This window comes from Dermacentor albipictus, chromosome 4 (assembly GCF_038994185.2).
Source record: "Dermacentor albipictus isolate Rhodes 1998 colony chromosome 4, USDA_Dalb.pri_finalv2, whole genome shotgun sequence".
Taxonomy (NCBI): domain Eukaryota; kingdom Metazoa; phylum Arthropoda; class Arachnida; order Ixodida; family Ixodidae; genus Dermacentor; species Dermacentor albipictus.
The window spans coordinates 124,898,543-125,186,900 of record NC_091824.1 but is presented as its reverse complement, the minus strand read 5'-3'; the positions used below and the strand labels follow the sequence as shown (position 1 = coordinate 125,186,900).

Below are 288,358 nucleotides of genomic sequence, written 5' to 3'. Positions count from 1 at the left end.
TGAGCACGAAAATGCTTTCTATTACAGTGTTAATTGGAGTCGCTTGATTTCGCTCTAAAATAGACTCATTCTTTTTTTATAATTTTACAAATTGGGTTGGAATTCAAATACCACAGGAGGTTTTTCATTTCAGCCGCGAATGGAGAGTGTAAAGCTTGTTGTACCCTTGTGCAGCTTAAGTCGGCTTTCAGCTTCACGGCAGACATGGTTTGACTGTGTACTCGAAGACTGACGGCAAAAGCTAAGCCCCGCAAAAAAAAAAAAAAAGGAAAAACACTCTGCCACGTTTTGTAACCTGGCAGAATTACTTTTGAGGTCAAAAAACGAAACGTTTTCCTTAGGTGCCCCCAATGAAAGTAACTCCGTTCAGGACACTCCTGAACCGTTGACTATAGGCGGACAACCATCTGTTCTGGCTAAAAAGGGCGCGCAGGGAAAAAATAAAAAGAAAGCCGCCAGAGGTAATCAGAAGCTTATGCAGTACAGCATTACAGTGAACACTGAATGCGTCAGTGAGAGCGCCGCAGGGGCGCCTGCTGTCTGCAGGCGTTTGGTGTGTTGCGACACCACGGACCCGAGCACATGTGGGTTGGACCCACACCCATCGTGCCATGCCGCGGGGATTTGCCGTGTCTGAGAAAAAAAAAAAATGGAGCTGGTGGCTGCGCCGACGCCAGAAGCATTATGTGTACTGTCACGAGCAAAAGTGTAGATCATAGATGCCTCGAGAAAACTTTATTTTTCCTTCGCAGGCTAGGCATCGTTGCGACGCCTGTTTATCGAACCTCGACCGGCGTTCCTATTGTGTAGCGTGGCGTTGTCGGCAGGCTGCAGGCGTCCGGTAGACCATGGCGAGCAGGCAAGGACGAGACGATTTCTAGTGCGAAACTTGCACCGCTTATTCAACGGTTGGTGAAGGATAAGAAGGAGATAATGAATGAATATAAAAAGTACACTGCGGGGCCCCTTAAATTGGCCCACTAAAATCGTAGGCGGGATCTTGCTCAGGTCAACGTCACATGACATGCACTGAGTCCCCCTCGTTGCTTTTCGGCTACTCCTACTTTCCTTGGCTTCCTGAGCTTGCCTCCGCTGGTGACAACCCGCGGGTCTGGTCGGGGTTGGGTGGCTGATCCATTCTGCCAGGTGATGTTTTTCCGAGCTTGCCTCCGCTGGCGGCAACCCGGGGGTCCTGTCTGGTTCGCGCGAAGCGTTCTCCCCTAGAGTTGGACAGTTCGCGGAGAGTTCTCCCCTTGGTCGCACACACACAAGGGGGCCTGTCATCACTGCGGGGCGCCTGCCAGACGGGCAACCACTGGAGACAACCATAGCCAATTAGGAATCCATCCACCGTTTCGGCTAGGCATGGTCTTTGAGCATCCTTTTTGCCCGGGGTGTTACACGCCAACCGTAACAGCCTGCAGGTCGAAGTCAAGCAGCGCAGCCTACGCACGTGCGCCTCTTCGGTCAGTGTAATGCGTTGAGACATTTCCGCATGGTACCGCTGTGCTAGCAGAATTTTAATTTTTATTGCGCCAGCACTTATGAGGACACTCCAATCGAATTTCCATATAACATCGCGGCCGCGCGCCCTATATGCCGTATATATATGTGCGAGCGACAGCTTGCGAGGGTGAGCCGAATAGTATGATAGCTATGTGATGATAGCTTGCAATGCGGAGGCGTCTTCTCGCGCTCGCAAAGGAGGAAGGCGGGGAGGGTGCGCGCCGTCTTCTGACGCGCGCAAGGCGGGCGGGGGTAGACGGGCGGGGGTTATCTGCGGGTTAGTGCGCATCTGCTCTTCTATTCACGATGAGACAGCTGAGCGTGGCCGCGCGTGTCCTATCTTGGAGGCAATCTGCGCTGGGTTCGAAGGCTAGCCGGTCGGATATAGCTGATGGCTTCTCGTGCGCTGTGTTCTCGCGCGCCTAGTTTTCATTCAAGCGAGAGGCAGCACGAACGGAAATTCGCTCGCCGCTGCTGCCGCTCTGCATCACGCCGGCGCTCTGACAGCGAGTGTGCGCGGTCATCGAGTAAGATGTGTTCGTGTTTGCCTGTGCGCGCGTGACAACGAGCTTTTTAATTTAGTTGTTAGAGAATCTTTAGAGCAGTTTATGCAGTTGATAAAACGATTAACCCTACTTCGTTTAGCTGTCCAATAATTTGCTGTCGCAATCAATGCTTCGCCCGTGGGGCGAAACTGTTACTTTTTTGCTGCTGCCGTCGACTGCAGACTTTTGTTCTCGACTCTAACATTACAGCCTCTTGGCGATTGCTTTTGAACTTCACTACTTTCTTAGTTTGACGACTGTACAAAATGAAAAGAGCTCTCGGAGGTGATATTGTCAAAGAGTGCCAACAAAACATGTCGTGGGACATGTAGGTCAATAGCCAGCATGTGTACAGCATGGCGGCATTATTTCAGATGATGAAAAATGACACAAATGCACAATAAACCGAGAAAAATGCTTGCTTGCAATTGTTGACCTACGTTGATTAGGTGTAGCCCTTTCAAACAATATATGTGCATCTACTTAACGTACCGATAGTAAGGGAAATATAGATCAAGAGAGAAAAGGTAGGAAGATGGTCTGAACTGCTCTGTTCAAACCTTTGGAATGAGAAAGAAGAGAGGAGAGGGGGATGTATAGAGAAGGAAGAGTACAGATGCGTATGAATATATATAAAAAAGAAACTGTAAAAGCAGTATTACAGTCGCCTATCAAGTTGTCTCCCTCAGAAAAAGCAACACTGGCCTTCATGGCCTGACATCTAGAGCATTTCGGCCATGGACATAAAAGAAAACATTCAGAAAGTGGATGGTTGTCGATGTGTGCCAAAGACCATCCAGCCATTGACCGTATTGACTATTACAAGTGCAGCGGGCACGCACAAAGCACGTGCTCTATATAGTCTCCCGCACGGTGCAGTTCCCATAACAAGGGCTGTCCGCAAGGCCTATAAGATGGCGATAGTGTTGAGTAAAGGCCACGCCAAATCTCAATCTATGTGGAATGCTTGTGTGCTTGCGCGGCTTGCGTGCAGATTATCGCAGCTGAGAATGCTTTGACATACTTGAAAGAGTGGACCACTTCCTTAGTGCTTGCTCCTATTACTTGCACGAACGGCAGGTGTTGACTGAACCTTTGTCCAAAATCGGCAGTCGACCGCTGACTGAAGACGTCCTACTGGTATACCTTGGCCAGACTCTAAATCTAGTTGCAGAGTAGTTCTTGCGTTATCTGCATTCCCGCGCAGCACGACGCTCGAATCGTCGCTCTGTAGAGGGTCCATTTGTGATAAGTACATCTGACAAACAAACAGAAGAATGACAAATAATCAACCATTGTTTAGGCGAAGACTGGAATGGGGAGCTGCAGGCGCGGGGAGCGCTTTTACGAAATGGATCCATGTCACCTGGAGCGGGTCTTTTACCTGCAGCTTTCTCTTGCTATGTGAACAAAGCACATCTGTACACCATGAGAACAACCATTAACGTGTGAGCAATGCTTTGGCCACAGACTGGCCATGAAAATTCTTTAATATTTTTTTACTACAGTATACGGTCATACACCTTTCCATCCGACACCATCACTTGGTGACAACTTCGTGACAAACTCAAAAGAGGAAGAATAAGAAGAAGAAAGAAGGAAAGAAAGAAATACCTTTAGAAAGATCGAGGATGCTGTCTTCAATGATACGCAAGCGTGGCTGACGCCCTGCGGTGCTAATCGAAGTCATAGCAGGTCATTGGTACCTACAAGTGATAGACGTCCTACACGAATGCTAGCCAAACAAAATCCCTTACTTATGCGACAGATTTTCTGTGTTCACAGTTAAAATACCTTATAAAGCACTAATATACCTGGTTTTGTGAGCAACTGCGCCACTCAAATCGAAAATGCCAAAAAACTCAATCATCTAATAAAAGTCAATGGGTTCAGCTTCTGCTCAGTGCACGAAATGGGAAGTGTTCCAGCACGTGTTCTCCCCTTAGCCACGCATGCCACGTCAGCGTACTTACTACTTATTGCTTCCCACATAGAATCGCACGCGCATATGGGCTTGGTTACTGTGCAACAAGGAGCGGCTACACTGCACACGCATATACTCCCGCAAGCAATACAGATGGATGGATGGATGCTATGAGCGTCCCCTTTGGAACGGGATGGTGGGTTGTGCCGCCAAGCTCTTCATGCGCACTCGAAAGCGCCCTCCCCCCCTCCCCCCCCCCCCTCCAAAAAAGAAATGCGGTAGCTTTACCGTGGCAAAATTCCTGTACCCCTCGAAGCATAAGTATGAGAGCAAAACGGTTCTTTCGTTTTTCCGCCCACTACAGACGCCTTCTGTGCTAATCGTGTCCAAGACGAACTCGTCATTTCCCCCTCGTGCCGGCGATTAATTGCGCGCGATATATATGGAACCGAAGAAGGGAAGGGTAGGGAAGTCGGCTGAGCGCCCGCCTGTAATCCAAGATGATCGAGTGAAAGCCAAGACTCAGATGTGGGTGTGGAAGAGAATTAAGAGTCCGAGGAACGGATTAGAGCGGATTCCAGGGACTAACTCGTGCTCCTGGCTCGTTGGGCGCAGCTTTCTCCTGACGATGCAGCTATCGGGCTTCAACGGGAAGCCCGCGCGACTGGTCGCACAAGCTGTTTACATTTAATACCTGCTTTTTGCCGCGAAGCTGTTGTGCGACTATATAGAAGCGCTCAAAAGCGGTATATGTCAGTTATCACGGCTTTCTCAAAAAGCTAGATCACTCTCAAACTTTACGTTTTGTGGAAATGTGGAGAATGTCAGGGGCAATATCCAGGTAAATTGCGAAGTGTGCGTGCGTGCGTGCGTGTGTGCGTGCTAGTTGTTTTCTTTTTTCATTTTGAAGAGGCCTGCCTTACGGCATCAAAAGAAGTACTAAAAAACAGCTTATAAATTTGAACACAAGCCTGCATCACACAGGAAGTCCAACCAGGCTCTGTAATTAGAACCGTCTTGACTCCACTTGCTGAAGTCAGCATGCTAGTTGCTGCGGACGACAGCCTGTCTGAGCAAGAGGTACCGGATATGTCTTGGGGCAAGTCTACAGCAGGCGATGCACATGCGTGTATGCTAATTAGGCGTTGAAAGGAAATTGCTATACAGTAGATTTGGACCCGGTTAGATGCGTTATATGAAACGCTTACAAAGCTTCCTCGCTTCGCTGGAAGCCCCACTAAGAACGGCAGAAATATTATATTATAGAAAATGGAAGCCACTATATGAATGACGTATACCGAGAGTTTGAAGTGTGTAGGTTAATTATGTGCTTTAAAACGATTACTGAATACTCAGCTTCTTTATGCGTTATACGAGACGTGTAGTTGCTTCTTACCGGTCTCCTCGGTGAACAATACTAGTCACGTTGTTTATATTTCGTTGAAGCAGGAAGTATGTTGTGAGTAACGAACGATGTCTGTAAATTAATTACATCCTTTGTAGAAAGTTATATAAGGGTTCCAATGTGTCATATACCGCCGTTATCCGTACTGCTTCCCAGAGTCTTAAAGGAACTGTAAAATACAGAAACTTCCCATTAAGTGAAAAATCGGGAGAATGTCGAGTGCAATGTGTGGCGAAACTTTCACATTCTTGTAGCGATTAGAAGTTTTGCAAATACCTTACTACTGAACTATCGTTTCTTCCCTATATTTCATGTGTATTTCGTACGAGATTTTTCTCTTCACCCCTTGAGAAAAAGCAAGCTTTGCTGGTGTATGCCAGTCCCAACAAATCACATGAAAGAGAGCCGAAGCTGTATAAGGGATTCTCACACACTCCGGGAGTCCGAAGGGTCCGTTTTGTCTCTTTCCGAAATCTACCCAAGGCTTTGCAAGCTTATACTTTATCGCCCGGCTCTGTACCGACGTCGGCGTCTAGCCGAGCGGTTCGACGGCCTGGTAGGGACATACCATAGAGGCTATACGTTGCTGGCTGTATACAGTCAAACGCCTTTATAACGAAACGCTTAGGACCTCCAAAAACCTTCGTTATACAGGTCGATCACTTCGTTGTAAAGGTCACTCACCTTACACACTCTCAATAGAGCAGGCTAAGTAAGTTTAGCAAAAGAAAACCTTTATTTAACATGAACCCAAGAGCGACTTTGTGCATCAAGTCGCTAACTTTTTTTCTGCACATGCACTTCGTCCGGCGGAAATGTACAACTGCAGCCGACGCTATATATGGCATCGAGGTTCGCGGCGTGCTCAGCCGTGAAATCCGGGCTGAAGCAATACAGGGGCTGCAGAGCTTCGAATGCGGCTATTACCATGCTGCCCCATCAGAATTCTTGGTTTGTCACGCACGCTCTTCGTCATTGCTTCGTTCGTCGACTTTCGCTTTCATCACATGCTTGATGGCCTCTACGATGTCATCAGTACGAGCAGATAATCACGTTGGTTTAAAGTAAGAAGAAGGAGGAAGGGGGATGGGGGTGGGGGCGGGCTGTTGTTGCCATGGCTACAACGGTGTCGACAGGCGCTTCCTATGCGTGCCACTGCTCTGTGGTGCACTGCGGAGGGAAGTGGCGGTGCTGCGATAAGTGCGTTTGTTGTAAACCAACAAATCAGCTCTCAATTTGGAGGCAGTAACACTTCCATGCGCACCCACCTTTTAAAGAATCTTGAAAACCGCACCTAATTCGAGATATTCATCATCAAATTCCCTAAGCTGAATCGAGGCAATATCGAGGATGAGCGCATCTCGCTGCGCGTCAGACGACAGCACCCCGTAAAGAAGCGTGGGGTGACGTTCGAATGATGGCATGCCGCGGCACTGTCCGGACCCGACATACAGTCGCACATGCTTGCCAGACAAAGCGTGGCGTATCGGCAGCTGCCGCGACCGGACGAGACGTTCGCTTTCCAACTCCCTCGCGCTTATCGTCACGGGGCGTTTCGTTCCGATATGATTGTGCTCTCCCGTGGCGCTCGCTTTCGATATTTGTCGGAATTCACCGTTGACATTCAATTAGAAATATCTCGAATTAGGTGCACTTTTCTAGATTCTTGAAAAACTGAGGGTGCATTAAATGCGAATGTCTTCAAGTTAGCCATTAAAACACCCCAAGACACTAATAAGAAAGGTAATTGATACATTTTGTTAATTGCTTTTCTGAAGTTCACGTTATTAGCGACAAAGTATGTCCGCCTCGTCAAGGAACTCATCTGCAAAAACGCCACGTTCGCTGCGCTTATAGCTTCTTTAAATAAAGGTCAGTATTGTCTAAAAAAAAACACCCTGGATATTTTATGTGATAACGAGAGCGTATGTAGTACGAACTGTCACGAATGTTTAATGCCTTCATAGGGGGCCAAGGCCATAATTTCTATCGCGCTTCCTTATCAAAAATAATCCGTATGCAGCCCCTAATCATTAATGCGTAATGTTCACATTAAACCGTCTTCGTTTTTTTTTTAGGTATGGTTACCATTCCTGAACCTGAAGTATCTATCGTGCAGCCAGCACAGTAATGTGACATCAAAAGTCTATTGCAAGGTTGTAGCTGGAGCCACAGAAAGTGACTCGTTGGAAATGAGAATGTATAGAGAATAGGGAGAGTTATCGTGTGGTTAATGAGATGGAGAATCGGGATTGCCTTTTAGAAGAATGGCAATTTGTAATCCACGCCGGGCATGTCACCACCGAATTGTGGCGTCGAACTTTGTCTGAAGTCACAATTCGGACGCAGACAGTATTTAGTAACACAAACACAGAGGATCGCAGCAGTCGTTCATGTTACTTCCTGTTGCTTCGCGCACTTCACTTTTTTGTTTTTTTTTGGTAATGAACCAAACTGTATAGACCAAACTGCTTATGGGCTGTGTGTCCCAAATTTATAGCCGGACCTATACGTCGCAGGAGATCGCAAGTTCGAAATTAGTTGTCGGCGGTCATCCACCGAAATAAAAAGTTATGCGGATTCCACGCACTGTGGGAGTCGATGTAAGCGACCGTTTCCGCGACGGTGTACCAGTGTGGGAAGAAGCTAGCACCCCCAATACCTTGTCTAAATATCTTTAATTATAGCACGACAAATCAATTCGCCTGGTACCGAAACAAGTTCGGAAGCAGGGCCGGACCGAAATAAGTTTCTTCGTGAAGATGGTACCAGGACGTTTATTGAGTTACTTTCTTTCTTTTTTTTTTTCAATTGCGAAACTCGCTTTCTGAGCACGCCAAAACAAACCGCTTTGTATTCGTATATGGAGTCAGGAGAAAAATTCTTTTTTCTCACATGCTTTTATATTGTTGGGTGTCATCCGCACTGTCAGGTCAAACTGTACGCAGACGTTAAAAAAAAAGAAAAAAAAAGTGATAGTCCTGAGTCATCCGGCTGATCGGAGAGTGCAATTCCAAGGGCCTGTTATCGCCTCGCGCGCGACTGAAGTGTCTCCATGGCGTCGTCACGCGAGCGATTGTGAAGACGTGACGAGAGCCACGCCGGTATTACATGGGGGGAGCGTCTCGGCGGCCTTCTCGCACCGAGCTTATCGCTGCCTTGATACGGCGGTGACGTCTAGACACCTGTTCCACGGATCGCATTACAACATTGTTGCTGTACAAACAGTTTTTCACGTGGTGACCTAGACATTGATCGCTTATCTCGCATGGCGTGCACATTGCTCAATGCAGGCGCGAGCTGAGTCACGAGAAGCGAATGAGTGAGATTATGGCGAACCGCCCACGTCAAGCCGTGTGTATACCTTATCAACGCGGTCACACGTCATCGCACTTCGTTACGCAACGGAAGAAGGTATAGCGCTTCTCCGGTACATAAACCGCGATACACATCTGCAGCGCGCGTGCACGAACACGTGCACTTACTCGTTCTGTCATTAAACCAATTAAAGTCTGTGGTTTTACGAGCCAAAACCACAACCTCATTACGAGGCGCGCCGTAGTGGGGTTCGGAGGGGAGGGAGGTGGGGGAGTTCTCGGGTTACTTTTGGCCACCTGGAGTTTTCTAACGTACACCCGATGCCCGCTACACGAGTGCTTTTGCATTCCGCCCCCATCGGAATGCGACGGGGATCGAACGCGCCTCACCTCGAGCTCAGCAGCGCAATGCTATATAGCACGTTTTAGTGGAGGTCATTGTGCCATATATCGAATGGGCCACCGTGGCAGGTTACTTGTATTCTGACTGAAATCAAAGCAAACAAGCAGAATCGCGCAGTACGTTACAATGCATGGAACAAAAGCCGATGAACGACTTGAATAACGGAATTCATGAAAAGCAGACGCTGCCCAGGGCGCCACGAGTCAGATGCAGGGCTGAAATTAGGGAATTGGCAAGTGTGGGCACAGCCTGGCGAAACACCGAGGGAAGTTACACACTCTAATAAGAGAAGGAGGAAATGGGGTATTGAGGTTGCCCGGGCCCTTTAGGGAAGGAACTGATCTGCCACAACCATTCCTCCCTTTAGGGGGTAAGTGCGAGGGGATGAAGTGTTACTCCCTATGCGGTTACTCCTGCGAGGACTAACTCTTGCTCTTTGCCGATGCCCCTCAAAGGAGTAACGGTCATTGTTTCCGATGCTCTGCAAAGATGGAGTTAACGAAATTAACTGTTTATACCCTGATAAAAAATTACTGAGATGAAAAAAAAAGAAAATGTGCCCTAAAGTGGGATTCGAACTCACGTCCTCTCGCTCACAAGTCAGGACTTCTAACCGCATCACTATTTTTTTCTTTATTGACTCATTTGCAAGTGCACTCATTATCAACACAAGAGTTAAGACAAGCACGTGAAATGCATATGTAACATCTACTAACAAGCATGATTGCAATCACATCAAAATTCGACCTCGACAAAAACCTCGACAACATTCCGGAGGGAATTCTTTTGTTTTTTGCACCTACAGGTAGGCGTTTATATTTTCTCGGAAGTACATTAGCCTCAGTCGTGCGTCTGGGTCACAGTAGTACACAGTCATTCTGGCGCCCCAGAGGCTGTGAAGGCCAACGAGCATTAGTAAATCAAACGGAAGCCCATCTTCATCGTTCTCTATATACCTGATGCCGTGGGGATCTAGCGGGAGTTCTTTTTTAACTGTCCTTTGTAAAACATCCCCGAAAAACACTCCTTCCCAGCAATGCAGGAAAACATGATGTATGGTCTCGGGTTGTTTACAGATTAAACAATGGGAGGTGCTGCTGCGCTTCATCACTCCAACGTTTTGACAGCGAGTTTCCATGGTCATCGAGTGGGGTTTACTCATGTTTACTTGTGCTCGCCTGGCACCTTGCTTGTTAATTTAGCATGTATATGTTTACAAGTGTATACGGCTAATAAAACTACTATCCTCACTTCGTATAGCTGTCCACTAATTTGCTATCACAATCAGGGTTTCGCTTTCAAGTGAAACTGCGACTTTTTACCCTGTTTGTGCTGCGTTACAATTATTACTAGTTTTAAAATTAAATATTCGTGTGCTACTGTTCCCCTGTTGGATTAACGACTGCAACGTCAGATTTCGCGCTGTGGCAATATTAGCTTAGACCTCCTTCGGTTTTTGTTATCGCGAATCATTCACGGACCATTCTTTAAGTTTGATCTCTTGTTTGTTTCTCCTTTCGCTGGCTTGCAAAAGATAAGAGCGACGTCGTAGACCCTGCTATTTGTACAGGGCTGTGTGAAGCCGTGCTCGGTCTACTTCACACTTTCAAACACCGAGGAAAGATAAAGAAACGATAGCGTGAACTGAGTGAGTGTCGAGTAATGCAGAGAGAGAGAGAGAAAAACTTGAATATTATTTTATCTTTATATTATGGGCGACGTCACCGAACCTCCGCTCGCGTGTTGAAAGTCTTAGTGAGTGCAAATGTGATAAAACTAGGGGAAACATGCAACCTGGATTTTACTAATCTTAATGCCGGCATGATGGCAGGCATTAATAGAAGCGCCAATAAAATGCTTCCGGTGAATACCCATGCTTGAACTGGAACTGCCTTTCTGACCTGCTGCTATAGATTCGCGAAGCGATGTGAAACAACGGTATAGTCCATCTCCGTAAGAACTCTAGAAGATAACTTTCGACGCCTAAACTGTCCAGCAGCTGTAGCAGTGTATAAATGCTCCCGTTGTGCATGTTATGTTGTTCCTTGTCTAGCTTGGCATGTTATGTCCTTAACGGTAATAAAAGACTCAAACTGAGTTGTTTTTTTGATGACTGAGCTATTTTTTGTTTTATTTTTCTCTCCCTCTCATTATAAAGACGACGAAGTAAAAATTGAGAAGCCAGGCCGAAGCTTTTACTTCGCACGCAGTCCGGAATATAAGATCATCATCATCATCATCATCATTACAATTATTATTAGCGTTATTTATTATTATTTGTTTTGAACACATATATACAATTAACAGGAAAGGAAAAGTGAGGAGCAGGCTGGCAACTGCCACCGGAAGGGGCACAACGCCTGCCTACTCTTCAGAAGGGAGATGACAGCAACACAGAAATGGAAGATAGGAAGGAGGGGAGGAAAGAGGAAAGGATACAACAGGACCAATCTAAATCATAAAGTAGAACACACAGTACAGATCACACACTGTAAGACCGGTCACTGAAGGTCACGCTACTACAGAATGTTGAATAGAATAGTTTCGACGCTACAAACGTCAACAGAAGTTAGTTAACGCTAGAAAAGTAAGTAGAGCGCGATGAGCCTGATCACGTCGAGACGCACAACCACTGGGGTACAAACATTCGTCGAGTGTCGTACACCGCAGGCCAAGGAGATGATAGTCTATCACTATAGCGACGTGCGCTGCGCACTGAAAGCGGGACACTCAAATATAAGGTGGTGAAGTGTATCGCAGCAGCCACAAGACGTACACGATGGACTGGCCACACGTCCTTGCCTGCATAAACGTTCGTGCACATTCACGCAGTCAACCCTCAGCTTGAGTAGTTGCGCTTTAGCGCGACGAGGCAAGCTTCGACTGCGAACACGGGGCGGGAACGTTCCATTGGCGACGCGCTGGACTGGATGCTGCTTGAGTAGGTGACGACGAATCAGCAGACGAGCGTCATCCAGCTTGCGCAAAATTTCTGGGCAGTCATAGTTTTTATGAGCGCAAGTTGAAGCCAGTTGATCAGTCTCTTCATTTCCGGCGATTCCTACGTGTGAATGTATCTATTGAGCAACGAGAGATACCCCGCGTGATGAAACTTTGCTCGCAGAGTCAGTAATGCTGGCACAACTGGGTAATCAATCTCACTGCGTTGTAACCTGCTAAGGGCAGCGCGGGAGTCCCTAAAGATGGCAATCTTCGATGCGGTTAACTCCTCGTGCACATATTTCAGCGCAACATTAATCGCTGCGAACTCCGCAGTTGTTGACGAAGCTGGATGAGGTATTTGAAAAATACACCGTACTTGAGTCGAATTAGGGCAGAAAAAGGCTGCAAAGGCGCCCTGACCGTCGCTGTGTACAGATGCATCTGTGAACACTTGAAGATAATCTGGAAACCTTTCGAACATGTGAGACTGAGCCAATTGGAATATTGCCGAAACAAGCATATCAGATTTTTTGTGCATGTCAGGGATTGTGAGGTAAATGGTGAATGCGTGTTTCGTGATATCTTTTGGAGGCCGAGGCGTAACTGAAGCAGCATATTGAGAAATGTTAGCTATATTAATAAATATTGCCGCCTTTTTGCCCATGCGAGATACCGGGCGGTGAATGCGACGATTGTCCCGTTCATCATCGGCACGCATTCAATTAACACAGGGTAAGATAGTACCGGGTGCTTTTCCGTTGTCCGACAAAAATTGAAAAAAAAAAACAAATTAAGAAATACAAACGCCTGAGGGAAGTAGTGCAATTGCTCTACATCAGATCGACTAATTGAAAAGGCAGCCATCACTTCCACGACACATTAGAATGCGCACACAAACTAATGAACAAAAATGAACTAATTAGCTTAATTATTTATTTACCGCACTTCTGGAGTAAGAACCAGGCAGTACTGAAGCACATCTGTATAGCAGAAATAAAAAAAAGGCAAAACAAAACTAGCAATAGCTTCGAGACACCTATATATATATATATATATATATATATATATATATATATATATATATATATATATATATATATATATATATATATATATATATATATATATATATATAAGGTGCGCTTTGAAATAAGCTGGTTAACATTTTCTTGTAAAGTCTCCCTAGAATGGTTTGAAACAAAGCAAAACAAGCGAGAATAAACTGAGAATCAGATGTGAGAAACTCACTATTAAAACTTTGTTGAATAAGCGGAAGTAGCTGCTTGAAGGCTTTTCGCACGCGTTAATGGCAGTGCTTGACAACTGGAAGCTAAAAAGAATCATGAGGGTCACACGCACTGCGAGAATCGATGTAAGCGAAGCTTTCTGTGCTGTTTACGATGCTTGATGGTAAGTGGCCGGGTTTGTTGAAGGCGAAGCACCGCCCCACCTGTGTTTGTCTACGTATTACACAGAACACACGGTGAGGCGTGTTTGCTTGAGGAGTAGTTGCGCGCCATTGTTCGCAGCCTGCGAGAAGGTTAGCTTAATAGGTAATCGGGACACACACGTATAGTAAGCAAGTTGTGTGACATGGAAGGTTAGCACTGTCAATTATGGAGTTTCAGAAGTGGCGCACCCAAGCGTTTTTGCGTAATCAGAACGCCACATCCTTTTTGCGTTATTTTGTACGCCCGGACTTATTTTTTCCCTTGTATTTATGTTTTTATACTCGTTCCATTCCCTTCCTCACATAGGGTAATCCTGCGCGTGTGTACAAACGCAAGCGCTGCAGCTTCTGCAATGCTTTTTTTTTTGGGGGGGGGGGGGGGGTTCAGGGAGCTCCATTGGGCACTGTGACAACGGCCAGGCAACCCTCGTTGGAAAGGTCCAATAGATCCAAAACGAGCCAGGCTTTCCCCTCTCCCGCAATACAGCCATTTAGGTTATACATCTTCCGAAGATGCAATCACATTTTTTGTACATTAGAGTTGGCGAGCGGTTCCTTGAAGTTGTGGGGTTTATACGCGGTAAGTAAGCCAATAAATAACGCTAAGAAATACATACAAGTGAATAAAAGAAATTCTGGCCTAAAAAGAAAATTTAGAAAAAGTAATTGTGATCGTTCGTTAACTATATAACGTGCGCGTAAGTCGCTGTGCGCAATCATTTGGGGCACACGCGTAATGTACGCGCACCTTTGTTCACTGAACACACAGAAAGGAGGGGAGCTTCGTAGACGGAGATTGCCACGCTCGACTCAAGCTGGCGCGTCTTGATTCCTGGGATGACCCTGCAGTTAGCTGTAGCGTCTGTCAAATGACCGTGGCGGTTACCTGAGTCCGTGAGGGAACGCCTTGTAACACCCGTTTCCAGGAGCTTTCCTGCTCTCATTGGTCCGTGAAGGCAACAGTGAACCAACACACAATACTCGGTCCGCCAAAAGTGTCTCGCCTTGCTGTCGCCGCAGGTCTGTCCGAGGGTGACGCATTGTTAGCTTCACGAAGCGATTCGTCGCAGTGGGGCAGGAAAGGCTTGAAGGTCATTATTCCGCTGGCCTATCGTAACACACCATGACTTTCCAGTTTCACAATAGTATAGAGTGAGAAACAGTATCGAATAAATTTTTTATCTAAAGATATTCCTATACTTAGTTTATTTTGATGAAGTGCAGAATTTATTAGTTGCGAAAGTGTTAATACAGCAGTTGATGTCGATCTAGAGGGAACAAAGCCATGCTGCTGCGGACAAATTACATCGTCTTTGTTTAGAAATTGCTTCAATCTTTTGGAAATTAGTTTAAAAAAGCTGTGTTCATCATACTCCGAACAGAAATTGGTCTATAATCCTCTGGCTCGTTCGAATTCCCGGACTTGTATACGGAATGACTTTGGCGGTTTTCTCTATATATCCCGATACGTGCTGGAAGCAAGCGCTAGATTAAATACATGGCATAAGGGACCGCAGAGAATGTCAATATTGTCTTTGAAAATCCTTGTGGGTATACCATCATGACGAGCCGCTTTCTTTACATGTATTGTTTTTATCGTTGATGCAAGTTCGTTATGAGTTATTTCTTCAAGGTGAAAATTATTTTCGACTATTTTAGAAAGGACTGGTGTGGGCTTGCAGGATTAAAACTGATTAGCTAAGTTCATTCCTATATTAGCAAAATAATAATTAATATTGTTAGCCACTTGCGTCGATGATTTATCAAGTTTAATGCTCTGTGTTTTGCCTTTGCCTTTAATTTCTTTTATAATTTCCCATATCATTTTCGTGTTACCGCACTCGTCTTTAATCAGATTAGAAGAGTATTGCTTTTTCGATTTTCTAATCATAAGAATTGAGATATTTTTAAAGGATTTAAAGCTCTCCCTATAATGTGAATCTTATTTATTGAGTTTCCATTTATGGTAAAAAGAGTCTTTCTGTTTTAAAGTTTCCAGTATTGTATTGGTTATCTAAGGAAACGCTGATCGCCCATAATTCTGGTGCACATATAGCCTCGTGTCTAGCTTAATAGCATTGCAGATACATTGAATAATTGTTTCACACTGAGTGTGTACACCACACAAATAAAATACTTTCTGAAAGCCTACGCAGTGAAACAATCATCGTACTTCTGCATAATTTATACAAGTCTAGCCCGCATATTACGCAAAGAGGACATGTATTTACGAGGTAAGAAAGAAAAATGTAGAGTTGTGATTTGCAATGGTAACATCATAAACACTTGCTGATGCACTAAATTCAGAATTGCACAAGATGTGATCAATAAAGAGATTCGGAGTGCCTTGTAATACGTGTCGGAAAAGAGATGACTTTTTTAGATTAAGTGATTCAAGCAAGAATATGTAATCATAACAATTTTGAGTCGTAGGTCAATACTGAAATCTCCGCAAACGAATATATATAGTCTAATCCGAGGAAATAAGGCGTACGATTAATTTTTTGTTGTTTAATAAAATCACGTTTGAAGAAGGAGGCCGGTAAACGACTCCTACTGTGGCACCGCATTTCAACGGAACAAATATAATTTTAGCATCTGATTGACAAATTGAGTAATTGTCATAACCGCCGCTGATTGCCTATTATCAGACACTGACGTTATAATTTGGATAACGATGACAACATAGAATTAGACGTGCCGTGAAGCGCGCATGCAGAAAAGATTTGTTGACTAACAGGATGGGGCACCAAGAGAAAGGCGACGCATTCGAGGGTATGTCTGCTAGATGCAGTGATGAGACTTCGGTCGTCGTCGGATAGGGATAATCGGAGATTTCTGAGAGCGGTCTTTGTCTTGCACTTGGTAAAGAAATGAACAAACGATGATTGTCTTAGATCTAAAGCAACTTATTCGCTCTCTAGCCATCACTGGTGGAGTTAGCCCGGCGGCCTTATAGCTTGGCGCAATGGGCCAGCGATTGCTACGCCTATAAGCGACTCCTTAGAGGCTCGAGGATGTGTAAACATTTGTTCGTCACTTTTCTTTCTTGTGGCGAGAGAGAGAGAGAGAGAAGCAACTTTATTTGACCAAGGGATTCGAGCACGTAGGTCCCAGGGTCCCCGCACGGCCCCACTGCACTACACGTGTGTGAGCTCATGGAGTTCCATGACGAGGGCAGCCCAGTCAGTGGCGATCTTCTGCCTGGCCGGGTCCGTCGAGCGCAACAGGGTTTCCCATTCCTCCCAGGTGGTCAGTAGCTCTGGGCCCCGTGGGGGAGGGTCCGCCGGGCATTCGAGGAGAATGTGGGTAAGGGTAGCACTGGGGTGAGCGCATTGAGCAAAGGAGGGGGTGTATGCTCCCGGGTGGATGCGGGAGAAGAAATAGTAGATATGCGAGGAGAAGGCACGAGATTTCCTCGCTCAGTATTCGCTGTTCCCTCGGTAACACTATACTTGTGCGCCGAAGTGGGCGACAGGAAACACTTCATCCGGTCCTTCGAGCACTCCATTGTTGCGCTGAAGGGTTTACTTGATAACGCGAGCAGAAGAGTGACGCGAAAGAAAGAGAAAGCTGTGACGTCAACGAAGACAGAAGTACCGGTTGGCTGCCGCTCATGGTGGAGGGGGAGGAGACGTAGGAATAGAAGCAGACAATATAAGTTAGATACTGCTTATTACGTGTACACATCCGTCAATATATAGCTTAATAGTATGGCAGTGTCAAAAGTCAGTCTGCAGAAGTCTCTGTCTAGAGAAGCACAAACACTTCCACATGCCTGTGCTTAACTTCATGTGGAATGCGAGCATTATTTACGTTACAAATCACAGTGAAAAGCGAGGTAATGAATAAACTTTCAGAAATTAACGTTTGATTAAATATATCATGTTACGTATTAGAACTACTGGATTAAATCACATCACAGATTAAGACGCGCCCATCTATAATGAGACGAATTGAGACGCTTAAATGGACTCCAATACTCAATTTGGCACCAGTTTCGGGATACGGGTGCGTAAAATGTGCGTCGATAACATTTCTGATCACGTATGATTTTCTTGAGAAGTATAAAACGGCTGATCAAAAACTAGGTGGAACGTCTAGGCGTCACGTGATTTATTACAGGAGCGGTTGTCTTGAAACTGATTTTATAGTTTCGAAATTCCCAGTCACCCCACGCGCCTCAAGCACCGATCAGCTTCATTCTCGCCTTTTCGACATCTGCGTTAAGATGATCGCTTCAAAGGTAAATAGCAGAGTATCGTAATTACGTTAGAATACACGTTTTGTCGAGCAAGTAACACCCGCCTCTTGAACCATAACAGCTGTTGTGGCGAAATCGAGCTTGCTGCCACGCAGTTAGTGACTAAATTGTATTCGTGGGGCCCTAAAAGAAAAAAAAAAGCGGACTAAAGCTCTCAGCCAGCCAGCGCATGCAAGTTACCTTAAATGTGGGTCGTGGCTTTCTCTTCAGCAACTGCCTTAACTCAGACGTGCCATGTTTATAAACAGCCCTAATATATATTCTTCATTGATGCCGAGGTGTCCGGGAGCAAGTCCTTCTAGTATACTTGAAATATACAGGTTTCGGAGTGCGATTTTGTGAACAGCTTTAGTATGTGCACGCGTGACTGTGGATGTGTAACACAATGCGGATAATTGTGTACATTTCTTCACCCAACAACATGCCAAGCCGTCAGCTATAGGCAGACATCTCCAGTTTTTCATAAGGGTCGGCATCTCTCTCTTCGTTAATTTCACGCTCTCATTATCCTTTCTTTTTGTTCGTTTTTTTCTGGCAGCCTCAAAAGGATCGAAAAAAAAGAAAACATTGTATTCTAACATACGAAACTTTGATTAGACATCAAGCTTCCGGTTGCCGATGTTCAGCATCATAACCGGCTCTCTTTGCCTCGGCTTTGCGATAGAGGCTCTTCACGGTGGCTTTAATACCGCAAATCACTTAGCGCAAGGGATGAAGAGGGCGCCATGCAGCGCCATACTTCCAGCGGAGTTCATATAAAAAGAGTACTACACGTATACAGTGTCAAGACGCAGCCGTAGTTGTACCTGCGCAGGTGAGCAAACGACGTTTTAACAAGAAGAACGAACAAACTCTTACACTTTCGCGCACTGTCAAGATATCTGAGCTCCTTTCGTGATTAGGGACTAGGAATAAATTAATGCGTGCGCCCCTCGCCAAAATGCATCTTTTACGCTTCACGCATTTCTCGCGTAAGGAGGCCTTCGTGCTTAGTGATTTTTTTTGTGGTACATTGTTTGACTGTGAAGAAAGGGGATTAACCGAGGGGCCCGATTTTTTTATTATTCATATCATGAGAAGCCAACAAAGGCATCAAGGAAAACATAGGGGAAAGTACTTGTACTTACTAATTGAATTAAAGAAATGATAAATTAATGCCGATGAGAGTGGGCGAAAAAACAACTTGCCGCAGGTGGGAAACGATCCCACGTCTTCGCATTACGGGTGCGATGCTCTCGCACTGCGATGCTTTCGCACATCTCGCATCTTTGTTTGTTGGCTTCTCATGATATTGTCTGAATGTACGACTCAACAGAGATAATGATTTTATTACGTAATTTGTAGCGTATTTCGCAAACAAACGTTGTTAGAAGAGCATCATTCTGTGGCTTCCCTTTCCGTCCTCTGTACGTTGAATCTTGTTATGTTCGCTGAAACCATGGGCGCTATAACGTAAAACTATTCCAAACTTTTCTATTCCAATTCTGCTATCAACCCTCCATGATTGGTCAAAAACTTTTTTCGACTACGCCCACTTCACCTGTCTGTCACGCGACGTCACGAAAACGGCGATACCTTTCCATCTGATATGATGTGTGCACACTGATTATGCATGACATGACAGAAAAGGGAAATACAGTTATTTCTGATTCGACCCCTTTTCGCCATTAGCCCTCGGCTATTGGTAAAAATTTTCGGGCTGCACCCACTTCACCTGCCTGTCACGCGACGTCACAAAACCGCAAGAACTCACCACGTCAAAGTGACGTGTACGCGATAAAGATGCATTAATATGCCGAACAAAACTGAATTTTCGTCGGAATAGCCGCAGGCTGCCCCGTTCCGAACGGAATAGAAGATGGCTGCCGCCGATCACTCAGACGCTGGCTACTCGCACCTGCTGGAGAGCATGGGTGTATTTGCGTGTAATAAAACTTCTTGCGTGGCCGTGTAACGTTTTCGAGCACTTTCAGCATGTTTACGACCTCATTCTGCCAGCTCTTCTTTGCTGAGGGTCAGTTTTAGCGTCATTCTTGAGCTTCCGTTTCATGCCGCTGCGATTTTCGACCAGCCACCGCAAGCTAAGTAAGGGAAAGCCGACCAATCGTAGACGCCGGTACCACCTTCTTCATCCGGTTATCGACTTTCAGTGCAGTCGCTCGGCCCCATCGAATTCCTCTCCACTTGAGCGTTCTCCTCGCTTCTTGTCAGCCAATTAGATACGACAAGCCGCTCACTGTAGGCAATGTTATTCGTTTTTCAAGCAAACAAAAGTGACCTCCTATGAACGAGGAGAGCGTTTGATTGGTCTGTTCAGACAACGCTGTGGGTGACCGCCCGATGCTTGCGTTGGTGGTTACGTAAATTTGACGTCAGGAGATTGGAATAGAAACATATTGGAATAGTATTACGTTATAGGGCCCCATGATACACACACAAGCCCAAGCGCCTACGCTTGTGCTTCAAGAAAAGCTAGGTGCCTAAATGTTGCTGTGAACGATTGGCATATTCGAATATTGCACGAAACTGAAGCATTTTATCGCTTCAGTGTCGTGCAGCACAGTTTCAATACGGCGCAATACGCTTCTGTCTCGTGCTGGACTTGTGTTTAGCTGTGCGTCATAGCCTCTAAGAAAATTGTGAGCAGTGGAGCAGTACAGAGATTACTTTGTTCATAATCATTTTGGAGAAGTTGACGTTTGACAATTTCTAATATTCGTAATGGCCGCACATGAAATTTTCTGGAGCCCTAATCACGTGCAACTCGTGTGTGCCTGTGGTCACTTGTCTCAGCTAAGCAGCCAAGCGTGTAAACACTTCTGCAGCTCCTGTTCCGGGTGGCGTGAGTGTCTTCTGCTGCAGGAGACACCTGTTATGTCGCGTTCGTGCTCATATCTCGAAGCAGAAATAGCGCAATAAGAACGAACAAGTTATGCCAGCCGCGCCTTCGGTATACCGCAAGCCTGTGACGTTGCAGTCACGTGGTCGCCCATTTTTGTTGGCCACGGCTTGTCGGTGGCGCATCAACGTCGCTGCTGCGCCGAGAGAGCGATTTTGCTAGTCGACATGAGATGTAGTTAAGACGAAGCTTTAGCTCGGGCCCAACTCCGACGCGGCCTATTCAAATACATGTAAAACGCAAAAACGTTTTTATGAGATAACCCCTGCACCGATATTGATGAAATTTGTTGCATTTGAAAGAGAAAGTTAAATTCTAGTGACTGTTGGAAGCCAAATTTCGATTTAGGCCTTGAATTTTCTTAAATCGATTTTCAAACATTTGACCGTTTGAAAAAAAATAGAAGCACAAAGTATGCAAATTCATAGCTCTGCATCAAGAACTGATATCGTGGTTCCGTAAACGGCATCCATTAGATCATTCAAAGCGGACAAATTCAATATGTCATTTTACATCTTACGTGAATTTGTTACGTTGGTTACAATGGTTTCGCAAAAGTTGTATTTCCCTATGATAAAATTTTTTGATATTCATGTGTAACATATCAATTTTGTCCGCTTTAGATGTACTATTAGATGCAATTCACAGAATTGTATTATCATTTTTAGTGGTTGAGTTACAGAGTTGTAAACTTCATAGTTTCGTTTTTTGAAAATTTTCGATTTTTGCGAATTTTTAATAAAAAATTGACAACTTAACTCAAAAATTCGAAACCAACAGTCACTAGATTTTAAGTTTTTCTTTTAAATGCAACAAACCTCGTCAAATTTGGTGCAGTGGTTGCCGAGAAAAACGAATTCTCCTTTTACAGGTATTTTGATAGGAGCACTCGAGCTAAAGCTTCCTGTTAAAGCTGCACCGGAAAGGCTTATGACGTAACTGACACTCAATATTGTGCGGACTTATTAGCTCGATTTACGAGTAGCCAGTTGGTGTCTGCTTTATGCAGCCGCCTGTACTGCCTCACCATAACGCAGGTTGACCGAATGAGTTTGGCACCACAAGCGAACAGACCTTTAAACGCCACCCCAACTAAGTCGCGTGGCTGGTACGACAGTTATTAGTACCAAGAAAGCATATTATTTTTGAAAGTTTCTCTTTGTCCAAACAAACTATATTTGCACTAATATATATATATATATATATATATATATATATATATATATATATATATATATATATATATATATATATATTGATTAGTGCAAATATAGTTTGTTTGGACAAAGAGAAACTTTCAAAAATAATATGCTAATAATAATAATAATATATATAAAATTTTATATATATATATATATATATATATATATATATATATATATATATATATATATATATATGATAACTTTGACCCGCCGTGGTTGCTCAGTGGCTATGGTGTTAGGCTGCTGAGCACGAGGCCGCGGGATCGAATCCCGGCTACGGCGGCCGCATTTAGATGGGGGCGAAATGCGAAAACACCCGTGTACTTAGATTTAGGTGCACGTTAAAGAACCCCAGGTGGTCGAAATTTCTGGAGACCTCCACTACGGCGTGCCTCATAATCAGAAAGTGGTTTTGGCACGTAAAACCCCATAAAAAAATATGACAACTTTGTGATATCGTCTTATATTTGACTAGAAAATCTACACATTTGCAGGCTTCTGTCACAAACTTAGAGGGCCCCTGAACCGCTCTGAGCTCACGACGAACAATCACTTCCTCTCGAGTCTTGGCCAGCCCCTCCCCGCAGGCGCTCTCTGCTCCTCGCCGCATACTTCTAGATAAGACACGTGTACACACACTACGTCAGTACCGAACGTCACGTTGGCGTTCTTTTCTTGCTTGGCAGCACCGCCAACTCCCCATTATCAGGACTCCCCTGCTTTACTGCTGCACGCTGCTGGCGCCTGGTGTGCAATGCAAAACACGCTACACGAGGTGGAATCAGTTGATTGCAGACGACAGACAACTGCAGGACAAGACGAGGAAGAGTAGGCGTGCGGCTGGCATGGCGAAGGCGTGCTAGCAGACGGATTGGAAATGTTCTCCCTCCCATATGAACCTATCGACAGTTTTCAGTTTTGGTGACGTGATTTGCGTGATTTTGTTGGCGTCCCGATGTGCGAAGATGGGAGCTGAAAGGCCCGGAATAAGAAGCGCACGATTTCATTTTCTTTAATTACCAGAGGTAGTTTAGGAGGCACGGACGAAGGAAATAAATTAGGAGGGATCATTGCGTCACGAAGCCTGCCTTGGCAAGCCGACTCTAGGTGAAGCCATGCCCTTCGTTTTTTCCTTCAACAAGCCGGCCCGACGCGTGGAGTCGTAGCGTACCGGCCCATAATATTTGGTTCTTGACGGTATTTAATCGACGCGCGCTTTTTCAGCTGTTCTGCCTGCAGAGCGTGCTGGGCGCGGACGTACCGGGAGTACTCCAACCTACCGTGCACTATCACGTGACGATCGCGCATTGAGTCGACTCTTTCGGCTTCAGTATAGCGTTGCACAATGCTCCGCCCTGTAGTTCTTTCCTTTCCTCCGTGTTTAGGGGCCCTTTAAGCAAGGCGGCTGTAAAAAGCAGGCTGTACAGCTGCACGTGGGCAGGTTCTGTTCTTTTTCTGCAGCGGACAGAATCTTTTTTTAGCATCTCGTTCAATCTTTGTGGTCCACGTTTTTTTTCTTCTCCGCAGCAGTACCTGGCGTGCACGCCACATTTATTCGCTCAGTTGTTTTGTGAATTTGAGGGGCAGGGTCGACCACGTGGTGTTTTTGTTTGTCTTTTATTTTTGTGCATATATCTGTGTGCGTGTGCGGTGACAATGCGCTTCTCTCAAGGATACTTTAACGTGAAGGATAAATTAATGTACGCTGGTATCTTATTACTTGAAACATTTCCCTGCATACCCACGGCGCAAATAAAAACTAAACTTCAAATTTTTAAAATTTCTATATTTTGAATTTCGTGCCAGCCTGCAGAAAGTGGTGTCGACGTCCATATTTCATAGGATTTCCTCCTTTTGTCTGTAGAGAAATTCACAATAGTTGTTACGTTGAGTTGTATTTCATTCTTTTTTTATGTTATGTAGCACTTTCTTTCCTCAGCAGACATGCAACTAGCCTAAGCCAGAACTGCCAAGCTCGATGGTATCATAAGGAAGTGTTAAGGAAATCGCAATTTGCATTTCCTCCCCACGGATTAAAATTTGTTTTCCCTTTCTGGTGTGCCTACGCTTCGACTTGCCTGTTTAGCTTGCCAGACCCACCGAGCTGGTTCAGTGGCTATCACGTTCTAATGCCAAGTACGAAGTCGTGGGTTCAATTTCCAGCCTCGGTGGCAGCATTCCCATGGCGATGGCTTGCGAAAAGTTTGCTGTAGTGAGCTTTGTGTGCATGGTAAATAAGCCCCTGTTAAATTTCTGCCGGAATCCTCTCACCTGCATCCCTCATATCCACTGTTCTTGAGGAGTGTAAACTAACTAACTAACTAACTAACTAACTAACTAACTAACTAACTAACTAACTAACTAACTAACTAACTAACTAACTAACTAACTAACTAACTAACTAACTAACTAACTAACTAACTAACTAACTAACTAACTAACTAACTAACTAACTAACTAACTAACTAACTAACTAACTAACTAACTAACTAACTAACTAACTAACTAACTAACTAACTAACAAGTCAATGAATTAATTAATTAGCCAACTAGCTAACTAACTGTAATGACAGACAAAATCTGCCAGTGTGACATGGCTTTAATATGTCAGCACAATATGCGATCACATAATTCTTGACAAATACGAGTGAGTTGACATTAATCTTTGGCTCCTTTGGTGCTATAGATTATTTTGCCTTCACTGAGGGACAGATAGAGGAAAGTAGTAAGCAGTGGGCCGGAGAAGCGAACTTCGTTCTTCCACTCCGCACAGGGACGAAGGTCAAGCTCCGAGAGAGGGCAATCAAGATTAGATGCGACGGTGTGATACAGGTCCACGCTTCGTGCTGTGTACACGGGGACCAATACGTTGCTGTGCGTTAGGTGCGACATCGACTTGCTAAGAGACGACAAGCACCTGGTGGCCTAGATTCGCCTGCACGTATCGCGCACCGTGCACCGAAAACATATAGAGTCAAAAGGCAGAAAGCAGGTTGGAATATACGCGTCACCTTTATTTAATACAGAATATCATCCAGCTTGAACGGTGTCCCAGCACGAGAGGATAAAGATGCCGTCACGTTTCGAAGAAGTCGCGTCTTAGGGGATTGTCTCGCAGTTGTGCTCCCTGACTATATAGAGGAAAGATAAGAAGCAGGGCTTATCGCACACAGGGACTTAGGGTTACTTCGCTTTGCTCTACAATAAAGCTTGTCGGCGGCACAAATGTATTCAATCGCCTTCACGTTTGACGCGTGGTGAAAGAGTCCTCGAACCTATAGCTTGTGCTTTAAGCGAGATCAGCCGAAAAAAAAAGGAGCGTCAAGGCAAAGTTAAGCAAAGCGCATAGGTCGTAGGCTAAATGAATAAAAATGACAATGGGGATCGAGTGACAACGGAGAGTCGCTGGGTAAGGGAAGCGCAGTTCTCCGCGGAATAAGGGAGGTTATGCAGATTAACGATGCTGTGATCACCGAACCTCCACACGTCTATTCTTTTTCACAATCCTCTCCCATGCAAATCGAAACTGTCTCGTCGAAATTAACAATTTCGGCGATGTACGTATAGCCCGAGCAATGCGATATTGCACCGTCATCGCTCCAAAAGTCCCGAGCTTTCGCGAAAATACCCGCTATTCGGAGAAAGAAAGTCCCAAAATGCGTTAATTGATAGACGGTGTGGGCCGGTGCTGTCGGCGTAAAGCTTTACTAACGCTATATTTGGCGAGCTCAGGTAAGACGCTTAAGCTCTATAGAGACTAGTGATTTCGCTCTGAACTTTCAAATGTTAATGGCGCCGTTAGAATGCGGACGTTCGAGATTGTTGCACTTCACGGCTGGACGAGTCCTCAGCCCGCCTAGGTTTGCGGCTAACATAATTCGACGCGTTTTCTAAGAGGATTACGAAAAAAGGCCTGAAAGGCTTGGACGACAAAGGCGCGCATGCTTGGACGAAATAACTCGCGAAGTTCTCGGTGAAGGAGCGCCCGATTCAGGAACTTAGAGCCAAGCGGGACACTCGTCGCGAAACGAGCAGCCCAATTTGCATGAAACACACTTATGGGAACCTTCGGCCGAACAGTGTTCGAGACGCAGCGCAGCCGCTTGGTGAGCTTCTGCCGGCTAACTCCTTCGCTCATCCGGGGAGGTCCTCTGTGATTACAGAAGCGTCGGTTCTGCACTGTGAGAGGCTAGGCTATCATACAGGCAACCAAGAAGCTGATGACAAACCACGCGACAGCGCTCATTCTGTCATTTCGTACTCTTCCTTCCCAAGTCTTTATTTTCCTTTTTTTGGCTCAACAATGTATTCATTAGATCCCAACCAACTCGCCCAGCAACAAGTTCTACTCAACGACAAACCACGCGTCAAACGTGAATGTACAGTCGTTTATTTCAGCACTGGATGGTGCGGTCCAATCTAAAATGAAGTAAATGGGGATATGAACAGTATCTAAATGCGCACCGCGATACTTTCACTATGCGCATTAATATTTGTTCGCAGAAATATCCTCCAGTTTTCATTGTTCGCGAGCTCGGAATAATTCTCACAGTCAAGCTTATTGGATACTGCCTCGTTTTACAAATAGACTATAGGAGGAACGAATGTAACTTGCTTTTCTTAACAGGATGTCTCGTTGCTTAGCACCTCGTGGTTTACTATACGTTGTATTAGCTAAAAGAAAGTAGGCAGGATCGGTCGAAAAAAATGGGTGTGATGCCGTTTTCCTTCGTCATGTCTTCTTGCGCTTTCTCATTGTAGCGAGAAAGATCGTGGAGAAGTCGTGTGTCGCCGCCGCTAGAGGGGTCGGCCGGTGGTCGCTTTCATTCGAACGACGTGTCCTTGTAATCCTCGGAGGCTTTCCTGGAACAATAACAACAACAACATACAAAATGAACGCCAGTTATTCACACAACGCATAGTCATACGTGCCATACGGCATACAATAAAGAGTATCGCTTGCAGAAAACTGCACCGGCATCTTATGTTTTACTATGAAAGTATTTTTAATAAAAAGAATGGTTTTCTCAGGCATATCTTTCATGAAGATGAGTCTGGCGGGCTTGCGATGCGGGGTCACGGAACCCGGAGTCACGGAGCCCTTTAAGTTCGAAAAATCGGCGTGCTAAGCCCAATATAGCCTGACTTGTTGAAAAAAAAATGAAGAGAGAGAGAGAGGCGCGTGCTTCGCGATATGGCCCGCTATTGTGACATGCAAACAAGACATACGCTTGCAGTATCAGACGCGTTGCCTCGGAACTTCTCGCAGGTCACAAAAACACGCTCAGCGACCGTTCTCCCTATCCACTTTTCTTTCCGTCGTCAAAGCTGTATTGTGTGTATTTTCTTCACTTTAGTGCCAAATGCGTGTAATGGACTCGGGAGCTCGCTATCACCATTTGTTTCTTTTTCCTCTTAGTTCTTTTCTTGTTTTCGGGAGGGGGAGGCGGAAGGTGGAGGGGAAAGTGGCGCATTTATCGCGGAACCTCTTTCGGACAGTTGACAGGCTTTCGCGATAAACCGTCAGGCCGCTGTGTTTTCCTGAGCCTGAAGTGCCCTACGACTCTATTGAGGGGACAACCTAGGGTCTTAGTGTATAGCGATCGACGAAGTGGCGCAATTGTTGTCTATACGCAGCTGTGCGACTAGTCATAATTACAACCACGTGCAGCGCGAAGGACGTGGACTAATAGAGGCGATATACAGAACGCTGGTTTTAATTATGAATAACGTGGGTTTATTTATGAATAGTCAACTAGCCCAAGTCTCCAGTCTTGCGCGGCCACGTGGAACCGTTTGAATATGTGTAAACTATAAGTGTTCTCGTATAAGCCGTTGTTGTTCCCTAAATGACTACGACGCACTTGAACAAGACCGTGAACGTCATATCCTCTGGAAATATCGCCTATATTGTCGTTTTTAACCTTAGTAACGACGAAAACGGCGCTAACTTCTGAGGCGGTGGTATCGAATGAATGAGTAATCAGTTAATAAATAGCTAATAGTTATTTCGATAGTAATCTAGTTTCTAAGTGGACTGACGTTTTTTTGCATTTCGCCACTATGGAAGCGCTAACCGCGGCGGCTCAGTGGCTGTGGCGGCATCCGTTTTTTTGATGAGAGAGGAATGCAGTAATGCTCGCGTACTTTGAGCCCACCACTACGGCGTACCTCACCACCCATTTTGCAGGTTTGGGACGTCAAATCCAACAAATAAATTCGAATGCGACCTTGGAGGCCAGGAAGCGAACCTACGGCTTCATACTCAGCAGCAGGACTAACTAACTAACTAACTAACTAACTAACTAACTAACTAACTAACTAACTAACTAACTAACTAACTAACTAACTAACTAACTAACTAACTAACTAACTAACTAACTAACTAACTAACTAACTAACTAACTAACTAACTAACTAACTAACTAACTAACTAACCAACCAACCAACCAACTAACTAACTAACTCACTCACTCACTCACTCACTCACTCACTCACTCACTCACTCACTCACTCACTCACTCACTCACTCACTCACTAACCGACTGACTGACTAACTGAGTGACTGACTGACTGACTTGGTAAGTAACTAACTAGTTAAGCTAATAATATGAACGAATATAGCAAAGCTCCCCGGCAAACTACCGCGCCACAACAGTTGGTACACCGTCTGACCGACGCTGCCGCGGGACAGAGACCGCGCACGTTTACCATTCCAAGCTTTCCTTTTAACTCGGCGTTCTATTATATATGACTTAACATGCGGCCGGGCTGGCTGTTTCCATCTATGGGGCCAAATGGTGTGACCATTTATATGCGGACCTCATCTTCCTAATCCGTACGCAACCATGGTCATCGCTTCGCATCGTCGTCTTCTGCACGTTACAGCTATAGCTTTCCTGAAATAGAGCATCGGCTCAATGATTGCTTTATAATATAAGTAAAGGTGGCGCTTTGTTTCCGGCTCCCTTGTATTTTTCCTCTACGTTTTGTTTGCTAACGGACCTCTCTGTGGCGAGGTCAGTCTGTCGGACTTCCGGGAGGCGTTGCGGAGCCATGGAGTAATGCGCGCGAGCGTAGATAAAACCGCTGGCAGCCGCAACGCGCCAGGCACGCTCTGTCGTGCACGACTGTCGGTCGCGTGATGCGCCACTTTCGCGCCGGAGGAAACACACAGACATCGCTATCGCTCTGTCGCTTTGTTTTGTCACTTTACTCCTCTCTCTCTCTCTCCTAGCTTAGGTTCCGCGCTTGGCGAGTGCTCAGAGCACAGCGCGACATCGGTTGCTGGCTAACGAGTGCACAATTAGCGCGCCCTGTGTCTGGGTGTCGTGCCTGTGGGCCTGGAGTCCAGACGCACGCCGCACTTCACGAAGAAGTTGCACCGTTCGCAGAGAGTTCTGCAAGTCTGGGCAGCACTCAAATTTGCAGCCTGCTGTTCCGTACGGTGCAGCAAGAACTATAATAGGGCAGGTAAAAAAATAAAGACATCCGCTAAAGCAGTTATATCAGAAGGCGCGCAAACATGCCCGGGTCATTCGGTATCACTGCTTTCAGTATCTTTTATACAGCACCTCTCCTATGTTGCTTTTGTTTCTTTATGTCGTTAGCTTATGCTGAGTCGCCGAAACGTCGTTAAGTGAATTGTCAAGGGGCCTCTGTTTAAAACTTCACGTTATGTACACCATTGCAAGTCTACCAAACCTTTTCATGACTAGTCGTGAAGGTTACCACAGAACTAGGTCGAATACCATAGAACGAGGCACTGGCTGACGAACGTTCGTAAACGGCCTAACGTTGCGGCTGCTGCAGGAACGCTAACGATGATGGGTAGGTTAGTATACGTTCTATGGCATACGGCAGTAATAAGGATACGAAGTCTGAGAAAGGCTTCAACCGGCAACAGGGGCCTTTGGTTATGGGATCATCCTGTCGTGTGTCCCGCTGCCACCGCTCATCTGTGGTCACCATTGCCAGAAAAGCGGAGGAACAGCCGCCGTGTAATGGCTGCACTCTTGGCCACTCCAGTGATAACGATGAGCTGCTGGCCTCGTTGCCGAGAGGTGCCATCGCAATTTCGTAATTGCCGTATACGAATATCGTATCGTATGTTTTTTTTTTTGCCTATTTGGCCTTGACCTCATCCAAAACAAATAGCAAACAAACAGACAAACAAATAACCAAGCAACCAAAGAGAAACAGATAGAAACAATAGACAGTTTTAGAAGAGCGTTTGTCGCCTTACGTTCGTTAAACGTAAGCACCTTTGCGGGACGTTACGGTGCTCCTCCTTTCAAGTCTTTTAGCTTACCGTACCGAAACGCAAACGTAAAGAAGACGTTATAAAACAGGGCGCCGTCTGGTGCATCGTACCAAACGTATCCAAGCCAATTAAGACGATCCATTAGCAACCATCCTGCTGTTGCTATGCGGACGCGTCTCGTTAGGTCTACGGGCGCCAGAATCGCCGAGCGATCTCAGAAAATGGATGCGCTTTGCGCTCATAATTAACCTTTAAGATGAGTTTAGAGAAAGCGAAGGCTTGTTAGAATAGTTACTGGCGATCAACGCGAGCGAAAGCGTAGCCATCACGACAATTCACGCTGAAGCGGGAGCCATGGGTGCCGCCATGTTTGACAACGCCATTTCTTAGCGTTCGTTGACATCACGAACGTTAAACTCGCAAAATAAGGTAGGTTATCATAGCACACGTAAACCACAGAAACCCAATAACGTTCGGAGCATGCGCAGTGAGGACGACGCTATTTCTTTACGTAAGTAATGCCTTTACATTTGATTGCAAACGATATTCTAAAACTGTCTAATAATAGGAATGAAAGCAGGGATGTTAACCAGCTGAAAAAGAAAAAAAGAAGAAAAAGAAAGAAAAAGAAACGTCTGGTTGGTTATTTTACTCTGGGCAAAAGAAAAGGAGGCGTAGAAACACGAAACGAAGTACTTACTAAAGAGAAATAAGTGAACAACCTAACGAAATAAGGGACAAAAGCAAAAGAAGAAACAAACGGAACCTTTCTGAGTAGCATTTTGTGCCTGTCTCACGCTTGCGCGCACACACGCACGCACACATGCGCGCACACACACACTCTCTCTCTCTCTCTACCTCAATTTCTCCACAGCAACCGTCGCACAACAAAACACCAAATGTTTGAACGAAGCTGAGATCGCCAGAGGCAACAAATGAAGTAAAAAAAAAAAAAGAATCGGCACGCGAGAGAAACGTTGATAATGCATCTTTCCGTGTGACTCCTTAATAAGGAGTGCCCATCCCCGAAAATTTACTTCTCTGACTCGGAAATTTAACTTCGTGCTGTACGCGACAGCGGAGGTGCAACATTGTGACGCATCTACTTCGCAAACAGAATCTGACCCCGACCTCCTCATACTCTCGAAGGGATAACTAAGCTGACGCAGAATGAACAGACATAGTGTTGCGGCACTTGCGTAGTTGCCGCAACGTGTCAAGATGCGGTGTTTATCGATCATCATAATCATTTATGAACCTGTCGGTGCACCACGTAGCGTTTGGAGGGAATGCTCCGCTGGGCCATCACTTCTCCCTTGGGTGCTGTCGCCTGCCACTTAACTGCAGCCGGCTGTCTGCAAAACAATTGGTTTACCTCCAGTGCGCGCTCAACGGCATGAGGGAAAGGTAACGACGCACGGAATGACGTGTGCTGAATCCAATTCCACGGGGTTGTACGGACGCGCGAAAAACAAAACTCCGTCAATTCGTAAGAACACCTTGTGAGAGGAAGTTCCCGGTATCGTTTTATTGTTACCCCTTCCTCATTTGTTACGGCACCAACATTTGTGCGATACTTAAGGCACGCGGCGTCTTGTGAAGGGAACTGCAGCTTAAAGGACTTGCCGTCCCCCTTTGATCATTACTGCAGGCGGTTTGCAGTGCTCACGAAGTCCGGTCAGGTGACTGTGACGCAATTGTACGCGTGTGCTCACGATAACGCTATGCGTGATTCTTCTCTGTTACGCGGCCCATATAGCCCGCCACTATCGCTTATTGTACTTATGAGCGCCTGCCGAAATGCCGGTGCGAGCGTTTCTTTTTTTTCTCGTAACCTTCTGTTTGTCGTCATGGTTGCTGCAACGTGGAGTAACTCATGTTTGAGTATGCTCTGCCTCTTTTCTTGCCGAAGCCCACAAACACGACAGTGACGAGTGTTACGCTTTCTCGAGCAAGGTTTTTTATCGCGCTTAAAGCCATGGACACGGGCGCTGTGGCGTTTTTCAACTAGAGTATAGCAAGTTCTCCTAGCGAACCGTTTTTCATAATCTTAACAGAATGAAAAAAAAAAAGAAACGCGGGGTGGTTTCAGTACACGATTATTATAAATCTAAATTCTTCGTTTTTTAAAGTTTTATGAGATTATCTAACCTGTCATGATAATTACTAAATGACCCAAACGGTTCCTGCATGGTAGTACAGTGTGCTTTGCCATACCTTCAACGGCTCCCTCTGGGCTTCTTTCTTTCTTTCTTTCTTTCTTTCTTTCTTTCTTTCTTTCTTTCTTTCTTTCTTTCTTTCTTTCTTTCTTTCTTTCTTTCTTTCTTTCTTTCTTTCTTTCTTTCTTTCTTTCTTTCTTTCTTTCTTTCTTGACAACTTTATTCTTACGAAGACTTGTCCAAAAAAGGATGAAAAAGCCCCACCCTGCTCCGTAGAAGTTTGCATGCGAGGTCAAGAAAGTGCATCTTTTCTAACCTAGCCCAACCTTCCTAGCCCAATCCTCTATCTTTGAACTCGCTTTGAAAAACAACGGTAAAAGAGCAAAATGAGTCATTAGAGAACTAACGTGTCCGGTTGGTATTCTCCTGGAGTTTAAGAACAAGAAGGGGGGTTGTGCGAGTCATTTAATGCGTAGAGCATAAACCAGGTAGTCCTTTAGAGTAGCATAATGGGTGCCAAAGGAAGGGAAACGTGGTCGTGCAAGCAAAGGAATAATGGAGTAGTGAGATTTTGAAGTTTTCAGGCATATGCTGGACTCAGCTGACGCAGTGCAGGTGCTATCGGATACAACTTGGAGAGGCCTACGCCCTGCTGTGGACATTATATAGGCTGACGATGACCGCCTGCTGCTGTCTAGGCCTGTCTCGATTTTTTTTTTGTTTAGTCATCAGGTTGGGCCGGCTTACCTGGAACACCTGTAGATGTCCGCGAATCCCGTGTAGGTGCAGGATATGCTCGAGTCCCCGAAGAAGTTCACCGTCAGGTCTCTGGATACACCTGGATGGGCGAAGAAAAAAGAAGGAAGTTACAGGGCGCAATGCAGATAAGACACCTTCGTCGTAAGAAGATAGAACATATATATATATATATATATATATATATATATATATATATATATATATATATATATATATATATATATATATATATATATATATAGAGAGAGAGAGAGAGAGAGAGAGAGAGAGAGAGAGAGAGAGAGAGAGATTTGTCGAGGGCCTGGAGGCACGTATGAGCATGAGGTATCTTTTTATAACACTAATTTCTATCAACATTCGATGCGGAAGCGGGAAACTTCCTAGTGAATGCGCTTTTATAAAAGTGAGACCGGCTGATCGACGTTGTTTATTGTACGCCAAGGAACATTCTCTAAACGCTGCCGTCATTTCTGGGCTTCGTTCTTATCGAAATGGGGCCGTTGTGATACACCCCATTATTAGAAGAACATTTGAACTTTATCGTCCCTCGGCCACACCGGTGAGTTCTTTTGGGGTGGACGTCTTCGATTACCTAGGACGTCCTAGATCACAGCCACACTATACTCCGTTCCATACATAGCAGTCAACGCTGTGGAGGCTAGAGAGACTTCTTGCAGTGGCTTCGTTCGCACTTGGATACAGTTCGTTGTTTTTTGACCGCAACTGTGCGCAACTGTTCTTTATATAGGCTCAGTATTGAATGAAACAAGTTTTAATCCTTAGAAACAAACACACTGTGGTATACTGCTGCTAATGCGTTGTTTTAGATCATTAGTTTTGTTGTTCTTTTCGATATTCTTTTTTATTTGCAATCTATCGCGAGAAGCTTCACGTGCATGCTTGCGCGAGCGAACGATGTTGGCACAGAACGAAGCATGCATGGAACGAACGCCCAGCGAAGTATAGACGAAACGCGCAGAGTGATAACTTTCCTTGACTGAACTTCTTTCATAGTTTCCACAGCGTTGACTGCTATGTATAGAACCGAGTATAGTATGGCTGTGTGATGTGTATAATGTGGCTGTATCAGGGAACACATTGAGAACTTTGGTCTTCGGAAATCCGCACGGTGAAAAGGCTTTCAAGAAAGGATATGTTATCATCCACCTGCTTGTATCAAAACGCTACCGAGAAGTAGAACGTTACAGAGAAAGTTCACTCAGCGATAACAAATGGGCGCACTCGGGATTATTCTAGCTCCAGTGACAATGTCGCTTCCTCAACGTTGACACAAATTTATTTATTTAGCGATGAATGCGAGGATCTGCACGCGAAAGACCTTTGACAATAGCTGTCTCCAAAGCTGTTTGACCTACAGGCATCATCTTATAAATATTTCTATGTAGTTGTTCTGAAGCGTCTTTTACAATCAATTTACCGACGAGGCTGATATTTGATCACGCCATTAGCTGAGGCGTTCAAAAGACTGAGGGGATAATGGTTTCGTTTCAAGGTTCCCAAGTAACGAAAAAGACTCATTAGCCTGCGTGATGTTCCAGTGGCTAGGATGACCGGCTATTACTTAACGTCATAGCCGCATTAGGGCCATTCATGGACGGCTCTATACAAAGCGGCCAATAAGTTATAGCTTCTTGAAATACTGCTGAATTGATCCGTCCTCGCTGACCTAGAACCAGCGGCAATGTAACGTATTTTGCAACATAAGTATGCTCAATGTTTAGTACTGTGCACGTGTTCTATGAATTATTGCGGCGCTATATGTAGGGTTTCAGAAATAACGAAAGCAAGCTGCTTAGCCTATACGAAAGAAAAAGAAAAAGCGCACACAAATCCTGCTATATTTTTCTAGGAGTTTCTTAATTTCTTAGTAGGAACGGCGACGTCTTGCAGGTCCACCTGGTGGCATTTTTACAGTTGCTAGTAGGTACAGCGGGGCGTGGCGTTTCTCGCGGCGCTCGCCGTTTCTGCGCAGGCGCGAGTAAGAGCGGGTGGGAGAGAGAAAATATCTCCCACCCGATCTTATCTCCCACCGAGAGAGAGAATGAGAGAGATTGGAGATCTCCGTGAGAAGCCTTCGTTCTGCAATGGACATAAATGATGATGCTGATGAGTTTGGGCCTGCTGTTGCTAAAGCTCTCTACTACTTCGATCGTCTTCAGTATGAGTTGCGTCAACATAGTCTTACGTCCCACGGAAATCCCCGTAATTTCGCGTCGTTATCTTTGGCCAAAATATAAGCAAAAATGTCATTTTAGTAAGGCTGCACACGCCATTAGCCTAAAACGATTCTCAAATATATCGAAATAAGCTTCCTGGATGGCCTCCAGGAACAAGGCCTTCTCTAAACAAATGCAATTAAGGCACCCTCAGGCGCAGTCACTGTATGAGAACAGTTCTGCTTCCTGAAAGGTGTTTCCACCGCACAAACGGTGAACCCAAAACTGGAATACTTTCACAGCCTGACGATGAAAAAAATTACAAATACAGTTTAAGAGTGCGCTTAGTTCATTACACCTTTGTTTATTTTCAGCTGCACTGTGTGCACAGCCTGTCGTTGGAAGCAACATTAATGAGCGTTCGAGGGCGATAACGACTGTTGCGGTACGACAAATACAAGTCTGCTTCTGAGACATTTTTTTTTTTTGGTGACAAAGAGTGCATAAGAAGGTCTGAAAGTACAGTAATACGGAGCACATGAGTGACGAGTACATCCCCTTCTTCCTCTCTCCCCGCACGTGTTCACCCTGTCTGTCTTATTAACATCGAAGTCCCAAAAAGATATCCATGTATTATAATCTTGTGCGGTGACCCATTTCGGCAAGAAAACAAAAAGAACGGGGGGGCTGAGTGGTTTGCGCTTGTTTCGGACGCTGACTAATTGTCTGTCGCCAGTTGCTAACTCGGGAATGGCGAACAGCAGTCAAGATACCCCCCAAAAAGGGCCCCCTGGCGGCACTCGTTAAGGCATCGCGTCCAACCCAATCAACGAGGTCGCGGAAGGATTCTCCCGGAGGCGGTGACGTTACTTGTCAGCTCGCGCAGATGCCTGCAGATAGCGTTGCGAATCGCCGGGTCAGCCGGCTCGACACAGTTCGGGGAGACAAATGACACGCCCAGTTAGTCGCTTCCGATTTTCTGAGCGGATTCAGCGTGCCTTCGCCTTTATTACTTTTTTCCTGTATTTGTGTACGGAAGCCAAGGCCACGCTCCAGTGTTAATTTTGGGTTGTTTGGCAATCGTTCAGCTTTGTAAACTGCCTTTTTTCTTGGGCTGGTCACCACGCAGTAACTTAATAATAATAATAATAATAATAATAATAATAATAATAATAATAATAATAATAATAATAATAATAATAATAATAATAATAATAATAATAATAATAATAATAATAATAATAAAACGCAGTTGTCTAGTATCTTCCATGAACGAATTCCACGGCACACACCCGCCTTTCCTTACCTTTCTGACATTACCCTGCCGTCAGCCTCCAAGAATTACCTAGCAGCTACCGCAGTGATGCACTTAACCTAATTCGTATGCAGATTTGCCGGCTGTAGTTTGACAAAATGGTATTCTGGTATGTTTCAGAAGCGACCTAAAGCTAGCCAGTGCTTGATTTGTGTGAATTAGTGTAGAGGAGAAAAAAAAGAGTAAGAGGCGCACAAGGGTGGAAGTCTTGGGCGAGTTGGTGATTCAATATCGACATGTTTGCACAGCGCTAAAGACGAGCGCCCGTGTTGTGTTCTTCCTTCGGTCCTCGTCTATTTCGCTGTGCAAACATAGAGAGGCACAAGCCACGTTCAATCTCACCTGCAATAAAATTACGTAACAGAGAGAAGGAGGTCTCGGCGAACACCTGGAGGGAAGTCCTGATTTAATTGACTACGCGCCAGTATTGCTCCGATTAAGGCAAGCGCCGAAATGGCACCGAGCCTAACTCGCTCCAGACACTTTGTTTCGTTTTGATCCATTTGGTGCGGCGCCGCTGGGAGTCTATAAGCTTGAATCCACTGCTGGGTAGGGTAGCAAACTGGACTCAGTCTGGTTAACCTCCTTGCCTTTCCTTCTTCCCTTCTCTCTCTCTGAATCCACTGACTTAATGGCCTATAGCACGTCGTGTCTTTGTTTGCTATCGGTACACTTGGGCTTCTTTATGAACGGAAGCTTCGGCAAAGGCCGCGTGTCTGGGGTCAGAGACGGTGAGGTAATCGGATTTACTGCAATAATCCGTTCTAACCCGTTAATTCAGCGTTCAATAGCGTAAAGGCAGAAAATACAGCTAAGGAAGAACTTTGCCTTTTTCTTCTTCCTATTATTTTTTGTGATAGCTTCAACACGCTTGTTCAATATGTCCAAATTGCGCCGTTTCTTTTTAAACACTTATACAGCTCTACAGACGCTTTTAATGCAGGGAGACACCACATAGTGCCGCGTATATTAAGGAAACAGCATATTTCAGCGGCCTTTATGTCTTGACTAGTTAAACGCCAGCACAACACGAATAGAACTGGGTTCAAGCTCCCAAGAATTTTTTTTCCCTAGACCTCTTAGTAACAGCAGGTGTCGGCCAGTCGTGACGTTATACGTATTATAGCGAATGTGGCTGGCCAATGGTGAACAGGTTGCAAAGAACGAGTTTGTGAATTCAGTCACTCAGGCCGTAGAGCTTGTGTGACGAATGTGGCTAGCGACAAGAGAAACCACGAACAGCAGACCAGATGCCTTTTCTTATAAGACAGACCAAAGGCTGTACTTGGCTGAATAATTCAATACCTTTCCTGTGACATTTCTTACAGACGGCAAATATTTCCCATTAACGCCGCGTCATTTCCGTAGGAACAGCGTATTTGTATAAGTATTTATACAGCGCTGCATGCGGAGCGGTATAGAAGAGTGTAGGTTATGATTTGGGAATTCCACCCAGGTTTCATTGCTCCGCAGAAATCGATGACTTAGTTCAGGAACTGAAGGTCAGATTTTATATCTTTTTTAAATTCTAGCCCAAGCTGAGATGCTATATAATTATGTCATGTCACGTCGCGTACTTTCTTGACTTTCTCTTCCTTTACATTTCTGCCGAGGAGTGTGTCGAAAATCGCCAGCTTGAATTTTAGATCATTTTCGAGCGCGCCACTAGTTCTCTTAGGTAACGAAAGAATAGCCAGACTAGGCGAGGCGTCGTAGAAAAATGTGTGCCTTACGTTCAGTCGAACTGTATTGCCAATTCGAAGTCGGCACCCCCACTCCTTTTGTGAATACGGGCAGGTTAACCGCTGTAACGATATTTTCGGTGGTGGTGGTGGTAGTGGTGGTGGTGTTGCAGCAGGCGGGGTTAGTCTGACATACATAGCCGGTAAATGTTCCGCCTGAACCTCCTATGAGTGCCACAGTGTTTGTTTCACCAGGTGTCAAAGAGCGCCGTGTCGCGCATGAAGGCGATCAGCAGTCGTTGCACTTACTTCCTGATGGTCGCAAGCCCTCCGGGGAAAACGACGTCTTCAAAGGTTCGGTGCGAAAGACCATTCTTTTGCAGGCTGTCGAACATCGCTTTCCTTTCTGTGTCAAACTGCGGGCATACCCAAATGAAATGTTCGATGTCGGCGATATCACCACAGAAGCCACAGAACGGGGAAGCGCATCGTCCAGTCTTGAATAACCAAGCCGTGGTGTACGCGGAGTCGGTCCGGATGTGATGCAACAGCGTTGTTGCTTCCCGAGTAAGTCCATGGGTCACACAGGCTGGGTGTGGAGTATGGTAGATCGCCTTAAAGTGAATGCGGATTGCATCCTTAGGGTTCTGAAAAATTTTTGGCATTCTTACTTTTGGGACACATGTCAGTGCCAGGCGTGAAAGAGCGTCAGCCTTTTCATTTTCTTCAATTCCTATGTGGGATGTTATCCATTGAAATTTTACCTTAAATCCTTTGCTGATAAGAACTTTGATCAGTGCTTGCCTTGTAAACTTGTCTCGAGGTAGGCCACGGTGTAATCGTTGTAACGATGATTTTGAGTGCGTTAGCACCACGACGTCACGTTCGGAATAAGCGCGTAGTTTTCGCAAGGTCACGGTAATCGCGGCACTCTCTGCTGTTATAGACGAAACAACGTGACCCAGGCGGCCAGACGATGACACATCAAGGGAGGGTGTGCAGAATGCCGCTGAGCAGCTGTCTGTCTGTGCACACACCGACCCATCTGTGTACTCTTGTAGGTGGCTTTGAAACGCTGTGCTCAAGTGGTCTAACGCACGAAACATTGCTTCGGCAGTTGAAATGGTGCGTTTCGCGGGTAGGTGGGGTACACTGAGGCTGCACGTAACGTCCGAAAAAGACCATGGCGGGTCGAGGCGACTCCGTTTATGCCACTCCAATCCTAAAAATCGAAAGGTGTTCAGCGCCGCATGAAAATGGGAACTAGTTGTTCTTAGCTGCCGGAGAAGCGCCGCACCTGCGGGGGACTCGCGTAGCCTTAATGGCTGCACCAGCAAGGCCTGAGATGCCAAACGGTGGAGTTAAAGAGGCTTCGCTTCATTACTTACCTTTTTGTTTTAAGCCGCCTGAGGAACTCCCATCGCCAAGCGAAGTCCCTTTCTGTGCACTGCCTCCAAGCGCTCGAATTGGCTCGGTGATGGTGATATCAGCGGAAGCTGATAAAGAATGCGGCTTGTTATCAGTGCAGCGTTCAGTTTAAGCATAGACATAGGATTGTTTCCCCAACGTGCGACGAAGTGCGTTGACTCTTTGCATTGATGCAGCCACCACACATTTAACTGCGCCTCGCCAGAGTAGCTTGCTGTCGATGGTGATGCCCAGGAATCGAACACTAGTGGCACGACGAATTGGATGGCCTCTAATATTTAGTGACAGGCGGGTTGACTTGCGCCTCAATCCCGCGAAAAGCATGAAGGCAGATTTTTCCGCTGATAAGGTATGCCAAGCCTCTATAAGTGGCGATCGATGACGGAGATTGCACCCTGGGCTATCCGTGCCAAACGTTTACGTTGGTACTTCGAGATCCAAATGCAGATGCCGTCTGCGTAGATGGACATTTTAACAGCCGTCTAACCTACCTTCAGTGCATCTGGAAGGGTGGCCATGGCAGCGCTAAAAACAAGGGACATAGGACACTTCCTTGCGGAACGCCGAGGAAAATTCGGCGTTTTTCGCTCATTATATTTCCGAGCTTAACCTGAACATGTCACTCTCTTACAAAATTCGTGGGCGAGTCGGAGAGCATTTCCAGAGACACCCAGGGCTTGGAGTCCGTTGATGACGCTAGTATGAAGCACACAGTCATATGCGTTGGTAATGTCCATAAAGATGACAAGTGTAGAAAGGCCGTCGACGCGAAGGTGCCCGATGTGCCTTAGCAAGTACTCGGCACTCAACTGTGGAACCGTGGACGAAATCCGGTTATACACGACGGTCATCTATTTCCTTGCTCAAGATACCAAGTTAACCTCGTACATATTAGTCATTTCATCAACTTTGATAGACATAATTTTAGCGATACTGGACGATATGAGGCAAGGTTCCCAGGATCCTTTACAAACTTGTGCACTGGGACCACCCTCTCTGTCTTCCATGTTTGGGGGATCTCTCCTGTGCTCCAGACGCGATTAAATGTGTCCAGAAGGGCTCGCCTTTGCTCGTATGGTAGATTTGTCAGCATGTGATCGCCGATCAAATCGGGACCCACAGCACAGCGTCTTTTTAATCTGCTAAGTGCCAAATCCAAATCCCGAAAGATGAATGGCGTAGCCATCGCATAAAATAATTGAGATGACAGAGGGTTCACCGTTCCTGCTGATCTGCCAGATATGTATACATCTGCAAAATCTTCTGCAAGGATTGGTAAATATTTTCCTTGCTTTAAAGCAAGTGAGTAGTTAAGGGAAAATGAGACATCCACCCATTCGTAGCAATTGCTACAAAGGAAACCCATACGGGTTCCTTGAAAGAAAAGCCTTGCAGTTGAAGAAAAAAAAATCTTCTTGGTCCGGGACTCGAACTCAGGACCACCGCCTTTCCAGGGCAGCCGCTCTACCATTTTAGCTAACCAGGCGGCTGGCAGATGGCAGGGTGAAGTCGAATTTGTCAAAATCTTGAAGCAAAGGCAAGAGTTTGACGTAATAGTTCTGCAGAAACCCGCAAGGTGCAGGGAAGTAATTAATGAAGGGAAAATGAGACATCCACCCATTCGTAGCAGTTGCTACAAAGGAAAACGTTTGTAGCAATTGCTACGAATGGATGGATGTCTCATTCTTCTCTCAAGGAATACTCCCTGAGGTCTCAGGTAGGTGAGCAGCTTCTCCTTCATCCGAGTACCATTTTGGGACTCCCCTAACAATGCACGTGCTTTTCATATAACTGGGTGGAATACGGGCAGCTATGGCTATGCCACCGATATTCTTGGTCTACAGAAGGATGTTAGCTTGTCCTTCTGTCTCCACATCCAAGAGCAATGCTCCCTGCGCTGTGAAATTGTCTCAACTGGCGCTCCACCGAGAATCATTTCAATCTCATAATATAGGACAATAGGGTTCACTTGCTCTAAATCAGGTCTTTCTTACCCTGCAGTGATTTCGTCCTGTTTTTACGATGGCGCACGATTCGGAATCCAGCCTCGTCCATATGTAGGTCTGAAAGGTTCAGCTCGTCGTTATCGCCGATGATTGTTGACTCGTCCTCAGATTCCCCAGTGTGTTGTAGCTTGTAGTCAGGCAGGAATGAACAAACCAGCTTGCGTTTCTGAGCCGATGTCACCCCTTGAAAGGTCATAGCGGAGTGCTCGTCGGTGCCAGCTTGGCTTCTTCTAGCGCATTTTGTGAGGCGACAGGGGGCGCTGCACCTCTCGGTGTCTGGTGCGGAAGGTATTATTTTTTCGAGTCGTCCGACGTCTTGAGCAGTTCCGACTCGTAAGATGGCCAGAAAATAACGATATTTTTGAGCTATCGATGGTAGTTTTGGTTACGGGTTAGGTTTCTCGAACTACGTACATTTACGAATGAGAACAGATTGGTGCGCATAGAGATTATGACACCCAGTGACATAATAAAAAAACACGAACAATATTAGCTTTCTTGTCTATTCTGAGCACCACTGCAGGAGGAGGAGGAGGGGAGGATGTGTTGATTGCTGCAGACGGACCTAGCTTTGCAAAAGTCGCTGGAAATTGCTCCACCTGAACACCACCTATCAACTGCGATACGGTCTTAAATGATCCAGCTAACAAGACCAAGTATCAAAAACAAGTTGACATGGAGCCCATTACGCTGCGCGTTTTCCAAACCATGACGGCCCACACCAATACACGTAGCCAACAGATCTGAAAAAAAAAGAAGGCGCGATTAATACAGTAGTGTATACGTTATGTACCGAAGCATTGGCAGCGTTACCCTCCGCCACTCTCGACCTTCCTCGACCTCTCTCGACCCCACTTAATCTTTATTTCCCCACTCCCTTACCTCAGCACAGGGTAGCCAGCCGGTTCATGCACCGGCTAACCTCACAGTAGCCCTCCTCCTCCTCCTCCTCCTCCTCCTCCTCCTCCTCCTCCTCCTCCTCCTCCTCCTCCTCCTCCTCCTCCTCCTTTTCGTCTTTCTTTTTGTAGCCTGCCTTCCTTGTTTCAAATTTTACGTAAAGGTCCGGTCACCCTTCTCGAGCTAAACATTTCAAACACTTGCTCGAACACGACATAAATATCGCCTTTCGTTTGAATAGAGCGCAGGAACGAAACCTGAAGAAGAATTGACCCGAGAACGGACAATTTACGCTCGACGTGCTCACCAGCGAGAGGCGGCGTGACGCTCCGGCGGCCGTACCGTCCGTTGGGCACGAACTGGGGCGTGCCCTTGGCCGCTGAGGTGACGCTCAGCACAAGCAGGGCCAGCAGGGCGACGGCCCACGCGCGGGCATTCAACATGGCGACGGCTGCTGTTGCTGACGGGGAACCTGCGGCGAAAGCAAGAGAGAGAGGCCGCACTGTCCAATGCGCCAGCGTTTGCGGACGAATACGGACACAGCCGAACGGGAGAAGAGACGGCGCACACTTGTTGTTGGAGCACAGCTTAGCCTACTTGAGGTGTCCTCTGCCAACAAAGCTGTAATGCACTTCTCCACGGCCACTGGGCTAGGCGAGCGCTTGTGACTGCACATGAGTGAACATTCGCCCTCGGGTGCGCGCACAGGCTCTCCTTTATCGATCTTATCCTTATTTATATCTATGCATTTCCCGAGATTTAGGGAAGCCAACTAGGCGCGACCATCATTATCTCTCCGGCTTTTTCTCTTTACTATTATTTCAGCGTATAGAGAGAGAGAGAAAGAGAAAGAAAGAAAGAAAGAAAGAGAGAGAGAGAGTAAAGAAGGAAGACGGGGAGGTTAGCCAGGAAAGAAAACGGTTTGCTAGCGTCACGGGCAAAGGGGAAGAGAGACGGAGAGAGGCTTGGAGAAAGACGAGAATGAAAGCGAACATTAGTGCACAAAGTCTGAGGCGGCACACATTAGTGTCATAGTATACCTCGCAGGCCTGGAGACCGCAGGCAGTGAACTAGCGTTCTAGCTGCCTTTATATAGCGGCGAAGTCAGTTTCGGCCTATTTTTTGACACCTTTTTGTTCTGACCGTGTCTGTCTGTCGAGTATATTTAGTACGGGACAAAGAATATGCCTCTCCGTGCTATATAACACGGGCGGATACACATAGTACGCCTAATTGTCTCGTCACAGTCACATGCGCCCATTCCTTCACGGAAGAGGACGCCCTCCAGCGCGCTTCGTATTCCGATATCGACTATAGACGACTAACTGATTGATTGATTCATGAGGCGTTGGCACTCGCATTTTAACCTTGCTGAAAGACGCGCCAGACAGTGCAGAAAAAAAAAACGAGTGCAGCCGAGGTTCCGGATTGCTTCTTACATTTTGTGGTTTTTAATCCCATGCAGAGAAAACTCGGTACATCGACGTCTTAGTTTTCTGAATTATAGGAATATAGCCACTGGTGGTCGAAAATCGGCAGACGTTTTTTTTGCAGCAAACCGTAACTGACTCATTAAATAAAGCGTGCTAATTTACCACAAAACTTTGGAACTGGCGCGAGACTGCAAATTTCTCTACAGGCTTTGACGAACCCTGTTTACTGTCTGCGTTGGATAATTCATGATAGGTATTTGACAACACTAGCGAGCTTCTTACTCGTACTTTCTTTGTTCGTTTATGGGCTTTAACGTCTTAAACCGACGCACCAGCTACGAGACACGCCGTACAAGTAGGCCCCCGAATTACTTTTGCCCAGGGGTCAGTTAACATGCACCTAAAGCTTGGTGGCCAAGAGTTCTTCCTCGGCGGGATTCTACAGCCCGGAATTTAACTAATCAGTGAGCCACCACGTGGCGGATTCTCTGACTGATTTGATTTGGCTTATCTGATGATATCGATTATGTCGGCAACTTTCGTCGCCCGCTTTTTCACAACATTTAATCGGCTTTTGAACATGCAGGAAAGACATGACTCACAAAATGACGAGTACTTGGCGTCAGGGAAAACGAACTCGATGAGCGTTCTAGAAAAACAAAATTCGGCACGCTGTGCACATAAGTGTTCCAACAAAGAAAACGAGTGATTTAAGAAAACAGTAGAATACTCAAAGTACGAATCAGTCACAAATCTACAGGGACGCTTGCCATATGAATACAGAGATTCGTGTTATTCGAACAAATTAGAGTTACACATAATAAAAAAAACAGCATACCGAGGAATAAATTAACAAACTAATTATTAAGCAATTGAACATAAAAAAGGAAAAGAGAAAAGATTGAAGTGTGTATCATCAGTCACAAATAATGCCACTGCCCGTTAAGAAACTTGTTAAAGCTTACAGGGCTCTAGGCAGAGCTTGTCGATAATTTCTCAAAACTACGCTAAACTGTAAGTGGTTACTTGCAAGTGTCCTCCTGTATTTTCTTCTTTTTTTACACAGATAACGCCTGAGAAAATGCATATGCAGGATTCAGAGAGGGCGCTGCATTGCGCCCTCTCCTCCACTGTGCCTGATTAGAATCTTAAATAAATACGCTGCGTGCTTTCACAAGCTACATCTTTACGCAGTCACATGCCGGGAATTTCGTTTGTAAGAGAAACCTTGCATTATATATTAAGTGACCACCGAAATATGGACGCGTATACTAAAGCAAATATATTTCTTGTGCACTACAGCGTTTCGCAAGGGTATACACAAGGTATATATATAACGGGGGCAATTTTTCTGCGTCATTAAAGACGCTTCTCACGAGCTCTTGACCGTACAGGGACTCTCGCATGGCCCGGTATCGTGCAACGCGATCGCCGAAACCCTCCGCGTAACAGTGCGTCGTTAATCTGCTGCTAGGGGCGTCGTTATGTGGACGCTAATAGCACTCGGTTTTCTGAAGCTGTGGTCAGCCTCGGACAGCGAAATTGAACCATACGTCTCCAACGCCGCGGAAGCTGGGCGTTGTGGGTATAACATTCTTTTTTTTTTCTTTACGAGGCCATCGAGTTGCCCGTAACTTCTTGCAACTCACGCGAGCCTACAGCAGCACCACCAACTTGTGCTAGAACCTAGCGCGGTTTATCGCTTCTAGGATAGATGGTCGTTCTTTAATCCCACGTAATTATTCATTAACTCTTTGAGACCTGCGACGTCAGACTGTTACGTTAGCGTGTTGCATTTGCCAACAATTCGACCTAAAGGTTCTCGTGAACCTCAGTTACGTGCAACAAGGTTATCAGTCATTTATGACCGTAACGTAGCTGAACTTAAAGGCATCGAAAAACACCGAACAGTGCTAAGTTTGTTTGAAATAAAGACCTGGCTCTATAAGTTTGCTACATGACCAACGTGGTTCAGCTTCCGTCACCTATCGAGGTCTCAAATTTAGGCTTCACATAGCGGAGGAGCAGACCAGGTGCTATACTGACCAGGCAGCTCATACGCTTGAGTGCTACGCACGAGAAGTCACCGGGAAATTGTGACAGCGATCATATGAATAGTGGCACAGTGTGAAATAGTCATCTTGAGTAGAAAACTGTGGATATGGTCGCTGTTTAAGTGCAATGAATGTGAAGAAAGAAAAAGAAATGGATGGATGGATGGATGGGTGGATGGATGGATGGATGGATGGATGGATGGATGGATGGATGGATGGATGGATGGATGGATGGATGGATGGATGGATGGATGGATGGATGGATGGATGGATGGATGGACGGACGGAGGGACGGACGGATAGATAGATAGATAGATAGATAGATAGATAGATAGATAGATAGATAGATAGATAGATAGATAGATAGATAGATAGATAGATAGATAGATAGATAGATAGATAGATAGATAGATAGATAGATAGATAGATAGATAGATAGATAGATAGATAGATAGATAGATAGATAGATAGATAGATAGATAGATAGATAGATAGATAGATAGATAGATCGATCGATCGATCGATCGACATTTAGAATATACACAAATGTCAACACGTTGAACCATAGTGAATAACTGCGGTTTTATAGTGCATACCTACAAGAATGAAGAGTCGCTGCGTGTTCCTCCCTGTTTCTCTGTCAATGACCTGACGGGTAGTATTGAAAACAGTGCAGCACATGAACACGGAAAATTGTAACAAAGAAAGAAAACAACAACAACAGAAGTATGAAAGGGCAGGAGGACATGGAGGGGCGATAGGGCTAATGCGGATCTTGAGAGCTCCTATTCGAAGACAGGCGGCCTTTGCCTTTTAGTTTGACTTCTTGATTCTCGGGCCACTGTCTTGAAGAAGCGATTGTAATGAGCAGCTACTAGGAAAGAGTGCAACGGCTTGTTATAGAAACCGTGCAGTTTAGCACTTCGGACTTTTCTTTCTTTTTGTGGTACCATTATGAACTGTGGACACTCGACTCTCTATATGTCCCTTCCTTCGGAGTCCGAAGATCCGGTCGTGCATCGCGAAAAGAAGACGGTGACGTAGGCGTCGACATTTCTGGAGCCTTCGGTTTCCATAGGGCATTAGTAGCGAGCGTAGAGCCTGAACGAACCAACCGTTCTGTTTGCCGAGCGTAGGCCTAAGCCGATTACCTTAAACAGGAAGCGTGCATTTTTTCGGGTCCTTATCACTATTAGCTAGTGAAGTGTCTCTTTGATATCGATAATCGGAAGTTTTGTGAGGAAGTAAACTCATATTTAGGAAAAGGAACACAAAAAGCCGACTAAGGTTCTGTGCTCAGATAGGTTAGGCCTTTGGGCTTCTACACGGAAGCCTTGTTCACTAATCTAAAGGGCTCGAAACATCGGGGTTAAGCTTGTTTCAGTAAACGGTCCGGGCATCTTGCAAAGGCAGGCAAGAGATTAACATTGTTAACAGTAAAGGTTACCAACTATTGCTGTTGCATTCAGTTATTTTCCGGATCTCTCTCTCTCTCTCTCTGCAGGGCAAAATGCTCTCCGTGAAGTCATGGGAAACGGAAGGACATCGATGATAACGATGTCTGACGCTGCATGCCCGCAAACAGCTTTTCAATCTCTGAACCAAGGCGGCACCGGCTCGTCCTCTGCAGTTTTGACCAACAAGATAAGAACTTTGCTGAAATGAGAAACTGGCACTTGGGAAAAATTGTCGCCTCGTCGAAGTGGCTGCTAGCGCGTATTTTGAAAACTGGTGTTCTTGTTCACCGTCGGCTATCCCATCAATCTTCGCTGCAATCGCTTTCTCTCGAAACATTATTGGCATAAAAAAACAGCGAATACAATTTATAATTCCGCGATCAACGAAGACTTGAATTTTTCCTGCTCCTATTCTTCAGTGGCCGAAATTTCTTTGGTTTTCTCAGTTACTTCGTTTCATCGTCTTTCGCGAACGCATCGCTTTTTTTACCTTTGGTAAGTTGGCTGCGTTGCACAAATGGTATATCGGTGGGTGAGCTTGCTTTAGGGATAAAAAAAAAGGAAATAAGGAACATGATTTACAGTCAAGAGGCGTGCCAGTGTTATTCAGCCTTCTCTGGCCAGGGCGCTATATGTAATGACGGACGAAAATACGGTTCATGGGAAAAGGCAACAGGGAGATGAAAAGGGGAGAGAATTCAGTTCAAAGCAAGCGTATTGCATGGATAAAATGAAAAAAAGTGAAGTAAGAATGGGGACGAGAGGGACGGATGAGGGGAGGGATTAAACGGCACAGCATGTCGGAAAATAGGAACAAGAGAAGCCGGGAACAGCACAGTGCTCGGACGTAAGTGTATGAGTGAAATGAATACGTTGAAAGTGTTTTTGTGCACTGTAATCTCGAGAGCTTGAGTCGAACCAAGGCAACAAAAGTCGGTAGCCGTGTAGAACGAAGCAACGAACCATTCGTGGCTGCTATATAATGTCTTGTGAATCTCCAGCTGCAGTAAACAAGCAAAGGAAAAAAAAAACAGCCAGATATGTTATACCATGCAATTGATTGACGCGTAATTTATTGTACGGGACACTTTAATAATAATAATAATAATAATAATAATAATAATAATAATAATAATAATAATAATAATAATAATAATAATAATAATAATAATAATAATAATAATAATAATAATAATAAACTGCTAGGAGACTAATGTGCCAATCGCGCACATAAAAGTGTCCTCTGGGACAGTAAAATACCAATAATTTGTGCCATTCATTAAACGATAAATTCTTAAATAATGACAAACACCGTCAGCAAATAATATGCCGTAAGCAAAGAATAAAAATGAAAAAATAATAAAATGCCGTAAGCAAAGAATAAGGAAAGGAAATTCAGTCGTTGGCGAATTTAATGATGCTTGCGTTGGCATCTCTTAACCGAGCGGGCATAGAAGGGGCACTGGAATTCACTGGAACTGAAATCCTCCTTTTCTTTTTCAGTCGAGCTATGACACGTGTAAGTGGTCACATATATAGCATGTGAACTTTGCACTTCACGCACGGTACTCTTTTCTTTCAAGTCTTGCTCAACTTAAATCATCAGTGCCCTCCTTGTCCGCAAAGAATTACGCTAGTTTTCCCAACCAGGGCTGCAGGTAAGTTTTTCTCGGCTTCGCTGATTTACTTGAAGAAGTGGTTGCGGCAACCGAAGAGCAAGTTGCTTGCTCGAGACAGTTAGCTGGGCCTTTTTCTCACTTCTTTTACAAGCTCGGGTTCTCTTCGCTATGAGGGATTCTAATACGAAGGGTGAGTTGCTTTCCAAACGCATTTTAATTCTCAAACGAACTCGTTCAACCAAGCTTTTATGAGGAGTGACAGGTGCTCGTGCTCTCATGCTCCGCTTGCTTTATTACTGCCATTTTTTTCTTTCCTCACTTGTAGCGTCACACTTTGAAAATGAAAACACTGAAGGGACAAAGTGGATGCGTGAATGAGGTGAGCATTGAGAAACTCTTGAGGCCGGAATATTTCGTAGAGGCGTGACACCTTCGCGTCGTGTCCCTTTGTAATCAAGTTTGCACCGGACTTGCGTTGGCGTCGGAGGCACCGTTATCTTGAACCAACCTACGCCTGCTTTATGGGAACTTCGCTATCTTCCCTCTTGTGCGGGGCCACGTAGGCATATAATTTTTTTTCGGTCACTTTAAATTTGTTTAGGCTAAATGAGCTGTGATATTTTTTCTTGCAAATCCTGCCACAACAAACATAAATTGCAGGGTGCTTGCTATGGCCTTTCTTCTCGAGTCACTTTGTCCACGCATTCAAACATAAAGGCCCGCGGGATTTAAACGCAATAACCTGAAGCTAAAAGCGGCTTAGCAAATTGGCGTTTCTATGCACTGGCGCACAAGATTTAATGCCAGTTAATTTTATATCACATGCAATTTGCTCTCTAGGAACAGATACAACACCTTTAGTCAAAGGCAGACTAAACTATCGTCATTCAATGTTCACTGCACAGCTGTAACTCCATGCGCTGTTTCAACTAAATCTACATAAATAGTAAATGTAACTAGCTTCAAAAGGTAAAAAAGTATGCATTGGCAAGTTTTCTGCTCCTTTGATAACCACTCTAACCTGAATATAACGGCCCAATGAACTTTCCCGTGTGTGTGTGTGTGTGTGTGTGTGTGTGTGTGTGTGTGTGTGTGTGTGTGTGTGTGTGTGTGTGTGTGTGTGTGTGTGTGTGTGTGTGTGTGTGTGTGTGTGTGTTTGTGTGTGTGTGTAAGTGTGTGTACGCGTGCGTGCTTGCCTTTCATATCAGCAATTACCTGTACTCAATTGCTTTGTATATGGTATGTCTTTCTTTCTTTCCAGGCCTCAATGACATTAACATCCTGAGGTTAATATCCATCAAAACTCGTTGTTCAGCCTAATATCCAGCAAAACTCATTGCTTGCGCGATATGCGGCGCATGTAGTACGTGCGTACGTCCGCATACCTGTGGCATCTGGGCCAGGGGCCGAACTTACGAAGCTTTCCGTTCGTAACTTCGCTTCGCTAATGGCAGGCCGCCTTCGCCAATACATCCAGCATCGTGGGTTGGATGAAGTTTTCTCTTGCGCGCATAGCCAGCGTAAAAGCTTTTTGTGAATACGGGCCACGGCTCGTAATTACCGAAGTGTGTCTGTAGCTAAGCTCGGTGTTCACGGCGCTTACACATATACGGAGGGTGACCGTCCGCTGCGCTCGAAGCCCGCAGTGGCAAAACAAACGCCCCGAAACGTGGCACGAGAAGGGAGTGGTGCTGCGCACGATGTTTTCCCGTTGACATTACGGGCCCGTACGTACGACACAGCAGTCCAGGAAGCGCCGACACCAGATGCTCTTGCGAGAAGCAGTTGCCATTGAGGGGAGCCCACTTGTGGTGAGCACTCGTATACCTGGAACGAGTGGACCTTGAGTGCGCAGGCGTGCGGATGACGTGTAAGATCGCTCTGCGAGCTTCGTCTGAAACTATACCGGTCCTTCGCGAGCCATGCAGTGCGATGATAAGTTGAAGTTGAAGAAACAGTTCCTTATTGAAGCTTTTGATGTCGCGTGTGTGGCTGCTTACACGATACTATGAATGCGCAGGCAGACGGGGGCGTTCAGAGAAGCCTTGTAAAAAGTAGAGCAGTGAGAGAAAAATAACGGAACCGGAGCAGAAAGGCGTGAAAGGAAATAAAAGAATGTCATCCTGGTATACACGTTTGAAGTAGGCGAAAACAAAAAGGAATGCTTTCAGCATTTCCAACGAGCTATAAATTCGAACTTTTAAGCGGGCACCTCTATATTTAAATTGATAGGTAATATTTAATGTATTTTCTGTCTCCTCTTGCTTCATTGTTTTTTGTAGTGTTGCTGGAAGGAGACCCGTTTATTCAGTCTTCTTATGCACCCTTCTATCTTGAAGCATTAGCATCTGGTGATTTGTTAAAGGAGATTGTTAAAAATTATAGTGCTTGAAATTGCATATCGCTGAAATCTAAAGGCAACTGAGTTACCTCAGTGTTATTGAACACTAAATTGTACATGCGCTTCCGCTAAAACCTTCATATAGAAGGTACAAACATGTAACATTCCCAATATAGGATATTTCTTCGAGAGGTGCATAATTGTGTTCGTTCCATCTGCGAGCCGTCCTGTTGGCGAAAGTGCACCTATAAGATTGCCGCATTGTCCACCTCTGAAGCTTTGTCTAAACTTCGCTTGTATAAGCTGATGTCACGAGGCTAAGGTATCGCTTGCCGGTTGTGGAATTTCGGCCCCAAAGTTGGAAAAGGCCATACACAACTCGGGAAGTAAAAAAACTTCATGGAAGCTTGTAATTGGAGTAATTTTTAGGCTTCTTATGTAAGAAGTCGAGATGATCTTGCTTGCAGTTGAAATTATTATTATGTTAGATGAACTTTCAACATCCTGTAAAAAGAGAAAGAGCCGTTGATCTTTACGCATTTTGTTCTGTATCTTTTTCTTTTCGTAATCTGATTTGCGTTTGGTCGAAGCTATAAAAACAAATTTTGTTTAATCTTAGAGCGAGAATAAAATGCACATTTCATGCTGCAATTCTTTCACCTCAGCTTTTGGTGTGCCAACTTTGAACGTAGAAAGGGCGTCGCGTATTGACGTTCCGCATATTTTCGAATTAAGCAGGGTGCTCCGTGCAAGTTCGTTCGGCAAGACGTTTCGGTGGCTGCACTCAAATGAACAGCGGTCAGCCGCAGCCAGGCTAATACAACAAACATACACATTCAAATCAAACCAGGCGTCACGTGCTCCCCCTGCTCCGCAAACACTCGCGCATTACAAGAATTGAGTTGTGCCGAGAGAGAGAGAGAGAACTTTTATTCTGAGCAAGCGCAGTTTGCGCCCTAGGTGGGTGGCCTCCATATTTTAGTAAGGGGAAAAAAATTCTACCATTTGATGTTTCAAGCTGATAATCTTGCCGTCTTTCTCGTTTCGCCGCAGAGCGTCGCGCCCGTCATGTTGTTTCACCTTGCGCTTCCTTGCACTGCGTAACGAGCTCGCAAATTATGCGAGCGTGCGCGCATTTGCCGCGGCTGGCGTTTCCAGCTTCGGCCGGTGCACGGCGAAGACCAGCTGCTTGCACGCGTACCTGCCTAGGGACATGTAACGTCCGGCACCGAGCAGTTTCGCGATGCGCGCGCTGTATCCCCGGCTGCAGCCCACGTAGACGAGCGCCGGTTACCGTCAACTGGAAACCGCTGCGTCAATATTGACACTGCGCGCCAGCAGAGAACGGCGCTCTGAGACGCGCGTATACGCGAGCGGACGCCGTGGGTTTTCTATCGCGCCTCGGAGCGCACGACGCGAGCGCGTTCATTTCATTACCATGTGGTCAGCGCACCTCGGTGATCAGCAAAGTGAGGTGCGAAAGGGATGCAGCGAGAGGGCAAGCGCACGTGGTCCCGCGCGAGAACCTAGGCATTCTGGGGTGCCTGATATTTGCTGCTGCTGTTCAGGCTCTTCCGTAGGGTGTGTTTGTTAGCGTTTGGAACTTTTTTTTGAGATTTCTTATGTTTTGTTTTAACCTGTTCATTACGCGAGAACGAGTTTGAGCGAAGCAGCCAAACGCGACGTCGTGGGCTGCCTAAATTATGCACGGAGCCATGTGGGTCTGTTCCCTCGTGTATCCCTTGCGTGGTGGTGGTGTTGGCACATAGGTGTGAGACGCTGAAAAAATGAAAGCGTAGTGGGTTGCCGAAAAAACGACGCACAATAGGGACACCCCCGCAATGTTGTCCTTTACGCATGAAGGCAGCCCTAAAACACGCGCGATGTCGTCCTTTGATGTCCACGTTTAAAATACGAGGCTGGCTGTTGGCGGAGAAGCGCGTTCAGAACTCCAATCTCTTTATAACCTTGCCTCCAAATATTTAACAGAACGCGGAAGAGGAAGACGTTTTTGTAGCTCTCAGTGGATGAAAAGAAAGGCATCGCTACAAGCGGAGATCACGCTTGCAAACACATTCAGAGGCTTTCAACTTGTTTTCCTCACTGTTGCCGGGAACAAAGTTGCGATTTAGGGTCGCGACGCACGGGTTCATTTTTGTAGCCAGCCGTTAAAACTGATCTGGCAACAACACCTCGAATCAACGAATAATAATAACAGGGTATTCGTGATGTGATTTATAGATGCTGAAGCAGCGAACGTTTTGATTCCTGTAGAGAAGATAGAACGATGATTCCTGTAGAGAAGGGTAGGATTCCTACAGCTTTTCAGAAAAGTGAACGGGAACATGTTGTTCGCTCTCTACGCTACGACGTGGATGTTTTTCGTAAAAGTTCAACATGTCGTGGAACCGCTCGACATTCCGCGTGTACTCCGTGCGTGTCTGTGCCTGACATCGTTAATGCGTGGTTACTTACGCATGTACATAAGTGAAAGTTGCGCAACCCCTATCGATGTCGCGGGGCGAAATGCGGCAACATACGAAAATTTTACTTTGCCTTTATTGGTTTTTTACATAATAAGTACCGCGCTCTGATACACACGGCCGTCTGTAGCGCGTCCTTGTCGGCGCATTTGAATATTTTGACGTCAAGAGTCCAACAGTTGTTGAGCTGCGGACGCTTTAGCGTAATAAAGAGCATGCACAAACTATTTCTCCCAGACCACTTCAAAGTAATTTCACAATGTCTGTGGGCCATAAAAATTTGGCGACAGGTGCGAATAGATGAAAAGAAACACGGAACAAGGCCCGTACTCACACAAAAACAAAAAAATTCTCTTTAGCTCCATTTGTTCTTAAGAGAAAGTGTCAGTCAGTCGGGTTGCCGGACATATAATTAGCGAAGGCAGTCGTGCAATGGGAAGCACAACTTGCAAACGAAGAGCTTAGAGAATTCGGCCCTAACGTTTCATTTTTATTTCGCGCACGGCAATCAGTAAGAATGTGTTACAGTTTGCTGCGATGCCTAGATACAACACGTTGCATCGAGACACTGTATTAGGGGAAGACAGAGCCACTACATAAGCGGAGAAGTCACTTTTCTCCTCGACAGTTATGTCAGTCAAGAGTTGTCTTATAAAGGCTTCCTCCATTAGATATTTCTTTTTCAGTAGACACCAAAAGCTCTTGATTATGAAATTATGAAAAAAAGAAAAAGTAAAGAAAAGTAATGAAAAAGAAAAAGTAGATCGCACTAACTGCTTCGGTCGTGAGGTGGAGGAACGCAAGATGACAGTCCAGTCGAGGCCCGCCTGTAAAAACAGCCTAAATGTTCAGTGCCCGCCGCGCTGTGCTATAAAACTAGAGAGAGAGAAACAAAACAATAAAAAATGTTATGTGATGTTATCCAGAAAAGTGTCTGTTGGATACCCCGCACTGGGAAAAGGGAAGCGGGAATATGAAAATAGATAGATAGATAGATAGATAGATAGATAGATAGATAGATAGATAGATAGATAGATAGATAGATAGATAGATAGATAGATAGATAGATAGATAGATAGATAGATAGATAGATAGATAGATAGATAGATAGATAGATAGATAGATAGATAGATAGATAGAGCGATGAATGTGTGCACATGTGCGGACGGCACTATGCAATCAAAGGCGCTTGCACATGCGAGTCGTTTTCAGAAAGTACAACAGCGCCTTCACTGCCTTCTGGGTCAGTGATCGGTGAGGACGGTGTTCCAGTAGTGTCGGTTCGCTCAGTGGACGGTCATATAGTTGCTTCAATCTATCGGGCATGGAGTGAATGTTCAAGTCACGACGCTTCGGTAGCGCAGTGACTTAACTATAGAGAATCATCTTGAAGTGTTTGAGGCCAGAGAATGCGCCAATCTTTACCTCCATAAATCACGTGTATTCCTCTCTCTCTCTCTTTCACTCCCCATTCCCCTCCCCACGTGTAGGGTAGCAAACTGGACTCAGTCTGGTTAACCTCTCTGCCTTTCCTTCTCCCCTTCTCTCTCTCTCGCTCTCTCTATCTCGAGAAAGATAGAGAAGATAAGGAAATGCAGGGACGTTAACAAGTCGGTTGGTTATACCTTGCGCAAGAGAAAAGGGATGACAGAGTGAAAGAAATTATAAGAAGGCAAAGGCAAAATGGGTGAGAGTTTGCGTGCACAGTGGCAGACACAGGGTGTTTACAAGCGTATTCTCAGCTCCGTTGATATTCTGGGCTGATGATAGGTGAAGTCGTGTACCCGGGATCATTGTCTCTCTCGAGGATCGACCTCGATCAGTTGGCTGAGCACGCCCCGAGGGGACTGAGGTTGGACTTCGAAATGGGTGAAGTGGGGGACCATAGAGCTCGAAGGTCCCTTCACATTTTCAGTGGCCGCATATGGGGAGTAGTCTATTCTAATCAGGAAGGAGTACGAACTTGTGAAGGTTGCATGAAGTCGTAGGGAGCGCAGCAGCGTAGTGTAATCGGCGGTTACCATCACCTTTATCCTGGTGCGACGCTCTGATAACTGAGATCACTGCAACAACTGCAACTGAGGTTAGTAATCGCTGTTGGAGTGTGGGGTGAAGCACGATCGTACGGAAGTTGGAAATCTCCGGAGTCTTGCAAATAGAGCTGAGCAACGCTCACAAATACAGAACTATAAAAAATTGAACTCCAATGGGAAGTGCAGTGAAAGAGACTTCATGATCGTCGTGCCATGCAGAACGCTCGATATCGCTTCTTTAGGCACTCCTGTGAGCATCAAGAAAAACTGGTCTCTTTGAGAAGCACTAAAATCCAATGCTGCTCAGAACGACAGAAAGCTGGGTGAGCTGGAGCAATGCTGGTCCTCACCGACAAGTCGTAGCCGTTTGGTACTTTATTTTTCTCCGCTGCCGTGAAGCCGAGGGCAATGACTCCATGTAGCGCAATCGCAAGCTCAAGGCAATCAATCGCAGGCTGTTTACAAACTCCGAATCTTTGAAATGCAAATTAGATTTCGCAGCTCTGCGGGCCCGTTTTCTGCTTCTCCTTGGGGGTGCTGCTTGTTTTCTTCTTCTTGTACCTTGGGAAGATTTAGCAAACCAACTCACAACTCCGTGAATCTGGGGCAGTGGCGCAGGCTGTTTCTTCTTGTGCGTGTAAACAACGTTGGTTCCATCCCGTTGCACAACTCGCAGTGAAGCCATAATCCCTGCACATTAGCGATGACACTATCCTCGCGGAACGGAAAACAGCGTGCCCAATAACCTTGTGGCATCGAGAAAGCAAATGTTGCCCCAAGCTCAATACACGCGGGTACTTCGGGTCTTCCCGCAGGAACTCTTCAGCGAGTGATGGTGCAACTTAGAAACTGAGAATCTATTTGCACGTAGCAAATTTTTCCTTGAACCAACATAAACAAGAATTGAATATACTTGCATATGTTTGCACAAGATCTGTTGCTCGATTCTTGAGTCGGACTGCGAACTTGTTCAAATTTGGCAACAAGTCCCGGCCTTGCTGTTTGGATTTCGGCGGCTTTTAATTTTGTCTGTTAAGACTGCAGAAGTGTCTAGAGAAACAAACCACGGTGCATTTTTTCTGTACTTCTCTAAGTCCTGTCGCGTTTACTTTTCCTCGTTTAAGTCCACAATGTTATCCCAAGTCCTAGCGAAGTGCATCGACACCTTAATACACATGCCGCTGAACTGCCTAGCAGTGATATCCTTAGAAAATGACAGTGCCTGCTTTTACTGTGAAACACATTTCTGCATTGAGTATGAGGAACTCGTGACCTGGCAAGCATTTACTTCCTTGCGACATATGTCGTCCATACTGGTTGTGACACTTTTCGATGGACGGTAAGTGGACACTCGGATCCACTGCAGTTTTTCTCAGCCAGTGATGGTACAGCCAGTGCAGCCTCCCGGATTTTAATAATATCGCGCGAACGCCAATCGCATGGCTTGTCAGCAGCTCATACGGCTATAAGCGGTGAAATGTGCTGCATCTCGCCGTTATATGAGGTGCTGACATGCCGCGCGCGGTTGTAGCTCACGAGATATTATTAAACATCCGGGAGGCTGTGCAATCAGTACCTCGTATTAAGAGTAAAACACAAAACACTAGTTTTTGTGTGTTCTGTAGGCTGCAATGGTAACTTAAATGGAACCCCCTCTCCCTCTTCTTATTCTTGTTTCCCACAACGCACGAGGTTTTAAATCTAAAGTTTCGTTCTCTTGTACCGTTAAACATTCTTATCGAATAATGCTAGAACTCCCGGGTGCGAATATGTTTGTGTGGTGGGCTTTAGCTGGTATGATAACAAGTGCAAAAAGAAAAGCGGACTGCCCCGTCCGCCTCTCTTGACTGATCAGTAATTGGAGCCATCTTTCGACGAAGTATGTTGCGAACACTCCTAACTTATGGCAGAGTGCTACAAAGGTAAAAGTTATATTCAACGCGTGATCCAGTACTGCGTGTTAAATTGCCAGATGAAGCAAAGGGCGAAAAAAAATTGCGTGAAAGCGCGCGACATATCTCTGACAGAGAACGATGTACTACAAGGCGTGCTGAACATGCATGCTGAACATGAATATAATATAATTATCGCCAAACAATACTATCATGATATTATCACTAAACAATATTATCGTGAACGCTGTTGCCTACTAGTTTCTGTTTCATATGACAGACACCATTTATGACAGCGCTTTCCAGCTCATTTTGCCAAGCGTTAAGCTTTTTTTCCTTCTTTGTAGAATAAAGATAAGCTAATTTTTTACCCGATACGCTTAAAAGAAGGAACCCATGGCTGCGTCAAATCTTCTATCGCGATAAGGAACGCGGTATGACGAGTATCAAGATGCATTGGGCATTGAGCACAATGTCCAAGCAGGGGCAATTGAGCAGAAGGCTCGATGTGGCAAACGTTGTGCAACGTCGACTCGGAAAAAAGGCGCACCGATAGGCAACTTTGCAGGGAGGCTTTATAGGCGGTGCCTGCTCCTAGCGCGAAAGAGTGCACTGATGACTAGCACTAAAATGAGTGGCAAATATAATGCAAGCCGAAGGTGCGGTCAATGCCGCCGAGACGCCTGCGCGCCTGCCGCATAGTCTGTTTTTTGAGAGGCAACCGCACAGTGTGCATTTTCGACGTATTTTATTGCGTGACTGCACCGTGCACATTTCATGCCGAGCAATGCCAGTACCACGTTCGCGACAGAGTTGGATTCCACGTGTCTCACGACTCAACAATCACAGAAGCGTTAACGGTTCCTGATTACGGCCGGGCAACTGCACGCTTCAAGATACATGCATCGACGTCACACTGAAAAATGCGTCGGGAAATACGTATTACGTGGTCGTGTCGAGAAAAAAAAGAACATCAATGAATAGTAACGGTGATGCATGTAACTTGTGAGGAATTTACAGCCTGTTGCACTTAATATAATTTCTGGTTACGGGTTAGGTGGTGTTCTTTCCTCCAAATGTGCTCGATTCTCTCACACAGTACGGAAATAACTTTGAGTCAATACTGCCTTTAGCAACGGTGACGAGGACCAAGTTCTTCTAGGAAGAGAAATGAGGACGCCGAAAATGTACGCATACAAACTAAGAAACTTAAAAAAGATAATTCAGTGAGGATGTCTACGAAGGACTGTCGGACATCCCAAAATTAACAATGAAATCTTGTGCAAAAGACGCCAGCAAGGATTGCTAACTCGTCGCACAAATAAACAAATAAATGAATAACTAAACAAACAAACAAACAAACAAACAAACAAACAAATAAATAAATAAATAAACAAAGCAACGAATTAAAGGGGCACTGAACCACCCCTCGGGCTTGGTGAAACAACGTAATCTGCGGGTAGCATACGCTGCTGTGAACATCTCAGCTAAGTTTAGCTGTGTGCCTGGAGCTTGCAAGCGGATCGCGAAGTCACCTTTTTCTCAAACGTTCTCTTCAACGGAAGGCCCTGTCCTCACTCTCTTCTAGACGCACTATTTTGTCATCGGACGCACTATTTTGTCATTCCCTTAAACGACTGCCATTGGCCGATAGCTCACATCAAGCTGCAGTCGGCTACATAGCGTAGATACCGCGGCCACCATGGAGTGCCGCCACGAGTACACTGGCTAAGCCCACTGCAAGTCGTTGAGGACAACCGCGCTTGGCTTATGCTTAGCGCGTCGTAGGCACCAAAGCCGGAAGTCGAGGTGTGTACGTTACCACCCAAATTAACATTTGAACTGCGCGCCACGGTGACATTTGGTAGGCGCAGCGTTCTGGGCACGCCCTACTGCGCCATAGCCTTCGCAGTGCAAGTCATTGAAAAAGGCACGGGAGCACAGCAGAGGGCGTGTTTGATTGCCAATAACTCTGCTTCTGCTGAACGCATTGAAGTACTTTTTGCGGCAAAGTATTTCCGAAACAGCCTATTTCCACGTCAAATGCCTTGCTCCACTTCAATAACAAGTGGTTCAGGGCCACTTTAACGTCTGCGTACACATCGTGTAAAAGCCAGTCAGCGCGAATGCATTTCTGCGGATAGAAAAAAAAAAAAGAAACAGCATAGTGTCAAAGCAACCGAAGTCGCTCTGTCTATATAAAAAATATGAACGGAAAAAATTTGCAGCCGTAGTAATCGACAAATTATTTCTGGCTTTCATCCTACAGAAAAAAAAAGAAAGAAAAAGAAGTAATAGAAAAGGCACAGTGGTCTAATGTTCTTAGAATACTTCGGCGGACAAACTTATGCCTCCCTTTTGCCAATTAACATTTACAATTTCCTGTCATTTTCGTCGCACGTTGTCAGCCAGACGACAGGAAAGTGAATGCAATAGAAACAATAGATCCAGTGATTCTATGAGCTGATTTGCTTGATGAAAGCGCTATTGGAAATTAGCGCTGCTTTTGCGAGCTCAAAAATAATGCGAGAAGTGCTGCGGTCAGCAACAGGCATGAAGCACTACCTTCTAATACTAAATGGTCATTGTTTTGGAGTCAGCCTGAAAGAGAAAGGAGCAATCAAATGGGAAGAACATGATATATTTATCACTACAAGAGGCTCAGGCGTGTTTGAAAAATGGAAGGATGGAGCAATAGTTACATGTCCGCCGCTGTATATCCCTCTGCCGTCTGCTCCAAGGGGAGGGGGCCGGAAACGTGGTAGTCATAGGAACCAGTATCACAAACTCGCTGTCTCCCAGATCGATTATACAACCCCCATGCATGCAACATAGGTGTTATTGTACGACACAGGTGCCATTAGCGCAAAATTCTGTACAACACTCCGCGCGTTGGACTTTAGCAATGACTAAGTGCAACTTTAGCTTACTGAGAGTAAGACGTTCTCCTTTGAGTGCTGAATGTATTTTCAAACGTGATACTAACAGTCACCAACCAGTGATAATCTCGGATAATTTCTCAGTTGATTTGAACTGGATATTATACATTGCTTTGTATGAAGCGTATACGTGCGAACGACAAACCAGTATGATCATATGACGTTGTGTCTTTTCATTTTCTTACTAGATATATTTTTGATATTGTTGTTGCTGCTATTCGAAAAGGAGTAGCTGTGACCATTATAAGGTGACTACATCTCTTTCTTTTACTTTCATTCCAATATAGAAAAAAACCGCCATTTGCTGGTGTGTAGATGTGCTGGTCCACCGGCGAAACAGACAGGGCAGGACACCGAAGCGCGCTACTTCCGACATTTGCTGGAACAAGCGCACCCCATCGCTTTGGGTGTTTGCACTTTTGTTGTAACACTGAAGAAACAACAAACCCAATATTTCAAGCAAATTTTCGTCTGCAGCGAATGTTTTTTTGGCACTACGAACCGAAACCAAAAGTTTTTGAATTGAATAAATATCTCCACCGTCCGAAATTGCGCATACGAATTTATCTACGTTCCTATTTCTGCTTCTCTTCCAACGAAATCAAGGACTAACAGAAAAAAAAAAGATGTTCTCTCCGACGATAGTGTGGAACTCTTTCTATTCAACGGTTTCACCTGAGGCAAGATTGAACTCTCACTGTTGACTGCTCATCTACTGTGATGTTCTCTCTCTTTTTTTTCGAGTCTCGATTGAACTCGTACCGAACCGAAGGTAGGTTTGCTTTTCGTGTTTCGTGATCTAAGTTTTCCTCTCTAGCTTCCCCGCGTCCGAGCTAGGATGCGAGGGCGCACACTCGTGGAGATTGCCACGAACGCGTGTTTTCCTCCAGCTCAGCGAGCTACAATTTTCCTGCTGGAGGGACCACGTATGACCTCTAGTCCGGCAATAACCTAACCTTCAAGAGTGCAGTTTATTATTCACTGTCTACATTCTCTTTGCTATGCGTTTCTCCTCCATAACGCATTCACGATGCCGCAGACGTCCATACAGGTCGCATGCTTGGTAACTCGCGTCTACAGGACAAGATGAAGTTCAAACAAGTGGTTTTGCTGAGGCAGTCCAATGAAAGTGACTTCCTGACTTTGTTCTCCATGCTGGAATTGACCTTTCTTTGATATGCTGAATCGGTTTTCGAGTTTTGCGCATGTAATTTCTGTTCGCGATGGTTTTGAACGTTTGATTAAACGTCGCTCGGGAAGAAAATATCCCACTGAATTGTGTGATTCCAAATAGTTTTCTCGGCTTAGGGGACTGTTGGTTACGTTTACATTTCTGTTCTGGACCTTCAAAATTTAGCACCGGGGAACAAGTTCGCCAACACGATCCACAATCTGTACCATACAGCGAAAAAAATAAAAAGTTGGAGAACATATCGCCATATAATCTATTGGACAAATTTTCAATAACAATATGTCACACTGAAAGCATGTTGGAAACATGATGGCGTCAGTCCAAGCTGTAACTACAGGCTTTTTTGTCTGTTTCCCTGCCGTTTCCAAATAGCCATTATACTTCTGAGACAATAATGTCGCAAGAACCTCAACATTGCTGTAGATGTTGCTGGCATCTGCACTCTCTGCGATATTATAGGAAGAGCTGACTTGCCAGTGATTGCGTTGCAATGATGAAAATACCGTACTATTTTTCTAAACGTCTATGTGACCGCACGCAAAGACTGCATTGCAAATAAAGTTTGCATATAAAAGCACAAATGCGCAGCAATGTGTTCGTGATATTCCCGAAAGACACCTGCACTGGGAAGGAAAGTAAGCCACCAGTGCTTTCACAGATACGTGCAGCCATCCCGTTCAAACCTAGAGTGTCTCACGCCACCTAAATTACTTGTAGAGGGGCCAGAACAAACTTCAGTTCGTGCAGTTGTAGTAAAAAGAAGAAAAATAGAAGACAGTAATGAGAATCAGTGATTGAGTGAGCAATCGAACAAGTGATTTCCGGAGGGAAGAAGGGAGGGTTGAGTAGCAGCAGGCCAATCTAGCCTTGCCTATACTGCTGGCACTTTTCAAAGTTGAACACCTTTCATTGTATGTGTATCTGTACACACCACACTTTCCATGATCTGTGAGATCAACGTACTTCCAGAAGACGAAGAAGAAGACGCGACACACCCCGCTTAGCGAGCCTGCAGCCTTCTTGATTGAACAGGTGAAACGCATTACTGACGTGATAGCCTCGTCAGCACCCTTTGGTATCAGCGTCTCTCGCTCTCTACCATGCAGTCCCAAGTACGAAGAAAGGCAAACAATTTCCCGTCAAGCAAGAAATCTGCTCTTGTAGCTTATCTATTCTTGTGCTATTGTCTACTGAGCGTTGTGCAATTTCGGTTCGGGTCAACGACTACAACACCTGAACAAGATTTGTGCGTTTAAATGTGCCCCGTATAGCGTGCTTTGCCTGTAGAGCAGTCGCGCTGTGTGGCAAAACCAAACGTTTGCGAAGGCACACAAGCATGAGCATTCGTATACCGACACACAGACACATAGAAAAATGCCCCCGCACACGCGCACGCACGCACATCTCCGTTATTCGGACGTGGCAAAATGTGCGTCCCTGTGCTTCGTCCTGTACACTAACTGAATTTTTCCGTCCATCAGTTCAACGACTTTTCATTTAATTAATCAGAACGCTTCCGTTTCTCCAGGGGCACCTGTACATAAGTAGTATGCTTATTTCAGAAGAAATGGCAAACGCGGAGAGTCAGTCGTTGCAACCAGTCGAAAGCGTGTCGCAGCGCTAGCGGTCAGTGGGCCACAATGAACGGGGTTTGTTTCGATGCTTCTTTAGTTGTCTCTGTCCCTCGTTCGTCACTCGCGCCTACGGACACCGAAACTCTGTGACAACCTGGCGTTCTGTCAGGCGCACCTATTATGCTATCATTGGGTGCGACGTGCTTTCGAAATGACCAGTACCAACGTGCCAGCGTTGGTGTCTGTGGCTGTAAGGACAGGGGCGGCGTGATATCTCGCGACGGCCATATTTTTCTTCTGTAATACTAAGGTACCGTATTATCCCTCGACTGGGCATGGGCGTTATTTAGCTGCGCTGTAAAATGTTCTGCTTGACGTGCCTGTCGGGCGCCGTTCGAATATGAAGGGAAAAAAGGACCCTGGCCATTATCAGATAGACTACGTAGAGGTTGGAACTTGTATTAGGAGATCTTATAACCTTGAGTATTGAAGTTCAGTGTTTGACGGAAGCCCGTCTGGTCGGGAAGAAACATGGTTAAAAGGTAAACAAAAACCCGGGGCACTACGCCGACCAAAGTAAGATTAAAAAATGGCTGTGGCTTAGGTAAGGTTAAGCCCAGGATGCGAAGCATACTAGCCTTTATTTTAGTTGTTGAACCACTGTTTAGCCTGGTGAACTGCTGTTGCTTGGCTATATTTGGTTCGGCTAGACGAAGAAACAACTCATGCATTACTTCTTCGCCTTCAAGAGTGGAACGCGACAGCGTTCCCGTCGACCCGCCAAGGGGTGTAAGACAATGGGCTACAGGGCAGCGACTACGCGCCCCGCATTGGACGCGGTGAGCGTCGAGCAAAGCAGCGTTCGGCGCGGCAACGAAATGTGCGCCTGAGCAAGAGACGCACGCCTTAGAAACAGCGCGTTTCTAAGGCAACACCGCATTCACTAGAGGCGCTTTTGTACCGCTTTGAAGCGTTGTACTCGTGGCTCAGTGGTAGCGTCTCCGTCCCACACTCCGGAGACCCTGGTTCGATTCCCACCCAGCCCGTCTTGCAAGAGTTGAGCCAAAGCCACTTCTCCTCTGTCGTGACGTCACGGTGTCACGTGATTTCATGGTCACCGCCGCGCCTGAGGAGCTGGGTTGAGCCCTCGTAATATGCTTCGCATAAAAACAAAAGAAGACGTTTCGGCTCCCGCACGGGAGCCTTGTTCACAGGTAAAATAAACAAAGGTGTTTGAGCAGCTCGCTTAAATGGTATTGAACACGTGACGTAGGCAGCGGGCATACACTGACGGCAGATTGCCATCGCTCCTGTTCAGAGTGTGTGGCGTAGCGAAAAGCGTTGAATGCACTAGAAAATTTTTACGAAGATACAGACATCCTTAACAAGTACTAGATATCGCGCTGAATAGACGCACTATGTTACAACTTGCTTTCATTACATGTAATTATTAGCGCTTGTATGTTACGTGCCATACTCTTTTGTATTCTGTAGTGAAACTCATTCTTGACTGTCATATTCTGTGCGTGTAATATTTTAATTCTGTAATACCTGATCTGCTCATCGCAGTCTACATCGTGGCCGCTTGTGCGACTTTGTTTGTGACTTTGTTTACAAACTCATTGTGGTGCGACTTGCCTTTGCCTTTTATATCTATATGTTCGTGGATGTGTAAGACTGTGTGCTGTGGATTTCTGACCCTGTGACGTCGTTTCTTTTCATTTTCCTACTGCATGTTTCTTTATATATTGTTATTTCTGCTATGAGAAAAAGAGTAGACGTCGCCATTGTATGGTGATTGCATATCCTTCTTTTATTTTCATTCCAATCAATCAATCAATCAATCAATCAATCAATCAATCAATCAATCAATCAATCAATCAATCAATCAATCAATCAATCAATCAATGTATTCTTCAAATAACTTGTTACGCAATCGGAATGTTTTGGGGGAAACAGAGAGCAACACGCAGCGCAGTCGGGAATGCACATCTCTTGTTTAATGTGATCGGCTTAGACCTACGCACAAGAAACCGAAGCAATGATCTATTCAGGTGCTACACCTGCTACTACAGAGGCATGTGTACGGAAAGCTTGAGAAGTTTCAATCCCAACGTCGCTGTCTGCTGCTCCCGATGTACGGACAAGATCTTTGGATTCTTAAAGAGCAGAAATATCGGGAATGTAGCCTATTGGGTATTCTTAACGGTAACAAACCAAAAAGCATGAAAAAAAGCAAAAAGAAATGAAAAGTGCCAGACTGCCCGGTTTCTATAACAAGCTGTCTCATTCCCACATAGCAGCTGCTCATTACAAACACTTTTTCAGGACAGTGAACCGAAAATAAAAAAATTTGAACTAAAGGGCAGAGGCCTCGTGTCTTCGAATCGGAGCTCTAGAGATCAGCATGAGCCCTATGGCCCGTCTATTTCTCTCGCGCCCTCCATACATTTTTTAACTATTTTTCTTTTTTAAGAGTTGCACTGTTTTCAGTATTGCCGTAAGGTTATTGACAGGAAAACAGGGAGGAGCACCCAGCAACTTTTCACCTTTTCATTGTTGAAGATGTACACTCAACATCGTAGTTAATCTCGCAAGCCAGGCGGAAGCAACAATGGTTTAATCTATCTATCTATCTATCTATCTATCTATCTATCTATCTATCTATCTATCTATCTATCTATCTATCTATCTATCTATCTATCTATCTATCTATCTATCTATCTATCTATCTATCTATCTATCTATCTATCTATCTATCTATCTATCTATCTATCTATCTATCTATCTATCTATCTATCTATCTATCTATCTATCTATCTATCTATCTATCTATCTATCTATCTATCTATCTATCTATCTATCTATCTATCTATCTATCTATCTATCTATCTATCTATCTATCTATCTATCTATCTATCTATCTATCTATCTATCTATCTATCTATCTATCTATCTATCTATCTATCTATCTATCTATCTATCTATCTATCTATCTATCTATCTAGTCTGTCTGTCTGTCTGTCTGTCTGTCTGTCTGTCTGTCTGTCTGTCTGTCTGTCTGTCTGTCTGTCTGTCTGTCTGTCCAGTTAGCTTTGCGGATTCGCCTATCTTGAAGACAGCATGTGCAGCGCAGAGCGAAATCGAAGGAAGTGAAGGAAGAACTCAACATTACTCTCTCAGCATTTATATCAAAGCTGTCGTATGGCGCGCGACACGAGACGTTCGGAATTTCATGCGGTAGTTTTTTGTTTGGTTTTTACGTTGCAGTGCTTGAACCAGGGCGTAATTAACGAATGCACGAACATGCAAAAGACCGAAGCACTGTAAACGGTACTCCTTCTTGGAGCATCGTAAATCTCGACAATAGACTTCACTATGGGACATGTAGTTACTCCTGCGAAGAAGAGTCTGCCAGCAATCTATCGTCTTTAGGATGTTCTGAGTGTAATGCTTCTTCTCTCTCCAACACGCTCTGGTATTTTAGAAGAGTCACTAGCTTCCTGTAAAACTCCTCCCGAGTTTTGCCTACGTACACGGCAGACTCATTGGGGCATAGAGATATACAGCTTGCGCTGTAAAAAGTTACAGTGACGTCTCACTTCGTGCTATAGTGTACACGAAGCTATCAGCCCTTGGTGCATCTAGACGCCTAGGCTATCTGCATCGCAGATCGCTTTAAAGATAGCGCTCGCGCGGCCGCGCCATACGCAGCAGCCGCCTGATTGTGGCTAGTATCATCTCCAACCAACCTGCTTTGCCGGTTGCTTTTTCGTGCTTACATCTACTCTCGATTACGGGAGAGCCAGCAATTCTTCAAAACACATTTATATACGTCTTTGTCCATAGCTGGCTACATTGAATTAGTTCCAGAATATGGAAGGAGAAAAGGAAAGGAAGAAAGTAAGATTGAAGGAGTTATGAATCAGCATCACGGTAGCTGATTCTTTGGACGGTACGCCCGAGATGTTGAAGACTGGTGGCTGTGGCCGGAGTCTGAGGGCCATACAAGAATTTGGGTAGCGACCGCCATAGCGTGCTTGCGACCGCAGCAGTGTTTCAAGCTCGGTATGCTGCCCGCGTGCTGCAGCCTAAGAGGGAATGCGAATAATGTTCATGGAGTTGGGGCTAGCGAGGAGGTAGCAGCACCAGTGGGGTTTGTCTTGTCCTGTTACTTCCATGGTATCGCACAACTCACTGAATTTGCGTGTCAGCCTGCATGTCGGTCGCAGGCTGAGTATGTTTTCTTTTGCCAGAGTGCTGGTCGTGCGAGCGTATTTTCAGCTATTAAGGACATCTTCAGAGTCCTTAAAGGCTGCGTAGTGAAGCTTGCCGGTGCTTGACATTTTGTTACCAGCGTACTTGGCATGTTTGTAAAAGCCCAGGGTGGCATACAGCTTCGCCATAGAACGCTACAGGACGTGTTTCGTGAGGTGGAGCTTGCTTGTCCGTTAGGTTGCTGTCATACTTGTAGACGCCGTAATGGACACTGGCTGCTCCTCTATTCCTCGGACGGATGCGCCCCCATAAACTCTATAAGAACTGTCAGCGAGGTAGTTGCTTTCACGCAGTTACAGAGTATGTTTCTCGTGGCGCTTGGTGTGGGCCTGTCTCCTTGTCAACATAATTTTTCCCATGCTTTTTGGCAGCGGCTTGAAGTCCGCTATTCGTATCTTCTCTCAAGTAGGAGCTATATATGCCGCGTATATATGCATGCTAGTGCCTAAAAGAGCAGTCATTTTCGCACCGTAAGAATTCAGGTTGACTTCCTCGAGATGCAGAATTCAGCGTTTCATCAAAATTCCATCGTGGCGCTCAATACTACTTCGTGCCGCATGTGCACGCCACCTCAGGCAGAGATCAGCAATTTATGCATTTTAATAGACCGCAAGAAGGCTTCTTGCTGACTCAGCTGTTTCTTTGCCTTTTCCCGCACTGTTTCTATATTTTCGTCATTCCATGCGCTCTCGATCAGGCCCAGTGAAGTGCTGGCTGTCCTTGTCATATTTGTTCGCTGATGCGCGATTATGCTGAGTTACTCGCATATATGTCGTATGTATATCACGAGTAACGCAGCAGATCGTGCACGTGTGTCGTACATTCAACAGGTACAGCAGCAGTTTCAAATACGCTGTCAGCATTAGGCTGTGGAAGTACACTGATCGCGCTGATCGCGCCAAGTAAATTTGCATCAACGTCGGCTTTCGTCAGTGCGGGGAGATTCAAAAGATTTGCTACAACATATAAGTTCGCCAAACCATCGTTATCCGTATCTGATTTCCCGAATCTCAATTTTCCTTGAAACAAGTGGCGCTCCATTAAAATACCTGATGTATCGAATACAAAAATATGATTATGATGATGATGATGATGACTTACTTAATGGTACAAACAAATTGGGGGATAGGCCACAAACCGGGTGATAATATGATTAAAAAAGACAAGGGAAAATACATAATCGGAGATGAGAAAGACACCAATCATAAATAAAATAAAATATTGTGTAATAAGGTAGTCAGCCTTGCATAAAGAGGAAGAGTAACATTAACTTAATATTAAAAATGCGTAAATAGTCGACATAAAGAACAAGTAAGTCAAATTCTGAGTAATGATATTATCAATATTATGACTGCGAATTTGTCTTTTTGCTATTTGATTTTTTTATTTGATCATTTATTGAAGGCGAAATAAATCATCTATGGAAAATGGAAAATGTTAAAAAGGTAGTGTTTTTCTGTCGGAGAGACAATAATAAATGGCCCGGCAAACTTTCCTGTGGCTGTATCCTACTATCGACGCTCCACATGAGAGTAGAACAGCACTGCATAAAGGCAGCCATAGATTACGAAGCGAAATTACCAAACCTCGATTTCTTTGAGCAGAAAACTACCACCACGATATCAAGAGCGACGAATGGATTCTGGTTCATTGCAGAGGTAGCATAAAGCGGGTACCGCCAGACCAAACCTGTGCAAGTAAAGATTAAGGAGTGGAATACGGGAACGCAGCCTTGTATATAATACCTCGAACCGTCGCATAGGGCACCATTTTCGGTTCCAAGAATAACTTAGATGCGTAAAGTCCGCAGAATGAGAGGCTATTGCCGAGTCCCTCCACTGAACTTTTATCTTCACAGGTCTGGTCAAGATACGAGTATATCAGCTTCGTGTCCTTTGAGCAGTGAAAGTGAATCTCTGCAACATTTATTTTTACGATGTCGTTGGTTCAATATAAAATTGAAGATGTTTTAGAAGAACCCTTGCGAAACCATGGCTCGGATTTGACTTTAGCGGCTTTACCTTGTGTCTATTGTACTGGATAATAGCCACTTGAAAATTTCTCATGCCCTCTCCAATTTTCTGCGCGTGACAAAGAATTCCACGCTGGAATTATCACAAACTTTTACTGCAATACTTAGATATTTTATCCTTCATCTCTCTAATAGTTGACATTTTATTTCACAAGTTACTTAATTATTTCAGTTAACCTTGCGTTCCTTTTAGAACAAAACTTTGGAGGACGCTTAAGAAAGGTAGCGACATTCCACCTCGCCCGGCCTCTCCTTTTCCTGGCATTCTCGCAGCTCGCTCTTTCTCTCGTAGCTCGCCTTCGCAGTTCGGTCGTTCGCTCGGAAGCCGCCCATAGAGTTACACGAGGGGAGACAATAAAAATTGTTGTTGGGTGTTTGCGCATAAATGTTTACCGTATTTAGCGCTTGATTATTGTGTGCTTTGATAGTAGCGATGATGGAACTCTATGAAACTGGTAGAAACAGATGCTTTTTCGGCGCGTAACTGCGCTTTTTTTTGTGGCTTCGGGTTGGCTGCCTGCTTCCAGTTAGAAGGCTTTTGAAGCTAGTTTGGTGACCAAATTCCTTTTAGTGTCGAGTACTAGCACAAAAATCAGAATTATTTGTCTCACCAATAATGTATATAGGTAATGTACACGATGTTTATATACATGCCAGAGCTTTGTTTGAGTGTTATGTCGTTCACGGCCGTGCATTGTACTCGTAGGCAAAAACACTGTCGCGGCTTGCACAGATCAACCCGCTTCGCGAGTTATTTCTATTGCATTGGTCAGATTCTTTATTTCGTTTTCTAAAGACACTTTCCCGGCGCGAAAGGACTGCGATGAAGGTTTCGCCGGTACAAGCCAAAGGCGATGCCCTCGCGTGTGTGCAGCACTATGTAGCTGCCGATTGAACAACTCGGATGCGTTTGCGGTGCTCGAAGTGCGTACGTGTGTACTTGCGCGCACCCAATCGACTGTCATGTGTCCGACTTTGCTGTTTCATAATTTAATCATATTAGTACCATGATGACCGAACGCAAGGCGCGTGACATATTCGCCTGGATAACGCGAGCGTAATGTAGAAGCATGCGCGATCAACACGGAGCGTCTCAGCTATGCTCGTCTTTTCGTTATGACGCTGGCATCTCTTTATGCAGTGAAACTGGTCCTACGCTTTTATGATAAACTGGTGCCGTTGGCTCTCAAGCAAAAACATCACAGTGGAACCTGTACTTCATTTGTGAACGAAGCGTACGCAAGGACGAAAATGACACATAGGAATGGTTTCCATCAATGAGCACTTTCCTCATTTGCTCAGTTCCAAGTCAACATGAACCAACAAACTCGTGCGCCACTTTATCCTGCCGAGACGGCGAAGCGGAGAAAGCATACTCGCAATAGACAAAATCATTTGCACTGGTCGTGAGCAGCTTGTCCTCACAAAACATATTTGCAGCGCTTAACAAAAGCACGGGCTGACAAAGCTACTTACTCTCAGTACTACAACAATAACGCGTGTTACGTCTCTAGCACGATATATGACAGAGCACAGCCTACGCACTCCATAGCTTCATACACCTGTTGACGATAGCGCGATCAGGAAAACAAATCTGAACGAGCACCGAGAATAGCAGCCGTGCTGAAGCTTACCCATGCCTGATCTCCGTACCATGTCAACAAAGAAAAAAGCTCCGTTCGTACACGCTTGCCCTTCGAGTAATTTTAAATTATCCATAACATGATTTGAAGGTTACGATTTTAAGGTTTAAGACACGTGGTAGCCGAACAGGTTGCAATCGCGCTGACTGTGCTCGATGGTCGCAGAGAGGCAATATATAGTGATTCCAAGGCAGCCATTACGGCCTACTAAACCGGGATGGTCTCCCCTCAGGCCCTCCGCATTCTCCTAAGCACCAAAAATATCTCTCCGCATTCTCTCACTTGGTTTCCCGCTCACTTGGGGTCGACTGAGGGCTTTCCATCTAACCCTAACGAGGGCGCGCACGAGGCCACGCGAGGATTCACTGACCGCGCCGCCTCAGCAGTCCCCCTGCCCCGCGGGGAGCCCTTGCTCACGTTCAATGAGGTTACCACACACTACTATCTGTCAAGACGGGTAATCCCCCTCCCGCACCCCGCCTTATGCAGGGCGCGGGCGGTGACTCTTCGACTTTTACAAGCCCGTGCGTATCCTAACCTTGCGTTTCTTCATCCAATGTACCCTGAAAGGTATCGCAATGCGGACTGCCCTGCCTGTGGACTGAAGGCAACATTGGATCATGTCTTGTAGGAGTGCGAAACCATCAGCTCCTCCTTCAGCGAGGATACGTGGGCTGCGTTTTTGGGCAGCCCCAAACTCAACGACCAAACCCTGGCCGTACAGAGTGCTCGCCATCGGGCCGTCAAACTCGGCTTGGCGGTCCTTACGTGGGACTAGCCGTGTGGCGCGGGGTCTTCCGTGCATTTTCTTTGGACCTAATAAAGTTGTTTAACTCACTCACTCACTCACTCACTCACTCACTCACTCACTCACTCACTCACTCACTCACTCACTCACTCACTCACTCACTCACTCACTCACTCACTCACTCACTCACTCACTCACTCACTCACTCACTCACTCACTCACTCACTCACTCACTCACTCACTCACTCACTCACTCACTCACTCACTCACTCACTCACTCACTCACTCATCCCTAACATAAAACAAAACAAAAAATTGAGTTCTTCATTAACGCGGTTAGCCACGAAACTTAGCCAAAACATCCGAAATCACTTGCGAAAGCCTCCCCGCGGAAACTCGACGGCCAGCTTTCATGGTGGTGAGTGCACCGAGACGCGGAAAAGAAGAAACAATAGAGAAAAAGGGGTGAAAAATACCACGTGACGGCTCTCAACCAATTGGGAGACCTTCTCTCCACTTTCCTCGCATGCTCCTCACAGGATGCGGCAGCGGCAAGATAAAGTTATGTCGCTACCTTTTAGTTTTATTCGGATACCTTACTATGCGGCGGAAGCGAGCGCCATCTGGAAGTGTTTCAAGGAAGCGGGCGCGCCGCTACATGGACTCCGAGATATTCCCCCGCTGGCGTGCGCAAATGGCGAACACCGTCAACGGTCTATGAATTGTAGAAACGCTGGAAAAGGGGTTTGTTTGAGCTTTCGCGTCACAGAATTATGTTTTCTCGTATATTCAAATTACAATAGGAAAGCTGTCATGTCTGTAGGTTGTGTGTAAATCGTACTTTACGATTTTTCTACGCATTTTAGCTTGAGTTCAGTAGGTTCCTTGGGCCGCATGGGGGGCATGAGTATGGATGGTTCGAAAAACGACGTCTGACGCCGGCACCGGAATTTCTGCGGTGCGAGCTCCTTAACACTACCGCGTTAAAATAATAACGATCATATGATATTGATCATACAACGATCAGAGCGGGTTGCGCCCCATTTCACCGAGGAACAGCAGCAGTAATTTTGCAACGCACCGCAGCTGTAGTCGTTGGCGGCGCTGGTATTGGTGGCGTGGTGGCTACGGCGCTCTGCTGCCGTGCACGAGGTCGCACGTTTCGATTCCCGGCGGTGACTGCCGCATCGTGATAGAGCCTGAATGCCAACCCGCTTGTGTACCGTACGCGCTTCGGGTGCACGTTGGAGAAACACGGGCGGACACATTTATTCCTTAGATGAGGATAGCAATAGGGGCTTGTTGGTACGGCATATCTTATTTGTGTCAGATGTGCCTTCTTTTGTCCTTGTCAAGCTTGCGCCATAACAAAATAAGTTATTCCTTAGCCCACAATACGGTGTCTATATGTATTGCTCTGAGACTCGAAGCCGCAAGAATCAATCAGTAAGCCTAAGTTGCACTTTATTTAGGGCATCAGGACGTCACGTGCAACTTGTGCGAGGAAGGACCAGCAACACTCAAACACACGCTGTGAGAGTGCAGTGTAGTTACAGGAAGGATGGCAGTTGCTCCGGAAACCCTGTCGTCGAGGTGGGCCGCCGCTCTGCGCAGCTCAGACCTCGGAATCCAGACGTGGGCAGTCCAACAAGCCCGATGAGGTGGCGTTGAGGCAGGGCCTGGACGTTGCCCCGTGGGAGACCTGAGCCCGGGTCGCGTTAAACCTTACCGGACGTACAAGAAAGTTGTCTCAATCCATCCATCCATCCATCCAAGGTTTATGACGGTCGCAGTCGTTGCTGGCTTTACTAAAGTATACAAGTCCGGCACCTTCCGAACGTTTCGGCTCACGAAATGAAGCGAGCTACACGATCCGGCTGCGATGTAGTCTTTATGCATGTACAAGGTTAAGGCTATCGGAAATATAAATTCCTGTACAGTCGTAGTGCCGCATGCTTCTCTTGGGGCAACGTTGTCAAACAAATATGAAAAAAAGTAACAGGTGCACGTGTTTTACAGTTTAATGTGCGCGTTGTTTAGAGCCCAACCTTTTTTTTCTATAGTAGGCCAGGAATTGATTACTTTCGGGAATGGTGAGTTGTCACGCCCAACGAATGTCGTTTCAGTGCCTATTACCAATCACCGGCACATTCGTCGCAAAGGCGTGTTGGTATCAATGGCGATTACGGCGCGACGTAATGAATAAACTCTTATCACGAAAAAATAAAGCATACGAATTGTATCCATCTCTTTCCATTTTTTTTCTTTTTGGTATGGAAGCGGACATACTTCTAACTCTCCTCGTTTGATATTTGTGAAGCGGCCAATTCGCACTGCATTGGTACATTCTGTTTGAGTAAAATAGCATGTATAATTTTGTTACCTTTAGCCAATAAGGCTATGTCGTCAGTGGAATGCACGCCCATCCCGTCTTGGCGCGGACGAAAAAAAAAAAACAAAGCTCAACTTGCTGCATTTCTCCCAAAGAAGGCCTTGTGAACCTATGCTCTCCTTCGATTTCGCATCTTCGAAATCATCGACGTATTTTTGCCTTGCCGTCCGAGGTTACCGGTCCGTGAAGCGAGTGTCTAACGAATGCATTGGTTCGTCGTCTTCGGCTTTCACGCGTGATCAGTGAAGCTTCATTAAAAGGAACGTTGAGCTCTGAAATCTGTGCGTGTTTGGCGTACAGCTTACATTATTTGTAGATCGCTTAACACTAAAAAGAGGGGTGAAAAAAAAAAAGAAGGTGACGGTTTAGCTTTGAAGTCACGCGTAATTAGGACAAGGAAAGGGGGCGGGGGGAAGGGGAGGTCATTTTTTAAGCGTCCAGGCGCCTAGATAAATGATTGCCGTGAACAAGACAACACGCCTGCAGCCTAAATAATAGATGTAGAAGTGAGAGAGGTTCATTTAAAATCCTCTTGCGACAGGCACCTAGGCCGAATTGATTGACTGGCCGTCAGAAGCCGGGTCCCTACTGTGAGTGGCATTTAAGAGCTTTGAAGCTGGCCAGCTTCACATCTTATAAATTCTACAGCATTATCAGTTCAAAGGACCCCGAAATGAAGCACTCCTTGTTTGAAAACCATCATTTCTTAAGTATAGTATGCAGGTTCGTCGGGTGAATGTCAGTTTACGCTCTTGCCGCCGTTAAGCCCTTGTTTGTAGGTGATGGTTTCTTTCAGAGGCAGCAAGGGCCAAATCGGTGGAGGTACTTCGAAACTTTGCCTTTTGCCGCGCTCAGATAAATAGCGAGAGTAAGCACTTATTGAGCACTGGCGCCGGTGTTCACGGCCACTGACAAATTTTCTGTCACTGTCATTTTTAAATGAGGATGCCGCTCAATCGCTCACTAAGCTGCAGCAGTGCAAGCGTATATGTATGTGTTGGTGATAGGCTTTGTTCTCTACGGAATTAATTACGCAATGAAACAACAAATGCGTGCGCAAATACCCTAAGTCCAAAAAATATCAGCTTTAACACGTACATTTTCTTTATTAAAGCGGAACTTCTTTATCCCCCCCCTCCCCCCGTTTGCCTTTTCCGTGTTTGACACGTCTGCTTGGTAGCTTTCTCTCTGAGTCTGAGGAAAGAGGGCCGAACTCATAATCCCTGCATTTGCATAGTAGGCCGATTCCGTAGTTGGTGTATTGAAAAAAAAAAGGCCGATCTTGTATATGGTGTACAATACAAAAAAATCACCGCTCCTTCCAGTCCGTGTTGATAGTCGAACAGCGAAGCTGTGCCAGTTACACCGAGAGTTACACCATGCAACTCAAACTTCGCAAGCGTTCTGTGATGCATACCTTTTGTTTCACCATTCTTTCACATCATTTACGCTTTTGCGCGCTTCGCGTGGTGTGCATGCTTTGAGCGCCTTTTTTTCCGGTTCTCCCAGTGTTCTTTCTTCTTCTTTTTTTTTTGCGCTTGAGGCAGGTCCTACGACGACGAGCCCGTTCACGAGCCAACTCTTGCTGATGCTCGCGGTAGGCAGCTTCTTCCTCAAGAGCACGGACTTCTCGTGGTCTTCCCATGGTTGTAGCTGGAATGGAATGTGCGGAACCACGAATCCAAAGCTCCGTATATTGGGCGCAAGGCCCACCACTGGAGATGCGGGCGCTGCAATTGTTTTGACGATTGACGTCTTTGTGTTTCTTAATGAGTTTAACACACGTTCGCCTGCGACGGAGAGTACGACTTCAGTGACGGTATGCCCGCAGTCCGCCAGCGTCGCTTGCGTTCGATGTCTCGAGCTTGCTCGGTTGCGGGGTTAGCAGCATCCGCCCGGCATTGCCGCTTGCGATTCTTAAAAATTAAATTGCTTCAGAATTAACTTTGTCCGTTGCGTAAGATAATGAACGGCTCATACCCCCTTAAGCAACGGCTCATACCCCTGTAAACGCGGCCTCACCATTAGGACGACAGAAGTGAAATTCTACGCAGGAATGACGAGCGGCAATGGAGCCAGTTGTGGAAGACGACGACGACGACGAACGCGGGAGCAGTGGCACGAGCGCGTTCGGGCGGTAGCCCCGAGGGGCGCCAACTAGCCAGCTGTGGAAGAAGACGACGGCGCTCGAGCCATTGCTGATGATGATAGATTTAAGAGAACTCCGTCAACGACGGTACAGCGCCCGCATAAACAGCTTCGCTGTAAAGGTCACAGGCCTGCGCGGCATACGCGGCACAGTCACAGCATAAGCTGGAGGAGCGCCTCCGTAGGAGCTCCATTTTCGGCAGCACGCATTGGATGGTTAGTACCTTGCGAGGAGGTGCCTTAACTTGTACCGAAGATGAATCACAGGTAACGAGACTACGCGGCGCGCATGACACTTCCCTGCACCCGTCGTACGATACGATGCTGTTGTTGATGTTGATGATAATTACTTATTTGCATCCCCTTTGAAACGAGGTGGTGACAAATATTCACCTAGCCCGCTTGAGTTGACCAGGTCCAGCTACATGCAACATGCAAGTTCTACACGCGACTGCAACATGCAGCCGCTACATGTCGGGAAACTTGCTGGAATATAACGCAACTGGAATGCAAAATTTGCGCGTAACGACGCTACGCGGAGCGCATGTCAATTTGTGACAAGTGGCACAATATGATGCTAATGATGATGATGATGATTTATTGGCATCCCCTTTGTAATGGGGCGGTGTCAAACAGTCACCTAGCCTGCTTGATTTATTCAGGTATCCTATACATGTTTTTCATTCCAGCAATTTTGTACGCATCTCCTTAATCTTCTTTTTCTTCCTAAAGGCCTATCCACCTTGTACCACTACCAATGCAACTGCTACATGGCATGCCACCTGGTGTAATAGTATGCAACTGAAATGCGAATTGTGCACGTGTCAACGCTACGCGGCGCGCATCTCACATCGCGTGTCTCGTCGCGCACTACGACGCGTGTGTGATGAAAGATTTTGCTTTGTGTGACTTTTTCTTTGCATGTAGTGTCCGTATAGCTGCGATTGCTTATGTCCACCTGGTGCTCGTATTATTGTAAATAGTTCATGTAGATATAAAATTTCATTCATCGCGCGAACCCTTACTACCGCTGCTCAAAGTCGTCAAAAGCTGCGGCATGACAGTGGCGCGCTTACACCACTTTTTCCGACTGGTTCCCTCGTTTGGTTGTGGGTCCCACCTCATAGCCCTGGCCTTTCAACTAAACTTGCACGCCATGATGGCCCCTACCACGTTATAGACCGTACCTCCGCCATCACCTACGTTGTAGAACCTGTGACACCATCACCCGACCTTAGGCATCGCGTGCGTGACACGGTTCATGTCAACCTACTTAAGCCGTACTATGACCCCCTCATCCTACCTACGCCGTAGGTCGCCAGGATGGCTCCTCTTCTCTCCCGGGGGCCACTGTAGTGAAGAGGAGGACGAAGAACACGGCTCTTGTGCTGCTGTGCGCGCGATCAGCGTTCCTGTACTGCCGGTGCAACTAGACTGTGCCTAGTGTCTCGTAATAAATCCACATAATTCAATCGTAATAAATTCCATGTTAAAAAAAGCGCTGTCATGACTTCGTGGTAGAGTAGCTGACTCCCGCGCAGCGGGGTAGTGTTTTATCGTGGCGGGAACTGGGAATTTTTTTTTCTCATTTCCGGTGATAGCTGTTACGCACACATTGGCGGCGGCGGACAACATCGCCAAGCGAAGCGGCTATTAGAATTAGCCCATAACGGCTTGCGATGTAAAAGTGAGGTTCACTGTACTCGAATGCGCTGTACTTTCGTCTTACTCGTGTGAGGACGGGTGCTTAGAGTTTATCCCGATTCGCGAGAGCGTTTTGGGGGGGGGGGGGGGGGGTGGCGCTCGCTCTGGGCTATAAACTGTTGTTCACTCTGTATCCCTCGCGCGTAATGTATTGGCATTTTTACCATAGAGTTTCTTACAAAAAATACTAAAGGGAGCTGTGGCCCTAGTGTCTGCATGGGCCGCAAGCATGGCGGTTCGGTTCCCCCCCCCCCCCTTATGTAATGCCTTCGGGGACTTAAGGTTGAATAAATGAAATGAAATGAAATGAATGGGTAGTAGATGGATTTGACCAAGCGTCATCCCTCCGGCTTCGTGCAGCTTTGTGACTACGCAAATTTATCGCTTCCAACAAGATATTGCATTATCGCAAAAGCTTGCGATAACTAATGTTTAATGCCAGACGTCGTGAATATATGCAGAAAAACCGACAAATAAGAAAAAAAAAGACGGGACAAGAAAGAACCTAGCTAATCATTTGATCGTACTTACATGTGTGTGTTACTAAGCGCTTGTCACCAACTGCCCTCAAGAAACATTGCAGTCTTGTTTAGGGATAAAGATCGGTGCACGCAGGAGATTGTTGACGCTAGAGTAAAGAGTAGTGATATTTATGAGTGCGTCAGCTCACCGTTTCTTTTGTCATCTCCCAAAGAAATAAATTTTGCTGAAGGCAGTTGGTGACAAGCGCTTAGTAACGAACACATGTTAGTATGTGATTTTCTCTCTTGTCTTTTTTCTTTTTGTCTGTTTTTCTGTATTTAATCGCGACATCTGGCATTAAAAATTGGTTGGACGTTAGCGCCTGTCCCGTTCGTGTCCATGAATACTTTGTTTGGCGCAAAACAACAGACATTAGAAAGACGACAGGACAAGGCGCTACTCTCAATTGACATCATTGCGCTACTCTCAACTGTTGTTCTGCGCTAAACAAAGTATTCATGGATTCGCACCAACTAGCCCGACAACGCATTGTGCTGAGCTACCGTTTGTGTCCCTTTGTGTTTTTTGTACATTCTTCGCTAAAACAGTGTTAAATATGTATTACCAACTAGCCCCAACCAACGCTTTGCTAAGTACAGGGTCTTTTCGCCCCATTGAGGCGCGGTTATCCTGGCCGGGATTCGAACCCACGACCTCAAGTTTAGCAGCCCAACGCCAAAGCAACTAAGCAACCATGGCGGGTCGCCCCCCGAATGCCATCTGACCTGTTTTAAGCAGCCACGCACGTCTCGTAGCTACAGGCTGGTGCAGTGCCAGATTATTGTGAAGTCAGGGTGCTATAACGTAACGATATTCCAGTCTGTTGATAGTTCATTTCTGCCAATAGCCCTACGTGATCGGTCGATAAGTTTTCTGGCAACCCCCAGCTGGCCTGTCTACCACGTGACGTCAGCAAAACCGCGAAAACTCCGTATCTGATATGACGTATACATACTGATTGTGCATAATCCCAAACGAAAGAAAATAATTTTCTATTCTACAATTTGTTCGCCATTAGCCCTCCGCTATAAGTAAGAATATTTTGGTCTGCGCCCATTTGTCTATCTGTCACACGTCGCCACAAAACCGCGAAAACCAACTGCTTCAAAGTGACGTTTACGCCCTAAAGAGCCCATTCGGCACGTGTACGACATCGTTCTGCAACTCTTCCTCGACAAAGATCTGCTTTAGCGGCATTTTAAACGTTTCTTTGTACGCCACCGCGATTTTCAACGACCCACCGCAAGCTAAGCAAGGGGAAGCGGACCAATCGTAGACGCCGGTACTACTCTCCTAATCCAGTTATCTACTTTCACTGTGCTCGCTCGGCCCCACCGAGCCCTTTCCACTTCTGAGCGCTCCTCGCCTCTTGTCAAACAATAAGATATGGAAAACCTGTCAAGGTAGGCAATGCTGTTCGCTTTGAAAGCCAACAAAAGCGGCCGCCTATGAATGAAGACCGCGTTTCATCGGCCTGTACAGCAAGGTAGTGGACCACCCGTTGCTTGTGTAGGCAGCTACGTACATTTGACCTGAGGAGATTAGAATAAAATAATAACGAGATATATTTACGTGATAATAACGCCCTAAAGTGCCGTCACCAAACATATGACAATATGGGAAGCATCACGCTGAAATTTGGTTTCAGGCGACTGCGGGTTCACACGACGGAGCAGGCACCCACCTTATTCCGCGCCAATAAATGACGTCACGCTCGTTAACGGTGTGAACGGGCCATGCAGTCCTTGTTATGATCGCGACCTATAGGGCAGCCATTCGGAAAGTGTTCGGGACGCATCTCCGACGTGGGCGTCGCTCTGATTTGAGTCATTGCGTTCATTTGTCACAACTTCGAGCTCACCGACTTCGAACTCACCGACTTCGAGCTCACCGAAAACGCGCTCTAATGGTCGTCCGCTTTAATCCATCGGCGTATCGAACACATTCCGTGCTTGTTAGCAAGTCGCCTATCGCGCTACCCAAAATGGATGATCTGATGCCGAGTAATGCCTGTGCCGAAAACTCGTCCGAGCTACGTTTTCATACCTGGCAAGTATCCCGAATTTCTCGTAAGGTTTACGAATTTGGGCTCGTGGTATGACTTTAAGAATGTTGTGTCATGTCTTACAGGAATAGATTCTGTTGATTAAAAAAAATTCTCAAAGGGTTGAAAGATGGGGTAACTCGGGATTGCAAAAAAAAAAAAGAAACGCATGAGAAAAATATTGGTGACCATAATTTTGCCGCCCTGTTGTGGGAAAGCAAGATGTCATGCACCAAAATGTTACTCGCTGCGATCAAGTTGGTTCAGACAAGCTTCTGAAGCAGGTGAAATCTGCAACAACAAAGTGGCAAAAAAGGTGTCCATGATATAAACACAGTGGGTTCCTTTTCCCTTCCTGCTGTTCTTATTTTGCTGCGGCTTGTGCACTGCGTCTAAAAGTAAATCATCATAAACAAAAGCTTATGTATTCCACAAAAGTTGCGTGCTCTTCCTCTACCCACCCTTCTTTGTCTTGTCAGCAGGATTTTTATGAATTTTAATTTTCCCAGGTTGGCAGGTGCGCCGTTTCCTGTGGTTACAGCTCTGTGCTCTGTTACGCAGATAAAATATACTAAACTTTACGATACCTTGAGCAGACGTCTGCTAATCGTTGGAAGATTTGACAAACCTGCATATCTTTTAATATGTTCCTGCTTATAGACGGTTAGTGCATTTGCTAACGTATTGGTCACCAATCGTAATTGGCTATTATGAGCACGCCAGATAGTTAATAATATTTTCTTCTCGCGCACAGCGTTTTACTGTTCATTCATGATTACCCGAGGTTACCTGCAGCTGCAAGTACTCTCCAAAATTCTGCCAGGCCGATTGTGGTGCGGCATTGCACTGCATGACTCACTCTTTTTGCTAGAAATTGAGTAACCGGAGAAAAAAAAACACAATTTCATATATAACGTAGTACACAAAGAAACGGTAAACAATGCACAAAAGGCTGACACACAAAACCACGCGTTTGTGATCATGTGGAAAAAGTAAATAATAATAAATGGGGTTTTACGTGCCAAAACCACTTTCTGATTATGAGGCACGCCGTAGTGGGGGACTCCGGAAATTTTGACCACCTGGGGTTCTTTAACGTGCACCTAAATCTAAGTACACGGGTGTTTTCGCATTTCGCCCCCATCGAAATGCGGCCGCCGTGGCCGGGATTCGATCCCGCGACCTCGTGCTCAGCAGCCTAACACCATAGCCACTGAGCAACCACGGCGGGTTGTGGAAAAAGTAGTTCCTATATTCATTTTTTCACGTCTGCGATAACGCCGCGCATTGTGACAAGTGAAATTCATTTCATAAGCAGGGTTTCCTGCTCGCGTCATAGCTCTGTTAACTCGTCCATAACACGCGCTGTCGAGAATCGGCTGTCTGGAGCGCACATTAAGAAAAGCAGGAAGCGAACTTTACTCTGACAGACACGTCGCGAATTCGTAACCGTTCCCGGAGCTATCACGTGATAGCGGAAGTTTCGTACAAATCTTAACGCGAGGCGTGCACTACGCGTCGCGTCTAGTTCAAGCACGTACGAGAAGATAGCGTCGCGATTCTGGTCGGATAGCGCTTCCAAAGCCCCAAAATGAGATTAACTCAATGACAGTTGCTGCGCGAGCCAGTAATGCATATGCCGCGAAATGCAGGCGGCACCTCTTGCGAGTAGGTTCTGTTCGCACCGTCTCTAGTAAGGCACGAATTACCCAGCGACGCACTGCTACTGCGCCTGGCATATATACGCAGTGCGCCTAATCAAATAACCTCGTCGAGTAACGACCTCGCCATAGCATATAACGTAACAGCAGTGCCAAAAGTAGTTTCCAAATGACTAACCATGGGCGCTGAGCGTTGCGACGGGAACTTCTGTCACTAACGCTTACTATATTTGTTTATGTAGGCAATGTGTTACTACAAAAAAAAATGTTAGGAATGAGACGCGAAAAGGAGGCGTTCTAGTTTTCTAGCATGGTGTTCATAGCACACTGCACTCCAAACAAAGTTGTCAAGTTGCAAAAAAAAAAAAGTGGGTAGATCAGCAGTACACCCATTCTTTACACGCACTTGTTCAGAATTCAGCACCAAAGTTAACATGGAGAAAGTATTGCGCGTACTGGCGCTTTACGCCTTCCGCATCTTGGCACGTTAATATGGGTAACTTATTCGTTGAGCTTTTTTTGACAAAATGCTTGTCATATGAAAATGAATCCAATCTCTCGAATCGTAGTGCTCGGCCTCTCGTAAAACGTCGCAAGCTGACTGAATAGGAACAGCGGCAATGCGACGACGACGAGGTTTTGGATGTAGGCCAATAGAATTGCAGCCTTTTGCGGTGAGATACGCCAGGACCGTTTCGCAGCACCGCATTTGCTGGGGGAAATCGTTAGGGTCAACGCGGTAAAATTTCTGGAAGAACAATGGCGCTACACAGGAAAAAAAAAATGTAATTCAAAAGCATGCGTCTGCTTTGAAACTCGGCAGTCAAATAGATGGTCTCTGCAACGGCGTCGTGCCTCGATGCATGCGGCGTTCCTCGTAAGAACGCCGCATGTCCAATTATCTTCAGGGCCAACTGTTTGGCAGCAAAGAATGCACGATACACCGCGCTTGCTTACTCATTCTGTACAAGCTAATTAATGGTCGAACGTTAGCGCATCTTCCACTGTGTGTACATGCCCTCTCAAAACGAAACGCTAGGTGGGAAGGCGAGAGAGAGAGAGAGAGAGAGAGAGAAGGAAATGCTCACCGCAAGTAGTACGAATTTTCGCCCCGGCTTGAAACTGATAACAAACGGGCTAGTTGTTAAGAGTCAGCGCGTAATGGAGTGGGAATAAAAAAATCGGTTCTCATTGCACAAAGAAGGGTATTTTTCCTTTGTTTCTTCGGCGCTTAAGCAAAGAAGGCCTACGGCTTTCATTGCTTATAGCTTCTTTCTCGCCGTTAGATCGAACATTCGGGAAAATGGGCGCAGACAGTGTGAGTATCGTGTTAAAGTATGTTATGTGTTGAAATAGTCTCGTCTCTTGCGGACTGCTCCATTATCACATTTGACGCTTTATGTTACCGCCTTGCTTTGACTGATTGTAAAAGAAATCTCACCTCAACTGAATAAAGGGGCACTTGTGTTATGAATACTTTTTAAACAATTTCCGTTCCACACCGCTTCCCTTCTGCATCTCTGGTAACGCTGGTCTTGGCTTCTTTTGTCTCATTTGCGAGCAATGTTACAAGTTAGAACACAAAAGCCTACAACTTTGAAATAGGTCTCAGTTGCGGTGGGCTTCTGACATGTTTTTTTTCTTTTTTGGCTTGCAGTCTAATGTCAGCCAAATTCAAGTGGTGGATCAGCTACCAAACTGAAGATAATACTGACACACTACGAGCCAGAAAGGGCAATAAGTTACCTCCTCATTTTATTATTCACCAAGCCCAACTGGAGCAGCACGCTAAGAGCGGCGCCAAGGAAAATCTCTCCAAAATTCTTTAAAGAGTCTCTCTCTTTCTGTCCTACAAAAATGTGAAGTGTTTCCATCCCAGCAAAATGCATGCATTGTAGATGGGTACCTTGAGCACTGAATCTCCAGAGTCTTATCACAACAATTCTTGCGTTTTGCTGATAGTGTTTGAGAGAATTTTCCATGGGTTGTAGTATAAAAAAAAATGTCGTTTATAATTTTTTTGACGCCGCATCTGCGCACCGATATTTCCATAAAAGAGGCATATTCGCTGTAGCTATACCTGCGTGTGTTAACGTCGTCGTCTATTATAGAATAACGCGCAGATAATTATACCAGAGTATTTTAACCGTTCTCTAGTTCAGTTTTCAAACCCTTTTGTACAAGTGTTCACTTGACTGCTCGATTCGCATCTCTGAGTTATCTTTAGGCCTTCAAACAATGTCCAACCATTTAATTTAACAATTTGTTCTCCATTCTTACAACAGATTAAGAGAAGAAACTTTGGAACTTTGAATGTCCTGTCGAGAGGTAGTTCATGCTGAGGGGACTGACTAAAAAACAGAATATTTCTATATGAACGTCGTCTTAAATGCGGTTCGTAGCTCATCATAACAAGCAGGCGATGAAGACATCTCACTCACAGCTTCTCAGAGACGGCGTCGGCGGTTCGAATGGGTACCGGTGTCGGCGGCCCGAGTCGGAATAAAACTCCGGAGCTCTGTCGCTAGGCGATAGATGGCGCTGCACTGCCTTCTTCGATGTGCCTGTCTCCTGCTGCCCCGCTGCTTGGCACTGCTCGCACCGCGCGAGGTCCAAGTTTTTTCGTCAGCTCTCGCGACTCGTTTTATAGCGGTATACGAGTCGGCTGCACGCCTCTGCGCGGACGACGTCACCGTGGCACGTGACCTCAGCCTGTCGCGCTCATTGGCGCTCAATAGCGGGGGCGTCGTCCAATCGCCACAGCGCTCGCGCTCGTCTCGGCGCACTCTGACTCCTCTTATTGGGCGCCTTTCTCATTTTTGCTTCTCCGCTACGCTAAAGTTTGCCTTCGCAAGACGCTCTTGCGCGAACTATGCTGCGTCATTCGATTTTTTTTTTTATGCAACGAGCGCTTCTTCTTAGCCTTTTCCGCGCGACTTGAACGCACGATACGTCCAAGCAAAAGACGACGAGGTCCTTTTGCCGCACAGAACTTGTGGGTGCGCCTTGGCTAGTTCAGCACTGGTGGTTAAAGCAAAACTGAGTAGGAAGAGAAGGGTTTATTGCAGCTAGCTGTTTCTCGTCACTGCAGAAGCTTGAAAATCAAAATAGAAATTGGTTCAGAGTTTGTAGTATGAATAACGATACGCGTGTGTATTAACGGACCCGAGCACTCACACAACCCACTGCAGATCATTAGCGCATTGCGAAAAAAGAAGAGACCTTACAACTTGAGGTATGACGGCTGTGGTTAATTTTGAACATGAATATGCAGATGGAAAAGGTGATTACTTTTCGTTTGTGCTGCTGGTGACACGCGATAGTGGTTCCTTCCCATGTCGCGCTCTTGCGCTTCGATTCACAACTTAAGCGAACAGGCAGTTCGTTTAGGTTGTTAAGGTCGTAAAGCTTAAGAAACAAAAAGCCCAACGACGTTAGCGCTATTAGTGTGGACGGACTACCTCCAGGGCTAGAGTATAAGCACAATATTATTTGCTGAAGGCACCGCGAAGGACTTTAGCTTAACTAGCACTTTCGCAAACTGGTGGCGTACGGCACCGGTTGTCAGAAGCATAAAATTTTACGTTGGAGTCCCGCTCGATGTTGCTGTTGGACATCGACATATGCATATGGGTTTTCATAGCTTGGTAGTACGCTTTACGACAGACTTCATTGAGACAGGAAAATGTTTCGTTTAACGAATTGAAAGCGCGCAATGCATACGGTTTTTAAAAGAGCCGTTAGTTTGTTAATTTCATATAAAAATACTGGATTAATCGTATGCAATTTTGCACTACGTCGCTACTAAATGCATCGCAGACATCGTTCAGACTTAGCTGGATATCATTTTCTTTTTTTTTTCTTCTTTCCTTGCCCGTTGAAAATAGATTAGGTACCCGAAAAAGATAAATCTACTTGCGTATTGATTCACTTGAATGTACAGCGAATGCAAAGACTGTAAAGGCTAACTTTTATGTAGCATTCTGTAGCCGGCGCCCCTTCACTACTAAGTGAAGAAAAAGAGAAGGATTAACCATAATACAAGACAAGTTGGTTTCGTAACCACCCATTTATTGGTCTATCCTCAATAAAACTTGAGTTGCCACAACTTCCAAACAAGGGGCGCTATAACGTAAAACTATTCCAATATGTTTCTATTCCAATTTCCTGACGTCAAATTTGCGTAACCACCAACGCAAGCACCGGGCGGTCACCCGCAGGGTTGTCTGAACAGACCAATCAAACGCTCTCCTCGTTTATAGGAGGTCACTTTTGTTTGCTTGACAAACGAATAACTTTGCCTACACTGAGCGGCTTGTCGTGTCTAATTGGCTGACAAGAGGCGAGGAGAACGCTCAAGTGGAGAGGGATTCGATGGGGCCGAGCCACTGCACTGAAAGTCGATAACCGGATGAAAAGGGTGGTGCCGGCGTCTACGATTGGCCGGCTTTCCCTTCCTTAGCTTGCGGTGGCTGGTCGAAAATCGCGGCGCCATGCAACCGAATCTCAAGAATGACGCTAACACGGACCCTCAGCAAAAAAGAGTTGGCAGAATGACGGGCTGAACGTGCCGAAAGTGCTCCAAAACGTTACACGGCCACGCAAGAAGTTTTATTATACGCAAAAAGACCGATGCTCTCCGGCAGGTGCAAGTAGCCAGCGTCTGAGCGATCGGCGGCAGCCACCTTGTATTCCTTTCGGAACGGGGCAGCCTGTGGCTATTCCGAAGAAAATTCAGTTTTGTTCGGCATATTAATGCATCTTTATCGCGTACACGTCACTTTGACGCGGTGCGTTCTTGCGGTTTTGTGACGTCCCGTGACAGGCAGGTGAAGTGGGTGCAGCCCGAAAACTTTTTACCAATAGCTGAGGGCTAATGGCGAAAAGGGGTCGAATCAGCAATAACTGTTTTTCTTTTTTCTGTCAAATTGTGCATAATCAGTGTGTACACATCATATCAGATGGGGAGGTACCGCGGTTTCCGTGACGTCGCGTGATAGACAGGTGAAGTGGGGGTGGTCGAAAAAAGTTTTTGACCAATCGTGGAGGGCTGATAGCAGAATTGGAATAGAAAAGTTTGGAATAGCTTTACGTTATAGCGGCCAAGGTTTGAGTGTTTGAATGAGTCCTGTAAAGCATGCTTTGTCTGTAAAACATTGTCGTACTGCGGCAAAGCAAACCAATGTGGGCGGGCAAACGCACGCACGCACGCATGCACGCGTACACAAAAAAAATCAATCAATCAAACAAACAAACCAACAAGTAAGCAAACAAACAACAGGCACGCGAATAACAAATGCAAACATTACTAACACCGGCACTCAAAACGACGTCTCGGCTAACCGAAACAATATAAAGAAACTCTAAAAGTAGGTACTGTTCTTTTCTTGTCTTTATCATTACGCGGAAGGCTTGTTAATGCTGATTAGTTTTAAGATCTATAGTTTACGTAAGAAATTTATGCAATCCAGACAGCTCTGTATTTTGGTTTAATTCTACGTTTTCTTGCCATCATTCGTTAAAAGCGCCTAAGGGAGGTTTACTAAATAGGTGCAACTTCAAATAACAAAACCGCGCATAGCTGATTGGTTGCAGCAAGCAGGAAGGCACACTTGTTTACGGGTTTCTGCCAATTTGTTTTTCTGTGGGAACAGCAGCCATATAAGAGTAATTTATTCTACAGAGCTCGATGACGACATGCATAAGTTTGGTCTAAAACTTCGCTGCCCGGAAACACATAAGAAAGCTGACTTCTTCGTCAATCTTTCTTTCTTTCTTTCTTTCTTTCTTTCTTTCTTTCTTTCTTTCTTTCTTTCTTTCTTTCTTTCTTTCTTTCTTTCTTTCTTTCTTTCTTTCTTTCTTTCTTTCCTTCCTTCTTTCTTTCTTTCTTTCTTTCTTTCTTTCTTTCTTTCTTTCTTTTTGTATTATTCTTTCTTTTGGATTTACTTCTTTAACAAGGTCGGCAATGTGAAATTAGTTAAAAAAAACTCATAGCTCCCTGAATAAAACTGTGACTTAAAGAATCAGCTTTAGCGACTTCGTGTGCATCTTGTACTTGGTGTTTCTGAAGTAGGTATGTCCCCTTGCTCATCAATCGCCATGCCTCGTGCAGGTTAACGAACTTTCCCTAGGAAAGCGCTGATACAACGTGCCTTGGTGCACCCTTTGTGTTTTCTGCGGCGCCACACACACACACACACACACACACACACACACACACACACATACACACACACACACACACACACACACACACACACACGCACGCACGCACACACACACACGCACACACACACACACGCACGCACACACACACACACGCACGCACATACACACACACGCACATACACACACGCACGCACACACGCACGCACACACACACACACACACACACGCACACACACACGCACACACACACACTTATATATATATATATATTGTACGTAACCAACAAGGACAACAAAGACAACATAGGGATAATTATTTGTACTGACTAAATGAATTGAAGAAATGATAACTAATGGAAATGAAAGCGGATAAAAAAAACAACTTGCCGCAGGTGCGGAACAATCCCACGTCTTCTACGTCTGCGATGCTCTTACCAGTTGAGCTACCACGGCGCCGTTTTCCTATCTACTTTCTCGGGTATTTATGCTTTACTTCCAAACTAAACCTAGGAGTGTTAGCCAGCGCCACCATTCACAAACCTTGTCGGCGGATGGAAAACATCCTTTCTGCTGCAGGCGTCACGAGTACATGATAGTTTTGGGTGACGGCAACAGGTTAATAAACCCACACGTGCTACCTGAAGGCATCAATGTTGCCGGATTCGAGAGCCTTGTTATGTAACGAACGAGAAGAAAGAGGTTTAATCGAGGAGCCCGATTTTTATTAATCATATCATAAGAAGCCAACAAAGACACCAAGGACAACATAGGGGAAATTACTTCTACTTACTAATTGAATTAAAGAAATTATAAATTTATGCAGTTTGCCCTTTATATCGTTTATATCGTTACATTTATATCGTTTACCGTTTACCGTTATACTGTTTATATCAAAGAAAACTAGAATTTCAATAAAGAAGGAGCGATAGAAAACCATCTCTACAAGTAAAGGAAGTTGTAGATAAATTCGCGGCTGTTATCGCAGCACTATACCCGCTGTTTCCACAGAAAGGCTCTTTTTGAGTCAAGGCAGCAGCTCCCACAGCGCTTCGCGCGTAGGTTATTTTGGAAGTGGTACCAAATATCAGCAATGTTGCAGAACGTGAAGTCACAAAGCTTTGAACAAAGTGAACGTGAGACGAGAAGTAACTTTATTGGGTAGACTTCTTTAAAACTTTATGAAAAGGCCATACATGCAAAATGAACAAAAGAAGAGAGAACCTAATCAACTGGACAGAAACATTCAATATACGAAACTCCAAAACTATTCTTAGGTGGCCAAGCGAACTTGTGTAAGCTTTGTTCCTCTTTTTCTAAACTATTAAAAGAGACAATGACTTGCGGCTTGGTATAGCTGCGCGAAATCGATTGTTGGCCTCAACAACGAATTGTGTATCTTTGTTGCTAAACTTCGTGCTTCCAAGGAGTGCCTTTTATGGCCATGTATGGGAAACGGCTACGCATTTTGAGTGCGCTGAGGCCCAGCAACATTCCTTGTTACAAATCTGAGGGGTTACTGAACAAAAAGAGAGAGAGAGAGAGAGAGAGAGAGAGAGAGAGAGAGAGAGAGAGAGAGATCTATAATAAGCGTTAAAAGTTGGAACGCAAGGTATCCAGCTCGTAGTAGTTTATTCGTCCCTTAAAAAAAAAAGGAAAGAAAAAAAGCTTGTTTTGTTTTGACGTCCACTGCTTGCGTGTCTTATTAATGCGCGAGACTAAATTTTTGCCAGAACGACGACTGAATATATTCTCCGCAGCCGTATGATATTTCATCCGTTCCGTATAGCGCTACATGTATGCATTTCTGTTCATTAAAGCAGAAGTTCTCAAAGCCGTACGTGCAGTAGAACTCGCTGACTCTTGCAGCAATTTTACATCGACGTTCCTAAATGTAGAAAGAGGAATGCTTGCTTAGCTCGCAGAGATTGAAGCCCTGCTTTATAAGGAGTGACGGCTGCGAGACAGGAGCAATACTCTGGCAGTGGAAGGCCCGTTGCATGCTTGCCGTTTGTAAGACAAAACGCTGGTAACGGCACACTTCTTCGAAAGTGACGCCAAATCACTGGTTCTTCTCGTGGAGGCAGTGCTTAGCCTACAGCGGTCGAAACCGCCAGCTTCTGCTTTTATTGAACCGTCAACAGAAACCCATAGTTTGCGAATTGTCGTAAAACGCTCGTGGACAAAAGCCAGGGCTCGCCATTACGCGGATCGCACGCCGGAAGCAGACCTCGAAGAAGGATCAGGCTCACAGTCTGACGGCTGTCAGGCATTCATTGAAGTGAAAGAGGGCAGTTATGCACTACACGACTTATGACTTTTGACTTTGCCTCCACTTCTTGTAGAATAGTCGAGTTTGTGCTTGTGCGATACGCGAGGTGCCTCGGCTTTAAGCTGTGCTGCATCTTGTTCGCCTGCTTTGTGTGCCATGTTGGCTCTTATGTACGACGCTGAAGCAAGAGAGCCGAGCGCTACGTGAAGGATAGGGATATACCGCGGATTGGCTTTGCGTGATAAAGAACAGTGCCTTTATCGACCGGGCCGTGCTGCAAGTGCTTCGTCCCTTGGCTTCTCAAATCACTCAAAACAGTGCTTGACCACTGTTTCGTATAGCGCTGAATTGTCCAAGAGGATAACCCTTTGCGTCTTGCTCTACGCATGGTCCCTGCGTACGTTAGTTTGATTACGTTCGAACGGTTCACCAACCCAGAATAAGACGTGCCTTGTTCTCATTCGATAATTATCTCTGATTACCTATACATTGATATGTTTGTTGATTGATTGATTGATGGATTGATTGACACACAGAAACACACACACACACAGAAACACACACACACACACACGCACACACACACACACACACACACACACACACACACACACACACTTGGATTTCGAAGTGAAGCGGTTGTCTAGGCCATTAATTACAAACATTTCATGGGTCAAGTAGTAACGAGGAACCTTAATGAAAAATAAATGTGCAGATTAATGAATGAAACATCCGTGTTGAAGCAATGAACGACAATCTTGTGGGCATCATTAAGGAATGTGCACTGGAAGTCGGTGGTAACACCGTTAGGCAGCATACCAGTAAACTATCGCAGGAGACGAAATATCTGATCAAGAAACGCCAATGTATGAAAGCTTCTAACCCTTCAGCTAGAATAGAACTGGCAGAACTTTCGAAGTTAATCAACAAGCGTAAGACAGCTGACAGAAGGAAGTTTAATATGGATAGAATTGAACATGCTCTCAGGAACGGGGGAAGCCTAAAAACAGTGAAGAAGAAACTAGGAATTGGCAAGGATCAGATGTGTGCGTTAAGAGACAAAGCCGGCAATATAAATACTAATATGGATGAGATAGTTAAAGTGGCTGAGGAGTTCTATAGAGATTTATACAGTATTAGTGGCACCCACGACGATAATGGAAGAGAAAATAGTCTAGACGAATTCGAAATCCCACAGGTAACGCCGGAAGAAGTAAAGAAAGCCTTGGGAGATATGCAAAGGGGGAAGGCGGCTGGGGAGGATCAGGTAACAGCAGATTTGTTGAAGGATGGTGGGCAGATTGTTCTAGAGAAACTGGCCACCCTGTATACGCAATGCCTCATGACCTCGAGCGTACCGGAATCTTGGAAGAACGCTAACATAATCCTAATCCATAAGAAAGGGGACGCCAAAGACTTAAAAAATTATAGACCGATCAGCTTACTGTCCGTTGCCTACAAACTATTTACTAAGGTAATCGCAAATAGAATCAGGAACACCTTAGACTTCTGCCAAGCAAAGAACCAGGCAGGATTCCGTAAAGGCTACTCAACCATAGACCATATTCACACTATCAATCAGGTGATGGAGAAATGTGCGGAATATAACCAACCCTTATATATAGCTTTCATTGATTAAGAGAAAGCGTTTGATTCTGTCGAAACCTCAGCAGTCATGGAGGCGGCATTACGGAATCAGGGTGTAGACGAGCCGTATGTAAAAATACTGAAAGATAGAAGATAGATAGATAGATAGAAGCGTGTTGTTGGTGTAGCCATAAAACCACTGGCAATAGCTTCACGGACACCGAGTCCTCGTTTTCATTCGTCATCATCGTCGTCGTCAATAGCGGCAGCAAGTAACAACGGTGGCCATCTTGTTACAGCCGCCATGTCAGACGCAGGTAAATGGCAAAGGTTCAAAATTTGGAAGTCAAATGCGTAGAGAATTTCAAACATAACGCTAATACATTCGGCTAATGTAGCTCAGAAGAGATGACTGCCACTGTTACTAAGAGAAGCGCAAAAATGGAGAAGAAAAAGACTCCAGTGATTTCGCTTTCTGTATAAGTGCGTGCGTGCTTGCGTGCGTGTAGTCTTTATCCGCTTCCTCTGGAGTGAACGTTTTCATTTGCAGCGTGGTTAGTGGAAGGCACTTTTTTCATTTCTTGTATTTTCTAATCATGGAGGTCTGTGAAATCACAGCAATCGGGAGCGGCCTTGCATTGCACGGCTATACGGCTATATCCGCAAGTTTCTTCACGGCTGTTCCCGATGTATTACCAGCAGCAGGTGGTACAAATACAAATTCATGCAGCTGAGCCTCGATATACGTTATCCAAATGCAACGAAACGAGAATGCACTTGAACATCAAGTGCTCATTTTATTTTAGCCATCAGAACAAAATCCATCTTTCCACGGGTATCTATCCACGGGCGCGCGTTATATAAGAAATAATCACCATTGCTCGACGACTGCAACAGGGCGCTTAAAAGATGCCCTAGGCTGTGTCAAAATGTGCAATTGAAAATAAAAACGTCCCGCCTTTCTAGTTACAGCGTAATTGTTACAAACAATATCGAGCAAAAGTGTAAGTCGCGCTTGTGTTTGTTTCGCTTTTGTCTCATCGACATCCTGCGTACCCCTCCCCCTTCCTTTTTTTGCGGCACTGCAATTTTTTGGGTAATCATGTATATATAGTAACTACACTTGAGAGTGCTGGCTCTCTGCTTTCAACCATTCATTTTCATTGCTGTAAGAAAATTACGATTACTACTAGGCGTGGCGCGACACTATGAAATATGTTCAACAGACACACACGTTCAAATCAGAGATTGCTCAAATGTCCGAGCAATCGGTCGCCGGCAGACGGTTAGTTGAGGCGCTGAGGCGTGAGCCCTTTTTCCCACCCAGCGTCCGGCGCGGTCTCGTTGCTTACCCGTCGTTTCTCTGCCGACGCCAGCTGTATGCTCTCTTTATGCATCGCTCTCATTTCGGCAGGCGAGAGTCCGTTAATTGTGACCGAATCGTTTCGTCGAACAAACGACGACGACGACGAACGGCCGCCGTCACAGGGAGCGAACGCGTCCAAGTGCGCGACTGTCGCGTTGGCCGCGTACGCCAGCCGCCCGCTGAAAAACATCTCGTCGGCCGACGACGCATTGCCGCCGTACAAAGGCCAGACAGCCTGCAGCCGCTCGAAGAGGCGGCATCCTCGCACCAACACCGCGCACGGGTCGAGCAGCGTGACCTCCGACGATCGACGCTCTGTCGAGTGCAGCGCCACCTTCGACGAGCGTCGCTCTGTCGAGTGCAGCGCCACCTCCGACGATCGACGCTCTGTCGAGTGCAGCGCCACCTCCGACGATCGACGCTCTGTCGAGTGCAGCGCGACGCCGCGATCCCGTGCGTCGCGGCGATCGGTGTCGCGTCGTTCCTTCCGATCGTCGCCCTGAGCGCCGTGACCTTCTTGGCGGCCGCGTGCGGCGATGTCGTTTTTCGCGTCGGCGGCGATTCGTGCGGCTTCGCCTTCGCCTTCGCCGCCTAGGTTGCGCGGCGAGGTGGCGGCGCGTCGTCCGGCGACGTCGAAGCCCCCGTTGATTAGTCGGCGGGCGTTGGCGAGGAGCGCGCGCACGTTGACGAAGCAGTCGTCGCGGCGGAGCACGAGCACGAGCGGCACGCTCCACATGTGCGTGGGCACGAACTCGGTCACCAGGGAGCTGAGCGAAGCCAGAGTACCGACCGGCTGCGCGATCACGTCGTTGTACGCCTTCGCTTCGGCCTGCAGTGGGAAACGAAGGGTACACCACTCGCGCTTTATTTATTTTAATTTAATTCAATTTAGGATATACTGAGGTCAAATAGTCCAAGCAGGTGGCGTTACATGGGAATACGCTGCAACATTGTGCATTTCGTTAAAGTAGCAGTAGTTCTAATCAAAACGTAGGTGACCAAACACATACAGGATCAACCTCGTTATCATAAATAATTGCTCGAGGCTAAATGGAGAAACCGCGATAGAAAGGCAAATCACCCGTTATACACACCGCTTATACCAACGAAACCTGCAGTTTCGCTTAATTTAGCAAATGCGTAACATGTTTTAAGGGTAGCACAAGACACATCGAATAGTGACAAAAAAAAATAAAATAAACGCCGGCCATATGCTGAAAAAAGGAACGTGCACCTCGACTTGTCTAAAGGCTCTTTCGTCGGCCACCATGTTCATGAAGAAGACGACGCGGAGTGTGCGGTTCGGGTAATTCGACTCTCTTCCCCAGGTCTCGCGGATGGCTCTCCGCTGTTCTTGCCCGTTGGCTGACGTCATCACGAGAATGGCTATCTGGACCCCTCTTGTGCTTTGATACGCATATTTGTGCAGGTACGGGTAGGTCCACAGATCGGCGCCCCCAGAGAGCTCTTGCGCCCCTCTCCGGACATCTCGAACCACTGTCATCGTGGCGCGTCGCAGCTGCCGGCTCGTGCAGTTCACGCAGGCCACGAGCGAGGGAGCTACGTGCAAGGAACGTCACGAAAGCACTTGAGGGGAAAAGCACGGAAAAATACAGACTGGGGTGCTGCGCAGGAAGGCCCGAGCATGGGAAGGTTGTTCGGTATCTCCGCGAGCTCTGGCGACGCCCTCGGATGAATGAGCTAAAGACATCAAGACAAAATGCTACGCTCGACTGGACTGCAGTTTCACTGGCTTATCTAGAGTCACTCTTGGGTCATCATCACTAGGGCCTTACCGCATAGTCGGCCGAGAAAAGAAGAGTCACGTGGTCAAACCGATGACGCCGTCTTTCATTTGTTTGACGTTCCACCTAGTGCATGCATTACCTATGCGATTAAGTTATTTTTTTTAATTTGTCTTTTAACGTATTCGAATGAAAGGAAAGGGTTGTCATGAGAATGCGCCCCGCTTGCACTGTTCGCATTCGACGGCGGATAGACAGATAATTCCCGAAAGAAGGCACGCGCGCGCGTGAGGCGCCCTGGAACATGTGACATGCGGCTAGCGCTGTGTGTATAGATAGATAGCTTCGCTTCCCATAGATTCGAGAATGTGCGTTAGATCTGCATCTCTTCTTTTTTAATCAACAGTCACTGGCCTTGAGAACGCCGCTGCAATGTGCCTGTTCTGATGATGTCACGTTGGGCCATTCGTGGTTGCATCTATTTAAAGTTCTGTTTCTTCAAAAAACATTTAGTTGGAAGTAGCGCCTTGTCTTTCGTACATGTGTTCTTTCGTCCGCGTCTTCGTAGCGCTCATTTCATCAAGTATGCATAACCAACTCACCCACATCAAGCTTCTGCTACTGAAATGCGAGCATGTGAGCCATCGATCCCAATAGTGTTCTCTGTCACGGTGCTGTGCCGCGCGCGGGGAATATCGGCCACTATAGCTAAAGATACCGACAGATAAACCAGAAAGGAGCTATGATCGTGCACGTTCAGATGTAAATCGCAAGAGCTGCTCCCACTGAAGCGCGTCCATTGGAACAGCTGGCAAACCGGGGCCGTCTCCTAGAAACTGAGTCGAGAGAGTTACCGATGCGCGGCTGCGGAGGGCGTTGCGTCACGGGCGAGCGTCCTGACCCATCGCGAGCCCATATACGCAGGCAGCCCACCGACAGCAGCACCAAGAACAGCCAGGTCGGCCAGCTAACGAAGCGTCGCTTGAGTCTCTGCGAACGTGAGAAGCAAACATCGTAAAGCTCCTGCCTCCCGTTCGCAACAGGATATGTCATGTCGTTGTCTGTCTGTGTCTGTCATTCTGTTTGTCTGTCTATCTGCCTGCCTTGCCTTGCCTTGCTAGCTGTCATTCTCTATCGTCATCTTGACACGCTCGCCGGTAAATTAAACATTTTCGACTGCGGGCACTTTCTGGTATCGTTAAATTACGCGCAGTAAGAGTAGCCTGTCACACTGAGACGTGAAGCCAGCTCCGCGGCTTCTGTGCACTGTTGCACCCTGTGTATGGTAAGTGAAACTCCACGACTTGAATAATGCGTACGAGTTTATTGAACTGAGCTCTTTGTGGTGCGTTGTCTCACTCCAGCACATTGCCTAAGGTTGGATATAAGCATTCGCATCCTAACCTCAAATTAAAAATAAAGGAGCAGCCTGGAGTATATCGGCGGCTATGGTTACTGCGCGAACAAAGAAGAGAATATATGCAGAGAAAAAAAAAACGATATTAGGAAGCAAGGCGTGAATTCTAGGCGGCGGTTCAGTGTTTAAGGCGTCCTGCAATTGTTCGTAAGAGCACATTGCCACCAACCTTGATGCTAAGCGCATTATTAGCTGAGGCGACCGACCGGTGGCAAAGATAACTTAAGAACGAAAAGCTTTGTGAATTTGACCCTGGACCCCGTACTCACGAACACGTTCTTACGCTACAGCTGTTCCTTCTAGCTACAGCTAATAATGGTGATGTCGAAAAGATAATTAGCAAAGGCTGCCGGCCAATGGCAAGCGACTCTTACGAACGAAAACCCTTGTCAATTCGGTACCTGAGGTATAAAAGCACAGATCATTGCGGTATTGTAGCCAAATTTTTATGTGAAATGCTGGGTGGATACGCGGTGCGTGCTCAGGAGGACCAAGACCCGGAGCATTGTTGTTGTTGGTGTGGCCTCAAAACACGGCTAAAAGCTATACGCGGGACATCGGCCACGTAGCAGAAGAAAAAAACTGTGAACGGAAGATAATAATGAAACAAATAATCGCAAGGAAAACACCAGGGGATAGAATGAAAGAAGAATTTGATTGCGCGTACTTTAAAAGGAAGTGGTGCGCCAGAATCGCTGCCACTAACAGCGCAGCCTTTCGGGTGCGTCAAATTATGCAGAGCTACTATCATGTACCCGTGGCTGGGGAAACACCGCCCCCCTCCCCCCCTCCCCCCTCCGCTGGCATGCGCTGGCTGAAGAATGAAGAATAGGTAGGTTTGAGGTCGAGAATCTTAAACCTAGATGACTTGTCAAACATTCGAGGAATGCTTGTGGACAAAGATATTCTGGGACCACTGATAGCGCTGCGAGTGCAACGGAAAAATAATCTGGAGAGGTGATGAAAATGTTTTGGCGAACAGGAGAGCGCCGAATCGTGCAGTTTTCGCAAATTCTGTGCTGTAATGTAATTAACCTCTAAATCTAGCAGAGCAACTGGTGATACAAACACAGTATCCACCTTTCCTATAGTAGTAAAGGCGGCAGTTTGTAACCTGGACATCCTGAAAAAAAAAAGACGCACCTGAATCCGAGAATGGGATGAACATAACATTTGTGAATCGTTAACACGTTGCTGTTAATATTGCGGTATTTTTATTACTCTCATTTGCGAGTATGTGAATACAAGTAAAGGACATTTACTAACGATAAAAAAATAAAGACACCATCATGCCAGGACTTGAGTTCAGGCGCGCAATATTGTAAACTCTCGTACATGGTATAGCAGTCCCGCCACTAGTAGAGAAAGAAGCAGTGTCATCAGCCTAGCGATACAGTTGAATATCTGAGGTGAGAGAAAGATTATTAAAAATCCGCTAAACAAGAGAGGAGAAAGGACTGATGCTGGTGGTACACCTCTAGCCTGTTTATATGTACAAGATGTACACTTACCCCGATAACAAGAGACTTCACTTGCTTCATTGTTGTCGGATGTTCGAGTATTCCTCGGCGCCCAACTATACACAGGAACCGACGTCAGCGTTACGACGGCGATGATGACGATGACGACGACGATGATGATGATCCCTCACTACGGCTCGTACCCACAAAGAGGGATATGCCAAGAACAGAAGGAGACAAGAATACAAAAATAAACTTGATAATCTTACTGAATGAATTAACAATTAAACAAGAGCGCTAAAGATAAAACACGGAAGTGTTGAAATATCGTAGTGTGAAATTGATGCTAGAAAATAAACATACATTTTGCTTTTGTTCTCAAGTAATGGAACTTGCACACTGTAGAAGGCTGGCCGAGAAGTTGTCTTTAAAGTGATCTTGAAATGGAATAACTAAAATTATAAATAAAATTACAAGCTGTGATTTTAAAGTAAATTAATATTTTACCGAAAGTGGAAACGTATAAAATATCCTCCTCCTCCTCCTCCTCCTCCTATAATTCTTATTCTACATCTCCTCACGACTAAACACATTTGGTATTGGCTTTATAACTACTTGTTCGGGCTTACCGTGGAGTTGAGAACAACAAACGTTAAACAAAAGAAAATAAACGGAGGATATACACCAGTATATATTTACACCAGTATATATATACACCAGTACACCGGTATACACCAGTACATCAAATACACCAGTGTACACCAGTACACCAATCATCAACCAATCTGCTGGAGGCACGTAACACTGTTTAATTTGGCTTTTATTACAAAAAAAAATAGCAGCAGCAACTAGGGCATGCATGAAAAGTTATAAGCGCGATAAGAAAGTCATCTGCGATGACTCTGGCGAGTATTATCATCACTGTTATCGCCGTGCTTCTTGTTCGTACAGTCACGCGTTGGACCAGAATGTAGAGTTGCCGACGAGCTTTTTTTTGGGGGGGGGGGGGGGGTCGCCGTCCTAATTTTTGTAGGCATAAGAAAAAAGTCTACGAAGGCTCTGTAATGACCGTCATTTTGAATCCACGTGCATATATAAGCATGCCGGTCACTGCAGGGGCCATACTACCTGAGTAAGAGCTCCCCGTATGTGATGCGCTTTAACAAGTCCACAGCAGGTGGTATACATCAGTGGGTTTATCACTATAGCTGAGCTCCAAGGGCTCAGAATTGTACCAATAATTGCTACGGCTACACGTTTATCACAGAAATAGCAGTTATTCGCTCTTCCCATTCACTTCAAGTGGTGAGGATGTTGTAGTTTTCGTCCATCGCTAGCATCATCACCAAAATGTCACATGTCCCGGCGCAGCCGCCCTATTCTTGGCCAATTTGGGCCGATTCTTGATACATTCCCAATTGTAGGCATGCGCCACGTACCTTCCGGTTAACAAGAACCTATACAGCATGCGTCTAAAATGTTTCGGTATTGTTTTTTTTTCTCTAAAGGAAGGCAATTGAATGCCTGTTTTTACCTGATATGTCTTCCGTGTCTTCGATGACATATCAGTTTTGCGCTGATATGCTTGCTTTTCATAGTCATTAATCGACAGCAAATTACCAATTTTTTTCATTTTATTGATGTTTCGCGAGGCTCACCATTCGTCGCCTGAAGCTGCCGACTGAAGAGCATGAACGTTGCGCCGTCGCCGCTGTCTACGTCGGTCATCATCGGAAACGCACGTGGCCGGGGTCAATCGCCGACGATTTCGCCCAGTCAGCTATCACCTTGTTGCGCAGCATTTGATGATTCCTTCGGTGGCTAACAACGATTGCTTCCTTAGAACGAAGCCGCTGACTGAGCCACTCATACAAAAAATGTTTCTTCCTTTTTTTTTTCCTAGTTAAAGCGTATTAAGCTTTTCCCCAATATACAAGTCCGAAGCTTATTCGTAAAGATGCAATAACGTGCCCTGTACCGAAATTAAATATGCAGTATTTGCTGTTGATTAACAAATTCAAGATAAATAGCCCTTAACAATATTTTTATTTTGCCTTAAGTTTCCGTAATTGTTGCCTTGTTAACGTTTGAAAAGAATCTTTACAAAGTACATCTCCTTGCCAAATTATTCTTACACTCACCGTGGTGGCTTAGTGACTATGACGTCATGCTGCTGAGCGCGAGGTCGCGAGTTCGAACCGTGGCTGCGACCGCCACATTTTGATAGTGGCGAAATGCTGAAGCGCTCGTGTTCTCAAATACTTTGGATGCACGTTAAAGGTGGCCATAATTATGCCGGGTTCCTCCACAACGGCGTCTCTCATAGCCCCCTTGTTGCTTAGTGATATTCATCCCAATCAATCAATCGATCAATCAATCAATCAATCAATCAATCAATCAATCAATCAATCAATCAATCAATCAATCACGTGTTCCCCACACTGTGCGTCGCAGTATATCAACAATAAAACAATGATATTAAAGAGCGTTAGAACGTGTTATGAGAGACAACGCAGGGCGAGGTGCGCCGCTGCCTTCCCTGCGCTGTTTTATTCCCGTTAATTTGAGCCAATTGGTCAGAATTGCCCATTGCGAATCAATTATGTCTAACTGTATTAAGAACACTGTAAGCCCCACATGTCTCATATCGAATATTTCAGTTTATGTTGTCTATTTTGTTTTCTTTTTATTAGCTTGAGGTTACATAGTTTATACCTGTAATGTGAATTTTTCGCGTTCTTCGATGACCTGGATGACCAACGCAGCCTCGTCGCCCGGGCCAAGAAAGCATCCCAAGCCAGAAAGTTCTTGGAATGAGGAATCCTCCCACCTAGGGTGAACCGGTTTCTGACTCGGTTTACCGTTTCGGAAAATAAAAGTTTAGTTCTCTCTCTCCCACTGCGTGGCCATTGACTCCGAAATGACATGTGCCAATTTAATACTGACACAAGAACAATGACCACATGGATCGCCCATCATGCGTCGATGCTTTTCCCTCGTGTAGTGTAAATTGTAAGCTTTGCTGAGGGAAGAACACGACCATCTTTTCTAACTCGCCCGGTGTCTTTCATACACAGCGTATCCTAAATTTTAACGTGTTCACCTTCTACAGCTAGTTTTCATAATCTAATATAGTAAAGAATTATGACAATAATTCTGCTTTTAGCCTGATTATCTTCACCCAAAACTCTTGCGCCGTTCTATTTATGAAATGGCAACGGTTAGAAAAGAACTGCTGTGTTATGCCTGTCCGGTGCAAACATCGCACCAATTAACCAACCATCGTCATCACCACGTATGTTCGGTTTTTCACGTGGGCGCCAAGTGTATAAAAAAACACGAAGAAGAAGAAGAAGAAAAGCATTTCTCCTTATGGGCGTCATCACTCGCTTTGGACAGGTAAACAAATCTGGAGCACGCATATATATGGCGCTTCTAGATCTTATAATCTTGTCCTTCACCTGCACAATGAGGCAAAATCTGTGGACCACCCTTTGCTTTCGCACATACGGTATTTGCACGTGTATTTCTTGCAATTCCAACCTCGTGGCTTCTGGTTTCCACTGGCGTTTCATAACATGTCACCGTGTTTGTGAATGGTGTCAAGTTCGTGACCAGTATAACAACCAAATGCTCTCAGGTGCCACTACGCTGTCGGTGTCCGAAAATTACGAAGAAACGCATCAACAGCATGCTCAGTTTTCCTTGGTGTATTGTATGGACTATGTCTATCGGTGTAGTGATTCTGAAGCAGTCATTGCTGGCGCTAGGTCTGTTTTTAGAGCACAGCTCTTAGGCGCCCGTTTCTGCGGCGAGCGTCGGCGTAACCGAGTGAACGAGCGCCACGAACATCGAAGGCCAACGCGGAGCGCAGCGGGAGATGAAAGAAAGGCGATAGCGCAGGAGGAGGAGGAGTGGTGGGGAGACGACCTGCGCCTGCGCAGAGTTGCCGGCGGCTTAGGCGTCTGCAGCCGCGTCAGTAATCTCATCTGCGCTTCCGAGGTGGGCGGAGGGCAGGGCGCCATGAGGAGGGGAGGGCTACGCTTGTCTGCGGCGTCAGCCGCTGAGGTCAGTCCGCGGTACCAGCGTGTGTGATGGGGATCACTGCTCCCTGCAAGGGGCGATGGCGACCAGCTAAGAGTAAGGCTCGGTGTGAGACTCCCGTGGCTGTTGTCGCCGCTGACGCTGGTGGCACGACTTCCCCGCGACGAAGGGCTACTCTCGTCGTTGGTGGACGAAAGCTGGACAAGAAAAGCGTACTTGCCGCGCAAGACGGGCTGTGTGGTGGCGATAGCTACGATATGACGCCAGAGTAGCGCGCGTCGTCTATGGAAACAAAGCGCTGCATGAGCGCAGGTCTTTCTATGACGCAGCGACGCGTCACTCACGCTTCTCCCACGCGACCAATCGCACCCACGCGTCACCCATACGCTGTCTCTTGCAATCTCCCGATTAGCGAGGCAAACGTGCCACACACATCACTCCGTTTGGAGCGTGCCACACGGTACAGATTGTCCGCGCCAGCCAATATGTCGCGAAATGAAAACACCTATACAGAGCTGCACTCAAATTTTGCATTAGTGATAATCGTAATTGTCGGTGGTTTTTTTCGTGGATCAATCGTAACCGGTTCCGATAAATAAACACGCGCTGCTATCTTTCTCTGTGCATGCGTTAGGCTTCAACAATAGGGTCCATGCTTGCTAGCGTGCGGTGAAACGCCTCTTGAGAGAACACCAGCATGTGTCCGAAATTCTGGGTGACGTTTTCGCGCTTTCGATGCAGATCGCCGAGAGACGCTCTGCATGGCAATAGTTTGAAACAACTGGACAATGGTCAGTTGTGCCTGTGAGGTGTTTGCTCAAGGTAGGCCACAATTTAAAACGAATATAGAGTTGCCCAGCATTTAGGACAGCCGGTGGGCCATGATTTAGACATGTATAACAATAAAGTAATGCGTCTGGAGGCAGCGGTGGCTCAATAATTATTTTCTCTTTCATGTCATCCTCGCAGTTATAGTTGCCTTGCAGCAGGTTTGTGCTTGCATGTACATGTGACAGTATGATATTGATTCCTGTTGGCTTTCTCCTTTTCAGATTATTTTCGCTATTAAAGTAATTTGGTAGTTAAATCACATTCTTCGTCCTTGACTCTCATTCATTACTAATCAGCGTCTTTATTGTACCACCCAATGAATAACACACTTCCAAAAGCAAGGTAGGGTCCCAGAGGTATATGAGACCCACAATTAGAGTGCGCTATTTGCCCTGCGTACTAAGTGCTCGGGCTTCGCGCTTGCGCAGTGCTGACGAATTATTTTTGCTTATGGGACTGAAGTTAGCTAAGCACTCTTTAGTAGACGCATATATTGCATTTTGCATTCGCTATTTCTGAAGTTTTCTGGCCAACCGACCGACCGACCGATCGACCGACTCACTCACTCACTCACTCACTCACTCACTCACTCACTCACTCACTCACTCACTCACTCACTCACTCACTCACTCACTCACTCACTCACTCACTCACTCACTCACTCACTCACTCACTCACTCACTCACTCACTCACTCACTCACTCACTCACTCACTCACTCACTCACTCACTCATTCACTCACTCACTCACTCACTCACTCACTCACTCACTCACTCACTCACTCACTCACTCACTCACTCACTCACTCACTCACTCACTCACTCACTCACTCACTCAACGCACTCCTCCCTACGTGTTTATCATTCGCTCACTAACTCGGCCACTGTTGTGCACGCAGCTAAGAACCGCCTTCGGTTTGGCGCTGTCTCCCAGTTACTCCAAGCTCTGCTTTGCGGTGTACGTGCTGGTCGCCGTTGTCTTCCTCGAGGTCTGCTACCTGATCAGCCTTGTTGTGCAGCAAGCTCGCAGGGCGCAGGCAGCCGATGCACCCTCTCTGCAAGAACTCGACGCAGCCGACCACAGTGCCTCCAGTCTCAGCCGCGTTCCCGCCGCATGCTGCGTCACAGGTGGGCTTGTGCGCTCTGAAAACAAAGTGCGCTTGCAACACCTGTTTTCTATACATTCGAGCCTTCTGTTCAATCTTCTAAGGACGTATGTTAACTCTCCCGGTGGAGTGCGCTTACGGTATACATGCGCCAAAACAGAGTGTCCTCGACCAGTGGCACGAGTACTCTCGGAAGTTGACTTATTCAAGCGAAAAGAAATTACTTCTGCAGAAGCGGTTGCCAGAAATTTGTGTATAGCGTTTGCGCTATGGCTTTTGGAAACGCCTAAATGTCGGTGTCAATGCACCTTTTTTTGTCTACAAGGCACTGGCAGTTGCTATACCCGAGCGGAACGACAAATAGAGGTTGATGAAAACAGAAAAACGACGAATATTTAGAGAAACGAACGACGCGAGCTCTTGCTCTAATTTCAGAGCGCTTACTAATGGCAGTCGTGGGCACTTCGTTGAAGGACTGTCCACAGCCAGCTTGCAACTTTCGTAAAAAGTTTATTTGATTGGCAAATTTGGTTGCCCTTCTTAGCACCGTAACAAGTCAGGCTACGCCCAAGAGTGATGGAAGAAGGCACTCGAACTAACTATATATTAGACTAACTCTTTTGTAAGCGTGAAAATTGTGATCAGCTTCCCCCACTAAAGAATTTATGGACTAATCTTAGGAGTAAGCGCAAGCGGTGCAGTATATATGATGTCATTGCCATTTAGAACAAATTTTGATATTAGCAACAGTCTGGAAACAACCGCCCAAAAATAGTTCTAGTTTCCTAAAAGCTTCCTTCGCACACTGCGAAGAAAACTGATTGGAACGCCACTGGACGTTGTATCGCATTTTTGAGGTATGCGCATATCTCGAAAGGTTCTCTGACCTAAGGAGGATATCATTGCCACCTTGATTCAATTGGATTCACTTGGCTAACCGGGCACCACGATTTGAAGTCCGAGCTGAGTCCGCTTCGTCAAGTAATCCACTCGAAGAAACAGGAAGCGGGATTTCGCTTTCTTCCACAGGTTTGTAAACTCTTCTTGATGTAAAAAAAGACACAAAAACCAGTGGCGTAGTGCCTACACCATAACACCAAAGGGGCCTGTTCGACAAGTTCTTACACCTTGAAACGCAGTAGTAGTACTTGTTCTTTATTAAAATAAAGAAATAAATAAATAAAACAAAGACGAGGTTAAGATTAATTATTACTGCACTGTAAATGTCTGACGCAATCTGCGGACACTTGCATGGTGGTCAGCAGACGGAGGATGAGGGTAGCGGAGTAGAAGGGTGGGGATAGAGGATAAAATAACAGAGTAAGGAATACAAATGTATATATTGAACAAAGCGACTAGGTAAAACTTTAAAACGCAAGGCAACCGAAATTCAAAAGTACAGGACCCGCCGTAGAGCCGTGGATGTCGTAATTGTCCCACTCAAGACATACGGCGCCCGAACTCAGCAGCGCTTGGTGTTGCTGAGAAACCTCGCTCCGTTAGACCAAACGGCTCCAACGCCGCTGAGAGGCGATCGTAACGACTACTGGCGCTTGCTGTGGGTGAGAAGTTGCCGATGTCCAATTTCGATCACCTTCGATGGCGACCTCTTGCAAAACTGGCGCGCGTCGCGCAGGCCCTCCGGACGAAGTGGTGGCCTGCGTAGAGTGCCCGTCTCCACTGCCGCGTCCTTGGCTAGTGTGGCGGAAGCCGCCGTCAGCCGGGCGCTCGTCCGACACCACCGCGTCGATGGCGCAGCGCGCGACCGCGCTGTGGGACTACAGCGAGCTGCTGATCAGCGCGCAGGGAGCGAGCAAGTGCCCCGAAACGAGACTCGTCGTGGCGGTACGCACCGAGGCCCAGCGGCGGGCGCAGCGCGGCGCCATCCGGCGCACCTGGGGCCACCACGGCAACTACGCGAACTGCAGCTTCGGACTCGTCTTCTTCATGGGCGCCGCCGCGACCAACGCTGTCGTGAGACCCATCAGGGTACGCGCTCCGGGAACACCCTCCGCACCCTTCCTTCTTTTGCTCGCAAATTCGCGCGAAAGGAAAGCTGCCGCGTGGGAACGCTCGGCTGGGCCATTTGGTGGTAAGGTGTCACGTTGACAGAAACGCATGAAATGGGTAATGACGAAAGGAGAATAACAAATTGTATTAAGATCGTATTCTACGAAGTACGAAATCATAGAGCAGACAAAAAAAAAAAAGCTCACGCGTGCACAAAAGAAGAACAACGCGACACAAGGGAACTCGTTACACATATCGCATATTGTTTGGGACCTTTTGATAAATGTTGAGAATACCAAATTTTGCAGCTCGCAATATTGATATTTGAGCGTATCACGGCGTGCCGTCGGGTCTGTCACACTTCTCAAAACGCAGGCCGAGTTCCAGCTGCACAAGGACATCGTGGTCGAGCTGAAGGGCAGACGGGAACCACCAAAGACGTGCACTTTCGTGCTTGCCACCGAATGGGTTCCCTGCTTTGTCCCCAATGCCTCGCTAACACTGGTGGTCAGTGACGACACGTTCGTCGACGTCAAGGCCATCTTGTCGGCGCTGGACTGGTTCACCCAGTCAAGCGGTGACCTGTTCGGCCGGGTAGCCGTCGGTCGTGACACAAGCACGCTTCCTCAGCTCGAAGGCTGCGCGGTATTCGCAAAGCCAAGCGCACTGAGACGACTGCAGCCGGCCTTCGCGGATGAACCGCTCTCGTGCGACGTGGAAGAAGCGCTGGTCACCGGCCCGCTGTCGCGTAAAGCGCAGCTGAACCTCGTCCATGTAGACAACATGGAGCCCTGTAACCATGGAGACGGGGAGAGTGTCGTAACCCCGCCGACCATCCGTGGTGGCGCCTCTTCACTGAGACCATTCACGCGTACGCGAGTGTCGATCAGCGAGATGGAAAAACTGTACTTGCAGGACCTGTTGTACTACCACAACTTCTCTTCCCTTATGTAAACGCGTGACCTTCCGCAACTGTTACGAACGCCGAGCCACGAGCGACAAGTACAGTAAGCTGGACACTGAACTATCGAACGTGGATTGCGTTGAACCTATATCGGTTTCTTAATCATAGGTGCTGAAAGCCTCATCGTGACTCAACAGCTTTAATTGGAAGGCGCATATTTGATAACCCGTCACGAAAGTAATTTAGGTGCACGTACTCGTCGGCTCCAAATTCGTATTTCGGGCCTGTGGACCAATGAGCCAGCAATATAGTGGTAAGAAAGCACTGTTTGCGCAGCAATTTACTTCACTTACAACCTTCGCACTCTAATGCGAGATAAATGCAAGAATCGAAGACATAACTTTAGGCCTTTCTAGCTGACATGAGACGTGTACTTGGAGCATTTTCGCAATCTCATGGTTCCATATTTGGCGATGAAATTCGACTGACTGCAGCGTAGCACTACAACTATGGCCATGGCGGTTATGAAGGACGTGTACTGATATAACAAAGCGGTGTTTTTGGAATTTGTGTTGTTTAAAGAGAGGGGAACCACGCCAACCTGCATCAGATCGGAAAGGAAACCCTATTCGCAAAGCAGCAGGTTTTCAGACATAGGTGACCGGGCTTTAAAGAAAATTTCGAGAAAGAAATGATGCAACGTAAACATTTCTGAGATTTTTTTCTGAAGTGACTGCGCAAAGTGTTCCTCTATCACTTCAATACGTGAGGATGCTATCAGGTGTTGAGATTCTATATTAAAGAACGGGCAGCTTTTGTCGAAGTACACCGTGCTCAGCGATTGAAACGCTCGGAGCGCGTGTCTGCCTGCGCTTTTTGCCCCACCTCTGAGCGCTGGGGACACCGACGTGACTAAATGAGGCGTACGATGAAGGCCAGGGACTTTGCAACGTATCGTGACTGCAATTGGTCCCCCAGTGATCATTGAGCGCTCTCGTAAGGAGCAAAAAGCGCCGGCCGCCATGTGGCCTTCGTATGGCGTTTCGATCGCTGAGCAATGTACAGTCAACAGCAAAAGTTTGCGGGATGCGCGAGCGCGTGGCAAAGCGACCCTCCTCCCCTTCTAGCGGTGAACCCCTGGTGTCGAGACCCACGCCTGCACGCATGCGCGTCCCTGCGAGACTGCAAGCACGCATGTTTCCGCGCTTCCTCTTTGCGCGCCGGCGATATCCGAATGTAGCCGCGAGGTAGCCCTCTTGCGATATGCGCCGTGGCGGCTTCGACGGGCAGAACTTCGTTTATACAAAGGAAATCAATAGTCCTTGTTTGTCTTGCCGGTCTGCTGCTATAGAACGCGTCTTCTGCCACGCTCTTCTGCGGTAGAATACACCGTTCGTAAAAGGAAAGAAAGAACGAAGATTGGCCACAAGAAGGTGCAGCCCAGACAAAAAAAAATATGACTTGTTGCGTTCGCCACCGGGCCGGCCCTATGCGTCAGCGCTCGTGATTCGACAAAAAGCGGCCGCAGTGGCGCCCGCGTGTTCACGCTTCTCAACACGTTTCACACAGTTTAGCCCGTCGAAGCCGCCACAGTGCATATAGCAAAAGAGCTATCTCGCGGCTACATTCGAATATCGCCGGGCGCGCAAGGAGGAAGCGCGGAAACATGCACGCTTACAGTCTGGGAGGGACGCGCAAGCGTGTAGGCGTCGGTCTCGACACCAGGGGTTCACCGCTAGAAGGGGAGGAGGGTCGCTTGGCCACGCGCTCGCGCATCCCGCAAACTTTTGCTGTTGACTGTACATCTAAGCACCTGACTGACTGGCCCAGCATTTAAGTTGTGGTAAAGCACCAAGCCCAAAATACTTAAGCGGCTGACTAACAGAAGCCAGACAACAAAGTCTAGCTGGCTTCCTTGAGCTTGTTTTTGCTTTCGGACTTGGAAGAGAAATTTATTTACACGGCATATAAAGTTGCCATGCGCATTTTCTTCAGGGAAGGCAGCGCACAGAAAGCCAACGCTCGTAGCCTCCCGTAGAAGGTAAAGTCTACCAATATGAACCTGCTAAGCCTATGGTCGACCCTCGTTCAGTACATAAGAACCAGCCAACACGAGGCCCCAACTTTGGCCACTCTTTCTTTCTTTCTTTCTTTCTTTCTTTCTTTCTTTCTTTCTTTCTTTCTTTCTTTCTTTCTTTCTTTCTTTCTTTCTTTCTTTCTTTCTTTCTTTCTTTCTTTCTTTCTTTCTTGCGCGCATAAGAAGAGACATTCTCAATAACGTCGTCTCTCTCAAATGACCTAAAGGCAATCCGCGAGTCGGCGAACATCCAATTCTTCCTTTGCAAACAAGTGACTAATTTGAAATGCGCCCTTAGAAAAGAACGGCTGATAGCGGGCGTTGAAGAGAAATACGTCGGCGTCTAGGAGCGGAAATAAAGGCTGAAGGAGCGGGCTACTGGCCACTTATTCAACCTCGCCTAATTTAATTTGTAAGCGTAATTTGATCACTTTGAGCGATCTGGACTTCATCAATATACGTCTTGAACTCCCCTTTTAATTTACCGCCTTGGTGTAAAACGAGACAAACTTCCTCGGCGCAACGACAAGGCACAATTAAGGTGGGCCCACTGCACCCCACCCTGCCTCCATTGTGTGACCTACATATTCCTTTATAACTGTTCTTGAAATATTGTCTGTAAACGTTGTTTTTGATCATTGATGTCCGCAGACGCGCACAATTTCTTGCAGAATATGCGGATTAAACCGTCGCTGCTGGCAAGGGTCATTTAAATATGTAATTCGAATCTGGAAGTAACGTCATCTACTGTAAAACTCATTTTATTCATCTAAGTGCGTCATATGCTCAGCTAGCGGCGAGCTTCAGTGATTACCTGTATATGCGCTCACCAGAAAGTTCACTTTTTACAGTGCTCCTTGCCCGTATGTGCCCATGTAGGAATATTATGGGTGGCGCCATCCCTATAGCATGGACACGAAAGCTTCTCTTCTCGTAAGCGCCTTCTTTTGAACGTTCTTCGAGCCTAACTTTTTTCACCCCTGAGCACCAGCGTCAAGATTTAGCTTGCAGCGTCCAGAAAAACTGCGGCAGAACCCACACACTTGCTGCGATCAATATTAAGTGAAGCTTTCTTGAAACGTTTCAATCGAATGCTACATGCAAGGACGCGCATGGTGCTTGCAACATTATTTTCCATCGCGGAATTTTTGTATCCGCTGGCCGCGGCGGTAACACGCACGTAACTAACTGTTCCCGTTTCTCACCACGTTTTGCATCCTAACGAATGCTTTCGTCCCCAACAGAACAAGAAGCCACGGATGCACCTCGACACGTGGACCGCATTACCCACGCCACCGCTGATCGCACTGCCTCCGCAACTGACTCAGTTTTCATTACACTATCTCCGGGATTGGCCCACTATATTACTGCACTGTTTCCAAGATGGGGCCACATGGCGAGATACTGTCTCATCGGAGGCGCCAAACACCGGGAACCAAAAAAAAAAAGGCTTCTTCCTGATAAACAATTTATGAGCGCGAAGGCTTTGTTGCAGTAAGATTATTTAGGTTGAACATGTTGGTTCATCGCGTAATTGTGCAGCGAACAGATGTGGTTACCAGCACAGTTGTAGGAGTATTGCAGCTTGCTGTATAATTCTAATAGTTTCATATGCTCTTGCATGTGTTAAGCTATGCGTCAAGACAGCATGGCCAGCGAAGTGCGGGAGTGTTAATAAGAGAAGTTTCTCTTTAAGGAAGCCTGTGCTTGCTTCTTTATTTAAAGCGCCTGCGAGCGCTTTTTTTAGCTGCCAGTAGTCACTGACCATCAAACTCGCAGCAGACTATCTTCACTGAAGACGCGCTTGGGAAAGCTGGCTCTCGATCTTTTCCGGCCATACAGATTACTGTTTTAATGCTATTTACACGTCTGACCAGCTGCACGAAGATTCTCAGTATCTGTCGTGTGACACCGCACACCATCGCAGTACCTCTCAGCTATAACGCCGGGGCCCTAGTAGTCTTTGAGCTACCGAACGTACGCACGAAGTACACATGTCCGCTTTCGAGCCGTTCCGTCGTCTGCATTCTGGGCACTCCGACTTTTCTGCCTGCATGTTCGTTATATGACATTATCTGCCGTCGGGGACTGTGGTTCATGAACTTTCACTTCTCACTCCTAAGCATTTCAACGTAACTGATCTCTAGCGTTTGCATAACGTTCCTACTGATGGACCTCTCAATGTCCCCCGCACGTGTACATGAACACGCATAGCGCCCTTGTTCTGGGCGGACCAGAAGGGATACGTTGCTGCCCTTGAACACTTCCAGTTCCACAAACGGCCCCCTGGGTTCTTCGCTGGCAGGTTGCACCTTAATGCATCCTACAGCGATAAATAATTGGGGCAAGTGATGATGATAAATGCTACGAATTTGGCCCAAACGCAGTGTTGTGGATAAGCCAATACTGGGGTGGTTATTATGATAACAAAATATAAATGGAAATACAAAAGAAATCACTCATGAAACAAACAAAATAATGCAGAATAGACAAGACAAGAGAATGGAAATTATTAGCTCTTTTTTTTTTTTTTACTATGAACTACCCACTTTTTATCAGCGTTTGTACATATCCTCCTCTTGCAGACACATGCCTCTTCTGTTCTGTTCAAGTATTGAACTGAAATGAATTCTGGGGTTTTACGTGCTAAAGCAACGATTTGATTATGAGGCACGCGGTAGTGGGAGACTACGGATGAATTTATTACCCCAGGGAATCTTTAACAAACCCCCATTGAACGAGATACGGGCGTTATTGCATTTTAGCCCCATCGAAATGCGGCCGCCGCGGCTGGGATTCGATCTCGCAACCTCGTACTTTGCAGCGCGACACCATCGCCGCTAAAGCCACCGCGGTGAGTTCCGTTCAAGCATAAGAACATAGAATGCGCTCAGTGCAGGTCACCGAAGCCGATACCCAAGGAAGCTGCGAGCGCTCCTTGTATATATGCATACGGGCCGGGCGGGTGTCGTGTTCTCCGTCGCCGGCGATCCTAGTCGGAGATGATTGCGCGGCGGCACGGAATCGACGTGTCAGCAAATTTCTCACCACGTATAACACACGGGGATCGAGCGCAGCGGCCGTCTAATGTTTCAAAGGAAAACGTACCTGCGAATCTGTTGATCGAGACGTTGTAATTTACACGCAAAGCGACGTTCATACGCGGATTTCCGAGACGCCATTTTTCCTGCCTTGCTTTTCTATGCCACCTGTAGGAGAAATGAAGTTTGTGGCCTCCTCAGCGCGCTCGTTAAAGCGCTCCTGTCGCCGACGATCTCGAAACAGCGTCAGCTTTCCTACGAGTACGTGAAAATGAATACAGCGAACGAGCATTCGTCCACATTTCCTAATACCGGCAAGTGTAGAAAGGAAACTACAAGCCAACAAGCTACTCTATATTCAGCAATATTGCTGAATACAAACTGCCTACAAACTGCCTACAAACTGCCTATGTTGCCTACAAACTGCCTTGCCTACAAACTGCCTATGTTAAAAAGAAACGATGATATCATCGTTTCTTTTTAACATAGGCAGTTTGTACTCGCATATACCACAATTTCCGATAACGTCTGATGGTGATTGTAGCATTGCAAGCAAATTATATGCGAATCTGTAAGGTACTAATAGAAGCGTGACAAAATGTTTAAGGTTTGCGCCTGACTCAGCTGTAACATTCTGATGGCTTCTGTTTTGTTAGGAGGCATCGTCTGAAGCGGAGAAAGTAGACTCTGCATGAATGACTATTTCACCAACCCTGAACACTTTCTTTTTCGGTTTTACCGCGTCCTTTTCTCATTTGACGATATTTTACACAGTTTATATTTTGTGTGGTGACCGCAATAACCGTTCACATATTGCGGCAGGCAAAACAGGAGCAAAACTGTCGCCGCTGCATGCCCCCCCCCCCCCAAAAAAAAAGAAAATATTTCGTGAGCAACGAAAAAAAAAACACCTAAATATAACGCCTGGTGTGCCGCTGAAACAGGCACGTCACTGGAAGATATAACAGCTATGCAGAGCCAAAGCAGTCCGTATTTCGTTCTATCGGGAGAGAAACAGGAAGCGCGCGAACTATACTGAAGGACGTTTGAAAGGTTATTTTACGTTCGCATATATAGTCCCACCATCCACTGCGAGCAGGGAAGAAGCCGGAATTTTAATACTATTAGCATTCTTAAGATATTTCACGCACTTCCTGGTATATGGCTGTCCATCTATCTACCTATATATCGTTGTGTCTAGCCATTATCCCGCCAACTTGAGTCCATGGCCCACGGGGTGGAGCAGTTCCCTCAGCTGCTGTGCTGAGATAGCGAAACACATTAAAATGTCTCAGGTGGTATAGCGAAAGAAAATGATATGACAATTAAACAGGGACGTGCGAATATATCAAACTTACGAATAACGAATCGAATAGCGTCTTCGAATCGATTAGGTCTTCGAATCGAGTGTGCACTATTCGTAAATATGAATATTTTTGAACAGCCTTTGAATATTTCAAAACATCGAGTATGCGCAATCAAGCATAAATTTGGAGCAGAAGTTTGCTAAATTTCATCCTCGCGGGCCTATTAATGGCACCGAACGTGAGAACATAGGTAGTGGTGCCGATTGCATTGATATGGGAGCCGGACTTTACCGTCAGTGCCATGATAATTCGCACTCTCCGAAGACTTCTTTTTGTATGCGAACCAACAGCTTATATCTTTTAATTGTTCCTTTCGTGCTTTTAATGAACTGCGTTTCATAACGTGCAATTTAATGGCACAAGCTTGCTAACGTTATGAACACTAGTACGTTAACATTTTATAGTAACTGCTAAAACAGCCGTTTATAATTCGATAACTTCTCGAAAAGTATTCGATATTCGATTCGATTCGCTTCTGGCACTACTCTATTCGTGTTCAATTCGGGTTTAAAAATGAATATTTGCACACCCCTACATTTAAACAAAATGGAAAATAAGACGCTCGGTCAAAGGGCATACACATAATAAACTGATATTTCTATTTTTCTAACCACAACAGTTGAAATTAATTGCATTCGTTCGTGTTCCAAGATTTGGCCGAACGTCGCCATCTCTTGACTTCTGCAATTGCTCCGCTCAAAGCCCCCTTTCCTTCGTCAGTACCACGTCATTCCAGACAAGAAATGTGCACGCCAAGTTTCTCAGTTAATCAGCGTCCGCTAAACTACACGCTGCGGCAATGCTGCTCAAAACCCACTTCCCTTTCGATGCTTTTCGCATGCTTCGGTCATTTTTTCGCTGCCTCGCAGAAGATGTGGCTTAGCATTGACTAACAAGAAAGCGCGGATGTACACGGCAACACTTCACGTGTTTCACACGTGAAATGTTCGTTAGTGCCCGCGGTTCGCATGGCGATGATACGATTCACTTGTTTAGGAAGTCTCAACAGTTGCTGAACGTATTCTGAAGCTTCATTTTAACCAAGTGATTGGGTAAACAAGAAAGGTCCCACGCTGCTGCATTTAAAGATACAACTTCCACTTGCATCGTGCTCTTTTAGTCATTGACCACTGCCGTTAAGGAACATTCACTTCTGTTCGTAGGCTTCTGCTCCTTGAGTAGACGTCTTTTGGATGGATTTAGCTCTAATTGAAATCGGAATATCCCCACGGGTTATGACCGTTTCTTTACCTGAACATAACGAAATATCAGAAAACATTTTCATTGAAAAAGAATGGAGAGGGAAAGTTCATACTGAATATGCCTACTTTCAGAAATGATGAGGATAGAAAATATGGTAGGGTGGTATCGTAGGGTAGGTAGGGTAGGTAGAATATGGTAGGGTAGGTAGGGAATGTGGTTAGGGTGGAAATTATCCTGTACGAGTCGTGCGCTGACCGAACAGCACAAAAAAAGAACACAGGACGAGCGATGTCGTTCCCATCAAATCAAATCAAATTAAGTTTATTTTCATTCTGTCAAGAGACAGAAAGAAGGACTGTCACAAAACATGGTTTTTTTAAACAGCTTGAATAGTTTGCAGCCCCATAGACAAAAAGTAGGAACCGTAACAGCACTATGGTAAATAAAGAAAAGAAAAATCGGCATGTAACAGACAGCCTACTACAATAGAGCATGCACAATAAAATATGGAAATGCAAAGCTAATACTTAGTTGCAAAAGATTTTAATAAATTATTACAATCTGCATAATAGAAAAAAAATGAAGTTGAAGAATTTTTTTTTAATCTGAATACTATCTAGCTGCAAATATCTAGAACAAATACATTGAATACAGCGAAAAAAACAGTATAGAAATCAACTTGTTATAAACAGCTACATGCAACCAAATAAAACAATTAAACACAAGAGTCTCGATTTGATGCTGATACAAACTGCAAAACAGAAACAAGTGCTAAGTAATCGAAATCTCAGAGTTATACGTCACTGTATGTAATTTGTGGATGTGCTGGTATCAACAGTTAAGCAAGTCAAAATTGTTAAGGTCATAGTGATTTAGAAGGGAGGGAAGAGTGTAAGAGAAGCGCTGTTTTCTGGAGTTTAATCGTACTGCGTCTACCTTCCAATTTTCTCCATGACGTGTGCGATAACTTAAATGTCTAACTCGTAAGTTGGATAAAACCAGCAAATTTGTTATGTTATTGCGAATTTCTAATTTGAATTTCCTGCTTAACGTATAATTGCATATCTGGCGTACCTTAACTATTCCTGAACTGCCGAGTAAAACGTTAGTAAATTACGCAAAATTCACATTGAATATATATGTAACACATTTTTTTAACGAAGTATATCTGACTAGGATTAGTGACCGTATTTGCACCCCATACTAGTGGGCAATATTTTAAACGAGAGCAAAAGAGCGAGTGATAGAACAGAAGCTTGATTCCTTTGAAGCAAGTATCGAATCCCACCAATTACACCTATCATCTGAGCTAATTTCTGGACCAGGACTTGTCTCACGTGGCGATCCCAGCTCCTATATGCGGGAAACAGTTTTGCCCAGACATATAAAATGGGGAAGAGGTTCAATAGTGTGAGCACTCAGTACTATTTATGTCTTGATAAGATGGAATTCTTTTATTCCTTGGTCAGAATATAACAGCTTTTTATTTCATTTTCGTGAATACGCATATCATTTGCTGTTGACCATCTCTCTAGTAAATGTGCGAAACATAACTAACCATTATATTAACTTTCATTGACTACGAGAAAGCGTTTGATTCAGTCGAAACCTCAGCAGTCATGCAGGCATTACGGAATCAGGGTGTAAACGAACCGTATGTAAAAATACTGAAAGATATCTATAGCGGCTCCACAGCTACCGTAGTCCTCCATAAAGAAAGCAACAAAATCCCAATAAAGAAAGGCGTCAGGCAGGGAGATACGATCTCTCCAATGCTATTCGCAGAGTGCTTACAGGATGTATTCAGAGACCTGGATTGGGAAGAGTTGGGGATAAGAGTTAATGCTTATACCTTAGTAACTTGCGATTCGCTGATGATATTGCCTTGCTTAGTAACTCAGGGGACCAATTGCAATGTGTGCTCACTTATCTGGAGAGGCAAAGCAGAAGGGTGGGTCTAAAAATTAATCTGCACAAAACTAAAGTTATGTTTAACAGTCTCGGAAGAGAACAGCAGTTTACGATAGGTAGCGAAGCACTGGAAGTGGTAAGAGAATACATCTGCATGGACAGGTAGTGACCGCGGATCCGGATCATGAGACTGAAATAATCAGAAGAATAAGAATGGGCTGGGGTGCGTTTGGCAGGCATTCTCAGATCATGAACAGCAGGTTGCCATTATTCCTCAAGAGAAAAGTGTATAACAGCTGTGTCTTACCAGTACTCACGTACGGGGCAGAAACCTGGAGGCTTACGAAAAGGGTTCTACTTAAATTGAGGACGACGCAACGAGCTATGGAAAGAAGAATGATGGGTGTAACGTTAAGGGATAAGAAAAGAGCAGATTGGGTGAGGGAACAAACGCGAGTTAATGACATCTTAGTTGAAATCAATAAAAAGAAATGGGCATGGGCAGGACATAATGAGGAGGGAAGATAACCGATCGTCATTAAGGGTTACGGACTGGATTCCAAGGGACGGGAAGCGTAGCAAGGGGCGGCAGAAGGTTAGGTGGGCGGATGAGATTAAGAAGTTTGCAGGGGCGACACGGCCACAACTAGTACATGACCGGGGTAGTTGGAGAAGTATGGGAGAGGCCCTTGGCCTGCAGTGGGCGTAGCCAGGATGATGATGATGATGATGATGATGATGATGGAGAAGAAGAAGAAGAAGAGAACATTGGGTTACAAAGGCAACAATTCGCAATAATTACGCATGTGCAAATTTTCTTACTGATTGACTTACTGTTTCGTCGGCTTCGGAAGGCTACGATTGCTCGAATATTGTGAAATATGAAGTGTGAACGAAAAACAGTTAAGCCACAAGAACGTCTGAAGTCACATGCACGAAGACAAGACAAATCCGTGCGCTATACCCATCGTTCCCATCGTAGGTGAACGACCTCAGCGCCAGAGCTTCCTCGTGTAATTTTTGCAGGAGTCTCTACATCTTCTACGCAGAGCTCCCACGCGTCGTGCAGCGCACCACTCGTCCAAGCCACCGCTCCAACTACAAGCGTTCGACGAGGCGAGTCGAAAGAATCGCTCCGACTTGTCGCCGCAGCGACGCGCGCCTTCGCAGACCGCTTTCGCAATTCAATGGCCGTAAGGAAAGCCACGCCCCGACAGACAATCTTATTAGCCAGTCGCGATGTCCCATTCGATGCGCGACCGCTCTTGCTCGGTGATTAGGTGTCGCGAACAACCGTCTCGCGTAACCTCGAATTCGCTCGCTCGCGAAGCCGCAGATAACTTTGCACGCGTTGCTGTATAGCCGGCGAATCCGACCGACCGCGAAATTTTTCTGCGTCGTCGGTCGCCGAGCGTCTTATACAACAACGCAAAGCCGCCACTAACGAGCTTCGTCAAAAGCAATAACAGCGAGCGAGGGGGAGACGCCTCGAAAAGTCCGATGCCATCGCACAAGGACTCGAGGGTACCGATGCACAGCCTCGCGTTTTGTATTCAAATTTCGCGCCCTCCTCTCCCTCTTTCTCCTTCATTCCATGGCACAGCGCCAGTACCAGAGGCTGCGAAGGAAACTTTTTAATTAGAGTCGTTACCAGCCTGTTCGAACGCATCACGCGCATGAAAGATTCGCGTGGGTTTTGCGGACCGCGCGTAGTGGTATGAACGGACATAGGATGCGAATGGCGGCTGCATCTCGTAAGCAGCTTCCCTGCGCCTGTTTCGGTCGGCGAGCGGTAGCCGCCCACAACTAGTAATTCCGCGTTGTCGCGAAACGCACCTCCGACGAAGAAAATAAGCCAAACGAAAACCGGAATGTCTTACTTCCGCATTGTGGAGGTGGTCACGCAGTGTGAACTCGGATTAACGACTCGTGTCCTTAAATTCTCTCTGTTCCTGGCTCGTGTGCATTGTCACGTTAGTATTGTGAAGGCGAAGAATGGGAGTATGGCGAAAAGCGTTAGTCAAGAAGTTAACTCTTCTTCTTTTGTGCGCACAGAAAGACAGGCAATGATCAAAGTACAACGATAGCACCGGGCACAGTAGTCGAATGAACTCTCGGGTCATATCCGTCCTCTGTATACGTATCGTCGTACTATATTCCAGAGTAATTGCTGGCGCTCGCGTACATTGCCGAATGTACAACACTGTTCGCTTAAAACGCGCAATCTGATTAGACCAATCTCTTTCATGGCTACATAGAACGGCGACAACATTCTATGTATCTCGCGCGCATTCGTTTATCTTTCGTATTTTTCTCGTTCACCTTCTTATTCTCCTTTTCTGTTTAACCTTTAATGTCTATCCGGACGCGTAAAGCACTCTCGGCAGTGGCTGTCTGAATTACGAATCGTATTAATCACGCATTCGCGATTACACCGCGAACTTTGTCGGCATACACCTCAACGTGGGAGTCTGCCACGCGTCAACTCACGCTCGTATCGATTGACGTTTCGATAGGCGTAGACTCGCCGCGTACGCAGCAAGAACGCCTGCAAAGATATAGCCACGGCGACTGCAATTAACGATACCCGCTTGTTGTGCGCTCGCCTGACCGAGAAAACAGCGTCCTTGTCAGAAGCGAGTATTGTTTCTCCCCGCATAGCTGGACGCGAATCGAACGAGGCAGAACCGAGAGGGCTTAACGACGTGCTGCAATTTAGATGCAGGAGGAGAGCTATACTGTGGTTGTGCCCAAACGTGTACGGCGCTTGCGCCTGTCACGGGAAAGAGTCGTATTGTTCGAAAGCCTTTATTTATCTTAATTTTTTTCATTTTGATTCGACCTTCGTTTGCATAGGCTAGTGACACCATCCATCACGTAACGCGCTTTTTACATTATTTCCTTTCTTTCCTATGCCTCCAGTTGCCTAGACATCCTGAATAATAAAAATAAAGAGCTCACTTATCTATGAAGTTATAGGCAGTTCTTGGCCATGCAAGAAAGTGTGCAATAAATGATAGCCGCAACGAACCGTCCACATAAAATGCCCTTTTACCTCTCTATTTAGGCTCGCATATGTGAATCTCACACCTACGCGTAGCGATAGCAAGAGGGGAATCATGTAATGAAATTTAGCTTTGTCTCGCATTACATCGGGCTCAGTTTACGATTCATTACGTGTGCCAGTCCTTGAGATAAAGGAGCTCATTTTGGTCAGAACTAATTTACGTCAATTTCATTCATTTTTTATCATTCGTTCTGCCAAGCTTGGCTGGAGCCGGCGATATGGCACGATAACGTCTTCATGCTAGTCATCCGCAAATAGTAAAGCGAATGCAAAGTGGAAGAAATCACTAAAGTGTTAACACGGCCCCTGGAGCCATGTTTCCTAAAGTACTTCATAACACACCCGCCGTCATCGGAATTGGTCATCTGGCAGCACAAATGAGATGAAACGAATGGAATCGAAGGAAGCATTTTCTTACGAAATGCGGTCCCTTGTGTCGGTTTCTAGCCTTGGCGCGCGTAAAACAGAACTCTGCGATTGACCAGCAACTTGACGAAAGAAAAAAAATTAGTTGTAGCGAAGAAGAACCTCTGGCGAGCCAGACTCCTCACCAGCATTTACGTTCGGTGTCAGCTCTGGTTGCTCGCAGGGTAACACCTCTGCAACGAGTTCAACCTCTCCCGTCGTTCGTACCCTGTAAATAAACACCTTAACAAAGCAATTAAATAAAGCTCTACGTAAACATCTCGTTTTTATTCTCATATTAATGACGCCCCTCTTTTTATGATTGTGTCAAGCGACACAATTTAGATACTTTCCTTTTACTTGATTGGACAGGCTTCTTCGTTTTCAACATCTGCTTATTAAATATCGAGCGATTTAAATTGTGGGATTGTTCTGTTAATGTGTTCACCATTTAGTTGTGACAGTGAAGACATCACGACAGGATTTTTCTTCTCTCTGTTGTCCTGATAATTTTTTTTAATATTCCATTGTAGTGCGATCGCTAACACTTCAGGCTATATAAGGCGGGCTCGTAGTTGACTTATAAACGCACTTTGTGTTCCAGTGGTTAAAAAGAAGGGCTTGACGGAAGAAAAAAGACAAACAGAAAAGAGGCTCGCCGTTTTTTCCCGCCTGTCTCCTTGTTTTCCATTTACTTTTGTTTACCCCCGCAAAACTTATACTCCAGGCAAACTCAGTTTGAAACCAAAGCACCACATAAAAGGCGTCCGTGGCTGTTTACCGCGATTGCACAAGGCAGTTTTGCGTCGGGGCGCGTTTAGTCAGGAACTCTCTAAATATAGTGCAGGGCAACCTGCAAGCTCAAACTTATCATTTTTAACCCCATGTTCGAATCTAAAATGAGGACGCCTAAGTTGCAGACGTTAAGTCAAGAACTCTCTAAATATAGTGCAGGTCAACCTGCAAGCTCAAACTTACAAGTTTGAACCCCGTGTTCGAATCTAAAATGAGACGCCTAATGCAGACGTATTCTGATGAAAAGCGAAAGCTAATCTGCAGGTTCTCAGAGTGTAAGACACTGTCAACATTCCACTCGACGCACGAGCGAGCGTTCTGAAGGCGACAAACCGCACCCGCGGGGCGAATCTTCAATGAGAGGAACTCCGACGCAAGCGCTGCATTACGCGAACCTCTTTTCAGTATTGTGTTGAACAAGAACAAGGAAAAAAAAGCCATAAACAATTTCCGCAATCGACATAATAAAATAGGCACGGATGTGGGCTGATAGAAAGGAAAGACAAACTTACGTGCCGCTCTCGTAAACAAAAGAAGACTAAATAAATAAAGAGTGCAGAAGAAGTAGAAGGAAGAAATTATATAGAAGTGTATAGAGGCTCGCAGAGGGAAACAGAGCGCACGGTCATGAAGCACGAACGCAGCGGGAGGCATTACCTGATCTAGTATACATGTATCTGCTATGGCAGAAAAGTGAATGCTGTATAAAAATAGCACTCTAAAACGGAAGAACGCGAACTATGCGGGCCGCGGGGAGCAGGAAAGAAAAATATACACGCAAAGCAGAGTGAATTCTACATACCCAGTGGATAGTCCTACATTTTTCTTACTTCTCACGTGCCTCCTCAAACAACGCCTTCACCGAGTGAGAAGGAAAGAAAAAGAAAAGAACAAACCGAAGGAAAGTTGAGAGTCTTCGCGAGGTAGAACGGAAGCATATGTGAACTCGTTTGTGCCGCCTGCTACGCACCTCACAACTCGTACGACCGGCCCTAGTAAAACGCACCACAAATTTTACAATGCTGAGAAACACCTACAGACCACGTGCACTGGCGCGCTTGCGCTTATTCAGCGTGTCAGTGGAGCACGGTGTGAGACTGGGCTAGTTGGTTATCCATGATGCGCGATGAACTCAGTGAGAGAGAGAGAGAGAGAGAGAGAGAGAGAGAAAGAGAGAGAGAGAGAGAAAGAGAGAGAGAGAGAGAGAAAGAGAGAGAGAGAGAGAGAGAGAGAGAGAGAGAGAGAGAGAGAGAGAGAGAGAGAGAGAGAGAGAGAGAGAGAGAGAGAGAGAGAGAGAGAGAGAGAGAGAGAGAGAGAGAGAGAGAGAGAGAGACGTTTAATGAAAGGAAAAGTGGTGAGGTTGGCCGGAGGATCGCGTCTTTTGCCTATTGGAATCTATGCGAAGATAAGCTTCCGTGAAGTGACTAATTAAGCGCTGTAAAGACTATTCACGTTCTGCACCGCGTTTTGCAGCATAGGGATTACGCGCCTGCACGAAAAGACGGCAATACGAGGAGACCCTCACCACGCGATCCACTTGACTCACGCGACCCCCGTGATCGCGCATTATACCGGCGTCACACGACCACTTTAAATCGCGATCATGCCCGATCCTAATCGAAATTCTCGACCGCGATTGGCTCCTCCGCGCAGTTTGCGAAGGCGTCAATCATTCGAAGGAGCATAGTTTTCATTTGACCACCTCTGTGGTCGACCCATCTTTTGCACTGTCTCCAGAATCCGGCCACATAATTGGGCGAGAAACCAATAGAGTAGACGAGCCACAACTCGGGGAACAAGACGTAAAAATATGCGCCTGACTAAAAAAATTGTGCGTTGCTTAGAGATGTATTTATTGCAGTTAAAATATGTATATACTGTTCGTTGTTTCATTGCATTATCCTGTAGAGAATAGACCCAGCCAATGGTTTGGGAAAGACCGCTAGGAATGTTTTGCTTCAACAAAGTAAATTAGAGGTATTCGAGACAAGAGCTATAGCTATAGTATTCGACAAGAGCTATAGCTCGGGGGTTCCTATCTAAATACACGCGAAAAGAGAAGTCGTTTTTCTCGGCAACCACTACACAAAATTTCATAAAGCTTGTTGCACTTAAATAAAGAATTTAAAATCTAGGGAGTGTTGGTAGCGAAATTTTGATTTAGACCGGCAATGCTTTTGTAAAAATTGTCAAAAATAACTAATTTCCAGAAATCAAAACTATAAGGTTGACAACTACGTAACTCAGCAATAAAACATGATATTACAATTTTGTAGCTTTCATCTAATAGTACATCTAAATCGAAAAAAATATAGTATTATACATGGCTATCAAATATACCGCAAATATGTCAGTAGGGCTTTTGCATAGCCCTTGTAAACAATGTAACAAATTCACGTATGATATCAATTAAAATACCAAGCTTCTCGCTTTGGATGGCTTAACGGATGCTGTATACAGGATTGCGATATCTTTTCTTGGTGCAGAGGTACGAATTTGTAAACATCTTGGTTCTATCTTATTTCAAACTTACGAATTTTTCAAAACTCATTTTAGAACATTCAAGCCCTAATTCAAGATTCCGCTTCCAACAGTCACTACAATTTAACTTTCTCTGTCAAATACAACAAACTTCAATAAAATCGATCCAGGGGTTATCTCAAAAAAGCGTTTCCGTGTTTTACATGTCTTTGAATAGGCGGCGTCGGAGTTGGGCCCGAGCTCATGCTTCTTCTTTAGTCATAACGCCTTGTTTTTTATGCGATTCCCCTTGCAAGAGGAAATACATCTTCCTACTGCCTAGCTCGTTCAAGCAAACTGTTCATCTAAGAGAATTAAATCGGAATTCCTTGTTAACTTTCCCTACTAATTGATAAGGTTCTGTCGATACCGCTGATACCTACAAGACGTAAGATTTATTCAGATAGTACGTGACTTTCGTTGTATGTGACCTTTCTTTTTTTTTCCTCTTATATTTAAGAAGGCTGTCTTGTGTCATCACCTTCTTTACTCCTTTACATCATGATTATTGTTGTCGTCATCATCGCACCGTCATCATCATCTCTTGCCGTTGCTGCTCAATGTGAAGAGTGGTGATTTGCCAGAGGAATCAATGCATCAGCGATGCCTGCTGAGAATGGTTTCGCGTCCTCACATCACTCTCAAAGCTGGTAGCGGGCAACAACGTCGTTCCACGCTTCTAAGGAATTCAGCTGGTATTCCGTAGCCTCTGACATTTTCTTTCAAACAGAGTGAGCGGGACAGAAAAACGCCCACCATTATTTTCTCTTTTCTTTTCATTTTATTTTTTTCGCAGGTACCCGCAAAGCATTCCATACAGAATGCCGCAGGCGCTAACCTGCGAGAAAAAGGAGGTTAAAAAAGCATAAATTTCGCGGCGAACCGCAAGATTGCCAATGCGCCGATTCGTAGTCACAATCTCTCTCTCTCTCTCTCTCTCTCTCTCTCTCTTTCGTTTTTATCGCGCTACTTAACGTCGTTACTCTGACAAATTTCCTGCCGATATTCTTTTTTATTTTGTTATATCACGTAGTAGGTCGTCCTCATTACCTGACCTCTCTGCAAAAAAATCACTCTCTGTCCTACCTTAGCTGAAGCATTCAACACAGACCGACGGGATAGTGGTTTTTCGACGCGTCGTTTGAATGTACTGTTGGCTTGCTGGCTACTGCAGATGTTGAGGAATGGGTGACAACCCAATAAATAAATAAATAAATAAATAAATAAATAAATAAATAAATAAATAAATAAATAAATAAATAAATAAATAAGCAGACGAAGGAGAAGCATCTGAGGCTTTCATGTCTGGAGGAGTTTCCAGTTTATGTGAGAAGGCGCTTCTACAATAAAGAGAGAGAGAGAGAGAGAGAGAGAAAAGAAATAAATAAAACGCCAACGAGGACACAGGCAAAGTCAGGATAACCTGCAAAACGAAATTATGAATATAGAATGAGAAAGAGAGTGGGGGAGGCACAAGAAAACATTACCAGAAGCCAGACGAGACCGAAAAGGAAGAAATTCGAAATGACGAAAGTGCTCACGGGGGCAAAAAAAAAAAAAACAGCCTAGCGAAATTGCAGGGAATAAAAGCGTGCTTATTGAGGCTCAGCGACTCGCACGGCTCGGCTCTCGTCCAAGAGCTCATTTCGGCGCTCTAGTAGCGACAAATTGCAATCAGCGCTCCAGGGCGGCCCCCGTACGTACACGGGGCTCCGGACACGGTCGCTAACTTATGCATTCCTCCTCGAGGAAGTGCGGCCAGAGCGAAACGTGGATGAAGAAAACGCTGACGCCGCGTTCGCCGTCAGTCCTCGCTGTTTGCCCGAAGCCCTTTTGCCGTCGCCGCGATGGTGCGAGTGCAGGTCCTATAGGAAACAGGATTGCATGCCTTCCTCGAGTAATGCGAAAAAAGAAAAGAATGCTTCGCTTGTGTTGCTCTGAGAGAAGCGCAGCAATGTGGTCACCTGACTCGTATTCTGTGGGCTGTGAAGTCTTTATTACGTTTTGTCTCCTCTCTCTTCTTTCTTTATTTATTTACCTGTTTTTAATGCGGAATCAGTCTATGTATAGGACTTCTAGGAACTTTCGTTTAAAACTCATACAATGACAGAAAGACGTCATTGCTTGGGCACTTTTAAGTCGCCACGTTTTTTTTCTGTTTTTTTTTTTCACTTGGCAGCGTCGAATCGTTACCAGGCGTGTTGAAAAGGCTCATCAAGGGCAGGTTCTGAGTCTAATTGTTCATATTCTGAGAGAAAATGGAAATAACATTTATGTTTCTGGCGACAGATGTGATAACATGTGTTGCTACGAGCCGTTACGAGCCTGTGCCTATGTTTACCAGGTACTCATCGTCTAATCTGAGTTATCGTCCTTCGGGCGAAATTTTCACTAAGCAGATTAAAAAATGTTTATGAGAAAATTTCTCCATCTCAGTTTCATCGCAGTTTCAGCCGCTTCTGTTGTTTCTTTTGTGCGAATGCCAGCACATGATGGGAAGGTTGCTGTGGATCGATTTGCAACAGGCTTATGTTCTGTTCATGTTATTCTTTCTTTATAAGGTACGATACATGATCAACATTTGTGTGAAAGTGCATTTATGTGGGCGTACAAGCATAAACAACTTGCGGATTTGTTACATTACATAGTTATCTTACAGCAAAGCACGCTTTAAAGGATGCCTACAAGTACGTAGAAGCACGCACGGGGACATTCTTTTTTCCCTAGCACAGAACTGCATAAATAGATCCACATGAGAAGATTGGTAAAAGTATCAAAAATAAATTAAAGCCGACACTCCTCTGGTAGTTTTCTAAGTATGCGTAACCGTTGTGCCACTTGCTCATCTTCCGGTGCCATTATCAATGTTAACCCGCCGCGGTTGCTCAGTGGCTATGGTGTTGGGCTGCTGAGCACGAGGTCACGGTATCGAATCCCGGCCACGGCGGCCGCATTTCGATGGGGGCGAAATGCGAAAACACCCGTGTGCTTAGATTTAGGTGCACGTTAAAGAACCCCAGGTGGTCAAAATTTCCGGAGTCCTCCACTACGGCGTGCCTCATAATCAGAAAGTGGTTTTGGCACGTAAAACCCCAAATATTATTATTATTATCAATGTTATGTAACTTGACCCGACCAGTATAAGCCCTTATGAACCCTCATCAGTCGTTCTCTTATCATGTTCCATAGCGAAAATAATAAGGCAGGTTTAATTAGGATATAGCTAATTAAGGCACCCGAACCCTCGACCTTTCGTGTTAATTAAGCGGAATTAAAGGTTAATTTAGCCAAGCTGTTGCAAAACCACCGCTACATTTGCTGAGAGGGGGGGGGGGGCGGGGTATGTAATGCTTTTTTGGTGGTTCGGACGTTTGTTTTGAGCTTGTTGTTTATTGAAACATATGCTGTTCTGTGTGTTGTATGGGTGATTACTGTCAGTGTATGCACTGCTCGCTTCATTTTGCTTAGCGCTTGTAGCCTCTGCCTTACGTGGGTATGAACCATTGCATTTTTTTGCTTGCTTACGGAGGTATGAGCCATTCACTGCGTTACGTGATGGACAAATTTATCGTTGGGTATGCCCAGGCCGGGTTTACGTAGTTCCTAGCTTGCAGGTGCCACCATGCGACTGCCACTCAATTGTTTAGAGTTTAATGCGGTGGTAGCACCAGTCTCCTGCGCAACTGATATTTTTCGACAATCTCCGTATAATTTTACAGACGTTCGTCCATGTTCCGGCAGTCGGGCGGCTCCATGGGGCATACGATGTTCACATAGATGATAGAGAAAACGATAAGTGCTAGCACTGTGGGGCGAGAGGGACCCTCGACCACATCATCTGGGAATGCGCGAGCTCCCCAGGCGCTAAAGAAAATATAAATTGTAGAGAGGCCTGGGAAGCACTGCTGCGGATCGAGGACCCTACTTCACAGCAACATGCCATTCGCCTGGCGGAAGAAGCAGCGAAGAGTAAATACTTCTTTGCTTGCTTCTAATCGCGGAGGTCATGGCCCCCGTCCCCTAGGCCGGTGAGTCGGGGAAGGGGCGTAGGGGGCCTCCTTATCTGGTGGAACAATAAAGTTGTTATCATCATCATCTCTTTGGGTAGACATAAAAATGCTTATACATTTAAAACGGAAGAATGAGGGTTGCTATAAGATTATATTGACTTAATCTTGGCCTCATAGTTGAGTGCTGCGATCTCTCTTTTAGACATGCGCTATTCTTCGCAGCGTGAGGGGAGCTGTTGCAGTTTGAAAATATTGTACGTTAATTCTGTTTTTGGTTGGTCTTCGCTACCTGCACAGTAGAGGAATGGCTCGAGCTCATCCACTTGTGGCACTGCAGTGGTCGGAGCAAAAAAGGGAGTAGCGGGTCACAGAATGCAAAAAAAAAAAATCGCAGTGTCGTTTGAAAGGCGAAACATCGATTGCGGTAGCAAACTAGTAGACAGATATGCGAAGTAAGGATATTAGTTTTATGGGCCGTATAAACTTGGAAACATTCGCTTACAAGCTGATATAACAAACACGGTGTCAGCGTGCGCAAGCAAACATGAACACATCACACTCCATGAGCGCGAACACTCCCTGTCAAAATGCTGGTGTGAGCAAGCGCGGCAGCAGCAGCGAGCGAAGTGACCTTCGTGCTGTCTATCGCTTCAGCGCAAGAGCGGTGAGAACACAGTGCGCACAGAATATGAGCCGTCTGCAGATCTCTTTCGGGATACGGCGCGCACGACCGCGCGCGGCCGTGAAAAGTGCGCACTTGTTGGCGGAGTGGAGGCCGCCGCCTCCCCTCCCTTCCGCACTGCCTCCCTCCTTTCCTCCCTATCGCCCGCGAGATTGAGCTGCGATCGCCAGTTCCCCTTGCGCCCGGTCGAGAAATACGCAGTTGCTGCCGGAGCACAACGCCGCGCCCCCACCCACCCTTCCATCCCCAACTGCCTTTCGCGTTACGGAAGATAGTGAGTTTGCCCTCCTCTTCCTCCTCCGTGCACGCCATATTGAGGCGCGATCATCGGCTTCCATCGCCCTTTTTCACTCGCACATAGAGCATACGACGCGCGGTGACGGTGTTATCACCTTTTAACTTTATACGGAACATCACGGCGACACCGACACCGGTGGCAGAAATGTACCTGGAGTGTCTATATAATTGATATCGCAATGAAAACACTTGAGCGCTCGCTTCAGTAAAAGTATCACTGCGCTTATTGAAATTCTGAAGCGATAGAAGCAGATAAGGATGTTGACCGGCGAAGACATAGGCTCCGTAAGTCTGTTGTTTGTGTCAGTGTCGGCATCAGTGACGACGCCTTTTGTTTTGATTTACTATTTTGTCATTTTCACTTCTTATTCGTCGCCTCAGTCATAGAAATTGTTTTGTGGAGCTACGAGGGGCGTTCAATAGAGATTTTTCCTGACCACTTCCTGTAGACGGAGAGCAATGAAACTTTGCAGGTTTATTAGTCCATCTCTACATAGGTGTCACCCATGGACACACACTTCTACCATCTTTTTATGCAACTGTAAACACCTCGCTTGTAGAAGTCGACAGGTTGCTCCAAAAGCCATGTTGCGACTTCAGAAATCAGTGTTTCATCATCTGGAAAACGCTTGCCCTTCAAACATGACTTCGTTGTTGGAAAGAGGTGGAAGTCCGATGGTGGGAGGTCGGGTGAATAAGGGGGATGCGGTAGAATTTCAAAGCCGCAGCAGCTTGCTTCCATCTGGGCAACATGTGAGCTGTGAACTGGGGCATTGTCTTGCAGAAGGCGGACACCTTTGGTGAGCATGCGACGTCTCTTGCTTTTGATGGCCTCCTGCAATTTCCGCAGCAGTGAAGCATAGTATGCCCCAGTAATCGTGGCACCCTTTGCTAGGAAATCCATCAAGACTACTCCATGCTGGTCCGAAAAGACTGTGAGCAAGACCTTGCCCACCGAGGGCTGGGCGCGTGCCTTCTTTGGAGGCGGTGAGACCAGGTGTTTTCATTGCATCGACTGCACTTTAGTCTCCGGATCATAGTGATGGACCCAGCTTTCAGCCTGTGTAATCAGCCTGTTGAAAAGGTCCTCCTGGTTTCCATGGCACATGGTCAAAAGAGCCTGGGAGCATTCGACTCGTTGCTGCTTTTGGAAAGGTGTGAGTAGCCAGGGAACCCAGTGAGCGGATACCTTAAGCATATGAAGATGGTCCTGAATGATTTTTTCCATGGACCCCACACTAATCTTGATAGTTTGGCTAGGTCTCGAACGGTGACGCGGCGATTTTTCAAAATGGCGGCCTCTACTTGCTGGATGGTGTGTTCATCGATAGCGGAGTGGGGTCGCCCTGCAATCGGAGCCGTTTCCACCGAAGTCCTACAACATCTGAATTGACGATGCCAGTCCTTCACTATATCATATGATGGGGAATCCTCCCCATCAACCTCTTTTATCTCATCGAACGTCTCCCTTGGAGTGCGGCCTTTCAAGTACAGGAACTTGATGACTGCTCTGTATTCCACTGCATCTATTATCACACCTCACACCACCTCAGTACCTGTAAAAGAAAGACCGTTATTAGTTCAGACCCGCCGTGGTTGCTCAGTGGCTATGGTGTTGGGCTGCTGAGCACGAGGTCGCGGGATCGAATCCCGGCCACGGCGGCCGCATTTCGATGGGGGCGAAATGCGAAAACACCCGTGTGCTTAGATTTAGGTGCACGTTAAAGAACCCCAGGTGGTCAAAATTTCCGGAGCCCTCCACTACGGCGTGCCTCATAATCAGAGAGTGGTTTTGGCACGTAAAACCCCAAATATTATTATTATTAGTTCAGAGTTGCACATGGGCACGTGACCTATAGTGACTTATGTCATTACACATGCGCAGTTTTAGCATCCTGCAGTAAATAGAAGTGAGTCAGGGGAAATCTTTATTGAACGCCCCTCGTAACTGTAAAAGAGAGCAAGATTCCACAGCAAGATTCATGTTGTCGGGATGACCGAAATACCTTAATTGCTGACCGAGAGATATGCTAAACCTTGTTATTATTTGTAATCAATTCTGTATTTTGTTCTGTAATCGTTCCTTTCTTATTGCTTGTGCTTATTATATGCTACTCTTGCTTTGAGATCTTAGCTAGCGTAACTTCTTGTACAGGAGGTCCCGATAATGTCTTAGACTATGGGGCCTCCTTCTGTATACTAAATATTTGTAATCTGACCCAACTTCCAATAATAAATCTATAGTTCTGATTCGGAATGGCAGATCGGCAGCCACCGACACATGACGATGCTGCGTCGATGTCGGTGGTAGACTAGTCACGTGATGTAGCGCACATCTCGGAGCTAACGTGGCCAAGGCTTCATAAGAACGCACCAATAACTATAAAAGGAGAGATTGCTTTTATACATCGCGGCAAGCGCCTGTGCGTGGGGCGTGCTCCTCGCAGGGGACACTGTTGATGATTGAATTCTCCGTGTGCTTAGTAGCTATGGCGCTGCGCAAAGCACGAGGTCGCGGGTGCGATGGTCAGCCATTGTAGCCGCACAATGGGGGCGAAATGCAAAACACCTATGTGACGTGCATTGGGTGCACGGTAAAAAAAAACCCGGGTGGTCAAAATAATCCAGAGTTCCCCACTACGTCGCGCTTGGTGACGATTGCCGGCGGCTCGAGTAAATTTTCGTAGGGTCTTTGACTTCGTTTTATACGCTGTGAAGTCCGTGCCGGTTTGTGAAGTGCAGTTATTGAATGACGTTTTCTTCGCGTCAAATGTTCCCGTTGCTGCCTATATTCCTGGTGAGGAATATCTCGACTACATCGAAGTCAAGCCACTTCGATGTGTGGATCATAATTCTTATAAATCTTTGCTCACATAAATTTTCCTTCGCCTTCGCCTCGTCGAATTCACCGCCTGAGACATTCAGCTGCTAAGCAACTGGTAACAAGTGCAACGGTTCCCGCGTTTCACTGTTGCAGGGGCTTGAATACAGCATTTAAATGTGCCAAAATCTAAGCGCGTGTTAGAATTTCACCGTTCGTTAACAAGAAGGACAAAATGTACTCCGCTACGTGGTCCCGTAGACCTTAGCTTCACCTTGACTTGAGTAAACAATTTACAAATTTTTTAGGCATTTCAGGTTTTTCACCTGCTATTCACTATTGACATAAGGTTACGATATTCAGTTGGGTCAAGTTATGCGACGCAAAATTCAGGGATGTTTGATTAAGATCAGCCAGCAAGGTATCTTCACGTTCGAACGCAGGAAGTCACAGTTTAATTTTTTGCACGAGGGGCTGACTGACCAAGTGCAAATTAATTTTGTTGGCATTTTACACAGACCGCGGAATTACTGTAATACGAAGCGTCGCCATTTATTCGAGCTATAAAAATAAACGCAAGAAATTGCTGCATCGCATGAATAAGAATAGTGCGGTAATCTTTTTTCTTGGAGGACGGTAAACTAAGAGAACTTATTTACTATGTTTATTTGCTTGTTCTCTTTTTATTATAGCATTGTTTGTCTTCTTTCTGTAAATATACATCTGCAACTTTGTTGTGCAAGTGTTTCTCCTTGTATTAACTTCCTACTAGACGCCTAAGTTTGCTGTCCTGGTATTGTGCATGAATCATTGATGTCGTAATGGCTACGCTGATGTTCCGGAAGGGGCTAAAGCCTGTGGCGGGCCCCAGCTCCACCTCTAACGGTTCTTTTTAAGTTTCTGGGCGTTTCCCGCATGAGCACCCAAGCTAGGTATAAAGTGGCGGAAGCAAGACGCACACCCCAGGAAGCTTTTAAGCTGTTTGAACGTGACGCAACCCGGAACGCTGGCCAAGGCTTTTAACTTGAGTGGTACCGCTGCCCAAGCTTCGCACGAGGACATTGCGACCTACAGCAAGTAGGCCTAAAGGGCTTTATACGGAAGTAGACGTCTTTGAAAGAGCGCAGGACTAGAACCTGATCCCTAATTTTGGTACATTAACAGAAGTTAACACTTAGTGACTGCGCTAAATTAGATGTCGAAGTTCCGTGAAATGCGCCTATTAGAACGTCGAACGCGGACAATGTTGAGATATAAATTTACGGCTCAGATGAAGAGGTTACAATGTTTACGAGGGTGTAACAAAAGTGCAACTCCCACTTAATGGTATATTATAGAGCAAAATATACAGGAGCACGTTTGTCCGCTTTAAATTATTATTAGGTGCAGTTTACAGCATAATTATATAACTTTCTTTCGCTGAGTTAGAGTTGTAAATTTGATATGAGAGTTTGTTTTCCGTTTTCCAAATTTTATCAATTTTATTAACACAGTTGACAGCACAAGTTGCTAGATTTTTATTTTGTTCTTTTAAATGCAATAAACCTAATCAAATTTGTAGCAGCGGTTGCCGAGAAAAGGGATTTCGCCGTTTACATGTATTTAGATGGGAGATACCGAACTAAAATATTTTGAGTTTGTGCAAGTTGAGCTGCCCTACGAGAATGCGCTAACCACACTGTACTACCAAGCACAAGGATGCCTACGTCATCCGCAAAGAGGGAGTTGTTTACATAATTCCAGTCTCATGTGGAATGCACTAATTTGGTCAGACAGGCAGGTACTTGAATGTGTGTCTGCAAGAGCACAACAAAAAAGTCAGCAATATTGCTACAGACGACCAGCTTGTTGCCTATTGTAAAAAAAAAAATGTGACACGCAGCCACCTCGCTGTCCTCTTTTTGTCTGAGCAAGTGCGGCAGCAGCAGCGAGCGAAGTGACGTCCGTGCGGTCTATCAATTCAACGCAAGAGCGCTCATAACGGTAAGAGCCGTCTTCGGATACTTTTCAAGACTGTTGTCGTGTATCGCCGTCGCAACAGCTTAATCAGGGCTATCGTAGCAGCCACTGAGATCTCACGGGCAGTATATGATTGCGTCAGTTGGCCGTCAGTGGCTTAATTTATCAAAGAAAGAGCTTTAATTCTTGACATAGCCTGCACGTAGCAGTGTACCTTCATCTTATCTCCGGATTCGGATGGGTGTACGGCATTACATATTCCTTGCATGCCATATATGTTGTGGATCCGCAACAAAATCTTAGTTAAAAGTTAGTGCTTGTCCGGTTTCTACTCGACCCTCGTCCTTCTATTGCGCTATGTTACTTGCATTACGATGGATAACCAACTTGCCCAAACCCACTCCCGGCCTTCTTAAAAGCCAAGTGCCACAAAATTTCACTTTGGCTATATATATATATATATATATATATATATATATATATATATATATATATATATATATATATATATATATATATATCGTCATCTGTCTTGACCGCGTTTCCTTTCTTTAACGCTGCGAGCCCGGAACTTCCCAGTCACGAACGGCATGCGCGTTATCAGTGTGACGCAGCATTCTCGACAGGAAAGTAGCCAGAGCCGAGTTTTCAAGAAAGGAAACGCCAGCAAGGCAGATGACGATTATCGTTGTGGGACATATACCTACCGCAAAGGGTGCAAGCGTTTTAAGAGTGTGTTGTCCTGCATGAACTTCGAGATATCAGAATATCAGGGCGCTGTTATCTCCACAACGCGGGATGAAACATGATCATTTTGGCATACATAATTTCGACTTACGATGATAACGGCACTAAACGGCCTTTGTAAAAATCTCGTGCAAACATTTGCCATACTTTGCGCAAGGGTTGCTTGTGAGCTTTTACTAATTTGTGTTTTATGCATTTGGGCGCTTTCTGATGTACTGCTGGCAACCCTGTATAATAACTGTATGATCGCGACAGCTATCGCCTCCGTGGCTACAGCTGATCGCATTCGAGCACTCGTCTACGCCGCTCTAGGTCGTTATCATTGCATTTTTGATTATCAGGCTGTCTTAGTCATGCATCAGGACCACGAACGGAGCGTTGCAGGCTGAAAGAATTCATACGCGTGCATGTTACAGCTTCGATAGAGTGGGTAGCATCACATACCGCTGCTACAGTCGACGCTGGTTGTGCCGTAAATTGCTGCTGCTCTCTAACTGCTCTCTGTGATGCACGCATGTTAGTGCAGCTACGAGGAATCCGTTCGCCGATAACACGGATCTAAGTTTAATGATCTAAAGATAGCTGCTAGCTGTTTAAAAATTGGGTGGCAAAAATCTACGATCTCAACGTTTGTTTCCGAGAGACACCGCCAAGCGTAGTTTTTTTTACCGAGGTCTGCTACTGTTATGCGTTTCTGGCCACGATCATAAAGTCGGGTTGGTTTATGCACAAAGGAAACAGTAAATCGGCAAGCACAAAGTTATCTTCAGTTTTCTATATATATATTAGGGTGCAACTGGACTAATTTGCTTGTTGCCACATTGCTCGTTCAGCTGATTCGGGGCTCTGTGCCAATGCATAGGCACACCAGTAATACAGTAGCAATATTCAACAGCCACTTGTGCGGTCACTTATAGTACAGTTACTATTTTGTTGTACCTCCAAAGGCAAGTATTGGAATGTGCAATGAAGCAGCACTTGTCCTCAGAATGTTTTATGTCTAGATTATGTATTCCCTATATCATCAACTGGCTCTTTGTGCTTCTGCAGCCGTGGCAATTGGTGCAATACTGCTATGTGCGCCTGTCCATAAAATGGTGAACAGGCTCTGTCATGTTTACGACATTAACATTGGGAAACTTGCTGTTTGTGCTGAAAGGAATGGTACATGGCGAATGTAGATACTTTGACACAAGGTTGCTGTGGTCTAAAGAGCAGGCACACGTTCCTTGATAGCTCTGTAGTATACTGTGCACACTGTAGGTTTAGTGTTAGGAAACATCAACTGGGCTGTCTTTTTGGCAGACACCACCACTACATAATCTAGATGTGCATTGATGAAAGTACATCGTCACACCTTCTGGAGCCTTGTAAAATAGAGGTGAACCTTGTGAATTGTTTCGTGGAATTAATCCAAAGGCAGCCTACAAAGTGTTCGCTTCCAAATTAGGTATGGTAACATGTACATGCATATGTTGCTGAATGAAAATGAAAGTTTCACATAAGGGGAGATTATCATCCGTCAGTGAGCAGCACAAAGCTTCTAGCCACTGTCGGCTGGTGACAATTTTTCTTCCATGATGTCATATATGTGCGAGTTTCAAATTGGTATGGGGCTAAGTTGCGACATCCACCTAGAAGATGTTAGTATTGCGTATTTTTAAACTGATATTGGCCGTAATTGCCTCGTTATGATCTGACGATGTTCGTGATTTTTCATATGTATCGCAGTGGGAGCTTCAAGCTCGGCTTCGGTGCATGGCCACCACTACCATGGAGCAGCTTGGCCATGTGGATGACCTGCGTGCCCTGCAGGCGAGCCTGGGTGACTTGACGTAAGTGCTGCCTGCAACATGAAGGTTTTTCATTGCAAAATCAATCAACTCACCATCATAAGTGGTGTCCAAGCTATCCCTGGGGGCTTCTGGCTTCCTCAAACAGTGTGAACCCGTGGCTTGTAGGACGGAAGCATTAGAAGACAAATGTAGGAGTTACTGTGACCTGTGGCTTGACAAGCTTGTCGAGTGTCAGGAATTGAGTGTTGAGTGAGCATTTGCCTTTTACCAATAGCTGTCAGTTTTGCAACGTTCCATCATACTATGCACACGAAACAGTTCCATGTGGCTCCTGAAATAGTAGACAGAGCATTGCTTAGTAAGCTCTGCTCATATTTCACGCACCGAGATACTGCATAGAGCTGCTTTGCTTTCAGATTTTTTATTAGCATGCACTTTTGATTAGTATCCCAGGGGCACGAGCGATGTGCATTCAGTCAGCTTAGCTGCAAAACAACGAAGAAGCCAACTTGACGTACCTTCATGCTCTATGCAGTCGGCTTAGCAGCGGAGCTAGGGCAATATTTGGCCTTCCACTGCTAGAATGAGCATTGTGTGCACATGCAATATTTCAAATGAGTTGTTTTGCTGTTGTTTGTCTGAGCTACTCAAACATGATGTCACTATCCCTCGCTTAGTATACTGCAGTTGTAGCTGCCTGTTATCAGAAAGAGGATCATGTTCATGAGCTGAAATGTATTACAAAAACATAGTTTGTTCAAGTTGCATAAGATTTTTGGCATCAGAGTTATGGTTTGGCATAAAGGCTAATTAAGAACACCGATGGCAATTGTGCACCAAGGCAGCAACATGTACAACTGAATGCCTGAGAAGCCATTGGAGGTGTTTAGTGATGTTATGCATGCTTGTATGCATAACATAGTACAAGTACCTTGCTAATCATTGAAAAATGATTAGCAAGGTACTTGTTGCCATGCTGTGTTTTAACGCATAATAAGATTACTTAATTTAACTGGGACTTTCGGTTTGTTAAGGCATGAGGATACTAGGATTATTAGGATACTTCATGCACTTTCCAGGGGGTATGTTTGTATCTGTGTATGTTACTATCTTTTCCCGCGTACCTGAGTCAATGGGTAGTCTGTGGTCGAATGGGTAGCACATTTGGTTGCCTTGATGACGGAACAGGGTTCGAAACCAACCGTCAGACCAACTGGCCACTGTAGATGTGCGGCTGTGTAGGCACCACTGCTCGAAGAAACACTTTGACGCTGGAGCACTGAGTATGTGCCGCTCGGTCTGTGCTGGTCTTCAATGAACCTCTTTGGCGCCAACTTGATCCACTGGAAATGTGTCAGTAAGTGTATGCCACTCTACAATGAACAACTTTGGTGCCAACATAAGTAGCTAGGTATGTGCCACTCCAGTACAGTTATGAAAAAGATCCCTTAAATTGCACCGATGCTGAATGGAATCGAATCCATCTCACAAGTCCCTTAAGGACAGCAACCCGACGCTTTAGCAGGCTGGACAATGAACGCACTGGTTATGTGCCGCTCTTCAATGAACCTCTCGCCAACTTAAGTCAGTGAGTGTGTACCACTAAGTGTGCGGCAAGCGAGGGAACAATTTTCATAGTTCGCAGGCACCGGCAGACCACACTTTTCATCTTGGAGGCCATGTGAGGACTTCTCGGCAGTGCCACTAGACGGCACAGTGCCTCCAGAAAGAAGTGCGAGAGACAAGCCCAGTCTCCACATGATACATGTTTCTCATCATTTTCATGCACCAGCGTGCCATGCACGGCAGTGGCGTCACTAGATTGCGCTGATTGTCCTTAGGGAAGCACAAAAGAGGAACCTCCCTGCCGTACATGTCTCATACATAACTCGCTTCGATCGTGGCAATACGTTGTGTCGCTATGTTGATTCAAGGCTAAATGCATTACCATTGACAGTGATCGTGAGATGGCTTCCGCTGCTTTTTCAATTTATGTGCTTCCTCAGACAAAGCGTCACCAATTGATGAAACAGCTTACATGACCAAAACCAGATAGATAAAAGAGATACACGAAGAACTATTTGGCCAAGCTAGCCATTTTAAATGTTGTTTAAAGTCTTGTTGTGTACTCTTATGCTGCAAAGACATTTAGCTACAGAAAACTGCTAAAACCTGGTAATTGTGGAATGTAAAGCCTGTTTTCCTATAACTTCTCTAGCTTTAGTTGGTGAGCCGGATTTTGCATTATGCTGTCTTGAAAAGACTGACGAATTCAGGTTAATCCACCTTCCAAAGCAATTGGCTACAGCACAAATGTTAAATGTGCACTCTTAAGCACCAAGTACCAAGCACCAAGTTCACAAGTACAAGTATTCCAAAATGCACATTTTTGACGCTAGTCAGAAATGACAATAAAAGATGAAAACCACATGATTTTCTGGCACTGTTGGAAGGGCCAGGTTTAGAACTTGGGAGATGCCATCCAAGAAGGCAGCATTTGTTGTTAGTCCCTCTGTTCACCAAATACTGCCTTCAAATATGTTTAGTCTCAAAGAGGAGATGCCCTTCATCATAAACATCAAAACGAACAGAATGACACATGAAGGTGACGAGACAAGTCGCTATGTCCTGTCTCCTCCTTGTGTTATCCTGTTTACATTAAAGTACATACAGTAAAACCTCGTTTATTCGAAATCTCGGATAATTTGAAGGTTTTCTGTGGTCCCGTATTTTCCAATGTAAATTTGACCGGATAATTCGAACCGGCAGCCTAGGCCAACCCAGTTTATTCGTAGATTTGGGGTGCTATGCGCCAATTCCCGATCCCCATTTCACCGCACACCCGATTAAACGACGATCATACGGAGCCACGAGGCGACGCCACATAGCAATTGTGATTATTTATAGACGAAGCGTCCGATCCGTAGTACTGCTAGCACAAAAATTAGTCCACGGTATGCCCGGCACACCGCCGGAACGCATGCCTGCAGAGGAGAAAACATGTTTCACTGCAACGCGGCAGGCATACCGGTTCTTGTCATGTGCTCTCATCCCCCGCTCCGCACGCGCCTCGCAGTCGCAGCGTCGGCATGTGTTCTATGCCACTGCCTGCCATTCGCCCATTCTCACTCTGCGCCCGTGGTGACGTGTGTGCACACAACGCCGGTCTCCACCGTTTGTGTGCAGTGGTTAGGGGTGTTGCAGCTAGTGTGGTGTTCTTTTTTTTTTTTTCTGAACTGTGCAAAAGTGCCAGTGAGCGAAGATGCCAAAGTATAAGACTTTAATGCTGCAGCAGAAGTTCTGCTTGATCCAGAAGCGGGTAAGAACACGTGTTCCAAGACTGAGTTGACTGAAAGGCACAGCATGCCCCTTTCGACGTTGTCCACAATATTGAAGATTAAGTCGAAGGTACTGGACGCCTACAGCAAGAAGCGGTTGTGAGTACGGGCTCCCACGTACCAACATGTGGAATCAGCTTTACTTCGCTGGCTGCAGAAAGCAAACGCAGCCCACCTTCCCGTCAATGGAACGACACTGCGGGGGAAGGCCAACGACTTGGCTCTATAGCTTGGGCATGAAGAGTTCAAGTGTAGCAATGGATGATTCAGCCGTTTTAAAGAGCGCAATAATTTGACCTTTGCAACCGTCTGTGATGAGAGCAGCAGCGCAAACGAGAGCGTCGTCGACGGCTGGAAGAAACATACGTTGGCTCTGTTGCTTAGCGAGTACGGTACAGACTGTGTACAACCTTGACGAGGCAGCCCTTTTTTACAAGATGCTGCCAACAAAAATGTTCACAGTGAAGGACACTGTGGTCAAGGGTTGAAAGCAGGGCAAGGAAACAATTACCGTTCTGTTCAGCATGAACATGTGCGGTAAACACAAGCTGCTGCTACTCGTAGTTGGAAAGAGTGGGAAGCCTCGCTGCTTTAAAAATGCATCGCTGCCACCGAGGGATGAGCTTATCTACCAGCACAACAAGAAAGCCTGGTATCGACCTCCTCGACTTCATCGACCTCCTCGGGGCCATATGTCTTATTATGTATGCATGGAAGCAAGTGGAACCCACTTTGATCATGCACTGTTTTGAACACGCTGGCTTCTCGAAGGAAAGCATTGTCGATGCTGATGCTGACTATTCATGTGCACTTGATGAAGAAGGAGCCGAGTATTGTGACCGCATCAATGCACTCTGCGCACAGGATAGTGAATCCGGTGCAGTCGGCTTCGCCAAGTATCTGAACTTTGAAAATGATCAACAAATGTGCTACTCATACTTGGAGAGTGAAGCTACCGCTGATGCGACCATGTGTGGTTACAGCGACAACGATGACGCTAATAAGCCCTCCTGAGCACTCGCTCTCGGGGAAGTTATTTGATCGCTGAACGTTATCCGCAGTTTTGTTGAGTGCCACGGTGGAAATTCTCAAATGCTGCACGTAGTTGGCCAACTAGAAAACATGACCCTTGGAACCCCGAACTACAGGACGCGGCAAACCAGCATCTCTGCTTACAATAAGTAATCGAGAGATTGCCGAATGAAGGTAGTGCATTCCTGCAGCGGAATTTTTTGCCTGGGTTGCATTTTTTTTTGTGTTCGGTTAATTCGAAATCCGCTTAATTCAAAGATTTCTTGCAGTCCTAATGACTTTGAATTAACGAGGTTTTACTGTATACTGTGAATGCGCAGGAACTAGTCTCTCAACGCATTCAGCTGAGGAGTTTCCCTATTGGTTGAGCAACAGCAAAAGGGCTGGCTACAGTAACAGCCAAGACTAGTAAGGGTGAATGCGAAGAAGACAGTTCATAGCGCAAACATCTGCACATTAATACAGTGGATATTTAAAGAGATTAGGAAAACGGCTAATCTGGCTTCACCAAGTACCTAAAGAACCTCATTGTCATCTGCCTCTGACAAAGTGGACGAGTGTACAATACAGCAGTGACACCACAGAACAATGAGGCACTCCTTTGGATTCAAACTGCAGTATTCATGGCTGAATCTCATCTGTCACTACACTTTTTTTTATATCGCAAAGGAGCTTTCACGACATACCATCAGCACGGACTAAAATGTGAACAGGAAATAACTAATTAGAATGCCTGTTGCACTTAATTACGTGGAAGTGCGATATGTAATTGCTCATGCAGCTGGTTTCCAGTCGTGGAGCTGCCCTAAGTTTACAGTTCGAGGTCTGAATTACCTAGTTAGTCACTGTTGCAAATGCAGGCAACTGAAGAACACTTTGAAATAGTTTCAGAATTGCTTGTGTTTGAATTTGTGCTGATACATATGATACATGTACATCATACATAGTCCAGATTAAGGCAGCCAGATGTCATAAGATGTTCATATTGAAATAGGCTTTGTGTGTACTATCAACGGTAATGAAGCCTAAAAGGGAAAAAAAAAAGGTGCTTCTACTCAATTGTCTAAAAACGCAAAGCATGATCATTGCTTAACTGATTGCTGAATGCTTCTTAGCTTTGATACTGCCTGTGAAGTGAATCATGCCAGTGTTACAAACACTGGCAGATATGAAAATTGAATTGCACTTTCATGATTTTTTCATTTGCATTCTGTTCCAGCATGGTAGCACATCTGTTCAAATATTCGATTATAGATTTGACCCCACTTCAGGTATCACCTTGAAGTCCCATTGAAGTGATGAGGTGTCATTTTTCACAGCTCAGAAATTGCACACGGTGATGAAGAAAGGTTATCATCAGCAGTACACATTCACACGCTACAATTGCTTGTTGTGCTACCAGATGAAGGCATGTTGGCGTGCTACAGCTAAAGTCTCTGGATGCATTGTGTTTGGTAAACAGTGACAAGTGCAGTAACGTTTTCTTAACTTGTTCTAGGCATGGTCGCTGCACTTCATCTGGCAAATCACGTCTTACACTGTTGATTGTGAAACATAAAGCGGTGAACTGAAGGACAGTGCAGAACATGTGCATCTAATGTCCTTGGCTCCTGAAATGGTAGGAAACCCTTTTTTGTTTTGCAGACGAAACCAGGGCCTGCTTTTGGACACAGTGCAGCAGGAAAACAACCGCTTTGCTGATGCCTTGGGGAGCCTTGATGACGTGGTCAGTCAACTCTTTTGTTTGCAGCTTATTTCAAACTACAGTAATGGGTTTGTGGTGATGGGCATCACAGTGCAGTCTCTGGCCACCATTGCTAAATAATAGATATTGGCTACACTGAAATCACTGCACAACATTACAGGCTGCAAAACGTCTTGGCGTGGTTACTGGTGTCACAGCTCTCCTGGTACCCATTCACATGCTTGCCATGAAATTGCGTGAACTCTTTTTCAATCATTCAGCATGCACTCAATACAATATCTCTGAATGTGATTTATAGTCATCTAGTGAAATCATCTGTACTAGCGCACACCATTGTGGGAGTGATTAATTTTGATCACCCTGTCATACATATACAAAGTGGATTAACATGGGTATTGCAAATGGTGTGCTGAAAAGGTAAAGCTGGATAAATGAATGCATACTGAATCAATGTTGTTTTGCAAGTTAGTGGCATGCTATACATCTCGCTATAAATAAAAATTTTAACAATTCATTTTTAAAACAAGGTCTCCATCAGCAAAGCATCGAACAAGCTTCTCTGGACTACTATACGTAATCTCATTGGAAATAGCGTGAGAGCAACACGTTACACATATGCTGTAGCTCTTATTTGTACTATAGCTAGGAAATCTTCGATAGGCTCCCATGTTTCATATCACCTGACCACAGACTGTTGTTCCCACAGGATTGTGCCACTTCCAGCTTTACGGGGAAAGAATGCTGTGTAAGAAAACGCTGTAGGTAAAATTATTAAATGAACTTTCTTGTCAACACTTTTTATTTACTGAATCTACCATTTTGATGTTTTTCCTATTGAGCAGGCAACATGCTGTGGTAGTGTCAACTTTCCAAAGCAGTGTTTGATTTTGTCACTCGCTAATGGCGTTTCAGTTGACTAACTTGGAATAGCTTCCAGGGATACTCACAACTCGAAGTGATGTTTTAGAGCTGGAATAGCTGGGGAACTGTCTTGCAGACCAGAAATATTTTATTTCAAGTTATTGATTGCGAACAAACAAGCCGATTGCTTGGCGTGCAGCTGCAGCGGGCTCGGGTGTACCAGGCCAAGTTGGTGCGTCTCAAGCGTGACATGACGGAGTTGCAGCAGCGGAGTAGCCGCCTGCGCAAGCGTGCCTTGCGGCTACAACAGCTGAAGCAGAAGGAGGCCCTGCAGGCAGAGCAACAGCGCCAGCGAGACCTGGAGCGCACACGGCAGCTGCAGCCACGTGTGGCCCCACAATTGGCTACCCCTTAAATGAGCAAGCATATGTGTAGATGCTGTGGCTATGATGTGAACAGTGCAAGATGCAGGGAAAAGGAAGGTACCTGCGAAATATCCAAATTCATTGATCGCTCACCTCTATGATGGATTCACAAAATGAAGTGAATAACTGATCCAGCCTCTAGATTAATGTGACATCTGCACTCAGTAGACCAATCTCGCCATGAGTTTCACTACGGTGACATGCTGGGCTTGTTAGTGTGTCATATGAGAGAGAGTAAAGTGCTCGGTATGGGACACAAGAGCGACACCAGGCGCACATACGGTGCTAACTTTTACAAGCATCTTATTTTCAGGACCAGAGCTATTGTGCCATTGCTCTGAGCACTTGTTCAGTGACGCACCTGTCGAAAGGCTTGTTTAGCTCTGTCCGTGGAAATTAGAAAGTTGAATGTTAGCACCATGCGTGTGGTGTGTCTTGTATTGGATGTTCTACACTGTAGCTGCAACCAGTTCCTCTGCGCCACCACTACCATAAAGGGTGCTGGTAGTTGTGTACTAGTCCTAAGGGGCTGAAGGGCAACTATGGTAAGAAAAACTCTGCAATAGGAGTGGGTTTGAGAAGCTGCAACCTCACACCTCGCCCTAATAATCAGCAGGAAAAATCCACTACATTGAATTTTGTTTTGCATTTCCTTCAAAGTTGCCTTGAACCTAAGTGCAGAAGGTAAGCGGAGAGGACTACAGGCATCATTATGTTAACAGGGCAGCTGTGCATGCATTCTGAACATTGTGAGGCGGGTCTTGGGGAACATGTTGCCAGACTACTAGATTCATATTTGTGTCCTTGCTCAAAGTACAGACATTGCGTGAGGACAAAAGGGTGACAGACAGGCATGTTTCTCTTCAATATTTTTGCAAAGTGTGCTGCTTATTTAAACCTGCATGAGATGGGTCTGCTGCATTGTTGACAGCTTCTCTGCAGAACCATTAAATGTGGTGCGATTCAGTGCCACGTCACACTTATCCGTAAACTCCCTAAATCAGCGATTCAGTCTATCGTGTGGATGGAGTTCTCATTCGTGTCAGTTTTGCATTTTCATTCCTAAAGGTGTTCCTCTAGTTCCCCTTAGTGTGTGTGCTATGCGTAGCACAAGCATGATGAATATACAAATAGTCCCATTTATTGCTCTGTCAAATCCAGCTCTACTCACAAAGCACATAGAGATTGTCCATCTCTGCAAGAACTTCCGTAGACAACTCAATATCACAAGTTACTATGTACATTAGAGTCGAAATTCAGCAGCCATAAGTGGCATAGCCAGTGACATGTGGTAAATGCTCACGGCTGGCAAACATTCTTGAAACATGTCAGTTATGTTACAGCCCTAGGCAGGCCTTCACACTGGCATTTTTCTTTTTTCGTCTACTTTTGCACAATGACATGTCACCTTTTCTCTAACAAACTACATCTGTGCGAGATTAGTGGCTCGTTATCTGAGATAATTATGATACAAATCTTACGGAAGCAATGTGGAATATGAATGGGATGAAGAAACCCCTCAAACAGTTGTCACGTGGATTTTCCCTCCATCTCAATGAATATGTGAAGTTTATTCTCTGAAGAAAAAGCTGGAGCAGAAGTGCTGGTAAACAGGACTTCAGGCCCTAACACATTTCACTGGTGTACAGCAAGTGAGTACACAAGGTTGTTCTGTAGTTGAAAGAAAACATACACTCGCCAACTGAAAAACACAGAAAAATGAAAATGGTTTTTACGTTTTGGCATCCAGTACGGGTGCCTTGTTCACAAGACATTGCATTTACATTTAGCTCAGGGAGGGGTCCCCATGTTTGTTTTATCGTGGCTGCCATAGATTGTATGCAAAATTATTCAAGGAGCAAGCGGGATGGTAGTTTATTTTCCTTTTCGATGACTGAAGCCAATTGCGAATCAATACTGTGACCAGATTTTTTCATGATGCTCTGCCCATGCATCAGACACTGTGTGACCTTCTGCTAAATCATTGTTGTGCTGCTGTAGCCTTCTTTTTAAGTTTCCAGTTTCGCCTACGTAGCACTCCTGGCAGTCTTCACACAGAATTTTGTAAATGTAGAAAAATGTAGAAAAAACACACAACCTACAGACATGATAGCGTCAGATTGTAATTTTTCTATACGAAAAAACATAATTCTGTTGTGTGAAACTCAAAGAAGCCCCTTTTCCAGCATTTCTACCATTCATAGACTGGCCACGATGTCTGCCATTTGCACGCGCTGGCGCACGAATATCTTGGAGTCCACGAAGCGGTGCGCCTGTTTCCTTGAAACACTTCCAGATGGCGCTCGCCTCCGCCGCATCACAGCCCACGCAAAAGGCCGCGTTTCTATCAAAAAGCCCACCTTCGTGCATAGCGTTTTCCAGTAAATATTACGGCTATATACACAGCAGTTGCTGGGAGGTGCGAGAAGCAGTCAGGGACCTTTGAATGTTACTGTGTTTTACTCTTAAAGGCGAAGCTTAGGCATCCTCCAAATTTTTTACTCTGATGACTTGCTGCTTTAGTTCGCTTGTGCGGATGTGGCAGATTTGCACTTTATAGTCTGAATATTCTTGAAGTTAGCTCGCTCACCCCTTGTGCTTAAGGAAGTGAAGCCCACTTTCTTGTCGTTGCTCTGGCAGGAGGGTTAGCAGCACGCCTTTCTTCAGTCGTCAGCTCAAGTTTTCGTGCAACAGCAGTAGAACATAAGTGTATGCATGGGAAAACAGTGTCAATGCAATTGATCGTTTTTGCCCTATGGGATGGGATGACTTAAAGTGCAGGTATTCCCTGTTATGCATAGGCTTTCGATGTATGCTTGTTGAAAGGCTGGATGCAGTGTAGTTGATTTCAACATCAAGGAAAGCAATGTGGCCATTTACTTCAACAGTGAATTCGATCGTACACGGAAACGAGTTTAGGTGTTCCACGATAGGTGCAACATCTTTGTGGCGGATAACATAAAAACACTTGTCAGCATGCCGCATGAAAAATTTCAGTGCAGGATGGAGTCTTGCATAGGCTCTTCCTTCAACAGCTTCCAATGCAAGATTGGCACAAGCCACTGAGACTAATGCCCTCATCGCTGACTCAAACACCTGCCTGTAGAATGATCCATTGAATGAGAAATATGCGTTGTGTAAGTTATAATCAAGAAGGCAGCACAAGGTGCTGACATCGAATGGGGCGTGTGAAGGCAGAGAAGTGTCGCTGTGCAATGCTGTTCTGCAGTAATCAACAGCATAGTCTACAGGTATGTGCATGAACATTGACTTGACGCCAAAGGAGACCACGTTTTCGGTTTTCAAAGCCACGTTCTTAATGTCGATGAAGTCAATGGAGTTGTTCATGTACATTGATGTTCGTCCTACCATGGGCTGAATTACATCATGAGGATATCGAGAAAGCTGGTGCAAGGAGGAATGTGTGAAGTGTGCAGTTGTACGAAGCGGGGCATCAGGCCTGTAAACCTTAGGGAGGCTGTATATCATAGGGGCTGAGCCAGCAAGCAAGTGGTGATACAGATGCTTGTTTTCCAGTAGTACAAACTTGAAGGACTCGGTCAGTAGCTTTTGAAGTTCGGACTCGGTCTTTTTTGTAGGGTCCCCAATTGACTCTCCAACACATTGTTCCATCCTGGAGATGTGCCATCAATTTTTAGACTGTTTTCATGATCCCAAACAATGGTTACATTCCCCTTATACGCTGGCAAAATCATGGCGTACTGGTTGTTCTGTAGTCTCTTCATGGCTTCTCTATCAAGGTTGCCGAGACTTGAGGTCGTAGCACTACGAAGCTTCAAAACAGCCTCAATGGCACAGGTACATGCTTCACTTTGCAGAGCAGACTTGACTTAGCATACAGCTTCTCCTGAACATACCATCTTGCGCATACTCGGAGTGGTACGAATATTAAAATTGCAGCCGTGGCTTAGGAGATGAAGCTCTGCAGCATCGAGGATCGACAAGTTGCAGACACCAGTCTGGGCGTGAGGGCATTGATATTTCTCAAACAAAAACTTGTCTTCCTAGCACTGCTGCTGCGACTCAACAGAAATGAGTCGCAGCAGCAGTGCTAATTGAATGGAGTACAATTTCGTGGAATTCCGTGGAGGTGAGGCGCTCAAGCCTTCTGAAGCAAATCGTTTTCCAGGCACTTTGTGGTTGCCTTCGTCTCAAGGTTGCATGCTTGTAAAAGGAGCTTTTCATTGTGGTGGGTTGTCCATGCTATTTGCGAAGTGCAATGCAATTGAGGGTTTGACAAGAGCTCGGCTGGTGAGAAGACAACATGGTTGAAGAAAATGTGCACTCACCAATTGAAAAACAAAGAAAAACGAAAATGTTTTTGATGTTTCAGCACCCAATACAGGTGTCTTTTTCACATTTATGAGTGCACATTTTTCTCAACTACACTTTCTTATCAGACGAGCTTTCATCAAATGGGCAATTACAAGTTTATGTATAGTTGGCCACAGAAGATAATGGGACATTGTTTCCACAACTTAATAAATTGCTGTGCACGTTGCATATTGCGGACCGAAGCTTGGATGCAAGTCAATGTATTCAGCCAGTTCACAGACCTCGTGACCCTTAAAGGGGCCCTGAACCACCCCTCGGGCTTGTTGAAATAGCATAGTCCACAGGTGGCATACGCTGCTGTGAACATCTTGGCCAAGTTTTGCTGTTGTACGTAGAGGGCCCGCAAGCCGATTGTGGTCTCCTTTCTCTCAAACGCTCTTTTCAACAGAAGGCCCTATTCTGGACTCTCCTCTCTTCTGGACGCATTATGTCCTTCCCTTAGACAGCTGCTATTGGCCAATTGCTGACATTAAGCTGCGGTCAGCTACATGGTGTAGATACTGCAGCCGCCATGGGGTGCCACCACGAGTCCACTGGCTAAGCGCACTGTGGCTTGCCAAGGACAACTGCGTTTGGCTTATGTTTAGCACATCGTAGGCACCAAACGCAGAAGTCGCGACATCTATGTTATCTGAATGAAATTTGAAGGCTACGGCATGTTTCACTGTGCCGTATCCTTCGCAGTGCAAGGCACTGAACCAATGGGAGCACAGTGGAGGCAGTGTATTGATTGCCAATAACTTCGTTTCTGCTGAACGCATTGCAGTACTTTCTGTGGCAAAGTACTTCTGAAATAACCAATTTTCACTTTAAAATACCTTTCTTCAATAAGATGTGGTTCAGGGCCCCTTTAAACTGTTGTGGGCGACTGCATAACAGCAGTAGTGAACTGTCGATGGCATGGTCCTATACTGAACAATGTAAACCTGAAGCACGCTACCTTCAAGATGCTTTGTTTTTAATTTGAGGTGGTGATAACAATTGGCTTTAAAGATGCAAATGGTCTCTTTTGGTGTTCAGAGTTCCTACAGTATGCATGTGATCATGTGCTGTATAAAAAAATATGCTCCTTAGCTTTACCGTATTTTGTATTTTTTTTAAGGACTAACAAAGTTTATTGCAACAGTTATGTACATATTTTCTTCACTGTGCATATAAATTCCAGTGGCATTGCTGTGCCAAAATTAATTTGTACATGTCGCTTGGGAATAAATCGGACTAGTTTTTCTCCTGGAATGTGTTCTTGAGTCATAACTCAATAGCAGCGAGCCCAGATGTTGTGGGGCATTGAAAATAGCTCTTGATATAACTGAAGAGAAGGTGGGCGGCATATGTCGAAGGCCACGAGATTCACTCGGGAGTTCCACTAGGTTCTTTGGGTGTTGCTGCAGGAACTTTCATTTAGGAAGACAATGGGCAAATTAGGTCTATTCAAACATGACTATTCTAGTGGCCGAGTAACACTGCCACCGATATCAAGCCTTGGGCTTGAACCTGCATCATAAAGTACAAAAGCTAGAAGGTGAGGCTCTGTAGTTGTTAACGAAAGGTGCATGCCAAAAGTTTCGGACTGCACTACGCACTTTCTACCACGTGTCGCTGGCTTGTCGACCTTCCCGCAAAACTAAAACCCGCAGATGTCCGCTACCACTTGTGTCTGCCGCCTCTGGTCAGAACGAATGAATTGATTTGGCAAGTTCAAATGCGGGTGCCAAGGTTTCCCCGCTCAGCCGACGGGGCCTGCTCTACGCCTGCCAGGCCTCGTGGTCGCCAAATGACTGCAAAGGAGCCACCAAATATTCGAAGCAACAGAATTTATTCTACACAAATCGACAGTTAGCGGTTCAGTGCCTGCCTCGCGTAGCGGAGTCCTGAAAAGACAAACGATAGTAGTTAGCAATAAAATGTGAAACCGCGACCGCCAGTGCAATCGATAGTAGCCAGAACTTACAAATATTTTTTTTACAGCATCACTGCTTCAGGAGCTGGTGCCGAACTGCGAAGAAAGGAACCGCGAAGGCGCTCCCGAAGAAGAGGGCAAACTTGATGGTCAGACCGTACTTGTTATCGATCTTGAAGGGCAAGTTCTGCAGCAAGAAAAGTGGGCAAGCAGGTCAGTGAGCGCGTACCGGTGTCTCCCGTAAACCCCTCTCACCGAACCAGGAATGCCGCTTGTGTCGTGGTCATCATGGCCACCACTTCTTCGGATGGCCGAGGTAGTGAAATTCCGCGCTACAACGGCCAGTCGAGAAACGCGAGACATGTTCATGCCTTTCAATCGATACTCGTACGCACGTCTACCGAGTGCCCTTCTTGACCCTCCTTAGCTCCGCCAACGTTGGCTCCGCTTGAGGATTAGATTGGATACGGAATCGTGCAAGTCTTGGCAGTAGCCAGCATGGAAGCCAGTGTCAGAGTCAGCGCAAGCGCGCGTAGAGCGAGCTAGCCGGCCATGCCGGTGTGTGAACGGGCGTTTGAGTGAACGGCGTGAACAAATTCTCTAGTTGTGACTCCCGGGTTGCGCCAGCTACCATAAAAATGGCCACCACAGTGTCCAGCACGGGGCCATGCGTAAACATGAGCTCTTCTTCACTGTGGACGCCATACAAAGACCTCCAGCAGGCTGTAGAAGCGGTGCTTGTGCACAGGGATGTTGAGGCCGTGGCGGACTTCGTCGCTGCGCTTCGGCGCCATCGGCGGGATTTCGCAGCCTTGCTGGTAAACCCGGCGCGATGCGCCCAGCATCGCGATGCCGTGTCGCGAGCACCGCAAGACGGAATCGCGGTATCCGGCAAGGCGACGCCGCAGCTGCTACCGCAGGACGTGGTGGGTGAGGCGCTGCTGCTTAGCGAGATGTTTGATCTCAACGAGCTGGCTTCCTTGGAGTTGGTGCTAGCGGCGCAGCAGCAGTTGCCGCTTTTCCCTGAACTCACGCGTGGTTTGGTAGCCGTCCTGCTATATTACGATGGCCGGCGTGCGTTGGTCAATGCACTGCGCACGCTTGTTCAGGTCACCGAGGGCCGCACCTGGACGGTCGGCCTCAACGCCGACGTGCTGGCCACTGTCACCAAGTACACCAATGGTCTGCGCGACGAGGACGGTGTGCTGGCTCGCGCACTTCAGCTGCTCGATCGCTTCGATTATGCGCGCGAACTAGACATGCTGCAAAGAAACCGCGCCCTTGGGCCACCGCGCTACCGTCGTCAGGTGCTAGACATGATCCAGGAGACGCAGCAGTCTCTAGCCGAGGTGGTCTTCTGTTGGGCCTGCCAGACACCGCTCTCCAAGAGCGACACCCTGGCGATTGTGCGTTTTCTGTCGCAGCGAGCCCGGACTGCAGGTGATGGCGCTCTTGACAGCGTATCGCTCACGCTGCTCATGGCGTTGCTCTATGCACTAGACACGACACCGCTGTTTCGAGACGCCGATTTGGCCCTGGCTTTGCATCGCGAGTTCACGGCTTCACAGCAGGCGTGGAAGCAAGAAGCCCTGTTCCGTATCGCACAGTTCGCTTGGGCACTCAGTCTGCGCGCCTCATCGCAGTTGCCGGCTGCGGCTGGCCTGGAGTCAGAGCTGACCGTCTGCCTAGAAGAAGACGAGCGTCTCGTGGATATCGCCATCGAGGCCCAGGTGTTTTCTGCGCTGCGGCAGCTGGTGGTGCTTTCGCCATTGCTGCACCGCGAGGAATTCTTCCTTAAGAAGATGCACACACTGCTTGCTGACTTCGTAGCCCTCATGCCACTCAAACTGAAAGAACTACGCAACCAGGGTGATGAGGCAGCGCGTATTATAAGCACCTATGCGCAAAACGGCCAACCGCCGCCTGTGCAACTACCGCGTCACTTCGAGCAGTTGCTGGAACTGGTTGCTGAGCTGTATTCACAGGATCCACTCGAACTGAGACTGGCAGAGGACTTCTGGGTTGAAGCCCCCGAGGGTGGCCACAGGCGCCAGCTGGCTAAATTTGTGCGTCTGGCCGGTGACCTACTTCAAGCACCACTTTTTGTGCCATATGTGTCGGCACTGAGCAGCCTGGCACGGTCTCGCACTAGTGCACAGCACTGCTTTCAACTTCTCAAGAGCAATGGCCACCTGGCAGGTTCACAATGGAGCCCTGTTTCTTGGGACCATTTTCTGGGATCAATGCGCAAGTACTTCAACTGCTTGCACCCTGAAGGCCCACCTGAGCAATACCGGGCTGCTCAGCCTGTTACAGCACTTGAACTCCGTGCACTGGTTGCCATGCTCAAGCTTATGGAGACGGTGGTGCAGTATGATGAGCTCGCTCGACTTACTCTTGCCGATCACCCACATCACAGCACACTGGCGCTTCTGGCTGGCCTCATAAGCTGTGCTGTGCCACCAGAGTTGAAGGCGGCTCTACTGCGTGCTTTAGCCGCCTTTGCCACAGCCCCCGAGTTGGCGCCACGCATCTGGCAGTTGCTAGTGCCCTGCCTGCAAGGTCTCCGTGCTGAGCTAGACGAGATTGAAAGCCGCAATGAAGAATTTCCCATCACGGCAGCGTTGCTGGTTCTGCTGGCTGCCCTGCTTGATCATCCTCCGGGGCCTGGCACCACACTCTTCCTGGAGCATGTGCGTGAGGCTGTGTTTCTACGCCTTAATGTTCGTGCTTATCGACATGCGACTGAGAAGTGGCAGCTGGCAGCTGCATGTTTGAAAGTGCTAGGCAAACCTTGTGTGGAAGTACTGTTGCTCGAGTATCTTGAAGAAGGGGGTGCACTGTCACTGCTGCTGCACCTTCTGGATGAAGCTGCTGGTGAGCTGGGAGACCCTGCAGAGGCCAGCCTGTGTGCCCTACAGCTTATAGAACAAGCCCTGCAATTACCATTTCGTGATCGCCCAGGGTGTTCATTGCACCGTCTGCTGTTGACCAGCACTAACCCGCGTACACAACACCCCGACTGCGCCCGTGTGCTGGCCACCTATGTTACCCACGGGGCTCTGCAACCACGTCATGCCTTGTCAGCAGCACGCATCCTGCTACAGCTGTGCATGCAACCGTCCTTGATTAGCCAGGTGGAAACTGCCTTCCGGGCCGACAGGGTCCAGGTCCTCATGCATGGCTTTGCTGAGGCCATTGAGGTAAGTTGCTCAATAAAGATTCTTGCTTCTTAGCTTTGTAACTGAATAACTAACTAGCTTTTGTGCTGTCAGCAGGGCCGTGTGAATAATAATTCTCTCACACGACGCAGTAGATGATTTGCCTGTGGCATCATGGATGCAAGCTCAAACACTGTTTGTCACTGCCGGAAATAAGCAGGTTAGATTAAGGCGCACCCTTTGAATATGCTAGTGGACCTCCAACGTGCCGGCTGTGGTGGTGCTAGTAGAAGCCACCTTCTAGTGCCTCATTACAGTAGGTAGCTCCAGCCATAGTGAAATTCCATTTTTAATGGAAGCACTGCCATCCAGACAAAAAGAAAATGCCAAAATGTTATACCGTGTGTTTCATAAAATGCATTCAAAATTTCTTAAAGGGACCCCGAAATGATTTTGGTGATATTGTACAAACGTACTGAGTCATTATAGTAGGTTTTTCTGATCATTAAGTGACACATTTAAGCGCTTCGCATTAAGCATGTGATTTATTATAAAGCCTTGAAGATGTGTATCGCTATCAATCACAGCGGTGCCGCTCCTCCGAGTTTTCAGCTGTCTTGTTACAATCTATGTATGTAGTCGGCACACATGAGCTAACTGATTGGCTACCCAGGTAGCGACATTGATTATTTTTCTAACTTTATGGTGAACAAATGTTATTCAAAATAATTTAAATATTGGTTAATATATTTCTATGAAAGAAGTAAGAGAAAGAGAATGCACAACAACAATTTATCACTATAGTCAAGCACTTCCAGCACACAAAGTGTCTGCTTGTGTTATTACGTGCTCCGTGTTGGTCTAGAGGTTTCTTTTCACGAGGACCATGAATCGCTCTTGTTGCCTTGTGGGCTGCAAATGTAGCGATTGGTTCCATGTCAACCTGTGACGACATATCCCTGTGCTGCAAGGCGACAGGCGAGCGAAGTGGCTGCAGTGCATCAGGCTGTTGGTATCCGGTCCACGCCAGGATCTAGCCGTTTGCGGCCGTCACTTCATGCCAGTGAAATCACGGTAGAGAATTTTAGCATGTCCAATATTCTGGTAAATGCAGGCGGACTTCGGCGTTGTGCCAGATGGGTGGAGGTGGAAACGTGTGCGGCTAGCAGGGTGCATCCACCTGGTAGCGCAGAGCTTGAGGCAAACACAGAGCTAATATTGACTCTTTTCACAGAGCAGTTAGCTCTAGAGGAACGAGATGGCACTTTTGACGGTGCACCGCACGTTGCCTCAGTGAATGCACGCAAATATGAAACTATTACCGCTTCCGCCTTGCTGCTGTGGGATGAGCTTTCAGAAACGCAACTGGGTGTTCGCTAATGCACTGTGCTCCTTTCATGCTGCAGAATGTGGAACAGTAGAGGGAAGGCATCTGCAGTGGTCGGCTTCAAATATAGTGACTGTCATATTAAGGAATGGGATGAATTTGTTTGACCAAGCCCCTGGACTGCTGCTATATGACTGCATGTATTGCCGGCCACCCTTTGCGATACGTAGCTTTGCTTGAGGATAAAAAAAATTAACTTTTGCGGCAGCATTGTATCGCTAGTCACCAAAAAAAAGCACTTCAACCCCAGAATGTTGACAAGAGTGAGTGAGTTGACGAGTGAATGGAGACTCAAGGAGTAGCACTGCTTTCTGATATAATAAGTTTCTTGCACTTTATATACACATATCCACCTCAACTCACACACAAACTTACACCCACTATATTGCCCACATATCAAGAATAATGGAATGGTCTCGCTCTTGAATTAATGCACCGAAGCATGGGTGATGACGACTACATGTGTGTAGTTTGATGAACGTTTGAAGCTGAACGCTTCGTGACAGTCCACAGAGTGAATGAGTGACTAGCGATCTTCTCTAGTCACTTCGCTATCAAGTCTTCGCTACCAGCTATTACAAAGCACGAATCATCTGCACTTCAAACCTGTGCACAGTAAGAACAAACGTATCGCAACTGAGCACACCTGTGAGTGATTAGGTAGAGAATAAACAATCGGATAGTGACTGCACCAAGGAACTTTACGGGATCAGAAACATGACAAGCCATTGGTTCAAAGTGATTGTCAGATAAAGATATAAGAGCCAAACACACAGAACCTGATTTAATTAATAAGCGGAAAGTTTGGAGAGCTTGGAATGCATTTGTAACCCTGCTTTTAGCACAAGCACCCTATACGCTGCTTGCGCTGTTTGGACATGTCGTAATGAGTATGAAATTGCATACATGTCCTCCGAAGCTGTGACCAAAGTGTCATGTCATTTACCCAGCCACGGTTTACAGCATCAGCCAAAACAGAGGTTTGCTGAGCCGCACTGAACATCATGCACATCCATTGTAAACATGGAAGCAACTGAGGCAAGCAATGGATGTGTCACCACGCGATCAAACATGACAGCACCCACGAGATCGCCAAAAAAGGATCAATAACAGTAACCAAGTGTATTCTACTTTGCTGCTGTGGTAAATTCTCGGCAGCCACGTAATCGCACACACGTCTTTTCAAAGGTACACTAAAGGCTAAAGGTCATTTACAAAAATATTAAATAATAACGGGCTGAGTATAGATCCCTGCGGAACTCCAGCATTAATGGGTGGTGATTTGACTCGTCTAATTAACCGTGCCTCTCATTTCGTTGTCGTGGTTCCCTCTTTTTCATCCTTTGCTCAGGTTTCTAGGTAATGGTGGGGTGAGTGCCCTTCAACCATAAACCATAAATAATACCATAAATAATAACGGGCTGAGTATAGATCCCTGCGGAACTCCAGCATTAATGGGTGGTGATTTGACTCGTCTAATTAACCGTGCCTCTCATTTCGTTGTCGTGGTTCCCTCTTTTTCATCCTTTGCTCAGGTTTCTAGGTAATGGTGGGGTGAGTGCCCTTCAACCACCAGTGTCTACACTGCATTGCCGTCTGGATGTGGTGGTTTGACACGTGGCAAATTTCCAATTAACGCCTTTGTAGTGTTGAGACGTAATACCGCATGCACCCGTATTTGTTCTCTATTTAACTGCTCCTCAATCTCTGCCCACATTTTCTTTCTTCTGCTGTCCTGCATGTTTGTGTAGCCTATTGCATGGCGAGCTCTCTTTCTTGCTCCCCCCTTTTTCTGTTATTAATGGCGATGCTATTCTGAGGTTCCCCTAGGGGACCTTCTTCGTTACTACCTACTCTGGCCTCCTGAATGCCCGTGGGCTCCCTAAAAAAGCAACAATGCGACCAGCGAGTCACCAGCCCACTTCTCGTCCAAGCCTGTAATTGAAGTGGATCCTGTCTCGTACAAAACCACCACACCTTCTCACTTCCCTGTTTACTTTGACAACCTCGAAAACCTTTCTCTCGGCTCATTTTCCATATCGCCTCATTAGCAGCCACTACTGCTCTTTGTATGTGACTGTCACATACAGGCACCTTCGGCACCGTGCACGCCACGATCTGCACCTGACTTGACTTCTCTTGCAAGTCGTCAGCCCCTTCGCCAAGTGCTGGGCTAGTCCCGTCCCTTTCCTGTTTAGGACGTCATTTAGCCCACCTGCTACTATGGCAAGGTTGCGGACGTGGGTATTTTCCGTGAGCATTGCTTTTGCTCACTCCATGACAGAATTCAGTCTCCACCCTGGAAATGACCCTACCACCACTCCTTTATTGCCTTTCACCCTCTCTACAATTCCTCCTGAGCACCTAGCCAGGTTTGAACCACCGGCGACAATCACCGTTTCACTCACTTCTACCGCCGAGGCCTTCTCCCTGCTTCCCTTTGTTATCTTTTCCCACATTATTTGGACTTGACAAGGAGCATTGACCCCTGCAATCCTGCTTTTTTTGTGTGGTGGCCTCAAGGTAGGTGCCGTTCTTTCCAGCTAACCCCTTCCTGCGTTGCACGCATTCCACATGCTTTGCTGACGCTCCCTCTCCTGTCACATTAGGAGACTGCATTCCATTGTCACGACCATTCTCGTTCATAATGGCGGCCCTGTTCAGCTTTTCCTCAGCTGCTTGAAGTCTTTTCCACCGCCTTCCGTGCATCATGCTCCATATTTAGCTAATTTTTGAGCTCTTCGACCTGTTTGACAAGCTCATCCTGGGAAGCCTCCATTTTCTTCAGCCTAGCATCGACATTGCAGTGTCTGCCAATTGACTCGATTCCCGCTCCATTCTCATCCGTCCCCTCGTCTGCCTTGAGGGACCGCCCGTACACTGCACGCTATCCTGTCTTTGTTGCCAAGTGTTGCATGGCTTTTTCTAATGCCAGTACCAAAGCTTTCAGAACATCTGCCTTCTGGCAAAAACCGATACACACAGAATCTAAATTTTTAAAATGCCGCAAAGTAATTTTAGCCAGTGTTTTAAAAGCAATCAATGCTGCACAGACTTGAGGTATGACACGTGTTCGCAAGTGTTCAACCACGTGGCCATGCTCTCACTTTCCTACCAAAGCAATATTCCAGGTACCAAAGCACATACAGTAAAACAACTAATTCCTATTAGTTTCCCCACTTCCAAGCTACTATTTAAAGGCTACAAATATAAAGACTTAACATCCCACCTGGTTGCACATGTCGAAGCATGTGGCGCAAAAGGACGCTCTGGCTATCCTGCAAAACCAAATATACACGAAACACACCCGCGCACATGAAAAAAAATAGAAAAGAAGGAAAACTACCCTATTATTATTTAAAGGCTTAAAAAAATCAGCAAATCAAGAACAGAAGCAAGCTCAAAGCATGCACATAAAACTTATAATTTTGTCGCCGCCTTGGAGCCCTGGAAAAACATTCAACTCCCCGCCGCCTACCACTGCCCACACTTTCACGTTTCAGTAGTTATTACATAGTGCTGCACTGGTTTTGCTGGCTCGCGAAACTCGCACAAACTTCAACATCCATGTGATGTGACGGGATGCCCAATACCGCCGTCTGTCGGGTGCCGTTTTACTCACCTATGGCTGCAAAGCGCGGTGATAGCATTGGTTTTGCTGGCTCGCGAAACTCGCACAAACTTCAACATCCATGTGATGTGACGGGATGCCCAATACCGCCGTCTGTCGGGTGCCGTTTTACTCACCTATGGCCGCAAAGCGCGGTGATAGCATATTCAACGTCGCCACTCCCCCGGCTGTGTGGTGGGAGAGTTGAAGTGCGATAGAGGTATTCGGACTCTTCAGGTGCAATTTTCTCGTAAACTAAGTCTTTTCTTGGCATGAAGCAAGCGTTCCGAGGTTTTTGGAAGAATATTTAAACTTGCCACGTCGACTTAGTATTTGCCTTTAGTGTCCCTTTAAGTGTCTAAAATGTTTTTAGACTTGGTTACAGCAATATTAGCTCTTTGTTTGGCAGGTTAATCTCTGCACCACCAGGTGGCTGCACAATACAGGCTTCTCTCATTTATGCTAAAGTCCCTTCATCTCAGCAGTAGTAGCATGGAGGAACTTTATGCCTCTTCCCATCTGTCAGAACACCCAGCTCGCCTGTGTTTACTAGACTACAGTACACACTCGACACTGCAATACAACCCTCAAAACACAGACTGCTTGACAGCTCTCACTGGGGATCAACAGCCAGGCGGCTTGCGGAGAGGTTGGAGAGGCTTCGCGCGTTGGCTTCAAGACACCAGAAGTAGACGTCATGACGTCACATCATGACGCAAAGCGAATGAATACTGAGCTTAGCCCCGGCCTTTCGGTGAACGTGTTGTGGTGAAAAAGCATAGCTAGGGAGGAAGGTAACTTGTAATCATCTGTAGCTGTCTTAATATGAAACACTTCATTTAAATTGCGGTGTGAATGTTTTACTGTAGCTGTACCCTATGCATCTACAAAATTTGTCCAAACTGTTTCAGGGACCCTTCAAAAAGAGGGAAGATGATGTTTAAATGATTTCTTCTGGATCGCTTTTGCCGAAGGCATCCATGAGTCATCTGATAGCTTACGCCTCCCTCGTCATCAGAGGAGCATAAAGCATGTGAGATCACTGCGTGATAAGGTCTCTTAATTGACCACTCTGTGCCACCATTAATTACACCTTCATTTCGTGCGTGCACCAGCGTAACTGCCAAATATATCAGCTTTAGTTGCATTAGGCTTTTGACCTGCTTTTGATTATCAGTACTATGATACTAAGTTAGGCATCACTTTTGGTGACATTTTTTTTTTCTTTCCAGTATCCGTATCAAAAACTTTTACTATTGTGAGCCTTTAGTGATGCGTCCACTACATTTCAAACAAAATATTATACCAAGGCTGCTCTCGGTGAAGTTTTTATTTTCATTGTAGTTGACCCTTAAATTTCGTTGTAGTTGTTCTTTAATGCTAACACACTCCAGACCTTTGTGAACACAAGGCACCACTGAGTTTTCTCAAGCTTCTGAAGCCTCTTAGGAGCATTGAATTCTTAATCTCAAAGCCTTTTAGCTTTGCCAAGTAAATTGTTCACCTATACTACAAGGGAACAGACATGAATTTGCACCACACTGGAAGCCTTATGCTTTTATTTAGATTCATTCACCACTGCAGCTTCAAAAGGAACTTTAAACATGTTCCAGAGACCCATTCATATGCTAGCATGAAGCTCTGCGTAATAATACCATCTTGGTGAGAGGTAGTTGGATTCTTTTTTTATGTAAGCTGCAACAGCACAACTGAATCAAGGACACTGTAAAACATCCACCACGAGACAAGCACTGTCAGTCAGCACTTGTCTTTTGTTAGGGGTTCTTGTGTCCTTGTTTCAACTTGCATTGAATCTCTCTGGTTTCACACTCATCCAGGTTCCCAGCTTAGAGCTACCAGTTGGCCACGAGGACACTTGGTCCCCTGATGAGGTGCGAGCGGCCACAGCAGCGATGCTGCTACAGCTCCTGCTAGTGTGTCTACAGCAGCAGCCTCCTGAGCAGCCGGGCTCGGGCCTAGCACAGCTCCTGCTGCTGGGGGGTGCCGAGCACACTGCCTCGCTGCAGGAGCCTGGAGTAGGAGGCCAGGCACGCACCTGCCTGCACGCCTTGCTGGCACTGCTAGAACGGCCGCCGCCACACCGTGGCAGCAGCAGAAGCAACGGGAGTGGTGCACTGCTCGCACTCGGCTACCAGCTGCTCTGGGCACTGTGCATCCGGCCAGCATGTGGTGGGGACACGGCAATGCGCTTCTTGCGCTCATCGCGGGACTTCTTTACTCGGCACCTGGAGCTGTTGCCATCATGGCCGCCGCCGTTGGCCCAAGCCTGGTTTGTGCGGCTGCTGGCACTTGAATTGCGCCTGGCAGCCAAGCACGGGCCCCGCTCGCATGGACAGCGCTTGGTGCGGTTACTGTTGCTGGACCGGCTGCTGCTGCGCATGCTAGATGGCACAAAGCCGCCGCCTTCTACCTCTGCTGCCAAGAGGCATGCGCATTTCTCATTCTTTATTTGCTAAACCTTTCTGTTGTAAAGTTTGTGATACAGTAGATTGGCAGTAGATACAGTAGGTATCTCCAAAAGTTTTGTCAAAGAAAGGAGGGCCAACTCGTAATTGTGATGAAAGGAGATCCATCTGCAGTTGCGATCAACCAGTGTGAGGTAGCCACAGTGGCAGACCATTGGTCCACACCACTAAAACTCTTGAAAACGATTGTTGCAATGGCATAGCCAACTTCTTTATCTTGCCTCTCCCCCTTCAGCAGAGGACAGATCTTGGGGACCTAATCTCAATAAAGCAAAAGCCTGTTGTATTGTTTATTGTCAGAGTAAAAATGAAGCCAGGAAGTATGTAGCGTGACTGCTGTGAGAATAGTTATTCATGTGGAGCCAGAACATGTGCCATCACCTTTATGTTACTACCTTCAGTTCGGGTTTCCCGTCAAATGCCCATAAAACTGAGGATTATCATTCTTTGAATTTTTCTTCCTGTGCAGACCTACAGTATACTTTTGGTGAAGACGGCTATTAAGCATAATCCTTTGATGAGCTGAAGACTCCTGTGACTGTTGCTTCCTTCCCATAGAGCCAGTGAACCTCTTTTGGGCTGAACATCTGCTAGGGTAATGGATATTCAAGGTCCCTTCATGTTAGGAAGAACAAGGCATATTATCAAGGCAGGCAATTTTTTTTTTCATATCATGTGAATTCCAATTGGAAAAATCGACCTTCATTCACGGCCAACCTTTAGTCAAATAACCCTTTTAGGCGCAATATAATTTGCTCTGTTTAATATTCATGTTGATGCATTTCCTTGCTCTTCATTATCATTAGAGACAGGTACAATAAAAGCTTGGTAATTCACAACTCGTTAATTCAAAATTTCGGATAATTCAAATTAGCTGCCGCGGTCCGTCCCGCAATGTATTGAAATCAATATGTAACACATCCCACTAATTCACATTGAAATCCGCATCGTCACTGATAATTCAAACTCCGCGCCATCGTGGATGGGGAGAGTGCTAGTGCGCTGGAGCACGTTGGTGACGCTAGCATAGCTGCGCAGCTTTGCTTTTTCTATCCGCGGCCCTTTGTTTAGGCCTGGCCAACGCCACTGTTGCAGGTCGCTTCTCTCCCGTGAGGTTACGTACAAAGCTCAAGGGTGATAAAATCATTGCCGTGCGCCATATGTGCGAGCAAAAGTGTGCGACGGCGAGCCTGCATACGCGGCTCAATTTCGCGTGCGCGAGTGAGGAAGGCGGGATGGATGCGCGCCCTCTCCTGTCGCGCACGAGGCAAAGGGAGGGAAGGAAGGAGGAAGGGGACATTCTCCAGTGGCTGTAAGGTCCCTGACCTTAGGCGGCTGCTGCTTACGGTGCGGCCATGCGGGCGCGCCGTATCTTGAAAGTGATCTGCGATGTTTGCAGAGTGTGCGTGGTGCCAGTAGCTTCGTATGCGATGTGCTTTCTACGTTACGTTCGCATTGCAGCGAGAGCTGTCCGAAGGTAAATTCGCTCACTGCTACTGTCGCGATTCCTCACTCCAGTGGGTTTCCATGGTCATCGAGCGAGATGTGTTCATGTTTACCTGTGCACGCGTGACACCATGTTTGTTAATTTAGTTAGTAAGCGCATGTTTACAAATTTATACCACCAATAAAGCTGCTATCCTTACTTCGCAAAGCTATCTACTAATTTGGTATCGCAATTGATTCTTCGCTTTTTGGGCGGAACTGTGACATTTGTTTTTTCTCCGTGCAAGTCGGCACGACGAATACGTGGATGGAGCAAGAGCCATCTCAACGTTGGGCATGTTGGACCACGTTGGCTGTGCCAGTGCTTCGAAGTGTAGACATTGTTGTTCACGCCAACATGACGTAGCGTGTGTGTGCGTGCTCGCGCCACGTCAGTCTATACATGCACCTGCACTGAGTGATCTTTTTTCTCTGACTTTCATTAGTTCAAATCTTGTATAATTCACATTTTTGTAACATCCCCACAGAATTCAAATTAACCATCTTTTACTGCAGCAGCTGAAGGAATTTTTAATTCGTTGAATTTTGTTGTGTTACAAATATTGACTCACATCTGAATTATAAAAAGGACTTGAGGCATGAGAATCGTATCAACAACTTAATGTGTGTTGTGACTGGAAAATGGCAATCTTACCGAGTGCAAACCGATATGGTCACAAAGAACAAAAGAAGAGAACCTTTCTAAATGGCAACATACTAGCATTGCAGCAAATGCACACACTTGCACCTTATAACTCTTTTTGGTAATACACTCGGCACACGTAAATAAATTTTCGAGCAGAGATAGGATCAGAAGTATCTCAGGATGTACTTCACATATTTAAAACATTATTTGAATTACTTCTTCCAATTTTGAGGTGTTTCCTAGGAGTGCACAATTGCACACGCAGCACTCGAAGGGAATTAAAATGTGGTACATATTAGTAGCTTAAAATGAAACACTAGGGGTGGCTGCTCATTGTGTAGTGCAACTATGTCAAAGATGGTCTTGTTGATGTTTCATGCATTGGTGTTCCAGAAGCGGCACATCTTGGGATCTGCTGGAAACATCGCAGGTTGAGTCTCTTCTGTCATCATTAGAGCAGCGTGACCCATTGGGCGGTCCCCGCAAGGTTGACGTGGCGGCACTTCACCAGCGACTGCTTGAGGACAGCCACGCACTGCTGGCTGTCAACAGCAAGGAAAGAGTCCAGCAGGAGGTCAGTGGTACTCAAAGTAGCATGCATCTATCAGCCGAAACGTGTTTGCAAACCATCCTAAAGGAGCAGCATATAACTTGCCTCTTGTGTGCATGTTTTTTTCTTCATTGGATAATCGAAGAATCCATAACCATGATATGAAGCCTGATGGCATGCATTTGATTGGTCATTTCTATGCACTCCTGTGGGTCTTTAACATTTGTTAACAGGTATACTACTAAGCTTTATAGTAAAAATAAGCATGTTCTTATAGCGTTAACAAAGCCAGAATAACACTACTAAAATTCTTTGTCTGTGTATAGTTTTGCATGACCATCGGAGCGCTGTGACCTGTTCGCTCCTTGAAGAGGGGGTACACCGATAAAGTCTTCGAGTTTTTTGGTCATCAAACAGAACCTTCCCCCTGTTTCCATGTTATTCACTCTGAAAAACCATACAAGCCAGTGGGAACAATCTCGCCATTCCTCGTTTCTAAGTCTCTTACCGAAGTTTTTGGTACAGATTATAAAGCATCCAGGATGGCAAGTGGTGATCTCCTTTTGGAGCTTCGTAACCAGCAACAATACGAAAAACTACCCAATCTAGTGTCATATGGGGATGCCCAAGTAACAGTAACCCCACACCGTACTATGAATACCACCCGTGGTGTAGTCTCAGATGATGATCTGCTGGAGCTGACTGAAGCTGAACTCCTGGAGGTCTTCAGCGAGCAGAACGTCATCAAAATTAGACGAATTAAGATGAGGCATGACGACAAGGAAATCCAGGCCAAGCACCTGATACTTTCGGCTTAAGTGTTCTGCCTAACTCCATTGAGGCCAGCTTTGTGTTAGGCCGTACGTGTCAAATTCCCTCAGTTTCAAATGTCAGCCTTTCGGCCACAGTTCACAAAGTTGCCGAGGCTGCCAAGCCTGTGCAGAATGCAGTGCTCATAGGCACACCTCTGAATCTTGTGAAAACTCTCTCTACTGTGTAAATTGTGATAGGGAGCACGCTGTATACTTGCGGTCATGACCATCCTGGAAAAAAGGAAAAGGAAATTGTAACAGTCAAAGTAAAGGAAAACGTAAGTTTTAAGGAGGCATGCAGGCGGGTATACTGCCTGCCTTAGAACACCTTTGTCGATGTGACGTTTCAAGGGGCAGTGACACACCGGGTTCCGGTAGCTGTCCAGCCCACACGCAGTGAGCCGGCAGTGATGCCATCTCCCTCCCAGCGGTTCCAGAAAGCGCTGCTCTGCCACCCCAGCAGAAGGGGCCATCGACCTCCGGGCAAGTGGCCTCAAAGGTCTCGTCCGACGTGTCGAAGCCTTCATGTCAAACGCAGCTCTCGGAAGAGCGATAGTGTGATAGCAACAAATAAAGGGAAACAGAGGGTGTGACACGTTTTGGTCATGCGAGCGATGCCGCTGCTGATGGTTATTCGCATGAAAGTGTAAGGCAGCCAACTTAGTTAGTTCCCCTACTTGCACAACAAGGTGCATGCTTGAACTGTCGCCGATCGCTCAGGTGCTGGCTATTCGCACCTGCTGGAGAGCATGGGTTTTGCGTATAATAAAACTTCTTGCGTGGCCGTGTAATGTTTTTGAGCACTTTCGGCGCGTTTACGACCTCATTCTGCCAACTCTTCTTTGCTGAGGATCCGTTTTAGCATCATTCTTAAGCTTCTGTTGCATGCCGCCGCGATTTTCGACCAGCCATCACAAGCTAAGTAAGGGAAAGTGTACCAATCGCAGACGCTGGCACCACCCTCTTCATCCAGTTATCGATTTGCGGTGCACTGGCTCTGCCCCATCGAATGCCTCTCCCCTTGAGCATGCTCCTTGACTCTTGTCAGCCAATTAGATACGACAAACCGCTTAGTGTAGGCAATGTTATTCGTTTTTCAAGCAAACATAAGTGACCTTTTATGAACGAGGAGTGCGTTTGATTGGTCTGTTCAGACAACCCTGCAGGTGAGCTCCCGGTGCTTGCGTTGACGGTTATGCAAATTTGATGTCAGGAGATTGGAGTGAAAACACATTGGAATAGTTTTACGTTATAGGGCCCCTGAAGTACTCTTCTGCTGCCTCAAGATAGGGCATACATATGGTACACGTTCATACCTTTTGACTGGCACTGAACGGGACCACTGCGGCAGCTGTGGCAAAAGGCTGACCATACTCCACATCTTCCTGGAGTGCTGGATAGCAGAAGCAGAGTGAGAAGGGCACTTTCCTTTGGCATACCAACAACATATCTCCTTACATCCGACACTGTTTCTTGGCCTAGAGCCCCTGTTCGAAACCAAGGCAGTTCTTAACTTGTTACGTGATGTTGTACTGCATGTTATTAGCTCGAGATATTCGTAGCCTTCCCTCTATCTAGAGTGTATTGCTGCGAGCTTTAGTGTTTAGTAGAGCATGTGCCTCCAGACCCTTATGCTCAAGGGTTTTAGTGAGGCGGTAGTGCCAATGCAATTGACACATTTTTTTCGTGTTACTTCATTTTAGAATATATTTTATGGTCATCACACACATCACTTGTCCTTGAGATTATTTTAATACTTGCATATTTCACGTGCCTTACAGAGAATATTCTAGGCCTCTATACAGCCTTGCTGAATCTGACGCTTGTCATTCCCTGCATCATTGACTTCCCGACACCATTTCCAGGCACTCTTTGGCCGTCCCTGGCCCTTACACCAAAAAACGCCACATGTCATCATTTTAACGTGGAAACTCTGTAGAGTGAGGTTAGCTTAGCAGGGCTCTTTGATGCATTATCAAGCATTGCCTGGGATATTATAGGCCTAAGTGAGGTTTGAAGAACTAGTGAGGCTTATACAACGCTGACTAGCAGCCACGTCCTCTGCTACAGACATCTTTTATATGAGAGAGAATGTGTGGTAGGATTGATAAGGACTTAGCTGGCAACATTGATGAATTCTACAGCATTAGAGAGAGGGTAGCAGCCATCATAATAAAGCTGAATAGGAGGTATAGAATGAAGTTAGTACAAGCCTATGTTCCAACCTCCAGTCATGATGATGAGGAAATGGAACAGTTTTCTGAAGGTATTGAATTCGCACTGAGAAAGGTGCAAACTCATTATGTATACTGGAGTCGTGGGCAACATCAGTGCAAAAGTGGGAGAAGAGCTGGCTGGGGAACAAGCATTTGGCAACTATGGCATCTATTCTAGGAACACTAGGGGGGAGATGTTGGTAGAATTTGTAGAAAGGAATCGACTCCAAATAATGAATAACTTCTTCAGGAAGCGCAGTAACAGGAAGTGGACCTGGAAAAGCCTAACGGAAAAACAAGAAATCAAATACACTTCATACTGTCCACCGATCCCAGTATAGTACATGATGTAGAAGTGTTAGGTAGAACAGGTAGGGTAGGGTAGGGAAGTGTTAGGCAGTGACCATAGGTTGTTGATGTCCAGAACTTCTTTCAATAAGAAGAGAGGTAGAGTAAAATTAGTCAAGAAAAAAAAAAGCAGGCCAACCTAGACACAGTAAGGGTAAAAACTGACAAATTCAGGCTGATGCTCGCAAACAGTACAGCTTTAGAACAGCAAGGTGAAGATAACGTAGAGGTAGCAATTTAAGTGGGAAGCGAGGCATCAAGGCAACCATTAGGTAAGCTTTCCCAAGTAGCAAAGGACCTAATAAAGAAACTACAAAGCATGAAAGTGGGTAACTCATGAGATCAGATAGAATTTGCTGAACTGTCAAAATTGATCAACAAGAAGAATGTGAGGGATATTTGAAATTATAATGTGGGAAATATTGGGGAACTGGTAAAAAAGGGCCATGAAATCAGTGAGAAGAAAGCTTGGCATAGGACAAGGCAAGATGCATGCACTGAAAGATAAGCAGGGTAATGTCCTCAATAATTTTGATGATGTAGTAAAATCAGCAGAATAATTCTATAATGGCCTGTACGGTACCCAGAGCAGCCATGCTACCTTCATTCAAAGCAGTCATAATCAGGGTACAGAATCTCCTTCTATAGCGATGAAATTAGAAGGGCCTTGCAAGACCTGACTCTTGTAAAAGCGGCAGGAGAAGATGAGCAAACGGTCAATTTAATTAACGGTAGAAGAGGTATCATGCTTGAAAAACTTTGGCCCTTTATATGCAATGCCTCATGACTTCAAATATACCAGAGAGCTGGAATAATGCCAGCATGATACCAATACATAAGAAGGGAGACATAAAAGAATTAAAGAACTATAGGCCCATTAGCTTGCTTTCAATATTGTATAAAATATTTACCAAAATATTCTCCAATAGAATAAGCACAACACTGGACTTTAGTCAACCAAGGGAACACAGGTGGGCTTCAGGCAAGGATACTCTACAATGGATCACATCCATGTCATTAATCAGGTTACCGAGAAATCCGCAGAGTATAAGAAGCCTTTCTATGTGGCTTTCGTAGATTATGAAAAAGCATTTGATTCAGTAGAAATACTGGCAGTCATAGATGCATTACGTAATTAAGGAGTACAGGACGTTAATATCTGGGAAAATATCTACCAAGATTCCACAGCTACTTTAATTCTCCACAAGAAAAGTAGGAAGATACGTATAAAGAGAGGGGTCAGACAAGGAGACACAATCTCTACAATGCTATTCACTGCATGCTTTGAAGTACTCAAGCTGTTAAACTGGGAAGCCTTAGGAGTGAAGATCAGTGGCGAATATCTCAGCAACCTTCGGTTTGCAGATGACATTGTTCTGTTCAGCAGCACTAGGAATGAATTACAAGTAATTGAGGACCTTAACTGAGAAAGTGTACAAGTGAGGTTGAAAATTAATATGCAGAAGACAAAGGTAATGTTCAATGGCCTGGCAAGGAAACGAGTTCAGGATCGTCAGTTAGCCTGTAGAGTCTGTACAGGAATACGTTTATCTAGGTTAATAACACGCAGGGGACCCTAATTTACAGAATAATAAAAATGGGTTGGAGTGCATACGGCAGGCATCGCCAAATCCTTACTGGAAGCTCTGTGCGTTATCGCGTGAAGCCACCTCAGCATCAACATCATTTCGGTGCCGTGCCAGAGAGCTTTGTGGCGTCATGCTAGTGAGAACTCGCGTCATGTCAAAATTCATGTCAAAGAAGACGCCGGGTGCTCAGCATAGAAGAAAAATTAGACATCGATCGTGTTATTGAACAAGACACGAAAAGTCGGCACTGGCACTCGACATGGGTCTACTGTTGACTACGGTGTGACAGCTGGAATGCGAAGAAGTTGCTCGGCAGCGCTGCTGCGACCGCAAAGAGATGTCGGCTACGAGGTTCGACTTTGTTGTTGCCATTGTTGTTGCCTTTGTTGTTGCCATTGTTGCCTCTGTTGTTGCCGAAGTGTCGCCTAGTGACAGGATAAGGACGACATGGAAAGCGACAGCACGGGCGATTCAGGTCCGACAATGGCAGAAGCTGCGCATTATGTCAGCTTCATCAATGCAATCGTCATGATTAGAACAGCACCCCACAAAGAAAAGGTGCCTTGCAACTTCTGCAACGCTACTGTGCCTGTGTACGGAGAATAGGCAACGCCAACATGGAACTGCCATGCGAGTGTTTGCCGAGAAGAGGGGGCTGGCTGAAAAGCTGGCTCACAGCTTCAGCAAGTTTGAGGCCGCTGTCGTCGCTGCTAGGCCGCTGTGGCATCAAACGAAAATAACACGTTTGTCACGCAAAGTAAATAAATACTGCATGTTTTTTTCCCCTTTCATTGCACTGACTCTCCGAGCTCCGTTTTTGACAGGTAAGTGGGCGATCTCATGCTGTTTTGGTTAAGCAGTACTGCCGTTTAGTACATACTTTTCGGAGCTCCGGCCAGTTACGGTTTATCGAGGTTTTACTGTATACCAGTTGACATTAAGAGAAAACACTGGAGCTGGGCAGACCATGCAATGCACAGGGTATATAACTGGTGGACCATTAGAGTTACGGAATGGGTGGCAAGGGAAGGGATGCAGTGTCAAGAACAGCAGAAAATTGGGTGAGGTAAAGAAATGAGAAAATTTAGGCGCAAGTTGGAAGAAGCTTTCGTCCTGCAGTTGACATAAAAATAGGTTGCTGCTGCTGCTCCTGCTGCTGCTGATGATGATACTTGCACAAATTTTGGTGACACTGAAACTTTTCAGTGGCCAAAAAAGGGGTAATTTCATCCTCTTTTAATATAAGAACATTTGAATATATGCCAAGTGCAGTGCAGCTTTGGACATGAAACAGGCTGCTGATAACATCATGGCAGCCATAGGTGGTGGTCACATGATATCACAAACCATTTCTGTGCATGTTACACTAAGACTAAAGACATCGAAAGTTTATGACTGGGCGATACACTGAAAGCTGATCACGTTGCGCCATCTATGCAGCCTAAGCTGTGTCAGTCAACAGGAAAAGAGGCAGATAATGTATGATAGGTGCTGTTAGTTCTGAGCAAAGCGACAGCTGAAGGCATTCTTATCTAGGCTAATTATGTTCCGAATGCAAAGAAGTTTGTAGTGTAGCCTGCATAAAAGCATCAATAGCATTCTGTTTCCTAACACGAGTCTGCAAGTCTATTTCCTAGCTACCACATTGGTCACATTTCTATTCCAGACAGAGTGCAAAAAAATGCCAGTGAGTTGTGGAGATTTCTATTTAATCTGGATGAGCTGGTTTATGTAAAGGACATCTAACAAGACAAGCAATGCTCACCAGAAAAATTGGCACTGACTTCCAGCATGATTTGGTTCAAGCTTTTATCTACTGAGCATCTCTTATTGATTAGGTCTGCAATTGAAACCTTGTCTCCCTCAACTTGGTGTCTTTCTAATAAATTCATTTGGAAGTTAGTATGTTTGTACTGTTATGACCGACAGCTTACAGCTAGACTTCAAATAAGTGTTCAATCATTGCTGCATTCTTTCGGTACTGACATATAGGGCAGAAACTAGGAGGTTAACGAAGATGCTTGAGAATGAGCTGAGAACGGTGCAAAGAGTGATGGAAAAAAAAGAATAGGTGTAACATTAAGAAACAGGAAGACAGCAATGTGGATTAGAGAGCAAACAGGGATATTCTAGTTGAGAGGAAGAAATGGAGTTGTGCAAGCCATGTAATGCATAGAACACGTAACCATTGTTCTAGTAGAGTTGCAAAATGGGTACCAAGTGAAAGAAAACACAGTAGAACATAGCACAGAACTACGTGATGTGATGAAATGAGGAAATTTGTGTGCGTAGGATGGAATCAGCTGATGCAAGGCGGAGGTAATTGCAGATTGCTGAGAGGGGCTTTCGTCCTACAAGCAAGCATAAAGATATAGCCCGATGGTGATGCTGATGATGATCTCTGTATGTCTTTGTGTTTATTCTTTGTACATTTAGAATAGCCCCAAGTGTAGCAATAAATTGATTGAATTAATCAGCCAGTCAAAAGCTAGACTAGTGATTATAATGGTTAGGACTCTGGTTATTGTGAAGCGTGAACAAGAGCTGACTGTTTCGATTACATTGCAGGTGAAGGCGGTGCTGCAAGCTGCGCTGGAGCGAAACGCGGAGCATGAGCGTGCCTACATTTCACGCCAAGCATTTAATGCCTGGCAGCAGCTCTCCTCGGTGCTGGTGGTGTGCTGGGCATCCCAGCTGGATGCCCAGCTGTTGCTAGAGCTTGCACACGAACTCCTGGTGCCGTCGCGAACATTAAATGAGCAAGGACCTGCAGCCGAGCTGCTACTACTCATTGTGGCCGCTCTGCGCCAGGGAAGCCTCACGGCCACTGATCAGGTTGGTTCTTTTGTAGGTGTGTTCAAATAGAGAGACTTTCTAATTGAATCATATTGAGTGCAGTAGTACCAACTTATAACAATACTTAAGTGCCCAAAAAATTCCATGTTTATAGCTGGCTTGCACGAAAAAAGCAGAGGGGACATACATCCAAGCATATTTATTAGACAGAAAGAAGTACGGTCAAGCCCACTTAATAGCATTAATAGTTTTAACAATACAGCATAGATCACTTACAACGTAAGTCACTGGAATCTTGAATTTGCACACTACAGTCTATCCTGGCTAAACCAAACATGAATATATCAAATTATTGTCTATGAAACAGTTGTAAGCACCCCTTGAAAATCTCATGCCAAAGTACAGCAATGTATTACGCATACACTGAACTCCTGTTCGCCCCCATATTCGATATACAGTCGAACCCACTTATAACAATACCGGTTTTAACAATATATCGGTTATAACAATGAGAAGCTGCTGCACCGTCAACTTTTGTATTTTTTAGCTGAGCACTTTTTCTGCATGGCATCTAAATATGCGAAATAGTTCCCAACTAGAACGACCGTAAATAGGGTAAATGCGTGTGACCACAAAGAGTTGATGGTGGTCTGGGTGTGTTTCTCGTCATTCTTGTTCCACAGGTGTCACCCACATCTATATTGGCACTGACCCGGTCACTGCTCCAAAGCATGGTGGTGTCGGGCAGCGGGCAGCAGCGATTGCGCGCCCACCTGTATGCAGCACTGCAGCACCTCCTGCTGGGCTGGCGAGGTGGCAGCGGCGAGAGGGTTGCATTGGCTCAGTTGGTGCAGTTGTGTGGACAGCCCCTGCGGCAGCTGCTCTGCCGCGATGCCACTGCCTCCCATGAGGTATGAAGCTAGAGTTTTAGTGTCAGCTTCGGTAGTTCAGTGTCACTATAGTGCAAAAAAATCATTTCAGCCTGTTCCACTTTTTTACACCTTGATTTAACAAGTCAGTGGAACACAAGCATTAATTTATTACATCAAGAACTTTGCTAAATCGAAAACAATTAAGACGCTTGTAAATAGTAACATTAGTATAGTTATTCGTGATCAAAAAGTAGTAATTTTTGCCTGCGTACACGCTTATAATTTGTTCTTTCATGGGAATGGCAAACCTTCTTAAAGGGACACCGAAGGCAAATAATAAATTGATGTGGACTGCTTAAATACCTTTCCAGAAACCTCGCAAAGCTTGTTTTGTGCCAAGAAAATACTTAGTTTACGAGAAAATTGTACCTGAAGGGTCCGAATACCTTTTTCAAAATTCAGATCTCCCCCCCTCCCTCCCCCCTACCCTTTGCTGCTGTCGGTGTGTAAAACGGCACCCGACAGACGGCGGCTCCGAGCCAAGGCAGAGTGGCGGATTCGCCGCTGCAGCTGCTTTTTGGTCATGTGGCGTAGACCGTTTGCGCATCTCACGACATCAAATGGAAGTTGAATTCTCTGCTACCTGCAGTTTGTGTTTCGCGAGCCAGCAAAACCAGTGCAGCACTATGCAATCAGGAAAGTACTGAAACGTGAAAGCATGGGCGGCACAGAGTCTAGTGAAGACGAAACCTTTCGACCGCCCGCATCGTTGTCAGCAGTAATTTCAACGAGTTCTTTTTTCTAAACGTAAAATGGAGCTGGACAAGTAGCATTTTATTTCCTCTTATAATACAATGCTAGGATGCTTTTTGCAACGAGTAATTGAGTACTAATGACAGGATTTCACTGACGGGTGCTTTCGTTATCGGGCAAGTGCTTGAATGTCCCGGGGGAGTCTCTAATCATGTCCTGCATTTACCTTGATTTCTCGATTATTAAGGCTCTATTCACGATAATATTGACACCTTAGAGATTCTCGAGCATTAATCTATCACTTTAGCTTGACTTTGTATTTCCTTTAGCGCCCCTTGAACAGTTTGCTGGTGTCCATCACTTAACTGAAACTCAATATATATTCATATTTTACCCATGTTTCCTAGAACATGTTCTCTAGAAGAACGCAGCGCTGTCCTGTATCTTTCCTGGTTTCTGTTTTTGTCGTCTTGCACTGCGCCTTCAAGAGTCCCAAAAAAATCATTGTTAAAGCTGGCAAAATGCTGAGTTTATTTTATTACTTCGAGGCTTTAAACACACTGGACTCAATGATTTTGTGTTAGGGAATCAAAAGGCATTTCCATAAGTAGAAAATTTTGTAAACTATGGTTTCATTGAGTTGACGTTTGACTGTACGGCAAAAATCTCGTTACTTTGGCTGAGGAGTATGTAGTGCCCCTTGCCTCAGGCCTGGGATGCAGGCCACAACTCGCTCCGCGTGCACAGTGCGATATATAAAATAAAAAAAGAACAGTTCGAAACCCAACGCTGCTGGAGCTGGGTTTTCCTCACATTAGCTCCAACAAGTACTTTGGCCCTCCTTACTTTGACCTTCAACCCTTGTTCATTTGAACTCATCCTTCGGTTCCTGCAAGCATGTGCATTATATAATGGCACTAAGCTCTTGTTAATTCAGAGGTATTTTGCCGTCCACCAATTAATTAGTGCAACCCTTGGAGCCTGCTAAGAGCAGAGCGCCACAAATGCCCGACACGAAAGCGGCTTTAGTGTCCGACTGTAACGAAGCAGCATAGTTTGCGTCACTGTAGAAAGTGCGCCTTTTCGCCTATGAATTACTTTTGTTGCTAGTTGATGCCCACTGAAAGCGACACAGTATGATCCCATTCATTCGGATTTCATGAGACTAAAGAATGTTTACGGCATCAACGTGGCTTCCTTTAGGGAAGAAATTCATTGTCCTTATTTGTAAATTGTGTGAAATCCTTGAAGAAACAATTTTCTCTGTCTTGAAAAAATGGGTTCTTGCAAGCTATTGAGAATAATTTGAAAAAAAAAAAAATTTGAAAGATGCCTGAGCTTTCATGGGAGGCTTAGGCCCGGCCATCATAAAGTGCTGGTTGTAGAATAAAAGTTTATTCCTCCTCCTCCTGAGCTTTGCCTTTAAGAGTGAAATGCAGTAGCATTCAGAGATCCCTGACCGCTTCTCATGCTTCTCAGCGACTGCAGCTTATGTACCTGTAATGTTTTCCTGAAAACGCTGGTGGCGAACGCTATGCACAAAAGCGGGCGTTCTGGTTCCTTTTTTTTTTTCTGCTCAAGGTGGGCGCTGTGGATGCGCCATCTGGATGGTGCTGCAAAGAACCGAGCAGAACGCACCGCTCCTACTAAAACAGACCTCAAACAGCAGCTTTAAAAGGGGTTTGTGGTTGAGTTTCCACGTAATAGAATTATTTTCTCATATATTCAAATTATAATCCAACGCTGATCATGTCTTTAGGTTGCGCATAAGTCGCACTTCACGAATTTTTTGATGCATTTTACTTTGACAAAGTCAGTTAGTTCAGTAATGCCTATGCGCCACGCGGAGGGCCAGCGTGAATCAGGATGCGTGGTTCTGGATGATTTTTCTCAGACGGACATTGCCTAATTTTGCCGTATTGCTGTATACACGGACGCCATATTTTCTGCTGCGCAGGGCCCTTAATGCTATTGCATTAGAACTCTTGCAGAATGGGACTTCATTTAGAGTGCGGAGCACACACACGTCTTCATCCAGACAGGTGTGCTTACATGCACATTTCCCGATTAATTTGTCCTGAGTTTTGTTGATCAGGCTGGCAACGTCATCAGTGAGGTAGATACCAACTTGCATACAGGTGAAAATGGTGCAAATGGAGAGGCAGTGGAACGACGCAGAGCGCTAGTCATTGCTGGGGCTATACAGCCGCAAGAACAACACAATCTCCAGGGAAGCCCTCTGTGACAACAACACAGGAAGTGGCCTGCTGTACAAAGTGAGAATCGCCACGCTCAACACTAGGGTGTTCAAAGCAAAGTACTCGCCAAGATTGGACACTAGGTGTCCTAGGTATAGCAATGAAAAAACTATAGGGGTGCCTAAGCAATTCTTACAATGTGTAAATGCGAGAGCATTACTTGTCACTGAGTTATGTCGCGGCAAAATGCCTCGCTGCAGTTACTGGAGCTCGCCGTGCTAGCTCTGCAGCCGCTTGCTCTGCTTTCGAGTTGTGGGGGCTTGGGTGGCGAACATTGTTTTGCTGCGTTGTGATGGTCTCGTACTTAGTCGGCAGTGAACTGATGCCTTCTGCCACGCTTTGCTGTCTCGCCTAATGATGTAGACATGAGCGATTCAACTTCGAACGCTGAAGACTCCATACCGCCGGCAGTGGCAGCGCAACTATCATATTCCATCTAGTGAATTGCCTGCCAGGCAGAGCCCAAGCACGTGCACAGCCTCGAATATATTCATCACTGTCACCTGCTGTGACAGTGGCGCAGTGGTTAGCGTGCTCGGCTACAAACTGGTAGCAGGGTGGTGGTGCAGAGGATCAAATCCTCACCGTGGCCACTTCTTTTTTAGGTTTGATGAAGATGGCACAATTTGTCTGCCAGTTTTCTGCCACGGCTTTCCTGTATTATTTTCTTATGACAGCGGGGTCACGCAATGAGCCAAGTAATGCTCTCACACTGAAAGAGACTGCAGCACGTTGTGCTCCACTGCCCCCACGTCAGTACCGCATTACTCACGAGCCACGAAACCGGGACCACTCCTCTTTATCCTCCAATTGACACTTATGGTGAGGTGTTGGCAATGGCACTGGGGCTGAAAAAGACTCAAGAAGTTGTCTGGGCGGTAGAAACTACGAAGTGACATCTGGAAAAATGGTGGCAGCGTAAACTAATGTCAGCAGAAGTGACAATCCATCTGTTACAGTCCTGGGCAGTCTGGAATGACAAATCGAAGAAGCCCAGTGTATATGACACTTTTTGGAAAACAGTGACTTTTTCTTTCCTTTAGTTCCTTTTTGGTCCAATCCACTCATGTGATCATCTGCTTCATAGTACTATGGCTGCATCATCATCACCAGCATTAGCTAGTGTGTGGTCCTCACTTGAAGCACCTTTATCATTATTTACTTACCCATGGCTTCTGCTATGTTTTCCACATTGCATGCCTCTCACTAAATCGAACCGTAGCAAGTGCTTGCTGCAGCTGCAGTCGCAAGGCACACCACACGACTGTACAAAATTACTAGACAAAACAACATGGCACTCCCGCTTTGCTCCTACAGGGTTCCCCATACTCTTGCAGGCCATAGTTGACTGTGGTGGAACATACTACACTACTGCGCTCTTCTTAGCACATTGCAACATTACACCCTGAGCTTACCACATTTCGGGCTTGTCTGGATTAATCGTTGCATAGCTAAATAACTCCAAATTAGCAAGTTTCTGATACCATTGATTAATGCACAAATTTGCTGCGACCAGATGGCAGGTCCGAGTGTTCTAATTTTCCAAGTTAATAGAGGTCAGATTACGATCTTTATTGCACTCCAACTCTACATTTGAGCCATGCATGCAGAGGATGTACTTGTGTGCAGTGCCCATAATCACGTTACTCTACCAGCGGTCCTCATGTTTACCTCATGTGATGTGGCAGTTGTGTCCCCTTTCAGTGTGCATGTTGAAATCAAATTTTTTTAGTGCACAGGGTGTGCGAACTGCAACTTGGTGCAAATCCTGCACACAGGTGACACAGATGCTCGCATTGTGCGTGCTGGATGCCATGGTGTCACTGGATGCCAGGTTCTGGCTGGAACATCTGGCACGAGACGGATACCTGCCACAGCTGGTGGTGGCTAGTCCTGCTGCACGGCCACACCTCCGCGAGGCGCGACTGGCACTGCTCATGCGCATCGCAGCTTCAGGTGGTGCACGCACACTCCTCGAGGCTGGCCTGGACTCACAGCTCTCAGCTTCCGAGTTCCTCAGGAGTGACGTGCTATCCGTGACAGAAAGCAGTAGCAAGTCAGCACTTAGGCTGCTGCTGGCCCTGTCGGCCACACTGGGTCCCCGTTGGGGCGCATCATTGTTGGTCACGCACCGCGAGGTGCTGGCCGACCTGTTGGTGCAGAGGGACCCACTGGCCGCGCAACTGGTGGCGCGTTTGGGGCAGCCGCCACCTCTCCCACTGCGGCAGCAGGCACTAACACTTCTGGCCACGGCAACCGACGAACCTTCACTGGCTGTGCCGCTACTGGTGCTGGCCTGTGCAGGTAGCGAAAACGAACCTCAACCGGACGAGGCCCTGCTGGCACGCCTGCTACGGCGATGGGCTGGCAGTGGCGAACAGGCTCACACAGAGTTGCTTGAGCGCACGGTCTACCTGCTGTGGCGCGGACACCGCAAGAGCCCTCTAGGACCGGACGCACACGCCGCCTTGACTGACTATGCCGAGCCATTGAATGCACAGTCCAAGTTCTGCCAGGCCTTGGTACGCCGTTTGCAAAGAATGGCACTGAGTGTGCCAGCAACTTGAGGCTCCAGTTAGGAGGTGTCCTGCTGTCTGTGTCGTCACATGTGTTCTTATTTAGGCCTGTTGCTGTGCGCCTGTGTTCAGAGTTATTGTGCAAGTGCCTATTCTTATAAATATAGGGGGCTAAGGGGGGGAGTATGGCTTTTCACTGAATAAAATGAGCTTGTTCGGTTATAGTATAATACAAAAATGTCTGGCTGTCAGATTAATTCAAGTGGGTAGGCTTGTTTGAACTGCTGTTTCTGAATGGAAGATCCACAGCCACCAGTCAAGTGGTACATTCAGCCTTGTGTTCTTGGATTTCATTTTCGCCTGGGTATTTAATTTTGTCTTTCCTAAACACAGATACGTGTGCAGTTTTTCTTTTTAATTTGTGTTTTTGAGCACTGCCAGTGCATTCTCTGAATTGTCTATGCTGTTCAGAAACAGTCTAACTATGATGTGAAGATGCTGTTGGAGCAGCAGATATATTACCATAGCAAATGGCTATTAGAGTCAAACCTCAATATAGCGAACACGGATATAACGAATTATCGAATATAACGAAGTAATTTGGCATATTGGTTGGCCACAGTTTACTTCAATGGGTTAACCTATGGCTATAACAAAACTGAAAGTACAAGATCCTACACAATATCGGATATAGCAAAGCAAATATTTGCTCACTCACAGTTCAAAGCATGTTTCTTGGGAGGCAGGCATTCTAGATGGGCTTTCTCGGTCAGTCATTTTACAGGATACGATTGCTCTTGCATGACTCAGTATCAGACATGTTGGTGTCTGAGAAACAGTGTTCCTGGCACAAGACCAAGGTAGCGTGCTCGGCACCGAGCGAGAAACGCTATTGCCCATAGATGCTGATGATTTTGGTGCCGAGTCATGTCAAACCTCACGAAAGTGATCATATTGCGCGTGTTGCACAAATTAACGTTCGTAGCCACCACGTTGTTGTCGTTTGCACGAATGCATCTAGCGAACTGTACCTCCAGCCACAGCTTGTAAGTTGCGCACATTCTGGTGTCCGACCAGATGTGTGCTCTAGAGCAGCTGTGCTCCAAAGCACAATAAGCTTCGCTGCAATGTACCTTGAACCGTCAGCAACTGCAATTGTCTTTTTTCAAAGGAATTGGTTTTTGCAGGTGAGGTAGTGTTCACGTGTCATGCTGCGTGGTGTTGGTGCACAATCGATTGGTCAGCGGGCAGGCATGAGTTTTGCTGGGCTTTGACATGACTGGCATGCCACTGCACAGCCGTTATTGCTGGGCTTGGTCACTCGGTGCTGTATGGCCGATCCCAGCGATAATGGCTGTGCAGCGGCATGCCAATCACATCGGACAGCATCTCGTACTCACCTCCTTTCACACTCGCAAGCACTCACTCGCACTGGCACTCACCTCCACTCACACTCACTCGCACTCATGCCTTTGAAATGAGTGCATGTGTGTGTGCAGACCTATGGGGCTGTTTGCTGCCCATCTACACCGAGTCAGTTGCTAGTCATACAAAATGTTGCGAAAGTGATTTTATCTCCAAGTGAACGACCAAAAATACCTCCATTGCTGGGTGGCTGGCAGTGCCGACGTACAATGTCACACTCAGATTTATCTTGCGTAAGTGCAATCTCAGATTTTTTTTCCTTCGATATTGGTTATAATGAATATCGATATAACAAAGTAACTATAGTGGCAGCTGCAACTTCATTACAACGAGGTCTGACTGTACATGTTTGTGATTGGCTTTCCTTGTCAGCTCTGAAGTCATGATGGCCTGCTACAGAGCAGGCGAGGCAGCCTGTAGCACATGGATGGCATTTGCATTCATGAACCGACACTGAACACTTGTGCCATGAAACCATTCACAGAGTACTGCGAACAGCAATGGTTCACAAGGCAGCCTTTATGGTGCACAACATGGCGCGTGAGACAGTTGTAAATTGGCACCCTGCGAACAAGCGCGAAGTTGTGGGTTTGAGTCTCGGCTTGTGGCAGCTGTGATCGATAGGAGCAAAATACAAAAACACTTGATTAATATGCCTTGACTGCATGTAAGCTATTCCGGGGGACCAGAATTCTTGCAGAGCCCCACATAGTCATGTTGGACAGCGATTCATCTGCTGTAGGGAATTAAGCCTCGTCAACTCAATCACATCGTCAACGAGATCAACGAAGTTAAATACTGCATTGCTGACGGCACAAGCTGAAACACGCAGTTAAGGTTGCAAAGAAATTCTGTGGCTATTGTGAGCAGAGTGCTTGCAAGTTACTTCAATTGCTCTTTGCAGCGTATATTACAAGAAACACATGTTGCTGTGTGAATAATGCATTATCTATTGGTGTTACTGCTCCATACTGTCAGGGAAACTGCTACCTTTCAGTGCTGTGTATGTCTAGCATACATCCTTTGCTCTTCACCTATATGTATATTTTCAAAAAGATGGAGCCACCTGCTCTTTCAGCTGAAGTCGAAGTTTTGTGCACCTATCTTCTTCAGCCTGTGTCATCACTACTGCTACACTTGTGCCACAGTCCAGTTGTGCCACAGCGGAAGCGTACGCTATACTTAAGACTATTCAACACATACGGCTCACAAATAACGCTAAGGCTATTGTCTTCACAGACTCATTAAGTGTAGTGAGAGCCCTAATTAGCCTACGAAAACACAAAAGCTCCGTTTTGAATGAACTGTATACCTTGTTGCGCTCTGCGAATATGGGCAACCAAGTGATCGTCTTATGCTGGGTACCTGGCCACAGGGGTATAGATGGCAATGTGGCTGCTGACGAAATGGCTACGTCAGTGAGTTTTAGCGACAAAGATGGAAATACGCCCATCCCTGCCACAGACCTAAAGCCTTTTCTGCGCCGTAAATTGAGGAATCATTGGCAAGGCGAGTAGGATACACAAGAATGTGATACAATAAGCTTCACATTGTAAAACCAAAACTGGGGAATTGGATAAGTGGGAAAACAGCACGGTACAAGGAAGTACTTCTTTGCCGAATAAGGATAGGCCACACATACGATACTCATTCTTATCTCTTGACTGGGGGCGATCCTCCAACTTGTAATAAGTGCGGCAATAGTCTCATATTCATCCATGTTCTTATTCAGTGCCCTGCCATAGAAACAGAGAGGAAAAAGTATTTCCCTGCTGCATATCGCGAGAATATACCCCTTCACCCTGCATTTTTTCTTAGCGATGAATCGCCTTTTAATGTGCAAACAGTCTTAGATTTTTTAGCCGAAACCGACACCCTGAAAATCATTTGGCCAGGCAATTCTTAGCACATGACTAACAGCCCTGCATTCAAGGGCTCTCTTGAAACTGTGGTGTCAGTTTATGTTTTATTGCATCATGTTTTAACAAAAGCACATTGCCATAGCCCACATCACATCCTAGTAACCGTCATTATTTTAGCACCTATATATTCTACGCCACCTACAGTGGAAGTTTTTAGACCCTTTTACAGCCATATTACATCTACCATGATGAGTTCATTGTGCACGTCATCCACAATACATCGGCAACATTGCCACTTGTCATGGCGCTCTTTGGCCAAACCTGGCCCTTGCGCCATAAATACCACACATCAATCAATCAATCAGTTTTGAACATGGAGGTTACCACCGAGGTTATGTTAAAATGGTGTAGACGGTTCTTCGCATCTGTCCGTGTTGAAATGGTCTTTATATATAAGTAGCCTATAACTATATATAAGTAGCCAAACATACTACTATTACATGCCTAGGGGTAAAAAAAATTGATGTTGGCTATTTTTCTGACTCCTATCGGACTTGTGCAAGAAGGTTATACTAATTGAACCCAGTGATCAAAAACGGGATATCTGTGTCTCCAAAGGAGATCTCGGGAAACAAGCTGTATACAAATGGCGAGTTGGCTGTGAATATATTAAAAGAAAAAAGTGCAAGAACGCACAAAACTGCATTTTGCAATCTTGTGTAGATTATCTCTTGGCTACACATTGGGTTTCAAAATAAATGTTAAGATTCGGTTGGCTGCCCTTTTTGATAACATGTGCCAATTGTTTAGTTCCATTCTAGCTCCTTCTTTGTGTGAAAACTGGCAACCCTGTAAATTTTATCCTTTCTCCAACTTGTGTAGCCAGACCCAACTTTCGTAAAGTAATAATTTTAGCTGTGTTACAGCACCAGGTGGTAATATCTCACACCAGAGTGTTTTACCATTGTCTCTGGCATGCCACTTTCAAGTAGAGAGACTCAATGTTCAAGCACTTGCTATAGAGGACTAAACATATTGAGGTTAAAAACTGGTTGCATTGGTTAGTGAAAATTTTGTGTAGATACTGATGTAAGTTATAAAATAGCTTTGGCTAAAATATAAAAGCCTGTTGTAATTTCAAAAAATTAAGGAATTGTTCTGTGAACTCCCAACGCAGCACAGGCATGCTCCCAAAATTTGTTAACAATACTCTCCGTGGTAGCTCAGTGGTTATGGCGTGCTGTTGGGCACAAGGTTGTGGGTTTTACTCCTTGCTTCGACGAACACATTCCACTGGTGGCAGAATAAAAAAAAAAAATGCTTGTGCTCTGTGCATGTTAAAGAACACTCGGTGCTCAAAATTAATGCGGGGCTATTCACTACAGGATCCCTTGTAGCTTGCCTTTCTGCTTTGGGACGCTAAACCCCACAATTTAACTAAAATTTGTAACTGATTACTGCATGAAAGCGGAAGAACTGGCAGTCTGAAAGTTTGCAGTGAGCTTGGGTGGTCTCTAGGCACTAAGAGTAATTTCTTAATGTTAGTGGGACAATTGAAGGCTTTCAATGCGAAGCATTCTTGTCAAATGTAGACAGTTTTTCTTTGTGCCAGGTATCTGACCGTTTTCGTGGGCCGATTGCGAAGGTAGTGCAGTCTACCAGCATCTAAAACGGTGACCTAGGACTGGATTTGGAGTTCACAGCTCTTATCAAAAGGTTAGATAGCAACAACGAAACAATCACTTATCGTTTGACAAAACCGCTCTCGGATTCTAGACACAGCGCACCTGGGTGCGCATTGACATTGTTATATACAGCAGGAGCTAGTGCCCTCTATGTACTGCCGATGTTATGCTTGTGACCAGCCTGGCTACACCAGGGGTGCATTTGAAACATGATTTGAAATAATAAAACACATGTCCAGAGTTGCCAGGTTTGGCTACTTTGCACCAAATTGGCTACTTTTGCAGGCTCATGGCAGGAAAATTTTCAGGTTGGCTACTTGGATACAGTTAAAATGAACATTTTTCTATAAGAACTACAGACAAACCAGACAGACTATAACAAATAAATTATATAATTCGCTGTACTATGCCTCTTACAACATGTGCGATGTGCAACGACCACTTTCACCATGTGTATTTGGAAGGGAGGACACAACCATCACCTTGCAACTGACAAAATTGATTCAACAGGATACCTTCTGGCCCATTCCATGGAATGCCTCCTTTTATAGTTGAGTGCTCAGAATATGATAATGTGCAAACAGAAGTTTTATTACGTTTACATGATGAATTTGAGTAAAGGCATATGAAATCACATCGATATGCAGCTATAAAGACTAGTAGAAAAACACTATTGTTATGCGATAAATTCTGGCTAGTATATGATATTCCCTTGCAAAGTTGAGATATGGCACAGGGATACATTGACGAATGATTAAATAGTGAGAATTGTTAACAAGACATATTCGCTGGTACTAGAGTTCAGTGACAACTAATTGAGTTTACCTAATCGTTTACGCAGGGATAAGAATCCTGAATATGAACACGGAGCCACCAACTCTAACTGGATCCCCAAAGTCACATTTTAAATAAGTCGAAGGGCACTAAACATAACAGTTACAAAAGGAGTAGTTCATAAGTGGCTACAGCAATGTTTTCTCCTTAAGTGATTGGCCATGGCAGCAGCCTGGCGACTGCTTTCAGTACTTTTTAAGTGCCTGCAATGGACTGGCTACTTTTTTGGCTACGTTTCAGGATTTCCTGGCTACTTTCCATTTTTTGGACCTGGCAACCTTGAACATGTTTGCCTGAAGTACGTTTCACATGTGTGTTCTTGACCGGGGTTAATCCAAGTCTTCCAACGCGACCTGGAGCATGTATCACGCATTCATCAGCCTAGCAATGATGCACATTAGGCTTGCTCTGTCCTAACCTGTGAATTCACCAGTGAAACCATCATTGACGTCACCGATGAAGAAACAGTTGAAACCACAATCAGTGAACTGATGAACACCGAGTAATTATGTCAAGTGATGTACATACCATGTATAATTATATATACTCTAACAATGTAAAATTGTAGTACATAATTGTCGTCCCTAAACATGCAATGCCATAAAAACAGTTCAGAATGATAGAAAGCTGAGCTAGTCGGTAAGGATTCATTATGCAAAAAAGTGAGGCGTGCAGACAGGACACAAGAGAAGAGAAGTGGACAACATTAACGCCGTTCGTGTTGTCATAATAAACAGTTCAGCTTCTCAATTTGCGGTGTACGTTTCGCTTTAGAATATTACCAACGTGAGTACCTTTCTACTACTATACAACAATGCTTTGCATTACGTTGTGCTCAACTGGAGTTGTGACTCCTTTCCACCTGATGGCTCTGTTGAAGTAATACCAAAGGAACAGAGCACTAACATGCCTAGGAGATTTCTTGGAGTTGGTAGAGATCACAGGTGATTTTGAGGAGGGCTTCTGAACAACCAACACCCTTTTTTTTTATATATGCTTACTGAAAGACTGTATAGCTTTGCGAGGCCCGGGGTTATTCAGTGATTTTCCTTGCAGTAAATCTTAGTAAATCTCCGACTAGAATGCAGCAAACACACAAAATAAATAAACACACAGCTGTCCACTTGATTTGTATAGATGTGCAACTTCCCATATTGGTGTTTCTCTGGAACAATATGTTTTGGAGCATGGAGGCAAGGAGAGCAGACGCAGTACAGTTTTGTGGGTAGATATTGCACTGCATTCTTGTTGTCGCCAAGCATGATTAGCACAATATACTCAAGGCCCAAGATGCAAATGGAGATGAGTGTGCATTTCTGAAAACCTTGACCCTGGCTTAAAGCTGCTGTCCTCCATGTTCATGGTGGAGATATCGGAACACATGTTAAAGCTGGTGATGTCCACACATGAGACTGCTCCGTGTTTGTATGGCTCCTGCTTTTAATAAAATCAATGCAGTGCAGAGAAGGAAAAATTTGAGGGGAAGACCTGTGAGCTGAGGAATTGCAACCCAATTTAAAGCGAAGCTTTCGCTACTGTTGCTATATGCCACCTTCGACTGCTGTTAGAATGAGAAGAAAGGGGGTTAACCGAGAGGCCGTTGGCTGCTGTTAACCGAGGGCTGCTGTTGTGTCTCCCTCTGTCCTCCAAGCAGCCATCTAGCTACCACTGGATGCAGGTAGATTCTGTGACCACACTGCATGGTTTCTCGGACGCTGGTGGTAATGCACTCACAACTATGTTTCTGAATTAGCTATCACACTTTTAATGTGCATATACCAGTTGAGCAAACGGTCTCACCCATGTGGGTTTGCTTAAGCTCATGTGGAAAGGTTCTACCAGAACTCTTGATTGCTGTGTTTATAACAATTGCAGTTTTTATTTCTGTACCTCGGAAGGTATTTTCTTTTAGCTACCTTAACTGTCGCATGGGTTTGAAACTGCACCTGCATATATTCAAGGTAGGTATTCTATTCCATGATATTTCAACCACTATAGTTCTTTCGTGGCAACAGTTTTAGCCTCCCCAAAACTTCTGTGATACGCTCTGTGGCACATATCCTTCAAGGGTGTGCCCGATTCCTGCTAATTAACTTTCAATCCGATGCGACTATATTTATTGTGGAACTTACTTAAACATACAAATGGCTCCAAAAGCAGTTAACTAAACTTTGAGGAGTGCCTACTAATTTACTAATTGACTACTAATCACCAACAACATCACCCCCCTCGCCTGCCTGGCTTAATTGATTTTCCCCATATTGGATCTTGCTATGAATTTCAGTTGTCCAGTAGTCAATGTGGACGCCTTATGTGGAAGGATCGGGCAAAGCCGTATGCACTGCTGCAGAATTGAGTTTTATAGTTTGCAACTAAATTATTTCGAAAGCACCAGATGCACATGTGCATTTCAGAGCGAGAAGTGCATGGCATTTATCGCAAATACGAGCTCCATGAAGGGCTTGGTACGACCACATTCGAGCCATGTATTTCCACTATACTCGCATAAAAGCCAAAAAGACAGGTTTTGTCTGTAATCATAATTAGCGTGCCAGCAATATTTACGACTGGCGCGACAAGAGTCCAGCAGGTGACGTCATACGGATCGAAACCGATCACTACACATGCGCACCTCTGCGGCAGCGGCCACCCACCATCCTGCGCGAAAGCGAAAACAAACGCGCGGCCGCAGACCGGTCGCTAGTTGTCATGTAAAATCTACTGAACGTAGCCCGCCCTAGCGTCGTTAGAAATCAGTCGCATGCAGCGCAATGAGAAGACCTCTCCGAGCGCCACGCGCGACCGTCCCTTTAGGTAAAAAATGTACCGAAATCGACTTTTTCTCCTCTGCATGCGCCCGCATGACACGGCCGCACCTTCTGAAGCCAACTCAAGTATGTGGCGCCAGTGCGAATCGATGCTGGCGGGCGGACGAACGGTGCAGCACGCAAAATAGCGATCTGTTGACCGAGAGAGCATTATTGTTTCTGGTACCCATGGCAGCGACTGTAGGAGTCGGACACTAGCTTGACAAGGCGCAAATGGCGACCCGAGAGTGGAAACTCCGGCAGACGGTGGAGTCGCACGCCGGCGACGTGACGGGCTGCGACTTCTCGGGTACAACTTTGGCCACCTGCTCGAATGATAAGACGGTGCGCATCTGGCTCTATGAAGGAGGCTCATTCACAGAGTCGTCCGCGTCGCCCCTCGTCGGCCACAAGTACGGCGTGAACGCGGTGCAGTTCTCGCCGCTGGGTACGGCACTCGCATCGTGCTCCATCGACGGCAGCGTGTTCATATGGAACGTTCAGGTGAGTGCGCGACGGTGTGCTGCCAGTGTCTGGCTTTGTGTTGTTTCACCGATTACTGCTTGCCGTCCCGTTTGACAGAGTGGCGAGGTGCTGGGACAACTGCAGCACCCAAGCGAGGCGGCTCTGCGATGCTGCAGCTTTTCGCCCTCGGGCGCGCTGCTGGCCACCGGTGGCGACGATGAGACGCTGGTTCTGTGGGACGTGGCCACACGCTCGCTGATGCGATCCCTCGGCGGCCACGGCGCTCTTGTCACCGCGTGCAGCTTTTCTCCTGACGGCGCGCTGCTGGCGTCCGCGTCGTCTGCCGGAGACCTGCGCCTTTGGGATGCGCGCTACGGTCACGGCAGCTGTCTGCTGACGCGCTCCGAGGCTCACGACCTGGGTGCCACTGGCTGCCACTTCAGCCCTCAGTTCGAGGCCAGTCTTGCACAGGGCACGCTCGAGAGCAGTTACCTGCTTGCGTCCTGCGGCAACGATGACCTCGTGCGCGTGTGGCAGGTGCGCATGGCGCACCGCTGCAGCCTCTGGTCCCAGTGGGTGTTCGAGGGCCACTCTGGAAACGTCATGTGCTGCCGTTTCGCACCTGGAGGTCAACTGCTAGCTTCCAGGTGCGTCATCGTGCCGTCTGTGCGCGCAGGCTGCGCTGTCAATGCGTTCTTTACAAATCTCTCTCGTTCGCAGTGCCGGTGACAAGACCACCATGCTGTGGGATGTGGTAAGTTGACCGTGCACTTAGTTTATTTGCACGATATAAGTACATCAATATCTATTATTTGGCATTAGTGCTCGTTGATGTCAGCTGATGTCAGCTGTCAGTGGTCGCAGGTGTCAACCGTTGGCGTACATCACACAGATACATGTTCCCATGGGTGGGCAGCGCTACCCGGATGAAAGACGAGAGGAAGTACACAATTATCTTGTCATAGTCTTTTGTCCGGGTTGTGCTGCCCACCCATAGGAACATGTTCAATCACCAACTCGCCCAGCTTGCTGTGTTAACACAGATACAGCCACGCCGAATGCATGTAGAATGCATTAAACATGCGAAATTCTGCCCATAACACATACCAAATGCCACCCAAATATACCTAATTTATAGCGTGCAGCAGAGCACTGCAGGCAGGAGGAAGTTCATAGGCATTCTCTGGGTGATACACAGTGCAAGTATGTGTTCAGTATGTATGTCACAATCGGGCATTGGTCCAGGTTTTTTTCAAGGGAAGGGTCTGACTTTGAGATAGTGATGGATGATGATTGTAGTGAATTTTTTATGTGCTGGCAGGTTCTCTTCAATAATCCTTAAACTTTGTCTCTCCAGAGCAAAAGAACAGCAACAGCTGGGAAGGACTTCATGAATTTGTCACATGCAGTATGCTGGCGCTGCGCACACAAATTTTAAAGGGGGGGGTCGGGACATCCGGTCATCCACCCTGGACCTGTGCATGGTCACGATATCCATGGTGACAAGACAGCTGTATCTTTCGCTACCAGGCAACACCAGCATATGATGACCCTCAAGTGTGGTTATCTGGCAACTGTCGCATCAAAAAACCTTACTCCAGCCACGAAACAGCTGCTGACAGCACATGTGTATCTGTGGCTTTCTCTTTGCCTGTTTTTATGTTGCTTTGTCACTCTTTCATGTTGCACAAAGTAGATTGACCTTTCTAGAGAGCTACCAACCACACCTTGACGGGATCTATTTGTTAAACTTTTGCTGCATCTTCAGGGCACTGGGGAGCAGCTGCAGCGGCTGACTAAGCATACTCGCTACGTGCCCTGCTGTGCCTTCTCAGGCGACGGCGAATTCCTGGCCACAGGCTCCAACGATCGCACAGTGGTCATCTGGACTCAGGTTGAGAACACCGGGGTGAGTGCCTCCTCTTGCTGCCAGTTACGTTCGGGATTTGAACTAAATTTGTTGTTGCTGACTTGCCAGGGTATGTTCCACATCTCGAGCAACCCTTCCTCAAACCACTGCAAAATATGTCACTGGTTGATAATTTTCAAGTTGTGAGGTGCTTTTATTGGCTGTATCAAGAAGGTTTAGACAGTACTCGCTCTTACTGCTGATGGGGCTGCTAAGATGGAGCCTTGGGAAAGTTATCTGACCGCTTATCTGACATAGTGTTATGGTAATAATATACTGGAATGACTATACTGGAAAGGAATCGAAACAAGGCATCACTACCTTGCTATAGGCATTATTAGCATATAGTGAAGCCCACAGTTATGCTGTATTACCTGACACAGTACTTACACAAACATTTTTCAAATTGGCTCATTAATAGCTGAGATAGAAATATTTCAGTGCCGCGAACCCATGATTTCAGAAGACTAGCCCCACTGCATAGCGAGACACTCTCTCCACTCGCCCCGTCTAGCCTCCGCAAGTGAAATTCCTTCCCTGCGTTCTCCCATACCGGACCTCGAGGATCGCTTGACACATACGTCATGGGCCCCACCTTCATATTTTTTTCTCCTCGTTTTTTTTTTCTTTAATGACACTGCACACTTACACTAACGGCATTGCGCACAAGTTGTTGTGATGTCTTACTTCATGCAGCGCACAATTCTGTGCGCTGTGCACAAGGACACTTGGCTAGCGCTATAATTCAGTGCTACACGAATACTGAGGCAGAACAAGTGGATCGCAGAGCATGATCACTCACCCCCTGCTCATCGTAGGGGACCTAAATGCCCCAGCAGTGGCATGGGGATACCCAATGGACCGCCAAAAGGGAAGACAACTATAGCTTGACGGACAGAATCTAGGTCTTACTCTTGTCACGGATCCAACTTGTCCCACTCGTATGGGAAACAGCATTAGCGGAGACACTACTCCGGACTTGACATTCGCAAAACGAATTCCACAAGCAGACTGGATTAACACACAACTTGGGCAGCGACCACTATTTAATTCAAACAACAGTTCGAGCGGGCCCGCGAGAGCCTAAGGGTCGTCGACTCTGCATAACGAACTGGGACGCTTCCCGGCAGGCCAGAGCCCTCGCCTCTTTCTCCGGTACCCAACCCCCTTTCGAAGATTGGGTCGCATCCTTACTGCTAGACGCGAGTGAAGCCACTAAATTGGTGCCTGAGGAAGCCAATCTGCAGGAGGCAGATAGCAAGTTACTGCATATGTGGGAAGCCCTCGCCAGTCTGCAACGCAGATACAAACACAACAAGCTCAACCAAACGCTCAGGAAACGTATTAGCACTCTCACCCTTCACATCGGAGACTATGCACAACAACTTACTCGTCAGAATTGGCACAACACATGCGACAGCATGGAGCGACAACCAACCCTGCCCAAAACGTGGAATATCCTCCAGCCAACAGCAAGAACACACAACAGCACAACTTGCAAAAAATTATTCTCACCCATCCGGGCACGGATGCACAAGTTCTTCAAGAGCTGATAGACTGATACGTAGGACCTCAACCTACTACACCCGCTCCAGCATACACTGGCACCGCTAACGACCACCTGGATGGGCCCATACAAGCAGCAGAAGTATGTGAAGCTGTCCTCGCACTCCGCCCTAACTCGGCCCTGGCACCTGATGGCATTACTAATAAAATGCTTTGCAACCTAGATGAGGATTCTATACTAGCCCTCACAGCTTATTTTAACACATACTGGGAAACTGGAAACCTCCCCTCAGAATGGAAAGAAGCCAAAATTATGATTCCCAAACCAGGGAAGCGCCTCCTACTCGAAAACATCTGCCCCATCTCCCTTACTCCATGTGTTGCGAAGGTCCTCAAACATGTCACCCTCACACGCTTACAGACATATGAACGACAACGACCTCTTCCCCAATACCATGGTTGGCTGCCGCCCGAAACTTTCTGCTCAAGATATCATGATTCAGCTCAAGCACCAAATTATTGATGGCGATGAAAGCTCCAGGCTGGACACCAAAGCCATCTTAGGGCTAGACCTAACCAAGGCCTTCGATAACGTCACGCATGAGGCCATACTGAACCAACTAGCACAACTCCAGGTTGGACATCGAACATATAACTACGTGAAGAATTTCCTTACAGGTCACACGGTCACCATTACCATCGGAGGGTTGCAGCCGCCAATTATTCACTTCGGCAGCAAAGGCACGTCGCGAGGATCAGTTCTGTCCCCTTTTCTATTTAACGTGGCCTTGCTCGGACTTCCGCCTGCATTAGCTGGCATCCCCAGCCTCAAGCCTAGCCTCTACGCAGACGATATCACCCTGTGGGTCACCAGGGGCAGCGACGGGGACATCCAAGACACGCTGCAGCAAGCCATTAACGAGGTCGTTGCCTACGTAGAACTGCACGGCCTGGCGTGCTCTCCACAGAAATCGGAGCTCCTTCTGTACAAGCCTAATTTGGGAGGTCGACGTCCAGACCCTCAACCGCTCGAGATAGAACTCCATGTGCACCAGCAACGCATACCTACTGTACCTAGCATCCGTATCCTTGGCTTACGCATCCAACAAAACGGCAGAAACATGGAGATACTCAAGCAATTAGATACTCATGTACAGCGAACCACTCGCCTCATTGCACGCATCGCAAATCGACATCACGGCATGAAAGAAAACAACCTTATTCGCCTGGTAACCACCTATGCCCTGAGCAGGATCACCTATGTCGCCCCATACCTTAGCCTCAATGCAACTGACAAGCTCAAACTCAATACCATGATCAAGAGGGCCTATAACCAAGCCCTACATCTTCCCATCTCCACCTCTCACGAGAAACTAGACGCCCTCGGCATTCACAACACCATAGACGAGCCTAAGCGCAGCATATTAGCCAGTACTAACGACTCGCCAATACCAGCAAGGGCAGGCGCATTCTAGGCACCCTAGGCATAACCTAGACCACACCCAATTCGGACCAAAAGTACCCATCCCTCCAAACATTCGTGCTCAGTTAGTTATCCCGCCCATACCTCATAATATGCACCCTGAACACAATCCGGAGTGACGTGCAGAAAGAGCTAAACAACTACAAAAGCTCTATGACCAAGCCGTTGATGTAGTCTACGTAGACACAGCGGAATACCCCAACCGAAATGCCATGGCGGTCGTCGCAGTCGCGGGATCACAGTACCAGCTCGCTGCGGCCGCATCAATACTCACCATGCAACGCGAAGAAGAAGAAATGGCCATCGCTTCGGCCTACGCAGCTACCAATGCACAAGGCATCATCAGTGATTCAAAAACGGCCATTCGCAACTACACAAAAGGACTGATAGCGCCTTAAGCGCAAAAGATACTCTCTGGCACTTCTCCCTCAAGGCAACGCCACGTCCAGGTCATCTGGCCCCCTGGTCACTCAGCTCTGGCTGGAAACGAATCCGCACATGATGCTGCCCGAGCTCTCGCACACTGGGCGCATTATCCTTCTCCTGAGTCTTCCGATCCTGACCAGCCCTCTGTTCTGCACCGCGGTCATGCACAGGACCGAATGGTCACATTCAGAGGAATTCTCCACTACTGCAGAGAGTGGTTACGGTATCTTCCAGCACACAAAACACTGAATAAATCTCAATCCACCACTTGGTGACTCCTTCAGACGTGAACTTTCCCGAACCCTGTGCTATACAACTGCATTTACCCCAATGCATACTCTCTACTCTGCAAAGCGTGCAAGGCCCGCACTGACCTCGATCACATTATCTGGCAATGCCCCAAAGCCTCACCCACCAACACCTACCGCACGAGCACGCGCATTGTAACTACGGCCAAGCAGTGGGAGACTTTGCTGCTCAGCTTCGACCCAAAGGAGCAGCTCTGGGCCGTCCGGATGGCCGAAGGCACCGCCAGAAAGCAGGGACTGGCCGCCGTATGAGGAAGGGGGGGGCTGGGGGTTAGTCTCCCGCTATCCCTGGACCCCATCAAGGACATAATAAAGTTTTATCTCTCTCGCTGGAACACGGTAAAAAATGGCACAATTTGGGTACCTGTGTATGTGACTGCATGACCGTGGGAACAAGCAGATGAAGCGGAAGTACATCTCTTTTGTTTCGATGGGAAGTAAAACATAAAACATGCAGACATTCCATTTGTGCATTTTATTATTTCTCTAAACTTCAATTTCAAGCAACAGATCACACAAATAGTACATGTTGCCTTGAATAATTCTCGAAGTTACGTGTCACCACAAGTGACGTCACACTGCGGACACGACTAGTTTAGGCGCAGGAACATGACTACGTCACTGTCCGGCTTGGAGCGCGGTTGCCGCGAGGGAAAAGGAAACTGGCATTCAGACTGAAATTTCAGACCTTTCTGCCGCGCGTAGCAATGTAGTTCTTTGCAAACACGATCGCTAGCACATATTGTATGCTCTGCACTTGTCAGCTCAAAATGGCCAGACCTGGTGAGGGACCCTTTAAGTGAGATTGAACTATAGCACCAAGCATTCAGACATGATTGTCCACATGTAATTATGCTGCCAGTATGTCGTTATAATTGCTGATTATGAATGGAGGAAACTGGGTTAGAGGCTCCATGTTTCCACCTGTGCGTTTACTTCTGCCTTGCTCACTTCACATCGCAACCATGGCAGTAGGTATATTCAGCTGCAGGTTAAGGCCAACATGATCTAGGAGCAGGGAGAGAAACTGATCTGAAACTGGCCAACATGATCTTCCATTCTATCTAGGAGGAAGAGCAGGGAGAGAAACTGAAGCCAGTGCAGCCGCAACAGCCACCACTGCCCAAGGAGGGTGTTGGGGTGGCTGCGGTGGGCCGCTGGTCAGTGAACCAGGTGGGCGAATGGCTGGAGGGCCTGGGCCTTGGGCAGCACCGGGCCACCTTTGAGGAGCACGCCATCGATGGCCAGGAGCTACTGCACCTGACCCATGAGGGGCTGAGCAATGCCCTGCACGTGGACGCCCTGGGCACACGTGCCCGCCTGCTGCGCGAGGTGCAGGCCTTGAAGCACCCCCTGTGGCGGCATCTGCCTCCAGCTGGGGAAGACGATGCCGCCCTGCCCGAAGAGCTCTTCTGTCCCATTACTCAGGAACCAATGCGCGATCCCGTCGTGGCCGCAGGTCAGTGCTTCGAGGATCTCAGTGGTTTGGTGAAAGTGGTAGGAGGGTCACTTGGCAGAATATCACAAGGCACAATAGGAAACACAAAAAATCCACATTTTGAGCACACATGCTCAAGGTACAAAGTGTAATTGCATTGTTCAGGGAGCACAATATTTCTGGGAGAACCAGCGTGGGTCATAGACGATGTGAAGTCACTCACACATGACAAGAGGTGCGACTTCCTATAGTGTGCAGCAGAAAGCGCTGAGGAGACCGTAAGTTTATGTACACGGTGCAGCATAACCAGCATGCCATAGACGTGGAACATGCCGCTGAATGCTCTCTGCTCGCCCAGTCTGTCGCTCACAGATGCTTTTGTGTTGCAGCAACACACTTAACTTGCTTGCACTGCTGAACGATGAAGTCACGGAAGATCACTACTGTTCGCCCCTGTGCTATACTATTGGAGGCCACAGTGAAGGTGGGAAAATTACTAACTACCTGTAAATAGCACATCAAGCACATCAGCCCTCAGAGTGTGGGACGTGGCATATTTATGACATGAGGGCTGTGGGAGAGAGAGGTTTCCTCTCCTGGATGTAGCACATTGCTCCATAGCACAGGGTCATTGCATGGCAATGACTTTAATCTACACATTTATGTGCCAACTGTTCACACTCATAGTTATCTATGTGCCGATGTGCTAAGCTGTGCATGAAGCCTTGGTCTTTCATAGACAAAACCTTGTTAAGGGGTACCATGTTACTTCAACAAAGCACTGAAATCGAGTGTGTTGCATATGACCTGATGATCTGCAGCACATGCTAGAGGCAGATGGAAGAGAGGAAGAGGGATGAGGACTTTGTGCTGGAAAGAGAGAGACATTAGTGGGCAGGTTGCAATGCAGACACATTTTCAGTGTTGGATGAGCCCTGTTAATACCTATGTTTCTTAAGGGACCATAAAAAAAAGAATGCATGACCTGAGAAAACGTACTGTCTGATAATGCATGTGGCAGCACTTTAGATGAGGCACAAATCTGCTCTCACACAAAATTTTATCTGAAAATTTGAATAGAAAGCCAACAAAGTATTACATACCTTGTAAATATCAAGCTCATTATCTGTGCCTAACGATTCGAATAAACATTATATGTATGTACATGCTATTAAAGCAGCCGTAGCCATCAATGAACTTATTTTACCTGGTGCTTCGGTAGAAATTTTCTATAATAGCACAAGATCAACGACCTCGGTGGTCCAACTAAATGTTTTCTCTCTATGTATAATAGCAGCTTTCTTTTTTCTTGAGCAAGGGCCCATATACCTTGCATTAGGTGCACATTAAGAACCCAGGTGGTCAAAATTAATCTTGACTCCCCCACTACACCATCTTTTCATAATCATATTGTGGTTTTGGCATGTAAAACCCCAGAATTTTTTTTTTTTTTCAAGCACTCGCAGTCCTTAACTTTCTGTGCATCGGCATATGCTGAAGTAAACCACGCAAAATATTGGCAGCATCTGCAAATGAGGGTAAAGAGTGGAACTGCTTGTGCCTTTGTCTAGCTTGACTGGGCTTTGTGTTGTGAGCCATGCTGAGATGGTGACAATGTGTAACATGATCAGGAGTTCCTATGTTCCAATGACACATATGCACGATGGGTTATATGGGCTGCTCTTCATACCATAACATCCTAAAGCTCTTGTACCTCTTAAGTATACTTATCGGCATTTTGAACGTCTTGCACATCCTTGGCATGTTTCCAGTGGAGACCAGTGATGGACGCTGCCAGCTCAGCAGTACATTGTTACAGTTCATGGGTGCAACATGCAGGAACCTAATGCACATGATCCTGAGGGAATACAAAAGGACCAGTTTTTCAGAACATAAGAGCAGGGAAAACGTAACAAACAGGAACATATCAAAGAGGTTCTAATCTACTGCAGTGAAATGTGGCCAGGATGTATCCCTTTGCTTCGACAGGGGGTGCTTTTGCCCACTGAGCCAGCATTAGCAGTGCATTAACACTGAAATATTTTCCGTGTCTTAGGAATGTTAGAGATCTAGCTAGTTGGTATTCCATGACAAAACTTGCTTAGCATGCAGAAAGCAAGGTTCCTTGTCTGGTTTGGATGTGTTACTATCTTCTCTCTCTGTCCAGTGCACTTTCGTATGAAAAATTTGGAGGACGCTTAAGCTTCGCCTTTAAAAGTGGAACGCGATAGCATTCAAAGGTCACTGACTGCCTCTCATGCTTCCCGGCAACTGCAGCATATTTAATCGTAATGTTTACCGGGAAACGCTGGTGGCGAACGCTATGCACGAAGGCGGGCTGCTTCCTGATAGGAATGTGGCCTTTTGCGTGGGCCGCGATACGTGGGAGGCGAGCGCAATTTGGAGGTGTTGCAAGGAACTAGGCGCACCGCTTCATGGCCTGCTAGATATTCGTGCGCCGGCGCATGCAAATGGCAGGCGCCGTAGCCTGTCTGTGAATGGTAGGAATGCTGGAAAAAGAGTTTGACTTTTTGTGTAACGGAATCATGTTTTCTCATACGTATATTCAAGTTACAATACGATGCTATCATGTCTGTAGGTTGTGTGTAAGTTGTACTTTATGATTTTTCTATGTATCTTAGCTTGAGAAATTCAATTATTCCAGTAACTTCCTTGTGCCACATTGAGAGCCTGGGTATGAGTGGTTCGAAAATCTTTTTGCCGAAACGATGTCCGACGATAGACGCCGACATCAAATTTTCGGCGACACGGGGTCCTTAACGCTCTCGCGTTAAGCATTTTAGTACATTCTTATAGTTGCTCAAGCTATTGATCATGGAAAAAATTTTCATTGTTTTGATCAACCTAATTATTTGGTAAATGTTTCTAGTTAGGTTTCCTTTAGGTTAAAGTTTGCTTAAATACATTCCTTATTGTTATACTAAATATAAATTATACATTTAGTGCTTTCTGAACAGAACCTATATTTTTACCTCAGAGTTGTGGTAGTTCCTACTTAACAATTCTTCCAGGCTGCTGAAAGGCAGGTTTTGTACTGCTGCTTCTTGAAATGAAGTTTATTAGATGAATCTGCAGATTGTTTACTTTCTGAGTTGCCCTTCAACATCAAAATGAGGAAACAAGTACAATTCATCTATAATGTTGAGTTGGAAAGGATTCATATACCAGTCGTCTTTAAACTTTCGTTGGCTGCACTCTCTCAACTTATATAGGGTGTATCAACGAAGACTATGTACTGCTTCTAAATAGGTTTTTCAGGGTAGGAGTAGGGTTGTTTTCTGACCCAGGTGTAGGCAGTGGCACTTGTCAAGACAGGTGAGATGCAGTAGTTAATGCTTTAATTAGTTCAAATCATTTTACTTTTAGCTATTATATTTAGACAGCTTAATGTAATAGAGAAATGGAGGTGAACTGTGCATACATGTCGAATCGGAGTTTAGATCCTAAAAGTTGCGATTCCCGTGCACTTGTACCATGACGAATTTTGGCTTTCCGTGCGTGCGAAGCCGAAACTTGGAGGCTGAGAAGTGTGTCCGGACCAAGCCCTTTTAGCAGACGTCACTGGGAGAAGTGTGTAACAGTTTAAAACACGGTTGAAGGTCGATATAATGAAGTAGGTAAAATAAACAGTTTGTTTTGTTATATCAAAATTTTGCTGTATTGAAATTCAACTTTTTATGCAATTAAGTACAGTCACCAGTCGATGTTTTTTCCCCAAATTATCAGGCAATCGAAAAAAGCAAATTTAAATTCAGAAAAAAATTCTTTCTGGTGAATGTGGGAGTCAGCGACGAATGATACGGTTTCATGCCGCGTCGATGATACCTTCACCTCGGCGGTATGAATTAAGCGAAGCCAGCTACGCTTTCGCATGTACTCCACCCCCGTAGCTGATAGCGTCACCCACACCGAGACGATGTTATCGTGAAAAACGCCGGCAGCGGGGAGCGAATGCTTCATCTGCCTTTCGCTCCAACAGGTTGCCGAAACTCCAGATTACGCAACCTCCAATACTAAACGTGCGGTAAAATAGTTTACATGATTACACACTGTCTTGGCATGGCCACTTTTTGCACAAGTGGCAGATTACCTCTGAAGTAGGGTGCACTGATGCGTATGCGCTTGGCCGCGCTTACTGCCATGCGCAGCCACGACCGAGACATGCACGAGAAATCGCGATGCGCACCAACTTACCCCCCTTCCCCGCCCCTCGCGCGCACCTAATCGTGTTGCCGTGAGCTCGCTTCCCTCCCCCTTATTCCGTTTGCTCGCGTGGGAAGGCAGCACTCGTGCGTGAAGCCACCATCTTTGTCTAACCCTCGCACACTTACCTAAAGCACACAGTGCGCAGAGTGCGATAGGATGTTATTGCACTTGGACTTCATATGGAACATGATGCGGGCTCCACATCGGCATTCGCTCTCGTGTCACGCCGCACGTGATTTGAGAGGTGTGTTTGCAAGCAGCCACTTGTAATTAAACCATATGACCATCTGCGTTCACAAAAGTTTCCGTTTATTCTCTCGGCATTCCTTTGCGGCGTAAGCGAAATTTCGTTCAATTTCGTTATATTGAAATCGCATGCAAACACACTTCGTTAAATTGAGGTTCTAAATACATGGTGTTCTATGGACAAGAGATTATGAAAACATAAACATTTCGTTATATCGAGAAGTTTGTTATATTGAAGTTCGTTATATCGAGGTTTAACTGTATCTAGGTTGCGCTCTGTCACTGTAGCAAACATGTACTGCTATAGTGCACTGTGGCATCATGTATCAACATCATGGAAAATATATGTTTGCCACATCACTGTTGCAAGCATGTAGTGCATGTAGTGCTTTTCCGTGCAGATGGTTACAGTTATGAGCGGACCGCCATCAGTCGCTGGCTGGAGAGTGGGAAGGACACCAGCCCCATGACCAACGAGCCCTTGGAGCACACCATGGTGCTGCCCAACCGTACCCTGCAACTGCTCATCCAGAAGTACCTGCGCTAGAGGCATGCCTGAGTGGCGTCCACAGGCATCACCTGCACGCGCCTGGGTAACCTTGCACTGGGTGCAACACGTGTGCTTCAGACCACAAAATTGAAGGTGGCAGGTAACAGGGAGGAGCTGTGGAACACTTCTCTATAACTTGAGGTTAAAGACAGGACAGGAGATCTGATCTGCAGGCATAGGTCAGCATGATCACCCACGTTCATTTCACATTTGTGAGTATGAGTGAGTGACGAAGGATGTGAGGGAATGTAAGTATGAACGAGAGTGAGTGCCGTTGAGTGTGAGCATATGTGAGTATGAACAGGAGTAAATGGTGGTAAGGATGAGCGTGAGTGAATATGTATGAGTGGACATTAGTATGAATGTGAGCGGGTGCCAGTGAGCATCAGTGAGCATAAGTAGGAAAGTGAGTGAGTGGATATGAGTGTGATTCGGTGCATACCCAGAAAAAATGTTGGTGAGTGAATGTCCACTTATTCCGTCGACCTATGGCTGCAGGTCACGTGAGAAGCATTTGCCCTGCTGTGTCTCTGATCTTCAAGTCTTGTCTTCAGTTGTCTCACAGTTTAGTGTCCTGCTGTGTCTCAGAACCAATGCAACCCAAATGGGAAAATGCATTTATGTCATACAGCATTTGAATTGCATGGCTTCAATGCCCCTGTTTTCCGTTAAAGTCTATAGTACCAAGATCAGAGTGCTGTTGTTACACATCCCAGAATTTTAGTTCACATATGTACACAGAGTAAAGTTCCTCTCAGCTAGACCACGTACACATACCTTTCATAAAATAAATTAGACCTATGCAGCAGTATAGTAAAATGCAGGCTTTAGGATAATTATGATCATAGTTGTGTGACAGTAATTACACCACCATTCCTGTGTGAACTGTTTTTGAGTGCACCCCCACTTGTTCCTCTTGTGCACCAGGGTTAGTCCTGCAGTGGTAATTACGAGCATTCCGTAAACTCTGTGAAAGAGTGCTGTTTTGGTAGGACATGAAAACGCTGTGGATACAAATTTCAAGGTTGGAAACGGAGATAAAATGCTGTATTGTAAGCCCTCATTAAGGCACATCCTGTGGGACAACAGAGCGACTACCCGCTAAATCAATTTGATTCTAGTAATGCTGCACAATATGGCAGAACTACTGAAAAGGACATTAAAGGGAATGTTGGGCTAAGCAGGAGCAGTAAATTGCATTTCTAGATACCATAAATGTTGGTCCTATCATGAGGGAATGAGGGTTGGTAAGCCAGAAAAGATACAAGAACGAAAGACAGACCGCAAGTTCCCATGCTAGCTTCTCGTGATCTCATGAGATTTGTACAGTGCATGGTTGGGACTAGTTTATAGTTTATAAACAAACGCCAAATTCTGTTCTAAAGGAGCCAAAGGCACAACCTAGTGAGTATTGCTAACGTTTTCTGAACAGGAACTTGTCAAACGTGAAAATATTTGAAATCTATGACGTCATTTTAGTGTTGTGGCGCGTTGTGTTTGAGGGGTGAGATTCAAGAAGGAAACTTTTCCATTCATATTCCACGCTAATACCAGCCTTTTTGCCAGATACTAAATGCAAATCAGCCTAATTTCTCACCAAAAGCAACACAAAGGCACATTGGACAATGAAGCACCATGAAAATCACTTTTATCATCATGGCTTGGTGAAAGTACGAATGTGATAATTGTAGCTGCTTGCCTTCCAGTTTCTTTTGCCATTCAGGAAAGGCCCAACTGCAGACGACTTCATCATTGGTAGGGCCCCTGCATTGTGGTTATGACTGCTAGAAAAGCTGTTTGATTGTACATTTTGATTGAAGTGTGCTACTGAGCAACAAAAAACACAGGGGAGGGGGGAAAGGACATAGACATCACAGGCACAAGTGCTTGTCCACATGTCATCTGTGCCTATTTCTTAGCATTCTTGTTGCTGAATGTCGCATTTCAGTTGGTGTGATGATGACAATAAAGTCTCATGATAGCAGCCAAATCACCCATTGATTATCACATTTAGTTCCGTAGTATGGGCTGAAGAGTGAAATCGTCACAAACCAACCCTTTTATGTACATATGCAGTAAGGAGCAGCGGGTCAGGTAGGCAGTAACTGTTAGATTTATAGGCAGCCAACTCTCGAGAACATTTACTTTACTGTACAAAGTGGCGTTAATGATTACGTGGGCAAGTGTTAGGGGGTCTGTTATAATGGAGCCTGTCATAGGCTGACAGGGACATTTCTGTAGTATTGTTCATTGGATGAGGAGATGGGTGTAATGTGGTGAGTATGGCAGCTTGTTGCAGGCACCATTGTGGCCACTGCTTGCGTTGCAATAAAGTTTACTTTTCCTTGCCAAGTGGCTGCTGCCGGTGAGTCAACGAGTGTTTATTGGCGGTCGTATTCCTTTAGGAGAACTTAAGTTAGTACGTAGTAACCGTAGTTAAAAACTAAAGGGGCCAGTTCCACATAGTACTATAAGCGAACTTGTGTTTTTTTCTGTAAAGTTGTACCTGGGATTCCAAGCTCATTTGTCACATTTGCGGTGCTATAAAGGGACTGAAAATTGGCCAGAATGTGTTGAGATGTTGATGAAAATGAAATTGCCATAATTTATAGTGATAGAATCCATCATGCTGTTTACAAGTTAAGTAGGAAATATAATTTTAAATATGCAAAGAAAGTCTCAAAAACCAGTAAGGCCTGGCAGTGAAATATTGGTACTTCAGATATGGTCTATGAGCTTACTGTACATAAGTTGGTTGTTATTAAGTACAGCATAATAATTGCTTAATATTGCTGTTGCTATATTATTAGACACTTGCACTTTATTCCATGCTTTGGAAATAAAAAGCACACGCATGACTACGGCAACGTGCTGAACTGCGTATCACGTGTAAAAGTATTGTTTTGTCTTCAATCCAATTGGTTCTTTTTTATATGCCACAGTAGTTGGACAGGAAACCACGAAAACATGTAGCTATTATTGCAGAAATACTTTAACACTTTGGAAAACATGAATCGCAGGAACATCGACTTAATAAGCAAAATAATGCTTTCCAGCAGTTATGGCCGCATTTGTCGTCTGCCACCCACTAATGCCAGCGTATAATCACCATTGCACTCGCCTATCACAGTTTTCATTATGCTTCCAGTGAACGGCTACGTCATCACTGCAGATAGAAAAATTTTGCTAAAAAATGTTCCATTGCGTTTTCTGCACTACCAATTCATGACTGGACACTGACCAGTGAGCTTTCCATTGCATGAAAAAAAATATATAGATACGATGAAAATTGTCAGTCCCTTTAACTCATTTGTGCTCCTTTATCTGCACAAAATGTAATTTGATGTACCTAGTTTACTGCTGTTGAGTTCCTAACTCAGATTAGCAATTTTCTATGCCATTCTTAAAAGGCCTACTCATTTAAACTTAGACCTTTCTTTAAAGACATGAAGACCAAAGTCTATACTGATGCCATCGTTGCTTTGTACCCGTGGCGACGCTGCAAAACCACTGACATCGCCATGTCTTTACATACTATTGACACAACTATATCTTTACATACTCTTTTCAAAACACTGCAACAAGTAATTTTTACCGCTCACTTTGGTCAGTTTATAAAGGTGGCGCAGCATATCTTTGGGCTTTTAGTAAAAGTTGCTCTCAGCGTGTTGGCGCAACTTGAAGTGATTCCCAGCAAAACTTACTGTTCCGCCATAGAGAAATATTTTAAGTGTCGATGTACTGCATTAATCCAGGTTGGTTTAGGTAAACTAGGGTTCAGTTGTCAAGTCTAAGTCAATTAAGAACCTTATAAATTTATCAGGTTAGCGTTTTTGTATTGCTTACCTTGGCTAATGTTGTGGTGGGCATCTAGTCACTTAGAGCCCAACTTAATTTCGCCACTGTTGTTGCAGCTCTTTTGTGCAGGCAGCGACTTGTTGCAGCCTGCAATAGTCGCAGCCCTTTCGTGCAGCAGTCGCCATTATATATGAGGGCCTTTGCCTGTAGTATAAAGATTGTGAATTGAAAAATGATGCTTCCTTTGCCAAAAAAGATAAGGATAACAACAGTGTGACTTTCATAGCAACTGTGCATCCTGAACTGCAGGTTGCTATCATTAAGAAATCGTGTTGTTTACAAAATACTTGGCAGTGCCAATTTGTCACACCTCGAAGGCATTCCAAAAGGTAGCAGCAATGTGATACTCGTTGCAACTATGCATCCCAGACTGCAGGTTGCTGACATTAAGCAGTCGTGTTGTTCTCTAGAAACTTGGGAGCGCCAATTTATCAAGCCACGAAAGCATTACAAGATGCATTTTTTTTCTTTCGTTCTATTAGTCGTTGAAATGTAGTTCTGAAAGTTCAGTGCAGACATTATTGCATATTGTTTCACAGAGCCACTGCTATTACAGGATGTGTCGTTCTGTTCACAGAAAGTTTAGATGTGCGTCACATTACTGTTGCATTACTTCGAGGCCTGTGCCTTGAAGTAATGCATGGCATCTTGTTCGAATGAGTAAGTAGTACAGACATTCCATGCAGTTTTAGGGACTAGTCAAAGATAGAGCAAGTGTACAAGAGTTAGCCATTTTCACTTGCTGATGATGTGCTTTGTTTGTATGTTTTGTGGTTAACAAGTTATAATGATCATAATACCCCAAGCCTCCATGCTTGGCTGGATGTTCTGTCTTAGTGTTAGAGCTCTGTTATATGGTGCAGTGCTGTGTGTTGAGACCCTTTCTGTCGAGCGCAGGGCCCAAATCCTTTGAATAGGCAATGGTGGAACATTTCTTATAGCTCCAACACCTGTGTTTAAAGCAGACAGCTTTTTTGTGCTATACAGTGGCCAGAAGAGACTTTGTTGATAGCCTAAACTTTACAGAGAACCCCTTGTGATGCCAAATCTTGCATCTATGTGGTGCCCCTGTCAGTTTTAATTATGACTGGTAGAATACTGTCGCAACCAGCTGTAATTATAACCAGCTATAATTAGTATTCACATAATTTCTTGTAGCCATGTTTGACTGCTTTACGTTTGTGTGTTTTAAAATCTAGCCTGTGACAGGTGAGATCATATGAAGAAGACTGAAACTGTAAAAGTCTTGCTGTGCTGTTAGTACCATGGTCATTATTTCTTTTTTTCTTTAAACCCAATTTTGTAAGCTTAATTAGAGTAATTAATTTACATTACAATAAATAAAAATCATTTGCTGCAAATTTGTGCTTATCAATATTATCCATCCCTTCATTGTAATTGCAATGCAAAAAATAATAATAATAAAAGTGGGCACTGTGCAAAAAGCTACAGCTTTGTGCCACAATTAAAAAACGGCAGTGTAACCCACATTGGTTGATCCTATATGGTTGCATTAAAGAAAGCTATTGGCTGCCAACATTGTCAATGTTTACATGCTTCTGGAAGTGCTTTGATCATTGTGCCAATCTAAATATGAAAATTTATGAAGAATATGTACCGAGGCGCTGTAATCTGAGGTACGTTTTTGTCTCACACTCTCAATATATGACAAGTGATTAGGTGTCATTGTTTTACATGGAGCAAAATAATTGCACAAACAAGACCTTAGAGTCTGGATGATGCATGGCACCAAGATGCCAGAACAAATAATGGCAACTGATTTTTGTGTCGCATCTTTTCGCTGCAAGGGGTAGCTGTCAGACCAGTGATCGCAGTACGAAACCTCAATTTCTACAGTATGCAACAAATACAGTAGAACATCATTAATACGTTCTTGTTACGTACGTTTTCCCGACACCAACGTGCAATCAAGAACACAAAACATTCTCAACAGACTTGCGCCCATTTTTTACCGGTTTATACATTGCCAGAGAACATGATTTTTCGGCACTAACTTTCAGTACGTCACCAAACTGTGATCGTATAATACGTTTTCCGGCCGCTAGATCCCATGTAAACAAGCAAATGTGCGAGGCCCACACGATTGAGAACAGTATATAGCTGCCCGCCGCGGCAGCTCCACTGCAATACTCACCTGCCCATCTCATGTGAAAATGCCGGCGTGCACTCATTTTGGTACCAGCAAATATTCGGTGTCGTCGCACTTGCCATTCACAGCTATCACTGGCAATCCTGTTGCGATAAGCTCCTTCACCTATCTGTTTCACAGCGCGTGGTGCCTTCGGAAGCGTAGTGAACGCTTTTAATAGGGGATAACCGAAACATGCCACCATTCCTTTCTGCAGGCAGCGTGATGTGGGCATCACATTTCACTTTGGTGGGATCCTGCGCCGACCACCAGCTAGATTTCGTTTTGGTATCCCGTCGCCCTCTTAGAACAGCATGCAATAGGAAAACAACAAAAGCGCGTTTCAGGCCACCGAAGCACCACCAGCACGACACGCGTCGGCGTCACATGCCGCAACGATCCGCGCGACGCTTTGCATTACTTAGATGTCAACAATAGTTGAGTCTGTCAAATTTTTTAGTAACTTCAGATTGTGTGTTTGCCCGGTTAGTAAGTTTGTTTGTCGTGTTTTTTTCCAAAACGTATGAATGAGGTTCTACTGTAATTACATTATACGTTTATATGACCCATTCAAAACGCTGGTAAGATAACATGCCGTAATGGCACCTGTGGCTTAACCCTTTGAAGGTTGATTTTTTTCACCATATGCGACTGCCCAGGGTCGCTTTATTTTATTGCAGATCCCAATTTCGAAAAAAATTCACCGTAATTTTTCTAGGGTGACTGTAAAGTGAGAAAAAAATATTTTGCGTTGGTATATATGTACTCTTCATTCATAAATAACAACAATAAAAAAGGAAATAAACTTAAAAGAATTGAAAATTTGATTCATTTTTATAGTTCAAGGCTTTGAAAATGCGCACACGGGAATATTTCACAGGATTCAAATGTTCCTGCTCTTACACTAATATGTACATGCATAGCGTAATTGAACGCACCCGAGAAAACTGTGTGGTTGTGTGCCCGTCAAATATGCAAAACATGTGACAAACTTCCGCTAATCTTCATTTTATCACCAACCAGAGGCAACTAGTTCTTGCTGCTCCCCCCCCCCCCAAAAAAAAAAGCAATGGAAACACATGCACGGCAGCATCGTTCCTATGCGCACCCTCGTGAGCACTAAACGAGCGAGAAACAAGCAGTTGCCCTTTGAGCGATTAGTAATGAGATAGCCATCAGTTTTGAAAGCGCAAGAAACCGAAACCGCCAACGGAACAAAACCCAAATCACCACTCGCTCGCACGCGTGCCAATGCGCGAGCGATACTATATAGACGCACGGGAGCAAACTAGCGCTAAAACAAACCATGCAACGGAAACCGAGAGAGGGAGGCGCGCGAAAGAAATTCCCTGTATTCCCACGTAGTAGCAGCACATGACAGAAACGAAAAAGTTAGGAAATTGGCGCGCTTTTTAAACGTACAGACGGCGCCGTAAATATACGGCATCGACCATTTTGGGCTTCGTTTGCGGCGCCGTATATTTACGTCATTGACCCTTAAAGGGTTAATAGATGTTTCACATTTGCCACCATGGCAGTAAGGGGTTATGTCTGACACACCCAGGGCTAGGTCATATCTGCTGTACTTACTCGTATAAGGCCCATACTCCCACATTCGAGCGAGAATATTTGAAAAAGAAAAGTTTCACTGAACGTCGCATGCATACTCGCGTGCTGGTTAATTTCCGCAAGCCGCTACAAGTTAGCATTAGTCCATGTCCGAAAAATCGGTTGGCAAGTGTAAACGTATTCATAGTCTGCTGCCACTGGTTGCATTTATTTGCATAGAAGTCTGAGTATGAATAGAGGCTTCAGCCAATAGCCATCAGCCTGCCTAATGCGAGGCCTGCGTCCAGTAAAAACTCAGAAAGAAAGTGTGGGCATTACACGAGTAAGTGCAGTAGTACATGTACAGTCGGTGTAAAATGCTTATGGGCGCAAGTCGTGTGAAAAAGCTCAATCTCTAGAAGGGTACTGTTTTGGGCTAGTTGGTTACAATTCACGATCAATGTTATATGCACACCACTTGAAAAAAAAAAAAAAACGGAATACTCTCAATACTTTTTCAATTGGTGCGTAAATAACATTGATCAATCTCTACTTATAGGTGTGCTGTGTATGAATTCATGCAAAACAGTATTGGTAACACGTGTTCCTGTAGGCTTTATCCTTGTATCCCAGCATGTGTGCTCGTGAGCCCCCTAAATTTTTGACGTCTTTGCCTAAATAGACACGAAAGTGGGTGTAGGAAGCAGCCATCACCATAGCTCAGTTCGCAGAGTATGTATTGCATGCTTTGTGCTGAGGTTGTGGACTTGCGTCCCAGTAGCAGGTTATTTTGCTTACATTTTTATTTCTCTTTTCATTGATTAAGAATACCAAGTATAGATATTCTATATATATATTCTTTCATATATATATTCCATGAGTATATATTCTTCCATAATCATGTCTATAAGCTAAACTTAAACAATCCTATGCTATGCTTAGCATCGTATTATTGTTTTTAAAAGTTAATCCCCTTGGTTCTCTTAATCTTTCTCACTAAATCTTGAGCCAAGTCCAGCCAGGCTTCATGCCTGGAAAGACATCACAGAGATCTGAGGTGGCGCTCGTGTAGTGTCACAAACCACTGACAACTGAAATAACCATTGCTAGCTCGTAATTATGGCAGCATAGGAATTTATCTTTCACAACTGCGATTCCTGGACCAGCAGCTATCTAATAAAGACATAAAGCACAAATACTGTATACTGTCTGTATCATTATTTCTGCCATCTATATTTAGCAGTAATGCACACTGGACACAGCATGCAAAGCCATTTGCCCTTTTTTTTTTGCAGGTGATTTTTCTGTTTGCGCTTGAATATGAAGGTATTTCTTTGTACGTTTAGGAAAAGTAATGCATCAGATACCTATTACATGAAATTTACAACACATTTCATGAGAACGATTTACTTCTGGCTTCTAACGTTTATTACTACTGCTCGCATTAAAGCAAGGCATGGTGGGTTCACAAAGGTGAGCTTTGGGGAATGTTTCAACCAGGTCACCTCTCTATAACTCTGTTCCTTGGGGGAAAAAAAATGCAAGGCTATGGCTGTAGTCTCCTATTTCTCAGGGTTGAAGAGCTGGGGGTCAGGGAGAACAATACTAGGGTCTGCAATACTAGGGTCTACAGTTTCGACAGGCTACATCCCAGTTTCAGTGATGGGCCTGGGACATTGAGGAAGTGTGGTACACGCAGCTCCATAACATATGATCAATAAAAATAAGGGTACTTGGCATGTTTGTGTACTAAAATTGCTGTACGAAGCATGTCAACATGCTTTCTAGTAGTAAGTGATGTGACTTGTTGCCATTGCTTTGTGATTATACTCAATAAATTTTTATCCAAGAATATTTTTGTGCCTGTTTTTGTGAAACGATTGTGTGTGTTGAGGCGATTTGTATATTACATAGGTACGCTGCATTTGCATACCGAGTAAAGTCTCTGGTCCATTGAAAAACTGTCATTGAGATTGGTCTTAGATGACTAGTGGAAATGTGGAATCATTAGAAACTGGGAATAGTGACAGTCATGGTCCTGTTCAGGCATAGCCAGAGGACTTGCCTTTCTGCTGGTCTGGTAGAGTCGCTTGTACATAAGAGCGTGAACGTTGACTAAATGCCTTTGTGTTCCTCAGCCAGTACATGCCATATGAATAGACATTTTTTTTTAGCAAGGTTGGTGATGGTGTCTGGAAACAACCACTGGTACCACTATGTGCATTTCTCCTTTCTAAAAGAAGACTAGCAGAGCAGTGGGCCAGCCACGCATGCATCTCTCACAGTTTCCAGTTTGCTCCTGTTGCGAAGGCGTTTGATTACACTGTGGCTGCGGAGCTAACGGACATATGCACGCAACTCAAACAAATGTGTGCTCGAACAGGCGACAACCAGCAGACTTATCATGGAGGAAGATTATGGGAGGTATTGCGACCTCTTTTCTGGTGAACCTCCACGTCACCCCAGCTAGTAATAGCGCTTTGCACGGAGAGAAGGTGCATCCGAGGAGGTTCTACTTCTTATACCCACCTTGGAAGAAAGTTTGTGATTGTGACATTCTCAGCAGGAGTCTCACATGGCTAAACAATGTAAACAGCGATAATGATAATGCTGACAATGGTCCGATAGCCGACACGTCGCATACCCAGCATTGAATCTTTGGTGAAGGCCATATGTTTTAGATGGCCGAATTTAGTTCCCACTAATTGTGCAAGTATGCGAGACCATTCCTGTAAGTTTGAGATGCATGTATTTTTATGTATGTGCAATGACGTTCTATCTGGTGTACATGTACACTGTACATACTGGAATCTATCTGTAGTGAAGCTTTTATGATGTGGTTATTTAAATGCTATAAAACTCATTTTTCTGTGCCACATTTTGCGGCATAGTAATTACTGGGCCCAGCATAACATGACAGGGGGACAGTTTACTGTTGCATTGTCTCCAAGATTGGCCCACATTTTCTGTTAGATGGTTACCTGCAAAGTAGGTGAAGTCTGGCTATAATGGTATTATGTTAAAACATTTTGCCCAGTTCATTCAGCATTTTACTTGAAAACAGTTAGCCCAACTAGAATCCATGATTTTGCACCCGCTCGTTTTTACTATGGTGTAGTCTGTGGTGGGTTGAAGGTAGCACGGTGGGGCGGGGGAGTCTTACTGCTGATATTTCAGAGAGGGGAGTAGGCCTCACCCGCCGTTCCGACTATATATATATATACACACACTCGCACACACACACACACACACACACACACACACACACACACACACACACACACACACACAAACGTACAACCGAACCAGGCAAGCCACGTACCTAGTGCTTTAGTAAACAGAATGGTGCAGACAAAAAGGACAAGGAAAATGAAAAACTTATTGCGGAATCAGCTGTAACAAAAGAAATGGTAAGCGCAAAATTTATTTTCGTATGGATTTAACGGGTCATTTTAAAGCAGTCCATGCATGTTTCACCCCCAGCTTACCCGTCTAGATAGTCCTTCAACCAAGAGTTCGCTATAGCTGGCTTGGTGCTTCAGTGGTACTCCAGCCACCTTTCATGGCATCTAATCAAGGTAGGCAAAGGAATTCAGCAATATTTGTTTTTGTTTGTTTTCTAGCCGCTTTGAAAATATACTTGAAGTAGTTTGAAGAGCTGGCTTCTCCTCGCATAGTGCTTTTATGGGGTGAAGCCAGCTTTAGCGAACTCTTGGTGGGAGGAATATATAGATGGGTGGGTGCGCAAACGTATGTGGATAGCATTACAACTGTTCTTAATAGTGCACGGTTTACGCCTCTTGAGGGGTATTGTAACATGATCCAAGTAGCATATGTGTTCAACCTAGGTAACCGAGCAAAAGAGCGGACTCTGCTCAAGTCCGATAAGCTCCTTAATTGTTGACCTTATCTCGGCAGCCAAGGGTCCGGCCAAGCTCCGTGGTTGTTCCCGGCCGTTCGTCTCGTGTGCCGTAGGTGTGCGAGGGCAAATAGTTTTAAAAATAGCATGCAAACAAGATGGAGTTCGCCATGTGTGGTAACGCTGCTGTTTCAGTTCACTGCCGAAGAGGTCGCTTGATTGCTTTTCTTTTTCTTCCCCTTCAGTATTTTTTTTTTTAAATCTGGGACTTGCAATCGTATTTACCAAATATACCACCCGCATAGCGCGCAGATTATGTTTATGCTGTTAGCGTTCTTGTCAGGTCATGATAAGTCTAATCGTAAGGGAAAGGCATCAGAGCAGGAGAGAGAGAAGAAACTTTATTCACCGACATAATAGATTGTTCATCAGAGCAGGAAATTTTCCAAGTTTTGTAACGGGCAGTATACAGTCAACGTGACGACATGATACGCGATTTTGAAGAATGTTGAGCAGTTTTCTCTTGTAACCTGGTGCGTGTCGCGCTCGGTATGGCGCGTTCAATGCGAGCTGCAACACTACGTGCCCATGGTGGCGGCGCCGACATTCGAAAAAACCGGTTTAATAAATACCAGTAATTGGAACTGTGCTTTGTCCTCCCATTTTTTTTTTTTCCGTCTCGGCGACGCCACGCAGTCGCAGAGCACCATCGACCGCTGTCGCCGTGTTGCCTCTCGCACTGCAACGCGACTGTACGTCTTACACGCGAGTTGCCTCACGCAGTTCCCGTTAACAAAGAAGGAGTAATTAACCAATTCTTCATTGCACGATCTTCATATGGATTTGGAGGCACAAGGTTGAATTCTTGCTATGCGTCGCACTATTATCTTATCTTATCGCCAGTCTTTTCAACAGGTATATATATTTGTTTAAGTTTGCGGTAGGCGGGTACACCGTTGTGTGCGCGTTCCTCGGAACACAAACATGCGCCCTTGGTGTTCCTCACAAAAGTAAAACCGTGCGTGAAAGTGCTCCGAGAACGTTGTTAGGAGTTAATAAATTGTGGCCGTCTCACGTTCAAAACAACGATCTGATATAAGACACGCTGTAGTGAGGGATCCCAGATTAATTTTTTACCACCATGGGTTTCTTAACGTGCTCCTAACTCTAAGTACACGTTTTTGCGTTTCGCCTCCGCTGAAATGCGAACGCCGCGGCTATAGAATCGAACCCTCGGCCTTGAGCTTAGTAGCGCAATTAACGCCATAGCACAATTTTTAAAATTTATTATTATTATTACTTTTATTTTTCTTAAGGTGTCGAAGAACAGCTTTACAATAGGCTACCGCGGCGGGTAACGTTCAAAACGCAAGAATTTCATTGTCGGGCTAACACGTGCAACGAGTCGTTTACTGTACAGTCGGCCACAAAGGTCTACGGGACACAAGATTTGCAAGAAAATAAAGAAAGAGTGCTTGGTTAGAAGTGACATGTGCGCCTTAAGCAGAAATTAACATTTTATCTTTTTGTCGAACTCTTGTCCCCCTAAATATTCGTAACCGATTGTGCCTATAAAAAAAATATTAAGGGAAATGCTGTGGAAGAAATAGAAAGCTCCAAGGATCGATCATTAATTGAATATATTCTACTGCTGATTTTCGCAACTTTCGCAAGCGGTGAAGGTGACATGCATGCAGAGGCTCACTTTGCAAATTGTCAGCACGGGCCTGTTGGAGAGACCAGCGCTCACAGGTGTAATTGATCACCGAACAGTTCCTCATATTAGAGCTGCTTTAACCGCCAATCGAACGCGTGACTTCTGCTCTGCCACCGAACGTCATAGTCGCCGAGTATACCGCGAATCGTAAGCCGAAGGTACCGTTGCACATTGCAATGTTCCCTTGGACCATGCACTGTGCTTTGCACACGGACGCTGCTGTTACACGTAACGGTGGACGCACGGCATGCGTGGATGAGCCCTACGCATTTGCCGCTGCAAGGGAAAAATAATTACACAACGGCTGCCTATCACTCTACTTGAACTCTATAGGCTATACACGACACCACTGAGTCAGCCTCGTAATTATTATAATTAATACGCGACACACGTGCTTTTACCAAAACGCAAGTTGGTCCCCCCATAAACTGATAAACAACTCGATTTTATGCACAAGAGCTGAGCTCATTGACCTTGTTGCGGGTATGGATGCTCGTGCTCACGTACACGGCGTTACTGTATGTGCTGCCTACGGGAGCATATACAGGAACTCTATGCAGATCGGTGCCCAGTCGAGCGACGTTTAAAATACTGCCTTTACTACCTCATCTTCCTCAGAAATACTACCTCAGCTTTCTTTTTCTAGGGACATTTATAAAGCAGCAGGTATGACTATAGAATGGACACGTCTTCTCTTCGTTGGTCGGTGAATATAGAGGCCACGCACTTACTCTGGACACGCCTGCATGTATACTGGGAGTTATGATTAGCGCAGCGCCCCAAAAAGGGCGACGTGCCGCCTGTGCACGATCAGGCAGCCAGGCGCCTCGCGTTGAAATGGAGCTGCCCAAACAAGACGAATGGTTCTTCGAAGCTTGAGAGGCCGCGTTCCGCGAAGCGCTGGCCAGCGTTGACGCGTGCCGCCGTTTGAACAGCTGTCCGCGGCCGGCGATCATGATCTGCACCCTCGGACGACCTGCCTCGCGATGGTAAGTGCGTCGCCGCTATTACGGCCGGGGGGCTGCAGCCGTTGCAAGCGCGATCTGTGGCAATCCCTGCACACAACTGCGCCTCCTACGTTTTAAAGCCGTACTTGTACTCTGCCCTTTACACCTAACGGACCCACTTAAATGTGTAGTAGGGATTGTCGGGAATGACGCCTAAGTAGTGGTTGTAAGCGCGGGTAATTCCCGGAGTTGTCAAAGTAAGTTGCCTTTCCGACCATGTACACGGCCGGTTTCTGTCTACGCATGCGGTCGTCGAGACTGTGCGGTTAATGTTCTTTTTTTTTCTTCTTCCGACCAAGCTTATGTGTACGTAGTTAGATCGGTTAAGGGGTCGTTCCTCCAATTTATGCAATAGCGGGATTTGTTAATTGCATTTCTCGTCACTGAGGAAAGAATGAGAACGACCTCGTTTACATGCACGAAGACACGTGATTATTGCTGTTTATCCCCCCCCCCCCCCCCCCCCTGAGATATGGCGATCCCAGTCCCGTCACGCCCGACGGACGTACCCCTGCCGTTGCTTACTTCGTTTTCTTTACGCACACGCCATACTGTACACTGCACGGCTTCAGTGGGCACTGAATAAGTGATGCTAGAAACCATGCAAGTTTAAACGTGCAGCGGTGCAGGGATTGCGCGCCGCGCGGAATGAAGCGGAATGGAAAAGAGCGTGCTTGATTTGTATACGAGTATGTACGTAGAAGAGTTTGAAAAGATCTATGTTTGGAGGTAATGGCTGCACGGCGGGGTGTTTTCACGGACTCGGCTAAGGCTTCCCGGGCGGTCGGAAGCATTGGCGCACGTGGTCAAACGACCGAATAAGAATGCCGATCTAATGAAGCCTCACGCAAACGCGGTCGTCAGCACGTTCTCGTGTAATGGCCGCTGAGAGCGGCTATGGGAGAAACGGGATACGTAGGAAGAGGTGCGCGTGTGATTTAATCTTTGTCGGATTTTTCTATTGCTTCTTGGTTCTGATAAACAGCACAGAATGCCCTTCAACACCCTTCTCTCTCTCTCTCTCTCTCTCTCTCTCTCTTGTTTTTACAACTAGCCATAGCCAACACTTCGCTGTAGTATATATGCTGACTCCACAAAGATCATGCACAGGTTATTAACGCGTACTGCCAAAGGTCACAATAAAATAGTGACACATCTTTGCGAAGGAAGTCAGTATATAGAAACGAGTGTATCTTTTTATACTCAAAAGAATTGTTTGAAAGAACGGAGTCTTTGCCGCCACGGTGCCGGGGCTTATGTATTTTATGCGGATGCGTAGCTTGAGAAACCACACGGTGCAGATGGAATCTCGAACTCCGTAACTATTAAGAAGATTCCTTGTTTCAACATTCAAACCAGTTTTGGAAGGGCCTCATGTTACATGCTTAAATGTAAAAAAAAGCGCATATCACTTGTTGCTTGAGCGAAGTAAAAGTGTATCGCGTTTTAGCAGTTATCTATTGGAAAAGTGGTACATTTCGGAGAAAGCAATAGAAAAAGTAGAAAATTTGGAAAGAAAAATGTTGTAGATGTTACTACCTTTCTACTGAAACACGCCAAAAATAAGTAGATTCCGAAGCTTCATCCCCAAACCACTAAACGTTTGAACGAACAAACAATTTGTAGGCCCTTTGGTAAATCAGTAGCTGTGGCAATACCGCACGAACCACAAGGGCCTTAATTTTCGTTTGCATGTCTTCATTACCATTTTCTTTTTTTTGTCCTTAAATGTGATTTGCCTGACTACATTGTCAAGTAAAAATAATGTGAGTTTGAGCTATCTCGGTTGTTTCAGGACAATAGCCAGTCACTCTGGGCAGAGACGCCCATGGCGCTACTCAATTATCTCAGTACCTCAAGTCTGACTTGGGCCCAATCGAGCAAAGTCTGGAAATTGCGAACCTCCGGGGCGCGATTGCATCATCTTCTGGAGGCTTATACATGGTTTCACTTACCATCTGACCGCTGCTCCTCTCCGCCATGCGGGTTATCCTTTCGAGTACTACAAGTCACAACGACAAATGTGTCTTTGATGGCCTTGCAGGTCTGAACCATTGCTGCTTCTATCACATGTACTACTACTGGCTCTGACTTCAACTTCGAGGGCGCGCCCCTTGACGAAACCCAGTAGGTAGCGCCCTTTTCTTTATCTAATACAGGCTTTGACTAACAGCTGAACCTTGTTATAACAAAGTCGGATCTGGCACAAAAATATATTCGTTATCTCTGATATTCGCTATAGGCATATATTTGGTGTATATTGATATCGACGAGACACATTTTACATTTACTTTGTTATATCCGATAATTCATTATATGCGTGTTCGTTATATCGAGGCGTGACTGTATCTGGAGGGCTATGTACGCACGTGGACAGTTGTTAATAGACATGAATAAATGATACAGCCAAACGATTATACGAAACATCCTGTCCTGACAGGTAGCGAAGATTGTGGCGCATGGTCGCGGCGAGGCGGCCGAGTGGTGGGCGGTGTAGTTGCCGACCCGGCGCCCTGGATGGTGCAGCTGATGCGCGGGCGCAAGCACATCTGCGCCGGTGCCCTCCTCTCTCCAAGGCACGTGCTCACAGCTGCCCACTGCGTCCAGCAGCACAGGTGTGTATACCGCGAAGCACGGATACCATCCAAGATAACTAGCACCACTGCCTCTCCCGCTTGCACCGGCTGCGGTGGTCAAGTATCAGTTGCGCTCGAGTCCAGCAGCTTTGCGCGGCACCAGAGGTGGGCAGCGTCAACTACGGCGATGTATCGCTGGCTAAAGGCGTTCTGTGTTGCTGAGTACGAGCAGCGGACTTTATTCCCGGCTTTTGAACCGATGATTGGTTGTTTCTTCAAATCCCCATGGGGACCAAAATCAATCCGGAGCTCTCTGCTGCTAATACCTGTGTTGCTTTGGGACATCTGAAACGATTAATAAACCAGTAACACGAGAACGGCTTCGCCTTGTCATACAACATGTGTGCTACATTTTAGTACCGTGCCTTAGTAAGAAGGAAGAGGGGGGGTGGGTATTTCGGTAATCAAGTTTTATGACCAAATTACAACAAAAGAAGACTGCCAAGTGCCTAACGTATACCTTGTTTGCGCCTACGCGAGTATGGGAATACGGGTCGAAAACGCTCCTGTCAATGAAGTGTTATGGCAGTTCGGGTCGCGGTGTGCGCACCATGCATTTGATTGATTGATTGATTGATTGATTGATTGATTGACTGACTGACTGATTGATTGATTGATTGATTGGTTTCAGCGCCTCAATGTAACACAGGGACTATGGATAGACTGCAGTAGCGGGGCTCCGAATCATTACCGCCTGGCATTCGTTAACGTGCACTCGAAGCACGATGCGAAAGTGCATTTGCACTCCGCCCCATCGGCATGCGGCTGCCGTGAACCGAAACCATGACCTTGCGATCAGCGGCAGAACGTCATAGCCACTGTGGCTGTTATCATATCCTGCTGCTGAGAACGATACCACGTTCGCTGGTGCCGCAAGCGAAGGCCGCACTTTGATGGCCCAGCGGGATGCAAAGGTGGCCAAAATTAATCTGGAACCATCCGCCGCAGTTAGAAGTCCATTCTGGCTGCGATGCTCGCCCCAAGGTTGCCAGCAATGTGCATGGTGGCTGCGCGTATGCGTGCAGGCCCGACTTGCGGCTTCGGCTGGCAGAAGGTTCCGTGCATGCTCCTCGGCAGGTGCTCGTGCACGAGGATTTCGACGCATCCGAGCTGCGCCACGACCTAGCGCTTCTGGTGCTGGAACAACCAGCAGCTGTGGCCCGCGCCGAGATGGTGTGCCTGCCAAGGGCAAGCGGGGAGAACCACGAGGGCAGGGCGGCCCTGGTGTCTGGGTGGGGCTCCACCGGGTCGCACGAGCAGACGAAGCAACAGGAGAAGGGAGGAGAAGGCAGCCCGGAACACCGCGAAGCGATGGTCCAGACGCTGAACCGCGACCAATGCGAAGAGGCCTACCTGGGCTTGCTGGACATCACTGACGAGAAGCTGTGTGCCGCAGGCAATGGCGTGGACACCTGCCAGGTAAACGCGATGGTAGGAGTGTAGACTATTGTTACAGTGCCGTTTTTATCGCCGCTCAGCGTCTGATTATCATTTTCTGTCAAGGACATGCGTACAGACGAAGTTTTGTGTATGCAACCTCCGTCTCCGCGGTCCACGGGTACAAAGGCGGCGCACTCCAGAATAATAAAAGAACTCGTTCTTGGATAACAATGCAGTATTATACTTGGCGCAACGCGAGCAACATGAAATAGAGAAAGAAAGAGTACGTCTGCGCGCCTACTAGAGGCTAGTGATTGGAGACGTTTAGCTTCTGAGCATGATCATCCATGTGCAGGCGATAGCTACTCGCGCTTTTCACTGCGCAGTGGAGACAGTCTTAGCCATGGGTGATAGAACACGCGTGCTGACAAAGTACGCTTTCGTTTCGCAGCCTGGCCGCTTATGGCAGTTTATTTGGAACGATGCCTGAAAAGGGGCGGTGAGGGGCAGCTGCGCGCGGTTTTCCGCAGCGGAAGTCACGAGTAGCTGAGGCAGCGCGTCCTCAAAATGAAGCTGTTCTGAGTCATCGATCTTCGGTAGGATGGTTCGAACGTACTCTATAGAGAGCACCGCTGTATACTGTCGCACATTAACCAAGCGCAGGTAACTGCCACAACGACCGCACGTTAAAGCTCTTGGCGATGGTCACCATGGGTCGAACTGCCTTTATGGCGTCTTACTATATAGTTCGTGAGCATCCCGAAAAATAAACGCGGTACGATGGCTCAACGTCTCTGAAGTGGTTGTAGCGTAAACCGGTTCCTATAGCGACCGAACTTTGATGACAGCGGAAAGCGAAAGTGCAGGTGTACACATATATTTCCGGGCTTGAAAGCACCCGAGATGGACAAAGTTATTCCTGAGGTGTCGACTACGGCATCTCGCATAGGCCACAATGCAACTTTGGTGCGTGAAATTGACTACTACATTCTGGAAAGAAGACGCATGCGTTGTAAGGTGCTCATTCGATAGAGGAGCAATGAGTTCAGGTCAATCCGAGAAGAACGCTATAGCTTGCGACCGCCCTTGGGAAGTCTTAAGATTGTGCTACAGACAGCGACCTAAGGAAAAGTATAGAGAGACAACCGAGAGCCCGCCGTTGACTCACGTTCAATCAGAAAGCACGCCCGGACGATACTCGAGGGATGGAATGAAGTTAACAGCTAGTTGATAAATACTTCTTCTGCGGCGTATTTGAAGTTCGTTCTCTCCTGATCCTTCTCTGTACATGCTACCTGTAATCAACAGATTACCGCGTTGGATGCCGTTCTGCAGGGTGACTCAGGAGGCCCGCTGGTTGTGAGCGACCCGGTGCGCGACCGGTTCTCAGTGGTCGGCGTTACGTCGTTCGGCGTGCGCTGCGGTGACGCCCGCTTTCCGGGAGTTTACACGCGCGTGGCCGCCTACCTGCCCTGGATACGCGGAAAGATGGTGGAACACCAGTGAGTACATCGAGGAACAGCGAGGGGAGCAGAGAAATTTGTGTATGTACAGTATCTAATACAGTTGAAGCAACGTTCGTGAAAATGATGTTTGAATAGACGCGGTATATATGAGACGTCGGAGTGTGGGAGTGTCATTTCGCAAAGAAGACGCACGACTGGTTATGCGTAGAGAAAGAGGGAGAAAACGTCTTTACAAAGAGCAAGAGGATGTTTTTGCAAGGCAGTTTTGAATGCGCCGACTGGTCTTATCGGAACACGGATTTTCTGATATGAAATTGCATTAGTGGTGATAGGGTGGGTAGAATTAAGTTCATTCGTCATTGAAACCCGGGACCTATTTTAGAAGGTCTTAAGGTGTGTGTGTGTGTGTGTGTGTGTTTCAAGAAGTACGACCACCGACAGCGGTGTGCCTCCTGCAGCGCCTTCTCCAACACTCGTGCACATACGAAGTGGCAACCCAACTGGTCGCCGCTTAAGCGTTCCCGCTTAAGTTGCACATGCGCGTGCTGGCTCGTGGCGTGCGTGTTCTTGACCTTGTGTGCGACTGGCTTTTCGGGAAAGCTTCCTCGGCGACCTCGCCGTCCGCCTCTTACCGACGCAGGTTGCAGTGCGCGCATGATGGATTGCTCTGTCGACTGCACACCGTGGGCATATCGCTAGCGGAACTGCGCAGTGTTTGCGCCTTCACTGGCACCACGTTTGTCTTGTACGCGCGCGTTTTAGAGACGGAAGCCGATTTTCTGCGAGGTCCGGAATGAAATGTGACCGATTCTTTCGAAGAGGCTGGTGTCGTCACGGTGCTTGCTTCTGTAAACAGTTGCAGCTGGGTGGTACTGTCACGGTCGAATAAGATATTCCTCTAGGACAGCTCGGATCAACTCCACCTTTTCTTTCCTAAAAGAAAAAAGAAGAATGCTACAGGCAAAAAAGTAATAAAAATTAAAATAAAGATCACTGGCTGGATGACAGCAATGATTCTGTTTTCCGTGAATCGCTGTGACATGTGACAGGTTCGAATAAAATTTTGTGTTCTTGTGTGTTAGTGGCACTAATAGAAAACTATATAATTAGAAGTAAATAATATCGCTAGAGCTTAAAGAATATACTGCACCCTTTAGTGTATCGTTGCTTCAGGAACCTCTGTTTTTTCGTGGTGAAGAAAAGGCCGCCGGGGCAACAATAAGGCGTAAGAACCTCAGTGTTTGTGGGCGTGCCGCCGTAATCACGTCTCAGCCGTCGTGGTGGCGTAGTGGAAATGACGTTGCGCTACTAAGGCCGAGGGCGCGGGATCGAATCCCGGCCTCGGCGGCCGCATTTAGATGTGGGCGAAATGCAGAAATTCCTGTGTACCATGCATTGGGTGCACGTTAAAGAACCCCTGGTGGCCAAAATTAACCTGGAACCTCCTATACAGCGGCGTGCCTCCTAATTAAATCGTGCTTTTGGCACGTAAAACCCCAGAACGTATTTAATTTTTTTTAGCCACATCTCGGTCGCAATACTTACGCAAGCCGTACATGTTGATGACGCTGTAATGACGCATGCTTAGTGAGCGCAACGTCTGACAAGCCTCTACATCCATTTGGGACAGCGTCGACAAAGGCACAGAACGATCCAAATGCAACGACTTTCAAGAAGGGAGATTGTGGAAGATGGTCTCGTTTACGGTAATTTGCCAGATCTCTTGGAGAAGAAGGCGAAAAGGACGTTAGGGCCTGCCCTCCCCCCCTTTCTTGTTTCTTTCTTTTTTTTTCTTTGAAAAGGGCATTCTGTGTGAACGCTTCTTAAGACGGGGTGCGCTAGGAAATATTATGGCACTGTATATCACTATAAGAAAACTTTCGCCAGACATTCACTGGCTGCTAGTAAACCACGTATTATCGGACAACACATACGCTGCTAAACACCTCTCATGCGACTTGGAGACTTTTCTTTTTTGTGTATTCAAAGTCGGTGCACGGAAACGTTTGCATGTTAACTCAGATGTTATTTGGTAAATCAGATATGCGGCTTAACACATGCAACAGACGTTCGTATGAAACAAACATATCCATTATATTCTAATTCATAAATTAACAGCCTCAAAACTCTACTTGATGATAACTTAAAAGTTGTGCAAAAACAAAGAACTAAAACAACAACAACAACAAAAGCATCGTAACGTGTAGGCACCTATAGGGTAACAAAAAGGTAACGTCCGGCAATGTACTATATTCATGGTTTATCGAAAATGACTTTACGAACATCGTGGTAATGGATTGTCGCTGAAAGATACTGACATTTTGATTGAACTTATTTACACACAATGACAATTTGAAGTGCAGTACCTTTTGACAAAAGAACAGCTAGGGTGTCCCTCAGGAACGAAATAGACACTAGAAAAGTCTATCAACTTAGAGGAGGAGGAAACAAGTTTAGTTTGACAACTAATGTATTCTAAAACCTTTAAAATTACATTGCGCATGTGCGTGCAGAACACTGCTTCATTACCAGTGATATGCGGCACATGCTATATGAACAACTTCTTGTTTTTCAGATAGCCCAGAAATTTGAAGCCTACGACGCGTCCTTTTACCATGGACTCTTTTTGCGGTGGTTTGTACCAGCCGGTGGGACGCCTTTTGCGCTGTTTAACAACGGAAAGTGAATGTCAGAACAGGCTGTTAGTTATCAGTGACGGGTTCCACTTCAACGGTGAATCTGCATCGTTTCCTGATTGCTCTAGCAAGTGCCATACAAGCTGTGCGTATAGTACGCTTTTCCTTGGTACATATGTTGTTTTTATTGTGCAACTCGTCGCAGGTCCTCGGCGGCTATGACGCTGTTGTGCTGTGCATGATGTTAGGGCTGCGAATCTTGGCCGTGGCGGCCGCATTCAGATCGAGGCGGAATGGCATACCTTTAAACTTTCCCGAATTTTTTTGCAAAGGCCAGAAATTTGAGCCCGTGCTACAACTTTACGAATGTTTCGTAAAGTTTTATGAAAAGGAAGTTCTGTTCGCGAAAGTGTTAAAACCTCTTTAAAGATGAAGCTGCTTAAGTTAAAAAAAATGGTAGACGACCATAATCTCTGACTTCGCTGTCTCTTATAGTGGCACTCCCACTTTGGCGTTGGTGTTCTTCAGGCTAACTTTAGGCGAACGCAACGCAGGAATGAACTGGGAGGCAACTGTTTTCCATTAGTTTGCCAGTTAAATATCATGCCGCCTTGTGTATGACGTCATTAGCGACGCCATTAGTGACGTCATTACTCCGCTTTTTACTTCCGGGTTTCCAGGAATTTCGCCAAATTCGTGCTCACGTGGCGGGTCTCTAAAATGCACGATTCTGTGCTTTGGTGCGTGGTAATCACTGATTTCTAATTCTCATTATTCCGCTCACTTCAGCAGCACAACTTGTAACTAAACTTATGCTCTGATATTATAAATTTAATGAAACCCATGAATTTGGTACTGTACAATTCTTCTTCTATTTTTTTCATGATTCATATTTAATTTCGTCCCGGTCGTCTCAGTGATTTCCGATTAATTCTAATTATTCCGTACACTTCAGCAGCACAACTTGTAACTAAACATAAGCTCTGATATTACTATAATGAAACCCGTGAATTTAGCACTGCACTATTCTTCTTCTATTTTTTTCCTCATTTATCTTGAATTTATTCCCCTGTTGCCTCAGGACGGGAACCGGAAGTGCTGCGCAAGAAACAACAGTGTCACTCGATTCTCGTGCCACTAAAGAAAACACGCCAAACAAGAAAATGCGATGGTAACTGCGCCGCCTTCTTGTGGCAACGCAAGGCGCCAGATGATATAGGAAGTGCATGCTTCTATATAGCAAGTTTAATCAGAAATGTTCCTTAAGCAGGCGAAATTGGCAGCAGCAACGTCGCTGGAAAAGTCTCTGTTACCTAACAAAAGTGTGTTGCTCGTAAGCATTTGCTGATAAGCAACAGTTTGCTTCTGCTAGCGTTTGCTTCTGCAATGAGGATGGAAAGGAAGGGAAGAAAGGTAGAAAGGTCAACCAAACGCACGTCCGGTTCGCTACCCTACACAGGGGAAGGGATCTAATGGAAGAAAACAAAGGAGAGGGAGGGAAGAAGGTACCATCGGCGTGAGTACGTGCGGATGTCCATAACTTCACGCCTATAATCGGTGACCGAGGCCAGTCGCTTTCATGAAACGCAGCAGTGCCAGCGTCGCTTTGTAAGCCTGCGACGCGTGGGGCCATGGTCCGAGAATCTTAGTCTGTGAAATTGGTTTGTTATCTAATTGGTTTAAGACCCCCTGAAGAACGTCGCGTTCGCTGTCACAGAGATTACAAAAAACACAACACGTGCTCGATCGTCTCTTCACAGTTGCACGAGTCACAAATCGGTGTGTCCGACATTCCAATAAGGAATGAATAGGCTTCTACTCATTCTACTCCTACTAAAAGTTACTTCTGCAAAATATTGCTACTGCTAGCAAGCTGAGTCTAAATGTAAATCATGGTTAATAAAGCGAGCATGGGTCTCACACGGAAGATGTGCGCTCAGGGCAAACTATCTCTTCTCCTGCTCGCGGGAGTATTCTCACGAATTTTAATGTTCGCTGCTTGGCAGGTATGTGCAACAATATCCGTACGCCGAGTTTTGGGCGCACGTTAGAAGAACCCCAGCAGGTTCAAGTTAACCTGGAGCCCTCTACTATACTATGTCCTTCATAAAGTGACCGAATGCACACTGCATTTTCGGGACGTTAAATTCCACATTTTGATTTTCTTTTTCTTGCGGTCCATTGCGGGCCCAAGAACCAGTTCGCAGAATGACCTGTTGCAGGCGACGTTTGTGATTCAGTAGCAACGATAAACGCTCCGACAGAAGGTTCTTCTTATATCTTTCTCCGTGATTCGCGAGCATCACTTTCCGCCGGCGGCGGCTGCCATATTACGATAGAGGCAGAATGCAAAGCCGCTCGTATACCGAGGTGTGGATGCACGTAATATCCCGATCACACGGCGCACGTTCGATCAGGATCAATTAAGATTGGAATCAAAAGTGTGCGTGTGTGTGTGTGACGCCGGTATGAAAAAAAAAAAAGAAAGCTCCAGCCGGTCAAATTTTATCCCCATCTCCCCTACTGCGGCATTTCTTACAACCACTGTGTAGCTATGAGGTATAAAACCCACTACTTGACTTCACGGCTGCTTGACGAGTAATGTTTCTAAAGAAGCAAGCAATTTATTTCGACAGGCTTTGCTATTACAGGCTTGGACGACGCATTCGGTTCGATGAAGACTGGGACTTTACTGGTTACATTTTGTGTGCAAAAGTGGACGTGCACAACGTCCTTGGTGGTTTTTGCAGCGCTGACATGCATCTTCCTCGACGCGCCGCACATTGTTGGTTTGACTGCTACAATCTTTCTTTGGAATTTACATCTTTTCAACTACTTCTACAACTGAATCGTAGTGCCTTACACCAACCTTTCAACTTAGGAGATGTGCACAAAGTGGGCCTGGCTAAATCTACTGCCAATTCACCTACCAAGGTCATCTGGGAATGGCGCGACTTACATCTGCGGTAACCTGGCACATTCTCATGAGCATATGACATATCTGTAAGAGTGACACAGCCATCAGTTCACAAGGAAACGAAGGAAAGAAAACGTCAGTGGTTGTGAACGCTGCATGGTAGCATTGGGCAATGCGTCAAAGTGTGAGATGCCAGACGTCGAATTTTAGAACAATGTTATATAAACGAATGTCTTTGAACTGTACGTCAGAATGGATAGTGCTGTTCAGTGGCTTCGTTAACTGCTTCTGAATTTTCACCGGTGTTTCATCGAAACTTCTGATGTCCCAGGATACTCACTAAGTGCATTAGAACGTTGCTGGCTTCAACCTTACAAATGTAGTGCTCCTTAAGATAACTGATTAAACAATTACTTTGTGGATTTTATATAATTGACGAGTTCATGAGCTATTACAGCGCAATCTTTGACTAACGCCGGCACGAAAAATGTGTTGACGTAAAAGTGACATTTTTGTTTTGTTTCTACTGCACTGTTTTTTAACAATCTCTCAAAGTCTCAGTTGGAACATCTGGTATATGTTGACCCAGTACAAGATCGGGCTGCGTGCATAACGCTTCAGGATTGCGAGATTGGCACCGAGGCTGGAGTGGTGACGCAGCGGGTTTATTTACAGGGGGCGCCCTCGGCGGGGCATTTAGACGAGCCTCGGCTGGATCCAGTCGAGGTACTTGGCGACTCGCGTGTAGACTCCCGGATAGCCGGGTTCCGCACAGCGGCGCCCGAACGATGTGATGCCGATGATGGTGAACCGCTGTTGCTCGTCCAGCAGCATTAGCGGTCCGCCGGAGTCGCCCTGCACAGAGATAATGTCATTAGAACTGCCGGGCACAACAGCGTTGCATGTGAATCGGTGTGCGCTGCTCTGCCGACACTGCATGATTTACCCTGACTATCTGTATCTGCAAGTCAACGCATACTTCATGCGTGTCAGTGAGCGCCCACGTGATTGCCTTCAATACGTTCGAGGTTGAAATATTTTGGCTGCTGTTCTTGGTCCTCTCAATAGCCAATCGCCCTCAGGGCACGTTACATTGGGCACTGGCGTCCTTATTGCAAATCTATAGTTTTCAGCTTACTCATGCATTACTTGGTTTTTTAATGAGGGCTTGAACTCTAGGCTGTGCGATAGGCTGTTCCGTTATGTGCTTCAACCTCTTCCATCTGCACTCATCGTCACGCATCTTGTTCCTCTTTGTTTCCTTCTTTCACATCCCCCGATGCGCAGTAGCTGACTAGCGGAATGTGCTTCAGCTCGGCCACCCTGCCGTTCTTGTCAAGCGTTTTCTGTATAAGCATAGAGGGAAAAAAAGAAGCTTCACATAACACTGCAAACCAACTCATCGGAAGCCTGCAAGGTGGTGAAAGGGGCATAAAATGCTAAATTGTCATCCACCCGACTTAAACACGAAGCTATCTAGCTTCGTGTTTAAGTCGTACGGGTTTCTCAGACCCGTACAGGTTTCTCACAAAGCTTCGCATGCAGTTGAAGTAAGCTTCGTCTTTGTCCGAGTATCCGGGTTTCCTTTGTAGCGTCGTGATTAACTCTGGGGCATGACAGTTTTCCCTTCCATCAAGCTCCGCCTAGTTTATTTCACGAGTGAATTGCCTAGGAAAGAAAGTTTCGTGGCGCACCCATTTGCTATTTTACTGCTTGCTACACTGCGGCAGATACCTGGGTTGCGACGAGTAGCCGAAGAGATCCTAGAGCCGTCAGTCATTGATTTCGTTCCGAACGATGGGGTTATGTCTGGCTTGCGAAAGAAAAAATATATGGGCACTGGAAGCCGCAATCCGAGTGTCCTTGCTTTTACTTAAGGCGTTATGGTTATCGTTATGATAAAGTCGAGTCCCTGAAAGGCCGTAGTTAATTACGCCGACGTGTGCTTGTCGATCAGTGTGTCTTACTGCAGTAGCCCCATCAACAACTCAGCAGGATGCTTCTATAACACGTCTAACGACGTGTTTCACATTCAATGACAACATGACCCGAAGTCGCGATACACATTTTGAATCAGATTCTTGTGACCGTAATCACAAACGCACATAGTCCAGCATTTAGTCATAGAATACTTTAGTCTATTTACTCGCCGGCGTTTCATCCCATTTTGAGCGAGACAACACGATTTCTATGCGTCTTTTTTCGTTAAGATGGTGCGCAAAGAAGCGCGGTTGTTCAAAGGCGGTCAACATCCTCGTCAGCGGCACTGGCGACGAAGCACGCTGACCAAGGCGCACTCGCCGCGCATGCTACGAACAAGGTCGACGCTAAGCATGAATAGTAGCGTTCTCCATTTATGGCGTGTATATATAGACCCCTGCTTACCCCTGCTTCAGGTGTTCTATCAATCCGTTATATTGAAGAAAGTGCATGGTTTCACCCTCTTTTGTGTTGTCAGTATATCATTGCCTTTCGTTCATTTCGTTGCATGTTATTCGTAAGATATGTTCTCTTCACAACCGGTTGGGTGACAGCACGTGTTGAGCAGTTGAGTACACAGTTCAGCTCCAGAACACGCCAAGCGTACGGGGCACACAGTAACAATAAAAGCAGCTGTGTTTCTATTTAAAACAAATCCTGAAAGTTAGGAACCTTTGTCGACACATTAGTGGGCCAACATTCTCTACAAATAAACGAGGGCGCCAGTAATCAAGCCACGTTTACCATGCCGTTGGCGTCACTGCGTTCTTTGCTGACAAGACGCCGATTCAATTAAGGGGCGATACCGCTTTTAGCTTACAGCGTACTTTCGTTATCTAGGGAATGTTGGTAGGTGACTGCTACGGTGGTTATACGCATATCGTGCACATGGCGAGATATACGCACCCTGCAGGCATCCTTGTCGCCTTTCAGGCTGCCCGCGCAGAGGTAGTGGTCCGTGAAAGTGATGCTTGTGCGCTTGAAGGACTCCTTGCAGGTGTCCAGCGTCTGGATCGGGATGCGGGTGTCCTGCAGCGAGGCGCTCGACGGGCCGCCGTAGTAGAGCTCGCCCCAACCCGCGATGTTGGCGCTGCGGCTCTCGTACTGGTCGTCGCGCAGGGAGCCGTACGGCAGGCAGATGAGCGCTATGTCCTTGTTCAGGGGCACCGGCCTCCGTAGCGTGAGCACGGCCACGTCGTTCAGGTAGGTGCGCGGGTTGAACTGCGCGTGGCGCTCGATGCGCACCACCGGCTCGTCCACCGGGTTGGCGCCGTCGTCGTTGCTCAGGTAGTCGTGCTCGCCCAGCCGCGCCACGAACGCGTCCGGAGTGAGCGACCGGTTGCCGCTGAAGGTGCAGTGCGCCGCCGTGAGCACGTGCCGGGGCGTGACGAGCGCGCCGCCGCACAGCGGGGACCGGACGCCGTTGCCGTGCACGTCGATGAACAGCAGCGCCTGCGTGCGCGCCGTAAGGCTCTCGTTACGTCAGGCGACATTTCACAGGACAGTGATTGCATCGCTAAACCCATTGTCGTGGCACAGGTGATTCACCGTGTAGCATATGCTTTATGAAACACTACATAAATATCCGTAGTCTTGCAAACTGAATGGCAAGGGGCCTTACGGGTTCCGGTAGTTTACGTACAGTCACGAATAAAAGTTTGAGGACTGCAGGTGTAGCAGCAAAGTTGAATTGCTGCACCTCCTCGTACCTGTTCTCTCTCGCCGCTTTTTTCACCCCCGCTGCGCGCCGCGTTCGCTCATCGTTCGCTGTGCTCGTTCGCTCGGTTACGCCTGGAACGCCGACGTTCGCCGCAGGGACGGGCCACTAAGAGCTGCGCTCTAAAATGATAGAATTAGGGCTCTGTGTGCTTGGTCATGTCTGGAAGGAGGACTAACGATAAATATAATGTCGCCCATTGCAGCACATGATAAGCCAAGGGATCGCTAGTCTCTGCTAAGTGCAGAAACAGTGTGCTGGCGGAGAGGAGAATATTAAATGACTTATTGTTTCTGCTGCCCCGCAGGAAGCACAGTGGGTACTGAGTGCCCGCCCCTGTCGGTGCAACCGTTCAGAAACCATGGCACACTTTACCAGTAGTCATGCGGCTGGCTTTAATGCAATGGTGTCGTTACGGTTGCCACACGTTCGTCCACTCGAACAGAACATTATAAATAAATAGGGAAAGGCGGAAATGTTACAGATTCCATTCTCATAAATGGGCAGTCCGCTGCAACGAGCTGCGAAGGAGTTGGAATATTTATTCACTCTGGCAAGGACAATCGCATAAACGCAGGGTTTAGGAATTAAACGGAGCTATAGGTACGGATATAAAAGTATGCCCATCCGCTGGTACTGGATGCGTTTGGTTTAGTCTTCGTTCTCCTTAATCGATTGTATCTCGCGCCCTGCGGTGACGAAGAGCGTAACAATAAGACTAACGCGCCACGTGGGCGCCTCTTTTAACTGTGCGTCGTCACAGCAGCTCATTACTGGCGAGCCGACAGGTACAGGCTTTGGGATCAAGACACTTACAATCCAGGGCCATGCTCCCAGGTTGGACTCCCTGCCTCCCACGATGCGGACCAAGGCGCTGCTGGCTACGCCGCAATCTGCAAAGAGAACATGCCTCGCTCAACCATCGCCCAAGAGCTCACGGCAATTGCCGCTGTCGCTTCCGAGTGCTATAAAAGAAGCCTTTAGATATATATGCGTTTAATGAGACAGATGCAAACAAGATAACGAAAAGACCGCTGCTTACTCGTGATGAAGCGAAGTAAGAAAATGTCTTCGAGTTATTCCTTAAACTGCCTTCCTGATGTCATTCTGACTACCATGACCTGCTCGTTTGGCTACCTTTATCTTTATTTGTGTTTATTAAAGCCGTCTTTAAAAAACACGCCCTGCTTTGCTGCATGCGTGTGTCAGGTTTGTGCGGACAACAAAGAGGAAAGCAAAATAAACGGGACCCGGCGAATTTCATTTCCGTTCTCCTTTTGTTCACGAAGTTATCATGCACTCCAAGACAAAGTTAAAATCGTTACGCTTTGAATATAACCGACACAAATTCAACCAAACGATCGCAAGTATGGATGGTGCAACTCCGGTATAGCAACGTGCAAAATAATAGTCCTTACGTGCAGCTCGCCGCAATTGGTTTCTTAATTACAGGCTTTAGTCTACGTCTTGAAGCCAGCTACCTCGTCTGGTTATGTTGAGCAATTACTGCGGCTGCTCACTGCACTATGAGCAAACCGGAGCGGATAGCCGCTGCGCAATAAATACGCCCCTTTTGAAGCTTCTCGTATGCTTGAACTAAAAGGCTCGTGGCCACACCTACTGAAAGAGCCACATGGACGCCCATGCATGAAAGATGACTCCGCGGCGCCACTGTGCCAACATCAAGCGGTTGTGTTCCTGCGACATTTCAAGGACGAGATCTTTCCGGCGTGGCTCAGACGGAGGGGATAATCGCTAATGCATCGGCGCTGTCCGCGCCCATTTCTTATTGCTCGCACGAGGAAGTTCGTCAAGTGCGTGGCGCCGCACGTGAAAACAAAGTGCTGTCCTGCTCGATCGGAGACCTCTCGTGTAAAGCCTACGCACAAATAACTGTTCGAGGAAAAAAAAATTCAGCGTGGTAACGGATGCCAGAAGAGCGCTACGTATACACGTCATGGAATCGCTCATGTAGGAATCGTGGATTTGCCCACTGGGCGACCTTTTGCTGCACTTCTACAACGGTTGTAATGAGGCAGGAAGTGACCAGTGCTTTATACGAGTACTGCGCTTCGTAGATTTGGAAGCTGCAGTGCGGGAGAATCTGAAATCGGGAACTGGTGACAGAAAAGGGCGTTCGCTAGCGCTGTCTTGTAGGCGGTGTACAGTGTCGTGCCAAATTAACAATGACGTAGCTCACCAATGCCCGAACAAGGGAAGCAGGCACTTATTGAAACGGCTGTACTACAGTTATCGAAATATGCAGTAGACTTCCGTCAAGAATAACTTGCATGGACCGTGAAAACCTGTTCGTCTTATCAGAAGTTCGCTTTACCAGAAGTAATCAATAGAAAATAGTATACGCTATTCCTGCTTCGCCCAAGTATACAACACCCAAAATAATGGATGAAAGAGCACTAACAGCAAAAGGGCAGGCGTTAATACAATCATTCATTGGATTTACATGACAGAAGGTGTCACTTTATGCGCTCTTACTTAATCCTGTTTTTGCTGGCCCTGCGTATCTATGTGTTGTAACAAAAGCTGACATTTCATCTACCCTGGTCAAGAACCCTAGAATGCCCTTATACCAAAAAAAAAAGAAACGAAATACACAAAACTATTCAGGGTGCTATAAGGTGCATCAGTAGCTGGTTCTCGTAGCTGCTTGGCACGGTCCTTCAATCATCAATTATAAATTTGTGTTACGCTGAGTGACTTCTTTTTTGCATGGGTGTATGAGAAATAACCAAATGTTCGCGCATTGTTCATTATATCAGAAAGTCACATTCACGACTCCTCATAAGTGCTTAGGTGCCCTTGGATCTTTTGTGAGTGTAATACTGATTTGTTGTTTAGGGGTTTTATTTTGTTCTATTGACTCAGAGGGTGTAGGCAGTAGACAGGTTTATTATGCCGAGCTCAGAATTAGGCCGTATGCATGAGCGTGTTTTCTTACCACTTTTCATTTTAAATATTTGCTCGCTAAGTTGCCGAAACGCTACTACTTTAACTACGCCTGTACTTGACACTCGCGGTAATGGTCGAGGCGAGTAGGTATAACAGTCAGTGGCGTAGCTAGGTCGTCTGGCACCCGGGGCCCTTAGCTCTTCTGTCACCCCCCCCCCCCCCCCCCCGGGTGTAGTTGAGGAAGGCGAGGATGTCGACAATTTTCGGGTGTCTTCAGACGTATATGACACCCTCCCCCCCCCCCCCCCCCCTGATGGCCCCGTGCACCCGGGGCCCACGGCCCCCCGGCCCCCCCTGTTGCTACGCCACTGATAACAGTTGAATCAATAATGAAATGTGCTGCTGTGATAGTCCAACTACTACCTTCTTTCTTCCTTTTCCTCGTTCAATCCCCTTTTCCGCTTCCCCAGTGCAGGGTAACCTACCGGGCTCAGCCTGATTAACCTCCCTACCTTTCCCTTATGACTTATCTCTTTCTCTCTCTCCCCACTGAATTACTACTACTAAATAATCTTTCTTTAATAACATTTTATTGTCTTTTTTGGTACGAATGTAGTCTCCTTTCCCGAAATAAAATAACGTGATCAAGTTGTTTGAACTTTTCTTGATGTGTAATAACGCTTGGGCTCTGTGGGGTTAATGTTTTGTTCGAGTTACGTGAATGAATAAATGAAAATTTATTTACTAATAAATGGGGAGGGCGCAAGTTTTCTGTCAGAGGAGAGATAGGGACGTTACCGGGCTGAACCTCGTTCACTGATTCTGTAAAATAGCCGGTAGATGCACACTGATGGTTACGTCACTGCCGACGCTTCTATCCCGGCACTTAAGCAGCTCGAGCGTAGCTCCTCATTGCAATACGAGTTTTGTGTGCTCTGGTTGGGCTCAGTCACAAGGTGACGCCACCAGCGCTGCTGTTTACGCCTATGTCATTGTGTCATTCCAGTATTCCGTAAATGATTGTAGGTTATGCGAAAACGCTTAAATACCTCTCTGTTGATAAAACGAATGCGCGGGATACGCACCTTCCGTGCCCCAAATCTTTTGTGGCCGCGGTCGCTCAGCGGGAGGTTGCCGTGGGCGGCCGCCCTGTGGCCGCCTGAATCCTCCTCCTCCGCCACCACCTCCAGGAAAGAAGGGCCGCCGACTGGGCTGCAGCGGCCGACCCAGACCCGGGAAAGTATGTTGTGGTACCTGAGGTAACTGCCAGCCGTACACGTCGCAGTCAGACGCGCGAAGTGTACTTTAAGGAAGGCCACAAAACACGGCACACAGCAGCCGCATTGACTCTGCCACTTCTTAGTGCGCACTCTTTGTCAGCGATAGCAGTGGAAGCAATTTACGCAGCTTAAGTAACTACCGTTACGTTAGCGAAATGAGGTGGGTTTCAATGGAGGATGTACGAGCGGCATGTTTGTTTGCTGTCAGAAGTTATAGCACTATAGTAGAACCTCAGATTGCGTGTGGACAACAAACACACAAAAATATTTTAGAGACGGAGTTCGCAAAGCCTTTTGCCTGTAATTGTATTTAATTGCGGTTGTGGTTGTTTAAGTGGGTGCACGTGGCGATGCTAGTACGCAAGCATGACCCACGATGTCTACTGTAGAGGTGGTGTCAAGTACTCAACCTACATCTTTTCTTTCGTGCACATTCATATTAGTTTAATGATGAAACTGCCCAGCGTGCGAGCGAGCCAGTTAATGAATGAATTAGTAAAAGAACGCCTTAAAAAGAAGGAACCGCGTACGTTTCCCGTGGAAGTATACCTGCTGGGGGAAGAAGTTGCCGAATCCGTTTCCCCCGAAACCGTTTCCTCCAAATCCGTTTCCGCCGAAGCCACTATTGAAGCCTCCGCCAAATCCTCCACCTCCTCCTCCTCCTCCACCACCTCCGCCACTCTGAGGGCAGCACACGAGCGACTGACGCCGGAGGAAGCCGCACAGTGAGCGTCGTGCCAGGAACTCGTCGTCGAACAGGAAGCGGCACTCCTGGTAAGGCACGCAGCGGCCCGACACGCCCAGCGGCGACTGACAGTAGCCGCCTGGAGACGGCAGCTCGTTAGCCGGGAACACCACTGCGAGAAACCGCCATGCACCTGTCAGGAACATTGGAGAGTTCCAGACGAACAGCAATATCGTATTAGAATGGAAGATACGGGGTTCATCTGGGGGTAGAGACAATGACCCAGTTTGTGCTCGAGAAGGAGTAGGGAACGCTGGAGTGCTCAGGGACAGGGTGACGCTTGTCACCATCCCCAAAACAAAGATGCCGCGTCCCAACATCTGCAGTGTACGCACGCTGAGAGTAAATGTGCGCTCACTTGAGGGCGTTTCCTATTGGCTGACGCCACCTGTATCTTGCATAGAGTTTCCTACAGAAGGTACTATATAGCGGGTGCTCTGGCGCTGCGATATAGTTCAACTAATATGGGAATGATGGTGAGCACCTGAACTTGTCTTGTCTTCGTACCTGTGGCTTCATACGTTCAGAGGCGTTATTTATTACATTTTATCGTTCTAAATTTGCAAGCAATACTGAACAACGAGAAGAAGCTGCTGGGCACATGCATAATAATTGTGATTTATTCCGTTCATAGGGAAATATTTCGTTGTAGATGATCGACTTGCAAGGCCACAAAGCCGTCCGAAGTCAAAAAGACAAAGTTTAGGAAAATCCCCGAGCTATCCATCATAGGCAGTTTATTTTCTTCCTCTGTGATCATTGCCACGCCGGGTGAAAGGGAATACAAGCAGATGCTGTTTAAGATAGCGCTAGAGTGCCCTCCAATAATTGTTGTAGGAAGCTATATGTTGCACTCCGGTGTCTGTGCCTTGCAATGTAAAACTGAGTGTATAGTGGTCATTCTGAGGCATCAGGACTCTAACTCAAACTCAGACATACAGTATAAAAGCAACCTTGTCAGTTAGCACCGCTGCTCAGAGTACGGGCGAAGCCCCACGCAAGCGTATTTGTGAGGGAAGAAGGTGCAGACGTTCTCTTGCCGTCTTTTCTTTTCGTTGCCTGGATTTCTTCGAGATGATAAATCATCATCTGGTCGAGTCTTCGACTCTGTTTATGTATAGGTCGTCGTCCCCCTAATGGTCATTAGTCAAAACTGTCTAGAAACAGCTTTCGATTTGCATCACAAGTGCTTTGGAACTCCGCATCGCGGACAACGTAAGTATACGCAAGGATACGTACGTAAGCGCTTCTCGGGAGTCTCCTCCGTGGTCGCCTCGTCATTTGCGGCCAGCGCGGTGGCCAACAGGCCTATCGATAGGAGCACGCACAGTCGCATGATGCCGCCGTCACCGCTGCTGCTACTGCGAGAAAAGAAGAAACCGCCGCTGCGTCATGTCCGCTTGCACGCGCGCGCGGCGAGATTTCCGCTGGAGGAACAGCTCGAGAAGGCGACGAGACTCCGCTACCAGGAATGACGCGTCCACATATGTCCAATCCGAAATTATTACGGGCTAAAACATAACATTTGCGAGGTGTACTAGTTAGAATGCACTCTATCTGACACGGTGACAGTTGAAATTGTTTAATGAACGATGGATGCCAGGAATTGAGCGCCGAGGCCGAGTTTATGTGGATGGTATTTCTGTCAATGTGATTATTTGAATATTAGAAGCTCCCCAAAGACATTCTTACGTTATCCACCCGAATTTATAGGAACTTTTGGTAGCTGTCGTAATCTTGTATTAATAAGGTCTATTATCTGTTTACGCTGCACACTAACGTAATAGTCATATGCAGGACGCATTTGAGACGTATTCCCGGCGTCAAGTCGTCTGTATTGCAAATCATGATAACCGAGCTGTCTTCACGGCCGCTTACCACTTGCGCCGGAAACTACGTAGATTGTGCTTTGACCGGAATTCCACTGTTAGTGACAAATGAAAGGGCGTACTCAAACACTGCCTCCCGATGGCACATGTAATAGAAACCGAGAATTAGAAGCGAATGCGGACTGAATAAATGTTGGATATTTATTGAAATATGTTCAACTGGTGCGGTTATTTACGGCGGCCTTGCAAATATGGCACGGAAGATTTTTAAAAGCGAATACCGCGAGGTTACAATGTGGTTACTTTTCTTCGTCATCGGCGTCCGCTAAAATAAGGGTTAACTAATATTCGTTTGGCTCATACATGGAAACACTATCGCAGCAATACACCACTCACGGCCTTACGGCCAGCCTGCAGGATGTGAAACCGCTTCACCTTCGCAAGCGGCATTGCACATTGAGCATGCAACTGGGCGAATGTAGCTCAGCAAATAGAAGCTGTTATGCTGAATTGTGAATACGGGCTCATTGTTGCAGCAGCTTTAAACCTCACCTAGAAAAACCGGGAACGTTTCTTCTTTCGCCGAGCAAAATGATTTCTACGCCTGCTCTCATGCATTTTCAAGTAGCTCCTGTTGCGAGGCTTCCTTTTAACTGCTTGACATTTTCGAATCAGCAGTGCGCACACAATCTAAATTTGCATATTTAAGGCTGCGGGCAGCGCAACTTACGCCGCAATCGCGCTTGGCGTCGCAACAGCGAGGCTTCTCGGTTTCGCGGTTGCCGCTAATTTTGCCGCGGCTATTCTCGCTCCTTCGAAGCATTCAGCATGGACCATGGCATCCCTGGGAGGAACGCAATAGGGAGCGGGGCCGTGCCCGGAACGCTCTTGACCTGGACGTCATCGCGCCTTCGTGATGTGCACTCGCTGAAAATACACCGCCCCGGCAGCGCCGAAAGGGAAACAACGCCACGGCCGCGCGTAGCGCAGCGCCGATTACACACCCGAGAGGCGAGTATAGACGCACGACACGAGTTCAAGTACGTGTAGTCAGTCGTTAATTAAAGCGTGCCCCGTCTACTTGCTTGTTTCGTTCAGCGTACAGCGCTAAATTTGTCCTTGAGAATACTTTACAGCGTTGATGAGATCGCTAACAGGAAAAAGCGGAGCGTTGCAACGGCTTTCCGAAGGTAAACACCTCAGGACTTGCAGATAATGATCGAAATGTTTCTTTCGTGAGAGCGAATCCCGATGCGACTCCGCGACACACTCAACATAACAGGTACTTGTTTGCACACTCATCCGACGGGCCTCGTCCGCTCGTTTGAAACATAGATTTGGCTGTGAGTTGACAGTTCTATGGAAGGGTAGAATTGTGGTTAGAGTTCACATATATGCGGATGATGCATACATTCTAAGGTCCACCTACCTCTTAGAGCCTGCTTGGAAGGAATTGGCCTGTAGTTGTCTGAGGATAAAACATCGTTTGTATTCTTCATTGGCGAAAGTCGACACCCAGCTCGTTTGAAATTAGTGTTTGGGGTTAAGTGCCTTCGCTACTAATGAAGTAGAGATTCTCCCTATCACTCCGGATGTCAAGTTTCACATTGTTGTGAAACTTAGCAGTTTTGCTTTTCATACTTGCATACTTTCAGGCATTATTACTTTTTTTCTTACGCTCATGCTGCATGGGGTGGACAGTAGCAGGGCATTTTACCTGTAGTCAGACATACGAGAGATACGTCTTCAATGCAGATGACTTGAGAATCCCTCAAAAGGTTTGTTTTACCATTTTACAGTTGGGATCTAGGGATATAATTTTGCGCTTACAGGCGTCTCAGGATATTTTTATGCATCATTTCCTGAGGAGACCTCCAGGCTCAACCGACCAAGCCTTGCTTCAATGTTCACAGTATCGCTGTTTGTCTCAATTTAGTATCGCGATCACATCGCCTGTTTTAGGCACTGAATGAAGAATTGTCACGACCCACAGCGGTTGATCAAGGTGTCACGCCGACGAGCAACCATGTGCAATCGCTCGACGCTGAACAATGGGTACTATTGTTTCACGAAAGATTGCTCGAGGTGGGACCACATGTGGTTTCCTGTGTCATGCAGGTACAGGGCGCACGGATGACTCGGTGAATGCGGTAATATATATATAGTCGCTCTTGCAGCTGCTTCGGAGAATACGCAAGGCAAACTGCGTGGGCGAGCCGTTTCAGCGGCACGGTAACTTTTCTGGTAGCTGAGTGCACAAACCCCACAGCAGCACAGCAGCGCCGGAAAGCATATTTTGTAAAACGCAAGTGGTTCAACAAACCGCAGGGGTCTGAAATAAAGGCGCTAGGTAATTTAACGTCTCTAACGCAACGCGAATTCTATTCGGAGCTTTAATGAATTCTTGAAACATAACTTGAAGCATAGCTTGAGACTCCTGAAAGGTAACGAACCTGCATAACGCTCCGCACAGTCGGTATAAACGGAGCACCCTGTTCTCCAAGCACCTGCAGGACCAGTTCTACGCTAAATTGATGAATTATAAAAAGTGATACCGATGTGCATTTTTCCAAGATAACCCTGCATTGCCAGAAGTGGCACACGTTCTAGGGCTTCCTACACTAAAAGTCAGCGTGATCACTCACCCCTGAATGGCTACAATGATAATTTTGGGCTTTGCCACGAACTGCGGTTATACTTTCACAGTTTTCTCCCGGTGAACACTTTGCTCTGTTGGGAACCAAAAACCCTTCATGCACCAAAGTGAGGCTGTTACGCGTGCACTGCACCGGGGTCTCCGTAGCTGGGCAGCTTGAAGTTTATACGGTGGCAGGCCTCACGTCTTTTCCTAGATAGCCAAACTATAGGACAGTATAATTCGTATAAAAATGGTAGAAATGAGGTTACAGTGATGTACGAACCACTCAGATGAGGTAAATTATGACCTTGCAACACGGCAGGCAACACGGCAACACGGCAGGCAAGCTCCTGCATGCACATGCATCTCAATTTCACATAGCGCTTTTAGTCTAGATGTGTCATTTGGCAAACAGAACAGAGGACGACAACGACAATGAAGCGTTGTCGCCTGAAAGCCAAATGGTGATGATGAACACCCTGTATAAAAAGAATAAGTGAAGGGCTGTACTGAACGAAATGGTAGGCATAATAAAATAATTGGCAAGCTTTACTTAGCGTGATTTTTTTCCTACCATTGTTTTGCAAACGTGCATGTAGTGACGATAAAAGTAATGCTTATGGGCAATTTGTTTCAGAATTAAAGCAGAGCAACAGCATAGTTCCCCTAGATGACATCTTTTTTTTTTTTACGAAACGTCGACATTATTCGAGCGTGCCAAGCTCTAATTGTGCTATTTACGCGATGGCTCAAATGTATGCCAGTGGTTGCGCAAGCTCGGTTACATATGTTTTTCAGGAAGTCGTTGTGAAAGCTGTTCATAATGATTTCGCACAACAAAAGTGTAATACTCATATCGATATACTACGACTGCTGCACTGAGTATAGCGTCCAGGACCGCTTCACGCGCGAGCTACCACGAGCGAGCGAAAGAGAAAATTTATATTCAAAAAAGACAGAGAAATTGGACTGCTCGTGGGCATTCTGACCCACTGCTCCTTTCCCGTGAAGGGTGAAACGAAAATGAAACGACAGGTGGTGCTGAGGGATGGAAACTGTGCGACATATGCAAAGGTATAATGTTACAAACGAGACATGTTCGCTCTCTTCCGAAGTAGCGCGTGCAGTCCCCTTACGTTCAAACAAATTCATGATTATTTTATATGTATATTCAAAGTAGGTGAAGGGAGAACGTAAGTGGAGTAAGTTAAAAGCGGGGCAATGATTAAAAGCGTACTTCGGCGATGACGCGAGTTCGGAAAGGTTCATGTTGCACGACATGAGCTTACCTTGAGGTAAGCTCTCTAACAAATGTAACTTCGATGCCTTAAATGGAGTCTTAGCTCGATGTCGTATTCAGTAAAGCAAAGGCGAAGATAAAAAGGTAAACGAATGCGCGAAATATATCTGTGAAAGTAAACGAGAATGAATGTGCAATGGTTGAACGTTCGGCAAGCTTGTGCTTCCTTTCATCGCGACCACTATACATTATGTCCTCAGTATTTCTCGCTGACTCGTGTTGATGCTAGTAATGACGTAAGCTGCATTTATAATCTTGATAAGAATCTATTGAGACGCCCATCATCATCATCATCATCATCATCATCATCATCATCATCATCATCATCATCATCATCATCATCATCATCATCATCATCATCAACAACAACAACAACAACAACAACAACAACAACAACAACAACAACAACAACAACAACAACAACAACAACAACAACAACAGCGGCTGCCCCGGAAAGGCGGTGGTCTCAGGTTCGAGTCCCGGACCAGGACGAATTTTTCTCCAACTCAGGCTTTTCTTTCGAGGAACCCGTATGGGTTTTCTTTGTAGCAGTTGCTACGAACGGGTGGATGTCTGATTATCCCTTTATCAATGGTACCATATGATGCCACACACATAAAGCTCACGCGCCATTCTGCCGTACAAATCTATTTCTGCACTCTTTCTTGCCGAAAAATATAACAGATTGGAACCACATGCCCCATCCATTGCCTGCATCCTGTGGCCTTCAAAGGCGCGATGAAAAATGTTCTGCATTTGTAGTTTGAACACGTTAGTTTATCTTTGTACTTCGAATGCTTTTTTAAAACCCTGCACTATGTGCTTTCTGTATGTGTGTGCTTTGTTTTTCTTTTGTTCTTTCTTGATTTTATCCGCAACTTTAGATCCTGTTCTTGTTCAACCATGTACCCACCCCCTCTGTAATGCCCCAAAGGCCGTGAGGGTAAATAAATAAATAAATAAATAAATAAATAAATAAATAAATAAATAAATAAATAAATGACTGGTGTACGCACCGCGCTCTAGCATGTGCGAGCAAAACTCAGGCTGCAATAAGCGAGAGAAAAAGAAGTCTATTTGAACAAAAAATAAAAATGAAAGCAATGTGCTCGACCATTTCATATCACTAGCTTTCAGCTTTCAGTGCCGTTTACCCGGCCGATCAAAGCCGAATCTCTGCGCTGCACTCTTGCTTCTCTGCGAGCGGCCTTACAAGGTGGCCTGTTTCACTGTAAGAAATCTTCAGAATCTCTGACACCCAGTCTTGCGTTAGACGGGCGGTGTAGAAAATTAGATCGTTCATATCTTGTAACCTGCTCAATTACGAGGTTTTAAAGTTGTGTAAGAGTACATATAGTTGTTTTAATTGATCAAGCGTGTTCGGCGTTTGTGCTATCGTTGCCAATAAAGCCACATAAGAAAATGATGGCAAGATCTTTTCAACGTACGGGGAAAGAAAGCACGAAAAAACGTCGGAGACAAGGCGTGCATAGTGAGTAAGTTCTCTTCTGAAGTGCCGCGCATGCTGAATTACATAGCGGTGTGCCTACACCGTGGAAATACCTTTATGTATTTACGACTGTTCCGGACATAAAACTGTTTAAATAGTTTCTTGCAATGAGACTCCACCTGAATCGCACGCCTTTTTATGTCAGCAGTGCAAAGCTTGCTGTGGGAATCGACGTATTTTAATTGGCAGAAGGTTGTCTGTCAACAAATACCATGTCCTCGCCAACAACAAATTTTAACGAAAAGGGTGAAGAAAAAAAAAGTCTCCAGTATTACAACCTGTTCAAGTTGATCGTGTGCCTATTTGGTATCGAAGCAAGAAAAAGAAAAAAAAAAAAAACGAGACGAAAATAGCAACATTGCAGCCTATAGCAACAGAGTAGTGAGTGTAGGATTTCTGCAACGTCCAGTCGACTTGGGCATGCCGCCAACTACATTTAGCCATTTCGCAACTTGAGAGAGAGAGAGAGAGAGAGAGAGAGTGCGCGCGCGCGCGCGCTTGTTTTGCCAAGGACTGCAGCAAAGGTGTGTCAAGTGCCTGCATAATTATAATTCTTTCAACTCGTGCTTTAGAATTAGCGCCACCTTCCTGCCGAATTCACGCTCGATCGTCGACGGGCCATAGGGGTTTCCAAATAAACACGTATAGCGCTTTGCTTGAAAAACTATTAACGGTGAGAAACAGAGGCTAGGCCTATGAAGCATCAAAACGCATGCATCACAGATCGGCAAGACTTTTACTAGACCCCGACAGTGAAAAGGCGACAGTGAATAGAGAAATAAACACTCCTGAAAGGAACTCAAGAATGTTAATCCTTCTCGCTCAAAGATCGCGAGCCCTGTCTTTAATAAAGTGAATTTCGAAGCCTGCTGAAACACCAACACTGACAAACAATCTTACGAAAGTAATTTGCGAGAGTCTGGTCGATGATTAAGAGAGTGCGCGGCTATTCCTGCGAGCCGTCCAGCAAGTCGAAAAGGTAAAAAATGGACAAGAAAGAAATAAACAAAGAAAGAAAGAGGTACAGGGGCTTGTCTTGGACAGCAGAATACGGCGTACGGGATGCGAAGCCGGTGTTGTTAGGCATGGACGTGACAGCTGGTGCATTTGGCCAAGTCGAGTGGCTCGAAGGTACTTAAAGTGGCACGCGGCGTTTGTCCTTATCTTCCACCTTTACGCTTTGCAGGACGCGACTATTCACCACTCCTATAGGCGTCCTTGTCGCGAATCCTAGACATTTATTTTGTCTGCGCACGTCTTTTGTTTGCGCTTGGCAGTGCATCTGATTCACCCTCCTTTTTTCAGTTGTCCTTGTCAGTGCCCGCTTCGCTTTCTGTCGTCCGTCGCAACTTTCAAGAACAATGCCGATGCGCGTTTTTCCCTTCTGTTCCTTTCATGTGGTTTTCACTGCTTCGAATATGTCATGGGCTACGTCTAGCAGCATTCAGCACGGCTTCCGCAGAGCCATCTCACGTCCTTGACTCCGGCGGTCCATGGGGGAGGGGGGTCAAGACATCGTATTTCGCAAGTAAGCGCTTCGCGTCTGCTGCCGCATTAGTCTTCTCGCCGAGAGCCGCCATGGAGGCGCGATGTAGCCAGCAACGTAGTTTATCATCGCTTCCTGGAAGGCACGCAATCGTTTTCGTTCGCCGGCGGCACGGGAACGATCTGTGCTATTACTTTACCTGGAAGGCAAGGATTGGTTGTCAACAGACCGAGGCGGCACTGATTGGCCTTATTGATGAGTGCTTGTCTGTTTCTAAGTATCTGTTTCTAAGTCATCCACGGTCGTAATGGAACCTTCGTTTTTTACGCAATAAACACGAAATCGAGCCGGATGCTCTGCAATGCATATAACACTTACGAAATCGGTGCTTGCTAAAGCGACGAAAGCAAGCAATGCTACCTGTCTGAACGAATCGAGTAATCAATAACATACTTCGCATGCGAAGTAGCGATAGTCTCGAAAGAAGATAGAACATTTTCCCCTCTTTACGCTTTGTGGCTTAATGAATTGACAAGTTAAGCCATTTCCATTTGGAACGCAGTGTATATGTCGTCGTCATCGGCGATACCTGAGGCTCTCACGAATCCATCTACGCGAAGACTACTATGGCAACTATCGCTCAATGAAGAAAACAATGTATCGCATCTGTGACGCCTATCGACATCTTAGTGTACAATAAACTTCCCCGCAGGTGAAACGTTTCCGAGATAGATCACGAAAAATGATCCAAGTTCTCAAGTACTTGAAATGCAAATTTCGCGATCTGTGTACGCACGAGGTAGAGAGAAAGCCGATGGACTAAACGACATATCTTGCTCGTAAAGGCGGATTATAGAAAAAAGGATTAAAGCATCATTACGTGCCAATTTTAATCCACATTAACTGCCAAGCTCGCTTCTACCTACTTCTAACATCGCCCTTAGTTTTTAATTCTTTTCGGAAGCAGCGGAACCAATACGGTATAATTGAAAGTATGGGTGAAAGTGCCTTCAAATTGAGGAAACACACATATCGACCAGGATTTTAGCGCGAACGACGTGATATTACTCCGATCACTGTGAAAAATGAAAACTGAGATGATCGGAGCAAAAGGGAATAGGTTTGGGCATGTTGGTTATTCATCGTGATTCAAGTAACAGACCACAGTTAGTACGACGGACAAGTCGAGACAGGACAAGCGCTAACTTTCAACAAGGATTTTATTTCGGATCCTGAGAATATATATACACCCATCCGAATCCGCAGAGAAGACGAAGGTACGCTGCCAATTCGAGCTATATATATATATATATATATATATATATATATATATATATATATATATATATATATATATATATATATATATATATATATATATATATATATATATAGCTCGAATTTGTGACGTATCGGCACGTGCCAGTTTACCTTCCTCCTCTCTGCGGATGGTGGCATATATATTCCAATAAAATCCTTGGCGCTTGTCCTGTCCCGACTTGTCCCTCGTCCTTCCTGCGCTATATTACTTGTATCGCGATCGGAGCAAGACACGATAAGGCCGCTTGTTAGGCCGATAAGGCCGTTATGAGTGGCCCACTGCGTTCATTTCAGTTTAGCGAAGGCATACGCGAACAAACAATCGCGCACTGCTGGTTGGATATATGCCTTGGATTAGTCACCAGCAGTGCGTGAATATCGAGCAGCAGAACAAGTTTGGGAAATAGAAGGTGTTCGAAGTTGTAAGAGGGATATCCGAAAAAAGAAAAGCCTTCCGCCGAGTACTAGTTTTCCATCCGAAGTCACTGACCGCGGATGCCGAACTGGTATTTAAGACAGGCAACGAACAGCACACCAACGGATGCAGGCTTCCTCCGGCGTAAGGGAGACAAAGTCTTCAGGCCCAAAACAAAACTTGTCGAACTCGTGCGCGGAGCGGACGCCGATTCGAAACACGTGAGCTCATGAGCATGTGACAAAAATTTCTTTACCTTTGCGGTGCCGAAGTCGGATCAACCACCCTTCCACACAAAAAAGCTTTCGGCGCCCAAAATCAACCGGCCGGTTCAGGAAGGCACAATCCAAACTCGTTCTCAGCACAGTGAACCGTTTCTTGTAGGCGAACTTTTCCACTGGTGCACACCACGTGAGCTTCGCGCAGGGCTTCTTTCCTCTCGATGCGAGAAGACCAAGCGCCGGCGCGTGAAAAGGGTTCACGACGCGTAGGCGTTATGTGACCGCCGCTGGTGCGTCGTACGCAGGGAAAGGGGGTAGGGGGGGGGTCACCCAGATGAAACGGGAGAGGGGATTGGGTGAACTGGTCAAGGCGCGCTCGCGGCAACTTCAACGCAACTGAGCGAGCGAGAAGTCGGCCCCAGCTAAGGCAGCCGAAAAAGAACACACCGAGTCCACTCACCCGAGGGGGGCTGGTCGCAGCAGAATGGCGACCCACCGGGGAAATCGGCCTCCGGCGGCGGATCGCGAGAGAGAGCGCGGCGGCGCTGCGCTCAAGGCCAACCGCCTTCGCCGCCGCCGCTGTGTGCGCCAGTAAACCAGCCGCTGCGCCACTCCGTAAGCGCGGGGGGTTTCCCCAAAGAGAAATTTTTTATTGCCAGAACGGGGCGACACATACACGAACACAGCCCGCCGTCGACAGACCTCCGAGAAGTCGGCATCTCCTGTAAAGGGACGACAACCGAGCACTGATCAGCAGGACACCGCGAGGAACAATAAGACCGTGGTATCACACGCACACACACACACACACACACACACACACACACACACACACACACACACACACACACACACACACGCACACACACGCACACGTACACACGCACACACGCACACACACACACACACACTCGAAGGCAAAGTTATGTCGCATTATTACCTCGTGCGCAGTTTGTCTCGTCGCTCACCTTCAGGTGGTGGCCGGAGTCGCGGCGACGCGGTTTTGGCCGACGACGACCCGGTGACCCCTAGTGGCCGGGACAGCCGGTGCGCCAGCAGCTTGAAGAGGTAGTCCGACCCGTCGCTCTCGATGGGCACCGCTCGCCAGGCGGAAAGCAGGAACTGCGCATGCGCGTCAGGCACAACCGGCATTGTGCCCAACCCCCAATATGACAGGAGAGGGACCGACACGGCGTTTTGACGTCGAAGATATTAAGAGTCAAGTGTCGGCGTTGCGTTTGTACTTCCTGTTCCTGTTCCGGTGCGTTCCGCTGATTTCGTGTAAAAACAGTCGCCTTGCAACTTGCAAAAGGTTCTACGGCGGTTGTACGGCCAAAACAACAACCTATCGATTGAAGTTGAGGATGATCAATTGAGGTTGGAAAATGTGATAGAAACAACCGGTTAACTGGCGGAAATAGGATGCCTTATGAGAAGTACTAACACTGCCTTCAAAGACGTTCGAATCAAGTGCCCTGCCACGTATCTGCGTGCGTCTATCATTGCATTGCTTTCCAATATATGTGTTTCTGGCCCAAAGCTTGCGGAAAGGCCCTTCTGCTGCTGTTGGTACACAGGTTCCATGAGTAAGGAGGCCGTGCGAAAAAAATCACTGGCTTTCCACAAAGCATTTGGTAGATTTCATCACGCTTAGTCGACAGTGAATTGACTTAATCCCTTGACAAGCTTTAATGAGAAGTATACAAGCGGACGAATCGAAGATACGAGCTCGTCTCTACGTATAGCAGAAGGAGGAGGAGGAAAACAAGGAAGGAAAGATAGGGAAGTAAACATGGTGCACGTCCGGATTGCTACCCTATGGTGGGGAAGGGGGTTAAGGGATGAAAATAATGGAGAGGGAGGAAGGAACATACCGTCAATCTGAACACGTGCGATCGTCCATCACTGCACTTCATAATTGGTCACTGAGGCCAGTCGATTTCATGAACCGTAGCAGTGCCCTTGTCGCTTTATAAGCCTGCGACACGTGGGACCACGGTTCAAGAATCTTTGTCTCTAAAGATGGTCTGCTGACTAATCGGCTTAACAATTACGAAGAATGTCGCGTTTTATAACATAACGATCACAAAAATACAACCCATGTTTGGTCGTCTCCTTACAGTTGCATGAGCCGCAGATAGGTGTGTGTGATATTCCAATAAGAAGTAAAAGTTGAAGCAGCCCGAAGAAAACGAGGACAGGAATCGAAAACAAACACAACAGGACGAGAGCTGTTCTGTTGTGTTTGTTTTCGTTTTCTGTCTTGTATTCTTCGCGTTGCTGCAAGTTTTACTTACGATGAACGAACTCGCCCAAGTCAAGTTGTTGGCCAATAAGAAATAAAAATCTTTCGTGAAAGCCACCCCTAACCAGAGGCGGCACAATAAAGTTGCATCATGCCGGAAGAAGTGCGATGGAATATACAACTTCACTGTATTACCCAGCCAGTGCAGACGACTGTTTGAAACAATCGGGTTCCACGAAGTTTGAGCCTTGGCTTGAGCAAGAAATCGAAGACCCCTCGCAGTGTCTGTCCATCACAAGGGCGTGAAAACTGCTTGCTTTTCTTTATGGCCTGACCGAGCAGCACCATAAGCAAGGCCATTACCGACAATGCCGCCGTGCCCCGGCATCCATTGGAAGATGGCATTTTCGTTCATGAGGGCATCATGCAGAACACCTTTAGTCTCAACACCAGTTGTTCATGGATCCTGTGTAGTAAGGCTGAATGCAGACTCTGAAGGGCTGCCTTACAATAACGACCCACTTTCGTGGTTTTGCTTGTGCGATGTAATTAACAGAACCACGTAGGGCGGCAAGTTTTGTTGTCATAGGGGTCGTTATGTCAGGCGCTTTGAACTTTATTTTGAACTGTAAGGCCGGGATGACAACTGCGCTTATGGAGCTTGTGGCTGAGACAGATCCATTTGTGTAAATGTGCTTGCTTTGTTCATATGACTCGTTCGGTAATGACAATGTTAACTGTCGTAGAGCCATTGTTGAATGATGGGTCTTCGTAATTCCCGGAATTGTGAGGCGTACATGTCGCTATTGTAGGTACCACACGGGTAGCAGTGGTCCTTCTGCTGGCGAAAAGCCCGACGGAAGGCAGCCTTGATGCGTCGCAAGAACTTTTTAAAATGCGACTTTGGGTTTCTGCGCCGGCTAAGCATCATTGTAGTGGCTGGGAACGCGACAGAGATGTCGAACGTAATATCTGAGGTTGTCAGCTGCGATGTATGTTGGAATCAAGTAGTCTCTAGCAATCGTGATTGTTGCACGACTCGAAACGCACAGTGGAAGTCCAAGACACGTGCGTAGAGCCTGGTCTTGCAAACTTTCGAAGGTGGAAATGTTTATTTTGCTTGTAATCGCCAAAACGGGCAAGCTGTACCGTCAGATGCACAGAAACAGTGTTGTGTACAGCTGCAGCATGGACCGTACCCATGTGCCCCAGATTTTCTCGCACAGAAACTTTATCATATGAATAATAGAAATTAGTCTCCGCTTCAGGTAGATGCAGTGGGGTCTACATGAAAGGTCCCTGTCTTTTTTTTTGTAAATTGAAATAAAAATAAAAGAAACAGATGTAGTCACCTTGTAATGGTGACGGCTACTGCGTTCCGCATGGCAGAAACAACAATATAATATAGATATATGTAGTAAGAAAATGAAAAGAAAACATGTCATAGGGCCATAAATCCACAGCACACAGTCCTATACACCCACGAACATATATATGTAAAGGTCCCTGTCAATAATCCCGGCCTGTAGTTTGCAATTAAGCTATAGAAGCACAGCCACTTGATGCCTGGTGCTGCGGCCGAATGAATGAAGAGTAAATGTACAAGGCACAAAGGCTTATAACAATGAGTGGGATCATTTAACACATTATTTTAATATGGTACTGATACTAATGTAGCAATATTTGTACGCCACCCCTGTCAACCAAATTTCAATCTTTTTTTCGATTTGCAGTGGCATGTCCTCATTTCCTTTCGCTCTATCTAAAATATAATCAATATACGATATCAGTGTTTCACTTCTTTCCGCATATACTGCATATACGGTCAATGACTGATGTCTTTTGTAATAGCTATCTTGACGAGCCCTTTATCTCTCATGATTCCGTTCGCTAGACATTTGTGGCGTTAAGCGGACAAGATGAGACTAACAAGGAAATATCACTAGGCCGGAAACTGTGACAATGAGATAAAGCGACCAAAAGGGCAGCACATATGTACTTTTTCTGCTAAGATAACATTGCCCGCCGCGATGGCCTAGCGGCTATGGTGCTGCGCTGCTAAGTACAACGTCGCGGGGTCAAATTTCGACCATGGCGGCAGCATTTCGATGGGTGCGAAATGCAAAAACGCTGGTGTCCCAAGCATAGGGGGCACGTTAAAGATGCCCTAATGGTGAAAATTAATTAGTAGTCTCCCACTACGGCGTGCCTCATAATCAAATCGTGGCCCAGAGACTTATTGTATCTTAATAGATACAATAAAAGAAAGAGGTCGAAAACAGATCGCGACTGATCGAAACTCGCTGCTGACAACGCCTGTCCCGAAACTCGGGCTTGTCATACTACGGACATCTAGACCTACAAACGCGCGTTATCACAGCGTGTGTAAAGCTTCTAGTGGCAAATGTGAGCACGATGCTTGGCAACTGAACAAACAAGCACGACTCGAAGATTTAAAATTCGTTCACAGAGCACATTGACGCCTATCATCGGCCTCTGCCGTCTGGAAAACACAGTACCGTGCCTCGCCATCAGCGTCGCCGTACCGTTTGGTGATTGCATTGGAGCGGACCTGCCTCAACTACACATTGAAGCAAACCAGTTTGAATCAAGTTGCAAGGCGAGAAAGACTTGACGAAGTGTTAACGAACGCAGTGCGGCCGCGGGCGGGCTTTCGCCCTTGACATAACGAGGCAAGTAACCAATGAATTCGTTAGCATGACAGCCCACAAGACACCTGCAGGGAGCGATTTCTCAGTACCATACGTGACAGCATCAACACGCTCGCAGCGAGGCCAAACGAGTCAGTGCGTCTATTCCACTGTTCGCGGTACGTGACAGCATTCTCGGTCAGCGTTTCTTTTTGGTTGCATAGCTTATTACGCGGCCTCTGAATCACCGCGGTGTCATAGCCTACATACATACCCAAAGACAATAGCTCTCGTGATGCAGATTGCTTGTCAAGTATCAAGAGTTTTGCGGAACGGTTCTGTGTTTTGTGGCAAAATCCCGAATCACGACTTGGACCGGTCGGAACAATAACTTGTTCCATGTTCACAACTGATGAGCCTGGGAGATCGACCTTCCTAGTAAGCGGCGGTGTAGGTACTACAAAAGTCTTGAACACACAGCCTGAAACTAACATAGTCGAATCCGTTCTTACTGTACGCGCCATGAACTTTTTGACAAATGATATTATCACGAATTTTTTTTATTGTTACAAAATAATAAAATGCATGTGCAGCACTTGGAACTAAAAGTGAAGGCGAACTCCCTAGAATGTGACAAATGCCAAGATTAAGTTAAAGAAACTGAGGCCCCCGTAATAAGATATTGCCGGCTGCAACTTTTAGTGATACTTCATTTAAGTGAAATGAAAATGTCATGAACCAGGGCCCATATTCACACACACAAAAAAATAAAGCTGTGACTTTAACTTATCGCATAGCTGCCAGCCAATCAAGATGTTGGACATGTATTATCGAAGGCCGCCAGCCACTGGCAAAAAAAAAAACACTTGCGAAAAAAAAAAAGAAAGGCTCTGCGACTTCGCCACCAGATATACAAGAATCGTATTTCAGCAGCGACTTGCCTGGAAATCCCAGCAGCACATAGTCGCACTTTCTATTTCTAAGGAAACTGTAGACAGCCTTATCATGGTGCTCATGCTTAGCCGCCTGAGTGCGTTCGAAAACTGTGCGAAGTTAGAACGCTCTCTACCAGCAAATTTTGTTCTCACGTCCGCCTAGACTGGTTTAGCCAAGGGACGCCTTGAAAGCGATAGCCCTGAGTATATTAAGCCGTGCCCGATTGACCACAGCGATGCGTATTACAGGCGATTACACAGGCGTCGTTACACAGGCGATTTTCGTCAAATGGATCGCGAGCTAACTGGCTAATAATTAAGCGCCATGGAGCCAAGTAAGCAACGAAAAACAGGGCGCGTTAAATTACTTAATGATAAAACAGCTGATACCTAAATACCGTCATCGCAACAAATATAAGTCATCAACAGTACACTTCCGCTAATAACGCGAACCTTTCTAACCTTTCTGTGCCTACCTTCCCTAACCATTAGGTAGGCACGGCAAAGTATCGTCATCACGCGGATTTGCCTGCTTGATTGCGTGACGTACGTACATGGGACAGATTTTCGCCGGAGCCGTGCATACATTTTTCTTTTAGTGTTTAAAAGCGTGCACGCACGTAGCGCACGCCGCGAGCGCCATATTTCAAGTTTTCTTGAGCTGTTATATAGAGACAGCGTTGACAGATGACTTTTTAAATGTTATGGGCTAATAGAATTAAATGCCCTGCAGCTCAAGATGGCGGCGCTCGGGAAGCCTAGCAGAAATTCCCTGTGCATGTTCTTAGGCCTAGTGGAAGCAAGCATATGTTCGCCAAGGCATTGTGCCTTGGCGACGCTTTGTGCCAGTACTGCGCGCCGAAGCGTACTATTAGCGTCAAATGAAACGTGAACAGAGGAGCGTGTGGCCCACGCATATGTGAAAGTCCAGTGCGTGGAAAGAGGAATAAAAGAAGAAGAGAAGATAATAGAAAAGAAGATATTACAAAAAAAGGAAAGGAGAGCGAGAAAGGAAGGGGAAAACGGAAATGCGAATACGGCTCTGCCTAAGGTCTGTCTCTAAGACCAGTTCTCCGCAAAAAGTGCAACAACGCTTTCAATGCCTTTTATGCTGAAGACAGCCTCGGCCAGTGTCCCAGGACCCTTTCTTCCGATAAAGGGCGTGTGTCAAGACTATCTAGTTCTTTCCTGGGCGCACTGAAGCGGGGACACTCACACAGAAGGCGGGCCATTGTTTCCTCGCACCCATAGTTATCGCATGGAGGGCTGTTGGCCATTCCGATCCGAAATGAGTAAGCACTCGTGAAGGCCACGTCAAGCCACAAGCGGCACAAAAGTGTCTTCTCAGCTCTAGATAGCCCTGACGGAAGAGATTCGGATTCACGTTGTGGAAACGATCATTGGTAAACTAAGTCGAGTTCCACTTTGAAAGTGTCAGTTCGCGTGCGAGTGAATGAAGCCTTGTAGCTATGTCTGTTCTGTACAACAGAATAGCTACACAGCGGAGGCCATCATGAGCAGATCGGGCAGCCTCATCGTTTCCGTAGATACTGCAATGGCCTAGTATCCACTGACAGAACGTTTCGCCGACATGCCGTAATGTTCAATAAACTCCAAGGGAGCACAACCGTTTCAATGTTAATTCAAATTAATTATGGAGCTCTGCCATCCGGAGCTCAGAATATGCACATCAAACTTGGGCTGTCCAGAGAGCCCACGATGCGGCGGTTAGGCTCGGCCTACCAGTCCCCACGTGGGAGCGGCCCGCAGCTCTGCCCTAGGGCAAAGTGTCTCAGGACCTTGCTATTAAAGTTCCTTGTCTGTCTGTCTGTAGGAGTTAATTGCTATAGCGTGACAATATAACTATATAGCAATATAACGTCAGGCCGTTTAACAGCTAAAGTACCTCTCTAGTCTTCTCAGATTTGTCGGGCCTGAAAGTGAAGCTAAAATGAAGACTTCGCCGGAAGTGAATAGATGCTGCTCTGCTGAACTGTGCATAGGGAAGCATTGTTGCAGACAGCTTTAAACTCCATCTCGAAAAACCAGGAATGTTTCTTTCTTCGAGCAAAACGATTTCCCCGCTCTTATGTATATTCTTGTAGCTCCTGAGATGAAGCTTCGTATTAGCTACTTGATATTTTCGAATCGGCAGCTCTAATAGAACGTGAATTTGTCTACATTACACTGCGGGCAGCAGAACTTACGCAAGAGACAGAGCTTCACAATTATGTGTAACACTTCCTTTTGATGCCGTAAGGCAAACTAACGCAATAAAAAAAGCCTTAATCGTTCTTGATGTCGCAAAAACAAGGACTCCAGGTTTCGCGGTTGCTGTTAATTACCGCTCACCTTTGCTATTCTCTCTCCTTCGAAGCATTCAGGACGGAACACAGCCTTCTTGTGAAAAACCCAAGAGAGGTCGTGGTCGTGCCCGGGTCACTCTTGACATGGACCTGAACGTCATCGCAGGACGATGCACTTAAAGCAACGGCTATTGCACAAGAGAGAGCAAACTGTTTTTCAGTTTACAATACTAGTTCTCTAAGCCTAACTAGATGGAATTCGTCGGTAGTCAGCCGGGGAGGAAATATCTTTTACATCCTTCATGAGCGAAAGCCGATGCTCAATTGTCCTTATGTATAGTGCGCGACCTTAACTGTACTCACTGGTAAGGCAAGAAAGTTTCTCGCCCTCATCTACGCCAACCTCGTAGATGGCGTAGGCCCTCGTCGGGGCGCGCGAGCGCCAAACTGCCGGCACAAATAAAGTTTGCTCCAATCCAATCCAATCGCCCTCATTCCGGACGTAACGTTGTTGGGAAGCCTCGCAGTTGATGCATTCTTTTGATGCAGCTTTCAAAAGTGCAGTTGACACTGTCGTGTAGACGCTGAATGGTCTCATGGGTGGAGACTGGGGCAGGCATATTCTTTTTACGATGGAGCTGCATGCAGCGGGCTGTAGCAGGGTGTTCTTTAGTTGTTGTCATTCGTGTATACATACGGCAGTCGACATGAGTTTCTTCGATGCAGATGACTGAGGACAGCCTTGGAAATCCCTCAAACGGGTTCATTGACCACCATACGGTTAGTATCTTGGAGTGTTACTTTGCTCATACAAGTCTCTCTCTTTTGCAGCATTACTGCCTAGAATACCTCAGCTGGCCAATTTCGCTTTTTATCTTGACTTTTCTTACGTTACTTCCTGCCGCCCAATTTCTGACCTTTGTGGGTATGCGCCATAAATCAGGTTCATCATCATCGTCATTTGCATCATCGTTGTGCTTCCTTTCAACGAGGCCTTTAAAAAACATTCTGTGCTTATATATTACCCACTGTTAATGTCAGAGTGGGTTGGTGTACACCTTGCTCCAGTGAATGCGGGCGAAATTCGGGCTGCAGTATGTACGACCTACTTCAGATGACTAGCTTTCAGGTTTCAGTGCCGTTTTTCCCGGTCGATCAATGCCGAGTCTCTGCGCTACAATTTTCCTTCTCGACACGTGACTTTAGAAGCTACGGTGTTACAATGCAGGAAAATACAAACTCCAGAACCTTTGTCACCCAGCCTTCCGTAAAAGGTATACAGTGTTGCAAATTACACCGTTCACATCTCATAATATTCAAAGCTATGGGGTTTAAAATCGTGCAAGGGTATAAAGTTGTGTTTAAATCGATCAAGCGTCCTCGGTATATCAGCTGTGATCGCCGACGCAGCCAGTAAGAAAATGATGGCAGGATCTTTTCAGATGAGAAAAAAAATATTCTGAAGTGCCGCTTGCTAAATTACATAGCGGTGTGCCTACACCTTGGAAATAATATTAGGTAATTATGAATATATCGCATATTTACCTGTCATAATAGTTTCTTGCAATGGCCCATGCGTGTGACTCAGACCGAAAACATGCTCTTTTATATTGTTACAAAAGCACCAGAGAGCTTGCGTTGGGAATCGACGTAATTCAACTGGAACAAACTCGAATTTGAAGCAGTATCACGTTTTTGTATACAAATAAAAAAATGCAGGAGAAAGTAGAACCTTCAGTATTAGAACCTGTACATAATGGTCATGTGCTTACCTGATCTGAAAGAACGAAAAAAAAGAAAATGAAAATGTTAGCATTGCAGCTTATAGCAATAGAGCACTCAGTGGAGAGTATCTGCAAGGCCCAGCCGGTTAGGGCATTACTCCAAGTACATTAGGCCATTTCTCAACTTTAGTGTGTGTGTGTGTGTGTGTGTGCGTGTGCGTGTGTGTGTTGTTTGTGTGTGTGTGTGTGTGTGCGTGCGCGTGTGCGTATGTGTGTGCGCGTGTTTTGCCAAGGACTGCAGCAAAGGTGTGTTAAGTTATAGACGATGAAAAACTTGTGACTGCTGAATTGAAATTCTCACAAAGAACTCTTGATAATTAATGCCTTGTTGCCGTATTCGCGCCTGGTCGTTCACTGACATGTGGATTTCCAAATAAACACGTCGCTTTTTTTCTCTTGAGAAATTGTAATGGTGACAGACGAGGCTAGGTTTTTGAAACATCGAGACACTTGCATATTAGTGAAAGACAAGACTTTTACAAGACTTTGACAGTAATGAGGCTTGTTGAGTCGATGAATAAACGCCCCGGCAAATAACGTAGGAATGTTAGCCACCCTACAGAAAAAGGCCGATTTTTGTAGTTACCAGAACAAATTTCGAAACCGCTTTTGCTAATTATCGAAGCACTAAGAAATACTTTGCGAGCGTAATTTTTGAAAATTCTGGTTGATATCCAAGACAGTGCGAGGGTATTCGAGCGCGCCATCGTGTTAGTCATTATATTCACTCTTTATGCTTTGCAGGGTGCGACGATACACCACACCTTGGCGTCTTTGTCACGAGTCCTAGACATGTCTTTTATCTGCGTACACAGCGCTTGGAAGTCTCTGTGATTCACCATCCTTTTGTGGTTGTCCTTGCTAGTGTACGCTTCTCTTTATCTCATCCGTCTCAACATTCAAGAACAATGCCAAGGCGCGTTTTCCTTTTTTTGTTGTTCCTTTCATTAAGTTTTCGCTGTTTGAAAGACGGTACAAGTTCGGGTTTGCTGCGCCCAGCGCAGCTTTAGTAAAGTCATCTCACGTCCTTGACTCCGGCGGTTCAGGGCCGCGAAGGGGGTTGGGACGGGGGAGGTCTCAAGACACGTGCCTTTCGTCTGTTGGCAAATTTAGTCTTGTCGCCGACAACCGCGACGGACGCCGCAATGCCGCCAGCAACGTAGTTTATGATCGCTTCCTGGAAGGTGCGCAAGCGTTCTCATTCGCCGGCAGCTCGGGAACGATCTGTGCTATTACTTTACCGAAAGGCAAGGATTGCTTGTCAATCGACAGAGTAGGCTCTTGCTGGCCTCATTGATGAATGGTTGTCTGTTTATAAGTGTATCTGCCTTCCGCGATTGTAATGGAACCTTCAGTTTTACGCAAAATAATGAAGAAGCAAGGTCGAACCGAATGCTCTGCAATATATATAATACGAATGAAATCGGTGTGACTAAAGCGACAAAAGCAAGAATTGCTACCTGTCTGAACGATCAAGTAATTAACGACTGCCGTCGCATCCGAAATAGTGATAGTTTCGAAATGAGGTGGAACACTCGCTTCAGCACGTATTTTGCCAGGTGAATCGACAGAGTGAGCCATTCTCATTTCGAACGCTGTGTGTTGGTCGACGTCGATGATGAGAGTGGAGGCTATCACGAATCGACCTCCACAAAGGCCACTGTGGCAGCTTTCAGTCGTTGAAGAAAATTTATCGCATCTGTGATGCCGTTTCACCATCATGGTGAACAATAAACTTCTATTCAGGTGGAAAGCTTCCGAGATAGATCCTGATAACTCAATCAAGTTCTGAAGTACCCAAAAGCCAAATTTCGAAATCTGTGCCCGTATGAGGTGGAGAGAAAGCTTATGGATTAAACGACATGTGTTGCTCGTATAATTGTGGAATATAGAAAAAAGAATAAAGCATCAGTATGCGCCAGTTGTAATCAGCATTGATTGGCAAGCTCGCCTCTCACTACCTGAAATTTCACCTTTCACTGTTAGTTCTTCTCGGAAGCAGCGACAACAATAGGGTATAATTGAAACTATGGGTGAAAGTGTCTTTAAATTGAGAGCAAACAAATATCGACCAGCATTTTAGCGTGAGCGACAATGTAGTTATTCCGATCACTGTGCATTATGGAAATCGAGAGAATCACTGCAAGTTACTATGAGCCATGTACGTGGCCCACTACGTCTAGTTTAGCTTAACGAAGTCATACGCGAATTAACAACCCCGAGCTGCTTGCCAACTCGTAGATATGTCCTTGATTAGCCATGGCCAGTGGAGTCCTGGAATGAGGACACCGCCCACTCGACCTCAAGAGCAACCACCTCGATGGTCGGAATAAATTTTTTTTCTCTCTCTCTCCTTGATTAGTCACCCGCAGTGTGTGAATATTGAACACCAAAGCAAGTTTGGGAGATAAAAAAAGTTTCATGATGCGTAGGTATTATGTGACCGCCGCTTGTGTGTCCTATGCGGAAGATCGCCCAGGGAAAACGAAGAGGGAATGGGGACAAGAACACACCGAGTTCACTCAACCCTGGGGGCTAGTCGCAGCATAATGGCAACTCACCAGGTAAATCAGCCACTGGTGGGAGAGGTGGCAAGAAACGCCCAAGCGCTGTGCTAAAGGCCGACGGCCTTCGCCGCCACTTCATTCACCAGTCACACACACGCACACACACATATTTTGTTGCTCTCGATGGGCAGCGTGCACCAGGCGATGTGCGTGCCCGCCGCACCCGGTAGTGAGCGCAATTCCGAATACCAAAGGACAGGAAGAAACATGGCGCTTTGATGTTGGTAATATTAATAATTGCGTAAGTTGTCGGTGCTGCGCTTGTCGTTCGTGTTTCTATTCCTGCACGTTCCGCTGACTTCCTCTAAAAACCGTCACCTCTAAACTCGCAAAACTTTCCAAATTCGTACAATTTAAAGGCGTCGATTAAGTTCGAGGCGCGTTGACTGAAGATGGGAAATCGAAATAGAAATAACCGGTCAGCGGCGGAAGTAAGATAAGACAAAAGAAACGGAAAATTCGTTCTATGTTTCTGGCCCACGTGAATGTCACAAATAGCTTTGAATAGCTGTAAGTACAATTATTATGCATCTTGATACTCGTACAGTGACCAGAGACGGTGCGTGCGCGCGTGTATAATTCAGGAAAGCGTACTGGACCCGGTTATGGTCTCATATACGGGCCGCGCAAGGGCCGGAAAAGAAAAGCTCCAATCGCCGCTACGTCAGAAGTAGCTCTTAATGGCTGCCAGTGCAGCTGTTAGACGTGCGTGCGCTCGTAGTGTGACCGGAGGCGCCGCGTGTGCGCGTCTATATTCAAGGAACACGTGCTATGCCTGATGACAACGGCTCCTTTCCACTATTAGTATGCTGTACCGCATCACATAGCTGGGCAGCGGCAAAGTCAAACTAAGAAAGCCGGTCAAAATGCAACGCATATTAGACCTTTGCCTCACGCACACTCCTCAACGCATGTCATTATATAAAGTGAACAAAGTTGGGCCAACACTCTACACTGCCTATGCCTAAGTGGCTTGGATTTATATGCGATTTCGGCTAGCTATTGTAGTATATAGTTCCCTATATATATTCCTAGCGCATAGTGACAGCTATGGTGCGGCTGGGCTGCATGACACGGTTTTTTTAAGACAACTTCATCTTAGCTGACCTTACATGGTTAAGGCGTATCTGGGATCTATTTATCTTGTAACCACTTCCAGGAGAGAAAACGGCCCTTTTGTGACCTTAGAGCGTCGTAACGAGTGACAAGAGTATCAGAATGTAACTCTCAACGGTAGAAGAAGCGAGGTTTTGTCACGAAGTAGGTAAAAGAAACGGTACGGGTGTAATCAGCGCGAATAAAGTAAAAAAATAGGCATAATACACCAAGTACTCCTGTAAAGCGTGCACCGCCGTAGACATAGACAAGTTGAGACAAAGCCGCCGTAGAACATACTTTTGGGAAATTCAGCGTGTTCGCTTTAACTAAGCAGAGCTCGAGCGAGGCAATGGTGTCTGAAAGGAGGCTTCGGTGGTGCCCACAAGAAGCGAGAGTTTAGTCTCAAGGTATGTAAAATTAATGGTAAGGGTGTTTTAGCGCCAATATAGTCGAAGACTAACCACACTGCACAATAAGATGCGCAGTCTCCGGGTTCCACCCACCTGGCATTCTGGTAAAAAAGAAAAAAAAAGTCAACCTTAAGAAGGTCGACATAATAGCGCGTTAAGTACGATAGAAATAACGTAAGGAATGAGGGAATAATGAACATGAAAAAAGACAAAAATATACAGAAAATGAACATTTGATCATGGGATCATTTGATCCACCATGTATGTCAACCTTGTCTTCTTTAGCGTCGACACTGGGTAGCCATATTCTTCTTTTTTTTTGTGGTGGGGTTGGGGCAGCTTTAAGGGATGTTTATGGCGTCCGTACAACTGTGAGTATTGGTCGGAACTCAGGTGTTTCCCGGACAAATTGGGAGATCTGGCATTTATTGGATGGGACTAACAGGAACTATCACAGGGCAAGAAAATGTTGAAACAGCTTGACAAATGACCATCCTACTGATGGAATCCAAATTCCATGTTACCATATGAAAAAAAAATCACTGTCTTTTCGCTAAACACTTTGTCAATCTCATTCGACTTAGTCTGTGCATTGTGCATTAGCTGTGCATTGGCTTAGCTTCATGGCAGGCTCTAATGAAAAATACCAATACAAGCGTCTGAAACGCAGATGTGCGCTCGATCCCTCCTCTAGTTGGCAATTAAACTCTAAAAGCATACCTCCTTGATGCCCCGCGTTGTGCCTGAAGGAATCAAGAGCAAATAAAGAAAGAAGAAAGGCTTATACCAATCAGTGAACTTGTTTGAAACATTATTTTTATATGGTGCTGATATTGAATTCGTAATATACCAATCTTTGTACGCTGCCCGTGGTAACCAAATTGCAACGTCCGTTCGGTCTGCGGTGGTATGTCCTCATTTCCTCTCGCTCTATCTGAAATCTTATTAAAAAGTTAATATCAATGTTCCATTTCTTTCTGCCATAATGGCTATACCTTCCGTGACTGATTTTCTTTGCATTAACTATCTTGACAAGCCCTTTATCGCTCCCGATTCTGTGCGCGACATTCATGGCGTTAAGCGGGCACGATTGAAGTAATAGGAAATGACACTAGGCCGGTAAATCTGACGAGATATAGCGAACCAACTTTCGTGCACTGCAAATATATTTATTTTTTTAACTGGGATAACATACTAACAGGGCGAAAAAAAAGAAAAACGCACGCGGTCGAGACACCTTCATGCTGACAAGAGTCTGTTCCTTATCTAGGTCTTATCATACTACATACATTTTGATCTACAAACGCTCGCCATCACAGCTTACACGAAGCTACTTGTTCCAATGTGAGCATGACACTTGATAACGGAACGAACAAGCCCGACTCGAAGCTTTAAAGTTTGTTCACAGAGCACATTGGCGCCCATCATCGGTCGCTGTCTCCTTGAAAACTCAGTACGCCAGTTGGCGATTGCGTTAGACTGGACCAGCCTTAATTACATAGTAGATCAACTGAGTGTTTAAACCACATTTCAAGGTTAGCAACACGTGCCGACGCGTTGCCAAATGCAGTATGGCATTTGGCAATCCTGCGCTTGATATAACGAAGCAACTTAATACTTTAATATACCAATACCAATACCAACTTAATGCCTTAATAACTTAATATACCAACGCATTCACTAGCAACTTCACTGTTTACACGAACTTGAAAGTTGGACACGAATTTCGACGTGAAACTGGACAGGAAACTAGACTAGCTTTCGTAGCGCCCCTGCTCGTTTGTAACTGTCAGAAGTGCAGTTGCCAGATAATTAAGGCAATTAAGGTGCCCCGTGTGCCCTTGCCCAGTGAGGACTTTCGGATTTGGCGATGATCGATCAGTTTGCCGGGAGGTGTCATCACTTGTTGCGGAAAGGACCAACGTCATGGCAGCACAGAAAACTCCCACAGCGAACACTTTCTCGACGCCATACGTGACAGCGTTAACGCAGTCGTGGCGAGGTCTAAAAAGTCAGCGCGTCTCTTTAGCCACTTACAGCTAAATCACTAGCCTTGCAGCTTAAGAGATGTATGGAAAGTGTGCTCGGCTAAGTATATTGCCAATTAATCTACCAAGGCCGTCTGTTGAATTGCGGAACTTATATCTGTAGTAGCGTGACATACTCTCATGAAGTGTACTTTAAGTTTCTCTCCAGTAGCGGCAGCTTAATAGTGAGTCCATAAGAAAATGCAACAAAATAAAGTCGGTAGGTGCGAACATTGGCAGCTTCGGGCTATGCGTCAAAGCGTGCATTGCCATACGTTGAATTGCGGAATATGGGGACATAAATGAATATTTTGCAGTGTCCATCAGAAAGTATAGTGCTATTTAATGGCGTCGTACTAAGTGCTTCTCAGTTCTGACTGGTGTTTCAGTGAAACTGATGATGTCCCGAGACACTCAGTAAGTGGATTTGAACGCTGCTGGCTTCAACCTCCCAAACGCAGAGCGCTTCCTCATACAGTTGACCGGGAAGTTAATTTGCGTATTTTAGTTATAGAACGAGTCAAGAGCCCGTACGTAAATGTGTCGCCGGAAAGTGCCAACTTTGTCTCTGATGCACTGTTTTTAAGAATAACTTAGTCATCATTGGAACACTCGGCATTTTGTGTTGAACAAGTACGAGAGGGGACCGCGCGCAAGACACTCCAAGATCTCGAGATTGGCACCGAGGCTGGATTGGTGACGCAGCGGGTTTATTTACAGGTGGCGCCCTCGGCGGGGCATTTAGACGAGCCTCTCCTGGATCCAGTCGAGGTACTTGGCGACTCGCGCGTAGACTCCCGGGTAGCCGGGTTCCGCACAGCGGCGTCCAAAAGATGTAATGCCGACGATGGTGAACCGCTGTTGCTTGTCCAGCAACATTAGCGGTCCGCCGGAGTCGCCCTGCACAGAGATAATGTTATCAGTACTGCCTAGCGCAACAGTGTTGCATGTGTATCGGAGTGAGCTACTGTGCCAACGCTGTGTGCTCTGAATATCTGTATAGCATGTAAACACACCCTTCATGGGTGTTAGTGAGCATTCACACGTGATTGCCCTCAACACCTGCTAGGTTGACAGGTGTTGGCTACTGCTTTTGGTCTTCTGAATACTTTCTTTTCTTACCCATAATGCGTGGTTGTTTCAAGGCTGTCGCTACCCTTGTCGGCGACCCTGGCGTCGGGGCATTCTAAACGACATGCGGTGGCAAGGCATACTGCGAACAAGGCTGGCACTAAGTGGGAGAAATCGCTTGCTCTGTATATGGCATCTCGTACTTTTGTGTGCTAGAGCTCTGCTTCCTCCAATTCAGTATTGAAAAAAAGGGCATGGTGCAGCCCTGTTTTCTGTTCACACTACATCAACTCTTTTCATTTATTTAGTCACGTTATTCTTCAAATATTACCCCTTAATTCTCCACTGATTCGATGAAAACGGTTTCTTCACACTTGAGCCACAGAATACGCCTCGTGTGCGCGAAAAACAGTAACGATAAATGCAACGATTCCTATTAAAAAGAAAGCCATGAAGTTAGAAACCATTGTCGACACATTAACGGGCGAACGAAGACGCCGACAATCAAGCCACGTTTACTATGCCATTGGCGTCACTATGTTCTTTGCTAACGAGACGCCGATTCACTTAAGGGGCGACACCGCTTTTATTTTGCAGTGTACTTTCTTTATCTAGGGAATGTTGGTAGGTGATGGCTATAGTGGTTATAAGTACGCCGTGCACATGGCGAGATATACGCACCCTGCAGGCATCCTTGTCGCCTTTCAGGCTGCCCGCGCAGAGGTAGTGGTCCGTGAAGGTGATGCTGGTGCGCTTGAAGGACTCCTTGCAGGTGTCCAGGGTCTGGATGGGGATGCGGGTGTCCTGCAGCGAGGCGCTCGACGGGCCGCCGTAGTAGAGCTCGCCCCAACCCGCGATGTTGGCGCTGCGGCTCTCGTACTGGTCGTCGCGCAGGGAGCCGTACGGCAGGCAGATGAGCGCGATGTCCTTGTTCAGGGGCACCGGCCTCCGTAGCGTGAGCACGGCCACGTCGTTCAGGTAGGTGCGCGGGTTGAACTGCGCGTGGCGCTCGATGCGCACCACCGGTTCGTCCACCGGGTTGGCGCCGTCGTCGTTGCTCAGGTAGTCGTGCTCGCCCAGCCGCGCCACGAACGCGTCCGGAGTGAGCGACCGGTTGCCGCTGAAGGTGCAGTGCGCCGCCGTGAGCACGTGCCGGGGCGTGACGAGCGCGCCGCCGCACAGCGGGGACCGGACGCCGTTGCCGTGCACGTCGATGAACAGCAGCGCCTGCGTGCGCGCCGTGTAAAGCGCTCGTGACGTCACGTGACAGTAAGGCCGAAACTAAGTCCTTCCAGTACTAACCACGGATAATCAAAGGATTTCATTGAAGTTTGGTTAAATGCCAACCTCGTTCACTTAGTAAAGGAACCAACATGCGTTGCTGGCATCAGTGGTAATATCTTGAATCTTATCTAAATACTAATTACAAGACATTATCATCCATCACCTACTTTCAAGAAATTAATGATCGCGAAGTTATCCATGCAGGTTTTTCTGCTTACCCTGTACGCCGCAAGAAACGTAAACAGACAAGTGTTCTCTATGATAAGGGTAACTACGGTGCAATCAGCAACGAGTCGAGTGATTGTTTCTCTATATTTGAAGCTCAATATACAGCATGCCTCCCCAGGAGAGCTGGGAGATATTCGGACGCAAGATGTAGGACTTGGCTAACAAATTCATTCCTAAAATTATTTTCCATCATAACCGCCAAAATACGTGCTGCACTAAGACGTTAAAGAGATTAGAAGAAAGAAAGAAGCGCTTTGTTTCGTACTGCTAAGTGGAGAGGCTCGCCTAATGTGTTGCAGCGATAATACACTGCCGAGAATGTTAGCCTGATCGCTGCGCGCAATGCTAAGTACAGATTTTTCAACTCCGTTTTGCCAAAATTGTTAAATGACAACGAAATAAAATTTTCGAATGTCATCTCACGTGCTATTGCTCTGAGTGAGGATTGTGAAAAACAATTGGGAACGCCGAAGGCTGTAACACCTTTTACACTGCTTTTAGCACACTAATTACCAGATAACACAATGAATTTTTGCCTTCGCCATCGGCTAGAATTGTAGGTACTGTTACTGTAGGTAATTCTTCCGTGGCCGATGCGCACAACCTGTGACTGAGTCGACGCCAAAAATTGGGATCGCCGAGGTACCCCTACCAGTTCCAGAAAGCAGTTCGAGCGCTTTTTCGCTACCTGAGGGTAACAGACTTGAGTGCCCGACTATAGACATCCTACACCTAAGTTCTCTCTCTCCCTCTTTCACTCCCCATTCCCCTCCCCACGTGTAGGGTAACAAACTGGACTCAGTCTGGTTAACCTCCCTGCCTTTCCGTCTTCCCTTCTCTCTCTCTCTCTCTTGTGACTGCGCTTTGGTGATGACGAGATAATCGATATCATTGCTTTTTTTTTTTGCACACATGTGGTGCACTAGCACCAACGACTGTCTCATATTTTTGTCCGGTATGCGCCAAAATAGCTACTTGGAAAGTAAATAACGCGTGTAGCGACCTCACAGTTCCCAGCTCATCAACACAAACTTTTCGTGGACGAAAGTAACGTTACTAGCTGAATGAATTTCACGTCTTGCAGTTACCAGCAGTCGTGCGGCTGGATTTAATGCAATGGCGCCGTTTTTGTTGCTAAACGTTCGTTGCTAAACAGAACATTGTAAATTAGTAGAGAAAGTCAACAATTAATTCAGATTTCCTTCTCATAGACGGGCACTTCGCTTGAACGAGCTAGGAAGTAGGAAGACATACGTCTTGCAAGGGGAATCGCATAAAAAACGGGGTGTTATGGCTTAAGAAGACGTCCTTATGGATTTAGAAGTGTGACCATCCGCTGGAACTGAATGCGTTTGGTTTTCTTATGGGATTCATTCTTGAAGCCTGCTCTGACGAAGAGCGTAAGAGTACGACTATCACGTTCCGTGGGCGTCTCTTTTAATTGTGCGTCATAAGAACTCGTTCATGGCGTGCCGACAGGTATAGGCTTTAGATCATGACACTTACGATCCAGGGCCAAGCTCCCAGGTTCGACTCCTTGCCTCCCACGATGCGGACCAAGGCGTTGCTGGCTACGCCGCAATCTGCAAAGAGAACACGTTTCGTTCAGCTGTTGGCCTATGGCACGAACTCACGGCGATTCCCGTTCTGCCTTACGAGTGCTGCAAAGGAGGCCTTTAGGCACATGCGTTTAATGAGACAGACGCAACCAAGATGACGAAAGGACCACTTCTTGCTTGTGACGAATCGGGACAAGTAAATGGCTTCAATGTATTCGTTAAACTGCTTTCCTGGTGTCGGTATGACTACCATGACCTGCTCGTCTGGCTATCTTTACTTTTATTTGCATTGATTAGCCTTCCTTAAAACAACACGTTCTGATTCTACTGCATGTATGCGTCATGTTTGTACGGACAACAAGACGAAAACAAAATAAAAGCGACCTGGCGAATTTCTCTTGTATACTCACTTTGTTCACGAAGTTATGTGAACCAAGGTATAGTTACTCTTCAAATCTAACCGAAAAGAATTTGGCCGAACGATTGGGAATCGGAATTGTAAAACTCCGGTATAACAACGTGCAAAATGATAGTCCTTACGCACAGTTCACCGCCTATGGTTGCTTGATTACTTGCTTTAGTCTGTGGTTTGAAGCCGACTTACTCGTCCTGTCATGCTGAGAAGTTATTGCGGCTGATCGCTGTTATTTATGGGTAAACTGTACATCATGGCAGGCGTGCATTGAAATGCCCCCTCTTTCGAAGCTTCTCATATGCTTATACTAAAAGACTTGTGGCTGCACGTGCTGAAAGAACCACACCGCCGCATATGCGTGCAAGATGTACCCGCGACGCGACTGTGCAGGCGTCAGGCGGTTGTGTTTCTGCGACATCTCAAGGACGAGAACTTTCCGGCGTGGCTCATACGGAGGGGATAATCGCTAATGCATTAGTGCTGTCCGTGCTCGTTTCGTATTGGTTGCAACCGGAAGTTTGTCAAGTGGCGGAAGCAACGCATGAAAACAAAGCGCGCTGTCTTGTTGAAGGCGAGACATCTCGATCAAAACGCTGCACACAACTGACTGTTCGGACCAGCGCACGAACACACAAACCAAGAAAAGAGGACGACGCTTCGTTGGACTCGCAATTAAGTTTAATTTGAAAAAAATCAAGAAAGATATACGCGTAAACTGCAGCAGCGTTTCGTCTGTTTTTGCTTTATTTTTGTCGATTAGTTTGTGCGGAGGTTTTTATGATGAGATAAAGCAATGCGTCACTGTGTAGTCCAGAATAAAGAGTTGAAAGATAGACTAGCGTAGATATACTAACTGATCGCAACGTCGGAAGACGTCGCCACCATGTACTGCTGTTCCTGCCTACACTTTCTGACATTCCACTATAGGCGCCTGCGTTTGCACATACATTATCACTGTGGATTAAAACCTTTACTGCTAACTGTACGCTCGGTCATAATAGGAAGAGCTAACCTGTTCGTCTAAGTACTGCAAATTACAGAATACTGGTACACGCCGTCTGTTCAACCACAAAGCGTGATAAGCCATGCTGTGTTTCATTCCGTTGATTGATTGATTGATTGATTGATTGATTGATTGATTATAACGTCCCGAAGCAACACTGGGGAATATGACAGACAGAATGCTGGAGAGCTCCAAAATAATTTTGACCACCTGAAGTTTTTTAACATGCTTCCAAATCGAAGTGCGCGAGCACGGAATGCGGTGGCCACGAATGGGAATCGAATCCGCTACTTTGAGCTTTTTCATTCTTTTCTCGTCGAAGGTAAGCAGAAGAGCCACTGCATCGCACGTTACATGTGACTTGAGCGAGGCCTTGAAAAATACTTGGCGCATTTTAGGCTACTGTGACTAATCGCATATTGTTTGTTTCTTAGTTCGTTACTGAGCCTGAGTTTTTGAAGCTATCTTTTGAAGTGCGACTTCAAAATTAGCTGATCGGAGGAGTTGTCAAGCTTGCTCAGAATCGCCCATTGAAGTTGTTTCCATGGGCTCCTCCTTTGCGTGTTTTTTTTTCCGGGCTCTCAATAAAACTTGCCACATATGAAAAAAAAAAAAGAAAAAAATGAGGGGCGTCACTGAGCATTTGCTGTCCGGCTAGGAGCGCGTATAGGTAGGTTGCTGTCGGTCTCAATCGCATAATACGCTCAACCTTCTTTAACTCCACTAAGTCCAATTTATATAACATACACTGTTTGAAATCTCATAACACTGATGTAAGGAACAAAAGACCATACCAGTATTTTTGACACGCTGAAGCGAAGTTTCACCTATGGATAGCTGAGCAAGCATGTTGCTAAATAGTTATTTTTGCTAATCAGTTTACCTCACATAACAAGTTTTCCCCACGAATGTACTTGTTACGGTAAGAAATAAAAGCGATGAGGCATTTAAAAAATTTCCGTGTTGTGGAGTGGCGCTTGGTCTTTCTTGGTACAAGTTACGTGAAACAGCTGATACAAATACACTGATGATGACGTTAGCAGCACGTAGCCCATAATCGCAATAAGAGTTTTGTGTGCTTTGAATGCTTACCCGGAATATCACATTCTCTACGTGGAACACGCGAAGTTTTCAACGCAACCGGCTGCACCACCTAGACTCCTCTCCGCCGTCGCATTCGCCTCCGCGTCCCTACGCGAAGCTACCCTGCTTTTTCGTATATGGCTAGGAGTGGCCTTTACGTAGTCTTTTGCTTTCCGAATTGAATGGGCCGACGACGCCTCGTGTGATGACTGTGGTAGCAAGGAGACTGTTCAAAACCTTCTCTGTGATTGTCCTCGCTACAATTTACAGAGACAAACGTTCGCAATCGCAATAGCGTGCTTGGACCTTCAGCAGAGGAAACCATCTTAGAATGCCTACATCCCAAGCCATTGCAGCAGAGGGTGATGAGGGCTCTGTTGCAGTTTTTAAAGACAACATACTTGGACAAGCGGCTGTATCCTGAACTGATGTTTACAGTGTTACAAGTGCTACTGTGCTGTGCGGTGACTCTATGCGATGACAGCGATGACCGACTGTGACTGCGTATCCGTGCTTCCTTTCTCTATCTCTACTTTCCTGAACTTTACATCATCTTACCCTCTCACTCCAGCGTAGGGTAGCAAACCAAATCATCGCATCTGATTAATTTCTCTGCCTTTTGTCTTTCTTCTGCCTCTCTCTTTTTGTGCGCTCTGGTTGAGCCCCAAATCACCAGGTGACGGCACCAGCGTTGCCTCTCACGTCTACGTCACCACGGTGTTTTTTTTATTCCGTAAATAGTCGTACGTTATACGGACAAGCTAGAACTCCTTAATACTAAAACGAGCGCACGGGATACACACCTTCCGTGCCCCACAGCTTCCGCGGCCGCGGTCGCTCAGTGGGAGGCTGCCGCGGGCCACCGAAGTCTGGAGGAACTCCTGGTTGGACTCCTCCTCCTCCTCCTCCTTCACCAACACCTCCGCCACCAGGAAAGAAGGGTGGCCGACTGGGCTGCAGCGGCCGACCCAGGACCGGGAAGGTATGCTGTGGTACATAAGGTATCTGCCAGCCGTACGCGTCGCACTCAGACGCAGGAATATCTTTAAGGAAGGCCACAAAACACGGCACACAGGCAGTCGCTTAAACGCTGCAACTTCTTGGTGTGCCCTCTTTACCTGAAAATGCAGTGGAAGCAACTTACGCAGCTTAATTAGCTACACTTACGATAGCGCAATAAGATGGGTTGCACAGGAAGATGAACCTCATGTTTGGTCGCTGTCAGCAGCTGTAGTACTACTTGCTTTTGGTCCACGCCTAACATCAGATTGCTTATAGAGAACAGAGACTGAATTAGCAAGGGCTTTTGCCTGTGTTTGTAATTATTTATATTTGTGGTTTTAGTTGTTCATCTGGATACACGTGTGATGCTAGCACGCAGTCACGACCTACGACGCTAACTGTAGAAGTGACGATGAGTGCTCCATCTTTAGCTTTTTATTTCGTCCGCATTCATATTAGTTTAACATTGTAACTGCCCAGCATGCGAGTTATTGATTGATTGATTGATTGATTGATTGATTGATTGATTGATTGACTGACTGACTGACTGACTGACTGACTGACTGACTGACTGACTGACTGACTGACTGATTGATTGATTGATTGAATAGACGTAAGCCTTAATCGTGCGATACGAGTGCGCAATCCTGGCCACGGTGCAGGTTGGTGGAATGATAATTATAAGTTGCGGCATGTTTTTCGGACACATTTTCATGCTATTTTCAGTCTGGAAATACGCAGCGTTGGAGTAAACGAATAATCGAATGAATGAACCTCACAAAGAAGAAACCGCGTACGCTTCCTGCGTAAGTATACCTGCAGAGGGAAGAAGTTGCCGAATCCGTTTTCCCCGAATCCGTTTCCTCCGAACCCGTTTCCGCCGAACCCGTTTCCGCCGAAGCCACCACCGAAGCCTCCACCAAATCCTCCATCTCCTCCGCCACCGCCACCACCACCATTCTGAGGGCAGCAAACCAGCGACCGACGCTGGGAGAAACCGCACAGCGAGCGCCGTGCCAGGAACTCGTCGTCGAACAGGAAGCGGCACTCCTGGTAAGGCACGCAGCTGCCCGACACGCCCAGCGGTGACTGGCAATGGCCGCCGGCAGATGGCAGCTGGTTAGGCGGCAGCACCACTACAAGACACGGTCACGCACGTGTAAGGAACATTGAACAGTCCTGGACGAACAGTAACGTCGCTTTAAAAGGGAGGACGTTAGAGACAATGCCCTGGTTGGTGTTGAGAATGAGTAGCGCCACCCCGACACATACGGGCAGCGTCTAAATTTCTGTGCAATCACGCTGAAAGTAAAAGTGCTTTCGCTTGAGGCCGTTTCCAAGTGGCTGACGCCATCTGTATCTTGCATAGAGTTTCGTACAAAAGGTACTAGTGGGTGCTCTGGTGCTGCGATACCTCAGCTAACATGGGAGTGATGGTTAGTACATGAATTTGTCTCAGGTTCGTACCAGTGGCGTAGCCAGAAATTTTGTTCGGGGGGGGGGCTACGCCACTGGCCCTATATATATATATATATATATGTATAGCTGCACGTTCCAGCTCAGCCTCCTCCTTAGAAGGAAGCTTTAGGTCTGGTGCTCCTATTTAAGTACATGTAGAAGGGGAATTCGTTTTTCCCTGCAACTACTTCACCAAATTTGAGGAGGTTTGTTGCATTTAAAACAAAAAGTATAATTCTAGTGACTACTGGTTTCGAATTTTTCATTTAGGCGGTCAATTATTTATTAAAAATTGGCCGGAATTGAAAATTTTCAGAAAACGAAACTATCAGGTTTAAAACTCGGTGACTCAACAATGAAAAATGATATCACAATTCTGTGAATTGCATCTAATAGTACATCTTCAGCGGACAAAATAGATATGCTACACATGAATCTCAAAAAAATTTGGTATTGTGGAAATACGGCTTTTGCAGAACCCTTGTACACAACGTAACCAATTCACGTAAGATACAAATTGACGCAGCAAACTTGTCCGCTTTGACTGTGACAATAAATGCCGTTTACAGAACCACAATATCTGTTCTTCATGCATAGCTATTAGTTTGTAAACGTCGTGCTTCTATTTTTTCAAACTTTCGAATTTTTCAAAATATTTTAAACAAAATTCAGGCCCTAAAGCGAAGTTCTGTTTCCAACAGACACTAGGATTTAACTTTCTCTCCCAAACGCAACCAATTTCAATAAAAGCGATCAGCAGGATTATCTCAGAAAAGCGTTTCTGCGTTTTACAAGTATTTGAATAGGCCGCGTCGGATTGGGCCCGAGCTAAAGCTTCCTCTTAAACAATTTATCGAGGGATCAAATACATGAATAATAACTGCATTGTCATTGCCAAAGATGCTGCAAACGAATTCTTGAAAGCTACGCACTGTAAATACAAGTAAAATATGTATTTTTTCATAAAATATTATACTCGTATGTGCCAAAATTTGTGCCCAACATAACTGACGTCAATGCTTCCGTGTTTTTTGTCTATTAGGTAAAGAAAATATCACACGAGCTTTAGAACTATATCAGTTCGAAACCAGGAAAGCAGTGCATGCCGCTGATACGAAAAGTTAAAAGGCAATGAACTGAACAAGTTGAGGACAAATATGTTAATGAAACTTTGTCATTCAAGAACCGTGCTTACATTCTTGTATATATGCAATGGCCAGTGAAAAATCTCAATGACGCTGTCGTTTGTTCTAATGTATTACGCAGGAGTAGCTGTCCCTTGTCGTGTATCGTGAGTGATCGCACCGAAGTTATAGTCGCGACAGAGAGCACGTATAAAAAGCTGTAGTTCTGCAAGATATATGAGGGCAAGTCAAATGAATGAGCCAACAACGGGGTACTTTATTTAAAAGTAGTCTTCATGAGAATTTACACATTTGTCCTATTGACTAACGAGTCGCGTGATTCCCGTGTTATAAAACTCCTTGGGTTGCTGCTTCAAAAAGTCTATCTGGTTCCCTTGAGCTGTTTTTTCGGTTGCCCCAAAAATGTAGAAGTCGCAAGGTGACAGGTCTGAGCTGTATGGCGGATGTTGCAGCGTTTCCCACTTGAACTTTGCCAGTTTTGTATTAACCACATAAGCGACGTGCGGACAGGCATTGTCGTGGAACAAGATGACCCCATTCATAAATTTTCCACGTTGTTCGTTCTTGATTGCGGCACGCTGCCGTTCTGGCGTTTCACAATATTGGAAACAATTGATAGCCTCTCAAGATTTAGCAAATTCTATCAGTAATGGACCCTGTCGATCGAAAAAAAAAGTCAGCAACACTTTTCCAGCGGAAATGATGGCATTTACATTCTTTGGGCGTGGTAAATTCGAATGTTTCCACTGTAAGCTTTGCCGTCGTGTTTCAGGCTCGTAGTAGTGGCACCAAGGTTCGTCCCCGATCACAGTTGCAAACAAGAAGCCGTCATCCTCAATACCCGATCATATGAGTCAAGGCAGCGCGAAACTTCTCCGTCTTCTCGTGATGGATCAAAATCTTGGGGATCCATTGCGCACCAAAGAGCCGATTAAAGAGAAGCTCATGAATTATGGCGTGAGCCGAACCGTGACTGATGTTCAGGCGGTCTGCCAGTTCATCGATGCTTATCCTCCGTTCTTGTTTCGGCAGCTCATGAACCTTTGAAATTGTGGGGGGGGGGGGGGGATTGCATGATGGTCTTGGCCCGGTCTTGGAATGTCTTTGCAACGTCCTTTGAACCGTTTGCTCCAACGCTTCACAGTGGTCAATGAAATGAAGTGTTCAACGTACACGGCAGTCATATGGTGATTAATTTCTGTTTTGGAAACACCTTCAGCTGTCAAAAACTTCGCGACACCGAGCTGTTCAACTTTTGAAGTGTTCATTATGTGAAGCAACCATATTCAACCCAGTGTATGAGAGCGTTAAAGAACATTTATCTTCACACCTGCGTGTCACTTTTGTAAATGAGACATGCCGTTCTCTTACGCGCATGCCTTGCAGATAATGAACCGAACCATTATTGCGCGGTTAGGGTAGGCTCACTTTCATTTGACTCGCCCTCGTACATTAGAAATGCAAAGATACAAAGGGATATACAAATGCGAGAATACGGCTTGATAAAGGACAAAAAAGTGTCACTGGAAACAAAGTTCACTGCATGTATACACTAAACCTCGCAACAAGATATTTAAGTATACGTATAAGTCTCCAATGAGTCTATGTATGTAAGAAGAAGTAACTGTATATAATGCCTCAAACAAGGCAAATAAACATGTTGCACAATCATAGATTCACAGAATCCTAGATCCCGCCCCCATTCCATCCACTCCCCCTAATGTATTGCGCGCGACGGAAGGCGGCGCGCTTGCTCCCCGCTTTTCTCCTTTGCGCACACAAGACTGAGCCACCATCGTCGGCTCACCCGTTCCACCTCCCCTCCTACGCTTTCACTCGCACATACAGCATGCAGCGCGTGGCCACGATGTTATCACCCTTGGACTTTATACGAAACATGAGGGCGACGGCAGGAATGCGCCTGGAGTGTCCATATAATTGCTTTCGCAATAATATAATAAACGTATCCGGCAACTGAAGCGTCCCGTCGCCCATTACTTTCCGCAAAAGAAGTATCAAAATCGAACTTTCACCATGCGACAATTCGCTGCGCCGCAACAATGTATTTTTTTTTTTCTGTGAGGCGGAGGCACTGAAATGAAAAAAAAAACGCATAGGAAAGTATGTTGGCCAGAATCTAATGCCTACTTCGGGCACCTAATGGGGCTACGGAAGGAATACCGAAGAAAACATGAGACGGTTGGTCCACTGAGAACCATACGCATACTGCTCAGTATCCTACAGCGGCGAAACAAGACTTTCCGGAAAGGTTCCGCTCAAGGAATGTGGTGCAATCCTTCGAGTCCCCACAGTGATGGCGGCGAGCGACCATTTTGTTTTTTATGCGAAGCGTACTAGCTGCACCACGCTCTTCCTTGCTGCGCCGCGCGCGGCCGCGTAGCTACCATATGACGTCATAACAGCTGCAAAAGCAGAGGCTCAACTCGTGCGCTCGCTTGCGGCCGCGTAGCTACATAGCCGGGTCTCAGCTCGTGCGCTCGCCTGCATGAGTTGTTTCTTCGTCTAGCCGAACCAAATATAGCCAAGCAACAGCAGTTCACCAGGCTAAACAGTGGTTCAACAACTAAAATAAAGGCTAGTATGCTTCGCATCCTGGCCTTAACCTTAGCTAAGCCATTTTTTTCTCGTCTGCTAGCCAGAAAGCGTCCAAAACTCTGTCAGGTGAAAATCCACTCGGCCAGAGCAAACCGAACGCGCACCGAAGTGCACCGCACGGTGGTCGGGGCCATACGAGAAAAACGTATGCGCTCTGGCTGGCTCTGGCAGCCCGCGGGTGGGGTAGCAAGAACAAAAAAAAAAAAGAGGCTCAATGTGTCCTCGCGAATAAAAGTCAAAGTAGAAAAAATAAATAAGAACGTAGTTACTTTGGCTGGCTTTAGTGTCTTGACATGGATGTTCTGGCGTAGGTTAAAAAAAATGTTGATATTTTTTTATGTGACATGACGGCACAAATAAACCACCCCAACGCTTCGACTCATTGGACCTCGCTGCCTGCTTTGTCAACTCGTCTGCTAGTGTGTTGATTTGGCTTGTCTCGTTGTATGTTCCGATGCAAGACTTTAGAAAAGTCAATAGACCTTTGGCGTCAAATGTTTATAACAACATTAAACCCACAAAGTTCCTCAATTGAAAATCTAAAGCACAACTTTGGAAATGTCAATGCACCTTTCACATCAAGAGCTTATGAGATTTATACCCATAAAGTTTCGCAGTTGATATCCATGCGCTCCATTGATTCCGTGGCCTTAGTGAGATGCTGCGGCGAGCCCACTCACCATCAAAGCGCCCTTGAAACTTTGTGCTCGGATGGGACTACTTGGCGTTATGTGACTCCCGGTGTATGGGCGTTGCCACGAAATCCAGCCCGAGTTAGCAATCTTCGCGGTTAAATGTCTTTTCGAGCGTCAAAAAGACATTCTAGACAAAATCCAGAGTGATTTCGGGCGCCGGGGGTCGCTTTAGTCGGCGGTGCATGGACAGCACGAAAAAATTTCGGGGGGGGCTGAAGCCCCATAAGCCCCCCCCCCCTGGCTACGCCCCTGGTTCGTACCTGGGGCTTCAGACGTTATTTATTATGTTTGATAGTTCTATACTTACAGAAATCTCTAAACTCGTGAAGGCAATACGTTTCTGTGCACATGCATACATATTGCGTATTATTTCATTCATAAGGCAGTATTTCGTTGAAGATGATCAGCTTTCAAGGCCACAAAGCGGTCTTAAGCCGAAAGGACGGAACTTAGGCTTATCCACGAGCTATCTATCATAAGCAGTTTATTTCCTTCCTCCACAATCATTGCCATGCTGGTCGAACGGTAATACATGCAGATTCTGTTGAATATAGCATTAGAGTGCCCTCCAATAATTGCCGCAGAAAGCTCTATGTTGCACTCTGGTGTCCGGGCCTTGCATTGTGAAATTGAGCCTAGCTAGTGGACCTTCTGGAGCACTAGGAACCCTGCAAAAGCTCAAACATATAATATCAAAGCAACTTTGTGGAGTTACCACCGCTTCACGGAGGAGAGGTGCAGCTACATGCAAGCGTATTTGTGAGGGAGGAAGGGCGTTGACCCGAAGAAGAAGCGGATCCCGGCTGCTTTTGCTCTGTCTAAATACATTCCCTTGCTTTTTTTTTTCTTTTAGTTGCCTGGATTCAATATAAGTCATCTTCTAGTGGAGTCATCGACTCTGTTCACGTAGGTCTTCGTCCCTGTAATAATGATTAGTTGAAACTATCCAAGAAGAGCTCTTGCTTTGCATCGCAAGTGTTATGAAATGCACGCGTCTTGAGACTACGATACAGGAACCGCGAAAATATGCAAATATACGTACGTAGGCGCTTCTCGGGGATCTCCTCCGTGGTCGCCTCGTCATTTTCGGCCAGCACGGTGGCCAGCAGGCCTAGCGACAGGAGCACGCACAGTCGCATGACGCCGCCGCCGCCGCTGCTGCTACTGTGAGAAAGGAAGAAACCACCGCTGCGTCAGGTCCGTTTGCACGCGCGCGCGGCGAGATTTCCGCCGGAGGAACGGCTCGAGAAGGCGACAAGACTCCGCTACCAAGAATAACGACAGAGCGTCCACATACGTCAGGAACATTTGCACACGGGCCGTAACAAGAGAAGATCAAACGAGGAAGTAGCTAACGTGTAGGGCATATTAACCATTCAATCAGAACTGCACCGGTGACATTAACTAATAGTCGTACCTGCTGTACACCAGATAGATGGCTTGCGAGCTTTGAGCCATGGGGAAGGCATGGGGGAGTTGGAGAAGGCAGAGAGTGCCTAAGCTTTAAGCGATGGACGCGGGCGACGCTTAGTGATATAATTTCTTTTGAAAACCAAGGTGTTTCGTCCTTTTCGTTGGTTTACCTTTACGTGTATTTCCTTCTTTTTAAATATTTTTCTCTTTCGTTGTGTATGCAGGCTACGGAAACCAAGTAGACCAAGTAGCCTTCTCGCCTCAGAACCAAGTAGCTTTCTTGCCTCAGGACATAGTGTTTAGCGGGCTGTGAGCATTTTCGCGTGAGTCATGGACCAACGCGCAAACATTTTACACCATTTAGCATAAGTTGAATACTTGGAAAATAGACTGGTCCACACCGAGTGTGGTATACCGAGGTATGAACAGTTAGGGCATTAAACGAGGGTATGCTCTCGTCTTTTCTTTTTTTTATCCTTTTCTCACTCACCTATTGCATCCCCTTGCCCCTACCCCAGTACAGGGTAGCCAACCGGAGATAATCTCGGGTTAACCTCCCTGTCTTTCCTTTGCATTTCTCTCTCTTTCTCTCTCTCGTCTAAAGCTTTAATCATCAGAAGATATTCAGTGTACCTGAAGTGCACCGGAAGTGTGCTGGATACGTCTCTGCCGCTCTCATTTAAATCTTGAATGAGTGTTCTGTGCAATATCTCCTCGATGCGTGAGAGCCAAAATCTTTTACAGACATTTAATAAGAGAAGAGTTCAATCTGAAATCCTCGCACGCACTGAAGACTCTCTGACGTGACAGTTGCGGGAAATACGTGGTCAGTTTAAGTTGTTTAATGCAACCACCGAGGCCAGGAATTTAGTTCCGAAACTGAGCTTATGGGGATGGTATTACGATCAAATTATTATTTGAAGATTATCGGTTCTGCAAAGACATTGTTGCGTAAAAGTACTGAAAGTTCAGCGAGTTTGTTTGTTTGTTATCTTTGTTATGTTCGTTATTTGTCATCAGCCCTTGCTTTCTCCCTCGGTTTGTGCCTCGTTTGTTGTGAGCGCTGCAGCTTAATAATGATTATTGTTACGTTACCCACCTGATATTATACCAAATTATTGCCGCTGTCGTAATTTTGTTTTAAGAGGAAATGTTCTCTGTTGACGTTGCAGACTAACGCAACGGTCATATGGAGGACGCATTTCAGATGTATTCCCCACGTCTGCGCGTCTATATTACGTCTTATCATAACCGGCCTGTCTTTACGGTCGAAGCGCTTACCACTTTCGCCGGAAACTAGGTGGATTTTGTTCTGACCGTAGTTACACTGTCAATGAAAAATGAGCGAGAATGCGCAAACTGTGGTTTCTGAATGCCAGTCACTTAAATCCGAGAGGTTGCGTCGAATACGGACTGTGTAAATTTCGAATATTAATTGAAATGTTTTCAACCTAGCAGCTTATTTGCGGTGTCATTTCAATTAGATCCGAGAAGGTTTTCAAAATGTAATACCACGAAGTGACGATGTGGCTACATTTTCCTCGTCATCGGTTGCCGCTCAGATAAGGCACATCTAATACTTATTTGGCTCGTGCATGGAAACATTATCGCAGCAATACACAACTTACGGTGTTACGGCCAGCCTGCAGTATGTGAAACAGCTGCGCCTGCGCATGTGGCATTGCGCATTGAGCATGTAGCTTAGCGTAGCGCATGTAGCTGGGCGCATGTAGCTCAGCGAATAGAACCTGTTGTGCTGAAAAATGAATACGAGATCGTTGTTGCAGCATCTTTAAACTCCATCTCAAAGAATGAGGAATGTTTCTTTTTTCATCGAGCAAAACTGCGCAGCTCATGAGGTGAAGCTTCCTTTTCAACTACTTGATGTTCTCGAATCCGCACTGCCCAAAGAACCTAACTTTGTCTATATCAGACTTGGCATAGCGAAACATAAACCGCAATCACGCTTGATGTCTTACAAGGCTTTCCGCTTTCGCGGTTGCCCTAATTTTGCCGTTGATATTCTCGCTTTCTCGACGCGTTCAGCATGGAACATGATATCCATGGGAGGAACGCAATAGGGAGCGGGGCCTTGCCTTTGGCGATATTTTTTTTTAATTATGGGGTTTTACGTGCCAAAACCACTTTCTGATTATGAGGCACGCCGTAGTGGAGGACTCCGAAAATTTCTGACCGCCTGGGGTTCTTTAACGTGCACCTAAATCTAAGTACACGGGCGTTTTCGCATTCCGCCCCCATCTAAATGCGGCCGCCGTGGCTGGGATTCGATCCCGCGACCGTGTGTTCGTTGGGCGATCTTGACCTGGACCTGAACGTCATCGCGCCTTCTCAAAGTGCACTCGCTGAAAATACTCTGCAGCAGCAGCGCCGTGAAAGAAGCAAGGCCGTGATTGAGCCTAAAGCAATACCGACGGCACACGAGAGAGGCGAGTGCACGCACGACACGAGCTAGGCAGGATCATGTGTAATCAGTCCTTAGCTAAACTATGACCCTTAAAGTCGCTTCTTTCGTTCAGCGCAGCGCTAAATGTGTTCCTGAGAATAATTTATAGCGTTGAAGAGGTCGCTAACAGGAAAAAAAGAACCATTGAAAGGGTTTTCCGAAGGCAAACATTTCACCACCTGCAGAGAATGATCGAAATGTGTCTTTCGGGACAGCGAACCTAGAAGAGACTCCCCGACAAACTCGGCATGACAAATATTTGTTTCCACAGTAGTCCAAGTGTACGGTCCGTCCTTTTTTTCCCGTTCTTCTACAAGATAGTTTTGGCAAGGTGGTCGACAATTTTATGTAAGGGTATAATTACGATTAGAGTTTCAGCTTTGGCTAGGTGGTCGACAATTTTATGGAAGGGTATAATTATGATTAGAGTTTCGATATATGTGGATGACGAAATGCTAGTGTTTCTTCTTCAACATATAAAATCGGAAATTGGTAATGAATGGAATACACTTGCTCTTCGAGCCTACCAATGCGGAATTCGTCTAGAGTTGTCGGCGGAGGTAACATTTTTTACGTTCCTCATCGGTGAAGATCGACGTCCAACTCGCCAAAAATTAAATTATGGGGCTGCAAAATCTAAGGCCTGATTACAAGGCACTCCGTATAATTTTGACCACTGGCCTTTTTTAAGGCGCACACGTGCACAGTTTACGGGCGTTTTTTTTTTTATTCCGTCCCCATCGCAATCAGGCCGCCGCGGCCATGATCGAACCCGCCTCGAGCTAAGAAGCGTAACGCCATCGCCACTGGGCTACCGTGACATGTGCGCCACTCGCCCGAAGTTATTGTTCGGCTTTGGCTATATTGGCTTGTAAGACCCCCCCCCCCCCCCCCCCCCAAAAAAAAAAGACAGATTCTCACTACCACTGTGGGTGGCACGTTGCTGGGAAATTTTGCCGTTGACACTGTTGTTTCATGCACGGTCCTAATGCTGAATAGTCCCATGGGCGCATACTGAGGCAGGTATATTCTTTTTACGCTGAAGCTGCAGCATGCGGCGGGCTGCAGCAGGGCGTTTTACCTGTTGATATTCACGTCTACGCCAGACATCTGATGTGAACGCATTCTTTGCTGATGACAGGTCAGCCTTGGGAATCCCTCAAAACATTTTTCATTGCCCATCATACTTGTTGGAACCTCGGAGTGTTATTTTGCCCTTACAAGCGCCTCGGGGTCTTTCTATGCAGCATTTCCGCCTCGGAGGACTTCAAAGGCTCAACCCACCAAGCCTTGCTTCGATGTTCGCAGTCTCGTCGTTTGTCGCACTTCAATATAGCGACGATCTCGAGTGTTTCAGGCGCTGTATGAAGAACTGTCAGGACCCGGAATGGTAGATCGAGATGCCGCTCTGACGCACAGCCAGGTACAGTCGCTCGACGTAGAATGATGGGCACTAGTGTTTCGTGAGCGATCGCTCGAGGTGTAGCGCAAGAGTAACATGTGTGTCATGCAGCTACGCGTGTGCACAGATATCAGTGAACGCGGGAATAATCGCTTTTGCAGCTGCTTTAGTCATTACTCAACTCAAGGTCTCATGAGCGAGTCGTTTCAATGGTACGGTAACTTATATTTCAGCTGAGCACGCAGACGCCGTAGCAGCCCCGGAAACCAAATTTCGCAAAACGCGAATGGTTCAAAGAATCACTGAAGTCTGGAAAATAGTTGCTGGGCCATTTAACGCATCACTAGGACGCAGGATTCAATTTGGGGCATTATTGAATTCTTGAAGCATAACTTGCGGCATAACTTCAAAGGTAATGAAGCTACATACAACTCAGCATGGGCGGCATGAATGAAGCGCCCTGTTCTACGAGCACCAGAACTTCAGAAGGGCCAGCTGTATATATGCTAAATTAATGAACTAGCAACAGTTCACTGGTGTGTCTTTCTTCAAGTTAATGCTGCATTGCCATAACGGTTATTCGGTTAAAGGTTCCCCTTACTAGCGGACAGTGCCCCACTACGTCCAAAGAAGCATATTTTTGTTGTATTTGCAGAATGAAAGTAGGTTAATGGAGAAGGTAGGTGGAGTAAACTAAAAGGGGCTCTACGAATAAGGCGTTTTTCGGGAGTGACGCAAGTTTCAAGAAGTTCATATCCTACCACGCGAGCATACTGTAATGTAAGCTCTCTAACAAACGTAAACTGGGTGCCCTAAACGGAGACCGAGCTTCGTGCTGGACTCGATAAAACGAAGGCGAAGAGAAAGAAGGGAAAGAAAACGAGGAGGAGGAGGATTTGCAATAAGCTAACGGTTTGCAAACTATGTTTTTTGTAGCTTTACTCATTTTCTCTTTTCAGTATTCCTTTCGCTGAAATTGAATTCGAAACTTCTTATTAATTCGGTGTTTAATCTCTCCTACATTATTACCTCTTCCATAATTTGCTTCAGTTAGTACGCTCACAAGCGTACTATTTCTGTTTTTTTTTTTCGCGGTATTTTCTTTTGCTATTTTTTGTTTCTCCTCTTAGAATGAGAATTTCTCTTAAGGTGCCTCCTGCCGCACGATGCTTAACCTTATCCCATGAAATGCATATATACCTGCCATAAATGAGGTTCATCATAAGCATCATCCCTATCATCATGATCTCTATCATCTACATTATGTTTCCTTGCGGTGTGGCCTCTAAAAAACGTTATGTGCTCAAACATTCGTCATTGACTCAACTTGGTGCTAGCGATGACACGTAGGCACCATTAATAATTGTAGACATGGACGCGACTGCTGACGCATTTGGCCGAGTCGTGCTTCGAAGATGCTTAACGTGGCACGCGGTGTTAGTCGTTATCTTGCATGTGTATGCGATATCTTGCATATATCTTGCATTCCGGCGATTCACCGCACCTCAGCGCCTTTGTCGCAAATCCTAGACGTGTCTTTTGTCTGCGTTCACACCGCTTGGAAGTCCATGTGACTCACCCTCCTTTTGTAGTTGTCCCCACTTGGTTCGTGTCCATTTCGCCGCAACTTTCAAGAACAATGCCAAGGTGCATTTCTCGTTAACGTAAGCTTCTTTTTTAAATTCCTATTCTTTAGTTTTCACGGCTTTGAATACGTCATGAGCTCGGTCTTGCTGCGCCCAGCGCGGCTTCCGCAGAGTGGTCTCACGTCCTTGACTCCAGTTGCCCAGTGGGAGAGGGGGGGGTCAAAACATCGCCTTTCGCAAGTCCGCGCATCTAGACTGCTGGCGCATTTAGCCTTCTCGCTGGGAACCGCCATGGACGCCGTGATGTAGCCGGCAACATAGTTTATCACCGCTTCCTGGAAGGCGCGCAATCGTTCGCGTTCGCCGGCGGCTTGGGAACGATCTGTGGTATTACTTTACCGAACGGCAAGGGTAGCTTGTTAGCACGCGGAGGAGGTCCTGACTGGCCTCCTTTACGAATGCCTGTCTGTTTCGAAGCGTCTCCATCATCCGCCATCGTAATGGAACCTTAGTTTCTACGCAAAAAGCACGAACTCGTGTCGGATGCTCTGCAATGTATTTAACACGAGTGATATTGGTGTGGCTAAAGAGATGAAAGCGAAAATTGCTACCTGTCTGAATGATTAAGTAATAATGACGGCCTTCGCATCCGAAGTAGTGGTACTTTCGAAAGACGGTGGAGTATTTCGCCCCCGCACGTATTGCGGCCTGGTGAATCGAGAGATTGAGCCATTCCCACTTCGAACGCTGTGTGTTTGTCGATATCGATGATGAGACCGGAGGCTATCATGAATCTGTCTACGCCAAGGACACTGTGACAGCTCTCAGTCGGTAAAGAAAACAATTTATCGCATCCGTGATGTCTTTTCACATCTTGGTATACAATTAACTTCCATTCAGGTAGAAAGTTTTCGAGATAGATCCAAATAATTAAACCAAGTTTTGAAGTACCCAAAAGCCAAATTCCGTAATTCGTGCACGAACGAGGTGGACATAAAGCTGATGTATTTAACGACATGTCTTGCTCGTAAAAAGGCGAAGTATAGCAAAAGAATTAAAGCGTCAGTACGCGCCCGTTTTAATCCACATTTTCTGGCAAGCTCGCTTCTCACTACCTCGAACTTCATTCTTCGTTTTTAAGTATGAAATGCTTTTGGCTCCCGTTGTCGACGACCTTCAAGTGACCTTGAGTCACAAGCTAGAGCCATTATCCGGGCACTCAGATGAGAACATCCGGACAGGATGTGAGAACAACACAAGATCATCTTGGCAACAAGACAAGACCACATTACATACGCTAGTTCTTTCCCAAACGAGTTACAAGAAATATTGCTTCCGAGTTCTTCCTAAAGTTTCTTCACAATATTACTCAAGCTCTAACTTCTAGTACGTTGAAGCTTTATTTGTCATTTCATATAGCGACGTTCGAATACAGGGCACTATGCACTTGATTGTCATCTTCTGGCGCTGAGGGCTCTTTTAAACGCGAACCGTCCGTGAGTACCGCGGCGGGTCCGGCAGCGTCCAAGCCGGCAGTGTTCTGCACGCCGCGAACGGCTGTTTGACCAAGACGAGACTTCCAATGAGCTTCTGTCTGTGACAGGAAAATATTGCGCCCATATGGACCAGTGTACCGTGTGGCGTGATGCGGTGTGGTGTGGTTTGCCGTGGAGAACATGCCCTACACCTATTTTAGGATTTTGTTAGTATCATCTCCATCCCATCTGCTTTGCCGGTAGCGATTTCATGCTTACGTCTACTCTCGATTACAGGAGAGCCAGGATTTTTTTTCGCATGCACCGACAATAACACGATGTAATCGAAACTAGTGAAGGCAGACCAGTATTAATCAGGATTTTAGTGTGAACGACGGGGTAGTTATTCGTTTCTGTTAAAATGAAAACCAAGACTATCGGGGGCAAATCACAATAAGGCCGGTGTGCGTGGCCAGCTACATTAATTTTAGCTTGCCGAAGGGATATGCCATGCAGCAAACCCGCACTGCTGGTTGTATCGGAGATATGTTCTCGATTAGCCACCAGCAGTGCGTGAATATCGAGCGTCAAACTAATTTCGCAGATAACTGTGCATTGAAGACGAAAAGAGGGTTCTCTGAAAAAAAAAAAGAAAGCACGCCTTCAACCGAATACTAATCCCGCCTGAAGTCATTGACCGCGGATTCCAACTGGTATGCGAGGCAGGCAAACAACAGGACACCGCTGGATGAAGGCTTCGTCCTCTGTAAGTGAGCACGTCCTGGACCAAAACAAACGCGTCGACCTCGGGCGCGGAGCTAGCAGCTGCTGATTTGAATCGCGCGGTTTCTTGTGCTAGTGCCAAAAGATTTATTTACCTTTGAAGTGTCCAAGCCGGATCAAACACCTTTTCACACACGAGGGCTTCCGGCGCCCAAAATCAATCGGCCGCTCCAGGAAGGCGCAAACCGAACTCGTTCTGGCCACAGTAAGCGAGCTCCCCGGGTTCTTGTAGGTGCACTCCGCGAGTGCCGCCCCAACTCATCCGCTGGTGCGCACCACGTGAGCTTCACGCAGTGCTTCCCTCACGCACCGAGAAAACCAAGCGCAGGGGTTCACAATCCGTAGGAGTTGTGACCGGTGCTTTTGCGTCGCACGCGGGTGAGGGAGGGTCACCCAGGTAGCAAGGGAGAGGGTATGGGGGTGGTGCAGGTCAAAGAGTGCTCACGGCCGCATCTGACCGCTACTGAACGAGCGAGTGAGCGAGGGGTCGAGCCGAGAACAGCGCACCGAGTCCACTCACCCGAGGGGGGCTGGTCGCAGCGGAATGGCGACCCACCGGGGAAATCAGCCTCCGGTCTGCGGATGGCAAGGGAGAGCGCGCGGCGGCGTTGCGCTCAAGGCTATCCGCCTTAGCCGCCGTCACTGTATGCGCGCGTCAACCAGCCACTGCGCCACTCCGTCACTGCGGGGGTTTTCCCCCCAAAAGAATTTTTTATTGCCAGATCGGGGCGACACGCACACACCGGTGACCATCGACAGACCTCCGAGAAACGGGCATCTTCAAGCGACGACACCCGACCGGCGATCAGGGGAGCCACTGAGAGGAAGAAGAAAACAGTGCACGTTGCACACACGCACACTCGAAGACAGCCCGTTCTCGTCGCGTTATTTTACCTCGCGCGCACTTTGTCGCGTCGCTCGTCTCCCGACGGCGGCTGGAGCGGCGGCGACGCGGTCTTCTTGGCCACCGACGTCCCGGCGCCCTGCGACCGGAACAGCCGGTGCGCCAGCAGCTTGTTGTAGATGTAGTCCGACCCGTTGCTCTCGATGGGCAGCGCGCACCAGGCGAGTAGCAGGAACTGCGCATGTGCGTCGGGCACAAAGAGCGGTGAGCGCCACCTTAAAGGGACACTAAAGCGAAACAATAAATCAGTTTAGACTAATTAAGCATTGTTTCAGAACCCTGCAGGCAGTCATTTCGAAAAGATAGTTTGATTATTAGATGAGAAAATGAAGGTCCAAGTATCAGTATTTGAGTTTCGCGCCGAAACTTCACCGCCTGTACGTCAGCGTGACGTCAGGGATTCCAAAGTATGTCTTCGCATTTGGGCAGCGTTCGCTCAGTAAAGGTTCCTGAAACTTGCCATGTTTAATATTTGGTTCCTTTAGAACACCATGTAGTCAATCTGCACCGCTATATATAATTAGCAGGCCCTAGAAGATGCCATAAAAATCCATGACGTCACAGCCACGAGGTGCGGGAACTTCAGTAGGCGTCGCCACCCGTATTTCGTTCTTGCGCTTTTTCTGGCTTACCAAACGTTTTATCGTTGTAAGAGTGGTGTTTTTGGTGTTGTAGAAAGGTAATTTACTGATACAGAAGGAATGATTTTTCCCTTTAGTGTCCCTTTAACATACCACGGGAGAGCAACGAACGAGGCCTTTTTCGATGTTGCAATTGACTATTGCTTAAAGTGTCAGTGTTGCGCCCGCGCTGCTTTCCCGAGCGTCGCCGTTTACTTCCTGTGAGAACTGCCCCCTTGCAGCTCGCAAAAGTTTTCACGGTTGTACGCGCCAAAACTCGAGGCGTGCCGATTAAAGATGGGAAATGTAATAGAAATAACCGGTGTAACTGGCGGAAATAGAATGTCACGTAAGAATGACTAACGCTGTCTTCAAAGACATTCCGGTCAAGTCCATACCTACTTATCTGAGTGCGCTTACCATCGCACTGCTTTCCCAATAAATGTGTTCCTGGAACGACTCCGGCACATGGTAGCCGATTTCTATGTGACCTGTGACCATGCGAAAGAAACCTCTGGCTTTCCGCTAAGAAATTGGTCGATTTCATTCTAGTTTGTCGACAGTGAAATGACTTAATTCCTTGAGGGGCTCTAAGGACAAGTATTGAATTAAGCGTCTCAAACAAGGATACACTCGTCTATACCTGAACTTTGCAATTTTAGAAGCACAGTCCATTTAGGCTTGGTGTTGCGGCCGAAGGAATCAAGGGTAAATGAAGTACTATTGCAATGAGTGCTTTGATTTAAATATTTTTATATGGCATTGACAATAAGTTAGCCGCCGTGATGCGGTAATGGCTTTGGCGTTGCGCTGCGAAGCCCGAGCGCACCGCGGCTCGAATTCCGGCTGCATTTCAAGCGGCAGCAAAATACAAAAACGACCGTGTACCGTGCATTGCGTAAACGTTCAGGTATCTCAGGGGGTCGAAAATAATTCAAGTACCCCACTACGGCTTGCTTCATAATCAGATCGTGATTGTGGCACGTACAGCTTCAGAATTTGATTTTTTTCATAGACTAAATTCGTAATACACCAGTCTTTGTACGCCGCCAGTGTGAGCCAAATTCCAACCTCCGTTCGGTCTGCAGTTCCGTGTCCTCGTTTCCTTTCTATCTACCATCTTATCGAAAACTCAATATCAGTGCGGCACTTCTCTCTGCAATACAGTCTATACCTTCGGTGACAGATTTCGTTTGCATTAGCTGTCTTGAAGAATCGCTCATCACTCCCGATTCTGCTCGCGAAACTGTGGCGCTAAGAGGACACAATCGGAGTAGCCAGAAATACTACTAGGCTGGAAAATGTTACAAGATATAACGGCCCAACTTTAGGTGCAGTGTAAGGAGAACTTACATGGGACGGGCGATAACATAAAAAGGAGGGTGAAAACAAAACAAAGCGCATGCGATCGTAGCAGCTTCATGATGACAGTGCCTGCTCCCAAGCTCGACCTTAGGAACAGTTCCAATGTGAACACGGCACTTGGTGACGGAACAAGATAACCCCACCCGTAGCTTCAAAATTCGTTTGCAGAGCTCATTGATGCCCATCATGGGGCACTGCCGTATTGAAAACGAAGTACGATGTTTCGACATCAGCGTCGCCGTACCGCTTGGTGATTGCATTAGACCGGACTCGCCTCAATTACAGGCTGGATAAAATCAGTTTAAATCGCGGTGCAAGGCTAGCAAGACGTCACGAAGTGTTGCCGAAATCAGTTCAACGCAAGCGGGTGTTTGCGCTTGATATAACGAGCCAACTACGGCAATGAATTCACTAGTAACGTCGCTGTTTAAAGTTCAACACGAACTTGAAAGTTGGACACAGACTTGGACACAAAACTACACTTGAAACTAGACTAGATTTTGTAGCGTCCTTGCTCGTTTGTAAGTGTCAGCATTGCAGTTGCCAGAGAAATAAGGCGCCTAGTGGGCCTTTCCCCAGTGATAATTTCAGGATTTGACGATATTCTATCAATTTGCTGGAAGGTGTCAGCTCTTGTCAGTGCAAAGCGCGGCGTCATGAAGTCCAGAAATCTCTTGCAGTGAACACTTTCTCGATGCCATACGGAACAGCGTTAACAGGCTCGTGGCGAGGTCTAAAAGAGTCAGCGCGTCTCTCTAGCCGTTCGCTGGGACTGCATTATCAGTCGACACTTACTTTAGGTTGCATGTTTTTTTTTTTTTACTTGGCATCAAAATCAATGCGATGACTCATCCTCTAAACCGAAGGGCAATAGCTACAGTCATGATGCGGGTTGTTTTCCAATCATCCATTGTTTTCCAATCATCCAATGGTTCCGAATCCTGCGACTTAATTCTGTAGGAAGAATAATTTGTTTCGTATCCGCAGCTGGTGAGATTGGAAGCCCGACCTCACAACCAGCGTGGGTGGGCGTACTACAAAAGCATTGAACAATGATCAGCGGGGCATTAAGAATTCGGGGCTATGAACTAAGAAATAATGAATCGCGTGTGCAACACTACAACCGCAAGTGAGGATGAACTTACTGAAGTGTGACAAACCCTAATATTACGTTCTAAAGAGAGATCTTTGAATAAGGTATTGTCGGAAGCAACTTCTGCTGTTACCTCATTTTAATTAAAGAAAGATTCTAGGAACCACGGCCGTATTTCCAAGAATGTGCAACACTACAACCGAAAGTCAGGACGAACTTCCTAAAACGTGACAACTCCAAAATGAGGTCCTAAATGGCAATAAGATATTGTCGGCCTCAACTTTTGCTGTTACCTCATTTAAATGAAATAAATGCTCTAAGAAACAGTGCTGCTATTTACGAGGCGCTCTTACGCTAAAACAGCTGAACTACTGCCCTGCAGCCAATCGCGATTGTTGAACATGTTAGTTAAGCTGCCAGCCAATGGCAAGGAACACTTACGAAAAAAAAAAACTTTTTGGATTCGGCCCCAGATATATAAAAATCTCCCTTAGGCAGTGCCCTATTTCAAAATCCTTGCATGGTAGGTTTCTTGCGGTTTCTTGCGAGAGAAAATGTAAGGTAATCTCATCTTGGTAAACACCCATATTTGAATCGGTGCTTTTGAACACTGTGCGCAGTGAGAATTCTCAGGAACGGTAGGTTTTCTCGCGTCCGCCTCGGCTGTTTAGCCAATGTACGCTTTGAAATAGCGCTTAAGATATTCAGCACGGCCCGATTGGCCACAACGAGGCCCGCCCGTTACGCATACAACTATCGCCAAGTGAGTCGCGACCAATTTGGTAAGTTAGTTGCTATGGCGCCTATGAATTAATGAAAAAAAAGGGGGCACGCAAGACGTGCGCTAAATGCGCCAGTGTCAAAGTTTTATTAAGCTGTTAAAGGCTATATTGACCAGCCGCCTTCTTGAACTGCTGTGGGCAGACGGCATTTAGGGCTACAGCTCAAGATGGTGGCGCTCGGAGAACCCTACAGGGCAAGTCGTCGGCGCATGCGCTTTGAACCTAGCAGAATAAAAAACGTACGCTCGCCAAAGCAAAACGAAACACATTGATGCTTTGCGCCCACTAACGGTCGCCGAAGCGTTGATATTTGTATCGTTTTGTTCTGGTGAATGTACGTTCCTTTCAAAATCGGCTCTGCACTCGCGAGGCGATTTTTTACCCTCAAAATTTTCGACTACAGTACCTTGAACATGTAGATTTTGATGAAGTAGTGGCCAATGAGGCGCACGAGCCAGTCAAAGTAGACGTTGAGGATGATGTATATGAGCCAGTAGGAGGTCCACTTCTGCAGGGCCACGGGGTCCTGTCGCTCGAGGGCCCGCAGGGAGCCCAGCACGCCGACCAGGGCGCTTATCGTCTGGCAGAGGAAGGCGCCCATCATGTCCATGGCGAACATGATCGCCACGACGCCCATCGCACCGTAGGCCAGGTACTCGCGCCGAACCCTCGTCTGGCGTTCGAATTTCTCCAGCGCGGTGTCGATGGGGCCCCGCTCCCGCAGCAGGCGTCCCAGCTCGTCGCCCAGCTCCTGCGCCATGGTGCTCGCAGCCTTCCGGTCGCCGTCGACGAGGCGCTGGGCTCGGGGCAGGCTACGCTTTCGGGGAGCGGGAGGAGAATTTTGCGCCGGTACGCCAGCCGCTGCCCGCTGCCACCGTCGCCCCGATCCGTTGAACGCCGCGAGCTCCGCGCGAGCACCCCTGGAACGCCGCGAGCTCGTGTCGAGCTTCTTCCTCCTCCACTGGCCTGCAGAAAGAAAAAGAAAAAGAAGAAAGGGTCAACTACATGCCGACGCTAAAGAAGGCGAAGTCGACGTACATATTTGTTCGAATAATTCGATGAATAAAGGTTAATTACACTTCTCTATTGTGACTGTTTCCGTCTATTTTTTCGTGCTCAGTATTCACTTGTCTTGTCTTGTCTTGTGTCCCAGACATTGGCGCATATCCACTATGGGGGATTGCCCAAGAAGCAGGCGGTTTTTCGTATGCTTAGAAGTAAAGCCAAACTAGATTTAAATTGTGGAGCGTGAGACTAGAACTGTAATTTAGACGCTTTCCTTTTTATTGACCAAGAGGCCAGTTGGGCGGATTCCGGAGATAGTGCAGTCTATGGTGCAACGTGGTTAATCCTTGGCTATATTAAGGGTATTTATGCCGGTACCGTTAATTTTACCTACTTTTCGACCAAATGTAACTTCTTGTCTTGTTGAGATCTACATTCTGATTCATTTTGCGACTCGCTATAATGCTTTGGAGGCGAGATAGGGCCCTTTATTTCTGGAAGTGGTTGCAAAATACCCAGATCTCAGGTTCTTCAAAGCTGTGTGAAGTCAGCAAAGAAGATCTTGTCCTAAAAAAATAAAGAGAACTCCTTCGGTGATGGTGATAATCACTGCAGGAACTGTGGCACTTAGCACTGGTCGTGAATGGATCAAGAATTGGGAGGCGTTATTAAGAGAACTTGCGGGGTATCGAGCGTTTGGGTCGTTATATTGGATCATTGACGTCAATAGAAATCTAGTTTCCAGCTT

The 288,358-nt window shown here is 46.1% G+C and overlaps 9 protein-coding genes across 14 annotated transcripts; 5 read left to right on the top strand and 4 right to left on the bottom strand.

Annotated features, from left to right (window-relative positions):
* Positions 1-24,854: 24,854 nt before the first annotated feature.
* LOC135899598 (RYamide neuropeptides-like) lies at positions 24,855-85,340 on the bottom strand. The gene is made up of 4 exons (XM_065428903.1): positions 85,178-85,340; positions 42,855-43,019; positions 33,031-33,121; positions 24,855-26,724 (listed from the first exon to the last, which is right to left on the bottom strand). The coding sequence occupies exons 2-4, from the start codon at positions 42,988-42,990 to the stop codon at positions 26,685-26,687; spliced, it is 267 nt and encodes an 88-aa protein (XP_065284975.1). The 5' UTR covers positions 42,991-43,019; positions 85,178-85,340; the 3' UTR covers positions 24,855-26,684.
* An 8,196-nt stretch (positions 85,341-93,536) lies between these two features.
* On the bottom strand, positions 93,537-98,908 carry LOC135899599 (uncharacterized). The gene is made up of 4 exons (XM_065428904.1): positions 98,799-98,908; positions 96,725-96,860; positions 95,360-95,685; positions 93,537-94,954 (listed from the first exon to the last, which is right to left on the bottom strand). Exons 1-4 carry the CDS (start codon positions 98,826-98,828, stop codon positions 94,046-94,048), a joined length of 1,401 nt encoding a protein of 466 aa, XP_065284976.1. The 5' UTR covers positions 98,829-98,908; the 3' UTR covers positions 93,537-94,045.
* Positions 98,909-102,098: 3,190 nt separating this feature from the next.
* On the top strand, positions 102,099-111,168 carry LOC135899600 (N-acetyllactosaminide beta-1,3-N-acetylglucosaminyltransferase 4-like). Of its 3 annotated transcripts, XR_010563659.2 has the most exons (5): positions 102,099-102,146; positions 104,521-104,749; positions 106,364-106,716; positions 107,113-107,954; positions 110,963-111,168. XR_010563659.2 is itself a non-coding variant. In XM_065428906.1 (4 exons), exons 1-4 carry the CDS (start codon positions 102,120-102,122, stop codon positions 107,689-107,691), a joined length of 1,173 nt encoding a protein of 390 aa, XP_065284978.1. In that variant the 5' UTR covers positions 102,099-102,119; the 3' UTR covers positions 107,692-108,207. The 3 variants fall into 3 exon arrangements, 2 of the variants coding, with proteins under 2 accessions (XP_065284978.1, XP_065284977.1); XM_065428906.1 differs by lacking the exon at positions 110,963-111,168 and having other exon boundaries at positions 106,364-106,701; positions 107,113-108,207; XM_065428905.1 differs by lacking the exon at positions 110,963-111,168 and having other exon boundaries at positions 107,113-108,207.
* Positions 111,169-118,226: 7,058 nt separating this feature from the next.
* Pldn (biogenesis of lysosomal organelles complex 1 subunit pallidin) lies at positions 118,227-149,292 on the top strand. The gene is made up of 5 exons (XM_070537556.1): positions 118,227-118,356; positions 133,720-133,820; positions 136,275-136,378; positions 142,354-142,435; positions 143,475-149,292. The coding sequence occupies exons 3-5, from the start codon at positions 136,302-136,304 to the stop codon at positions 143,688-143,690; spliced, it is 375 nt and encodes a 124-aa protein (XP_070393657.1). The 5' UTR covers positions 118,227-118,356; positions 133,720-133,820; positions 136,275-136,301; the 3' UTR covers positions 143,691-149,292.
* Positions 149,293-150,452: 1,160 nt separating this feature from the next.
* Nup205 (nuclear pore complex protein Nup205) lies at positions 150,453-177,695 on the top strand. The gene is made up of 6 exons (XM_065428825.2): positions 150,453-153,159; positions 159,953-160,560; positions 163,125-163,305; positions 170,815-171,081; positions 171,726-171,953; positions 176,704-177,695. The coding sequence occupies exons 1-6, from the start codon at positions 150,595-150,597 to the stop codon at positions 177,490-177,492; spliced, it is 4,638 nt and encodes a 1,545-aa protein (XP_065284897.1). The 5' UTR covers positions 150,453-150,594; the 3' UTR covers positions 177,493-177,695.
* Positions 177,696-185,867: 8,172 nt separating this feature from the next.
* On the top strand, positions 185,868-200,964 carry LOC135899545 (WD repeat, SAM and U-box domain-containing protein 1-like). Of its 2 annotated transcripts, XM_065428833.2 has the most exons (7): positions 185,868-186,061; positions 186,251-186,558; positions 186,637-187,166; positions 187,240-187,273; positions 188,288-188,428; positions 193,220-193,610; positions 198,464-200,964. In XM_065428833.2, the coding sequence occupies exons 2-7, from the start codon at positions 186,289-186,291 to the stop codon at positions 198,607-198,609; spliced, it is 1,512 nt and encodes a 503-aa protein (XP_065284905.1). In that variant the 5' UTR covers positions 185,868-186,061; positions 186,251-186,288; the 3' UTR covers positions 198,610-200,964. The 2 variants fall into 2 exon arrangements, with proteins under 2 accessions (XP_065284905.1, XP_065284904.1); XM_065428832.2 differs by having other exon boundaries at positions 185,869-186,558.
* An 11,622-nt stretch (positions 200,965-212,586) lies between these two features.
* LOC135899546 (trypsin-4-like) lies at positions 212,587-277,978 on the top strand. 3 transcript variants are annotated; one of them, XM_070537553.1, is made up of 6 exons: positions 212,587-212,732; positions 214,795-214,881; positions 215,195-215,365; positions 216,412-216,805; positions 218,102-218,268; positions 277,843-277,978. In XM_070537553.1, exons 1-6 carry the CDS (start codon positions 212,698-212,700, stop codon positions 277,961-277,963), a joined length of 975 nt encoding a protein of 324 aa, XP_070393654.1. In that variant the 5' UTR covers positions 212,587-212,697; the 3' UTR covers positions 277,964-277,978. The 3 variants fall into 3 exon arrangements, with proteins under 3 accessions (XP_070393654.1, XP_070393655.1, XP_070393656.1); XM_070537554.1 differs by lacking the exon at positions 277,843-277,978 and adding an exon at positions 223,750-224,404; XM_070537555.1 differs by lacking the exon at positions 277,843-277,978 and adding an exon at positions 220,808-221,851 and having other exon boundaries at positions 212,588-212,732.
* LOC135899501 (transmembrane protease serine 9-like) lies at positions 224,430-273,882 on the bottom strand. The gene is made up of 15 exons (XM_065428776.1): positions 273,761-273,882; positions 267,621-267,940; positions 266,606-266,807; positions 263,249-263,325; positions 260,912-261,457; positions 259,907-260,059; positions 253,046-253,050; positions 244,105-244,307; positions 243,597-243,858; positions 233,657-233,778; positions 232,222-232,529; positions 231,478-231,655; positions 228,299-228,375; positions 226,672-227,217; positions 224,430-224,640 (listed from the first exon to the last, which is right to left on the bottom strand). Exons 1-15 carry the CDS (start codon positions 273,855-273,857, stop codon positions 224,482-224,484), a joined length of 3,255 nt encoding a protein of 1,084 aa, XP_065284848.1. The 5' UTR covers positions 273,858-273,882; the 3' UTR covers positions 224,430-224,481.
* Positions 277,979-282,520: 4,542 nt separating the features above from the next.
* Positions 282,521-287,549, bottom strand: LOC135899547 (receptor expression-enhancing protein 6-like). Its single transcript, XM_065428838.2, has 3 exons — positions 287,012-287,549; positions 282,736-282,920; positions 282,521-282,658 (listed from the first exon to the last, which is right to left on the bottom strand). The coding sequence occupies exons 1-3, from the start codon at positions 287,363-287,365 to the stop codon at positions 282,622-282,624; spliced, it is 576 nt and encodes a 191-aa protein (XP_065284910.1). The 5' UTR covers positions 287,366-287,549; the 3' UTR covers positions 282,521-282,621.
* Between the last annotated feature and the right edge of the window lie 809 nt (positions 287,550-288,358).

Excerpts from the sequence above, each read along its gene's own strand:
- LOC135899598 (XM_065428903.1), bottom strand. The coding sequence starts at position 42,990 with ATGTTGAATGCCCGCGCGTGGGCCGTCGCCCTGCTGGCCCTGCTTGTG. Across the intron at positions 33,122-42,854 it reads CGTCACGCCGCCTCTCGCTG|GTGTATCCAGAGACCTGACG; the intron begins GTGAGCACGTCG and ends TCGCCCATCCAG. Across the intron at positions 26,725-33,030 it reads GACATCTACAGGTGTTCCAG|GAAAGCCTCCGAGGATTACA; the intron begins GTAAGCCGGCCC and ends TTATTGTTCCAG.
- LOC135899599 (XM_065428904.1), bottom strand. The coding sequence starts at position 98,828 with ATGAAGCAAGTGAAGTCTCTTGTTATCGGG. Across the intron at positions 96,861-98,798 it reads TGAAGTCTCTTGTTATCGGG|AGACTCAAGCGACGCTTCGT; the intron begins GTAAGTGTACAT and ends TCACGTTCGCAG. Across the intron at positions 95,686-96,724 it reads CCCTCCGCAGCCGCGCATCG|CTCCCTCGCTCGTGGCCTGC; the intron begins GTAACTCTCTCG and ends CCTTGCACGTAG.
- LOC135899600 (XM_065428905.1), top strand. The coding sequence starts at position 102,120 with ATGGGCGTCATCACTCGCTTTGGACAG. Across the intron at positions 102,147-104,520 it reads TCATCACTCGCTTTGGACAG|CTAAGAACCGCCTTCGGTTT; the intron begins GTAAACAAATCT and ends TTGTGCACGCAG. Across the intron at positions 106,717-107,112 it reads CTGTCGTGAGACCCATCAGG|GCCGAGTTCCAGCTGCACAA; the intron begins GTACGCGCTCCG and ends CTCAAAACGCAG.
- Pldn (XM_070537556.1), top strand. The coding sequence starts at position 136,302 with ATGGCCACCACTACCATGGAGCAGCTTGGCCATGTGGATGACCTGCGT. Across the intron at positions 136,379-142,353 it reads GCGAGCCTGGGTGACTTGAC|ACGAAACCAGGGCCTGCTTT; the intron begins GTAAGTGCTGCC and ends TTTGTTTTGCAG. Across the intron at positions 142,436-143,474 it reads TGGGGAGCCTTGATGACGTG|CTGCAGCGGGCTCGGGTGTA; the intron begins GTCAGTCAACTC and ends CTTGGCGTGCAG.
- Nup205 (XM_065428825.2), top strand. The coding sequence starts at position 150,595 with ATGGCCACCACAGTGTCCAGCACGGGGCCATGCGTAAACATGAGCTCT. Across the intron at positions 153,160-159,952 it reads GCTTTGCTGAGGCCATTGAG|GTTCCCAGCTTAGAGCTACC; the intron begins GTAAGTTGCTCA and ends ACACTCATCCAG. Across the intron at positions 171,954-176,703 it reads ATGCCACTGCCTCCCATGAG|GTGACACAGATGCTCGCATT; the intron begins GTATGAAGCTAG and ends TCCTGCACACAG.
- LOC135899545 (XM_065428833.2), top strand. The coding sequence starts at position 186,289 with ATGGCGACCCGAGAGTGGAAACTCCGGCAGACGGTGGAGTCGCACGCC. Across the intron at positions 188,429-193,219 it reads CTCAGGTTGAGAACACCGGG|GAGGAAGAGCAGGGAGAGAA; the intron begins GTGAGTGCCTCC and ends CATTCTATCTAG. Across the intron at positions 193,611-198,463 it reads CGATCCCGTCGTGGCCGCAG|ATGGTTACAGTTATGAGCGG; the intron begins GTCAGTGCTTCG and ends TTTTCCGTGCAG.
- LOC135899546 (XM_070537553.1), top strand. The coding sequence starts at position 212,698 with ATGATCTGCACCCTCGGACGACCTGCCTCGCGATG. Across the intron at positions 215,366-216,411 it reads CACTGCGTCCAGCAGCACAG|GCCCGACTTGCGGCTTCGGC; the intron begins GTGTGTATACCG and ends GTATGCGTGCAG. Across the intron at positions 216,806-218,101 it reads ATGGCGTGGACACCTGCCAG|GGTGACTCAGGAGGCCCGCT; the intron begins GTAAACGCGATG and ends GCCGTTCTGCAG.
- LOC135899501 (XM_065428776.1), bottom strand. The coding sequence starts at position 273,857 with ATGCGACTGTGCGTGCTCCTGTCGCTAGGCCTGCTGGCCACCGTGCTG. Across the intron at positions 263,326-266,605 it reads GAAGCTGTGGGGCACGGAAG|ATTGCGGCGTAGCCAGCAAC; the intron begins GTGTGTATCCCG and ends TTCTCTTTGCAG. Across the intron at positions 224,641-226,671 it reads GCGACAAGGATGCCTGCAGG|GGCGACTCCGGCGGACCGCT; the intron begins GTGCGTATATCT and ends ATCTCTGTGCAG.
- LOC135899547 (XM_065428838.2), bottom strand. The coding sequence starts at position 287,365 with ATGGCGCAGGAGCTGGGCGACGAGCTGGGACGCCTGCTGCGGGAGCGG. Across the intron at positions 282,921-287,011 it reads TCAAAATCTACATGTTCAAG|TTCCTGCTACTCGCCTGGTG; the intron begins GTACTGTAGTCG and ends GCACATGCGCAG. Across the intron at positions 282,659-282,735 it reads CGCGACAAAGTGCGCGCGAG|TGGCTCCCCTGATCGCCGGT; the intron begins GTAAAATAACGC and ends TCTTCCTCTCAG.